The sequence below is a fragment of the Monodelphis domestica genome, chromosome 6 (genome assembly GCF_027887165.1).
Source record: "Monodelphis domestica isolate mMonDom1 chromosome 6, mMonDom1.pri, whole genome shotgun sequence".
In the NCBI taxonomy this organism is placed as follows: Eukaryota; Metazoa; Chordata; class Mammalia; order Didelphimorphia; family Didelphidae; genus Monodelphis; species Monodelphis domestica.
In genome coordinates, this window is record NC_077232.1 from 204,723,788 (window position 1) to 205,012,145 (window position 288,358).

Sequence of the window (288,358 nt, forward strand, 5' to 3'; positions counted from 1 at the left end):
AGTTGGAGCTGGGGGAGGGGCCTTTTGTGTCTCTGTGTCTAAGACTGGAAGTCACCTTTTCCCTGGAAGCTTTGGATGGCCACTCTGAGAGGAGAAATTTGGCTTTTGAACTTAGTCTCTGTCTCTCTGGCTCTGGACAGTTGGAGCTGAGGGAGGGGCTTTTTGTGTCTCTGTGTCTGGGAATGGAAGTCATACTTTTCCCTGGAAGCTTTTGGCTGGCCATACTAAGAAGAGAAATTGGGCTTTTGAACTTAGACTCTGTCTTTCTGGCTCTGGGCAGTTGGAGTTGACCAGGGGGCTTTTTGGTCTCTGGGTCTCTGACTGGGGGACACACATTTGCTCTCTGGAGTTTGAAGTTGGCTGAGAGACTTTTGTGAAGCTGACTTGGCTTTTGGACTGGTGGGGCTGACTTGGTTACTTGAAGTTCTCTGACTTTGGACAGTTGAAATTGATAAGAAGGAGAAACCTAGCTGAAGAAGAAGAAAGAAGATCTTGAAAAGCCATTGTCCTCCATCTCCCTGTCCAATAGTCACAGTTTGTGACTGGACTATTTTTTCAACTTTACCTCAGTTAAACTAGGGACTTCCTCATCCCCCTTACCTCAGTTCCCCTTCCTATTATCCCAACAAACCCCTTACCTGAGAAATAAACTTGGAATATTTTATAATTCACTCAGGGGGAGAGAAAGTTGGGAGGAGAAGGGTGACAGGAGGAAGAGGGTTGGAGGAGGAGTGAGAGAGGAAGGAGATTAGGAAATAGATCAGCCACTGATTAGGAATCAATAGGCAGACTCCAGAATAAATCCCAGGACAGTCCTTTACAAGTAGTGTCCCCTGTGTATCAGCATCTGTGTGTGTGTGGTGACACCCCCCAGCATCATTTCTGTTCTGCCTCCATTATCATTAAGAAGTCTCAAGTTCCCTCAGCAGTTTTAGATTCCTGTAGCAGCCTCTCTAGCCATAGCCATTGTGAAAAACAGGTTCCCCTCAGTTTATCCTCTCCATTTCAACAAGTAAAAGTTTCTAACAGTTTATCCTCTCTAACTCAAGAAATAATAAGTTTCTCCTTAGTTTACCTTCTCCATTTCAACAAGTAATAGTTCCCCTGAGTTTATTTCTTTATTACAGGCTAGAATTGAACTCTGGACCTCCTTTCCTCTAGACTGGTACTCTATTTATCATGCTTCCTAACTGTCCCTCATGAATGCAAACATTAATAGGACATTTACATGTCAGCAATTATTATATTCATGCCACTTCCTTATTCAAGCTTCTTCAATGATTTTATTGCCTACATAAAACTAGAATTCAAGCTTGCCTACTAAAGGCTCCCTTTCATTCTCTTCCACTCTGCTTTCATGTGACTCCTGTGGAAGAGGCATAAAGAGAGAAAGGTTTTGAAGGACAAACCAAGATGCAAGAGACTAAGCTGGGGACATGTTTTGTCAATCAAGACGAAGATTCTAAAATGGAATGTTCCCAGGAGGAGTGGCAGTTGAGCTGACATGGGGGAGGGGCTGGAAGTGACTCTCTCTCTGGCAGTCAGAATGGAGTTGAGGCTGACAGTTGGGGCTGGCTAAAGACCCTGATTGGGCTAACTTGTTTTGGGGGCTTTCTGATCAAGGGAGACCCCTGTGCTCCCTGAGATTTTGACTGACCAAGAGTTCAGGTTTTTCTGGCCACAGTGAGAAGAGAAAGAAGGAGAAACTTAGCTTTTGAATTTGTCATCTCTCTCTGAGAGTTTAAGCTGGCCAGGAGAAATTGAGAGACCTTGATGGTGTTGTAAAAGAAGAAAGAAGATCTTAGCTGTTGTTCTCCATTTATCTAACTGTTCCTCTTCTCACCTTTGTTACTGGACTATTTCCATAACCCTCTCAAATTCCCCTTATAGATTAGGGAAACCCTCATCCCACTTTCCTCAGTTTCCCATCCTGTTATCCCAATAAAGCCCTATTTGAAAAATGAATAGAAAAGAAGATCTTTATAGTTCACTTAGGGGGGAGGGAAGAAGCCAAAGGCTTCAAGAAGTATTGGGAGGTGGGGGAGGCAAGGGAGGAGAGGGTTGGAAAAGGGAGGGAGTGAGGGAAGAAGGAAGTTAGGAAGTAGATTGATCCATCAGCCATCAATAGGGATCAGCAGGCAAAACCCAGAATAAACCCCAGAGCAATCCTCTGTGTAGAAGCATTCCTGTGTGCCAGTATCCCTGTGTGGCAGCATTCCCCTGTACTAGCAGTGTCTCTCATCTATCACCATTGTAACTAGGAGATCCTCAGGGTGGTTCCTCTCTAGCAGCACTCGCTAGTCACAGCCAGAGAGTAGAGCAGTCATTGCAACAAGAAACAGTTTCACTCAGTTTATAATATTCTATTTCACTCCTCAGCACAAGCCCTCAGCTAAAGCCAAGTCCACTTGCCGATGAACCCTAACATGTATATTCACTTATATTATTTTTATTTTTTAACCCCTTACCTTTTGTCTTGGAATCAATACTATGTATTGGTTCTAAGGCAGAATAGTGGTAAGGGCCAGGCAATGGGATGGGGTGGGGGTGGGGTCAAGTGACTTTCACACACACACAGCTCTGAACTTTATGAAGCAAAATTTGAATTTAGAACCTCCCTTCTCTAGGGCTGGGTCTTTATTCACTGAGCCACTTAGCTGTGCCCCCACTTATATTATTTTTACAAATCATAGCTGGAAATATTCTATATTCCTATCTAGTGAAAGGTTTCAAGGAGATTAGTGAGATGGACAAAAGAACTTTTGATGTCTTCTCTTTCTATCTCATCTGCTCTATGAGGACAGGCTAGAAAGCATCTGTAAGCTCTAGTTTAAAGATCTGTCATGCAAAGATCAATCAACCACCCTGTGCATTCGCTTTCTTTTTCTCATGAACTCATTCATAGTTCAGTATTTCAGTTCATTATGACGTGAAGATAGATCCTGGTTCTTCCAGACTTGGCAAGCCAACCCAAGTCTCTAAGGATTTTAAAATCCTTTTTGGCACACAGTAAATTTCCTCTCAGATGCTGAAATGCTTTCAGTACTCTGGGATATAGCTATAAGCAAGTCCCATAAAGCTTCTGTCTTGATGAAGCCATTTTGTGAATTATGTAACAACACGTTGTTTTAATTATCACTATTTTAACCCTCCATTGAAATGCCTACCTTCATTTAGAGAAGAAACTAGCAGGAATTCTTAACCTGGAGTCCTGAACTTTAAAAAATTTTATTTTGTTTTATGCATTTAAAGTATTATTATGAAAATGATGAACTGAAGGGTAATCTTTCCTCCCATATCCCAACTTTCCCACCCACCCCCACAAACTTCTGTCCCTTCTTTTCTTAGTGTTATTAATTAGTATTTGAAACTCAGAATGTTATTTTTATTTTCTTCCCTACTAGTTTTCCAAAGCCTTACTCTTACATCTTTAGTTTTCTACTAAGGCTGGCTTTCTCTATAGATTTATTCTAGTTTTTCCATTGATTAATTGCCCGCTGACTTGGATCTTTAAAGCTGGGATGAATAAAAAGAATTAAAACATTCATTTCGTTGCAATTTATTTACCAAACTATACTCTTTACTTGCTAGGCAGGCTGAAGGAAATGCTGGACTCCATTGCTCAAATGCCTGTAGGATGACTTCAAATGAGTAAGACTTATCTGCATTTCAGCCTGATTCAGTCCCTCATGTATTTCTAGGTGTAGTTTTTGTCTCCAAAGGCCTAGAATAGTGTCACAAACACACCAAATGCTTGGTAAATGTCATTTGTCTGACAAAGTCAGATAGAAAGATGAGCAATTATCAGGTGAACATGATCCATCTAGGAAGCCAATCTGTGTAATTCTATATTTTTTTTTGCTCAGGAATAGGTGGGATGTTTTTTGTTTTTTGTTTTTCCCCTAGCCTGGTTTATCTGAATAATAGGGAGGTGTAAAGCAAAGTCAGGTAAAGGGTGAAATCACACGCAATTAGTATGATTTGTTCTGATTTAAAAGGAACATGATGCTGCCATACATAATAGCCTTGATTCGTGGGCCTCTGCTTAGGTTTTGTGCTTTTAAAATAATAATTGAAGTACAAACTGAAGGAAATTAATTTCATGCACATGATGAGTAGATCTGTATTGTGGTAACTCTACAAAAAGAAAGACCCCTTAATGGAGCACTCATAGTTTTGCTCTTCCAAACTCTTCTTGCTCCCAAAAGCTCAGCTATATTGGTAGGGCTTTTTGTGCTCCATTCAGTAGATTCTCTGGCTTAGAATAAATGTACAACACCAATAATAATAATAATAATAATGACACGCACCATTTGCTCATAGCTTTATGATTTGCAAAGCATCTTACATATGTTATCTCATTTGATCTTCACAATAACATGTGGTGAAAGGTGTTATTAATAGTACCACTTTACAGATACAAAAACTAAGTCTGTGAGAAATTAAGTGAATTGTCCAGGTTTTGAATTGCCTTTGAATTTGAATGAAATGAATTAACCAAGACAGGATGTGAACACATTTTCCTGATTCTAAGTTCAGCATTCCCTCCACTCTGACACCTAACTACCTACATATGTTTCTTTCTTAATGTCTGCATCTATGTTTGTATGAAGGTACATACACACAACATGCATGTATAGTCACACACATATAAACATATTTGTATATACATACATATAGCCATACCTACGTCCAATATTATATTTACAGCAGAAAAATTTTGTTTTCTAGGCATGGGAAGGGAAGGTAGAAAGGGAGATAATTTGGATCATATAACTATGGAAAACTTATGTGGAAATGTGTTATTACATGTAATAGGTTAAAACAAAATATCTTTATGAGAAAGATACATACAAAAAGGCACGTACAAAAATTTGCTTTCACAGCTTTCTTTATGTCCTCTTTAAGGTATCTTTTTCACCTACCCTCTCATCTAATAGTCTTAGGCTAGCCACAGAAATATCAACTCACATGAGTCTCTATGACTTGGAGGTGACTTGAGGCCCTCAAAGGCTAAGCCAGAAGGGCATTGGTTCTGGCAAATCCTTCTAAGCTATAAGACTTTTGACCTGGTATCAGAATTAACTAGATCTAAGACAGGGGACGGATTTACATTTGGGAAACTGGGCTGTTCTTTTCATGATCTTAAGCTGTTCCTTGACACCAAAGCTTTTTCTTTTCAAAACCAATGTTCTCCTAATGATGCTATGTGCTTGGAAATAATGGAATACAATAATCTCAGGAGAATCAAAATTGTCAATGATCCAAAGAGCAATGGAGGGGAATGTGGATGGGATAACCAGGCTACATCATTCTACCAACAGGTAGGTGGCACAGTGAATAGAGTTCTGAATCTGAGTCAGAAAGACCTGAGTTTGATTATAGCCTGAGATACTCAGATAACTGTGTGACTTTGGGAAGTCAACTAATCAGTATTTATTAAGCACTTTCTATGTGCCAAGCACCGGGGATACAGAAAGAGGCAGAAGTCAGCTCCTGCCCTCAAGAAGCTTATAATCTAAAGGAAGAAACGACATGCAAACAAATACATAAAAGGCAAGCTATCTACAGGATAAAAAGGAAATAATTAACAGAGAGAAGGCACTTAGGTGGCACATTTGTTTCCTTATCTGTAAAATGAGGATAATGATAGCACCTACCTCCCGGGATTCTTGTGAAGAACAAAGAAAATAATATTGGCAAAGGTCTTTGCAAACTTTAAAGCACCATATAAAAGTTTGCCATTATGACTATGAGCAAGACGTCAAATCTTTGGCATTATTAAGAATAGGAATGACCAAAAAAGGAACTAGGCTGGTTATATAGCAAAAGTAAGGACTAACTGATGGATAGTTCCAATGATGTAACTGGCACCTGCAAAATTTTACAAGACTAGGGGAAGGCATATAGTATTGTGAATATAAGGATAGGGGACAAAGGTTAGGAAAAAATGCAAAGGTTGCCTCTAAGAGAGAGGGAAGACAATTTAGCCATAAACCCTGGGAAAAGATTCTAGAAGGGGGAGCTCTGCAGAAGGGGATCTTGGAAGTTTACTGGGAAAAACTGTCATTCCTGAAAGTGCCTTCCCTCTGAGCTGGAAGGGGGAACAGCTGCTCTATCAACTCCTGGGAACTAACTAGTTTTGTGGAAAAACTAGTAGGCTCGTGGTTCTGGAGGAATACCTGGGAGGAGATCTATGTTTCCCTGAAGTGCTGAGATCAATTTGGTTATGGCAATTTGGCTAAGGTAAACCAAAGAGTTTTACATATGGGACTTTGAGTTTTACCTAGGAAACCAAGCCCAGGCTTGAGGAAGGACTCAGTCCATCATTGAGTCCTATCTCCTCAGCATTTTAGAGACAATCTGGGATATTTTGTTTAGCAAGGTAGTCAGATGGTTTTAAGGTCTAGATATATCAGGGAGCTGGTAAAGAGGGCTAGAAAAGACCAGAAGGGCATCCCTGTGAGGGGAGCATAGAAAAGTGGATGGAGATTGAGCTTTTTAGAGAAAGAGACCTTGTGGAGTTTATCTATCAGTTTCATAACCTTCATAAGCTAAAAAAACTTGGTTTTCCTATAGTTTCAAGGGGTTTTGTGCTTTACTGGCCCTGGAAGGTCCATGGGTGAGTTTTCTTCATCCCCAGTCCATGTGGGTCTTTCCCAATCAATATATCTCCTTTGGGAGGCAGTTTTCTTTTTTAGGTACATCCTCTAAATGGGGACAAACAGAAGGAAATGGACAAGAATTCCTCAGGTGAAGAAGTAGGGGTCAGGGAGAGATTGTGATCTGAACCCAGAGGCCCATTAGCTCATAGACTTAGAGACATTCATATATCAGAAAAAATAAGGTGGAGCAGCAAATTGTACTCAGAGTCACACAGGTAATAGATGGCAGAGCTGGGATTATAGGAGAAATACCTCACTGAAGATCCATCCAAGAAGCAATGTTCTTGCCTATTATGTGATGAATAAACCCTACTGATGTTATATTCTTCCCCAGAATAGTATTGATAACACACTTGCATTTCAAGACCCAGAAAATAAGAATGGTGAGTGTAAGTAGGGCAAGGGGGAAGGGAGTAAGCATCTATATACACTCTAGAGTGCCAAGTACTTTTATAAATATTACGTCCCTTGATTCTCACGATAACCCTTTGAAGTAGGTGCAATTATCATCCTCATTTGACAATTGAGAAAACTGAAGTAGAAATTAAATGACTTGCCCAGGGTCACACAGCCAGTAAATGTTTGCGGCCTCATTTGAATTCAAGTCTTTTTGGATCCAGGCTCAACATTTTAGTCACTGTGCCATCTAGTTATAAATCTAATATGTTTTAACAATTAAATTACTCACACTCTCCATAATACCTTACGGAGAATTTAGGAAGCTCAGTGGCCTGGTTGTGTAAGGAAAAGCCAGAGAATTTAGAGACTAGGTCCGAAGACATGGAAGAATAAACCTGGGACAAGCTGGATCTTTTCTCGCCAGCAGTATTCATAGATTTTACTCATGACCAAAGCCTAATCAGCCACACTGTTGTCATCATTCATCTCCTGCAGACAGACACAGCCAGGAGCTCCTTAAATTCTATTCTCCTCAGGAATGTTAGCTCAATGACTGGGTTGTACCTTTCCTGCACATGAGTCGAATTCTGTTGGTGATAAACACTGGTTTAAATAGGGATTGATGGCAAAAGGATGAACTAGATGAGTTCTCAACTGTGTGATTCCATGCTGAGTTGCTACAGGGATATCAAGTTGGCTCATTAATAATCACACAGCATTTGGATGTTTCAGGTGCTATTCTAGGGCTCAAGAAGCAGCAAAGCAAAGGAGAAGGAATATGGCCTTGGAGCCAGGAGGAACTGGGCTGATATTTGAGTTGTTTGATCCCAGCCAACCTACTTAGCTTTTCAGTGCCCCAGGCAACTCTTCAAGACTAGCAGTTGCCAATGGCACATCACTGGTGGAATTTTCCACACTACAAATTCCCGACATTCTATATCAGCTAAACCATAGGGCTCCCACCTCCCACTCCCCACCCCATCCCCCTCAAAAAGGAGAAAACATTCATTTGAGGCTTTGAAAGAGACAATTCACCCTCCTAAATTTACTTACTATTAACCAGTTTCAAATTTTGGTTTGTACCCAGGTCTCCCAACTAGTGATTCTATGACTTCCTTGTTCTTTTCCAGATATTCTGAGAATACAGTGGCTTCTTCCTGTTGTGGCTGTAAAGCATCTATTTTACCTGTATCAAGATAAAGTGTAGCACAGTAGAAGCTAAATATTTAATAGACTATACATAATACTGTTAGGGCTGGAATAACATCTACCACTGAGAATTTCAAAGCATCCCACATTCACTGTGTGAAACATGTACTATACAATTTGACTGCATTTGCAGCCTGAGAAGATATTTATTTCCCCCTGAATACTGAACTAGTCCCAAAGTTTTAAGAGGTTGCTTCTGCATAGGAATGTTCTTGTTTTATTTAATTTTTTTCTTTATCTTCTATTTTTCTTCTTTTATTTTGTTGCTGATTTTTTTAAAGATTGGCTGGCCCTTTCCAATTTCTTTCCTCCATGTACTTAAAGCTTGTTTAGACACTGAAGAAGCCAAGGTTGTCCTCTGCATCCTGAGCCATCACTAGTCATTTTGGCCTTTGTCTCACCACTGGAGTTCAATGACTTTGGAAGAGAGAGTGAGGCTGGAAGCAGCTCAGTGGCTCAATGGATAAAGAGACAGGCCTAGAAATGGGAGGTCCTGGGTTCAAAAAAGATGCCAGCCACTAACTAGCTATGTGATCCTGGACAAGTCACTTAACCCTGTATCCCTCAATTCCTCCTTTGTAAAATCAGATGGAGATGGAAATGGCAAACCACTCCAGTATCTTTGCTAAGTAAACAACACATGGTAGCACAAAGAGTTAAACATGACTAAAATGACTACACAAAACAACACTTTCTGCTGTTTGACAAGTGGCAAGTCCCTTGGCTTCTTGGTGCTTGAAGAACCTCTCTGAGACTAAGTTTCAGACCAGTTAATCTGTTTTGGGAATTTGCTATACCAGTGACATAATAGCTCCAGGTTTTTATTTATTCGTTTTTATGAACCAAGAGGGAAATGTGACCATCAATAAAGCTAGGATGATCAAGGGCTATTTAATAGAAAACTGAATAAAATGAGAGAGCTTTAGTTGCACTGTTCTGCCCCAGCCATACAACATCCAGTTACTAAGTCTAGTTTTGAGCAACCCATTGACAAGGAAGGGTATATCCAAAGATGGATGAGCAGATTAATGAAGTCATTCAAAATCAGGCAAGTGGAGCTATGAATCAGTAAAACTATTTTGTCTTCCGTGCTTTGCTATTGCATAAAAGAGGTGCTCTAAATATCTTAGCATATATTATCTCTTCCCTCTTTTTTGGATTTTAATCTCTTTGGGGCATACGCTCAACAGTGGAATCTTTGAATCAAAGAGTACGAACGCTTTAGTCACTTTCTTTGCACAGTTTTAACTTTATTTCCAGAATGGTTGGAATAATTTACAACTCCTTCAACAATATGTTCATATGCCTTTCTTCCCATAGCCTGTTCAACATTAACTATTTCCACCTTGTGTTATTGTTTTTTTTTTTAGTATGAAGTCATTTTGTTCAGCATTTCTCTATCAGTGATTTGAAGCATTTTTCCATTAGCTTGTTAGAATTTGTAATTCTTCTTTTGAGAACTACACATTATCCTTTGACAACTTTTTTTGGCAAATGGTTTTCAATCTATTTGTTAGGTTACTATATGTGTTAGATATTAGACCTGTTAAACTGGAAAAAACACAGAACTATTAAATAGCCAGAAAAACCACATTTTAATTAAGGAGAGGGGTTCAGTGCTTTCCTCTTGAACCTCCATCCACACAGAGCTGCATGCTATGCATCTACACAGAGTCCCAAGACTCTGGTTGCTCTGGCCCCTGACCTCTGGGAATGCCAGCCAGGCTAGATTGGACATTTTTGAAGAGCCATGAAAATTGGGAAGTTTATATATATATTTATATAAATACCCTTTCAGGAGAACTAGGGACTGAGGATGGGAAGAGTATAGTTGATTGACTTTACAAAGGCAGTCCCCAGTTCCCCTAAAAAGGTATTTAAGTTTCCCAACTTTCATGGCTCTTTGGAGTTTTCATCTAGAATGATGACACTCCCAGGGGTCCATGACCAGAGCAGCCAGAGTTTGGGGATTAAGCAAGGGTTTGTGGCACGCAGCTCTGTGAGGAGGCCTAATAATGCACAAAACCCCTTTTCCCCTAATAAAAACGTAGTTTTTCTGACTATTTAATAGTTTTGTGGTTTTTTCCAGTTTAATAGGAACTATGTTTCTAAATGGCAAAAACATATCTGTGTATATATAATGATAATACATAATGTGCCTATGTATATCAGCATAGAAATGCATACATACAAGTGTATCACTTCTCTTCCAGGAAAAGGATAGTATGTTTCATTAGGAGTCCTCTGGAATAATGGTTACGTGTTGTATTGTTCAATATTCTTACAGCTTTCAAAGTTCTTTGCATCTGTGACGTTATTGTGTAAATTGTTCTCTTCTGCTTATCTCACTCTGCATCAGTCCATACAAGTCAGTAACAAACATGTAAAATATACATGTACACACATGTATATATACATATATATATATTCATTTCTCTATAATTTCACCATCATTAAAGCATATGGTCACATACATAGATAATGCCTGTGAGTTACAGCATGCCTGGAGCTGGAAGCATCCTGGCTTGTTTGAGAACTAAATTCAGTGCTACTATACCCTACAGTACTGTAATTTCCAAATTAATCAGGTTTGATTAAACTTGCTGTACTGAATAGAGAATTAGATATTAATTAGAGAGTAGATTGCATTTCCCTAAAAGACTTCTAGGCTGTCCCCTGATTGAGTAAAAACACACTAACAGAGGACTGAGTTAGTTTTTGGTGTAAGAGTCCTGGCAGCTGATTTAATAATTCAGGGGCCTCACTGAGGATGCCAGATATGCATACGAGACTGCTTTGGGGTATTTACCTCAGTTTCTTTATCTGTAAAATAAGGATAAAGATAGCTACTACATCCCAGGATTGTTGTCAGACTTGAATGAGATAATAATTGTAATGCCCTTATCCCAATACCTGGAACATAATAGTTATTATCATTTTAATTGGGGTGGGAGTGGGTAGGTATAATATAGGGGATTGGAAGGGATAAGGATGATGGAGGAGGAAAAGGGAATAGGGTTGAGAGGGTAAAGAGATTGTTCTTCCCTTCCCTTCCTTCTGGGGGGAGATAGCCACGTCCTGTACCTTGAAAGAGGGAGTATGTCTCCTCAGAGAATGTTTTCTGGGAGATGGAAGACAAGAGACCAGAGAGGGAAGCCTTAGTAAGATGACAAGATGCCCCCCTTGATGTCCAATCTCTCCGTGAAAGGCAAGGTGAACTCTTATGCCTCTGTTTTCCCCAGGGACATCAACTGTCAATCCCCTTCAGAATCTTAGGGCTATTCCACTGCCAAGGAGAGATGTTTATTCCTTGGGTTTGTCAGTCTTAGATCACTAGGATCTAGAAGTCAACCCCCCTTTATGGGGGGAGGGGTGACCCTCCCCAAATCTTCCATCCCCTCAACAATGTTGATTAATGACTGGCCCAGATCTAAACCTTGAATAACAGGTGATTTATTGGGATTCAAGTATGGAAGAGGTGCCACAGGAATCAAATGGGAAAGTGGTAAGCAGGAAAGCCCTACAACTTGTCCCATCTGGCAGATTGACCCTCCAAAGTCTAGGGGTTCAAGGATTCCCAGTCTTGATCCCTCTTCTTGCCCCTGCCTGTAGGTCCCTACTCCTAAGCTAACTTGAATATAGGAGTTTGGGGACATGTAAGGGAGAGAGATAGAGAGGGAGATCCTTGGAAGGGATCTGTGGATGGCTTTCTTCAAAGTCCCAGTCCACAAAATACACTGATGACTTTAGACTGCTGTTATTGAGAGTTGGATGAGAGGTATCCAGGGGTTCAGAATGAGACAGTTGATCTCCAGAGATACAGGCTTCTTCCCAGCCTAGGAGATCTACCTTCTTCCTCAGGCTCCCAGCTGGAAGTGAGTGGCCAGTTGGACCTCCAAGCTTCTGATTCTCACCTGGAATTTTCAGTTTTTCCTTCTTGCTCCTCCCCCACTCTCTCTGCAGCTAGTCTCTGTCAGAGACTGTTTTCTGCTCGTAGTGGACTGTCTCTCCTCCTACCTTACACAGGGCAGAATGAATGAATGAATGAATGAATGAATGAATGAATGAATGAATGAATGAATGAATGGAAAAAGTGCTTGTTAGGCATTTGCAGACAGTTTTTGCTTTATTTAAATTTGCATTACACAGACTTGATTTTCCCTAAAGAATTCTGAGAGACATGGGAAGATGTAGAAGAAGTATATATGAAGAGAGTTTGGAAAAATATGTACCCATAGTTCATTCTTTATTTTCATGCATTTGACAAAGACAAAACATGTTCAAAGGAGTGTGACAAAGTTATAGAATTAACACAAGAACTGGAGCGAGAAATGGATGAGAATGAAGAGGAGTTGATTGAGTTTTATGGAGAAGAACTGTCCAATGAGGATCTGATTGAAATGCTATCTGCAAAGATTGCAGAAGAAGAAAAAGAAGCTGCAGGACCCAAGGTCAAACCAAAGAGGTTCACAATGAAATAGCTGGCATAAGCATTTCATCATTTGAGCGAAATTTTTTCTTGGATTGAAAAGATGGATCAAAATACTTTAAGATTTTTTAAAGCTCAAAAACTCATTGAGGATAATATTAATTACTATCATCAGATATATAGGAGCCAGAGGAGGGAGAAGAGGTAGAAGAAAGCCACTGTCCAAATACCCTTGAGAACTTCATACAAGTAGTACAGCCAGCCAGTACTGATAAAGGCTAAAGGCAGTGAGTGAAGAAGGGGCATTATACCACACATCTGTGTTAACTTTTCCGTACAAGACGGCATACTTTATCATTATTTTTACCTTTCATAGTTCTTATAATTTATATTTCTTATAGTTTCTAAAATTCTTATATAAAATAATATAATTCTTAATATCATGCTACCATGTCTGATAATCTTCATCTCAATACATTTTATGACTTGCTTAAAGGTTATTGCATGTATGTCTTTGCTATATAGGTGAAGTGGTTAGGTAGGGGTGAGTTCACAAGTATAAACCAGAGGTTTGGGGAAGATTCCCTTGCTTAAAGCAAGAACCGTCTATACTATGTCCCAAGCCCCTTGCAGAGGATATAAACACAAAAGCAAAAATAGTCAGTGCCCTAAAGGAGCTTACATTGCAACAGGAGAGAGAGAACACAAAGGGATGTGACCAGGAAGGGATACTTTGGTCCTAAAGTTACAAGGAAAGTCATCTCTCTTTTGCAGATTGACAAGTATTGTAGAAGAGTCTACAACGCAGAGGCAAGGAAAAGTTCAATGATTTGCTAATGATTTGTAGTAAGTTGGTCTAGTTTAGGGGTTCTTACCTTCCTTGTCTCATCAACCCCATTTGGTAGACTGACAAAGCTTATGGACCCTTTCTCAGAATAATGCTTCTAAAAGCATAAAATGAAAACATATAGGATTACAAGGTCAAATGAGTTTTTTGAGATGAGTGATTCTGGGAGAATCTCTCTTCCAAAAAGACTGCAGAGTAGACATAGATATTCTGTAACTGGTTCTGGTTGACTTAATTTGAACCTAGGACCTCCCTCCTGTCTCTAGGCCCGGCTCTCAATCCACAGAGCTACCCAACTTCCCCCAGAGCAGTGGTTCTCAACCTTTCTAATGCCATGACCCCACAATACAGTTCCTCATGTTGCGGTGACCCCAAACCAAAAAATTATTTTGGTGGCTACTTCAAAACTGTAATTTTGCTACAGTTAAGATTCAGAATGTAAATACCTAATATGCATTATGTATTCTCATTGCTACAAATTGAGAGGTTGAGAACAGCTGCCGGAGCCTTTTCTGATACCCCCAGCTGTTATTACCTTTCCTCTCCTCCCCAAGTTATTTATTTTATATATATATTTATTGAATACATACTTTATTATATACTTATAAACACATATTGACATATATTACATAAATATATTTAAGTGTGCCACCTAAATATATTTATAAATATGTACATGTTTAAAAACATATAAATGCATTTTATATATTTATTTAATATATTTATTTATGGATATATTATCTTCCTTGTAAGATCCTTGAAGGTTGGGACTATTTCATTTTTGTCTTTGTATTCTTAGTCCCATCATAATCCCTGGTATATGGCAGGTACTTTTTAAATGCTTGTTGATTGCTCGAAACAGTGCTTTGAAATTTTTAGTTATATTATCTCCTTGGAGTCTCAGAGTAACCTTGTAGGGCTGGTTCCACTGCTATTATTTGTCTAGACCTATGATTTCATTAGCATACTCAGCATGCAAGCCCCTCCATCTTCGGCAGATTGCCAACTTATCTGCATTTTAGAATCTTAACAGACTGGAAGCACCTGGAAGTTGAAAGATTTGCCTGAGTTCCCATATTTATTTCAGCAGAGTCAGGATTTGAACCAGAATCACAAACATTTGAGCTGGAAAGTACCTTAGTGGCCACCTTGTCCCACCCATCAACAAAAAAAGAATCCCTATTAGCTAATAAGTAATTTTCCATCCTTTGCTTAAAGACTTCCCAAGAAGGGAAAACCTTCCCAGTTCCTAGTCCAATATATTTTCCATTAGACCAAGCCATTTTCTACTTGCAATATAAAATGTATACTTCACTTTTAAAGCATGTGTGTAAATAGATAGATGTTCCCCTTTCACAACAACCCCCAGAGACAGGTAGTAGATTTCTCCTGTTTTTATGAAGAACTAGAAAGGTAAATAACTTTGGATTATAGAGCTAATAGTATAAGAACTAGATCTTAAACCCAGATTATTTTATTCCAGGTCAAGAGAAAGAATACTGCCTCTTGGTGGTTCTAATTTTGAATGTTTTCAATTTTTTTAAAAAAATCTGTTACATCCTTCAAGGAAGGTTTGAATACAACAAATGTGAGTGGCATTCCATTTTACATGCAGTACATGAAGTTATCATCCTGTTGTAGGAGAGCTTTAAGATAAAACCCTGGATCTGGATAGGCTGCCCTTGATAAGAGTGGCAAACTCCAATAGCTAGTTTAAAAATAAAAGAGATTTATTAATTTGAATGTAAGTCAAATAGTTAAGTCAAATTGAATGGCTGAGGGAGACAGAGCAGGTGGAATACTGCCTCCTAGAGAACATGTGTTCTGGGCTTTATATATCCTTTCACAACAGGGACTACATGACTAGTATGAAGAGTGAATCAAACTTTCTTTGTCTATCAATCAGCAACTTTTAACTTAATCAAAAAAAAAAAAACAACTTAAGCACTCCTTAATACTAAGCAAGAGAATTCAGTCACTTACTAGAGTAAGCTCAAACCTTAAAGGCTACTGCCACCCCCTTAAGGTAGTGCTAGGCAAGTTGAAAATCTACAATTGGTTCCTATAAAGTGGATTAAGGGACAGGAAGTGAGTAGAAAAAGGACTATAAAAAGTCCTGAACTTCCTGTCCCAGGGGTTTCTCCTTTGGACTTCTTTGGAGGGTGACTTCTCCTTTGGACTGCTTCTTTCAAAGACTTTGCCTTTTGGACTTCTCCTTGTATCTTCTTGTCCTTGGGAGTTCATCTCTGGATCCTGTGTTGGGTTGCTGGGTGAATAGCTGGCCTTCCTTTCCTGGCTTCTGGAGAGATTGGTTCTGGAGAGGCTTTCCTTTCCTGGAGGAGGCTACGTTGGTGAAACCCTTGCTAAAGACATCACCAGGTCTTCTGGCTGAAAGTTACTGAACCGTGCTGGAACTGAGCAACACTTAGGGTGGTTGGCTAGACATTCCTCTACCATCTTCTTACATCTTTCCACTTTCACTTTTTCTGCCTCTTTGTAAATAAAGCTACTAAAAGTCATTTTAACTTAAGTTATAATATTTTTAAATTGGTAACCACAAAATAACTTTCATATTAGCATAAAACTTAAATTTTATATTCTTACATTAGAGATGGGATGATGATGGCATGTTACTGGGGCTCTAGAACCCAAGATGGGTCATCATGTGGTTATGTCCTGGCATATAAAATTGGTGCTTATCAGGAGCAAACTGGGAGTTGCCTATCTGTGCTCATAAAGAATGAGGGGAGAGGCCAGAGGGGATCTTCCTTTTAACTCAGAGTGACCTTCCCTTAGCACTGCAGAAATGCAAGGAAAAATGAGTGGGATGTAATTTGGGGTTTGGGGGTGTCTAGAGGAAGTCTGTACCCCATATCAGTCCAACTTGCATGCAGAAGAATAGATGACTTGGAGAAAAGAGAGTAGAACTAAATGCTTCTCTAAAAAAGGTTTTTCAGCAACAGTATTAGATACCTAAAAATATTTGTTTTACCATCAAAGTAGAAATGCTACAAAAATAGCCATTAGCGATCTTAGATTTCAAGTTTCTGTCTCTTGGTGCAATACCTTCCCAGAACAGCAAAGAGAATATTGATAGTCAGAAGAAATGGGAATTACCATATCAGGAAGGCAGCCTCCACTTTATTCTTTTTTTTTAAAACCCTTACCTTCTATCTTAGAACCAATTGGCTCTAAGGCAAAAAAAATGGTAGACAATGAGGGTTAAATGACTTACTCAGGGTCACAACTCCATTTTATTCTTGAAGACAAGGGTGAAAAATAGAAGCAACCCAGAAAGGCCTGGGCGCTTTTTGGCTATTCTTAGATCTACCTTTCCTTCCCTAGTCTTTCTACTGACCTCCAGTCTCACATCTCCAACTACCTTTCAGATATCTTGAAGAGGATTGTTATTAAAATGAATTATGCCCAGAATGGAACTCATTATATTTCCCTTAAAACTTTTCATCTTCCCTATTACTGTAGAGTGCAATACCATTCTCCCAGGTCCTCAGGTTCACAAATTAGGAGTGATTCTGTATTTCTCTCTCTCACCTTCATATGCAAGCATTTGCCAAGATCTATCTATTTGACCTTTGCAACATATCTCAAAAACCCCCTTTTTGTCATTTGCACTGACACCCCTCTAATGCAGTCCCTCTTCACCTCTTGCCTTGATCACTGATTGCATGGACTGCTGGTGGGTCTGCCTATCTCTAGGCTCTCCCTACTCTATCCAGTGCATTCTCTATTCAACCACTAAAGTGATTTTCCTTAAAAGGCAAGTTCAAAGAACCCTCCTATTCAATAAACTCCACTGGCTTCCTGTTGCCTCCAAGAGCAAATACAAAATGCTCTGCTAGGCAATGAAAGCCATCCAAAACCTGGTCCCCCCTTAGATTTCATGTCTTCTTACCTTTTGCTCTGTGGTAGAGGCATGGAGAGAGGACTTGTAAGCCAAGATGCAAGAAACTGACCTGCCTGTCAATCAAGAAGAAGGTTCCAAACGAAATGTTCCCAGGAGGAGAGGCAGTTGAGCTGGTCAGGGGAAACTGAGAAACATGGACTTTGTCTCCCTCTGGGAGTTGATGGGTGAAGGACCCCTGTAGGGCTGACTTGGTTTTGGGCTCTCTGACCAAGGGAGAAACTTCTGCTCTCTCTGAGATTTGACTGACCAACAGTTGGAGGAAAGCCAAGCTGAAGAAGAGACTTTTTTTGGTGGCTTTGTGAAAAAGAAAGAAGATTTTAAACAGTTGTCCTCCATCCATCTCTCTAACTGTCTCTCTGTCACAGTTTGTGACAAGACTGATTATTTCCATAACCCTCCTAAATTCTCCTTATAGTTTAGGGAAACCCTCATCCCTCTTACCTCAGTTTCCCATCCTGTTATCCCAATAAACCCCTTATCTGAGAAAGGAAAAAGAGTATCTTTATAGTCCACTCAAGGGGGAGGGAAGAAGCCAAAAGGCTTCCAGAAGAGGGTGCTTAAGGGATGGGCAAAAGGTGAAGAAGAGGGTAGGAAAGCATTGATATATTAACCATCAGGGATCAATAGGCAGTCCAGAGCATTTCCCTTTAGCAGCATTCCCCTGTAGCAGTATCCCTGTGGCAGCATTCCCCTGTAACAGCATCTCTGTAGCAAGTGTCCCATACTAGCAACAGCTGCTCTCTAGTCATAAGCCAGAGCATCCAGTCACTGCAGCAACAAGTAATAGTGTCACACAGATCATCATTTTCTATTTTAGCTCCCCTCCACTTCCTGTTTTATCTAGTGACACTGATCTCTAGGCTGTTTGACAAACATGACATTCTCTCTCTCTAGGTCCTGGTCAATGCTTTTCCTTCTCCTCTTTGACTACTGACCTTCCTGGTTTCCTTTAAGTCTCAAACAAAATCTCATTTTGTGCAAGGGGCCTTCCCTATCCCTTCTTAATCCAGTGCCTTCCCTCTACTAATTACTTCCTATTTACCCTTTATATAGCTTGCTTTGCATATATTTGTTTACATGTTGTCTCCCCATCTAGATTTTAAGTTCCTTGAAGGCAATGACTGTCATTTGCCTCTTTTTGTGCCCCCTAATGCTTGGCACAGTGCCTGGTACACAGTAGATGCTTAATAAATACCTATTGATTGATTGGTGCTTGTGATATAGTAGTGAGAACACAACAACTCAATTCAGTAAGCTTTTCTTAAGTCCCTACTGAAAAGATGAAATTTTATTTATTGTCTTTGTGTCATTTATTGTAAAATCAAATCATCTTGGGTGCAGCTGGGTAACTCAGTGGATTGAGAGCCAGGTCTAGAGATGGGAGGTTCTAGGTTCAAATCTGGCCTCAGACACTTCCTAGCTGTGTGACCCTGGGCAAGTCACTTGATCCCGATTGCCTAACCCTTACTGCTCTTCTGCCTTGGAATCAATACATAGCATTGATTTATTGATTCCAAGATAGAAGGTAAGGTTTATTTTAAAAAATCAAGTCATTTCATATAAACTTTTAGGCTGTATCTGTAACTAGGATGTTAGAAAGGTTAGTCCCAGTTATTAATTAACTTTGTATAAGCACTGCTAGATAAAGAGAAGAGTTAGCTTAAGACCTGTTATCAATCTTGGAATTTTACATACATAGATTAATTGAATCTTGACTCTAGATAAAAATAACAAAAGTGATTATAGAGTCGGTTGTAAAAGCAGGACTTTATTAATAATATTTGCTTTTTTCTAGGAATTATTGTCAATTACAGGTCCTCAGATTTCATGACTCAGAGAGACAACTCTGTTTATATCTGTTCTTGGGAGTTATTATCTAAGAATATTAGCTTGTACTAGAATTTATCAGCTATTAGCTAATATACTTAGAGTATGTAGGTTTTGTTAATCAATGATTTGTATCAAATGTCATTCACAATATGTCTTTTCATCACAGACTGGATGTGATGAGACCACTGACTGTATTTGCCCATGAATAAAGTCAGTTTTCAGCCCAGAATTATGGCCCAGAGATTTCTTTATTTCTTACACTACTCTGTGCCATTTAGGTACTAAAGACACACAGTCAAAAAAATAAATCCCTGCCTTTAAAGAGCTTATGTTCTACTGAGGTAGGGAAAAGAGCAACATAATAAGCACTAAAAAGTAAATATACAATAAGCATAAAGGTTTTAAAAAGGCAAATTTGGGGAGTGGGGAGAAGATTAATACTCAGAGTTGGGGGAGGAGGGTTGAAAGTGGATTCCAAAAGAATATATGAGTTGATCTTTAAGGGAGTCTAGGGATTGTAAGAGTCCTATGTAAATCATAAAAATAATAGTCAATGAATGGATTATGGGTTTATAAACTGATTTAGACACTCTGCTTGCTGTGCTCACAAAGTATTTTCAGTTCATATCAGTGAAGTGAAGCTCATAAATGAACTTCTCTTCAGGGCCAGACACAAGGATGCTAAGGAGACTCTTGTTATATAAAAATAAAATATTTGTTGAAAATATAAGGATAAAAAAGCATTTCTAACTCTAAGGGATTCTAAATCCACCCAAATAAAACTCCCTGGTTCTGTAAGGAACCACTTCTCCTGTTTCCACAGGCTACACTGATCCTTACTGATTTGACTAACCCTAATTTTTACTATTCTAAATAAACTAACATTATTATCCTTATAATTCTTAACTTTGTCTCCAAGTTATAAAAATAACAAAGGCTAACTGGCTGAGCAAGAACCAAGTTAGGACTCTGAGCTTTTGTAGACCCAGAGTCCAAACCAAAGACCAGGTCTTTCTTTGGTCTTCTCAGATAGAAACCAATTTATAAAAACAGCAATAGATAGTCACTAGTATTTCCTAAGTTGGAAAAGGAAAATACTTAACTCCTTCAGGTCTTTTCCTCCTTTCCTTTTACCTCAGAGAGAGAGAGAGAGAGAGAGAGAGAGAGAGAGAGAGAGAGAGAGAGAGAGAGAGAGAGAGATTGATTGAAAGAAATAGAGAGAGAGAGATGTTACCTCCTCCAAGCCCTCAGAGAGAGCTTCTAACTCCCAACTTCCTCAGATAGAGAATATGGCTCTGCCCAAACTGCCAGAGACCAATTGCCACAGAAGAAAACTGTTAGATTTGAAACTGACACTCTGTCTCAGCTCTGTTTGAAACTCCAATTTTTTCTCAAGCCACATTCTTCACTTCTTATCTCTAAACTAATATAACAAGACCTAATTTCTAGTACCATCCTTATATACATGAGGAGATAGTTGCCATTCCAGTGAAGATTTGTATAAAGGTATGGAGGTGGGACAAAGAATGTCCCTTAAGTACTACAACAAATAGGTCACTCCTGGAGCTAAATCTTATTCTCTAGCATTTATTACCTACTATCTCTGAAAAAGAAGTCTTTTTTGCTTCAAACCTCAGTTTTCTCTTCTGTACAGTTGCATTAACTGGCTCACAGTTTTTGAACAGAAAATGTTTTCTAGCTCTTAAGGTGCTTACAGAAATGCTAGTTGCTGGGGGAAGCTGGGTGGCTCGGTAGATAGAGTGCCAGGCTACAGGAGGTTCTAGGTTCAAATCTAACCTCAGACACTTCCTAGCTGGGTGACCCTGGACAAGTCACTTAACCCCCATTGCCTAGCCCCTACCACTCTTCTGCCTTGGAATTAATACACAGTATTTAGTCTAAGATGGAAGCTAAGGGTTTAAAAAAAAGAAATGTGAGTTGATATGGACATGATTATTAGTTCATTTTGAGGAGACTTGTGTCCAAATGACTCCTGAGTGTTAAAAATCTGAGTGCTTACAACTTTGAGGACACATCATTTCTGTGCCTCAATAGCAATAAGAACACCACATTTATAAGAAATAAAAACCATAATGCTTTTTTCAAGACTACCATCACTACTATCATCATCATAATTTTTTGGACCTGTAACTTTATTACTATTGCTATTTCTTCTATGGGAAGAACTTTTCTTTCTCTAGGCAACTTGGTGGTACAGTGAACAAAGAGATGAGCCTGGATATTAGAACACCTGAGTTCAAATCCAGCTTCAGCTACTTCCTAGCTGTGTGATCTTGGGCAAGTCACTTAACCTCTGTCTACCTTAGTTTCTTCAGTTGTAAAATGGGATAAAAATAGCAAGTGTCTTCCAGGATTGTTGTGAGGTTTCAACATGGTAATTTCTTAGCACAATGATTGGCATATAGTTGGTGCTTAATAATTTCTTTTTCTACTCTTCTCCTTCTCCATACCCCCATTATCTCCACCAATATATTGATACTCACTCTACAACATAAAGTCTTAGAGAATTACCTGGGTCATTCTTCCTGACATCAGGGCCATTCTCGGCATAACACATGATGCTGCCTCACATTAACCTGACAAACTATGCTTGGTGCAGTGATCTGCACACAGTGGGTATTTACCAATACTTGACTAATTGGTCCAGACCTTTCATGTTTTCTATTTCATACCACGGAATATCAAAGAATACCACCAGCACATGCCCCAGAGTATGAACTACCATCCTTGCCATCCTTTTCCTCCTGGAGAGCCACATTTTTGCAGCCATAAACAGAAGACTTCTTCAAGTTTCAGCCAAGAATATGGGAAGCCAGTGCCAGCCAGTAACATATTTCTGGCATTGAAATCATGCTTGGTAATTGAACGACCAAGAACATTTCAAGAGGGTACTCTGTTCTCAAAGGAAGACAGCTGGCTTAGAAAAGTCTTCCTTTTCCTGACCTGAAGCCTTGGGATACACCAACCATCAATTTTTTCTAATTCTTTTTTAAAAATCAACTTCCTAGAGGATGTATATGATCAATTGAAAATTCATATACTGGGGATGGCTATATAGAATAGGAGATAGAACACCAGGTCTGGAGGTAACAGGACCTGGGTTCAAATCTGGCCTCAGATACTTCTTAGCTGTGTGATCTTGGGCAAATCACTTAACCCCCTTGCTTAGCCCTTGCCCTTCTGTCTTAGAATTGTTACTGAAGCCAAAACTAAGGTTTTAATTTTTTTTTAAGAAAATGCATATGTTGCTGATGTGATAAAGACATTTTGATGGGGAAAATGAGACTTTCTCAGCTCTGGATTTTATTTCTTTCCTAGATGTTAAAGCATCTGTGACCTAGACCAATAATTTTTTTCCCCTCCTGGTCTTAGGGCTCTTGATTCAAAAAGAAAACATGATGCTTTACCACAGGGTGGCAGTAAGGGTTAATAAAATATTATTGATAGCTTGCTTTAACTTGAAAGGAATAGGAAGGTCCTCTGTACATATTCTTGTCTTCAAGGCAAAATATAGTTATAAATAAAAAGCAGGTGTAAATATTTTTAATTTGTCCCATTTCATATTTGTAGGCTAGTCATGAATACCATGATCTCCAAGGAAGCTTTAAAAGCCTGGGCTTTTTTAGAAAACCCCCAAAGCTGAAGAAATGTTAGCAGAAGGGAAACAGACCACATAGCTCCAAATATTTGTCAGTCCTATCCATTAGTCAACTACACACCTTTGCCTTTCATTTTTAGGAAAAGAACAGATATTGGTTACATGTCAAAGCTGATCTGAGATGTTAGACCTTTTTTGAAAAAGAGCTGAGAAACCTTCACTTATATTCATAACAAAATAATAATTCCCCAAAGAATCCTGGAGTGGAATTTGAAGGCCAGGCACCATCATGGATCTGGCTATCATCTTGAACAAAACCTAAACGTCCTGTGGCAGGGATAGGATCAAAGGATCACAGATCTAGAGCTGGAAAAAAAAAAGCATAGGCTTCATGTAGCCTAGTTCTCTCATTTTAAATATGAATAGAGCTTTGATCTGAATTTGATTTGAATTCAATACCCCAAATTAGTTTTTTTTAATTGAACATTTATTTTCTCTCCCACTTCTTCCACCCCTCACTGAAAAAAAAAAAAAAGGACCAAATCTCAAATACATCTTAGCTGTGTGACCCTGGGCAAGTCATTTAATTCCTATTGCCTAGCCCTTACCACTTCTTAGGCCTTGGAACTGATATTGTCTCCAAGCTAGAAGGTAAGGTTTTTTTGTTTTTCTTTTTAAAGAAAAAGAAAGCCCTTGTAAGAAATACGAATAGTCAAGAAAAACAAATTCCCATATTGGTCATGTCTAAAAACATGTTTCATTCTGCATCTTGAATTCATCATCTAAATTAGTCAAATCAAGAAGTGTTTATTAACATGGCTAATATAGAAATGTTTTTGCATGACTATATATATATATATATGTATATATACATATATATACATATATATATATATATTAGGAATGGAATTTGTTTTTATTGCCCTCTTAATAGGTACAGGAGCTGGAAGGAGAAAATTTGGAACTGAAAATAAAAAAAAATTTGCACTAAAAAAAACCCAGAAAGCTCTTATTAAGGACTTACTACATGTCAGATCCTGTGCTGATCAGAGAAAATGCAAAGGAAGAAAAAAATCTCAGTCCCTGCTCTCAAGTAGCTCACAAACCTTATTCACATCTCCAAATTGAAACACACTTGTTGATGATACATGTCTGTTTCCTCCTCCTACTCCTCCCCACACTCCTCCAGCTCCAGAGCAATCTCTGCCTCAGGATGGCTTCATCTGTGCATTGATTAGTGTGGAGAAGGGTCCACTTGAGTTGATGTCTCTGGCATTACACAAATCACCATTGAACCAGTCAAGAAGAGATTTTAAGGATCTGGGCTTTGGGGAATAGTTTGGTGGCAGAAGGGCTTAGAAAGAGAAGGAAGGGAAGTGGTAATTGAGAATGGAGAACAAAAAGGAGAGAGCCAGAGGAAAACTGAAAGATAACTTTTCTTTAACTTTTGATTTTAAAATAAATTTTATCTTATTTATTTTATCAGTTATAATTTTATACTGAGACTTAGGACCACAAATAAAAATTCACCATGAATTTCAACATATATTAGCTAGTAGAAAATGTTATTTACAGAAATTCCCAGCTATTTCCAGACTATACTGCTTGTCATACTCCTAGCCATCCCACCAAAACCTGCAGTCCTCTGGCTCTGAAAGGGAATTTGCAGGCCTCAGTGTCAATTGTTATGGCAATTCCCAGTAAATTGATTAATAGACTTTTATTTTTTCCCCAATTACAGGTAAAAACAATTTTTAATATTCTTTAAAAAATCTTTGAGTTCCAAATTCTTTTCCTCCCTTCAAGTCTTTCTCTCCTCCTCATTCCCTGAGACAGTCAGCAATCTGATATAGTTTTAACATGTTCAACCATGTAAAGCATTTATCTATATTAGTAATTTTGTAGAAGAGATTTCAAGGGAAAAAATGAAAGAAAATTAAATATAGCATGTTCTGGTCTTCATTCTGACTGCATCGATTCTTTCTCTGGAGGTGAATGGCATTTTTCATCATGAATCTTTGGGATTGTCTTAGATTCCCTAATTGCTGAAAATAGCTAGATCATTCACGATTGTTCATCGAACAATATTGCTGTTGCTATGTACAATGTTCTTTTGGTTCTGCTCGATTCCCTCTGTATCAGTTCATGTAAATCTTTCTAGGCTTTTCTGAAGTTGTCCTTCTTATCATTTCTTATGGCACAATGGTATTCCATTACAATCATATAGTATAACTTGTTCAGCCATTCCCCAATTGATAGACATCCCTTCAGTTTCCAATTCTTTGCTGCTACAAAAAGAGCTGCTCTAAATATTTTTGTACAAAGAAGTCCTTCTCCATTCCCTTTTTAAATCTCTTTGGGATACAATTAATAGGTTTTTCTTAGTGTGATTTGCAAGAATACAAAAAGACAAATGAAATTAAATCAGCTTAAGGAAGATACAAAATGTTTACAGATAAGTAAACAAATGTGTCTATATGTGGGTAAATATATATTGAGTCATAAAGACTTGAGTCAGCCTTTTACCAACTGTGCAACTTTGGGCAAGACATTTAGCTTCTGTTTGTCTCAGTTTCCTTGACTATAAAATAGGAATAATAATTGTATCTACTTCCTAAGGTTGTTGTAATGATCAAATGAAATAATAATTATGAGGCACCTAGTACAATGCCTAGCACATAGTAAGCTCATTATAAATGTTATCTATTATTATTATTCATGAGTGTACTAGCAACTGGGAGAATCAAAATAGGCCTCATTCCTCAGTTTCTATCACAGGGTCTAGAACTTATTTGCCAAATTTAATAAATGTGCTAGAAATTTAATAAATGCCTGTCTTCAATCAACCAATAAACCTACTATTGCTAAGTACTGGAAAACAAAGACAAAAATTAGATAGTCTCTGACATCAAGGAATTTAGAGTCTTATCATGTAGATTATATATGCATATGTATATATGTACATATATACATAAATATAAGTGTGACAAGGGCTGTCCCCTATATGTGGCATGGGGGATATCTCTAGCTTAGATATAGACAGAAAATAAATCTCTAGCCTTTCTCTGCCCTTCTCTCCCCAGAGAGACTTCATTTCCTCAAGGAGGAGAAGCAGAGGACAGGGGCCATCACTCTTCTCTCCTAAGAGAAAGGAGGTACTGGGCTAGAATGATATCTTTCTGTTCCCTTAAATATTGTTGGTCTAGAGGGCATGAGTTTCTCAGGTTCAAGAAAATTTCTGATTGCTGTTCATTATTGGGAGGGAAACAGGACCCTATGTTTTATAACCATTGCTTGAGCCCTTTCTCACCAAAAATACTGGTTCCACAATGAACATACATAGCATTTAGTCAAGAAAATGCATTTATCAAAATCAGTAGCGAAACAAAAATCAGAGATGGCATACATAAGAGAATATACACCATGAATGAAGAGGCTTTTCCAGTGGAAGCAACATAATTCAGCTCAGCTGAGAAAGATTATCCTAGATCTCACCTTAAAGTTTCTAGTGTAGCAAGCTGGGGATAGGGATATGATGCATACTGCCACCTCCTTTCAAGTCTTCCCAGAGTCCTTTTCTTCAGCAATCTGATGTAAGCTCTTTTCCATCTTCTCTTTCTAAGCTTGAAGCCAGAAGCATCTGCAGTGACCACAGAACCTAAAACAATTCCAACTCTTAAAAGGCTGAAAGAAAACTGAAGAGCTTTTCTCTCTCATCTTTTTACCAGCTCTTCTTCCTGGACCCTCACACAGAGCAGGGCATTCATCTATATCAGTAAGGAGAAAGTCTCATACTGATGGGCTTTGGGACTGGGGTTAGCATGGTGTGGTAATAATCAAAGTAAAATATTAGATGTGATCTTAATTTTTTAAAATTGTTATGGCCACCATTTATAAAATTAACTCTGAAGTCACGAATCTGTTAGTAGCTCTTAACAATTAAGCTTTAGTAAAAAAGGAGATAAAGTAAAAAGAGGGAAATGTAGGAAGGAGACAGAAAATATCACCTAGCTAAATACCCTAAGCTGAATCAGGAAGCCCAAATCCAAAACCTGAAAAGACTTCAAAGTCCACAAAAGCCCTTGAGCCCACAGCCAGCACCAGAGTCCCTGCTCAAGAGCTGGTTCCACCAAAGCACCAAATGGAGAGAGAGCACTCCGCATCCCATACCACCCCTTTTTATTTCTATCCTCCCCCCCCCACACACACACATAATGGGATGTGGGGTAGGATGAGCTTAAGGAGGATGTCGGGGGAATGGATTCTATTTACACAGTATATAAAAACATATACAAAATATGTGCTTTTGGGGGTGGGGGTGCACTGGAAGATCTTGGGGAGATCAAGAAAGGCCTTATGTTGAAGAAAAAATGTAAGCAGCTTTGAAGGAAAGTAAGGATTTTAAGAGGCAGATGTAAGAAGGCAGATGGATTAATCTGGGCTGAGGGTAATTTATAGGTCTCAAACTTGTCAGTGACTTAGGTTAGTGCCTACCCAAGCAAATGAGGACTTTTTCTGGAGGAATGGGCAGATGAGAACAATTTGCTCCACTGGCCATGAAGATGGTGGAAGTAGTTGTTCAGGAGCTCTAAGATCTTTATTAGACAATTTATTTAAATGCATGTTTTATTTTTTGTATTTTTTCCAGAATACATGAAGATAACATTTTAATAATCATTTTCTGACATTTTGCAAACCATGTTCTCTCCCTTCTTCCCACCTTTTTTCTTCCACAAGATGGCAGATAATATGAAATAGGTGGTACATGTGTTATCACACAATACATAATCCCATGTTCATCGTGTTTTAAAAGAAAATACATATTGCTTACACTAGAGAAAAATTCATGAAGGAAATATAATTAATAATGCTCTGTTTCAATTTGCATTTAGACTCCATCAATTCCTTCTATAGTGGTGGGTAGTCTTTTTCATCATGAGTCACTTGGAATTGTCCTGGATCCTTGTCTTATTGATAATAGTTAAGGCATTCACAGTTGATCATTGTACTTTATTGCTGTTTCTGTGTGCAGTGATCTTCTGGTTCTGCTCATTTCACTTTGTATCACCTCATATAAGTCTTTCCAGGGTTTTTTTTGGAGGGGATCATCTTGTTTGTCATTTATTATGGCACCATAGTTTTCTGTTAGAGTAATATACCACAACTTGTTTAGCCATTCCCCAATTGTTGGACACACAATTTCCAGTTCTTTGCTAACACAAAAAGAGCTGCCATAAATAGTTTGTACAAGTAAGTCCTTTCCCCCTCTCTTTGATCTCTTTGGGATATAGACCCAGTAGCTGTATTTTTAGATCAAAGGGAATGCAGTTTTAGAGCTTGGTTTGACATTTGAATAAGACAACGTCATCCAATGCATCTCTTGTGATTGACAGTCTTCCTGACTTTTATCATGCCATTGAATTTCCATGACTCTGGGAGAAAAGTAAGGCTGAAGACTATGCAGGCTCTGCCTCACTTAAATCCAATTCACACACAAGTCAAGTCATTGTGTGTGATGTCATTGGTTGCTTTTGAAAAGGAAGGACATACACCAGGGGGAAGTACATTCAAGGCACATTGATTGCTTAGAACTGTATGTGTCAGAGACAAGTCTTTCGGTCTTCAGACTCCTTCACTACTCTACTGCCTCAGTAATGAAGAAAGAAGAAGAAGAAGAAGAAGAAGAAGAAGGAGAAGAAGGAGAAGAAGAAGAAGAAGACGACGACGAAAAAAAGAGATGAAGAAGAAGGAGAAGAAGGAGAAGAAGAAGAACAACAACAACAACAACAATGGACCAGAGAACTGGAAGTAGAAGGGACTTTAGAAATCATTTTGTTCAACCTTTTTGTCTTACAGATGAGGATACTGAGGCTCAAAGAAATTATATGAATTGGCCAAAGTCACACAGAAGTTCTGTGACTCCAAGTAGAGAGCTCCAAGATCACTGTTCTTTCCTTCTGTATAGAATTGCTTTCCTAGATGTTGCAAAAATAATTTTAAAAATACTTTAAAGAGTTTCTTAAAGTAGGCTAAAAATTGTCTCAGGGATCCAATCCCATTACTAATTTTCTTAGCCAACTCTTTCTTTCTTGGATATTACAAAAAGAAACTTCAGTCCTATCCCTGTCAGAATTATCCTACATTTCCAATTAGTGGGCCTGAATTAATGAGATTTGACTGTATGCTTCATCTTTACTTTAATCATATTGGAAGGGTATTTGTGTCATGTGAATAAATTGTGTGGAAAACAGTCCAGGTGGCAGTTCCTTCTGGTTGAATATAAGCTGTTTCTAGGACATTCGTTTCAACACTTAACAGGATTCTGAAGAGTTTTGATTCATACTAAGCCACATTTATTCACTACCCTTTTCTTCATAAGCAATATGAAAGTGAGATGAAGAATGGCTTTGCTGACCATAGTGAGTGTTTTATTATTAAAAAAGTCAGAGCTAGAGTGGGTGTTCTGGGCTTTGCCCCAGGGCCTAAAATTTAAAGGATGATTGGAACAGTTGTATTTAGCACCTAGTTTGCAAGAAGTAATAATTAAACTACGAAATTACCAGATGGCTTCCTCGAAATGACAGAGCAATGAGTCCTCTTACCTACCCTCCTTCCCTGTTTCTACTCATGGGGCAGTATTCAAGGATATCTGTCTCCTTATCCCTTGCCCCTCTGCTACATCCTCCCCACCTCCAAGTACACACAAAGCTTTGTATCCTGACCCACCATAGTTTTTTGTTTTGTTTTGATTGTTTAAGTTGATTTGAGAGCACACTGCTTTTCCAAGGCGACTTCTTTCTTCCTCCATGGTGGGAAGTAACCAATTCCTGGAGGGAAGAGGACTGGAGTTAGAGACTGTGCCAGTGATTTTATGGCTAAAGGGATCTCTAGGCTGAGAAAACTCCCTCTACCAATGTAGGTCAGTTCCTTCTCAGCAGCTTATAGTCTTAGAGAGTTTCCTAGAATACAGGGAACATCAGTACTCTCTCTCTGGAGATGGATAGCACTTTTCATGGCAAATCCTTTGGAATTATTGCAGATCACTGTGTTGGTCAGAATAGTTAAATCTTTCACAGATGATAATTGACTTGTCTAAGATCACACAACCTAGATGTGTTCCAGAGAGGAGTTGAATGCAGATTTTCCTAGCTTCAAGGACAATCCCCTATCCATTGTATTATGCTGCCTTTTCTCTGAAGAGAGGCTTCTTTTTTAAAAGATTTAAATTAAAAAATTTTTTTGTTCAATGAAAATCTGCCATTGCTTTTACCCATCTGCTCCATCGCCAAACCCCTTCACCACTGAGAAAGAAAGAAAAGAAAACTCATGTCTCAGACAAGCAAAACATATTCCCACACTGACCACGTCTCCCCAAATTATGTCTCAGTCTGCACTCCGAGTCATCGCAATTTTATCAGGAGGTGAGTGGCGTATTAGTCCTCTAGAATTGTGGTTCATCATTGGATTAATCAGAGTTTCCATTTCTCTTAAAAGCTGTTAGTTCTCTTAGATCTGCTCACGTCATTCTGCATCAGTTCATGCATGTGTTCCTCGGGTTCTCCAAAACTGTCTGTCCCCTTCATGATTTCCTTTCAGAACAATAGTATTTGTCATATTCAGATACTGTAACTTTTTTTTAGCCATTCCCCAATTGATAGACATCACTTTCTAATTCTTTGTAGCCACAAAAAAGCTACTATTAATATCTTGTACATATGTGTCATTTCTCTCTTTCTCCCATCTCTTTGAGCAATAGATCTGGTAACGGTACCACTGGATCAAAGGGTATGTACAATTTAATAGCTCTGGGGGCATACTTTAAAATTTTTTTTACAAAAAGGCTGAATCAGTTCATAGTTCCACAAACAGTGCATTAATGTGACAGTTTTACTCCAGCCTGAGAAGAAGTTTCAAAATAAACTTTTTGGACTGGTTCGACTATGATCCCACGCACGTTGCATATTACCCATGAGTATTGGACTTGGGCTATTATATTTCACACTAAAAAATCAATTACTGTTCCTGAAGCATTGTGTAACTTATTAAGAACAAATACATAACAGGTAATAACAGCTTATATAAAATGTAACATTAGTTTTAGGGGCACAAGCATTTAAATATTATATATCATCAGTAGGAGACATTATTATCATCAGAATGCATTTATTATATGCCTTACTCTACCAAGCCTAGGTTTTCTACAGAAAGAACATCATAGATATATAGATATATCTCTTAACTTCCAGTAGTTTACAGTCTAAGAAGAAAAACAATGATGTTAAAGAACATAGCCTACAGGTATAGAAGGGTGCATAAAAAACATTTGACTAAGACATAGATAGTAATTATATTTGTCAAATGCAAGCCAAGAAGAAATATATATAAGATGTGGGAGGCAAATTGTAATATATAATTTAGGGAAAATTAAGGGAAATTCCCTCTTCAGTTCAGCAAAGGAAGAGGAAAAGTTTTATCCAGGTGGGACTTCTGGAGCTTTATAAATGATAGTTGAAAGAAAATTTGATAGTTGTAGGTGAGGGCTTGTGGGGAGAGAGGGTATTCTGTTTCAGAGACAGGACATTGGATAAAAGAGGTAGGCATTAGAATGTATAAAAATGTAGAGGGACAAAATGAGATACACTTTTTTCTGGTTTGTTTTTTGTTTTTGTTTTTCACTTTTCTTTTTTAAGAAAAACTCTAATTTGTAATCAGAGTCCATTACATTAATTCTCTTTCTGAAGATGGATAGCATTTTTCATCATCAGTCCTTCAGAATTGTGTATCATTAAATTGAACAAACTAGCTAAGGCTTTCACAATCGATTACTGTGACAACATTGCTGTTACTGTGTAACATGTTCTCTTAGTTCTATTCACTTTACATCAGTTCATATGTCTTCCAGAGTTTTTTTTGAAACCATTCCCTTCATCATGTTTTTCTTTTGATGAATGTTTTATTCTTTTCATCAATTACCTGAAAAACAATTTTTAACATTTGCTATTTTAAAAAAATTCTGAGTCCTGAAATCTCTCCCTCCCTCCACCCCTTCCTCTTTGCTGAGATGGCAAGCAATCAGATATAGATTTTATATGTAAGACATTTTTTCCATATTAATCCTTTTGCAAAAGAAAACTCAAAAAATGAGGAAAGTGAAATGTAGTATGCTTTGGTCTGGATTCAAACACCATCAGTTCTTTCTCTGGAAGCAGATGGGATTTTTCATCATGAGTTCTTTGAACAATGAACAACTGTGAATAATTTAGCTATTCTCAGCAATACAATGATCTAAGACATCTGCTTCCAGAGAAGGAAATTCAGAGGACCTGGGTTCAAATCTTGACTCTGATACCTTTTACTTCTATGACTTTGGGCAAGTTACTGGGTATCAGTTTCTTTATCTGTATAATGAGGGGCTTGATTTGATAGCTCCTGATCCTCCTGTCAACCTCTAACTTTCTTATTTTTCTCTCTATGGATCCCATCCTTTCCCTCTACTTTTCAGATCTTTGGTTTTCAGAATTAATAACTTTGATAACCTTCTGATCTTTATTTGTATCCAATATACTTGTTTCCTTGCCTTTTCTTTAAAGCATGATTTCTCTCTCTAGGCCTGTTAATTATCATATATCTATCTCAGCATATATCAGATCCTTACTCTATAAGTCCATTCCCATACAAGGCAGAGACCCAACAATACTGGTATAACAGACACAGTTAAAAAGGTGAGAAGCAGTTAGGTAGCTAAGTGGATTGAAAGCCAGACCTAGAGACAAGAGGACTTAGGTTTAAATCTGGTCTCAAATGCTTCCTAGCATTTCCTTGTGTGACCCTGGGCAAATCTCTTGACTCCAGTTGCCTAGGCCTTACTCTCCTTCTGCCTTGGAACCAATATTTAGTGTAGATTTTTAGATAGAAGGTATGGGTTTAAAAAATAAAAGTTTTTTGGCTTGGCAACTAATGGAAAATAAAAACCAAAGGACAAAGACAATTCAAAGATTACTTTGAAATAATAAGTGCTTATTATAATAAGTGCTTCCTCTGTGGTGTTCAGCTTGAGTTGAGGATAGGACATTCAATCCAAGATTCCTTCTAGACATATGAGACTAAAACCAAGTGTCAAAGTGTGGGGTTATATAAGTAGACTACATGAATGACCAGATATATGTGAGGACGGGAACAATGGGAGGGGTCAAAAGACTGAGAAGACAAGGATGTAGCTGTTGATTACATAGCTGCTGTCTTCAAGAAACACTGGATTTAGAGTTAGAAAAGCTAGTTTTGCTTCTTGCTGCCTACATGACTTTGAGCAAGTAACTTCTCCTCCTCCTCCTCCTCCTCCTCCTCCTCCTCCTCCTCCTCCTCCTCCTCCTCCTCCTCCTTCTTCTTCTTCTTCTTCTTCTTCTTCTTCTTCTTCTTCTTCTTCTTCTTCTTCTTCTTCTTCTTCTTCTTCTTCTTCTTCTTCTTCTTCTTCTTCTTCTTCTTCTTCTTCTTCTTCTTCTTCTTCTCCTTCTTCTCCTTCTCCTCCTCCTCCTCCTCCTCCTCCTTCTCCTCTTTCTCCTCTTCCTCCTCCTCCTCCTCCTCCTCCTCCTCCTCCTCCTCCTCCTCCTCCTTCTCTTCCTCCTCCTCCTTCTTTCCTTATCTTTTGTCTTAGAATCAATACTGCATATTGGTTCCAAGGCAGAAGAGCAGGAAGGGCTAGGCAATGGGGATTAAATGGCTTGCCCAGGGTTACACATCTAGGAAGTGTTTGAGGGCATATTTGAACCCAGGACCTCTTGTCTCTAGACCTGGCTCTCGATCCAGCTGCCCCCAAAGGCTTTTTTAATTGAAATTGAAATTTTTTATTGAAATTTTAATTGAAAAAAAAATTGGAAAAAAGTCTGTAACTTGACTGTAATTTGAAAACTGGTCAAATGTGATATTTTTGAAATGCTTTCAAAACTTTGGGGATCAAACAAAGTCAGAGTAGGAATAAATCTGGCAGGATTCTTTTTTTTAAATCAAACATGACAGGAACACAAAGGTCCCTCTATAGAATGTCTGAATATTAGTAAGGCATTTGGCAAAATCTCTCATGATATCCTTATGGATAAAATGGAGAGATATGAGTGGAATGATGGTAAAATTAAGATGATTTGGAACAAGTTGACCCACTAGATTCAAATAGATGTGACCAATGGATCAATATAAACCTACAGGGGATATCTCTAATAGAACACCAAAGGGATCTGTCCTTGACCCCATTGTATTGAATTTTATTATCAGTGACTTGAAGACATACATGGCTTGACAACTAATTTTTAGATGACACAAAGTCAGGAGAGTGGTTTATTTACTGAATGATAGAACATGGATCAAAAAATTTTTCAGCTCTGAATTTTAAAAACATTTTTCATAAAATATTCATAGCCACACTCTTTGTGGTAGCAAAAAAATGGGAAAATGAAGGGGTGTCCCTCATTTGGGGAATGACTGAACAAATTATGCTATAAAGAGTGATGAAGTGGAGGATTTCGATATGAACTGGAAAGACCTCCAAGAACTGATGCAGAGTGAAAGGAGCAGAACAAGGAGAACATTGTATATTGAAAGTGAAACATTGTGGAACTATCCAATGTAATGGACTTTACTACTAGTAGCAATACAATAATCCAAAACATTCTCGAAGAACTTATGGGAAAGAATGCTATCAACATTGAGAGAAAGAACTGTGAGAATAGAAACTCAAAAGAAAAACTTATGACATCACTTGTTTATATGGGTATATGATTTGGGGTTTCAGCTTTCAAAGACTGTTCTTTGGTAAAAATGAATAATGTGGAAATAGGTATCAAATGATAACATTTGTACAACTCAGTGGAATTGCTTGTTGGCTCTGGGAGGGGGGAGGGAATGGGGGGGAAGAAAATGAATCATGTAAACATGAAAAAATATTAAAAAAATAAAAATTTAAATGAAAAAAATTTTGATAGCTTTTTATTACCTTCAAATCTAAATATAGTAAATTCCTTCTTCCTTTCCTAACTAACAAACCTTACACTTTAACTAAGGATTAAAAGAAGTTAAGAATAAAAAAATGCTTAGTAAAACTAACCAACACACAGCTGAATCTGATAGTATATGCATTATTGCATACCAATTGTGACTCCTTCTACAATAAAGGGAGGGGAATGCAATGCTTTTAATTTAACAAGATGAAAATTAATTCCCTGCTTGTCCCATTTTATCTAAACAGCCTCCATGTAATAATTCATGAAGGAATACTGAAATATCTCCAGGAAGCCAGATATGAGTTTTTTAAATTAAGCTAATCAAATCTAGTTTCCAGAAATATAGTTGGTATTGTAAAAAATAACTTAGTTTAGCTATTTTAATTTATATATATATATATATATATATATATATGAGTATTTTGTATGTGGATAACTTTTGCTTGTAATCCTGTTAGAGGTCCAATATTATAAGAAGTTATAATCATAAAAGAATTAATGAGAAGGAACAACCTCAATTAATAATTATTTGAATAATTGTGTATGAGGATCAGTAATCAATAATCACATTCTGAGTAAAAATCACAAAGAAAATCCTGGCCAGATATCTTTACTAAGGGCATTTATGTGCTTGCATTCAGCATCCTGGAAGGTGTTCAGATCATATATCTCAATTGGCTTTGAAGCTACTGGAAGCAACTTTGACTTTTATCATATGTGGAATTGAGTATTACTTTATAGAATATACCTTCTTTAAAAAAGAGACCTTTGGGGGCAGCTGGGTAGCTCAGTGGATTGAGATCCAGGCCTAGAGATGGGAGGTCCTAGGTTCAAATCTGACCTCAGACACTTCCCAGCTGTGTGACCCTGGGCAAGTCACTTGACCCCCATTGCCTAGCCCTTACCACTCTTCTGCCTTAGAGTCAATTGACTCCAAGACAGAAGGTAAGGGTTTTAAAAAAGAGAGAGAGACCTTCTCTGGTCACCCCCTCTGAAAGCAGGTATTCAGAAGACCTAATCCCCTTTGTAATGGGTAGGGGGAGTCTGTGAATTTGCCTATATATACTGGTGATGCATAAATACTGGGTCTTTGGCCAAGCTGAAATGGGCCTGGACCATGACATTTTGTAATTTACAACTTTCCTCAGTAAATGTCAGTATGGCTCAGTTAATTGCTTCCCAGTACCTATTTTTTGTTGTTACAGTATTAGACAGCTAAGCCATATGCTCCATAATTAGTAGTTGGCAGTTGTAGAAACATGTATTCTAAGTAACTAGTCCCCCCCAAAATAAGACAATTTGGATTTTTAGTTTTGTTCAATGAGAAATGAAAAAGTATTGATAACTCAGGGAAAGATGTTTTCTCTCACCACCCAGCTAATAGTTCAGTTGAATTCAGCTCCCCTGAGCAGTGAGTCACTGAAAATGTCTCACTAGCTAGCATATTGTTAACATGTCTCTCCCTCACTAGTGAAAAAAGGATGTGAGAGAATAGCTCTAACACATAAGGTCCACCACCAACCAGATGTATGGGGAAACTGGTAGGAGGAACTGTGAAATACAGTCTGAGAAATAGTCCTTTGATCTGCTTCAAAAAGGCAAGAAAAGCATACTCCTGACTCAGTGCAGTCCTGGAAAGTTGGGCGGCTGGTCAGAAATTCTTAGTTTGAGGCCCTAGGGAAATAGCATAAATAGATCTTTCATTTTTTGAAGGATTTCTGGGTTTTCCTGTCCTTTGTGCTTTACAGTTCTGTGACCAGGCACCACATTTGGAAGCAGTGGGCCTGTGTTGGAGTTTCAGCGCTGCTGTCTACAACCTTTATGACCATCAGAAGGTCATGGCACATCTTTGATCCGAAGTTCTTTATCTTCAAAATGAAATTGATCTAGAAGCCCTCTAACATTCATTCCAATTCTATAGCCTTTGATTTATTAAGAAAATACTCTGAATCTCAGTTACTGACTTGCTTATCCCAAATAATCATGATAACCTCTTGCCTGAATCTTTGGGAGAATGAGCAAGTGAAGACTTGCCAAATAAACTGCTTAGATTTTCATCTCCTCTCTTGACAGAGAAATGTCTTGGAAAGGAAGGAAGACTTGGAGTCAAGAAAACCCTAGCTTAAATCCTGCCCCAGATAATTATTATAGGGTTTAACCTTGCTGAACCTCAGTTTTCCCATTATGTAAAATGAAGCTAATAATATTTGAAGGACCTACTGGATCTGAACATTGTGAGGTTTGTGTGGGAAAAACATACAAAGCACTATATACATGTATTATTATTGATGGAAAATCCATCAGTCACTTAGATCCTTCCATTTAGAGTCTAGGCTGTATCCCTCATTGTAGTTTGGCAGCAGGATAAAAGCATTATAATTTCAGTTCTTTCATGTTTGCAAGAAGTGAGAGGGCCACAAGGTGTAGCTCTAATCAGGAATGCAAATATCATCTGCTGCCTGCCCTCTACTACCTCTGGGTCCTACTGTAACAATGGCAGCGACAATCTGGCAGAATTAACTTATCTTGATCTAGAGAGACAGATAGAAGAAATTACTACCCATGGGTTGGCTGTTTGTTTTCTTAATCTTACATTCAAAAGGTTTGGGTCTAGATTTCTTCCCATAATTCATTTTACAAGAGCAATAAGATGCTAAATAGAGTAGCGTGGTCAACTATATATATATATATATATATATATATATATATATATATATATATATATATAACCTGGAGGGATTTAGAAAGAGACCAAGCCCAGAACACCCCATGTATGGGTATAGGCTGCCAAATGCCCACCTTGTTGTATTATTCCTTTTATAGCCTGGATTCCTGGGGAGAGGGTGTATGATGTGGGAGTGTTTCGTGTGCTTGATATCTATAAATATACTCGGAGGCTGTTCAAAGCTCTTCACTGTTATTTCGGCACATTCACTAGATTTAGTTTTTACATGCACCCACCCATATGAATACAAAAGGAGGAAAATCCAGATTTCCATTTCTGTTCTAATGACCAAGTTGCCCTGAGACTACATATAATTTTGGAGATAAATTTGGCCCCTCAAAATACCAAATTAACTTTATTCCGAGCTGGAAAGAGTTCATGTGCTGGCCAGGTAACTGGATTTTTGTCATTTAAAGCAGAGGTGGCAAACACAGAACCCTCAGGCATATGTACCTTGTGAGTGTGGCCAGAATCATATTAAAATATATTTTCCATCTGATTTTAGTGCATTTATGTATAATTTTTAAAAAACGCATAAATAGGTGGTTTTCTAAGTCAATATTGGACTCACGGGAATCCTGATACAGGGTTTTAATGACCCTGGTTTTATTTGACTTGACGCTACTGACTTAAAGGAACTGTCCTAAGAGTGGGGAGGTTCATCAATAAAAGTCTGATTACCAGGTTACTACTACTACTACTACTACTACTACTACTACTACTACTACTACTACTACTACTACTAACTACTACTACTACTATTATCACTATTCTTCTTGTTGTTATTATTTTGGTGACTAATCATGGCACCATCTACTAAAGTATAAGAAGTTTTCAATTCGCATCTGTGGAAGGAATACCTACACCAATGGACTCAAAGATTTTTTGAAGTATCCTGACTTTGCAAAGACTGTCATGCTTATTACACTTTTTGATCTTCAAAACAAACCCCTGAAATAGGCAGGGCAGCAATGATTCTTCCTATTTAATGAGGTTGTAAACTAACAAGAGAGAGGTTAATTCTCTCTTATAGAGATAGTTAATTCAATTCAACATAGTAAATCAGTGGCAGAACAAGGATCTTAGACTCTCTGCATCAGAAGATGGCTTGGAGCTTACCTAATCCCCCTGATACCTGAATAAGATTGCCTTCCATAGCATGTCTGAAAAGTGGTCATTCAGCCTTTCCTTGACTATTTTTAGGAAGAAGGAACCCACTATTCCAGGAGTTCTTAGCCTAGGGTCTGTGGATAATTTTTAAAAGGTCTGTGAACTTGGATTTTTAAAAAAAACTCCTTACCTTTTGTCTTAGAATCAATACTGGTTCTAAGGCAGAAAAGTGGTAAGGACTAGTGGAATAGAGGCATGGGGAGAGAGAAAACTTATAAGCCAAGATGCAGGACCTGGGGCTGAAGATGCAAGGCTGGAGACCTAGCTCTAGCTGTTAATCAAGAGAAGACTCCAACAGAATGTTCCCAGGAGGGCAGTTGGGAGTTTGCTGGCCATGCTGAGAAGAGAAACTTGGCTTTTGGACTTTGTCTCTGTCTCTCTGACTGTGGGTAGTTGAAGCTGATAAGAAAAAGAAACTTGGCTTTTGAGTTGGTGGTCTTTTTGAGAGTTGAGCTGGCCAGGAGAAACTTAGAGACTTTAAACTTTGTTTTTCTCTGGGGTTGAAACTGAGAAAGGAGACAAACCAGGCTGATCTTGTGAAAGAAGAAGAAAGAAGAATCAAACAGTTGTCCTCCATCTCCCTAACTGTCTTAGAGTCACAGTTTGTGACTGGAATATTTCTTCAAACCTTCCTAAAATTATCCCTGTAGTTTAGGGAAATCCTCATCTCTCTTGCCTCAGTTTCCCATCCTGTTATCCCAATAAGCTCCTTGACTTGAAAAAGGAAAGGAAAAGAATATCTTTATAATTTACTCAAGTGGGGAGGGAAGGAGTCAAAGGCTTCAAGAAGAACTGGGTGGAGAGGGTTGGTTAAGGGAGGGAGTGAAGGAGGAAGGAGGTTAGAAAATAGATTGATCCATCAGTCATCAGTAGGGGTCAATAGGCAAAACCCCAGAGCAGACCCTAAAGCATTCCCTTATAGGCAGACCCCAGAGCAAAACCCAGAGCAGTCCCTTGTGTACCAGTATCCCTGTGTGGCAACCCTCAGCATTTCTTATTCTTACCTCCATTACAAATAAGCAGCCTCAGATTCCTATAACAGCTATCTCTAGTCACAGCCAGCCAGAGAACAGCAGTCATTGTAAGAAGAAACAATTCCCCTCAGTTTACCTTCTCTATTTCAATTAGAAATAGTTTCCACTCAGTTTACTTCTTCTATTTCACTAGGCAATGGGGGTTAAGTGACTTGCCCAGGGTCACACAGCAGGGAAGTGTCTGAGGCCACATTTGAACCAGGACCTCCCATCTCTAGGCCTGGCTCTCAATCCACTGAGTCACCCCGCTGCCCCCCAAACTTGGATTTTTAAATACTTGGGCACATACATTTAGGGGCAAGTAGATGAGACACTGGATAGAGAACCAGACCTGGAGTCAAAAAGACCTGACTTCAAATTCAAACTCAGACACCTGCCTGCTATGTGACCTTGGGCAAGACAAACTCTTCCTCAGTTTCCTAATATATAAAATGAGCTGAAGAAGGAAATGACAAACCACTCTAGTATTTTTTACCAAAAAAAAAAACCAAAATGTGATAATGAATAATCAGACAGTACTGAAATGACTGAACAACCACTAATATGTGGTTTTAAAAATATAATTTAAATACAATAGGATTCTTTTTTAATCCCATATATTTTTAAATATATAATTGTTTTTGTAATTCTATGCATTTTATTTTATGTATTTAAAATATTATTCTGAGAAAGAGTTTATAGACTTTATCACACTTCCAAAGAGGTCCATGGCACAATGCTGGGTAAGAACTTCTTCACTATTCCATGAAGTAGCCTATTGCATTCTTGAATTACTATAAAGAGGTAAGAAGTTTTCCTTGATGTCAAAACTAAAATGACTTCTTCATACATCTTCTCTAGAAGTTGTTATTTGTGTTCATCCAAAGCAGGTAGGCACTTTATTATCATCTCTCTACTTATCTTGGCAATCAAAGATAAAGCAATGCTCTTTCCAGGACAGTATAGAGGGACAGCAAGGTGAGCCTTCTTGCTGAAATGTGGCCCAGTCTGGGCTGTAGAAGGAAGAGTGAATCCCAACAGGGACCAGCTACTGTAGGAGAGGCAGAACCTCACTCTATCTGGACAAAATGGCAGTAGGCCTGCCCAGGAGAATACTTATTCTATCCAACTTAAAAAAGCAGTTGAGTTGACCCCAAGTACAAGAATTGACTAGGATAAGTTCAGGACATGAATCCCTCTACCCAAAGAGAAGGACTGAGTTTCAAAAAAAAAGTCCACCCAAATGAACAAAAGACAAAGAAAAAGTCTGACCCTGGAAATTTATTTCAACAACAGGGACGCAGGCTCAGAAGAGGACAGCAATGCAAAAATAGAGATGTATGGAGTCTCAAAGGAAAATGTAAAAGGATGTTGGATTCAATTTGAACTCCTAGAAAAGCTCCAAAAGAAGATCACAAAACAAATAATAGGAGAGGTAGAAGAAAAATTGCAAATGAAAATAAGAAAAACATCAACATCTTAGAACAAAAATTTACCAAAGAAAATGGTTCCCTAAAAAAAGGAAGTATAAAACCTCAAGCAAGAACATGACTCCCTAAAAATAGAATTGGACAAATAGAAGCAAATGACTCCACAGGACACTGAACAATAAAACAAATTTTAAAAAATGAAAAAATAGAAGAACATCTGAACTATCTCACTGGGGAAACAACTGACCTGAGAAATAGCAGAGACAACCTCAAAATCACAGGACTGCTTGAAAGCTATCTTTCTTCAAAAGGCCTGGATACTATATTGCAAGAAATTATCAGGGGAAAATGCCCTGATGCTCTTGAACAAAAGGGGAAACTAGAAATTGAAAGAATCCATAGATAACATCCTGAAAGAGATCCCAAATGAAAAAAAATGTCAGGACTATTATAGCTAAATTCCCAAACTCCCAGACCAATGGAAAAAATAAAAACAACAATTCAAATGTCAGGGAGTCACAGGCAGTATTACACAATACCTAGCAGCTGCTTCATTAAAGGACCAGAAGGTATGGCAAAGCAAAGGATTGTGTAATTAGAATCTGTTACCCTAAAAACTAAGATTCCCAGCACCATAGTCTCCTTCTTACATTATGTGCTGACATAGGGAGGTTATACATTTTGTGTAGCCCTGCCTCTTGCTCTCTCTTGATCTGATTGGTTTGGTGGAGGTGGCGTGAGGTGAGTGCCAGGAGAACTGAGTCATGTGGTCTTATTTTGTTAGATAACTACCTTTTTATTCCTTTACTTCTAGTGATTACTAATAAACTTTATAGAATATAATTCTTGGAGTGTTGGATATTAATTTAAATCCTACAGAATCCAAGCATACAACCAAAAATCACCAACCCAGCAAAACTGAGCATAATATTCCAAGGGAAGAAATGGATATTAAATGAAATAGAGGACTTCTAGGCATTCTTGTCAAAAAGATTTTCTTTCCATCAACTGTAACCAGTATCCCATTTCTGCCAAGCAGAGGAACTATATTATCTTTGAGTTTCTTCTTTCACACAATATTGCTTTAATTGCCATCATTCCATCTCACCCCCTTTTGCTGACTGGCTTTCCTTGACCCCCTAAGCTCATGATGAGCCTTAGCATTACTTACATTAGTTTTACATGACCACACCATGCTTTTGTGTAGGATGGGAAGGGTGCCATTGGCCATACATGGCCAACATCCTGATCAACAGTTCATGCCAGACATCTGACCAAATCCCTTATGTTTCATACTTTATCTCCAATCCAACATGAAATCATGTCAACTCTTCCTTATGAATTTTTCCTAATATCTTCTCTTTTCTCTTTATTCCCACTGCCTACTCTCTAATTCAGGGCCTGATCACCTCACACTTGGATTGCCACAAGCTTCTTAATTGGCCTCCCTGCTTTGAATATCTTCCCATTCCAATTTATCTGCTACACTGCTATGAGATTAATCTTTGTAAAACACTGTTTTCATAATGTTATTCTCTTACTTAAGAACACACAATAGCTACATGCTGATTATTGGATCAATTCCAAGTTTCTCAACCTGCCTTTTAAGACCCTTTATTCAATTCAATAATTCAATGAATAAGGATTAATAATAACACATTCATAAAGGACTTTTAGATTTTATGAAGTGCTTTCTATACCAAAACTGTATGACAAGTAATGTAATTATTAGTATTCCATTGCAGAAATGAGAAAATTGAGGTAAAAGGTTAAAATGAGCTAGTTTGAGAACCTCTACTCCATCATATCAATCAGTATGGGCAAGATAGTTAAGGTAACTGATATACTGCCCAGTCCCAGTCTTCATAGGTCTTATAATCTAATAGGAAATATAACACACATACACATATGCATGATACACAATAGTATCATAAGCAAGAAGGCAGAGTGGTGGAGCTATGAATTTCCAACAACTATAATGAGCCTTTCTTCTACTCTGTGGATGGTGGAAGATGGTAGATAAAGACAGGGATAGTCAGACTTCCTGGGCTGGTATTTGTTTTCAGGATGATTATTTTTTACAGTATTATAATATTTTATTGTGTTCATACAGGCATACGTCATTTTATTGTACTTTGATTTATTGCATTTTGAAAATAATGCATTTTTTACAAATCAAAGGTATGTGGTAATCCTGCATCAAGCAAGTCTATAGGTGCCATTTTTCCAATAGTATATGTTCATGTCATATCTCTTTGGAACATTTTGATACCTCTTGCAATATTTAAAACCTTTTCATCATCATGATTCTATATACTATGGTGATCTGTAATGAGTTACTATTTCATGTTTCTATTATAATTATTTGGGGGCCCCACAAACTTAATCAACAAATGTTATATATGTTCTGACTCTTCCACCAACTGCCAGTTTCCCATTTCTCTCTCTTTCCTTGGGCTTCCCCTTTCCCTCAGACACAACAATACTGAAATTGGGCCAATTTGGGGGCAGCTGAGTGGCTCAGTGGATTGAGAGCCAGGCCTAGAGACGGGAGGTCCTAGGTTCAAATATGGCCCCAGACATTTCCCTGGGCAAGTTATTTAATTCCTATTGCCTAACCCTTATCACTCTTCTGTCTTGGAACCAGTACATAATATTGATTCCAAGATGGAAAGTAAGGGTTTAAAAAAAGCCAATTAATAACTCTATGATGGCCCTTAAGTGTTCAAGTGAAAGGAAGAGTCAATCAATGGAGCAAACTTCATTGTTGTCATATTAAGAATATACCACAGTCACCCAACCTTCCACAATCACCACCATCATCAATCAGCAGCCATCAACACTGAAGCAAGACCCTTCACCAGCAAAAAGATAACTCATCAAAAGCTCAAATGATGGTTAGAATTTTTATCCATAAAGTATTTTTAATTAAGGTCTGTACATTTTTAAAGACATAATAGCATTGTTCACTTAATAAATAGACTGCAACTTAGTGTAAGCATAACTTTTAAATGCACTAGGAAACTAAAAAAATTCATGTGACTTTATTGCACTATTTGTTTTATAGCAGTGGTCTAGAACTAAACCCATAATGCCTCCAAGATATACCTGTATATCATATTTTGTTCAGCTGCTTTTTTTAAATCTATGGACACCTACTTTGTTTCTAGTTTCTTGTTAATACAAAAAGCAAGATTATGAATAATTTTTTACATATGAGACCTTTTCATTTGTCTTTGATTTCTTGGCAGGGAGCAGTTGTAAAAAAAAAAAGTGAATATACCCAAAATGTACAGTTCAATGACTTTTCTAGTATAATGCTAAATTATTTTCCAAAATGGCTGGATTCACAGAGTCACCAATAATATCTCAGTGTACCGGTCTTCCCAAAAGCTGATGGGTGGAAGTAAAAACCTTAGTTATTCTTACTTGCATTTATATTATTATTAGGGATTCAGATAATTCTTTCTTATGTTTGTTTATTTGTTTACCTTCTGTTTTAGATACAATACAAATATCAGTTCCAAGGCAGAAGAGTAGTAACAGCTAGGTGACTGGAGTTAATTGACTTACCCAGGGTCACACATCTAAGAAATGTCTGTGGTCAGATTTAAATCCAGGTCCTTCTGATTCCAAACCTGGCTCTCAATCCATTGAACTACCTTGCTGCCTCTTTTCATATGGTTTTAGACAGTTTGAAATTCCTCTTTTAAAAATTTCCTATCCCTGTCATTTGAACAACTATCTATGGGGGGTAAGATTTTGTTTTTATGTATTTGTATCCATTTCTTATATTTCTTAGCTCTTACACTTTTACCAGAGTTCTCATTAGGTAGTTCCCTCTCTTCAAAAATTACCTCGTATTTATTTCATAGACTGCTGTATAAATGTATCTTTTCTTCCCCATGATAATATAAATTCCTTAACAGCAGGGATTCCTTTATATTTGCTTTGTATCAGAGCCTTGTATTTTTTGTTTGTTTGTTTTTGTTGTTATCCTTTTTAGACCAGTCTTCTGATTTTATTAGTGTATGGAACTACCAATGAGAAACTTCTAACAAAGATTAGCACTTGTTCTGTAACTTAAGATTTTTAGAGTTGCCTGAGGGCCCCAAGAAGTTCAATGACTTGCCCAGAGTCACATAACCAGTATGCACCATAGGTAGGGTTTGAAGCCACACTAACTCTGTTTTGTCCCTTGGCACATAATATGCTTTAGCTGAGTGACTGATATTTGCTATGAATATCTCCCCCAAATAAAAATTTCTCTTTTGCTTGTCTGCATTAATTTTGCTCATACAAAAGCTTTTTAATTTATGTGATCAAAACTATCCATTTTACCTCTTTTATGATCACCTTTGTCCCTTTTTTGGTTAGGAATTAATTCTGCCTCTTAGCCACAGCTATGTGAGGTGTCTCCTTCCATTTTTTGTTTAATATTTAAATGGATGACCTTTCATATTTGAGTCATATGTCCATTTTGAGCTTATTGTGGTATATGTTGTAAGTACTGATTTAAGCCTACTTCCAGCCATTGTACTATCTGGTTTTTCTAGAAGTTTTTGTCAAAGTCCTGACCCTGGTGTTAGTGTTCCTGGGTTTGTCAAGCATAAAGCTATTGTGTTTGATTGGTTTTCTATCTTTTTCATGTAGTTTATTCAATTGATCAACTATTCTATCTTTTTAAATCAGTACCCAATTGCTTTGATGATTATTGCTATAAAATAGTATAGACTGAAGTCTGTTAGGTCTTTATTCCAACTTTTCTATTATTTCTATTGAGTTTCTCCACATCATATTCCTCTAGATAAATTTTGTTATTGTGCCTAGTTCTATATAAGTAAATAGTTGGTGAGTTAATCGATATAATACTAAATTTATGAATTAATTTAATGTAGGGAGCATAGTATTTTTATTGTACAAGTATAATCTAACTCTCCTTCATTTTGAATCCCCTCTACAGCAAATATCATGAACAAGGTGACAGTGTATCCTCTCTACAATAACAAATCTGCATTTTCTCCAAAGCCCAGGCCAAAAATCTGTCTTCTCAACTAAGTATTTCTAGACTAAACAAGCCTCACAATGAATTTACTTTTTCAGAATTTTTAAGTCTTTATCAAACTGAATAGCTCTTGGTTCCATGTTTATTTGTTTTGTAACCCTTACTTTCTGTCCTAGTAAGAACTCTAAGAGAGAAGGGCAAGAGCTAGGCAGACAGGGTCACATAGCTACCAAGTGTCTGATGTCAAATTTGAACCCAGATCCTCTCAACTCCAAGCCTGGCACTCTACCCTCTGAGACACCTAACTTCCCCATCTTGTTACACATTGCAGAATGTTTATAGTTCTTTCACAGCCTTGTCTTCCTTTGGTTAGGACTCCTAGAGAAGGTCTCATTTTTTGTGTCCACCTCCCAAGTTTGTTTAATTTTTTTTTAACACAGGGTTCTCAAAAGATGTTTTAGCTATACTTCTTAAGATGGAGAATATGGTTGTGTTTTGTTTTCATTTTATTTTTTAAACCCTTCCTTTCCCTCTTAGAATCAATATGTGTATTGCTTCTAAAGCAGAAAAGTGGTAAGGGCTAGGCTATGGGGGTTAAATGACTTGTCCAGGGTCACACAGTGTCTGAGTGTCTGAGATCAAATTTGAACCCAGGACCTCCTGTCTCTTGGCCTATCTCTTACTCCACTGATCCACCCAATTGCCCCCTATTTTATTTTTTAAATGCAGCCATGTGTTTTCTCAGAGGTGGGGAAAACCCTATATGGAAATTTCTTTGTTGAGTATTTCAAACTAGTCTGTAATGTATAATTTCTTTGAACATTGAGAAGCTAAGGGACCTACTGGAGAATTACAGGGTATGACCTAGAGGTAGGATTTGAACCTAGATCTTCTCAACTCTAGGAATAGCCATCTAATAAACTGTACCAATTGCCCCTGTGATTTATCATAGGTTGTTAAATAATCACATAAGTTACTGAAAAAAGATTTGGAATATTCTTCTTTGCAAGTCTTAAAGGATGTGTGAAATGTGTTTTCTGAAAGAGGGATGATAGACTAAATGAATTGTTCTTTTCAGGCATACGATTCGATAAAAATGAATATACTCTTTTCACAGGATGATATTGTAAATAATCTTCAACCTGTTGGGTGAAATTTATAAATGCAACCCAGTCGATGCAATTTTCCAGAAAGGAAAAATCAAAATAATGTAAAACCTTTGTAAAGAGGTCCTGTCATTTGGCTGCAAAAGGAGGTCACGATAAGACTTTTGTGCCATCTAACCTTATGGGTTCAACACTGAGAACCTCATTACAGTGAGGCTCCATTGTAGAGTTATTTTTATTCATAATTTATGGTATAAAGCAGAAGTGATGGATTTTTTTATTGCCATGGAGACAGTACCACATCTTATTATTAAAGGCCCTTGAATTCATTTTAAAATACATAAATCATTTTCATGCCCACCCCCCAAAGGATGGTACTTCTCTTTTCCTAAAACACTATAGATCCTAACTGAACTGTAATTATGAACATATATAGCTTCCCACAGTTCTAACTTTAAAAATGAATTGTGCTAAATAAAATGCATGTTGGTTCAATTCTTAAACATGCCTTAAAGTAAATCATCATTCCAAATAGTCATGTAATTACCATGGGGTGGGGAGAGTCTAACCAGGAATTAAAACACAAAAGAAAAAAATCTCAGCAACTCATGACTGGGCTCCAGTGACCATATATGGAGGAGAAGTTAACCCTCTAAAATCTTTAGATTGTGATTTATGAAGAGAATGCCTACCCAGAAAGGGGGAGTAGGATGAGAAAATCCCCAAACTCTCTGGCCACCACCTGCCATCGACTCTCTTCCGCACAGCATCCATGTTCAATTTCTCTACCAAAGGAAGAGGGATGAATCGAAATCAATGTTTTGTATTTGTAGTATTCCAATATTCCAATAATAAAACAAAGAACATGACTAGCTGGTGGGTTTTTTTAAATTATGCTCCTTTGATGGCATTCTTTATATCACAGCTCCTTCAAAATTTCTTGCTTTTAATGTTTTGTAGCATGCTGTCTCCATTCTGTTTTGAGGGATCCTTCATTTCAGTGCTTTGAGGTAGATCTTTTTAATCCTTGTCCTTTCACAAAGACCCTTTCTCAGAAAAAACCTTTGTAAATGCTCAAAATAAAATATGCAGGATGACAAATTAAACTAATTATATTGAGTCATCAGAAATGTTTTTTTTAACAAGTACACAGACTTGAGTCCTTGTTCTGAAATGGTGTTCCATGCTTTCCAACACTGGAAAAAATAGTATTAAAATATGAGTGCTTTTTTTTTTTCAGGAGAGCAACTTGGGATTCTTAAGAAATCCTTGTAATTTCTCAAAGGCAATCCAGCCCACTCTGATTTTTCTATTTATTTCTGGGCTCAGCTCATTGTCCATTTGCATTGTCTGTCCGAGATACTTCTATTGATAAATGAGCTATGCTAGTTCCCTCATTTGCATCACAGTCTTGACAAAAGACATTTTTCACTTAACTTGGTTTTTCTTGATAGGGATGAGAGGTAGGGATAGTTGTTGGATGGCCCATGCTCCATTGGTAACCTTTTGATAACAGAAGGCCCTTAGTACACTGGGTAGATCTTTTATTGTGAATTTAAGGGAAGGCATAGACAAGAGTCACACAGGAGAGACGGGCATAAATTAATTGGGGTCCAAATTAAAGAAGAGATTACTAATATGGATGGAATCATAGATACACTGGAGTGTCGAGTATAAACTGAAGAACAACCATGGCCATGTTATCCTAATATTCCTTTTCCTAGTCTGTCTTTCATCTCATTCAATATAATACTTGTAACTTAGAATTTTAGACCTGGAAGGATCCAACTCTCTCATTTTATAAAGAAAGAAACTGAGACCCAGAAAAATCAAATCCCTTTCTTAAAATCATATAGCCAGTTGGTGACAGAGTTTGGTCCAAAGCCAAGGTCTCCTGATTGGCAATCCAGTCATCTTGCTATCAACAGTATACTGCTTAAATAAAACAGGAAATGCTCATGGGTCAGTTGTGCAATAACTTGTCAGCTGACACAAGAAAACATGAGCAGAAATATTACTTTTCTTTTGATACAATTTTACTTGGGTTTCAACAGTTTGGGTTCAGAGTTAGCTCAGGAATAATGGTTTTAGTTCACATTCCATTTTGGATCTGATTCCCATCCTTGCAATAGATCCCTATCAAATTCCTAACACGCAAAATGAAGAAATATCGATACCTCAAGGGACTGACAAATTACATATATTTTCCATTCTAGAATGTTTCTCTAGTATTCAAGATCTGACTAGTCCCAGATTAAGAAGAAGAAAAAGACTTTCTTGGCAAAGGGTTCTGACTTGGGAAAGGAAGTCTGGGACCTGAAATGAATCCAAATCCCAGAACTTTTGTGGAGAAACTAGGCTCATATTTTCATATGGCTCTTGGACTGCTTTGAATTAAAGTTATGCACTTTCAGTGACCTCATCTTTAAATAGGCTGGAATTTTAAGTAACATGTTCCTTTCTATTCTCTCCAGATTTTGTGCAAACCACCAGTCTAGTTCTAAATCTATACTCTTATGAGTCTATACCTTTCCTGTACAAAGTATATATACTACCTCTCATAAAGAGGAATAGTTTCCCAATAAATCCTTTTTTACCTTCTGACTTAGAAATACTAAGTATTGACTCCAAGACATAAGAGCAGTAAGGGGTAGTCAATGAGGTCAAGAGCCACACATCTAGGAAGTGCCGGAGGCTAGATTTGAATCCAGGGCCACCTATCTCTAGCTCTCAATGCACTGAACCACCTTGATGCTCCGTCAAAAAAAATTTTAAATGAATGTTAACTTTTTAACATGTAATTGGGAAATATTTAATGAAATAAATAAAACTATATTTTAAAAAATAAATAAAAGGTATTTAAACCATCTTAGAGACTTAATTGACTCAGGGAATTAAGTCTGAGGTTGTTGGCTTAGCTTCTTGGTGGCCTAGGTACCAAAAAGCTAGAGCAGGGGAATCACCAACTCTTCCATTGGCCTTCTGAGAAGCAGATCATTCATAATGTGGCTGTGAAAATTGAGAACAAGAGGGATCTTATCCAGTTGTATGCTGGTAAACATTTCAGATCCAGATCTTTAGGGGGAAAATTTTTTTAACTTGCATTAATAACATTTTCTCCATCACTTTCTAAAGTCTAGATGATCGGTGAAAAAAGAACTAAGCCCTGAATTGTAATGCTTACTGAATTCCAAGGTGTAAATATTCACAAGACAATTTAATAATTCGATCTTGAGAGCCAATTAGAGCTGGCTCACATCCTTGGTATTATCTTTAGTAATCCAGGGTAGAAATAGAAGTGAAAACAAAATCCACATTCCAGGAAGTTAGGGTGGGAAGTTGTTGTAAAAAAGAGTCATTAAATATCAGGGACAGAAACTCCTTCATGCTATAGTGTTATCAGCTACTCAGATAATTTATCAGTCTGATAGCAGATCTAGGCCAATACTGATAAGGGGTAGAGGATGACCTCAAGGAGGGCAGGAGGCACCAGAAGTAAGCAAAAGTAGCAAGGGAGGTTGTCTAGGACAAACCCTGCAGGCTTTATTAAGACCTGCCCTATTTGTGTTCATCTGTGTGACTTTTCCCATGCACTCATGCCATATTACTGGAACATTATTGTCATAGTACTGAATATAATGTGATCCAGTAGATGACTTATGAAAAAAATTTTTAAACTTAATTGACTTTGTTATAAAGGTGCTTTGTTTCCAGAGGATTCAGCCATTATGCTATCATTATATTCAGAGCCAGAACTATCACAGGGCTTAAATTAAGTTTCAGTGTCTTTGCCTCAGACTGCCCATTTGTTGTTGTTCTTTGTGTTTGAAGAGGACCATCATGACATCAGGATGTCCTGGTCAGTGTACAGGGTGTGCAACTATGGCTGATAAGACCAATAGGAACTTGGAAGACTCTGCCACACACTGGGCACACCTAATCTCCATGAACATTTGGGATGGAGATGTCTCTAAATTTGTGCATCTCACATCTCTGTTAATGCCTGCAGGACAACCTTTCTCCTTCTAATGAATATTGTCCCTTCCCTTTGAAGTCCTTTAGTAGATGACCTGCCCGACAACCCCTGGTAATTCTTTCTCCTTGCTTCTCATCCCCAGAGTCCCATTGCCAGTGTGTCCCTATCACAGAGCCAAAAGGAGCTCGTGATGAACTCTTTGGGAAGCAGATGGTCCCAAGTCTCAGAGTAACTGCACCTACTATCAAATTGTCTTCACTGATGTTTTGGCCACATTGCAGTCATAACTAGTTATTGTTCTGACTCCAATATCCTATGTAATAAGGGTAAAGTATTTGACACCAAGTATGTGGTGTCATGTATCAGAGATGATGGAGCTGAGTATATGTCATGGCCCCTCCAATGGGCCAGATGGTCAGTGCCTCCCCCATTACACTGTACTCGAAACATTTTTTGTCATTGAACCTTAGAGTTGGAAGGAACCATAGCAGACTTCTGGTTCAGCTCTCTCATTTCACAGATGAAGAAACCAAAGTTCAGAGGCCAAGTCTTAAAGCCCCAGAAGCCATAAACCCTGAAGTCAGAATTCAAACCCAGCTCTTCTGACTCTAAATCAAGAATCCATTTCATTACCCAATAACATTTTCCTTTCCATAGAATATAGCAAAAATTCTGTTTATCTACTATATGTTAATATGAAACCTATATTCAGATACTTCTTGCCCCAATTAGAGTTGATTTACAATTATTCTTTGCAGCAAACAGTTTGCTATCATCTCCCCAGGAAACACAGATGGAGGATAATTGGCAGGTTCACTGAGCTTGGCCTCTTACCTCAACAAACTTTACCTTTTCAAACATGTAAAGCAGACAGGATTTATACAGAGCTTCAGGCAATTTCAAACAAGAGTTTCAACGAATGGAAACAAAACCAAATTCAATTACAAGGACATTTTCATTTTTCATCGGCATTATAGACTCATAGAAATTAAAGTTAAAAGGGTCATCAGAAGTCATCTGGTCCCACCCCAGCCCCAAAGCACAAATTCCTTGTACATTATCTCCACTGAGCTTCCACTTGAAGGCTCCTAGTCACAGAAATGAATGGGCCCTTGAAGTAGGCCACTCTACGTGCATCTGTAACAGAGACGAGTTCTCATGGGTGAATCTCTCTATTCTGTTAGGACAAAAATAGTCATAACCAGACCAGAAGGAGAATCCTGGAAGGGTGTCTAGAGAGAGTAGTGAGTTCTTTCATGATTGAGAAAGGGTGAGTACCAGAGACAGGATGATGTACCAGGAAGATTTCCCTTGCCACTAATTTAGGAGACACTAGATTTTCCTAGATTCCTGGGTGGAGACTCGACTTAATCCAAATATGACATCCCTCAAAAGTAACCAATGCCCTTTCTGCCATGGGCATTCTGACATATGGGGTTACACCCTCATATAACTATGACTGAATATGTTACACTCAGTTTTTCCAGGATCAAATGGACATTTTTTTTTATGTTTCATCATTAAGTATGTTGAAGTCATGCTTAAATACACCTTTGTTATTCATTTGACCTTCTATAAAAACACTAAACAATAGTATAAATCAAAGACAGAGCATGACTAAGAAATGAATAGAGGAAATTTTTAGAAATGATGGGTAATGCTTTTATAATAATCTGTATTCTGCGGTAATTGTATTTTGAAGCAACAATGAACAGCAGAATTTTAGAACTAGAAGGGACCATAGAAGTCAGCTAGTCTAGTAATCTCCAAAATGGGGAATCTGGTTATCAGCTAGAGAAGGGGCTTGGGCTTATCCCCAAGAAAGTAATCAATTAACCAATAAGAGGATGGGAATATAAGTGTGGAGTAGAAGCAATATCCTAAGACCTTACCCCATGAAAGCAAGCCTTTAAAAGATACTGAAACCATTGTAGAGATTTAATTAGCTCTGGGGATTAATTAGTTCTGAGGTCATTGCCTTAGCTTCCCAGTAGCCTAGGTACCAAAAGCTGGAGTTTAAGGCACCACCAGCTTCTCCCTTAGGCTTCTGATTCATAGACCAACATGCCCAACCTTGCAGAGGAAAACTTTGTCCAAATGAATCAATGCTTTTTCTTCCCTAATATTTTTTTCTTTGATATGGCCAAGTGAAACTCTGTTTGATAACTGTAAATATCAAACCTGAGTTACCTGACTGGCCTGGATCAGTCCTGGACTACTATAGGTAGCATTCTGATCTTGTGGTGATGGCCAATCCTGGGTTGAATCTCCAACACAACCACAGCTACCTTTTGTTCCTCACTCTCCCCAACTTGATTCTTTCCTGTGCTATTCAAGCTCCCACTCTTCCCTTTTCTGAGCAAGGAGTCGGACCCTCAGGGTAATTAGAAATTAATCTAACTGCTTCTCACAGTAGAAGTTATGAAGGTACCATTGGGAAAAAATCTTCCCATTCCCTCTGACCTCAGATCACCTCCTGCCTTAGGAAGGTGTCTCTGGAGGGTGGACTCTATGCCTAGGGCCAGTGACTGATGAATAAGAGCCCAAATCTTTTGTTTTTATTTTGGGTGTGAAAGAGTGAGTCAGATACAATGATCAGGTATGGATGGATTGTGATCTAAATGATAGTTGTCATAAATTTTCTTGTCCCCAAACTCAACCATCTTCCAAATATTTTTACTACTGTCAAGGGCACACCATCTTTCCATTGACCTAGATTCTCAATGTTATCTCCAACTTCCCACCTTTCTTCACCCCACAGCTATCCACATATCTAATCAATTGCCAAATCTCCATATCTCACTTCTACTCCCTTTTCTCTGCCCTTACCATTCATCTCTTGGATGATTGGTTGCAGTGGCCATTTCCTTTCTCATCTACCTTCCACCTAGATGCCAAAGCAAATTTTCTAAAGTACAGGCATGATCATCCCTATGCAATAAATCTCAGTGGATCCCTATTAACTCTAGGAAGAATATTACTTCCTCGTATCATACTTTCGATATTTTTATTATTATTATTATAACTCTTATAATAAAAACAGTTATTATAGGAGTGCCAACATATATAGGACAACCTCTGATGCAACTTCCTTATCTTACACTTATATTGTAGGGCTAGGTTCCCGGAAGGTGACTGGGTACTTCTCCCCTCAGGGTTCTAGGCACTAGGATTCTGGTGTGCCCCTGTTAGTGTGCTCCCCATGATCAGTTAGCTAATAGAGGTAACAGCTTTTAGCAAAGGTATTGACTACCAGCTCTGTTTCTAGTTTGGCCCTTGTAGCCATCTTTAAATGAAGAAATGATAGGTTTATACTCTAAAGAGATAATAATAAAAATGTTTTTACAAAAATATTCATAGCCTCACTCTTTGTGGTGGCAAAAACTGGAAAATGAGGTGTGTCTATCAATTGGAGAATGGCTGAGCAAATTGTGGTATATGATGGTGACGGAATACTATTGTGCTGTAAGGAATGATGAACTGGAGGATTTCTGTGTGAACTGAAAAAGCCTCCAGGAACTAATGCAGAGTGAAATGAGCAGAACCAAGAGAACACTGTACACCGAAAATGAAACATTGTGGAACAATCCAATATAATAGACTTTCCTACTAGAAGACAATCCCAAGGGACTTATGAAAAAGAATGCTATCCACATAGAGTGAAAGAACTGTGGGAGTAAAAACACAGAAGAAAAACAAATGACCAATCATTTGTTTATCTGGACATATTATTGGGGGTTTGGGTTTTAAAAGATTGCTCTATTGCAAAAATGAATAATATGGAAATGGGTATCAAGTAATAACATTGGTACAACCCAGTGAAAGTGCTTATTGCATCTGGGAGTAGGGAGGGAAGAAAATGAAATATGTAAATAGAAAATATTTTTAAAATAACACTTAAAAATTTTTTTAAATGAAGAAATGAGAGGTCTGTCACATCAGCTGCCGCCACCACCACCAGTCACTGACCAATTCTACCAATCAATTGAGTAGCCTAAGAGGACTAGGAATAGCAGTGCCCTTCAGACTATTGACCAGGGCCATTCCAGCCAAGGAATCATCTCTTGAAGAGTTGCCACCTTGGAACTTCCATGTTAGAAGCTCCAGCCCCTACCTCCTCATCAGTCACAGAAGTTATTACCACTAAAGTCTTTGAAACTATCAAATGCATAAACATTAGAAACTAATATGGTTTTATTAATGGATTTTCATTAATTTATTTAATTTTTATTAATCATATTTAAGAAGATTAATTGCCATCTATTTTGCTACTTCAATTTAGGGACCAAACGGCCTTCTAATATTTATTTTCTCTCCCCATTAGCATGTAAGCTCTCTGAAAACTAGGGCTCTCTCATCAATTTTTATTCATAGCATTGAACACAATGTTTTTAGTAAATAGGTTTTTATTTATTTATTTACTAAGATAGTAATTAGGGACAATTGGTACAAAATACCTTCCCTTCCCTCTGGAAAAGAAAAAAAAGCACTTGGAGTATCCCAAATATATTTCCCAAAATATATACAAAGTTCATGGGAAAAGTGAACACAGAAGTAAAGTATAATGGCTATAATAGTTGTGAGGCACTTGTGTAAGGAATATATGTAATAAGAGGTAGCCTCTCGATTTTCGGCCCTAGAAACCCTTTTCTTCCTCCATGAAATCTTGATGAAACTTCTTTTAGATAAAGCTCTGGGTTGGTCACGTAGCAGTGGTGTCTTTCTAGTGCTCATTTCTCTCCACCAGGAATGACCACAATGGCTGGAACTTCTGCTGTCCTTAGATGACCATTGTGTCTGGCCATTAGTCTCCCTGAGCTTGATATCACCCCCTCTGGTTGGTGTGGACACATTGTTTCCTGAGGCCCTGATTGTCAGAAGTATGAAGTCCCTAATGGATTATGAAGTACCTAATAGACTTTGTTAATGAATAATGGAAATATACACGATGCTTGAAAGTTTTCAATTAAAAATATTTATATACATCTGTTCTCTCATTTGAGTCTCATAATCATTATCCTTTAAAATAGACACTAGAAGTAATATTGTACTCACTTTAAAGATGAAGAAATTGAGGATCCAAGCTGGTAAATATTAGAGGTGAGAATTAATCCATCATCCTGATTTCACATCTAGCCCTCTTTCTTTCATGCTTGGCTCCCTGAAAGTCATTGAAATTTGCAAATGGGTTTTTGTGGGTATGGAGTTCTGCTTTGGATACTTTCTCAAGTCACCTAATTTTGGGGAAAGAGACAGAAAAAAGAGAAGAACAATAGATGTGGAAAAGATAAGGGAAAGACCAAAAAAGGAAAGGAGAGGGGAAGAGAGAAATACCAACAACAAAAAAAAATCTGTGGCTGGTTAGCTTAGTTAATTTGAACACCGTGCTAATGAAATTAAAAGCCTAAGAAGTCCAATTAACTTTACCCTCTTCCATGACCACAGATCACATTCTGAACCCCCTTACCAGCTATTTTGTAAATGTGTGCCAGTGATCACAAGAGATCAAGATGAGGGAGTAGAAAAATGTATGGCCAATTGATAAGAATTCAGTAGTATTATCTTCAGGTAAGCAAAGGGGAAATGTTAGTTCCCTGTGTCGGTATATGTACATGGCTAGATTTTTTTCATTACCAGATACTCTCTTAAATTTTTTAAAAGGTATTTATACATTTTTTTGCACACAACAGATCCTCCCCAACAAATATCCCAATGAATTAATTTAATAAGAAGTTTATATAGCATTTTATATGTACATTTACATAACACTTTCATATTTTAAAAACAAAATCTTCATACTATCTCATTTGACTTATTTGTTCTGTGAAATAGATGTGATTGTCATCCCCATTTTACAGATGAGGAAGCTAAGAAATAGAGAAATCAAGCGACTTACCCAGAGTCACACAGCTACTAAGTATCTGTGGCAAAATTTGAATCCAAATTTCCCTTTTTTTTTTAAAACTCTTACCGTCTGTCCTAGAATCAATACTGTGTATTGGTTCCAAGGCAGAAAAGAGTTAGGCAATGTGGGTTAAGTGGCTTGGCCAGGGTCACACAACTAGAAAGTGTGTGAGGTCATATTTGAACCCAAGACCTCCTATCTATAGGTCTGGCTCTCAATTCACTAAGTCACCTACCTGCCCCTGAATCCAAATCCTCTTGGGTATAAAAATCTAGTGCCCTATCCACTATACCATGCTGCCTTTAAGTTTCTGCTCTCTCCTCTAAAAATTACAGATTTTAAAATCTATTTGTCTTCTCCATTCAGCTGCCAAGTTGAGTTTCCTAAAAAGCAAGTCTGAGGGACAACTAAGTAGCACAGGTGTGGACACTGAACACTTCCTAGCTATGTGATCCTAGGCAAGTCACTTTACCCTGATTGCCTAACCCTTACTGTTCTTCTATTTTAGAAATAATACTGACAGAAGATAAGAGTTGTAAAAGAAAAGAATAGATTTGGGGTGGTTAGGTGACTTAGTGGATTGTGAGCTAACCCTGGAGACAGGACATTTTGGGTTCAAACCTGACTTCATATACCTCTTAACTGTGTGCCTGGGCAAGTCACTAAACCCCAATTGCCCAATCTTTACCACTCTTCTGCCTTGGAACTGATTCTTAGTATTGATTCTAAGACCAAAGTTAAGTGTTTTTTTTTTTAAAGCAAGTCTGATTATGTTACCCCACTACTCAGAAAACCCCAAGAGCTCCCTATTACCTCCAGGATCAAATATAAAATCCTTCTGTTTTCAAAGCTCTTCATAACTTTCTACCTTTCCAGTCTTCTTCCCTCTTCCCCTCCTCTCATTCTCTCTAATCCAGTAACTCTGACTTCTTTGCTACCCTCTCACAAATTACTTTACCTTTCTACTGTGTACATTTTCACTTGCTGGCTGTCCTCCCCTATGCCTAGAATTCTCTCCCTCCTTGTCTGCATCCCCTTTGATTTCCCTAGAACTTCCATTTTGAGGAAGAGTTAAGACTAGCCATTTTTCATTCTTCAAACTTTGCAACCATGTTCCTCTACCTTGTGAGTAACTTCCTAACCCCCATTTTCCTTCTCTTTTTAATTTTTTTAAAATAAAGATCTTCCTTCTCCCCCTCCCATCTACCCACTGCTATCAACACATCCATTGTGAAGGCAAGAAAAAGAAAACCCATTACAAACATGAACAGTCAAGCAAAACATTCTCACACTGGTCATGCCCAGAAAAAAAAATGTCTGTCTGCACTCTAAGAGGGTGGGTAGCATGTTTCATTGCTAGTCCTCTGGAATTGTGACTGGTCATTGCATTGATTAGAATTCTAAGCCTTTCAAGGTCGTCATTATACTATTGTGTTACTGTCTAAATTGTTCTGCTAGTTCTGTTCACTTCATTCTGAACTAGCTCATACAAACCTTAGGTTTCTCTGAAATTATCCCCTTCATGATTTCTTATAACACAAGAGTAGTCAATCATATTTATATAGCTTCACTTGTTTGGCCATTCCTCAATTGATTGACATTTCCTCAATTTCTAATTTTTTGTCACAGCAAAAAGATCTACAAATATTTTTGAACACTTGGGTCCTTTTCTTCTTTCTTTGTTCTCATTGGGGATGTAGACTTTGTACTGTTCTCTCTGGGTCATAGTTTAATAGCTTTTTAGGCATGGTTCCAAACTGCTTTCCAGAATGGCTTGATAAGTTCAGAGTTCCACCAATGATACATTAATACTATTGTTTTCCCACAGTCCCTCCTGAATTTGTCAGTTTCCTTTTTTGGTCAACTTTGTCAACCCAATAGGCATTAAGGAGTAATTCAGCATTATTGGTTTTTAATATGGCTATCATTAGCATGTGTTTATTCCTCTTAACACTACTTATTCTTATATTTTGACCATTTAGCAACCTATCCTTACAAATTTGCGTAATTTTATTATATATCTTAGAAATAAAACCTTTATCAGAGATACTTCCTGCAAAATCCCCACTTATTTATTTGCTTCTCTCCTAATGTTAGCTACATTAGCTTTGTTTGTACAAAATGTTTTTAGTTTTATGAAATCAAACTTGTGCATTTCATTCTCTGTAGCCATCTCTGTCTCTTGTTAAGTCATGAATTTTCCCTTATCTATAGATCTGATGGGTAATTTCTTCCTTCCTCCTCTCCCTTATTTATGAGAGACTTTACATATTCATGTACAAACTTGGAGCTTGTCTTGGTATATGGTAGAAGATGATCATTCATACTGATTGTCTGACAGACTTCTTTCTAGTTTTATTAGCTTTTTTTGATGAAATTGTGAGTTCTTGCCCCAATACCTGCCACCACTCCTTTTTTTTAACCCTTCTCTTCCATCTTAGAATCAATGCTACATATTGATTCCAAGGCAAAAGAGCAGTAAGGACTAGGTAATGAGGTGTAAGTAACTTGCCCAGGGAAACACATCAAGGAAGTGTCTAAGGGCAAATTTGAACCCAGGACATCCCATCTGTAGGATGTTGTCTTAGAACTGTATTGGTGAAGATGTGGCATGTGTGCTCTGGCAGCATAGAGGGGGCTGCTCTATTCCCCTTCTCCACAGCACCTGATGACATTTTTTGCATGCCCTGCCCCTCTGCCCAGCATCCTAGTGTGAACTCTTCCTCCCTATGCTCTATGGCGTAATGCAGGAGGCTCACAGGTGGCTTGAAGGTATGATTTGGGCACACAGTCTCCAAAAGGTTTGCCAATGCTGTCTTAGAATATAAGCTCCTTAGAGGTAGAGATTGTTTTTTTTTCTTGTTCATACTTGCATGCCTAGCACTTAGTATAGTGCCTGACACATAGTAAGTGTGTAATAAATGCTTCTTGTTTTTCCCTGGGTTCCTTTAGGTTCCAGCTAAAATCCCACTTTCTGCAAGAAGCCTTTCCCAGTCTTCTTCAATTCTTAGAGCAAGAATCTTCTCTCTAAGATTATCTCTGACACATCTAGTATATATCTTGTTTCTATATGGTTATTTTCATGTTGTCTCCCCCTAGTAGACTGTGAGTTCCTTGAGTGCATGGATTGGAGTCATATTGTTTAATATCTTTGTTGAATTAAATAGTGTTAATACTAAAATACCTTTTAAATAATCAAAGCAAAATTAAATTATGTTCAATAGTTTTGTTGTTTGGAGCATTATTTACTTTGATTTATGTTTATGTTTGAAAATTGATCATCTATGTATGATCTTGGACCTGTGGTATCATTTACTAGAATCTACTGGACATAGGCTTAGGATACCTGAGTTCTAGACTAGGTTCTTATTGAAATGAGCTGTGTGACCCCAGAAGTGTCAAACAAGTGGCCCATAGGCCTGTATGTAGCTCACCACACTCCTGAGTAAATTAAATATAATTGGAAAATGGTTAACAAAATTAATTAATTAATTAAAAAAAAAGAAATATATAGATGCCAGTAATCTAATTCAATATGCTACTCACAGGGATCCTTACAAATTAATGGCTCTCATTTCTATTTGAGTTTGACACCACTGATATTATCCATGATGCCCTCAGTTTCATTATCTTTGAAAAAAAGCAGATTATATTAAGGGAGTTCTAACATTCCATCCAATTCTAAAATTCCATGAGAAATCCTACATATTTTATTCATATACTTTACTTTTTTGGGTACTTTTAATGCTTTTTTATTTTTATTTTTATCCAATTACATGTAGTAATAAATTCCCACATAAGTTTCCTGACTGTACATGATTGAATTTGTCTCACTCCTTCCTTCCCTCCCTTCCTTCTCCTCTCCAGGAACTGGCAGGTGATTCAATCTGGGCTATACATGTATTATCATGTGAAACACATTTCTATATTGTTCATTTTGGTAAGTGAATAATATTATAAAACCCAAACCCCCAAACATAAACCCAAATAAACAAGTGAAAAATCATATGCTTTGATCTGCATTCTGACTCCAACAGTTCTCAGAATTGTCCTGGATAGTATACTGCTGATAGCAGCTAAGCCTATCACAGTTGATCATTTCACATACTTTAAAGGATAAGCTTTTATTTTTTTAAAATATATTTTATTTGATCATTTCCAAGCATTATTCGTTAAAGACATAGATCATTTTCTTTTCCTCCCCCCCTCCCCCCATAGCCAATGCGTAAGTCCACTGGGCATTAGATGTTTTCTTGATTTGAACCCATTGCTTTGTTGATAGTATTTGCATTAGAGTGTTCATAGGATAAGCTTTTATTGACCAAAGTAAAATATTGAAGAGAATAGCCCATTCCCTGAGTTAATTGTATTATAGAAGGTTGATTGTCCTTAGATTGCTTTTCTCTTGCATTTCCTTTACAAGGTAATATTAGATATGGAAAAAGAATTGTCCTTCTGGTTTATAGGAAGAAAGATATGGCTGTCTCCTTCCATTTTATATATGTTCTAGATATCACTTCAGAAAATGATGATGCAGACTCCTAAGAGGACCCTTGAGTAGCTTTTCCAGTAGTGAGGATAATGGGTTTGTACTCTCTGCTAAGGCTCCTCTGTTCAAAGAAGGGCTAAGACTTCAGTCTGAGGCTGGCCTCTGAGCGAAGGGGAATGGCCCATATAAGGGCTGAGACAGAAACCGTGGCCTCCTCAGCACCATGTTCCTACCAGCGGAGTTAATGAGCCCCAACGGTACAGAGCCTGTTCTACACAGAGAGAAATCAATGATGTTAGCCTTCTCGGCCACTCCAAAATTGCTGCTGATCTTAGGAATGCGATCAGTTCCAGCACATTCAGATGCTACTTCAGCTGCTTCTGTTAAGTTACTTCCCAGTTGGTAAAAAATTGGGCCATGTAAAGATGCCTTTCTGTCCAACATAGATTTATAAGGATCAATGTGAACCTTCAAAAGTTACTTCAAGGTGCTCTTATGAAATATTCTACTGGCCCCTGACCTTTGGATTGCAAGGAATAGCATTCCATCCCTAGGTTTGCTCTCATGACCCACAATGTGAAGGGAACTTTTAAGAGATTTTTAGATATTTTTCCAATCTTTTCTTTAATATTTACATACCATTTTGTTGAGAGAGACAGATAACAGATAATAACAGTATTAGAGTGAGGAAGAGCTGGGTTCATATTTTGCCTCTTGGCAAGTCCATTAGAACAATGAGGGTCTTCAACATTTTTCATGCCATTGATTCTTCTGGCAGTTTGATAAAACCCAATGAATGACCTTTTCTCAGAATGTTTTCAAAGGCATAACCATAAAATACACTGGGCTGCAAAGGAAACCAATTATATTGAAATATAATTCTTGAAATATTAAAACAAAACAAGTTCCAGGTTTTTAACAACTGCTAGAAATTTAGTTCTAAAAACTAGAGATGAGGTATGATCTGCTTGGGTAAAGGGTAGTTCCCATATCTGCAAATTCACAAAAACATGTGGATGTTACATCTTACATAACATGGGGCTGGAGGAAGCTTCTTGCCATCCCATGGTTAAAAACTTTGCCTTTAATGCTCAGTAGCCATATGACCAGCTGGTCAAGGACTGATCCATAGCTTATATTTCTTTTGTTGATATTTTTATCCTTTCAAAGGCTTTTCTGACCCCAAGGTTCACTCTGAAAAAAAGGCCCATCTATTTCATGCCAGTTTTCTTTTAGTAATATGGTATGGCTGTGAGTCACAGAATACTCACTGAAGAACTGAAGTTAATGGTCAACCAAAGGTTAATGGAGTGGCTCAACATGGATGTCAGTAGATTGCAGTACAGGAAAAACAAGAAATTGCAAGAGGAGCAGTGTAAAGGATGTCATCAAAGGAATACATGAGCAAAAAAGAAGATGGGCAGGTCATACACTAAGCGCAAGGGTTGGATGTGCTTCCATGTGACCTTTGCCAGATGAAAAAGAATATGAAGAAGGCAGCTCTTCCATTGGGCAGACTCTTATGAAGACTTTCAAGGAGGTAATAGAGGGGTCCTTCATTCTTTGTCCTAGTTTCCCCAGTACCCAGCACAAAATCTGGTATGTAATAGTTTCTTAATAAATATTCATGATCAATTGATTGATTGATCAAAGAAGGGGCTCATAAGATAGGCAAGAATGAATTAGGTTTCAATCTTTATTGTCAGTGGGAATGCCCACATTAGTGAGATTATAGATCCACTGGAGAAAAAAGAAATCTTCATCCCTTCCCCTCACCCCCCAGCCTGTCTCTTATGGTGCCCTGAATAGTGATGAGAAGTTTGAAATATGAGACAAGATAATCATTATGATTAACACTGAATGGAAATAAAAAGAAAAAATGAAACACTAGGAAATAGCACTCTGTCCATGCCAGCTCTGACTTACTTACTTTGCCTTAATAGAAGGCACAGGGATGAGCTAGGTTATGTGGGTATCCTCTGATGGAGTGGAAAAGGAACTTGCAGGTAACTCTGGGCATCACAGTTCAAGAAATGAGAGAGGCTGGGTCATAAGAGAGAAAAAGGAGCATGGAGACAGTTCTACAGGGACTTCATTCTTTTGCTCTGGAAGGATAGAGCCCTGGGAAGAACAAGGAATTTACATTTATTCTATTCTATTCTATTATTCTATACTATACTATGTTACTTTACATTATATCATCTCATGTCATCACAGTGTTATATTGTATTAGGTCATATTATGTCATATATGCTATTATATATTATATTATGTTATAATATTAACAGGACTTGCTCTCTCTCAAACCATGGGTGACTCCATTCAGTCTTTATTAAGCACTTGGACAATGTAAAACAAAACATGGCCCCTGTCCTCATGAAGCAGATGAAGCAGTCTGCTATGGTGGAAATAGCACTGGGTCTAGAACCAGAAGATCAGATTCTAGTTCTCAAATTCAGGATTCTATGATGGTCATAGGTTTAGAGCTAGAAGGGACCTTAGAGGTTTTCTAGTCCCTAGTTTTACTGATGAGGGAACTAAAGCTCTGGGGGGGGGGAGACAAAGTTATAGAATTAGATCTGGAAGAGACTGTAGTGGTCATCTTGTCCACACCTCTCATTTTACAGATCAGATTGGAGCAGCTTATTTTGTAGATAATAAAACTGAAGCTGGGCAAAGGAACTTGTCCAAGGTCACACAGAGTGTGAGTGACAGACCTCAGATTTAAGACTAGGTCTTATGATTCCCAGTCCAAGGCTTTCCCCACTTTACCATTCTGGTTCCTTTTAATGCATGACTATGGGCAAGCCATCGAATCACTTTTTTGTTGCCTGTAAAATGGGGATGATAATACTTACCCTTCCTACTTGGAAGAATTGTTACAAGGAAAGATGGTGTATAAATGTGAACTACTGTTATTATCTGCCAACTGTCACATGTCAGAACATGGGCCAATGCTAGGTTTATTTTATAGGTTCACAATTGGCACCTAGAAAAATTGGTTGGAAGCAAGTAAAGCAGGAAGACATTTGTAGAGGGGAGTTTATAAGTCTGTAAATTTCTTCCTTTTTTTTTTTGGCAGGAGACTCAGAATGTCAGGAATGGAATTGCAACAGGAGGTTTCACATCAGCTGAATTAGATTCAAGGATTTCAGAGAAGGGTTCCCCTGGATTACATCCAGGGGTGGTGATCTGCCAGGGTCCAGTGGAGGCAGAATATAGCTTTCTCTGTTGTGTTGCAGTCGATTTGCCCGGTGATAAAATGTGGGTCTTGAATTTAAAAAAATATTTCTTTATTGTTACAGGATTTGATTTAAAGTTGGAAGGGACTTTAGATATCACCTAGTCCAACCTCATTATTTCAAAGAAGTAGGAAACAGGAAGGGAATAGGGACCAAGGATTTACTTCACTTATGTAGCACCTATTGCCTGGTGTGTGCCAAACATTATTATCTCATTTGATCCTCATAATAACTTGGTTGTGATTCATATATATACACACACACACACACACAGACACACATATATATATATATATAGGTTTTATATTTATTTTCTTTTAATAACAAATTTCCACGTGTTTCCCAAAGTTATAGGATTCATGTTGGCTCCTTCCCCTTCTTCTCTCTCCCCTTCCAGAGTTGACAAGCAATTTGATCCCCATTTATACTTGAGGAAACTGAGGCAAACAGAGGTAGAGTGAATTGCCCAGGATCACATAGCTAGAAAGCGTCCAAGACTGAATTGGAAATCTGGTCTATCTCTAGGTTCAGCAGCAATAGCCTGTGCAGCCAAAGGTCCAAAAATTTTGGTGACTAGTTCCATGTTGCACAGGTGGTGTCAGAACCACAATTCAAAACCAGATGACAATTAATTCCATATTCTCCTTCCACTGGGACATCAGTTTTCTGCACAATGGTGTGTATAGCGGGGAGAATATAAGAGATAGGAAAACTGATTTTACCCCAGAAGAGCTAGGAATTCATGAGACATGGGGACGTATTGCTCATTTGCTTAGGGTACAATGAGAGTAAGGTCAAGGCTATGTCGTCATTGGTTTTCCCTTGGTGTGATGAGTTTTACTCTGTTGCATCATCTAAGGTTGTAAACCTGAATCTAGTCAGCTGCTCAGTGGCCTTACAAATACTGTTGTTGATTACAGGAAGGTCCTATGAAGAGTGTGACACAAATCAATCACCAGAAAAACAAATCTAAGCATGTATTAAGCACTACATCCCAAATGTTGTGCTATGCACTGCTGATACAAACACAGATAGAGGACAGTCCCTGTCTTCAAGGGCTGCCTACATTCTAGCAGGGGCAAGATAATATCTGGTAGAGGAAGGACAGACAGGAAAGAGATGGTGTTGAGAGAAACAGGGATGGTGAGTTTAACCATAGGACAATGAACTAGCATGCCTTTTGGGGAAGCAAGGATGGTATTGATTTGGTTAGTGAGTGTGTCATAGAAAAAATATGAAGGGGGTAAAAGTGGTCAGCAGAGCCATAAGATGGTTGGCATCAATAGATGGATGGAATGCCATCGAGGGTCCTATGTGGATATATAGCCTAGATATAATAGGCTAGAGGAGTTTACATTCATGCCTTCACTTGGCAATCAAGAGAGCCAGTTCCAAAGCCTGGGTATCAATGTAGCATGAGTTAACTTCCCCGGGGAATAGGGGACAAGTTTTTTGGAAGGATAGCCTACAAGGTGTCATTTCAGATGGGAAGAAGGATAGCTCCAGGGGTACTGCCAAGGTGGACCCTGGGTAGACTAGTGAATCAGAGGCGAAGCACAGTCTGTTCTGAAGTCTGCAAGCTGTTGTCTAATAAAATAATGATCATCATAGTCTCAGTCTAACTACATCTGAAGAATTATTTTCAGTTCTGGGTATCATTTTAGGATGAACATTGACAAGCTGGAGCCTACAGAAAAAGTTAATTGGATGGTGAATATTGCCTCCAAATAATATAAAGATCTTTGGGCCCATTGGGTCCAAAGTACACAGGCAGGAGTGGCTTCTGGGAGGTTCAGCAGCTAGTGAGGAGATGCAGAGGAAAAACCTGGTATCCTCTCAGGGTTAATACCTGTTGTCCCTAGACAACTGATGGCTCTTCATAGAGAAAATATCACTAATCATTAGTGAGGTAAAGATAACTTGGTCTTTATTGCAGCTCAATCATTGACTGCTTCAGACTCCAGGTGGTGAAACTCAACTATCTAGATTTGTTTCCCCTCCTGAAAATGCAGTTAAGAATATATATTATGGAGGGCAGCTGGGTGGCTCGATGGATTGAGAGCCAAACTTAGGGACAGGAAGTCCTGGATTCAAAACCTAGCTGGGTGACCCTGGTCAACTCACTTAACCCCCAATGCCTAGCCCTTTCTGCTCTTCTGCCTTAGAACCCATACACAGTATTGATTCTGAGATGGAAGGTAAGGTGGGTTTTTTTTTTTTAAGAATATACATTATGATAAACAAGAAAGAAATTAAGGACCTGAATAATAAAGTTAGATATGATAGATCTTTGGAGATTACTGGATGGGAAGAATATATATATATATATATATATATATATATATATATATATATATATATATATATACACATACACACAAGCACATCTATATGTGCACATATAACACAATAACAATTTTGTTTACTAAAGAGCTTTTAAAGAAACAATTAAAAATTAATTAGGGAAAGCTAGGTAGCACTATGGAATTGGCACTGGGCCTACAGACAGGAAGATGTGGGTTCAAATTTGGCCTCAGACACTTATTTCATAGCTGTCTGAACTTGGGATAGTCACTTAACTCCAATTGCCTAGCCCTTACTGTTCTTCTGCCTTAGAAATTATACTTAGTGTCATTTCTAAGACTGAAGGTAAGGGTTATTTAAATAAATAATTGGAGACTGAGTTCCTGAACTTTAAAGAATTGATAGGTCAAAGAACAAATCAAGAAAGAAAAAATGGATAATTTTATCATAGAAAATAGCAACATTGAAACAACATCATAAACTTTTGGTATGTAGCTAAAATGCCCTTAGAGGAAATTTTCTCTCTCTTCACTTTCACCCACAAAAAAGAGAAAGAAGAGATCATTGAATTAGGCTTACAACTTTAAAAAAATCAGAAAAATGAGAAATAAAAAAATTTAACTAAATTCTAAAATAGAAATTCTGAAACTAAAAGAAAAGATCTATGAATTTGAAAATGAGCAAACAAAAAAACCCCACTGAATCAATGAAACTAGGAGTTAAGGGCAGCTGGGTAGCTCAGTGGATTAAGAGCTAGGCCTAGACACCAGAGCACCTAGGTTCAAATCTGACCTCAGACACTTCCCAGGTATATGACCTTGAGCAAGTCACTTAACCCCTATTGCCTAGCCCTTACCACTCTTCTGCCTTGGAACCAATATGCAGTATTGATTCCAAGAGGGAAGGTAAGGGTTAAAAAAAAAAGTAGGAGCTAAACTGAGAAAAAAATAGGCAACTCATTAGGTAGTTGGTTAAAAAAGAGATAAGAAAGCCAAATAATAAATGAAATTATTAGAAAATTTTGCCTAATTATATGCTAAGAAAACTAGCAATTTAAATGTTTTAACAGAAAAAGTTAGAGAAATTAAATACACCAGTATCTGAAATGAAATAGAACAAGCCATAAATGAACCCCCAAAGGGAAAAAATATAGGAAAAGAAGGGATCTTACCAAACTTCTTTTATGACAGAAATAATGGCCTTTGTAGCTAATACCAGGAGAGACAACAAAGAGGAAGAAAACTATAGGCTCACACTCCTGAATACTAATGTAAAAATTTTACATAAAATGTTATCAAAGAAGGTATAGAAAGATATCAAAAGAGATTATATACTATGACCAGGTTGGATTTATTCCAGGAATGCACAGTTGATTGTATACCATGGAAACTACAACCACAATAATGCATACTAACAACAAACACAATAAAAATTGCATGACTATATTAATAGATTAAAAAAAACCCTTTTCATAATATCCAGTTCTGCTAAAAAAAAACTACTAGAAATCTTAGAAATCAATGGGCCTTTCTTTAATATGACAAATAGTATCTATATAAAAATAAGATATAGTATTTAATGAAGAAACATAGTGACTTTTACAGTGAGAAGAGTGGTAAGTCAAGAATATCCAGTGACAAATGAGAGAGGGTTGTAAAATGCTTAGCATAGTGCCTGTCCCATAATAGGTGACTAATAAATGCTTTTTCCTTACTTTCTTCACCACTAGTATTTGATATAGGGCTATAATTATTAAATATAGCAATGACCAGAAATAAGCACAGGCAGTAAATAAACAAAATTATTGCTTTTTTTTTTTTGCAGAGAATTACTTTGAGTAACCCAGAGTTAACTAAAAATCAGTCCAAACAGCTAATATCTTTAGCTAAGTAGCAGAATGTAAAATAAACAAACACAAATTATCAACTCTTCCGTATATTGCCTTCTTCTAAATAATGTATACTTATGTATATTGTATATAAAATCTAGTAGCAAGAGGTGAAAAAAAAGTCTTTCAAAATATGTAAAATATTTAGGAGTCAGCCTACCAAGGCATACAAAGAAACTATAGGACTCCAACTTCAAAACATTCTTCATAGAAATACAGACCCAAATAGGTCTTGGGAGAGGTACATGATTAAGTAGTACCAACATAATAAGATGTCAATACTACCTAAAGGAATATACTTATTTGACATAATAATCAATACCAAAGGATCACTTTATAGAGCTAGAAAAAAGAATAAAATTTGTTTGAGGAGAAAAAGTTTGAGAAGCTCAAGGGAATTTTTTTAATGGCAAAGAAAAGGAGTCTAGGAATATCAGATCTCAAACTATACTACAAAGTCATGATCATCAAAATTATTTAGTTTAGGTTACAAATGAAAGATATGAACCAGGAGAACAGATTAGGTGTTCAGCATATAGAAGCAAACACAGCAATAATAATAATAGTTAACATTTCTATATCACTGTGTGATAGGCACTGTGTTAAATGCTTTATAATTATTACAGGGTATAATATGTATTTTGGGGAATAAGGGCACCCCTGGTGTAAGGGCTTGTCAAGTCATTTTCAGGGCTTTCCATCCTCCTTTGATGTCCACCAGCCACTTACCTCACCACTATAACTCCAAGAAGCTGTAGCCTGCACAGCAGCCATACCTTAGTCAACTATCTTGACAGGAAGGCTAAATCAGATTAAAGGTAAGCAATCAGCCTCAAACCCATTGTGTGAAGATTTCCCCTGATGAAAGAGATGGTTGAGGACAATTTTTTTCCTATCTCCATAAAGGTGGTAGAAACAGAAAGCTTAGAGCTTGGTTCAACATGGAAGAAGTCAAGGCCATCCATTACATCTCAAGCCATCACCAGTTGTTCTGACTTTTGTCTTGCCACTAAAAGTTGATGATCCTGGAAAACAGGGTGAGGCTGACAACTTTTTGTAACTACACTTCACTTACATCCAATTTATTTGTGAGTGACCAGTGATGTCATTTTGATCCTCTTTGAATATGAAGGACAATAACCAATAAACCAACCAACCAAATGATAATTATTATCACATTTGATCCTCACAACAACCCTGTGATATAGATAGTATTATTATCCCCATTTTTACAAATGAGAAAATGGAGGTAAACAGAGGTTAAATGACTTGCCCAGGGCCACACAATAAGTGTCTGAGGTTGAATTTGGATTCATTTTTTTCTGACTTCAGGTCCAGGGCTCTGTTCAGTAAACCCAAAGATTCTGAAACCCCTTTGGCTAGGGACTCACTATTTGACAAAGACTGCTGGGAAAACTGGAAAGAGGTCTGGCAGAAACTAGGTTTAGAACAAGAACTCACATCATATACCAGAAAAGCTCCAAATATATACATGGCAGATATAAAAAGGTTACACTATAAATAAATGAGAATATCAAGAAGGGAAATACCTTTGCAGCTATGAATAGAGGAAGAACTTCCGACCAAATAAGGAATACATAAAATCACCTAAGTTAAAATGGACAATTTTGATGACACAAAATTGAAAGGTTTTCACACAAATCAAGCCAATGTTTTTAAAATTAAGAGGGAAAAATTAACTAGGGAAAATTTTTCCAACAAATATTTTTGACAAAGATCTGATATTTAAAGAATGGATTCAAAGATATAAAAATAAGAGCCACTGCCCAATAGATAAATAACCAAAGAATGTGAACAGGCATTTCATGAGTGAAGAAAATCTTAACTATCAATAACTCTTTGGGGAAAAAAAGCCCCCAAAACTAATAAGTAATTAAAGCAAATCTGACATTCTAACTCATGCCTAAATTTGGCAAAAAAAAATAGAAAGGAGAAAAATCACAGTTATTAGAAGGTACATAGGAAATAGGCGCACTAATTTATTGTTGGTAAAGCTATAAATTTACCTACCTATTCTGGAAAACATTTTGGAACTATACCCAAAAAGTCACTAAATTATACATGATGTTTGACTCAACAATGCTACTTGTAGAATCATACTCCCAAAGATATAAGAGAAAGAGAAAAGGTACTCATATGTACCAAAAAAAAGTGTTATGGCATCTTTTGTTGTTGTAGCAAAGAATTAGGAGGTAGGGAGGAGAGAAATTCATGAATTTTAGAATAACCTAAGAAAATATTGAATAACTGAAGACGATATAATGTATAATAGAAATGATGAAAGGAGCTGGTTCAGAGAAAACTGGGAACACTTATATGAACTGATATATAGTGAAATGAGCAGAAACAAGAATAGCTTGTACAATAATAATAATAGCTAATATTTATATAGTAGTTACTATGTCAGGTACTATGCTCAGTGCTTTACAGATATTTTCTCTTTTCATTCTTTAAAACAACCTGTGGAGCTAGGTGCTATTATGACCCCCTTCCATAGATGAAGAAACTGAGGCAAACAGAGGTTAAAGTGACTTGGCCAGGTTCACACATGTGTCTGAAGTCTGATTTGAACTCAGGTTTTCCCAACTTCAAGCCAGAGCTCTAGTTACTGTAAAACCTGCATGCACAACAATGTAACTAAATGCAATTTTATGAGACTTACGAACTCTGATAAATGTAATGACCATTCTCAACTCAAAAGTACTAGTGATGGATGATGAAGGTTATCTGTCTCTTAATGGAGAAGTGCTGAACTCAAATACAAAAGGAAACATACATTTTCAGACATAATCAAGGGTTTTGTGTGACTAGCCTTATTTGTTACAAAGATCTTTTCTCTCTCCCCCACTCTTCTCTTCTCTCCTCACTCTTTCTTCTTTCTTCGTTTTCTGTGTCTCTCTGTCTCTCTGCCTCTCTGTTTCTCAGTTAAGAAGGAAAGACAAGCTATCCCACCCTAAGTGTTAAATTCATCACATTTCTTTCAAAAATCATGAAGTATATAATGGAGATCTGAGGATTAGTAAATAATCTTTTTTTTTGTATAATCATCTTTTCTGTAATGCTCTGTATATAGAAATGTTATGGGGGTGTTAACTGAAGAACTTTTCAAAAAGGAAAAAATATATTTTCTATATACTAGGAAGAAGAGACTGGGACAAATGTGCTTTGTGGATGTGAGATTCAATACTTATGGTATCTTTGATTCCATCACATTTGGTTAAAACTGTCTTCTGGAAGGCTGTCACTGGGCCAAGCCTTTCTAGTTAATAATAGGGCCCATAAGCACTTAGATTTCCTGTCACCCCTTCCTGAGCCTAGGGTCACCTCTATGCCATGATGAGGCAGTACAGGAGTTTTGTAGTGCTGTAGAAAGGGTGCTAGATTTGAAGTCAGAGGACCTGGGCTTGAATCCTGACTTTACATGCTATTTGACCTTGGATTTATTTCCTCTGGGACTTAGTTTCTCTAACCGTAAAAGTAGGGAGGAGGGTTTGGATTATATTACTTTTACATTTCCTTCCAGGTACAGGGGCTCCTGGGGTATGGTTATCTCACTTTTTATGTCAGTAATGCGGTGCTCCTGAATTCCAGAAGGCTCAGCCAGGGAAACATAAATATTATTGGGTCCGTCTTAAGGAAAGGTTTCCCAGCACAAAGCCACAGATAGGACAGGCAGCCTATCTGTGGATGTCCACTGTGGTCCCATACAACTCCAATTCCATCATTCTGGGAGTCTCAGTTCCACTGTATGAAGTGGCTCATCACCAGGTTGGCCACCTGGTGGTGATTTCCCCCTCAGTCATAGCAGCTCATAAAGTCTAAAGCAGATTTTACTCTGCATCTCTAAAGGAAGATGAGGCACCAATGAAATCACAGCTGCTTCAAATATATTATCACGTATTTTCAGAGGTACTGATTTCCTGCCCACGGATGCTAGCTATCTTTTCAGGAGCCAAACACTTTCCTGGGTCTCCTTCCCACCCCTCTCCCTCCCCCCCCCCCAAAAGAAAAGAGTTGGAGGTCAATGATCTCTAAGGTCCCTTCCACCTCCGATCCTATGAGTCTATGATCTTTGGACCCACTAGATCCTGCTTTGCTGCTAGCAGATGCGCCCTCCTCCAGTCGTGGATCTCCTCCCCCAAATGATTACGTCGCATGGGGGAGGTGGGGTGGGGAGGGAGAGGGAAGCAATTGCATCAGACCCCAAGAAGGCTGCTTTGAACCCTCCCCCTTCGCCCGACCTGGGTACCCCGCAACCCTCTCCAGTCGCAAGCAGCCGGGCGCAGCAGAGGGGAGGAAGTGGCGGCGCGGAGGGAGGGCTCTCTCCAGCCACTTCAAGGCTTGCATCACCGGCCCGTCATTAGCCGTCGGCGTCGTCCCAGCCTGAACCCGGAAGTGGGCAGAACCAGCCCATCTCGGCAGCAGCAACAGCAAAAACAGCAGAAGCAGCAGCGGCAGCGGCAGCGGCAGCGGCAGCGGCAGTAGCTGTTCACACACCAGGAGAGCGAGCGCGACAGACAGACGTAGGGGAGGGCGGGGAGGACAGAGGAGGAGTGGAGACGGGGCGGGCTCAGACAGCGATGGCCAGAGGCACGGAGGCTGCGGACGGTAGTGGCCGGTGAGACGCGGACGGGCTGTGAGTCCCTCCGGCCCTTACGGAGCGAAGGATCGAGGCTGAGTGCACGGTGTCCCGGAGGCAGTCCCTGTCCCGTCTAACCCCGTCCAGTGCCGCCGCCCACCCGCCAGCCTCGTCGTCGTCCTTGTCCTTCCTCCGCTGCCGCCGCCGCCGCCGCCTCCCGGGCGGATGGCCGGAGTGTGCAGACGATCGAGGCTGGAATGGTGCTGGCAGGCGCGCGTGGTGCCTGCCTTCTGAAGCCCCGCAGGAACCACGATGGAGATGATGCTGCTACCTCCTGTGTGAGTGAGTGAGTGGGATGTATGTATGCATGTATGTATATGTGTGTGTGTGTGTGTGTGTGCGCGCGTGTGCGCGCCTCTGCGGCGGCCGGGCTGCTGGGCAGGCGGGCAGGCGGGCACGGGTGGATGGAGGCGTGGAGGGAGGAGGCTGGCACGGAGGGATGGACGCGTGGAGAGAGCGATGCACCCTTTTAGCGGCTGCTCCTCTTTCCACCTGCCCGCTGTGGCGGGGTTCCGGCAGACTAGGAGCCAAGGGAGAGAGCTCAGTGAGGATGGATGAATGAATGGATGGATGGATGGATGGACTGACGGACGGAAAGAAGGAAGGATGAGTGGGATAGACGCCGAAGGGGCGGGGGAGCCTTGGAAAAGGTGCAGCTCTCCCGCAGTTCTGGGGTATCAGAGCTTGCAAACTCAGCCTGGTCAGGCAGAGCTGATGATCCCTTCCCGTTGGCACTTTGAAAGCTGTCCTGAATTTCTTCAATGAGGGGCTTTCCCCTCAAAGCTGGGAAACACAGATGTGGAATAGCTCATCTATGAACAAGTACTTGAAAGTGTATTATTGGTAGCGTCCTTAAATACAGAATGTCCCCAAAGTCTTTAGGGACAAAGAATTTAGGGACTGATTGTATATGCCTTATAAGGAATAGAGAGAAATATGATTATATATATATATATATATATTTATATACCCTATGTGTTTGTTGTGTTGGTGTGTGCTATGAATAGAAATAGATAAATACACATTAGATATATGCATATATTTACACATTGTATTTTTATACCTTAGAAAGGTATCTGTCATACATGTACCAGGTACCACTAAAGTCTTAAGGATATCTATATCCATCCATCCATCCATCTATCTGTCTATCTATATTCCTAGGTAGATAGATATAAATACATGCACATATCTGAGATATATATCTACTTATGCATTTTATCTTTATACCTTAGAAAGGTATCCAAAATGCATACGGAGATGTCCCTAAAGTCTAGGGGATATCTATATTTCAATCTATCTACCTGTGTAGATTCATACATAGAAATATCCTTAAGAGAAAAAGAATATGCTGAATAGATGTATCTAAATCTCTATCTCTATGTCTATCTTGATATCCCTAAGGGAAAGAAAGAGAATACTCTCTCACTCCCCCTAGTTAAATAGATATAGATATATTGATAAATATTGATATATACAGACAGAGAAAGAATATACTTTATTATATACCTGTTCATATGTAGTTCTAAATATAGATATATAATGCCAAAGCATCACTGTCTAAATAAATAGATGAAAGACATTGGGGTTTCCCCTAGTTCTTCATAGACTAATATTTGATCATCTTGACATGAATTGGGCAAATTCTATTCTGGATCAGTGGCCTCTTTTACCTGGTACTGCAGAAAATGAGGATTTGATGTTTCTTTCATACCCTGGACAATTTGCTGTGTAGTGTTGCAAGCATGTGTTGTTTTCTTAGGTGCTTAAGTTTTTGTTTAAAACAATTCAGATCTTCAGCAAAGGACCCTTCAGAAATATTAGCAACTGGGATAGCATGTAGAAAATATTATTGATGTAGAAAATAATAGTCATGATTTAGCAAGAGGTGTTTTGCTATGGTGGGGAGGGGGGAAATTAACCACAATTAAATCTTATTTATTTTTTTCAGAACGAGGGATTGCAATTTAGATTTACTTTCCTATGTTTAACCTCTATGAAGGAACAAGATCCTTTTGAGGCAGAGTTTTTATAAGAGCAAAGAAACACATTCTTTAAAACTGTGTATCTTTTCATGAATGCTTATTCATGTCCTCTTATCATTTTTCAGTTTGGTTTTGGCTAGCCACAGCTATATGGCAGTTATGTTGCACCAGTCTCTCCTGGTTATTTGGCTAAATTCCAGCAAAAATATGGATCTTGGACTTGGGCTGAATACTTTTCTGATGATATATATTGGTAGGAGAACCAGTGGGATTCTGCACCTCCTCAAAAGTGTCTTCAGATGCCTTTTCTAGAATAGGGTCTCTAATTAAGAAAGTTGGTAATGGACTCTTTTCAACTACCCTTCCGTAGAAGCTGGGAGCTGGGTGGCATATTTTTGTGTGCTGGTACGCTTCTCTCAGATCCTGCCATCACCACCCCAGTTGTCTTGGTAATTTGCTTGTACTGCTCAGTGAATCTTGGAACACTCTGGAAACCCTAGGAAGCAGCAGCTTGGTTGAACTGTTCCAGTAGACAGGACTTGGTGCAGGCACCCTTAGGCTGGTGATGTTAGAGGAATCCCTGACCGATTTTTATGTTCCTTCATCTTCATGTCAGTTCTTGTGAAGTCCCTTGTTATCCTTGGGGCCAGAGGAACTAAAGGAACAGAGAAGTGTATTTGAGATGCTGCAAAGCAGAAAAGGGTGGGGAGAGGGCTGGTTTCTAAGGGAGAAGAAGCAAGCTTATTTAAAATGGCAAAAAGTAAATAGAATAAACAAATCAAGCAATAGGACTGACTAAAACACATGCAGTGCAATTACCTATCAAAATGAATTTATTTTGATTAAACCAGGTAATCACAATTTGGGCATTCAGTATTCTCTGATGTTGTGGTGCTAATACTATTTGAACAATAAATAATTGAATTAAAAAGGAAGATATTCTTACTTTTTGGGATCCAAACTAGGCAAAACTCTTAAAGTATTTTCAACATTTAATTATAAAGATATATTTTGCCTGTATCTGACTTATGAATAAAGGGTGCCATGAGTCTGATAGGAGTTCTTGGTAGAATAATTTTTTTCTACAAATCCCCTTGTCTCTCTCTTTCCTCGAATGTGCTCATTTTGACTCAACTTTCTGAGGCTTCTCTTGTACTCATTGAAGCTTTTCCCCCTTTTCTTCATTGGCTTTTCTTTACTTTTCCTCTTACCAATCTACTCATATTTCTCATATTTCCCCTCAGTTCCTCAGTTCACAGCAATCTTCACTTTGAGTGATACTCCAAGGCTGAAAGTGTTGGTGTCTATGCTCTTTTGGGGAAGAGACTTCTTTACAGACTTCTCAGAGAACTCAGACTCAGCCCAGAGAACAAATAGAGCTATCCAGTTTGGGGAGTTCATTTTAGTTCAATCCTACAATCATTTATTGAGAGCTCACTGTGATGCCAGTCATTGTATTAGGTTTGGCAATGCAAAGGCAAAAAGGAAGCACTTCCTGCTCTCAAGGAACACCTCTTTTGAGTTGATGGAGAAACAACTCAAACACATGCAATATATATATATATATATGTATATATATATGTATATGTATCTCTTGCACACACACATATATACATAAATACAAGATATTTTCTAATGGTATGGTGGAGAAAGCATTAACAACTGGGCATATCAGGAAAGATCTTCTCTCAGAAGTAATCCCTAAATTGTACTTTGAAGGATGCTCCCCTTTGAAGAGGGTGAAGAAATAGTATTCAATTTTTCTCTGATTAAACCCAAGCTTACTCCTATCTCCCTCTGGTATCCCACAATATCCCCTGGAAAATTGTACTCCCAACTCTTCTGCTGACATGCCCTTAAAGCCCATTTCCTCTGAAGTAGTGCTTGGGTTGGGTGATCTTTGCTCCACTGATTCTTGGATGATTCCATCTTGGTCTGATTCAGCATCCCTGTATCTTTTCTGGCACTGGGTTCTTCTTTATTCTCTGGTTCTGTCACTATATCTGATTGGGCTTTAGCCTCTTGCTGGTACTCTGACTATTGCCCTTGAAGGCATGCACATACCCATAGCTTTGGGCTTCTGTTGCAATTCTCTAATTACAGTGTTGCAGTTTATATGATGGTGAAGCATGTGCCTCTGTTACATGACTATGAGGTTGGTTTGTGACTTGACCCTGATATAGCCATGCAGTGGAAATACTAAAAGTCTTGACATTTTTTCCATTTATTTCTTTATTCATGTTCATTTTTTGTCCTTGCTTTGCATCTTAAAGTAGAGAATTAACTGGAGTATGGAAAGGTTAAGTGTTTTGCTCTAGGCACACAATGGATACATGTTAGAGGTGGGAATAGAACCCAGGGCTTCCCAACTCTGTGACCAGTTTTTTATATAGTAAAATGACATGTACAAAGGTAGTATGCAACTGAAGTAGATTTTATAAGAGGAAACTTGTCTACAATTCTAATTATCCTATAATAACTATCTTAAAGGGTATGAATGTTTGACAAGTAAATGAAAACCCACCAACTTCAGTTTATAAATAAGTCCTTTAGGCTTCCTTTCGAAGGCAGCTTTCTTCTCCTTTGACATTTTCTTATTAGCATCTCCTTCAGATCACTCTAGTATATTACTCTAGCTTATTCCATTCGCTTTGCATCTTTTTTTTTGTCGTTTCCAAGAATAAATGAAAAGATATCCTACATCACTACTGCATCTTTCTCTAGGGCAAGGTGAAATATCACAAACATAGAAATATTCTTCCCATTCCCCCATTTTTCTGTTTCTCTTTGGGTACCCGTGAAGTGTTATTTTAGTTTTTCTTTAATGAGTCTCTGATATGTTTTAGGTCCTTTTCATCTGATAGTCCAGAACTCCTACATAAAATAGAGGAACAAATGGGAACATTTAGAGAAGATATGATTGAGGGAAAGAGATGGCAAGAAAACACCATCCTGTAAGTGTTAGGGACATAAGATTCTGGAAGAAGTCATTTTCAAATTATATTCCTTTAAAGTGCCAGCTCAGTGAAATCACTCAGGAAAAATTTTCAAGTTAATTGAATAACAGGTGACATTTTTGGAAGATAGGTGAGCATTTCTTTAACTATGTGTACTTGTAGAGGTATAGAGCTATACTTAGGAAGATCCTGTTCAGTTTTTCTCTCTCAAGATCTAGAAGGTTGATACTTCATGAAAAGGGATGATAATTACATTCCTGGTGCTATTTTCTGGTATCCCAAGTACATTTCATGTTTATAAGCCAATTCTGTGGACTTTGAGCTACCAGGCTTTGGCAAGGGTTAAACATTACTTCTTTTCAAGTATATCTTACCCAGCTTTCTCCTACATATCAGCTTATGTCAATATAAGTAAATGTGAAGAAAATGGGTGCTATATGCTTTCCTTTTTCTGTTGCTGATTATTAGTATTTGAACCTCTGTAATTGTCTCCTTCTTGAAACACTTTTCTCTCTTTCCAGTGTGTAACTCTACTCTCACTCAATTCTCTTACCTCTTTAATCATTCTTGTTGTTTCTTGATGATTTTTCTTCTTCCAACTGTTTTTAGGTGTCTTTGCCCAAGGTTCACTCTGTAGCCATCTGCCCTCTTCCCAGTCTTACTCATTTAGATCCTTCATCCACTCACCTATGATCTTCTAGGCCAAGGGTTCCTATCCTGGAGTCCAAGAACTTTAACTTGATATCTTAGTAACTATATTTATAAAAATTTCCCTTTGTCATCCTGTGTATTTTATTTTATGTATTATAAAACAGCATTTTTACAAGGGGTCCTTAGGTTTCACTATATTATCACAGAAGTCCATGACACAAAACAAGATTATGAACCCATGTTCTAGGCTTTTCTCTTTTTACTCCTGACCTATCAGCTGAGTTTCTAGCCTAGATTTATAGCTGCCTACAGAACCTCAATTTGGATATCCCATTGTCACCTCAAATTTTTTTTACTTCAATACTTCAAAATGCCAATGATTTCATCAAAGTCACTCTCATTTCACAGATCCTGATCCCTTCATGGGTTATTCCTGCTGGTTATGAGCAACTCTAAACTTAGTCAAATTGGGCTTTTAATAATATATACCCAAACCATCATTGTATATATTTGTTTGTATGTTATCTCTTCCATTAAACTGTAAGCTCCTTGAGGACAGGGATTGTCTTTTGTTTCCCCAGAAATTAGCACAGTACCTGGCAAAATATTAGAAATTTAATAAATATTTATTGAATGGAATTGAATTTAACTTGGAGAAGAAGATCTCATGTTATTATGAGTCTTTGAAGGACTAGCCTGGGGAAAAGAGATTTTCGCTTTTAGAAAAATATTTCATAGAATTAAAGACTAGAGGGACCTGAGATACTATCTAGGATAATCCCTCCATTTTACAGATGAGGAAAACCACTGATGTCTGAGAAGGTTAGCCAGCTTCACCAAGGACACACAGGGATGCAACTGGTACAGCAATGATTCTAATCCAGGATCTTTTTAGTCCATGCTCCTCCATTCTTTTTTATTGCTTTCTACTGTTTGTTTTGCTTGGCCCCAGAGAACATGAGAAACAATGGTGGGAATTTCCAAGAGACAAATTTAAGCTTGATTTAGGGGTAAGGGGAAAGGGCAAAATTGTTAAACAGATTTCTCCAGAATTGTAAATGGAAATCTTGGAAAAGTGGGTTCCTTCTTGCTGGAGGTCTTTACACAAAGATTATATTGTTAGGTATTAGGTATTTTGTAGAGAGAAATGAAATACATTTGATTATAAAAGAAAACAATTATATTTAAGTCTTTTTGTTTCTTCATCTATTTAATGGTCCTTTCTAGCTCCCATTCTGCTTTGCTGTAAAGACATGAGAAAGGTAAAAAAGAAAATACTATGAAAGTTCAGAAGACAGAGATTAAGGAAAGCTGCTTGAAAGAAGGGGGTTCTGGAAATATGAATAGGATTTCAGAAGATGGAAATGAGAGGAAGGGGGCATGCTGAAGCATGGGACAAAGTAGGCAAACAAAAGTCAGGAGTTGTGGGTTTGTAGAATGGTGATTCATCCAGTTAGGTTGGAAGAATAGAGTGAATGAAGGATAATAGGGCGAGAAAATAGGATGACATCCAGTGATGGAGGGACCTTGAATGCCAAGCTAAAAATGGGCTCTTTGGCTATAAGGAGCCATTGGAAGGATTTGAGCAGGGTAGCTATGTGGTGAGATTTGTGCATGAAGAAGAGTGCTTAGCCAAGGGTCTGTAGGATGAATTCAGTCTAGAAGAGATGAAAGAGATGGTGACAGTCTGACCTTGAAATAATACAACTGGAAAATTCAGGAGATGATTAGATTTGGGGCTATGGGGAGGCACAGAATGAGTTCCTGAGTCATTGCCCTGATTCTCTTTATTTTCTCCCTCCATTCTCTTTTACCTCTAGTCAGGTGCCTCAAAACCCCATTTCTCTCAGACTGCTTTAATAATTGTGAGCTTTTAGCAGGTGCAGAGCAGTTATCAGAACCAATGCAGCTTCCCTTCATCAGGGGTCAGCCTTGCCATCTCCTATTCAACCTCAGCCCAATTCAAACCCTGGATTTCCTTGAGTCAGTCTTCTTGTTTCTAGACCTAACTCCAGGTCTAGTGCTCTTAACTGCTGAGCCACAGTTGTCTCTCAAGACATGTGAACTATGTAATTAGTCCCTTCATAATTATGTTGGATGGTGTATAGATTTTCCACTACAGAACAGACAGATGGTTTTAAAAAGTTCTAATTAATGGCAAATAGAAACTGTACTTTGCTGACTTGGTTGATAATTGTGCTTTTCTCCAACTCAGTTTCCTTATCTGTAAAATGGGTCTAACAGTAGTACTTATCTCAGAGAGGATCAAATGAGAGTGTAAGATCACAACCTTAGAGATGGAGGATTTTATTTTAGAGGTCGAGTCCAACACTTCCTCATTTTTTACAAATGAGTAAAGTGACACCCAGAGAAGTTAAATGACTAGTCCATGGCCACACAGTAAATGACTGAATCAGTATTCAAACCCAAGAATGTCTTTCTGACTCTGAGCCCATTCTAGTATGCTGCCATATGCCATAATGTATGTCTTTTCTGCAAACCTTAAAACTCCATGTGAATGAAAGTTATTGTTACCATAAACTCTGTATAAGGGATTATCCTGTAGAGAGAATGTCATCCTTCAGTCCCCCTGTAATTGTGCACAGTAGGTGGGAGAGAGAAAGGGAAGCAGGGTTCCTGCTGAGCTTTTTCCTGCTGTATTTATTGTTCAATCAGAGAGCAGTCCCTCAGTCACTCCCATCAACCTCTCCTCCTCAAACATTTTAATCACCTCTTCCTACCTTAATTTTATCATCATCTGCCAAAACAAATCAGTACAATAAAGTTGTAGCCAGAGGAGAGAAATGATATGTGTAACCCTTCCCACTCTCCCCTCCTGGGTTCAAATCATGTCTTTTCATTTGCCAAGTCATTGCAGAGAGATTGGACATCCCCTCTGCTTTGTTCCTAGCTGTAGGAGTCTGGCAGTGTAATTTCCAGAAATGTTTTTTCATATAAAACAATCTTGGCTTGTGGAAATTGTTAGGGCTGGGATTTTTTTTTTTTTTGGCTGTTCTGAGGCTGACTGGCCAATACAAGATGTGAGATCACTCTGTTATCATGCTTTAAAAGGAAGGTGAGGGCTCCTGAATAAGGGGAGTCTCCTTTTTCCAAGACTATAGTATTTGTTCTTATCAGAACTTCAAACATCCCCAAACCCTAAAGAGCATGCTCTACTGAGCAGACATTGAACCAGGCAGGTTTAATGTAACATTCACCGGATAGAATCATAGAATGGAGTCAGCCTGTCAGCATTGATCTGATGTTCCAGGTTTAACTCTTGGGTCTGGAAGCAAAAATCCCCTTTAACTTTGGTAGATACAACCCTATCCCCGGTGATCTAATAGAAATACTTTTCCTTTTGCAGCCTCTATAATATCTACTCTGCTTGATTGGTATTAAATATGTGGCAGAATCTTTCCTCTGCATAGTCTGGACTTGGAGGAGAGATATTCTTGTCTATTGGTAGTTTGCAGTGTAGTGGAGAGAAAATCAACAGATACATAATGATATTATATGTTTTGAACTTTCATATAAAGTCATAAATATCGGACCTATTGGCACAAGACAGACTCCAGCTCTTACAGATCCAGCCAAAAATTGTTGAGTGTTGGTAGGATGTGTTGAAGGTCTGTGCAAAAGAACTCAAAGCAATAATCAGCATGCTAAGGCACACAGGAGATTGGGATGGGAAGAGAACTGGACTTAGACTCTTTAAGTTCCCAATTCAAAACTCAGCCTAGCCTTTTGGTAACTGGACAAGTCACTTAATCTATCCAAACCTCAGTTTCCTCATTTGGATAGAGATTATAGACCCATACTCTCACTGATTTAAGAAATTACCCCTACCAGTGTAAGTTGGCACCGTCTCTACAACTAAGAATCAGGAGGTGCCCAGAGCTCTCAGAGGATAAGTGATTTCCCCATATTTGCTATTATGTGTCTAGGTGGAATTTGAACCTGGTCTTTTTGGTTCTGAAGTCAACTCTATCCACTGTGTAACACTTTCTCTTCCTACCCTTTCCTTTTTTAAATGTTGTTTCTGTCTCTCCCTATTTCTGTGTGGCTCCTTTCTCTCTCTCTCTCTCTCTCTCTCTCTCTCTCTCTCTCTCTCTCTCTCTCTCTCTCTCTCTCTCTCTCTCTCTCTCTCTCCTTTCTTCCCCCTTTCTATTTCTCTCTGTCTGTCTTTGTCTGGCTCTCTGACTCTGTCTCTTTCTTCCCCCATCCCCCAACCTCTGTCATTTCTGTTTCTTTGTATCACTGTCATTCACTGTCTCTAGCTCTATATTTGTCTCTCTCCCTTCTCTTTGTCTCTGTCTTCCTCTCCTCTCTGTCTCTTTGTGTCTGTCCCTATCTTTCTATTTCTAATTCTGTCTCTGTCTCTCTGTCTCTGTCTCTATCTGTCTCTCTCTGCCTCTCTCTTTCTCTCCCCTCCCCCTTCTCCCACTCCCTTTGTCTCTCTGTGTCTCTATCTTTCAAGGTCAAGGTATGCTTCCCTCCCTTCTCTCTGTCTCTGTCTTTCTCTCTCCTTTTTTCCCTGGTTCTTTCTTTCCCCTCTTTCTAGCTCGCTCTTGCCAGGATTGATGTAAGGGGCCAGTTTTGGGAAGTGCCTCATCCATGAGAGTTCCCCTGGCTGGCGTCTGAAAGATAAACAGGAGCTGAAGGCAGATGAAATTGACCAGTGTCAGGCATCATCAGTGAAGTGACTCATTTTGAACAAGAGATTCTTACATCTCATGATGGGAAAAGAGTCACAGAAGATGCTGCTACTCCCTATAAAAGATGGAACTCAGCCACCAGCCTCTGGACAGACTCTTCAGACTGGGAAGAGAGGGTCACATGCCATGCTTTGCAGCCACATTCATTCATGTGGATGATAGCACTGACTGCACCAGAAAATCCATGATTTCTAAGCCAGGATCCCTGCTTTCTAAGGCAAGAGTGGCCTCAGGATGACCAATCCCACAGCATGTATTGATTGCCAAATGGACAGTATGGGGCTAGGTCCTCCCATCTCCAGGCCTGGCCCATCTATCCCTTGAGCCACCTAGCTGCCTCCTTAAGTGGACAGTGGCCTGCACTAAGTACTTAAGATACAAAGATGAAACAAGTCCTTTCTCTTAAAGAGTTTACAATCTAGTAATGGGAATAAAACAAATACATAACTGTAAAACAGGTTTTTTGTCTTTTTAAAATTTTAATTTATCTTTTTATTTTTATAAACCCTTATCTTCTTCCTAAAAATCAATACTATGTACTGGTTCAAAGGCAGCAGAGTGGTACGGGCTAGGCAATGGGGGTCAAGTGACTGCCCACAGTCAGATAGCTAGGAAATATCTAAGGCCACATTTGAACTGAAGACCTCCCATCTCTGGGGTCTGACTCTTAATTCACTGAGTCACCTAGCTGCCCCCAGGTTTTATGTCTTGACTTTAATATGAAATCATAAATGTGAAGGCTGAGTGAACCTATTGGATAATCTTGTTTTCTCCTTGTGCTAATGAATAATCAAATGAGGAAAACAATTCTTTAACCTCTGATTCTGAAGACTTGTTCCTGGCTTTGGGTTATTATTCATCAATTCAGTTCTAGAATCTTACCAAAGGAAAGTAATTGGAGAGAAGGTTTTAGGTTTCTGTTTGTAAAGCACTGTTGCATTTACCCTTCCCCTGGAACCTCATGTCCCTTCCAAAGTATCTTTTGCTCTCTCTGGTTGATTCGATGATAGTAGGACTGAATATTTTACATTTAGATGGTGAGAGATGATGCTAGCTATCCGGGAAAAAAAAGTAGCATTTTCAGGTGAGATATAGGTAAACTGTGAAATGGAAAGAATGCTGAATTCTAGATCTGAATTGTGACTCTGCTTCTTATGTAAATTTGTTAGCTGGAACAAATCATATAATGTCTATGAACCTTAGTTTCTTCCTCTGTGGAATGAAGTTAATGGTACTCACATAGTCTAACTCTTTTGCTTGTTTTGGTGAGAGGAAGTATATGATATGCTTTGGAAACTTCCCAGAGCCATATAAGTTTAATTATTATTCTCATTTCCTCCCAAAGGAACTAATTGGAAGGACAAATCTCCTTGGACACTCACTGTATAGCTTCAGAGGGTTAGCCTGCCAGAAGAGAGCCTTTGGCATATGAGTGGCACATTGGGTAGATCCTTTATAAAAGATTTATGGAGATAACTAGGGATGAGAAGGCATGTAGATAGGAACTATCAGGATGAGATCACTTACAGTGCCCATCATAGTCAGTCTTTAAGCTTTACCTGAGTAAAGCTTGGGTTTGATCTCTGCTCATTTTCATTTCTAATGCTTCTCATGCAGAGGCACCATTTTTAATTAATTACTTTTGCATTTGAATGATAGAGCTCTAACTTAAAATCTATAACAACTTGAAATTTCTATAGAGAATTAATAGTCCAGCAAATAGAGCTCTCAGCAAGGATACTATGCTGATAAAAAGCCTCCTACTGCCATGTATTAATTTTTTTCCCAACTTCTTTGAGTTGAGTACTTCTGTAGGATTTCTGTCTTTATCTGTTTTTCTGACCCTAGAAAGAATAAAATCAGATAAATTGAGGGCAAGCATATGGAAGAAAATTTCTCTAATACTCTCTTTTGTTAAACTTAGGTCCTTAATAAAAAAAAAAAGGCTAAGAACTCCTACTCTGGTCCATTTTTTTAATACCTCAATGATTATGTCAACTCACATCCCTTCCCCTGATCCAGATAGCTTCTCATAAATCTGCCATAAATGGTATATTCAGTGGGAAAGGATCTTTCTTAACATTCTTTTAAAATTGAATTGGTAGTGAGATAGTTAGGTAGCACAGTAGATAGTGTGTAGGTCCATCCCGGCTCTTTTGCCCTTGATCTCCTCCCTAGACCAAGTTGATCTTCTTTCTTTGTTATTGAGTTATTCAGTCATGTCAGATCCTTTGTGACCCCATGGACCATATTGTCCACAGGATTTTCTTGACAGTGTTGCCAGAGCGGTTTGCCATTTCCTTCTCCAATCCCCTTTCTTAGCTTCCTTTAATTGTAGAGGGTATAGTAACACTCACACCTGTATTAAAAAAAAAGATAAAAGACGAGGGAAGTTTTGTGCCCCAAAGGGAAGTTTGTATTTTCGGTATGGAGAGGGGGAGAGACAGAAGAATCCCCTTCTCAAAGTGGGGTTCAGGGGACACAGCAGATGTAATGGGTTGGCTCAGAGAGAGGAGAGGGGGTTTGAAGATTTCCCCCCTTTCTGCCCTTCCCTTCTTAGCTAAAGCTGCTCTCCCCAATTCACTCTTGTCCCCCCCTCCACTACTTGAGACCAAAGGGTCTCCCCTTGATCCATTCACTCACACTCAGCTTGGGGAACAGATAACTTTTAATGTTAACTCAATCAGATAATACAAAAGAATAACGGGCAGGGAAGAATGGGAAAAGGAAATGTGGGAAAATGGGTCCCTGTCTCTATCTAACCCCTTTTCTTCCCTCCTCGAGTTTGGGGGGAACTCAGGCCTTGGTAGCCTGAGGCCCCTGAGAGAAAGTCAGGTCGACTTACCCCTGGGCAACAGGAGCTGAGATAAAGTCTGCTCAGGTTTCTCTTCAGAAAGTCCCTTCAATTGGGAAGTGTTGGGGGGAAAGATTTCCAGTCACCAGCAGGAAAAGTGGGTAACACTCAGGAGAAAGTCTTTTCCCACCTTCTCTCTTCGGCTTCTCAAGACCCAGCAACCTCACTGCTCTCCCAGCCAGAGTCTTCTCTCCTCAGGATTCCACTTCTGGGGCCCCTCCTCCATTGAGGCGATCAATTTCACATACTCTTCAGTCTGGCACTTTTTCTCTAGAGCCTCTGTCACACACCAAAAAGGGAAAAATATAAGGAAAACTTTTGGCTGGTTGACTAGAAGCTCATAAACCTCATCTATAGGGTACCTCCTAAACACTTGCCCATTTCAGTGGGGAAAGGCTCACCGGACTAATAATAGCAGCTGAATTTGTGTGCTGAAACTACTGCTGGTTAAAAGGGTTAAGAAGAAAGGTAATCATTAGGGAGAAAAAGGGTCAAGAAGGATGGGTGGTGAGGCAGGTATGAGAACATTTAAAAAATGTTTTATTTTCCTTGCTAAACTGGAGTAGGGAATGGAATAAGTGAGGGAGGTGGGAGGTAGGGGGAAATATAAGTCTAAACAGTTTCATCCCCTGTTAGATGTAGACAGAGACTATCTAGTGTGCTTGAATCTGTATCCCTAATGCTAAGCATAGTGATTGACATACAGTAAGCTATTATTAAGTGCATTTTCATTTATTAATTTGTCTTTATTTTCTTAGGTTTGTCCCCTTCTCTCTCTCTTTCTCTCTCTCCCTCCCTCCCTCCCTCCCTCTGTCCCTCCCTCCCTCCCTCCTTCCTTTCTTCTTTCCTTCCTCCCTTCCTTCCAGGAAAATTTAGTTCTTTTGTATGTGTGTGCATATTTTGAGTATTGTGAAGTGCTTTAGATAATTTGATATGAAATTCAAGGATCCATTGAAGTAAAAAATATATATGTATATATATATCTGTAAAATTTTTTTGGGGGGGGTAGAATTACTTCTAGAAGTATTGGCCAAAAGGGCATTGGAGGGGCTTAACAAAATCCAGATTTTTCATAATTCATAAAATTTGTTCTTGGCTTAATCAGAAATGCCATCAGAGTATAGCAGAAGGAATTTTGTGAATCAGTCTGTAGGTTAAAGGGCTCTTCATCTGTAAAAAATAGGTGTGATAAAGCTAGGCTTGGTAACATAATACTGTAATCCTAGCAACTAGGGAAATAGGGACTGGTGGATTGCTTGAGTTAAGGAGTTCTGAGCTATAGTGGTCTATAGCCGATCATGTTCCACATTTAATATACCACCAAATGATGAACCTCTGGGAGAAGAGAACCACCAGACTACATAAGGAGGAGGAACCAACTGGTCCATGTTGGAAACTGACTATGTCCAAATTACCATGTCAGGTGAAAGTGACCAGGCCAGTCCGTAATGGGGTTGTTTCTGTGAGTGACTGCTACACTTCCAGCCTAGCTGAGATGGGGAAATCTAGTCTTGAAAGACTTTTAAAAATAAAGTAAAATGGATACTATAATAACAGTAGTAACCTTGCAGGGCTTCTGTGATCATCATATGAAATTATGAATGGAAAATATTTTGCAAACCTTCAAGCACACATAAATGAAATTTAATACTGTAGCCACTTTAAATTGTTTAAAAGACAATTGATTTGTCACACAACCTTTTATGCTAGACTGAAGTGTAGAAATCATTGAACATGACAGAAATCACTGACAATTTTGAGACAGTGTAATTGTGATTTAGATCACTGGGGGGAAAGTGCCCATATGATAACCTTTTTAAAAAAAATAACCCCTTGCCTTTTGTCTTAGAATCAGTACACTGTGTATTAGTTCTAAGGCAGATGAGCAGTAGGGGCTAGGTTAGGGGTTAAGAGACTTGCCCAGGGTCACACAGCTAGCAAGTGTCTTAAGGCAGATTTGAATCCAGGACCTCCCATCTCTGGGGCAATCTCAATCCATTGAGCCACTTAGCTGGCCCCCATGATAACCTTCGAGATTATAACATTCCCTTAAGTGTGAGGATAATGTAATTAGTGCTTCCCTTCCCTGTGTGTGGGTGGGTAGGAACATTTCAACAGTACCTTTGCTTGTAGCTGGGGAAATATGAGCCCCTTTCTCATGAGTAGTGACTTTTGGTCATTTTTATTCTGTCTTTATTCACAGGTGCCCAAAACAAAATTCCCAGAAGCCTCCCGATACGAAAGATGATAATACTGAAAAACACTGCCCAGTGACAGTGAATCCTTGGCACATGAAGAAAGCTTTTAAAGTCATGAATGAATTAAGAAGGTATTATTCCATTAACATGCATGTCTGTAAGCTCTGGTTGGATCTCTGGGTCTACCTTCCTTTTTACTCATTTGCCATCATTCTGGTTTGGTTTTGTTTTTTAAATCTCATAAAGAGAACATGGAGTAAACAGATTTCAAAAGAGAGAAAGAAATCTTGTTCAATTAAAGAGACAAGCACTGTGTATAGTGGGAAAAGTGCTGTTTTGGGGGCTCAGGAACAAACATTTGGGTTTGAATCCCCCCATTGGGAGACCTTCAGAAGTCTCAGTTCTCTCATCTTCAGAGTGGGGCTAATGGTAACTTGTAATACTGACCTTACAGAATTATTACAAGGATCCAGAGGATAATATATTTAATACTTTAAAGTCAGTTATTTATAAATATTCTAAATAATGGCTTCTTGGGGCTTGAAAGCTTGGGTGTATAAACTTGGGTTTTTTCTGAATAGATTGATAATTATTCAAATATACTTGGTTTCTTTTCAAATCCAGTGTATTTCATTTTATGCATATAAAGACATACTTCTAAGAAAGGGCCCATAGACTTCACCAGATGTGACAGGGGTCCATTACACAGAAAGGGTTAAGATCCCCTAGTCTAAGGACTTCTTTTTATAATGTCAACTGAAACTCTTTGCCAAGAACATATAAAAATAACATTCTGGTCTAGGAAGAACCCCAGGGAGTTTTTTTTTTTTCCTTCAGGGCTGTCTCATTGGTTAGGTGTCTCAAATATATTGATTGACAGTAGAGAAAAGGATTGTTTTAGCAGGGTAATTAAAACATAGTAGGCTTTGGGGATTATAAGTACAGTGTGCTCCAGCTTCAAAGAAAAATCAGACTGGATGATCAGATTGTTGTAACTTTGAAAAGCATGCTTTTTTTAGTTTTATATGCCCAAGAATATCTTTCTAAAAGAGTTTTCTTAACCTTTTTTTTTAAACCCTTTGGCAATTTAGTGAAGCCTATGGATTTTTCAGCATGATGTTTTTAAATGCATAAAATATACAGGATGACAAAAGAAACCAATTCTATCGAAATAGCTATTGTCATAATAAAGGTAACTGCTAGCATTTAAATAGTGCTCTAAAGTTTTTGAAGCCCTTTAGGAATATCTCCTGCTTTTATCTTTAAAAGATTTGGGATTCCATACACAGTAGGTGCTGGTCACTAGGTCTCGGTGGGTGATTTTCCTTTTTAATCCTGTTATAACAAGCAAGGTATTGGACTATAAAATCAAGTAACCATGAAAGATACTGAGAAGAAGTTAAAAGAAAACCCAAGTCTGATTTCATTGGTGTAACTCCCTCTACCAATATAGATTAGTACCTTTTCTATAGCTGATAGTCTTAAGAGAGCTACCTGGAACACTGGACTGATAAGAGAGTTGCCTATGAGGGTCAGACAGCCAGTATATGTCAGAAGGAGGATTTGAACCCAGTTCTCCTTGGATTTCTAAGTATTCCACCACAATATGTTTTGTTTCCAAAATTCCTGTCCTACCTAAAACTATTCATTGCTTTTCTTGTCATTCTCCTTTTTCCTCTTCATTTTAGAAAGATTGAACTTAATAGATGTTTAAACTGTTTTTCACTATTTCTGGAGCACAATGGAAAAGACACTAGAAAGGAAGCCAATAGACCCAGTTTCTAATATCACTTCTGCCATTGAGTTGTTGCGTGACCTTAAGCAAGTCCTTTTCCTTCCCTTTCCTTAGTTCCCATATTTGTTTTTTTTTTAATTTATTTATTTGTTACATTGAAGTTTCCCAGGTGCCTCCCTCTGTCCCCTCCCCACATCAGAGAAGGCATTGTTTGCTTAAAAGACAGATGTATATATAAAACTACATCTTGCCAGTTTTTTTAAACTGACGAGTTCTTTCTCTGGAGGTAGACAAACATAAGCCATTCTTCAAATAGTATTTCTGTTTCTGTGTATACCGTTCCCTTGGTTCTGTTTGTTTCACTCTTCATAATTTCACATAAGGTCTTTCTAGGTTTTAAAAAACTTAACCTTTTCATCATTTCTTATGGTGAAATAGTATTCTAGCACAATCTTATGCCACAACTTCTTTAGCCATTCAATGATTAATGGGCATCCCCTCAATTTCCATTTCTTTGCCACTACAAAGAGAGCTGCTGTAAATATTTTAGAACATAGAGGATTTTTTCCTTTTTCTCTGATCATACTGTGAAACAAACCTAACAGCGGTATTGCTGGGTCAAAGGGTATTTACATATATATATCTCAGTTTCTTTATTTGTAAATTGTGTTTTGTTGTGTTTTGTTCTTCTCACATTTGTACAAGAAGGGAGCTGGACCTGCCATGTTCCCATCTCATGCTCACCCACAAGAGTTGACGGCCATGACTGAGGGCACTGTTTACTTAGCTCTCCTGAAGTCTGAGCAGGCTTCTTTTCCCTGACCTATTTAGATGGTAGAGAAGATTCTTGCTTGCTTGTGTGCAAGGTTTCTGGTGAGGTTTGCTCTGTGTCGATCTGTGTCTTCACTCCATCCACCCCAGGACCACTCCTTTCTACTCCATTTCAGGCACTGAGGGTAAAGATATTGAACCGTAGCCCAGCTCCTGGGTTTAGGAAAGCTTATCGTCACTTCATGAGCTTCTCGATGCAAGTAAAGGATGCTAAACTCCCCCAAGGGAAGCTGGGTGAATTCTATCTCTCAGACTGCCAATGAGCCTCTAGGGTAGGAGAGTGACTTTCACTTTTGGTATGAGATTATTCTGTTATAGAAAATGAGTTAGGTTTTTATTGTTAGAACTAGTGTCCTTTCATGTGGATCATAGACTTAGAACTGGAAAGGATCTTAAAGGTAGAACCTCATTTTACAGATAAAAAAACCGAGATACCAATGTTGAAATGACTAGTCTAGGGTCTCATAGCTAATAATAACAGCAATAATAGCTAATATAATAAATATAAAGCTAACATTTATAGAAGGTTTACAATGTGCCAGCCACTGTGCTAATAAGTCAATTATTATCCAATATGATCTTCACAATTACCCTGGAAAGGAGGTACTATTATTAGCTCTATTTTACAGATGAGGAAACTGAGTTTAAATAATAATAACCACCATTTATTTAGTACCTACTTTGTGTCAGGCACTGCGCTAAATACTTCATGATTATTATATTGTTTGATCCTCACAATAGCCCTAGGAGGTAGGTGCTATTATTATCTCCATTTTACAGATGGAAAAAAATGAGGTAAATAGAGGTGAACACAGCTCATGTGTGAGGCTGGATTTGAATTCAAGTCTTCTAAGCCAGTCTTCAGTCCACTATGCCACACTCACTGAAATTCATCAAAATTTTGGTGGCTCTATTGGTCGCTCCCCATATCTCCAAGAAACTTCCCATCTTTCCCCACAGCCTCTGTTTTAAGTGCTTCTCAAAATAAACACGGAAATCTCTGAAATGTGCTACTTGTTGCACAGCTGAAACTCATTAGTTACTTCCTGCCCTTGCAACAACTTCCTCTAGCCAGGGCGGTGGTACCCAAAAGTGATTTCCTGGCTTCTGGGAAGGGACAACTTCCCCTTCCCTGCCTACAGGAGCTCCTCCAGATTCTAGTCTCCTAGTGGGGGATGGGGAGAGGCAGAAGTGCTATGAGAGGGTGCATCTCTGAAAGCCTTCTTGTTTTCTTCATTTTAAAATTGTATTTTTTTTTAATTAAAAGGCTTTTACTTTTCCTTCCTACATAACACAATCCCTGCCAGTGGAGGAAAAAAATAGAATAACTATTACCCAAGAATAAATATGCAGTCAAGCAAAACAAACTTCCCCATTGGCCATGTCCAAAAATCCTTGTCCCATTCTGCATCTCGAGGCCATTATCTTTCTCTGTAGCCTTGCATTGGAGGTCATTGCACTGACTGAATTGAAGCTCTTAAGTTTCCCAGAAGTTCTCAACTTTATAGCATTCTGGTTGTTGTCTAAGTGGTTCTCCTGATGTCACTCTCAGCTCATACAAGCCTGCCCACGTTTTTCTTTATTCTATACTTTGTTCAGTCATTTCTAATTGACCAATATTACCTTAGGTTCTACCTCTTTGCTGCTGCAAATGTAGCTAATAGAAATATTTTTGTACATGTCTTTTCCCCCTTCCGCTTCCTTTCCTCCTCCTCCTTCTCCTGTTCCTGCTCTTCCTCCTCCTTCTCCTCCTTCCTCTCTCTCCCCCTTCTCTCCATCTTCCTCCTTCCTCTCCCTCCCTCTCTTTCTCCCTCTTCCCTTTCTTCCCTTCTCTCTCTCCCTCTCTCTCTTTCCTTTTCGCTCTCTCCTCCTTTCTCCCCTTCTCTCCTTGTCCCTCTCTCTCTCTCTCTTCCCCTCTCTCTCTCTTTCCTTCCTCCCCTTCTCTCCCTGTCCTCCCTTTCCCTCTCTTCTCCTCTCTCTTCTTGTCCCTTCTTTCCTCCCTCCCTCCTCTCTACATTATACACACACATATATGTGGGTGTATATATATATTTTTTTTTCACACATACATAATCATATATTTATAGATTTCTGTACATATACCTACTTTGGCTGCCTTTCTCTTCTTTGTCTCTCAATTCATATCTACATATACACACATAAAATGTATGTATATATATATGTGTGTGTATATATATATATATATACATAGGGGACAGCTAGGTGGCTCAATGGATTGAGAGCTAGGCCTAGAGATGGGAGGTCTTGGTTTCAAATCTGACCTCAGACACTTTCTAGCTGTGTGTCCCTGGGCAAGTCACTTCACCTCCATTATATAGCCCTTTCTAGTCTTCTGCTTGGAACCTATACACAGTATTGATTCTAAGATTCTAATATTCTAAGATGGAAGGTAATAATTTTAAATATCTATCTATCTATCTATCTATCTATCTATCTATCTATCTATCTATCTGTCTGTCTGTCTATCTGTCTATCTGTCTATCTGTCTATCTGTCTATCTGTCTATCTGTCTATCTGTCTATCCGTCTATCCGTCTATCCGTCTATCCATCCATCCATCCATCCATCCATCCATCCATCCATCTATCCATCTATCCATCTATCCATCTATCCATCTATCCATCCATCCATCCATCCATCCATCCATCCATCCATCCATCCATCCATCCATCCATTCATCCTATCTATCTATCTATCTATCTATCTATCTATCTATCTATCTATCTATCTATCTATCTATCTATCTATCCATTCTATCCATTCTATCTATCTATCTATCTATCTATCTATCTATCTATCTATCTATCTATCTATCCATCCATCCATCCATCCATCCATCCATCCATCCACACACACACACACACACACACACACACACATATATATGTAGCTATCTGGGTCTGCAATTAAGAAACCTGAATTCAAATGCAGTCTCAGACATTTACTAGCTATGTGACTGTGGAAATGTCACTTAACCCTGTTTGCTTTAGTTTCAAGTGTAAAAGGAGCTGGATAAAAGAAATCTTGCTTGCCTGAGGCTAGAGGCTATGCCATGTGAGCTCTGAAAAGATGAAAGAGCAGGAGACTGAGCTTCGGCTCTGGCCCCTCTTCTCCCTCCTCAACACAAATCATTGGGAGTCAACTATCTTGTGTGTGTGTGTGTGTGTTCTGGAGAGATTTCTCCAAGTTATGGAACCAGTCTACATGGCCTGAAACCTTTGGGATGAACCACACAGGGGACTATCTCACCAAGGTAATGCTATGGTCATCCTCACTCTTGCCCAGGTTGGAAAAATTATAGAAAATTCTGAAGCTGCTACCAAGATTTTTCAATAATCCTCAATATATTCAAGAAAATAATTTACTTCATTGATGGAGAAAAATTAGCTAAAGTGATTACCAAGCCACTATCAAGAATAGTGTCAATTTGGGGGCAGCTGGGTAGCTCAGTAGACTGAGAGCCAGGCCTAGAGATGGGAGGTCCTAGGTTCAAATCTGGCCTCAGACACTTCCCAGCTGTGTGACGCTGAGCAAGTCACTTGACCCCCATTGCCTGGTCCTTATTGCTCTTCTGCCTTGGAACAAATACACAATATTGCTTCCAAGATGGAAGATAAGGGTTTAAAAAAAGGAATAGTGCCAACTTAAGCTGGATTGGAGCTTTATTTGGAAGCAACCTGCTAGATGATTTGAAAAATGTCATAAAAAAGTGACATCAAATAACATACGGTCTTTGAGCCGATTGCGGAGATTTCCTCTGTGGCACCAGAGTCCTTAAAACACTGTACTGACAGAGGATTAGTAATTTGTCTCATGAGAGAGCTGGCTGGTGATACTGTGCTAGTCAATGTCACCTGGATAGACATGGTGACATCACAGGCATACACTCATCAAGGATGACCAATACCTTGCCCAAGAAGGAGTAATTGATCATATTTCTAATATCATCATTGGGACAGATTCGGATCCTTTCTCCAGTTTCTATTTCCTGGGATTTGTCCATTTTTTGACAACCTGGCAATAGTGGAGATCCCTGAACAGATCTGTGAATGATACCCAATCTTTGTAGAAATCTTTGAAATGGCAGAAGATCAGGACCCTACCATGCTAGGAGTAGCAATGGACATTCCAGGGATCCTGGGCTCAAATGTTGAAGGAAAACAGGTTTTGTAGAAAAAGGAAGTTAATTTGAACATCTGCTAAAGAGTATTGGACACCATGCAAAGAATGCTTCAGTACAACTAAAGATTAGTTGTTTGGATGTGATTTCACCTCTTCTTCATCTCTCATATGATCAACAGATTGAAGATCTTCTAAGAACGGTAGAATTCTGGTTCTCTTCTTTAACTCAGGACCCATTGGAACATTTTAGAGGGATCAGCACCCAGCCTTTCCCAGAGCTGCATTGTGCTTGCATTAAAAGTGTTCATAGCCATTGCAAACCAATCCTGAGCTCAGAACCTTATGCTTAACAACCCACGGTTTGTGGATTATGTTATGGATTGATCTGTGCAACATGACAAAGCTTTAAAAGATACAAAATAGGAACTCATGAAAGCCCTAGCAAACTCAAGAACAATCACAGAAATCTTCAGAAACCAATATTATTTAAGACTAAGACCTTGTTTGAGTGAAGGTCCATACTTTGTGAAGTCTGTTTCAGCTACAGCTGTGGAAGGAGTAGGATGACTTCCACAGAGTCCAGTTTAGGAGCTCAGTCTTCAAGACTAAGACATCTTTTCCTTTGGGGTTTTTTGTTTTCTATTTAATGTAACAAAGAAAATATTTTTAATTATAATTGCACTTTTAGTGAAATTATCACCTAGCTGCCTCCACATAGTAGGCTCTTTAATACATGCTTATTTAACCCTTACCCTTCCTTTCCCCTCTAAGTAGAGATATTTGGTTTGTACTAGTCAGAATAGGCTTCCTCAAGGAAGTGAGACTTCAGCTGGACCCTAAAAAGAATTATAGGATGACAAGCTCATAGTTTTGGAGATAGAGGGGGCCTTGGAGGTCAATCAAATAATTTAGAGGTGAAGGGACTTGTCCAAGGTGATATAGGTTGGAGGTGGCAGACTAGGGATTTGCATTCAAGTAATCTTACCCCAAATCCAGCCTTATCTCTACCTCATCATGAGTCTGGAAAGATGTAAGGGCAAGGAGAAGGGGAGCCATTGATGGTTCTTCAGCAGGGGAGTGATGTGATAAAAATTATTTTTTAGTAGAATATAAGTTTCTTGAAGTCAGGGAGAAATTCACTTTTGTGTTTTTACCTACAGGACCTAGCATAGTGCTTGGCAATCAATAGGCTGCCAACCAAAACACATTTACTAAGTGTCTACTGTGTGCTAGGCACTGCTAGGTCTTAGGATAACAAAGACTTTAATGCAGCAGACCCTGTTTTCAAGGAGCTTACATAAACTCTGCTAAATAGGAGGTTTAATGAAGAGTGGAACAGTGAGTTGGTGAGAGAATGTGCCACTTTACATGAATCTTGTAAGCCTTGTTCAAGGAGTGATTGCATTCTTGGATGGAGTTCAAATGGGTAAGGCACCGTTGAGGTTAAAATAATAATGATGATAATAATAGCTAGTGTGTATATGGTGATTTAAGACTTGCAAAACAAAGCCCTTTCCAAATGTTATCACCAGATCCTCATAACAGCCCTATGAGATAGGTACTGTTATTCCTTCTCCATTTTGTGTGCAGTCATTTTGAGTCATGTCCAATTCTTCATGATGGCATATGGGGTTTTCTTGGCAAAGAGACTGGAGTGGTTTGCCATTTCTTTCTCCAGTTCATTTTATAGATGAGGAAACTGAAGCAAACAGGCTTAAGTGACTTGGCCAGGGTCACACAGCTAATAAGTGTCCAAAGCTGGATTTGAACTCAGGAAGATGAGTCTTCCTGACTCCAGACCTGGCACTCTATCCACTGTACCACCTAACTGTCTCATTTCCATTTTACAAATTGGGAAATTGAGGCTGAGAGAATGAAATGATTTGCCTGGGGTCATATGGCTAGTGTCTAGGGAAAGATTTGAACTTCTGGGCCTCTCACTCATTTTGCTCCATCATCTGTCTTAAAAAAAAACAGAACATAAGGCAAGACCCCTGCTCTCCAGGAGCTTGCCACATGTAGAAAATGCAGTTTCAGCTCTGCAGAACTTAATGGTACCTAAACTATCAGATTTACTTTGGCAATTATTATTATTGGGTAATGACCTAGAAGGTTGATGTCACCATGTTCTGTAAGCCAGTGGTGAAGGGGAGGGCATCCTGTTTTAGCTCTCTCTATTGTGTCTGCCTGAGTTTGCTGTGGGTGCACAAATGGAGAAGTGTGGGTTTCCTGAGCACCCCTGCCTTGGTAGAAGTCCTCCATCGCAGCATGCAAGGAGAACAGAGTTGTTTTTCCACTAAATGTCTCATCTTTAAAGCTTCCTTCTTATTATCACTTAAAAATATTGATGGAATGTATTTTCATAAACCTGGACCTGATGATGGGGAGAGGAACCTGATAATGACCGGCTGATTCAGCCACAGTGCCTCCACCTAAACTAGAGCCAAGGTCCAGCTTTCTGTGATAATTGGGAGCAGGGATAGTTTAGACAAGTTGTTCACAAAGAATTCCAAAACTTCATTAGTCATTAGTTCCAAACTCTTTTCCAGACAACCTTGTGAAAACTACTCACAAGTTACTTCTTTACCACCCTGGAGAGCTGGTAGATGAGCCAGGATACCAAGAGCATATTCCAGGCAAGGTGAAGTCTTGGGATACTCATGGTATTCAAAGATTCCCAATCTAACAAGATTCCCTAAAATCAGACTGCATTGGAATTGTTCCTTCACATGGCAGATAAATTGGTGTAGGGTATATAGGCAATAAGGGCTTACGATTAGCAAGATCTGAGTTCAAATTTCACTTCCAACACTCAATGTGTGACTAGACAAGTCATTTAATTTCTTTGAGCCTCAATTTCCTCATTTCTAAAATAGGGAAGGTTTACAGAGTTGTTGTGAGCATCAAATGAGAATTTTTAATATATATAAGGACTTTGCAAACATTAAAATGTTATATAGTTCTTAGCTATTATTATTTCCAGAATTTCCTAAACTGTAGCAGGATTAGGGCAATAGAAGGAAAGGAAGAACATGTTTGTTTTTCATTTTAAAAATGTTTTACTAGTAACCTTTATCTTCACTTTAGTCATATCTATATGCACCCTACCTCTCTGTTCTCTACAAAAAGAGTTTTCCTTCATAAGAAAGAAAAAACATGAAGGAAAACTAACCAACAGAGCATCTGGTAGTGTATGCAACATTCCATTCCTGTTATCCCCCACCTCTCTCCTGAAAGTAAGGAAGATGGTCTTTCTTTTCTTCCTTTGCCCATTATAATTACTCAGCATTTACTTAATTTTAATGTTCTTTTCATTTACACTATTATAGTTGTCTATAAATTCTCTGGGCTCTTCTTCCTTTAGTCTACATCAGTTCATATAAGACACAAAATGATATTTTTTGGGCTGGTGGTAGCTTAGATTTTAAATGTCTTCCCTCAAGGGACCAGTGGGTAATATTTGTATAATTGTATACACTGTATACAATTGGATAATTGTAAAAAATGAGAAAATCCATATCTCAGATTTTAATCTAATGTTTTATATTCCTTCCCCCAATGGGAACATTAGGTGATAATCTGTATAAAATACTGAGAAAATGTGTAGCTCAGATTTGAATTCAGATTTTAACCTAAGATTTAAATACCTTCCCCCAAGGGACCAGTGGATGATAATCTGTTAAAAAAAAAGAGAGAGAAATATGTTTCTGAACACTCCTCTGTTATATTCCCCAAAATTCTTTTCATTTTTATTATTGATTAGGTTCTTTTACTAATCAATCAATAACCATTTACAGTGACCTTTGTGTCAAGCACTGTCCGTGGTACTGGATATTTAAAGACAAAGTTTCGAACAATTCTTACTCTTAAAAAGCTTGCATTCTAATGGGAAAGTTGCTTAATCTTCCCATATTCTGTTCAGTCTTGTTATTTCCCTTGCCTGATTCCCGTTAAGATTAAAATTATCTGGAGATTATATATTAACTTATAATTATTTATTGAATAATAAAAAGCAGGGCAAAGTAAAGGCATATAGCCACATGGCCAGCTCACCCCTTCACACCCTTCTTCCCTAGCTAACCCAAGCTCTCTGTTCACCTCAAGTCTCTGTTCACTGTTGTTGCTTGTCTAGAAAAGAGAGTAAGAGCTTCCTTGATCTATAACTTATACCACCTCCACACCATGACATCACTTTTTCTGGGTCTTCCTGATTGGACAGGCTTGACCTCCGTCTGGGTCAGAGGTTGGTCTTCTTGGACACCAGGGAGCCATAAGGCTTCTGGCATCCTCCCAGAATGCTGTTGTTTCCTCCTTATCCAGATAAACCTAAAGCCTTGTTTTTAATCCAGTCAAAAAGTGGGGGTAAAATGGTGATTTAAGACTTGCAAAACAAAGCCCTTTCCAGATGTTATCTCCAGATCCTCATAACAGCCCTATGAGGTCGGTGCTGTTATTCCTTCTCCATTTTGTGTGCAGTCATTTTGAGTCATGTCCAATTCTTCATGATGGCATATGGGGTTTTCTTGGCAAAGAGACTGGAAATTGATTTTCAAATCCAAAATGATACTTTCCTTTTAAAAAGGAAAGAGGCTACAGATTTGTGTTAAAATATCACAGTTGCCCCTCTTGGGGAGACTTGTTAGTCCCCAATGAATCATTCCAAAGATAAGATCTATACATATCAGGATTGTTTTACCAGGATACATTAAGAAACCCCCAAAATTATACCTTTCATTGAGAGTCTAACTACATTCAGGTGTTTCTTAACGTGTTAAAAATGATTGATAGATATGTTGACAAGGAGCCATTGGGGCCATTTTTCTTTTCTGGCACAAGAATTGTACCATCAAAATAAAATTTCAGTGCATGGGAAGGATACAAGTGGATGGAGGGCCCATTCAACCCCCCACAGTTCAGTTCGTTACATCCAGAGGCTCACACAGAGTCTCATGATGTAGTTACTGATTTCTGGGGACATCTTCTATTGCTGTCATCTTTTTAGCCCATCTGGAATCCTGATGGCCCCTCACAGCATCTTCTCTGGAAGATCTGCTTTTCTAGTCCAGGCTATTGGTGATATCTTTCCCTAAAATTGCTTTAAAAAACTTTAGTCTGTGGACCTTTAGGATAACTTCACAATCTCCCCTCAGGAGGGGAAGATACTACCTAGCATCTAACCCAACATATAAGCATATACATAACCTGATGGTAAAAAAATAGTGTTCCAACTCTCCAAAAGATCCATGTTGCAGGACTTCTATACATCACAGTCAGCTTTCATGAGTTGTCATGGCCCAGAAAAAAATCCATCATTGGCTAACTATTGTCCATGAGTCTTTTTGCACCTGGGGTGACTGTTACAGGCATACATACGGGTTTATTTCTGAGTCATTATTGGAAACCTTTCCAGCATGGTTGATCCAGCCAGAGCTTCTTTTCTGTTGGTATTGATTTTAAAGTTACCAGGGCCACCTTCTTGAAACAGATTTTTGAGGACCAATGCGGGATATCCCTCTTTCCTTTCTTATTTATTTCCTGGAACCATTATTTGGAGGTCCCACAATTATTTAGTAAGAAAGATGACTCTATAACTATTGCCCTTTGTATTGCACATGCATGTACCAGCCTGAATCTCAGTGTTAGGTCATCACAAACTTACCCATCTAGTGAGAGTAGGATCTACTTTAGGATACGCACTGAGCATAGTTGCAGAACAAGATTCCTGGACCAGAGGGAGGAAGAGTCATGCTATTATAATACCTTTCCACCCTTCCCAGACCTGTAAGGAAAAGCACCAAGGCTTTCAGACAATCTATTTAAATCTTTCCCTGCTTGCCAAAAGCCTACCTTGGTCAGCTCCTCTATGACTATTCCTCTGGATCAGTCCCAAAGACAACAGGGTTGCAGCCAGTCTTGCACCTACCATGCTCCCTTCTCTGTAAATCCCTGAGTTATACACCACCTCTGTAAGTTGGGAATGTCAGGGCTATTACTCATGGATCAATTTCATCTGGCCCCACTGTGCTTGCTTTGCCAGCACTGACATTGATTTTTTTATATGTCATCATACCAAAATTTTTATTTTGTTCCAGTCTTGGCCCATGGCCAGGCATCTGACCACTGTTTATAACAATGCCAGTGTCACAGAGGACAATGAACACCCTCCCCGAGAGATCAGGACGCCCGACCTCTAACTTTTTTCTTTGCCACTAACTTTCTTTTTGACTTTGATTTAAGACCTTTAACTCTGTTGGACCTTAGTAAGACTGGACCAAGTGGATTATGTTTGCTTCTTTAGCTGGTGATTGACATTGCTAATTTGTGGTCAACTTGTTATATACTATAATCCCTTTATCTGTTTCTGATTGTCCTTCTTATATTTGTGTAGGTGTGTTTATTTCAAAGATTCATCAATTTAGGGCTGGAAGAGAACTTTTAGCCCAATCCTCCTTTTTTTTTAACATATGAAGAAACTGAGGCCTAGTGAAGTTAAATTACTTCTCCAAAGTCACCCAAGTAGTAAATGGCAAAGCTAGGATTCAAAATCAGACCCTCTGTCTCTAAAACAATTGTTTTGTCCATAACAGTTGACTATGTCACTCAAGTATACTACCCTGACATTATTAATAATTACTATTATTATAGCTACCATTTTAAAAGTACTTACTAGAGATCGACATGACTCAATGGTTAAGAGCCCTGGGTCTGGCATGAGGAAAACCTGAGTTCAAATCCAGCCTCAGACTTTACATAACCGTGTGACCTTGGACAAGTCATTTAATTTCTATTTGTTTAGGAAGCAGCTAGGTGACTCAGTGGATGGAGATCTAGACCTGGCATCAAGAAGATATGAGTTCAAATCTGGCCTCAAACACTTAATACCTAGTGATCTTGGCCAAGTCATATAACCTGTGATTGCCTGACAAAAGGATCCACAGGATCCATTGGAGAAAGAAATGGCAAATTACTCTAGTGTCCTTACCAAGAAAACCTCATGTATGACTGTGGTTCATGGGATCACAAAGAGGTAAACATAACTGAACAACAACAGAGTGTGCCAGGCACTTGTGCTTGGTGCTTTATAATTGCTGTCTTATTGGAATCTCACAACAATCCTGGGAGATAGTTGTTATTATTATTATCTCATTTTACATTTGAGGAAATTGAGGCAAACAGTGTTAAGTGACTTGTCTAGGGTCATATAACTAGTAAATGTCCAGAACTGGATTTGAACTTAGCTCTTCCTGCCTCCAGGCCCAGCACTATATCTACTATATCAACTCATTGTCTCTAGCTGTATTATTAAATATCATATGTCCAGACCTTTTGATTGAAAGTTATAACATCTGACTGTCAGATTCATTTTAAATTCTGATCCAGTCCTCAAAAGTCACAGCCTTCTCCCCTTGCTTGTTCATATTTGGCATTTTAATCACCCACAACATGCAGCATCTAGACCTAGACAGGAAAATTTGAAGACTGTCTCAAGATAATATTGATCTCTTAAAATACTGGTTTTGGGAGTTCTGTGGTTTTCCATGATGCTAAATTTGTCTAGGAAACAAAAAGACCAGCCTTAGAGATCTGTGAGTGCTTATGGGGATAACACCATTCTGGATCACACCCTCATAATGAGATAATTTTGATTGAAGCATATTTGGAAGTGCATCCTTTGTCAGTGTCAGACCATATACAGCCATTAAGATGCAGGCTTCTGTGCCAACATAACTCGGAAATTAGTAATAAGCAAGTCATCCTGGTAAGATGTTATTCAGGGTATTTTACTTCTTGCTTTTTCAGTGGGTACAAGAAGAAATGAAGATGGAAGGAAGGAGAGAATTTGGAGGTGAAGTTTTTAAAAAGATACTATTCAAAGAACCCCAGTTTGATACTTTTTTATGATTGAATAATGTAGTATCGTATTTTTCCCAAGAACTTTTAGGCATCATGGAATGAAGTGGTATCATGCTGTATATAATGTATGCCCATACACATACATACATACATGCATGTATTATATACACATACATATGTTCTGGGCAAGCTTAAAGAATAAATTTTTATGCCATCATTCTTTTCGCTACAAGTGGGGAAAAGGGGGAAGAGAAAGGAATAAACATTTATTAAGCACCTTCTAAGTACTAGGCACCATGCTAAGTGCTTTAGAAATATCATCTCATTTGATGAGTTAGGGTAGACCCTGACTTGGTATGGGTACATGTTTTATATGCACAAGAAATAAAATTCAACAAATATTTCCTGTCTACTCATGATGTTCAAGGTGCTTTACTAGCTATGGGGATACAAAGACAAGTAATAAAACCAAGTCTTTGCCCTCGAGGTGTTTGCATTCCAATGGGAGGGTACAAATATATGCATATAAATCATTTCATTGATCAAAGTAATCAAAATAATTTCAAGCTTGGGAGAGCAAAAGACAGCCATGATTTAGTAGAGAAGTTCCTGGGTTTGTAATCACAGGTTCAGGGCTTAAAGTCTAGCCCTACCTTGGCTTGGAGTAAGTCATCTTATCAGTAAATGGAAGGGTTGTTTTTAAAATAATTGATTTATTTTTTATTTCTATATTATTAATTCTTGTAATTGAAAAAACACATATAAAACCAAAACCCAAATAAACAAGTGATAAATCATATGCTTTCATCTGCCTTCCTCCTCCCACAGTTCTTTCTCTGGAGGCAGAGAGCATTCTTTGTCCTTAGTCCCTCAGAATCATCCTGGATCATTCCATTGCTGTTATTAGCAAAGTATCACATTTGATTGTTCCGTAATATTTCAGTTACTGTGTATAATGATCTCCTAGTTCTGTTTATTTCACTCTCTATCAATTCACATAGGTCTTTCCAGCTCTTTCTGAAATCATCCAGTTCATCGTTCCTTATAGCACACTAATATTCCATCACCACCATACACCATGATTTGTTCAGCCATTCCCTAATTGATAGATATCCCCAAGTTGAGTAGTTTAAAGGAAATGATCCTTCAGGTTTCTTCCTGTACTCGACCAAGTGGAATATAGATTTTTTTTTCAAAGTTTATTCAGTTTTCTCATTTTGGTGTGAATTGAAGTGATAAGCTTGGTTATCCCTGTCCTCTCCCTTCCAGGCTTCATTTCACTGATTTAATGTATCTAAGAAATATTGCACAAGAGGAAGCATGGTAAGTTGGTCTTAGAGTCAGAAAACCTTGGGATTTAGGTCCCCCTGCTGTATTCTAGCTATATGGCCCTTGGCCAATCTCTTAGCCTCTCCTTAACCCTGGCAACATTCAGAGACCAGAAGAGGCAAAAATAGGTCCAGCCTGCACTGGTAGAGGGAGATTCCCCAATGAATTCACTGTTCTGTTTTTTAAAAAAGTCTGGAAATTGCAGTGGTTGTGGTTTGCCTTGTTATTGGATCAAATGAATGATTTCTGGAAGCGATGTTTTCACATTGTTTTGTTTGGATGTTTCACCACTTTCTGGTAACAAACTTCTGTGAAGGACTGAGCAGCTAGACAAAACCAAGGATAGAAAGAAATGCTTCAAAAATATCATGAAGCCTAACATTTTAGCACAGCTGCCTGCAAGGTGGTTTTGGGAGACCACAGTGTAAGTAACAGGCAGTGTGGCGGAGGGAAAAGACCACAGGATTTGGAGGTACAAATTCTAGCTTTGAGTCTTGGTTCTGCCACTTTATAGCCTTTTCTTTTCCTTTCTTTTTTTTAAAATTTAGGGCCTCATGTATATAAAAGGGACAGTAATACTTGCTGTCCATATTTCTTTTTCCTTTATTCTGAAGGAAAATACCTTTCAAGTTAAGCTATTAACTTTTGGCTTGTGTTGTTACTTAATATATCTGTTTAACATGAAAACATATTGATTTCTTCATCCTATTTTAGTATATGTACTGCCAAAGAGAGCACCACTGATGTATTCTGCAATCATTTTATTTATTTATTTTTAAAATTTACTTCTATCTTAGAATCGACACTGTGTATCAGTTATAAGGCAGAAGAACAGTAAGGGCTAGGCAAAGGGGGTTAAGTGACTTTCCCAGGGAAACACAGCTGAATTATGTCTAAGGTCATTTGAACCCAGGACCTGCCATCATCCAGGACTGGCTTTCTAGCCACTAAGTCACCTAGTTGCTCCCTACTTTGCTGATTCTTTAAAAATTTTTTAAAAACCCAATTAATTAATTAATTAAGAATATTTTTCCATGGTTACATGAATCATGTTCTTTCCCTTGCTTCCTCCCTCCCCCCTCTCATAGCCAATGATCAATTCCACTGGGTTTTACATGTGTCATTGATCAAGACCTGTTTCCATATTATTAATATTTTCAATAGAATGATCATTTAGAGTCTACATCCCTAATCATAGCCCCATTGAATCATGTGATCAAGCAAATGTTTTTCTTCTGCGTTTCTACTCCCACAATTCGTTCTCTGAATGTGTATAGCATTCTTTCTCACAAGTCCCTCAGAATTGTCCTGGATCGTTGCATTGTTGCTAGTAGAGAAGTTCATTACATTCTATTGTGCCACAGTGTATCAGTCTCTGTATACAGTGTTCTCCTGGTTCTGCTCCTTTTGCTCTGCATTAATTCCTGGAGGTCGTTCCAGTTCACGTGGAATTCCTCCAGTTCATCATTCCTTTCAGTACAATAATATTCTATTACCAACATATACCACAATTTCTTCAGCCATTCCCCAATTGAAGGGCATCTCCTCATTTTCCAATTTTTTCCCTCACAAAGAATGTGGCTATAAATATTTTTGTACAAGTCTTTTCCCTTATTATCCCCTTGGAGTACAAACCCAGCAGTGGTATGACTGTATCAAAGGGCAGGCAGTCTTTTAAAGCCCTTTGGGCATAGTTCCAAATAGCCTTCCAGAATGGTTGAATCAATTTACTACTCCACCAGCAATGCATTAATGTCCCAATTTTGCCACATCCCCTCCAGCATTCATTACTTTCCTTTGTTGTCATATTGGCCAATCTGTTAGGTGTGAGGTGGTACCTCAGAGTTGTTTTGATTTGCATTTCTTTAATTATAAGAAATTTATAACACCTTTTCGTGTGTTTATCAATAGTTTTGATTTCTTTATCTGAAAATTGCCTATTCATGACCCTTGCCCATTTATCAATTGGGGAATGGCTTGATTTTTTTGTACAATTGATTTAGCTCCTCATTAATTTGAGAAATTAGACCTTTGTCAGATGTTTTTGTTATAAAGATTGTTTCCCAATTTGTTGCTTCCCTTCTAATTTTGGTTGCATTGGTTTGTAAAAAACCTTTTAATTTAATGTGATCAAAATTATTCATTTTACATTTTGTAATATTCTCTGTCTCTTACTTGGTCTTAAATTCTTTCCTTTCCCATAGATCTGACATGTATACTATTCTATGTTTACCTAATTTACTTAGTTTCCTTCTTTATATGTAAGTCATATACCCATTCTAAATTTATGGTATAGGGTGTGGGATGTTGATCAAAATCTAATCTCTCTCATACTGTTTTCCAATTTTCCCAGCAGTTTTTGTCAAATAGTTGGTTTTTGTCCTAAAAGCTGGGATCTTTGGGTTTATAGTACACTGTCTTGCTGAGGACATTTACCCCTTCTGTCTCATAGCCAGTACCATATTGTTTTGATGACCACTGCTTTATAGTACAGTTTAAGATCTGGTATTGCTAGGCCCCCCATCCTTCACATTTTTTTTTCATTATTTCCCTTGATATCCTTGATCTTTTGTTCTTCCAATTTCCTGACTCTTAAAGAAGAATCCCACCAATTATTCTTCCTTTTTTGAAAATTCCAGGATGGTGGCCATTATTCATTACAAATGTCGACAGTCTGTCCTTCCAAACTGATTATGGTAGGGATTGTTCTTACAATTAGGCCTTCCCTTGATATATGAGGCCTGGGTGAGTACCACAACATTTCAGAGAAGCAATTGTCACGTCAGGAAGAGAGGTTACCTTGGCAGTCATTCTCAAGTTTCAGTATCCTTTATTGGAGCCACCAAAAACCTGGCTAGAGAGAGTCTTATCTGGTTTGGTTACTGAATGATGTTGCTGAGTAATACTATGAGGAGACCAGTGGAGCTCTCTCACTATCTACTAGATGTTCCTTTTTCTCTGAATACCAGCATCATTTTTAAGAATGTCGAGATTAAAACAGAGATGTCAAATACAATTCCCATGGACCACATTTGGCCCAAACCAGATTAAAATATAATTGGGAAATAATAAACACAATAGGTAAAAGTACAACAGAACATAGATAATAATAATATATGGTTTTCTAAGTCAGTTTGCTGCCTGTAGGGATGGTATAATGATCTCCCTTTCTATTTGAATTTGACACCACTGATGTTGGAGCTAAAAGGAACATTTTTGTACTCTGTATTAGTAAGAGTTCTCTGTGTACTTTTGAATTTCTTTGTCTTATCACTTGATGTCAAGACAGTCAGCAGTTCCTTTTGGTGTCATGGTTCTTCCCTCTAATCACTCTCTGTCACTCCTACCATTCTCCTATTGCTTACACCTTCTAATCTCTTAAGGACAAATGAAGAAACCAGATAAACAATTTTGTTCATCAGCTAGAATTTATTAATTACTTGTTACTTTCAAGGTCCTAGAGATCCAAGAAGAATGATTAAAATAAGTTTTTTTCTGAATTCTAATGGAGGAGATGATTGTAGCTATATTAACATATTTATACACATTATACATATAATCACATATATATGTAGATTACATGATACATGTATATATGTACATATACTAAGTTTATATAGTATAAATATAAACATGAATGAATATTAAAGACTAAAAATTATAGTTTGATGGAGAGGGAACTAGTGGTTGGAAAGATCCAGAAAGATGTCATGTAGATGGTATTTGAGTTTCTTAAAAGAAGTGGAAGTGAGACAGAGGTAAAGGAAAGAGACAGTACCTGAGTGGATATCTTTTTTTTTTTAAGATAAAAACTTTATTCAGCAATCAAGATCTCCTTCACATTCATCACCTCTTATTGACAAGATTTCTAATATTCCTGCCAAATCGTACTGAACTCAAGTAACAGTCATTGTTAAGCACAAAGGTTTCATATTTCACTTAATGTCAACTTTTACAAAACTTAGTTTACTTCCATAAGCTGTTATTGTAACTAAAAGATATGTGGAAAAGTTTTGATGTATTTATTAGTTCCTGAGTTGACATCTTTAAAGGAAGAGAGGTGTTTTGTGATGCAGAGGCAAGGAGGAAGATCCCACATTCCAGGCTTGTGGGATTACCAGTAGGAAAATGTAGGGATGAGAAATAGGGTATTATTGGTGAAAAACAGAAAGAAGGCCAGCTTGGTTGGTTCACAGAGTGTGGGAGACAGAATAATCTCCAACTGGAAAAGATAGGTTGGGGCCAAGTTATGAAAAGCTTTAAAAGATAAACAGTACAGTTTATATTCTATTCTAGAGGCAATTTAGAATAGAATAGGAAAGTGGTATGTTCAGATCTGTTCTTTGAAACAATAATTTTACAGCTGTGTGTAGGGTAGACAAGAGTGTCAAGAGACTTCAGGTAGGAGACCAGTTAAGAAGCTGTTGCAATAATATAGGTGAGAGATGATGAGGATCTGAACTGTGATGAGTAAAAAAGAGTTGGATGATAGCTATTTGGGGTGATGGAAAGAGAGGAGTTGAGGATAATGCTAAGCTTCCAGATGTGGAAGACTGGGGAAAAAGGCAATGCCTTTGCCAGGAATAAGGTAATTTAGGAGAGGGTGTGCTTTGGCGTTAGATGGGGAAGAGAAAATAATGAGTTTCAATTTAGACGTGTTGAGTTTGAGATGTTTACAGGACATCCAGTTTGAAATATCTCAATGGTTCAGAATTAAAGTGCAGAGAATAGATGGCCTGGATATAAATATCTCAGTGTCACCTGCCTAAAGTTGATAGTTAAACCCATGAGAGCTGAGAAAAAATGTTGAGGAAAAGATGAGAAAGTCTAGGACAAAGCCATAGGGAACATGACCCATAGTAGGGTCATGATTTGAGTGATGAGACACCAAAGGAGACTAAAGATTGGTTGAAAAGGTAGAAGAACTAGGTGGGAGTTTACAGAAATATAGAGGAGAGTACATAGGAGAAGAAGTTGGTAATTTTGTTGGATACAGGTCGAGAAGGATGAGGACTGAGAGAGGACCATCAGTTTTGGCAATGAAAAGATCGTTGGTAACTTTTGAGCAGTTTTAGTTGATTAATGAGTCTAGAAGGGTTTTGGGAAGGTTCCTGATTGGATGGACACAATAAGTAGAACTAGCTTTAGGAGTTTGATTATGAAAGGGAGGAGAACATCAGATTATATCTTGAGAGCATTGTAAGATCTGATGAAAGTTTTTTAAGGCTGGGGAGGTCTTGAATATGTTTGAGGTCAGTAGTGAAAGATCCAGTAGCTAGGGAGTTAAAATTTTGAAAAAAATATATAGGTTTATGGCATCCTTTATTCAATTCACATAGAAAAGCATGAAGTATTAATTGAAAAAAGTATAGTATTAATGTAAAATGTTCAGTGCACATTAGGTAAAGAAGTCATTAGCATACAAACCCATTTTTAAAGTTCTGTGTAGGGATGCCAAATATATGGAATAGTAAATGCCTTTCCAAACCTATATTGGGATAGTCAATTAGGAAAACGTAGGATAGGATCAAATGTACACACAGATAAGTTAGTTGGCCTTCATAAGAAGAAGAGTTGTATGTATATTGTTCAAAAAAAGCTGATTTCATATAGCATCTTGAGGTTTTTGCATGATCTTATTTCACTAATCCCAGATCTATGATGTAGGAACTAGAATTATTATTATCCCCATTTTACAGAAGAGCAGGCTGAAGTTTGTGAGGAGTCTGGGTCATACAGCTGGAACTCAACCTAGGTCTCCTCTGACCTCAAGTCCAGCACTCTTTCCTCAATGCTCATTTAGATTCTGAGTGATGTGAGGATAAAGGGTCTTGACTTTAGGGCAAGGGCTTGGGGATAGGTCTTTCAAGGCCCTCAGTGTCCTCTTTCATTTTTTATTCAGTTTCCCGATTTATATCATTGGCATCTAGGATTAAAGTTGCAGGTGGTTTAATGTCCAGTGGCACATTACACAATATTTTTACAGTGCTCATTAAATGCATTTCCTCAGTCAAATAATTCTTCCTTTCTTTCTTATTTTGTAAACAGCCAAAATTTGCTTTGCGATGTCACTATTGTGGCTGATGACATGGAAATCTCTGCACATCGAGTGGTCCTGGCAGCTTGCAGTCCTTACTTCCACGCCATGTTTACAGGTAGGAAACGTTTCCATCGATATTCTTCCATCACCTCAGTTTGTATTCCCCTCTTGTTATCTCATCTAAGAAACTGCTTTCTGGGTTTTCTTCTTTCCAAAGCTACTCCAAACTGTCCATTTAATCTTTAGGGCTTTTGTCTCGTAACTCCTTGATTTGATTCACCCAAATCCATGAAATGAGGAAATTTTGGTTGGTGTTCATCCAATTAAAAAAATCAGGAAACTGGGTGGTTTAGTCCACTGGCAGATCTTTAACCCAGGCAGCTATTAAATGGGAAAGGTATTGATAAACTGGATAGTATCTAGATGAGGACCTACTTAAGGACCTCAAGTCCAAGAATTATTTTAAATAATTGGGGGCATTTATCCTGATAAAGGGAGGCCATGGCAGCTGTCTTGAAGCAGTTCAAAGTTGGATCATGTAGACGAGGACATCGACTATGTCCTCTGACTCCCAAGAGCAAAACTAGCAATGGGTGGGAGTGACAGAGAGACAAATTTGACCTAAAAACCCCTAATTCAAGAATTTTAATTGGGTTGATTATTGTTCCATTTTTTGAAAATTTGTATTTGTTTGTAATATTTAAATGAAAAAAGGACAAAGTGGGGATTTGTGTCCCTTGGCTTATAAATCATAAGTAGAATAGAGACTAAAACTGTCAGACTGGATTTATCAGTTTGCTTTTAGACTATAATATATTAGTATTTCATAAAGTATATTATTATTCATTCATGATTAGACCTGCAATTTCATTAATATAGAGGACTATTGATCAGGCATTCCCCTTTTCTAATGCTGATTGGTGCCTACTCAATTTGTATTTTATATTTTCAGAGAGTTGCCTGGGGCCCTGAGAGATTCAGTAACCTGCTGTGGGTCACTTTGCCAGAATATATCAGAGGCAGGACTTGATCCTAGATTCTACTGCTGCTGAGACCCACTCTAAATTTATATATTATATTTAGCCACAGTCAGGGGCATTCTGGTAAATGTTTAACAACTGGCTTTCTAGGGAGGAAAAATATTCATATGATACACTTCCAAGTTTTATCTGTAATATTAGCATTTTTCTCCATCACTTACTTAAGCCTAGACAATTAGTAAATCAAGCCCTAATTTATAGCATTGGTTGATCCCCAAGGCATACATAAATCAAATTACAAAGCATTAAACAGTCAGCTCTCAAGGTATGGTGGAGGCTGAGCTCTGGCTTTATGATGATCACTAACATTATTTTGATTTTTAATTCATGAAATATTGCAAAAAATTTAAACTTGGCATTTGTGTCTTCAGCAATAGAGGTTCTCTCTGTTTACTTTTAGAATCAATACTGTGCATTGGTTCCAAGCAAAAGACTGCTAAGGGCTAGACAATTGGTGTTTGTTGTGTCTTTCCCAGGGTCACCCAGCTAGGAAGTGTAAGAGGTCATATTTGAACCCAGGACCTCCTGTCTCTAGTTCTGGCTTTCAATCCACTTTTTTTTGGTTGTTGTTGTTTATTGTCTTGTTAGCATCCTGTCCAAAATGGCCCTTTGGCCATTTCGTATATTCTATTTTGTTCCCACTGTATATTCCTAAATCTTTTGGCAGGATTCCCAGGTCCCTCTTAGGGAGATAAGTTAAAGGAGATTTAGACTGGACTGGGGAGTGGTGTATCATGTAGTAGTAGTAGTAGTAGTAGTAGTAGTAGTAGTAGTAGTAGTAGTAGTAGTAATGGTAGTAGTAGTAGTAATGGTAGTAGTAGTAGATAGTAGTGATAAAATCAGGGAGGGTAGTTTTATCAAAATATTTACCATTAAACAATTATTTCCTTATCTGTCAGTCTTAAATTCTTTTAAAATAACTAATTTATTTATTAATAGAATTCATTTCAAGTATCTCAGCTCTTCCTTCCCTTCCCTACACCATAGAAGGCATCATACAGTAAACAGATGCATATATACAGATTGTGTCTTTCCTGTTTCCATTTTTCAGTTTATTCTCTGGAGATGAACATTCACAGTTATTCTGCAGCTGTATATTCTCTTGTTTCTACTCATTTCACTCTTCATTATCTCATGTAGTTTTCCAAGTTTTTAAAACATTAATTTATTTTTCATTTCTTACAGCACATTTTTAAAATGTTTGGTTTAAATTTTTAAAAATTTTTTAAAGTTTTTCAAGTTTTAAATAAAAAAAATTAAACATTCTTTTCTTTTGAAAATTTAAATTGCAGATTCCTTCTCACCCCTGGCCCACTTTCTGAGAAGAAAAGCAATATGTTATCAGTTATACATGGGAAGTCATGCAAAATATATTTCCACATTAGGCATCTTGCAAAAAATGAAAAAAAGTAAAAAAAAAAAGAATAATTCAGCTTTTGCTCAGAGTTCATTAGTTCTCTCTCTGGAGGTAGATAGAATTGTTTCCTTGTGAGTCCTTTGTAATTGTCTTGGGTCATTGTGTTCATTAGAGTAGCCAAGTCTTTCCTAGTTGATCATCATTCCAACATTGTTGTTCCTGGGCACAAAGATCTCCCAGTTCTCACTTCACTTTGCATCAATTCACATAGAGCTTGCCATGTATTTTTCTGAACCATTCCCTTCATCATTTTGTAAGGCACAGTAGTATTCTGTCACAATAATATGCCCCAACTTGTTCAGACTTTCCTCAATTGATGGTCATCCCCTCAATTGCCAGTTCTTTGCCAACACAAAAAGAGCAGCCATGAATATTTTTGTACAAGTAGGTCCTTTCCCTTTTCTTTGATCTCATTGTGGTATAGACTTAGTAATAGTATTGCCAGATCCCATTGTAAGGCTCTTTAGACCTAGTTCCAAATTTTTTTCCAGAATGATTGGACTAGTTAACTATTTAACCAACAGTACACTTACATACCTGTTTTCCCTCATCCTCTCCACTATTCGTTATCTCTGATAGGTTTAAGGTAATATCTCTGAATTGTTTTAATTTGCCTTTTTCTAATCAGTAGGGATTTCAAGCACATTGTAAAATGTGATTTATAGATAGCTTTTATTTCTTCTTCTGAAAACTGCCCATATCTTTTGGTCATTAATCAATAGGGGAATGGCTCTAATTTTTATAAATTTGATTCAGTTCCCTGTACTTTTAGGAAATGAGGCCTTTGTCATAAAAACTTGCTGTAAATTTTTTAAATATTATTTAATTGTCTATAGTACCTATTAGCAAAATGTAGTTTCCTTGATTATCTCTTTTTAAGCTGAACTTCAAACTTCAGCTAAAGAACAATAAATTCTGCTCCAGCTCTTCATTTCAACTCTGTATGTGTGTATATCTGTCCCAGGTGTGTCTCTTGTAAACAACATATTGTTGGATTCTGGTTTCCAATCCATTCTGCTGTCTGCTTCCATTCTTTGGGTTGGCTCATCCCATTCATATTTGTAGTTATATCACTAACTCTGCATTTCCCTTAATCTCGTTTTCCTCTGATTATCCTTCTCTCTCTTTTTTTATCCTAACCCACCTCAAAGATCTATCTTGCTTCCAATCACTGTCTTCCCCATTCTGCCATCTCTCTTATCACATTTCCCTCTCATATATCTTATACCCTTCCCCTCTTATGTCCCTATTAGGAATAGATTTTTTAGGATAGATTTCTTTGCCCAACTGTGTGTGTGTGTGTGTGTGTAAGTTGAACCAATTCTGATGATTATTCTTTCATGTTTACCTTTTTATGCTTCCCTTGAATTTTGTATATGAATATCAGATTTTTTTAATTCAGTTATGGTCTTTTCATAAGGAATGCTTATAATTCCCTATTTCCTTAAATATACATTTTCTGCCCCAAAGGAACACATTAGGTTTTGCTGTACAGATTATTCTTGGTCATAATTCTAGCTCCTTTGCCTTCTAGAACATCATATTCTGAGCCCTCTCCTCCTTTAACATGGAAGCTGCTAAATCTTGTAGTGACTGTGACTCTGTGATATTTGAACTGTTTCTTTCTGCCTGCTTGCAGTATTTTTTCCTTGAACCTGGTGCTTTGGAATTTGGCTATAATATTCCTCAGAATTTTCATTTTGAGATCTCTTTTTTAGGGGATAGGCAGATTCTTTCCATTTCCATATTACTCCCTGGACACAAGCTATCAAGCACTTTTCCTTGGTAATTTCTTGAAATATGAGATCTATGTTTTTTCTTTGTGGCTTTCAGTTACTCCAGTAATTCTTAAATTGTGTTTCCTTGATCTATTTTCCAGTTCCGTTGTTTTCCCAGTAAGATTTTACATTTTTCTTCTATCTTTTTTTCATTCTTTTGACTTCTTTGAAGCCTTGGTTAGAAATCTCATCTAGATATAAGCTTCTACTTGCCCAATTCTAATTTTTAAGAAATTATTTTCTTTGATGAATTTTTGTACCTCTTTTTCCCATTTGGCCAATTCTTTTTTTAAAGGGTATTTTCTTCAGTAATTTTTAAAATCTCTTTTACCAAATTGTTAATTATCTTTTCACAATTTTCTTGTATCATTCTTATTTCTTTCCCCAGTTTTTCTCCTACTATTCTTATCTCTTTCTTTAGCTATTCTAGGAATTCTTATTTGATGGGTCCAATTAGCATTCTTCTTTGAAGCTTTCCTTGTAACTCTTTATACTTTGTTGTTTTCTTCTGAGTTTGGGTCTTGGTCTTCCCTGACACACAATAACTTTGCATTGTCACATTCTTTGTTTTTTGCTTATTTTTCCCACCCTATTTCTTCACTTTGAACTTCATGTTAAAGTTGAGCTCTGCTCACCTGGGGTGGGGGGAAAGACAATCCCTAAACTTCAGGCTTTTTCATGCTCCTGTTTTCAGGACTGGTTCTGGGGGGGATCTGCAATTGTTTTGATGTTTCTAAGGGGATGTGATCCTGAGAAATTACGGTCACTGCTCTCCTAGCCTATGTTCTGGACTTTATCCAGAAAGGGCCCCAGCTCCCATGTAGCGGTCCTACAGCATTCTTCTCCATCCTGGGACTGTGTATGGGTAGTATGGTCAATCAGTGCTCACTTCTCTAGTGCCAGCAAAGAGCCTCTTATAATCTCTTTCTGACAAGTCATCCAACCCCTTGCTAGTATCTATGGGCTGAGAAAGCTACTACTACTCTGCCTTCCCCAGTGTTGCAGACCTCCCTATTGCTGTCTTAAGTTGTCTCAGGCTAGAAGAATATCTCTCTCACACCTTTTGTTGGCTGTTGCCCCCCCCAAAAGCATTTTTTCAAAGCTGTCTGTAGAAGAGTGTTATTTGAGACTCAGCTTGTACTCCTCTGTTTTTGATTCCTAATCCTCATTTGCTAGTCTTGATTAGACCAAAAATCAGCCCTTCCACTGCAAGAAAATATTATACAAGATGCAGATCTTAGTTACATATCCAATGTCAAATACAGTGTATATTTAAAGGCTGCTTATTAATGGGGGGAAATTATAAATGATTTAGAGGACCCTTTAAAAATATGACATTAATATGGAATTTTAGAGATTATTCAGCAGTTCATATGCATTGCCTCATTTGATATAACAATCATTTGAGATAGGTATTATTTTCCTCTTTTGAAAATGTTATTTATTTTTTAACAATTACATGTGATAAATTTCCACACACGTTTTCCTAAGTTATATGATCAAACTTATCCCCCTCCCTCCCTTTCCTTATTCCTCCTGGTGCTGACAGGTGATTCAATCAGGGTTATGCATATGTTATCATGCAAAACATATTTCCATATTGTTCACTTTTATAAATGACTAATCTTATAAAACCCAAATCCTAAACCCAAATAAACAAGTGAAAAATCACATGCTTTGATCTGAATTCTGATTCCAACAATTCTTTCTCTGGAGATGGATAGCATTTGTTGTCATTTGCCCCTCAGAATTGTGCTGGATCATTGTATTGCCAATAAAAGCAAAGTCTCTCACAGTTGATCATTCCACAATATTGCTGTTACTGTGTATAGTGTTTCCTTGGTTCTACTTATTTCATTCTGTACCAGTCCATAAAGATCTATAAATCTTTAATTTCATTTTTTTCAGTGATCAAAAATCTGTCTCCTTTCCCTCCCACTTCCCTTTTTCACTCCATTGAAAACATAAAAAGGAAAATAGAACACTTGTAACAAATATACAGAGCTAAGCCAAACAAATTCCCACTCTGACCACTTGTAAAAATATGTGTATGTCCTCATTTGTACTAAGTCCCATGACCTCTATGTCAAGCAAGCTTCATCACTGATCCTCTGGAATTGTGGTTGGTCATTGCATTGCTCAGAGTTCTTCAGTCTTTTAGAGTTGTTTATCTTTATTGTATTGTTATGTGTGTTATTGCAAAGCTCATTTCATTCTGCATCAGGTCATATGCTTCTTCCTCACAAAAGGGAGACTTTCCCCTTTTATCAGTTCTTATAGAATAATATTCAACTGCTATATTCAAATTCAAATACTATAATTTGTTTAACCATTCCCATTCTCCAAATGATGAGTACCATCCTAGTTCCCATCTTGTTTACTACTACAAAAAGATTTTCTAGAAATATTTTTGTACAGCTGGGTCCTTTTCTGCTTTCTTTGATCTCGTTGGTGTTAATATAGGCCTTATAGTGGTTTCAGTGGGTCAGATTTTAGTGACTGTTTGAGCATAGTTCCAAACTGCTTCCAGAAAAGCTGGACCATTTTACAATTACACCAACAGTTGTAAGATAGTAGAGTGCCACTTACCACCTGGTATACTTAAAAGCTCTGGATTTTAGTCTCCTCAACTGTAAAATAAGGGATTGTAGCCATTTATAGCCTGTACTAGATGACCTATATAAGCATTTCTCATTCTAAATCTATCATCCTATCACTTTAATAAGAATTTTCCAAGGAATCCAAAGATGAGTAATGGGACAAGATTTTTAAAAATAAATTTAACTTTATAAATTTGATAAGAATTAAGAATAAGATTAAAAATGAGAATTTCATATGTAACTTTTTTTAAAAATTGGAGATTCTCTCTCCCATTGCATTTTTACTTTATTAGAGTTGGAAAGGAAGGAGATAAGATTGGGCATAGTCTGAGACAGCAAATTGGAAACAATAGTGAGGGAGGGTAGACAAAAACTAGTCACCATTTGAATGAATAGAAAGTCAGATTTCCAAAGCCACCTGGAACATTATTATGGTGTCTAAGATTCGTGCTTGCCAAGCTATGAAAATAGAGAATACAATGTGGTAGCTTATTTATATTTTAGTAGTAATAATGATTAAAATTGCAATAAAGTGTAGGAGGATGATAAAAAGGAATTAAAAAGTGAGAGTTTTAAAATAAATAAAAATGAATCATTTATATGCCTATAAATTTATCATTAACTTATCAGGAAATTTACTTAAGCATTCTAAATCTTTTGAATTAAATTTTTATATATTTTCAACTCTTTATGGGTTGAATCATAAGTGAAAAAAATTTTACAATTTAGGACTTTTTGAGTTAGAAGGAACTAACAGTTGAAACCATGTGGGATAAAGCCATAAAGATAAAATTTGGCTCCTCTAGAAGAGGTAAATCTCTCCAGTCTTTTTTCCCTTGATCATTTTGTGGCAAATGGGTGTAGAATGTTATATATGATGCCTGGGTTTTTTTAAAAACCATTGATCTTTTTGCTGTATATTTTTCCTCACTTCCCTCTATCCCTCCTCCTCTCCCTCTCCCCTGTTAACCTCTCTCTCTCCCTCCCCCTATAGATGTTTTTTGAATTATCTTTCATATCTAAATCCGTTGATTCCAATATTAAAACCAAAATGACAAGTGAGAACAGTGCTTAGGAGCACATGATTAGGAGTTGAATTTATTGGAACAGTGGCTAGAGGTTTTTGAAGAAGGGAATGATTTACCAAATGATTATTGAGGATTGAATAGGTAAAATCAGAAAATGACCACAGTAGATCATCTCAAAATTTAGAGCAATGAAAACTGGGAAACTATTGTATTGCTGGTGGAGTTGTGAATTGATCTAACCATTCTGGAAGGGAATTTGGAACTATGTCCAAAAGACTTTAAAAGAATGCTTGCCCTTTGATCCAGCAATATCACTACTACGTTTGTACCCCAGAGATAAGAAAAAATGATTGTACAAAAATATTGATAGCTGTGCTCTTTGTGGTGGCAAAAAATTGGAAAACGAGGGGGTGTCACTCGAATGAAGAAAGGCTGAACAAATTGTGATATGTGATGGGGATGAAATACTTTATTGTGTTATAAGGAATGGTGAATCACTTGATTTCTATAAGAACTGAAAGGACCCACCCGAACTGAAGGGGAGTGAAATGAGTAGAACCAGGAGAACATTATACACAGTAACTGAAACATTTTGGGAAGATCAAATGTAATAGACTTTGCTACCAATAGCAATGCAATGATCCAGGACAATCCCGAGGGATTTATGAAAAAAATGCTATTTACATCGAGAGAAAGAACCATGGGAGTAGAAATGCTGAAGAAAAACATATGATTTATCACTTGTTTATATGGGTATGAGATTTGGGGTTTTGGTTCTAAAAGATGACTATATTACAAAAATTAATAATATGGAAATAGGTATCAAGTGATAATACATGTATAATCCAGTGGAATTGCTTATCAGCTCTGAGAGGGGGAGGGAAGAGGGGAGGGATAGAAAATGAATCATGTAATCATGGGAAAATATTTTAAAATAAATAAGTAAATAATAAATAAAATAAAATTCCATAACTTCAGAATGTACAAAACTAACTACATAGAATATAATATGTACCAATTCCTTTTTAGATTTTTAGTAAAAAACTATAAACCGAAATGAGATCAAGGAGTTGTTTTTTTTTTCATATTTGCCAATAAAAATGGAAAAGCCTAAAAGAAATTAGAGCAATGAATGAAAAAATTAGTGTCAAAAATCACAGTTGAAGATTCTACAAGAAAGTTACCTTTACAAAGAAGTGATGTCCTATAGTATGGTGTAGAGAACCCTAAATTTAAAAACAGGAGGATTGATTATCATCCCAAGTCTTCTATTCATCAGCTTTGTAACCTCAAGCTCATTATTTCTGAGCTTCAGAATCCTCATCTCACTTTGAATATCGTATTATTTATAATGCCCACCTTACAGGGCTGTGATGTGGGGCAAATGACACAATGTATGTAAAGTCCTTAGTGAACCATAAGTCACAATACTCATTATTATACTGTTATTACCCATCATACATCAATTATACACAACACTATTGGGGACATCTTAAGTATTTTACAAATGCCAGTTAAGAGTAATGTTGGGAGCATAGGGTAAAGGCATCATGTCATGGTGGAAAGGAATCTCAGATGCTGTCTTTGATACATACTAGCTCTGAGACCTTAGGCAAGTCACTGCTTAGCTTTAGTGTTTCCAAGCAACTCCCCAAGACAATTATTAGGTTGAAGAGCAGATACTGCTTTCACAGAGGGATATTCCTTACTGGGAGTTCCTTGTACCAATGAAATCATAGCTTTAGTCTTCAAAAATTAAAAGTAAAGAATACTAGAACATGAGCTTTGTACATTATTGTACCTACCCAATATTTTTATAGATTCAACATCTCCCAAAAGTTTTAGTGCAGTTTTAAGCTCAAAAAGATTTCTGGGACAACTTGTTTATGTGATATGTGTGTATATATAAAGATAATAATTTTTCTCCTTCCTTCCTTCCTTCCTTCCTTCCTTCCTTCCTTCCTTCCTTCCTTCCTTCCTTCCTTCCTTCCTTCCTTCCTTCCTTCCTTCCTTCCTTCCTTCCTTCCTTCCTTCCTTCCTTCCTTCCTTCCTTCCTTCCTTCCTTCCTTCCTTCCTTCCTTCCTTCCTTCCTTCCTCCCTCCCTCCCTCCCTCCCTCCCTCCCTCCCTCCCTCCCTCCCTTCCTTCCTTCCTCCCTCCCTCCCTCCCTTCCTCTCTTCCTCTCTTCCTCTCTTTCTTCCTTTCTTCCTTTCTTTCTTCCTTCCTTCCTTCCTTCCTTCATACTCTTGCTTCATTTTTTCTTCCATGCTTTCCCTTCCCTCTCTCTTTCTCCCCCTCCCCCCATTTCCATTTGCCATTGCATGAGGCACAATAATCTTATCCCCTCTTTCCTACATATGGTATATATATATATATATATATATATATATATATATATATATATATACATATGCATATATATATGGATACATTTTCTTTATTAACTCTCCTCCCTCTTCCTCTAGAATGCACATAGAAATATCTTTCATTTTTTCTGTGGAAGTAGCAGGGTACATTTAATGCACTTAAGTTCTTAGAAAAACAGCTCCTCTCTGAGATCTTGTCAGACAATCTCCAGGGAGGCATGCAGTTAAATGCACATCACCATTATCGCTTCTCCCCTCCTTGAGTTTGTGTTTGGCAAAGGAATTTTGTGTAATGATAGATTCCCATAGGCCTTGCTGAGAGTTTACTGCAGCTGATGGTGCACTACATCAGAAAACGAAATGAGCTTTCAAGAAATCTTGAGGATAGTCTGACATTTTTCTAATGGAGGAGCAGAATTAAAATAAAACCAGTTATTTGTGCCCTCATTTTTATTCCACATCTTTTGTTGTTGGGTTAGCATAAATCCCAGATCAGAGGTTTTCAAGCCTTTAGGTTTTACTTAAACTTAGCATAATAACCATAAGTGAATTCCTGATGTAATTTCACAAATTCTCCTTTTAGTTTTCATGCTGAAATTTTCTCTCCCCTGATTTTTTCAAATCTGGTCCAGCCATTATGTATCTTAAAACTATATATGTGTAGAATAATAGAATTGAAGCTATTCAGTCATTTTTCAGTAGTTTCCTACTCTTCACAATCCCATTTCTTAGCAAAGATAGTGGGTGGCTTGCCATTTCCTTCTTCAGCTCATTTTACACAGGAAGAAGCTGAGACCAACAAGTTTAAGTGACTTGCCCAGGGTCACACAGCTAGTAAGTATCTGAATCCAGATTTGAACTCAGGAAGATGAGTCTCTCTGACTCCAGACCTGATGTTCTATCCATTATACCACCTAGCTGCCTTCAGAATTTGAGCTAGAAGGTAACTTGGGGGCCATTGAGACAAACAGCCTCCTTTGACAGATAAGGAAACTGAGTCCCAGGGAAGTTAAGTGAATTGTCCAGTAAATTGTTACCTAAGGAAGCATTTGAACCCAGATCTTCCCATCTCCAAGCCTAGCACTTTTGTCAATGGTTTCTAAACCTTTTTGACTACATATTCAAGTCAGTCAAAAACTTTGCCCTTTCTCTCCACAAAGTATATGTTTATTTATAAATTTCATACTCGTCCTTGCTCATAATGATCCACATTACAAAAGAGAAATTAAACGAAGGGGACAAAAATGAAATAATACTTGATCCTAGACTTGACTCTTTTGAGTGGGAAAATGACAAAGTTGGACGTGCCCTTTAGGAAAACTATTTTGGCATCTATGTGGAGAATGGTTTCAAAGGAGGAGAGACATGTGGCAAGTGGACCAATTAGGATGCCATGGCCATAATGATGGGACCTGAACAAAGATGGTGGCCATGTGAATGGAGAGAAGGAAACAGGTGTGAGATATATAGATTTGTGGGGTGAATGATAAAGAGAAGAAAGGATGACACTGAGGTTTTGAACCAGGCTCACTTGAAGACCAGTGATGCCTTTGACAGAAGTAGAGCTGTCTGGAGATGGTATGGGCTTGGTGGGGAGTGGGACTAACAGTAATGCCATCATAACCCATTTTTGCCTGTTGATCTTATGTTGTGCACTCTTTCCCATGAAAAACAAAAACTGTGTGTGGGAAGAGTTGGGGCAGGGCTTACTCACCAGCCAAACTCCACAGAACCCACGCTAAGGGCTGTCTGCTGCTGCCAGGAGGTAGTGGGGGGAGGTTGGTGGAGATGCAAGGGGTGGTGGGGGAAGCTTGGGGAAATTTGCCTGTGCAGTTAAAGAGTGCCTGGGTCAGATTCATTAGTCAGTTCATTATTCAACTACTTTTATTAAGCACCCACTATGTGCCAGGCACGTTCACAACCTAATGGGGGAGATTACATGCAGACAATTATGTAAAAACAAGACATATTCTGGATAAATTCATCATAATCTCAGAGGGAGGGCAGTAAAATAAAAGAGAACTGGTAAAAACTTCTTGCAGAAGGAGATAATTAATCTGAAACTTGAAATGTGTCAAGAAACCCAGGATGTGGAGATAAAAAGTGAGAATATTCCAGGTTGGAGGGACAGCCAATCAGCAGCAGGCTGTTGGAATAGTCCAGGCATGAGGCAAAGAGGGCTTCACTAGGGTGGTTGTGCTGGAGGAGAGAAAGGAATGTATGTGAGATGTTAAGAAGATAGAAATGATAGAATTTGACCACAAATTGGATGGGGGTATGGGGGGTACAGTGTAGGATTAGAGCAAAAAGTAGAACATAACATTTTGTGAGCTTGACTGATGAGGAAAATAATGTTGCTTTTAACAGTAATATGGAAGTTAGAAAGAGGGTTGATCACAATGAGTTTAAGATGTCTATGGTACATTCTGTTTATAATCCAGTACATCTAGTGTCTAAAAAGGCCATTGGAGATGTGGGACTAGAGGTTGAGAGAGAGGTTAGGTCTAGAGAAGTTTATCTGAGAGCTATCTGCAGAAAGATGGTCATTAAATCCATGGGAGCTGATGAGATCACCAAGTGAAATAGTACAGAAGAGAAGAGGACCCAGGACATAGCCTTGAGGGATAACCACTGTTAGAGGACATAATCTAGATGAAGATCCAGCAAAGGAGACAGGGAAAGACCTGGAGAGATAGATAAGAAGAGAAGCAGAAGAGATCAAGAAGATGGAGTTGGTGGTGTCAGGACTTAACAGAGTAGTTAAGAAGCATGAGGACTGAGAAAAGGCCATTAAATTTGACAAATCAGAGCTCATTAGACTTTGGAAAGAGCAGTTTCATTTGAATAAAGCTGGAAGCCAAACTACAAAGAATTAAGAGAGTATGAAGAAAATAAGTGGAGGAGCTTAGACATTAAAAAAGAATAGATGCTTCCTCTCTCCTTTTTCCTCCCTCCCTCCTTCCTTCCTTCCTTCCTTCCTTCCTTCCTTCCTTCCTTCCTTCCTTCCTTCCTTCCTTCCTTCCTTCCTTCCTTCCTTCCTTCCTTCCTTCCTTCCTTCCTTCCTTCCTTCCTTCCTTCCTTCCTTCCTTCCTTCCTTCCTTCCTTCCTTCCTTCCTTCCTTCCTTCCTTCCTTCCTTCCTTCCTTCCTTCCTTCCTCCTTTCTTCCTCCTTTCCTTGCACAAAATTTATCTTGGTTACTATGTCACCACACTGACTCATATTAAACTTGTAGTCCACTAAAATCACCAGATTTTTTTTTCAGAACTGCTGTCAAACTATACATCCCTCATCTTGTACTTATGAATCTAATCATTTCATGCCCAAGTGTAAGATTTTATATGTACCCTCATTTAACTTCATCTTATTATGTTCAGCCCAGTGTTCTCTATCCTGTTGAGATCCTTTTGGATACTGCTTACCAGTGCATTATGATTCCTTACTGAAAAATTGGTCACTTCTGAGTTAGAAAGATAATATTGCTCCCACTGACATTTCCACATGAAACTCCTGTTCATATCACATAAACAGTAGTGCTCTGCAGAAGAACTTTTGTGGAACAAGATGGAAAAGTGCATTCTTCTTCATTTTCCTTTACAAAATGTAGGTGCACAGAAAAGAGAACATGAGTAATCTGCAAGTGAGACAGGTTTCCCAGCCTTCAGGATCAAATATGAACTGTTTTTCCTTTACCTTTGAAAGCCCTTTGTCACCAGGCTTCTTATACCTAACTCTCCCCACCTCATTCTGTGTGTGATCCAGTGATGGTGTACACATGCCATCTCCCAACACTGGGCATTTCCCCTGGTTGAGCCTGGAATGGCTTTTTTTCTCATCTCTATCACCTAGTTTCTTCCCCAGCTTCCTTCCTTCAAATCTCAGCTAAAATTCCATTTTCCATAAGAAGGTTTTCCCAGCCCTCTTTAATATTAATGCTTTGTTTTGACATAACCTCTGACTTATCCTGTATACATCTTCAGTCATCAGTCAGTAAACATTTCTTAGGTGCCAACTAAGCAAAAAAGATAGACCCTGCCTTTACAGAGTTGTGGTCTAATGGGGAAGATATCATGAAAACAGATATATACAACAAAAGTTATGTACAGGATAAGTGGGAAATGATTAGCAGAGAGAAGGCAAGGCAATTAACTGGGTTTGGGGAAGACTTCCCCTGGAAGGTAAGATTTTAGCTGGGGTATAAAGAAATCCTGGGAAGTTGGTGGTCAGCGTGGAGGAGGGAAGGGGTTCCAAGCATAGGAGAGCTAGATAAAATACCCAGAACCAAGAGGTGGATCTTGTTTATGCATGGGTGATTGCAAATTCTTTCCCCACTTTGACTGTGAGCTCCTTGAGAACAAAGATTGTCTTTTGTCATCTTTTGCATCTCTAGCACTTAGCTCAATGCCTGGCACATTGTTGTTCATTCATTCCAGGCATCCTTTTAGGTAGTTTTCTTGGCAAAGAGACTGGAGTGGTTTGCCCTTTCCTTCTCCAGTACATTTTACAGATGAGGAAACTGAGGCAAACAGGGTTAAGTGGTTTGCCCAGGATCATACAGCTAGTAAGTATCTGAGACTGGATATGAATTCAGAAAGATGAGTCTTCCTGACTACAAAATTTGTTAAACACAAACACTAACTGACTGACTCACAGACCTTCCCTAACATGCATTTTCTCCTCTATACCTTTCCTCTATATTCCTTTTTCTATGGTGCATAGTTTGTATATGATGTCTCTATTCAAACAGCAAGCGTAGACCTTGCCTTCCCCAATGAGGATACAGACCCCAGTACCCAACAGACTGTGTAAGCCCTTATGTGAATCAGTTACCAAGTAAGCACACACTATATACCAAGTGCAGCAGTTACTCAGGCAAAAACCGAGCAGCCTCTGTGTTCAGGGAGCTTCCATTCCACTGGAGAGACATGCACATAATCACAGAATGAATGCTAAACACCAAGCAACATGCTTTTTTTTAAGCAGTTACTAGTTAATGGATATGTGCTTGGTAATTAACAGTATTGCTTTTCTAGTTTTCAGCTCTCAAAAGTTGTTAAATCATATCTGTTTCTGCCCCTTTCTGCCTCTGTGGTTCAGGGTCCCTATGGCTACATTGGAGTTTTCTTTGCCTACACCTTTACCCTCAAGAAAGCAGCCAACAGAGCAATGTGTAATTGCTGTGTTGTTTTTTTTCTCTTCTCTGAGTGTCTTGTGGCCTTTGGCTACACTGGTTACCTTTCCCAGGGGGATGCAGGAGAGTCATATTTATTTTAAGTCTCTAGTAAGAAGAACATCCTGAGGTCACCTACATTGCATCTCTTTTGGGGTGTGGGGGAAGGGTTACCAGTTCTCCTCTAAAATCTTGTTCTACTGCAAGCTAATCCTGAACTTCCAAAGGCTATGCCAGTGGAATACAAACCCTGGTAGAACCAACAGTCTCAAAGTTCTCCTAGCCAAGTTCAGAGATGCTTACCACTTTTTTTGACCAAATGTTAATGAGGATTTTGAGAAGTGACAAAATGGATCTGCAGAAAAGCAAGAGGCTTGGAACTTTGGCAATTGCCAGTCAACTGAGATGAAGTCACAGTTCTGTGGAATCTTAAAGGAAGCAGTTGGGCAGGTGGAGCTGTTTTGAAACTCACTTCTTCTCTGACTGTTGGGAGGAAGGTAGAAGCCAGATTCTCTTTTGGTCAATGATTATTTATATGACTGAGTACTGAGAAGACTTTTGGAGCTTAGCTAAAAAGAAACTATCAGCTTTGCTGTCAACATCTCCCCTTAGAGAAAAATAACTTTATTTTCTAAATTGAAATCTCCAATCAACAGGAAAATATAGGAAGTTAGGGAAACCTATTTTCCTCTTTCCCCCTCCTCCCTCTCCTTACCTTCTCTATTTTAAAGAATAAAAGACCTCTTAGTTAAAGATTTGAGGGTAAGAGTTAATGACTAAAAGAAATCTTCAACTTTATCATTCCTGGGGAGAGCACTCAAATAAGTTGAGAGGGGAACAGGAAGTGATGTGGGAGGAGGAGTGCAAGATCCAATCTTTCCCTAACTTGCTTCCTAGTGTTATTGCCCTATTACCAAAACTCTCCTAATGGTGGTATCTATTACACAAAGGAACTTACCAAGACTGTCTCATTGGGATTGTGGACCAGTTGCCATCTGTGATAGTTGGGGAATGTCCATACTGAAGGGATATACAGAAGTTATGTGCTATTGACATCCTTTTAAAATGCAGTTGTAATTCTGGGCTTCTGTTACAGGGGAGATGAGTGAAAGCCGAGCCAAGAGAATTCGAATAAAAGAGGTGGATGGCTGGACATTGAGGATGCTCATTGACTATGTTTACACTGCTGAAATTCAAGTCACTGAAGAAAACGTGCAGGTAAGAGCAAATGCATTATGATGGATAGGGTTATTTTTAGGTCACAGGAGGGGAGCGTTCTCTGAATTAAGACACATCTTCCACCGCCTACAAACTGTGCCTCTTCTAATGAAGTTATAGAATTTGTTGTACAAAACTTAACTTCTAAGTGATGTGAGGGATGATTATACCCTTGTAGTACTGTTTCAGGTCGTGTCTTAAGTGTTCTCAGAACTAAGTTGTAAGCAGTCAATTTCTTTGTGAGCTCTTTGTTCCTTTTGTGAAAGTACCTGTCATATTAATCAATAACCACTGATAGCTGCTACTCATAACCTTTATTTCATGGAAGAAGATAGAAAAAAGTATTGGCAGAAAACTGATGGGGGAGTTTTTCTTTATTATCATCAGTAGCCTCTATTCCACATACTTAAGAATACTGTGCTCATTTTCCTTTAGGATATAGCTTCATTATCAGAACTCTTTTTTAAAAAGTGAAAATTTGGATTAGATTCTTTTTTTCCATATCTTTACCTTCCATCTTGGACTCTACACTGTACATTGGTTCCAAGGCAAAAGAGCAATAAGGGCTAGGCAGTGGGAGTTAAGTGACTTAACCCAGGGTCACATAGCGAGGAAGGGTCTGAAGCCAGGCTTGAACCCAGTATATTCTGTCTCCAGGCTTGGCTCTTAATCCACTGCTCCCTTGGGCTAGATTCTTAAAAAGTTCACTGAATTCTATTTCCATCTACCAGACATCATGGATTCTTTAATTTTTCTCTGAAAGATAGAGAGTACAATTTAAATGTCAATCTTTGCAAATTGAAGTCTTTACCATCTAGAAAGCTGCAGAATATTACAGATATACTAAATACAATGACTTAAAACTAGGGTAGCTGCCCTTGAAGTGCCTCAGAGAACTTCATCAATCCTAGCCAAAAAAAATCCCTCTCCCAGGAATAAGATAAAAGAAGTTTGGTCTACAATTCTGGGATAGAAATGTCAATTATTTGCCTGGTTCATATGGACTTATGGGACAGTAGATTTCAGACTTTAGGCTAAAAAATAAATGCAATATTTTGTGCATATGTATGTATGAGTGTGTGTGTGTGTGTGTGTGTGTGTGTGAGAGAGAGAGAGAGAGAGAGAGAGAGAGAGAGAGAGAATAAACAATAGAAGATTTGCTATAATGACTGAGGAAAAGTATGGAAACTCAGTCTGCAATTAATAATATGATGAATGATGTGGCAGAAGCCCTACAACCAAAAAGCAATCTTCTATACTTTGTGTGAGGTCCAGCCTGGCCATAGGAGCTTGGCTATCTTTTGCCATTTAGGAAGAGCCTTCTTATAAGACATTTATGATCATTCTCCTTTTGATATACATGATCAGTTAAATGTCTCTCTATAAGTTGCCCCCATTGATGCTATCTTCCAGAGGCCAGAGCATTGTTTTTAACAAGCCATAGGTTCTGGTTTGGCAGATTTCGGATCCATTTCTTTTCTCTGTGAATTTGCTTTTCTTCATCCCTCCATACCTTGTAGCCAGCCCTCTACTGATATAGTCAGTCCCACTGATTTTCTTAATTCATGAAACAGGCCATTGGGATAATGGTGGTGAGAATAGTCTGACCATAAATGAGCACCTTGTGTAAGCAGACCCCCTGAAGGTTGTTTGTAATCAGGACCAAACCTACTAGGAACTAGAACGCCTCTAGTGTTGCTTTTAATAACCATCACATTCTTTCCATCCTGAGCTCTTAGTCACGACTGCCTTTCAGAAAACCACTTGCCGTCCTAATTTGCCTTTTTAAGTGTCTGCTGCTAAAACCTCCCAGTAATACATTCAAAAGGTTCTGTTTGGAGAACGTGGGAAATATCTCTTAGAATGGTAGATACAGTTCTTCCCCCTCCTTCCCTTTTTGTTTTCTTCAGCAAAAATGTAGATGTTGATTTAAAGTCACATTTTATCCAAGGGGGTAAGGGGATGGGAAACACTTGTTTGGGGAAAAACATTGTGGTAGAATGGAAAAATCATAGAGAGAGAGAAGTAGGGAGAGAGAATGTATATAAAAACACACATTATATATTAAAATACATATATTAAAATTATATATAAAATACATATATAATACATGAGAGAGAGAATGTATATAAAATACATATTAGATATAGATCTATATTATATATAAAACACATATATATATATAGATGTATTATATATAAAAACACACATATTAAAATTATATATAAAATGCATATATAATACATTATAGGGAGGGAGAGTATGTATATAAAATACATATTATATGTAGATATATATTATATATAAAAACATATTAAAATTATATATAAAATGCATATATAATACATGAGAGGGAAGGAGAGAGCATATGTGTATAAAATACATATTATATATAATACATACAACCCATATATCAAAATTATATATTAATTATAATTATAATGTATAATTATTTATAATTAATATAATTAATTATAAAATTATATAGCTATCTCTCTTATTACATATGCATTATCTATAAAATACATGTATAATACATATGTAATGAGAGATATCTATATAATGTGTACTTTATAGAAAATATATATTATATATGTATGTATATCTATCTATAGTATACTAGTGTATAGAGAGTCAGCTCCAAAGCCCAGAAGCACTAGATTCAAGTCCCCTTAATGACACAAACTAAACCAGTGACTTTGGAAAAGTCACGTAACCTCCCAGATCTCTTAGCAACTTTTTAAAAAACCCTTTCCTTCTGTCTTAGAATCAATACTGTATATTGGTTCCAAGACAAAAGAGCGGTAAGGGCTAGGTAATGAATTGTCATAATGAAAGTAAAATATTAAATGTAATATTAATTTTTTTAAATTGTTGTGGTTGCCATTTATAAAATTAACTCTTAAGTCAGGACTCTGTTAGTAGCTCTTAACAATTAAGTTTTAATCGTAATGAAGATAAAGTAAAAAGAGGGGAACGTAGAAAGGAGACAGAAAATATCACCTAGCTAAAATACCCTAAGCTGAATTATGAAGCTGAAATCCGAAGCCCACCAAGCCACCAAAGTCCGCAAAAACCCTCAAGCACACAGCAGGTAACTAGAGCTTCCACTCTAGACTCTTTTCCACCAAAGCACCCATGTTCAGAGCCCTCTGCATTCTGCACCACACCTTTTTCTTTCTGTCTCCCTCTTGCAAATGTATGCACACAAAATGGGAAGCTGGGTAGGATGAGCTTGGGAAGGATGAGTCTGAGGAGTGAATTCTATCTATACAGAGGGTTATGTGACTTCCCCAGGGTCACCCAGCTAGGAAGTTCCTGAGGCCAGATTTGAACCCAAAGACCTCTTGTCTCTAGATCTGGCTTTCTATTTACTGAGTCATGTAGCTGTCCCCTTGACTGACTCTTCATTAATCTATTTGATCATTTTTTTGGCAGAGATATTGAAGTGGTTTGCCATTTCCTTCTCTAACCCTTTTGAAAGATGAGGAAACCTAGGCAGAATTAAGCAACTTGTCCAAGATCACATATCTAGTATATATCCAAGACTGGATTTGAACTCAGGAAGATGAGTCTTCTTGACCCCAGGACCAGCGATCTCTACATCTGGCTCCCTACATGGTCTTGAGATAGGCAGCTAATTTATAATCCATCCTATTTCCAAAATATCCTTTTTCTCTTCTAAGTATTCCCTATTGATATCCCATTCCTTGCCTGGCAGGGCTCCTGGGAGCCTTGACAATCCCTCTTTTTCACTGAGCTGGTTTCACATTTCGAGAAAGGGGAGCCAGGAGATGCTAGCCTGGTGTCCCAGGTGTCTGGGGTTCTTCCTAACACTTACGCTGAGCACAGACTCGGACCTAGCTGGATGTGTAGGAATTTGAAACTGGGGAATACCTGTCATTCATGGGCAGGCAGGTAAACATAAAGGTGCTGAAACTGAATCTGAGCATTTCTGTAAAGAAGGAGGCTGTCCCGGTGAGCGTGGTGGGCTGTTCTCATATAACCTGTGTTTTGTAAATCGAAGGGCACACTGTGTGCTCTGGTCTCGAAGGGTCCCTGAGCCCTTCCAGTAGTCAAGCGTCTTTGCAAATGTGTTTGCCTTGTGCAGCTGACCTTGGGGATTGGTGCCTTCTGTGTGTGAGATGATAGAACAGAGGATGCCCGTTTACAGTGAACTTTTAAAGGTCAGAATGCTAACGCCAAGATGTGATTGTTTTATTGTCTACACTGAGTAAATAACTTTTGGTCCTGATAGTGTTTTGTTTTGGCGGTGGGGAAGGTAAATTGTATCGCTAGTGGATTAAAATTCACTGTTGCCTTCTTTAGAGCTATTTTTAAAAATCACTGGAAATATTCTGATAACTCCTTTGCTTCAGACTTTTGGTTGGAAACAATCTGTGCTATTCTTTGAAAATGTGAGGGATTTAGCTTTGAATTTGAGTGTTTGCATTTATTTCCCTTAAGGTGAAGGTTTTTGGAGTAAATGGGCCAGGTCAATTTCTCTTTAAGAAAAAAAGAGTTAAACACAATTTTTGCCAAATCCTTCCCCCATCTCAACATCATATTTGTTGAATCATATTAATTAGTGTCTATCCTTCATACTTGAAGAGGATCAAAATATCTCTATGTTGGGATCAAATATACATTTAAAACTTAAGAGCTAGAAGCTTAGCTTGAGAAAGATTCACACAGTTAAAGAGCTTGAATGTGCCTTAGAAGTCATCTGCTTCTGCCATCTGATACATTGTTTGTTCAGTTGTTTTTCAGTTGTGTCCAATTCTTCATGAGCTTGTTTGGGATTTTCTTGGCAAAGATGCTAGGGTGGTTTGCCATTTCCTTTACCAGCTCATTTTACAGATGAGGAAACTGAGTCAGAGTTAAGCCACTTGTCCAGGGTCACACAGATAGTATGTGTCTGAGGCCATATTTGAATGTAGGCCTTCCTGACTCCAGGCCTGGTGTCTATTTTCTGCATCACCCAGCTGCCCATTTTATGTATATAGATGAAAAATTGAAACCAGATTAAAGGTTTCATACAAAGTCACACAGACCAGGTGAGAACCCAGGTCTCATTCTTCCCAGCTAGGTGCTCTTCTCTATAGCCTCCTATCAATTTGGAATAGTTGGGAAGAACAGCCCTAAATCTAAGTGCCTAAATATTTTTTTTTTTGTTTTTAGCCACTTCGTTGTAGTTCTTTCTGTAGCTAGTACTGTATTGCTTAGAAAATGGATATCTAATGGAGAATGAAACCAATCTCATACATCTGCTTCTCCATCCCCATTCTCTAAATGCAGACTTGATAATAAATTGGAAAATGCAAATTTTTTAACTTTTTTTCCTATTTATGAGTATATCTTGAGGAATGGTTAAATCCACCATCTCCAGCTATTTTGTTTTCTTGCTTAGATATATGAGGGTAGATAAATCCACAGGTCTTCCCTCTTCTATAGAGTTAGGTATAAGGTAACTATTTGGAAGGATTCAAAAGATCTACAGAGCACCAGCCTTAGAATCAAGAAGACCTGAGCACAAATCAGACCTCACACTCTTTCTTGCTGTATTGCCCCAGGCAAGTCACATAACCCTATTTGCCTCACTTTCTCATATGTAAAATGAACTGGAGGAGAAAATGTCGAATACAACTGAAAAATGACTGAAAAGCAACTAAGGATCTAAAATGTGTCCTTGAACTGTTGGAGTCCCCTTTCACATCTTTGTATTTATGGTTTTTAGTTATGTATGAGTTTGCTTTTATAAGTGGCCAGTATGATGGAATTGTTTTGCATAACAATTAAAATGGGGGGGGAGTGTCCTTACACTTGAAACATCTCCCTTTCCCCTTTTGCAATTTTATAGCTGCATTAATTTAGATTTTAGTTTGTGCTGCTAGCAGAACTTTTCATCTGAGGTAAATATGAAGGGATTAGGGTCCTACAACAGTGATTGAATTGGTGGATTGTATGTGTGTAAATATTTCTGTTCAGCTTAATGGTCTTCTTGGTACCTTTAGGGTTTCTGTCCTAATTAGCAAATTTTTGTCTTTCTTTCTTAGGGTTCCAAATTGTTTTAAGTAGAAAAGTCAGCATAGACATAGGGATAGGATGAGGAATAGGGACTGAACCAATGATTTCACTGGCATAGATATATAAAAGGAATGATTTCCTTACTTTGTTTGCAACTGGAAACTAGAAGGATGTCCATCAATTGGGGAATGGCTGAATAAGTTGTGGTGAATGATTGTAATGGAACACATATGCCTTAAGAAATGACAGGCAAGATGAGAACACAAAAAACCTAGAAAGACTTCCATTAGGTGATGCAAAGTGAAATGAACAAAATCTGGAGAACCTTGAAAATGACTTAACTGTTATCAGCAGTGCAAGGATCTAGCACAAATCTTAAAAGACTCAGGATGAAAAAGGCTATCCACCACCATAGAAGGAACTGATAGAGTCAGAATGAAGATGAAAGCATATCATTCTTCACTTTATTTCCTCCAAGAATTTGACTCTAGTACAAGCGATATGGGTCTTCTTTTCACAACATGAAGAGCCTGGAAATATGCATTGTATGATTACAACTTATATCATATTACCTGCCATCTGAGGTAGAGGGAGGTAGAAGGGACAGAGAGACAATGGATCTCAAAATATCAGAAAATAATTTTTTAATTGTATCAATATATTAAAAAAGTCAAAAAAATTTTAAAGGTTGTTTTGGGAAGGTGCTGATGGAGGCACGATGAGATGAAATCAAAAGGCATAGATTTAAACTCAGCAAGGATTAGGGTTATCTCTTCCTCTAAGAACTAAGAGAATGAAGGAAAGAGCAGTAGATATTTCTAAGATGTTCTGAGTAGTATTGAGGGTATTGCCTTTAAATGGTTCCATCTTATCATTCATTCAACATACATTGTACTATTCTAGGGAAAAGAGTATAATTTAGAGTTTATTATCTAGTACCTGAAGGATCCTCTATGTCTGCTGAATTTTTAGTAGGACTTGGATGAGAGTTGCATACAATGGCCAGGTATGGAAGAGTTGTAGCCTGTGTTGTTTGGAAGAGATTTCACAAATCAAATGAGATCATAGATTCATTTGTATTTAAGAGTTTTAAAAGGACTTGTTTTGAAGGGTATTTAAAGGATTGCTAAATATCCACTGGGGAGTAAGGGTATTCTGGAGGACTAGAATCTCTGGTATGATGGTTTTCTGAGCCCTTTTCAGGGCTTCTTATCCACCATTGGTGTCTGCTTTTCACCCAGCTCTCACATGCACAGCACCCACAACCCTGTAAAACCTTCTCAGTAGATGGGCTAAGCCAGGTTGAGAGTAACCGACAGACCTCAAACCCATTGGTAAATTAGAGAATGTCCACCAGGCATCTGAAGACTTCTCCCAGTAGAATGGGCAGATGAGAACAATTTGTTCTAATCACCATGAAAGTGGCTGAAGCAGGTATGGTGCAGTGCTTAGAGCTGGGTCAGGCATCAAAGATACCAAGATCATCCACTGCATTCCAGGCCATCAGTAGTCGTCCTGACTTTTGTCCTGCCCCTGGGCTTTGATGAGGCTGACAAATTTGTATAACTCTGCCTTGCTTAAATCCAATTCCAAGTCAAGACATCTCCCCATGATGTCATTCGTCTTATCTGAAACAAAGGACTAACAAGTATCCAACAGATGCAGAGCCAAGATGTTCTAGTACCTAAAATGCCATCCATTCCTCCATATTCTTTTTTTTTAAACATTGTTTTATTTGGTCATTTCCAAACATTATTCATTGGAAACAAAGATCATTTTCTTTTCTTCCCTCCCCCCCTCTCCCACCACCTCTCCCATAGCTGAGGCACGATTCCACTGGGTATCACATGTGTTCTTGATTCATTCCTCTATATTCTTTAGCTAGTAAATACTGTTTCAGCTAGTATATTTACCATTCCCATATGAGACCTTTTCTCTACTCCCAAGCCATAACACTCTTTCCTACTGTAAGGAATTAATCACATCTGGCTCCAGTCACTCCAGAAACCCTTTTAGCAGTGTTTACAAGCCGGAACAGATATTGCTGTCTAAATAAAAATGTATTGGTTACATATGTGCTTGTACAAGTTGTTTGTGCTTTCTGATCCCTTTACCAAGTTCTGTTTAGGAAGGCAGATCCTTTTCTAACTTACCCAAACAATCCACAGCAAATCCTCAATCCATATAATCTAGTAACTAGCTCAAACATCAGAGGAGTACATGACTATAAAGTAATAGGGCAGGAAATACTGCATACTTACATACACTCAGTACAGGGACCAATTCAGTGGAATTGATTGCTTTAGGGCAAGAATGGAGAAGAGTTACAAAGCCTATTGGAGGTAAGTCTTCAGAACATCCAGCTGTTTCAGTATGTCAAGTCATTATCTAAAACCTGCAAGAAGAATCAGTCATTGATGAAGATTTCATTTCCCTATTTACTTGCTTCTGGTTTGTTGGGGGAAGATGAAATAATTGTGGGATACCAAAATTTAATGTCTTTTATATATGAATATGTGTATGTTCAAAGAAAGAAAGGGGGGAAGAGAGAGAGAGGGGGAGAGAGAGAGAGAGATATTAGGATCCAACTTGACCCAAGATATTTTAAACTAGTTCTTTTGAGCCTACTCTTAAAATGCCTTATTGTCAGCCATCTGAGTAGTCAGGGAAAATCAAGTCCTTGAGTATAAAAGTGTGAGAGTGTTGGTTTTTTTAAAAAGCCAAACCTGAGGTTTAATTGATGTAGAGAACACCCAGGTGAGAATACTCCTCTCTGTGCTGATGGGCAGCTGTTCTACATCTCAGGGTCTTCCAGCCTTGACTGGGACACTGAGAGGCTCAGTGATTTTGTCACACTAGCAGTGTGTCAGGAACATGGGGAGAATACAGTGATGAAAGCTGCCCCTTCCCTTAAGGGTAGACAGCTGGGTATATATGAGTGTAGTATGTCCCACATACCAACTCCAATTAATGTAACTAACAGGACCTCATATGAAAGGTATGACCTGATACCTTTATCAGGCAGGAACACCCCTTGGATTGAGTCAGAGATATGTGTGTGTATGGGGCATCTCCTTCGCTTTCTTTTTACTTTTTTCAAACCCTTACCTTCTGTCTTAGTAATCATTTTAAGGTAGAAAAGTGGTAAAGGTTAGACAACCGAGGTTAAGTGGGTCACAAGGTAACACACTTAGGAAATGTCTGGGATCAGATTTGAACTCTGGTCCTCCCAACTGCAGGCCTGGCAATCCATCCACAGTATTACCAAGCTGCCCCTTTCCTTACCTTTCTAGATCCCAGGGTCCCTCCCTGGATACCACTGCTCTATATTAGAATATAAGAAATCCTGGCAGAATTTATCTTGAGGACAGGTGCTCTCTTTGCTTTTATAGCTTTATTCCCAGAATTTGGCACCAAGCTTGGCAGATAAAAAGTTTAGCAAATGCTTTTCATTAAGGTTTCTAATAACTGTTCTAGCCTGAAGTTGGACATATATCTAACAATAAGAACAAAAGATTCTTTTTTGCTGCAAATGTGCCCACAGCCAGCAGTTCCCATGGATATGGGGAGTGCCTAAATACTTGGCTCTCCCTATGGATTGGAAGGTCAAGCCCTATCCCATATCCTTGATTATTAGGAACCACTTTTCTCTGATTTGCTTGAGAAAACTGAAGTCTCTGCATGTAAAAACACCTCAGAGTTTTTATTTTACTACTTCTTAAAACTTTTGTACTATATTTAGTAAATGAGTAGATGGGGGAGAAGGGGAGGAGGTGGAATCCATGAAGGAGCTCACTTTGAAAAAGATAAAAGAAAAGCTTTTTATATCATGAAAGTAACAGTCATCAACGAACAAGTATTTCATTATACAAAGAAGAAAGGGAAAGGATGATATAAGAAACTGGTTTTTTAAAAGAAGTATATATTTTTTGGAAAAAATAATTCTTAGACTAAGAAATACATATGTTTTATCACAATACATATGTTTTACACAAGTGTAAAATGTAATAGAGTGTTAACAAAACTGCTGTTTCTGGCCCCTTATGTAAGATCTAGACCAACATCTTCCATCACATACCACATTAAACTGCAAGAACATATATGATCCAAATATTAAAAACTCACATAATTTAAAATTTTTTGGAGAAAGGAAGATTGTCTCTTTTGCGACCATGGCTAAGATGAAAATTCTTGCCTAAAGAAGGTCTAAATATGCTCATAAAAATTAAGGAGGGCAGCTGGGTGGTTCAGTAGATTGAGAGTTAGCCTAGATAGAGGTGGGAGGTCCTGGTCTCAGACACTTCCTAGCTGTGTGACCCTGGGCAAGTCACTTAACCCTTTTTGCCTAGTCCTTACTGCTCTTCTGCCTTGCAACTTATATACAGTAGTGATTCTACGATGGAAGATAAGGGTTTAAAAAGCAAACAAAAAATACTAAAGCAACAATTTTGGCTTTATAAGGTGAAAAACTTTTGTACATCTCAAGTTGTTTTCCACATTCCAAAATAGGTATAGATTGCAGGGATCTATGAGAAAAAAACACTATCCATAAGCAGAGGACAAACTGTGGGAGTAAAAACACCGAGGAAAGGCAACTGCTTGACTACAGGGGTTGAGGGGATATGATTGAGGAGAGACTCTAAATGAACACTCTAGAGCAAATACCAACAACATGGAAATGAGTTCAGATCAAGGACACATGTGATACCCAGTGGAATCACATGTCGGCTGCGGAAGTGGGGGGGGATGATTCTTTTTTTCCAATGAATAATGTTTGAAAATGACCAAATAAAATAATGTTTAATAGAAAAAAAACAAAATATGTATAGATATACATTTTCTGGTACTAAAAAAAATGAAAACAAAGTAGGTGTCTGTTGACCAGGAAATAGCTGGACACATTCTGGTATACAGATGGAATAGAATTTACTTGTCCATAAGAAACAACGATTTTAGGGAATTTGAGGAAACATGGGATGACTTGTACGAACTGATACAGAGTGAAATGAGCGGAACCAGAACAATAATATGTATGTTGAATATAATAATATGAACAAAAAGAGGATGTTAGAATGATGCTGAATGCTGAGCAATGATAATGACCAATCTTGGTCCTGGAAAAGAACTGAGAAAGTGTCTCCCTGTGTTCAGTGTAGAGGTGATTGCTATAGGTGTGGATGGAATGCTGCATGTACTTTCAGACATTCTATTTGCAAATGTGTAAAGGTGGGAGGTAGAGTTTTAGAGTTTACAAAGGGGATATTTGATGGGAACCGAACTTGTGATTTTACTGATGCGAACTCTCAAGTGAGGAAACATCCTCTCCTTATCAGGTCAGCATCTTCTTTGCATCTTAGGGTCTTATTGGGTAGCCTAGAGTGTTGGAAGATTGGATAAGTGACTTACTCAAGATGACGTATCAGAGGTTAGCAAGGCAAAAGTAGTATAAAATAAAATGAGTAGTAGACAGCACAGTAGATAGAGCACTAGAGCTGCAGTTAGGAAGCCCAAAGTTCAAAAAATCCTTCCTCAAAACCTCTACCATCTGTGTATCCATGGACAATTTAATCATTTCTTGCCTCAGTTTCTTCATCTGTAAAATGGAGTCAATAATAGAACCTACTAGGGCATCTAGGTGGTTCAGTGGGTAGAAAGCTAAATATAGAGGTGTGAGATTCTGGTTTCAAATGTGACCTCAGACATCTCCTTCCTGTATGACTCTGAGTAAGGCACCTCAGTTGCCTAGCCCTTACCTCTTTCTGCCTTGGAACGTTATCAATTCTAAGACAGAAGGTAAAGGTTTAAAACAAACAAATAATAGAACCTACCTACCTACCTACCAGGGTTCTTAAGAGGATAAAATGAGATAATATTTATATAGTACTTTACTAAACTTAAAGCACTACATAAATGTTAGGTATTATTATTGTTATTGTATCAGGAAAGTATGTAAGCAACAGATCAACAAGAATAGCCAGTAGAACAAGGGAGATATCCTAAGGAACATTTATTTGGAGTTACCTGGAGGAGAGATTAGAGAGAGTGGAGACTAGAAGCAAGAGGAGACTATTAAATTTGGAAGTTGTTACCATACTTTAGGTAAAAGGTCTTGAGAACCTGAAGTAGGGCAATATATGTATTAATGAAGAGAAAAATATGAATTCAAAAGATTGTAGAAGTAGAATCTTCATGACTTGGCTACTCATTGGATGCAGAAAAATAAGATCTGCTTCTCAAATTTTTGTCAACCTTTTGGAGAAATGACCCTTGGTAATTCATGTAGGACATGCCTGGCATTATTCTTTTAATCAGAATATTTCATCAAAACATCAGGGATGCTACATAAGAGTTATTGTGTTTGCCTGCAAAAAAAATGGAACAGATGGAAAACTTATTATTAACTAAACCTGCAAAATGTGTGGGGGAGGGTGAGGGGGAGGAGGAGGAAACAAAGTCAGGTCCATTAGATAACTAACTGGTTTGTTAAAAAAAAAATAGGAAAGCCAGAGACTTTCTTAGGAAGTCAGTTTATTAGAAACAAAATAGGAATCTAACAGAATCGGCCCTTTTGTTTTGGACTTGACAAATTTTAGGTAGCAATAAACTTTTAAGTGGGGCAGCTTGTGATTCTGTGGCTGGAGAGACAGGCCATGCTGAGTTTTCATTTGACCTCAAATACTTCATAGCTATATGACCCTGGGCAAGTCACTTAACTGCAGTTACCTAGCCCATACTATTCTTCTGTCTTGGTAAGGGTTAAAAAAAAAAGCAACATCACTAATCAAAGTTATGTATAGCTTTAAATAAAAATTGGAAGTTATTAAAGAAGTCCAAGCAATGATGCCATCTTCAGTGGCTCCCCAGACACTCTAGGGTAAGTAAAGGCTCCTTGCTTTGACTGTGCTAACCCTTTGCCAGTCTGTTTCTAGCCTGTTTCTGGGGTTATTTCACATTGATCCCCATTCACATTTTATGTTCTATCCCCACTGGCCTCCATTCTCTTTCCTTTACCCAGTATTCCATCTGCAACCCAGGAGCCATGGCATGAGTTGTCCCCTTCCCCATGTCTAGGATGTACTCCTTCCTCACTGCCATCTCATAGAATCCTTTGCCTCCATCAAAGCTCAGCTCAGCTGCCACAAGATCCTTCTAAGTTTTTCTCTTCCTTCCTTCCTTCCTTCCTTCCTTCCTTCCTTCCTTCCTTCCTTCCTTCCTTCCTTCCTTCCTTCCTTCCTTCCTTCCTTCCTTCCTTCCTTCCTTCCTTCCTTCCTTCCTTCCTTCCTTTCTCTCTTTCTCTCTTTCTTTCTCTCTTTCTCTCTTTCTTTCTCTCTTTCTCTCTTTCTTTCTTCTTTCTTGTTGGTGCTGCATAAATGTCCCTTGATGATGATAAGTAGAGAAAAGGCAACAGTTTTAGGATAAATCATTTCCTGACAACTTTCCTTATAGGAAAACTTGTTATTTATATGCTGTGCTGAGCAGAAATGTGCCAAATATTCATCATGCACAGCTTGCTGTTTTTAATAAGGAGTCCATCAATACCAGTGTAGCAATGCAAAGTATTTTGACTGCCTTTGGTGATTTCACAATTTTTATATTTGGGATGCTTTGAGATAGGACCATTGTTTTGTATGGTACCACAAGGCTATTCCATAGATGCCTACAGGCCTTGAAAAGATCTCTTTGAGGGTCATCTCTGAAGCCCAGATTTAGAGTTAAAAACACTGTTGATGAAAAATATAAGAATATGAAATATGATCTTCTGGGAAGGAGGGGGAAGATCAGAAAGCAGAACTGTTTGTGAAATAGCCAAAATAACTTATTTGCCCATTACGATAAGGAATTCTTCATTTTTTCTTTTAGCAATGTTTTTTCTATTATGTCCTTTCCCCACCCTCTCTCTTGCTAACTGTAGTTTGATTACCTATTACAATTTCAATTTTTGCATTTCCAGAAATAAGGTTGAGAAACACAGTTGAGAACAGAATGTATTTTCTAGACCACTTTCACATAGAGTTGGGAGGAAAGGATTTAAAAGAATGTCATGTAAGAAATGTCATATAACTCTGAAAAGGCTTCTGTTGCCCTGGGAGTAAGACAGAGTGTGTGGGGGAGACTCTGCTATTTAAAAACTCTCACTCGGTGGCCTGTGACTTCTTAGCCTTGAATTACACCCAGAATTGGCTGCTTTGACAAATAAGGAGGGAAGCGGAGGGGAAAAGGGCAAGAGAAGAAGGGAGAGGAAAGAAATTAAAGGAAGGGAAGATGAGAAAATAAAGAATTGTTACTGATGTGCTGCAGGAGATGAACAGCATTTCACTAATCAATTGCTCTTTCTTAGTAAACAATAAAAGCATGGAGATCTTGTATTCTTGGCACTTTTTAATCACTCACATAATCATAAGGCATTCTGCTGTAGATTCTCCTTTACACTTTCAATGCAAATATTCTTCTTATGGGCCCGGTGGCTATGAGTCATAAAATGCTAGTCTCAAAGATTGAAAGTTGAAGGTTATCTAAGGGTAGGATAGATACTTAGTAGTCTGAACCATATTACAGTGAAGGACGGCAAAAATAGAGTGATGTAAAAGATAAGATTAGAGATTTCTAGTCCAGCCTCCTTATTTCACAAGAAGAAAGTGAGGCACAAAAAGGTTGTGACTTGGGATGTATGACCAGAAGAGATGAGTTGCTCATATAATGAGAACCATAATATGCTCCATTCCAATTTCTTTAAGACCAAAAGGAAGGTTCTCACCATACTGGGCAGACTTCTTATGGGGGGATGGACAGGAGAACATGAACCAAAGATTAATCTAGAATGAGGAGACATGAATAGGTTACAGTTTTCACCATTGCAGTGAATATTTACATCTATGAGATTATAACGTCATTGATTTTATCAGTGACAGAATAATAATTAGAATTCACTCTTTTTAAATAGCAATTTGAAGTTTCAGGCTAGAAAATCTCTTAATGATGTTGTCAGGAGATTTGGAGGTCCAGTGTCATGATATGATGAAGGAATATACTTTCATTCTTTACTTTCCCCACTGGCCTTCTTCATGACTCCAAAGGGTCCAAATGCCCTTTTTTCCCCCTTAAAGTTTTTTTTTTCCCCTCTAACTTTGATTCTCAGTTCCAAATTCTCTTGCTTTCGTCACCCCTCACTCACTCATTGAGAAAGCAAGAAATACAAAACCCATTATACTTATGAAATTGTGCAAAACGTATTTCCACATTACCCACTCACTCTTTTTTTTAACCTTACTTTCTGTCTTAGTATCAATTCTAAGACAGAAGAGTGACAAGGACTAGGCAATTGGCATTAAATGACTTACCAGGAATACATGGCTAGGAAGTGTCTGAGGCCACATTTGAACCCGGGTCCTCCTGACTCCCAGGCCTGATACTCTGTCTACTGTGCTACCTCAATCTGTATACTTGAGAACACTTGAGTTGGAAATCAGCCAGAAGTGAATATCACCCGAGCCTTTTTGCCTTTGTCTCCCAATCCCAGAAACCCCTGCTACTGTGGGAGCCATCATAAAATTAGTCAATCATATCTTAAGTTCCTACATTCTGCTGACACTGCATTACAAACACAAAAATGAGATAGTGCCTGTCCTCCAGGAGCTTACATTCTATCAGGGAATATAGCATGTTCCTAGAGAAATAAATGCAGGATTTATACCAAATATGTAACCAGTGATTAGGGATGGAGGTGGGGATTACTAAGAACTTCAGGAATAGCCTCTGAAGGAGCTGGAACCTGAGCTGAAACTTTGAAGGGGAACTAATATATTCCAAGTGGTGGAGGTGGGCAGGGAAGACATTCTAGGGATGGGGCTCAGCTTGTGCAATAAAAGATAGATGGGAGCAGGAATGTCTGTATGGAGAACAATAAACAGGACCAGAATGGCAATCTTGTAGAGCGTAGGATGGGGAATAATGTTTAAACATCCTGGAAAGATAGTCTGGAGCGAGATTGAAGCTTTATTTTATTATTATTTTTTTACCAATATTCTCTCCCTTCTCTGGCTACCTCAGTGTGTGAAATTAATATAAAGTGGGACCCCTTCCCCACGTGTGCATATAGAGCCACGATGTCACGTGATTAAAGTGCCAGGTGAGTACTGGAGTCCGGACTTCTGGAAGGGGCTGGGACGGGTGCAGTACTGGCCAATCAGAGAGCCCCAGCAGGAGTGATGTCATTGGCCTTTTAGGAAAACGGGTGGAGTCATAGCCCTTGCTCTCTGTCTGGACACAAGACTTGTTCCCATTTCTGGAGCTTTTAATGCTCTGTGTGAACCTCAGCTAGGAGCTGGAGCCAGGGAAGCGTGGAAGTGGGTTTTTTAGTTACAGCGACCTGGTGATCTTTCTCTACCTCTCTCTACCTTTAGTAATAAATAATTATAAACTAATATGCAGTCTCCAAGGAATTTTAATCATTACATTAGTCTGAGTTTTTTCATGTTCCTTTGTAATATTATCTGCAATCATAATCATTAGATATAGTGGAGTTAATAAGCATTCTCTTAAAAATGCAGTAGACTTTGTAAAGGTTAAGAAAGTGATCAGTCTTTATATATCTTAATGTGAATTATTTCAATCAAGTTGTTTTCTTAATGCTAAATTGAGAGGCAGTTGTACTGTGGCAGAAGGCTTGGCTACATCCTGGTGGTGCAGCAGAGTACTTAGGACACTCATGGGCCTGGCCAAGGGAGAATAAGAAGAAGTGCAATAAGGTCCATTAGCCCCAGTTCCCCTCCCACTTTGGTCTGGGATTCACAGTGTAAGTAAGATGGTTGTTTCATCCATCAGACTATTCACTGCTGGGCTTTGGAGCAGCAGAGGATGACTGATTCCTATTAGCAACTTTGAATAGTTTGGGGCTAGTTCATTAGCCCTGCCCTCCCTCCCATAATGGTCTGAGATTTCCAAAGTAAATTGGTCATAGGAGATGGTGATTGTTTCATTAGTGATTGCTCTTTGCTTGGTCTAGGAGCAAGAGAGAGTAGCAGATTCCAATTAGTAACATGTAACACAGTAAGGGCCTGTTAGCTAATCCTTACGTTGGTTCTTTTCTTTTTCACCCCTGCACCCCACATCATTATCCCTTGTTTTATATCCTACATCATTATTTCTACTTCCCAAGGAACCATCCCATAATACTATCCATTTGTGCATGTGGCCTGACCCATAGTGTGATAGTGGGGGGGGGGGGGCAATTGCCCTTGAGTCCAAGGAGACAGAACAGTTGAAATTTCTCAGGGATTGTCACCTTCTCTTTCTGTGGTCAGCAGCAGAGTGTTTTATATCCATTTTAATCAGACAAGACAGGTAGTAGTTATTCCCACCCAACTGCAATCTCCTCCTTGCCCAGCTCAGTTCAGTTCATCTCAGTCCCATTCACCCATAATGAATCCCTAGAACAGAGATCCTTGTGTCGTGGATCACTTGGGCAGTCCAATGACACCTGTAGATCTTTCTCATCGATTCAAGCAGATCCAAATTAGCCACTGGGGCTTATTGTACTTCTTCTTACTACCCTTCTTCCCAGGCCCAGGGGTGCCCTCTCAATTCTCTAATTCAAACGTTTATTAAGTGCCTACTATGTAGCAGGTGCCATTGTCATACAATGACAAAATAGCCTGTGTTCTCAAGGAACTTCTGTTCTACAGTGGAGGAGAAAATGCATGCAGATAAGTAAATACAAAAAATATGGAGCCCATATGTAAAAAAATATGTACAGTAGCTTTTTTTGTATTGGCAATGAATTAGAAATTGATGTAATACTCATCTTTTAGGGAATGTATGAACAAGTTGTGGTATGTGATAGATAGGGATGGATTACTATTGAAATATGCTATGAGTTGGCTTGATGGTTTGTGTAAACTGATGCATGGTGAAGTGAGCTGAATCAGGAGAACTTTGTACACAGTAAAAACTATTTATTGTAAGGACAATCAACTCAAGGACAATTCTGTGGGACTTATGAGAAAGAATGATGTCCACCTCTAGAGAATGAACTGTGGGAATAGAAATTCAGAAGAAAAAGCGTGATTTATCACTTGTTTATATGTCATTGGGGGTTTTAGTTTTAAAGGATGATTCTTTTACAAAAATGAATAATATGGAAATGGGTTTGCATGATTATATATATACATATATATATATACATACATACACACATACATATATGTGTAACCCAATAAAATTGATTGTCATCTCCAGAAGGGAGCAGGGAGGACAGGAGGAAGAAATCATGAATCATGGGATCATGGAAAAATTCTTAAAGATGAAGGCCTGATCAATTAAAAATAAAAATAAGGACTATCAACTATGAAAGACATGGATATTCTGATGAAGACATTGATCCAAGACAATTTCAAAGGACCTATGATGAAAAAGGCTGTCTGTCTTCAGAGAGATGCTGAACTCTGAGTGCAGATTGTAGCATATTTTTTCCACTTTGTTTTTCTGGCTTTTTTTTTTTGGCAACATTGCTAATGTTGAAATATGTTTTGTATGACTTCACATGGGTAATGAGTCATTTCTTGCCATCTCAGTAATTCGGAGGAGGGAGTAGAAGAAGAGAAAAATTAGAACAGAAAAATGTTTTAAATTAATTAAGAAGAAAAGAAAAATGTAATCAAAAGTAAAAGTATTTAGGAGTGCTAACAACTTGTGAAATCAGGAAGAGCTTAAGCTATTAGGGATATTCTTGGACCTGAGCCAGTTCTTACCCATTCCTATCTAATCAACCCCTGTCCTTGACCACTATAACAGGGTAGAGAAAGGGGTATGGATGAATGCCAGAGTGATTATTTTAAGAGTTTTCCTGGGACTAGCCTTGCATCCAGAAAGGAAAGGATACATTTTTTTTCCTGCTGTTTTCTATGGCTCCTTCTACCCAACACTTAGTTTCATACTCTGATTCTATTGTTCAGCAATATTATGAATTAAATAGAATTTTTTTGAACCAACCTGAGAATCTGATCACCTTTTATCACATTGTTTCTATGAGAAAATGAATTCAAAGTTCTAAACCATAATTTACCAAACTTCTGGGAGGAAGGTTTTAACTTGAGGATTTCCTGTGAATGACTATCGGAAGCAGTGGATAACCGAGGACATATTCTCATCCAATATTCAGCAAGCACTTATCTGTGCCCATTCTGTTAGTCATTGTGCCAACCATAGGTCCCTATACAGTTTGCTAAGGTATTCCTGGTATCCTTGCCTCTATTTGGTCTCTAGTCTCTTTTCTGAAACAGGGCTTTAGAATAGCTAACCTTCCTTGTTCAGTTATACATTAGCAGGTGTTTGGGGGTATAAGTTTTTTAGTACTATATAATGGTAAGCAAATTTATTAAATATTTGCATCTTATCCAATCCAGTAAATATTGATTTTATTTTAAAACCCCTTAGCTTCCATTTTATAATTAATACTAAGTATTGGTTCCAAGGCAGAAAAGCAAGTAAGGTCTAGGAAATTGGGGTCTGGAATCATATAGCTAGGAAATGTCTGAGGTCATATTTGAACCCAGGCAGGACCTTCTGTCTCCAGGCTTGGCTTTCTATCCACTGAGCAACCCAGCTGCCCCACCAGTAAACATTTATGAAGTGCTTACTATATGCCAGGAGCTGTGCAAAGCACTGGGTTGCAATTAATAAAAAGAAAGAGTCTCTGCCCTCAAGTAGCTTATACTCTAAAGGGGGAGAGCACTCCCAGAAAGAAGGGAATGTTGGGCGATACCCACACAGGGGCATCTTGTCCCATAGAGCTGAAATCAGGTGGGGCAGCAGATACAAAGTGGAATGAGCTGAAAGTCTAGTTTCTGCCCTCTGTAAAGGAAGACATTGAGAGGAGTTTAGAATGCTACCCTCCCGCCTTTAAATGGGAAGAAGGTGTCAGTCAAGGTATGGTGTGAGTTTAGAAGTGATGAGTTTGTCCATGGAGTTGAAATTAGACAAAGCAGCAGATGCTAAGTGGAGAATTATTGACATGTTTGGAATAAATTGGAAAGGGAAGGCACTGGTATTAGAGGGCATAGGGAAAGGTTTCTTGTAGGTGAGATTTTAGCTAAGTCTTAAAGGAGACACAGGGAGCCAGGGGGTGGAGATGAGGAAGAAGAAAATTCCAGGCATACAAAGTAGAAAAATATAACGTAATTTGAGAGCAAGGGCGGCGTTGAAGAGATCAGAAAAGGCTCTTCATATAAAAGATGATGTTTGAGCTCTATCAAGTGAGGTTGAGGAAGAAAGCACATTTTGAGCATGAAGAGCATCCACTGCAGAAGCAGAGAATGTCGACCCATTTAAGCGGATCACATTGTTGGGGAAGTGGAAGGAGCTTGAGGCTAGGCTAGTGTGTTAAGAATCTTAGGAATTCACATGTGGTCCTAGAGGCAATAGGAACCATTAAGGTAGATTGAGTAGGGGGTTGACATGGTTAGATCTATAATTTAAGGGAAATTATTTGGGCAGCAGTGTGGAATATAGACTAAAGTGGGAAGAGCCTTGAGGCTGGGAGAATGGGATCTTGGATTAAGTTGTTATCCTGATACCATAGACACAAAGTGATCAGATATAAAAAGGTGGAAGTGGAAAGGGCAAGATTTGGCAACTGAATATATGGGGTGAAGAAGCAATGGTGAGGTTTACCTGCCTGGGAATCTCAAAGAATAATGGTGTTTTACACATAAATGGAGAAATCTGGAAAGGGGGTGAGTTTGGAGGGAATGCTAATGAGGTCAACTTAAAACATGATGAAATTGAAAACAAAATGAGAAAGAAAAAGCTTTTCAAAAATTTAAATTCAAATTTGAAATGTCTCTGGGACATCCTGTTTGAAATGATTGATAGGTAGTTGGTGATGTACAACTAAAGCTCGGGAGAGAACGGGGCTGGGTATGTGGAGCTGTGAGCCATCTGTATCAAAGTGATAATTAAACCTATGAGAGCTGATGAGGCCACTGAGAGCATAGCTCTGCCTACAGCTATGTGACTCCATGAAGGACCTTCCATAGATGAAGAGGGTGAAGAGCACAGGCTGGCCAGCCTTGTCTTAGAAAAGGACCAGAGAACCAAATTGCTTGAAACATCTAAAGATTAATCCACTCACCTGGGTCATACTAATATGTGTCAAAGGCAACATTTGATCAAAGGCCCGCTGACCTCAAGCAGAACACTCTCTCCAATACTATAGACTGAGCGTAGTCTCTAGACTTGTGATTTCATTGGTATAGGTAATTTCCAAATGAGGGAATTGCTTCTACCTATCCTTAGCTCCCTTTCTGTATCTTATAGTCTTGGAAAGTTGCCTGGAACAACCGGTCAGAGGCAAGACTCAAACCTAGGTCTTCCTGGCTTAGAGACAAGCCCATCACACCACGTTGCCTTTCATGATCATTGATATACTCATCTACTTCTTCTTGGAGGAAGAGATTTGGCCATTCAGTAGTTTCTTTTACTAAGAGAACTGCAAATGGATCTGGATTTGAAGAATCTGTTGACTTTAAATATTTTCTTTTTCCCCAGTGGGGTAAATGCCCCAGCTGAAAATAAACCACAGCTACCTAATAGCCAGGCAGAAGGAGTATACTTGCCAAAACAGAACATGTTACATGTAATTTGGCTTGTCAAACAAGTGTGGTGGAGTGAAATCTTCTTACTTTAAAATGTGCAGCTGGTGTGAGAGTATCTTACAAATGCGAGCTGTTTCACTGAAATGCCTTCCACGCTGAACAGTCTACGCTCCCTGACTGTGCAGTAGTCTGGTTCCTTTTTCTTTGTTCCTCACACAAGGCATCCTCTTAATTCTTTTTCCTAGCCTAAAATACTCCAACCTGGTATTTGTCTGCCTGATTTGGAAGTAGCTGCTAGTTAAGATAAAAAGCTATTCAGGACTTTTTGTCTTGTTTCACAACAGGATAATATTTGGGGTTAAATTTAATCAGTCACTCACCCATGACTCCTTTTGTTTCTCCTGCTATTTTAAAGTGTTATTATGAATGTTAACCAAAACAGTAACAGATGAATCAGAAGCTCCCACAATCCCAGTTGGAAGGCCATCAGGTTCAACCCATAGGTAAACAAGAATACTTTCCACAAAATGCAAATTAAAAGAATGCTGATGTACCACTTCAAACTATCAGATTGGCCAATATGACAGAAAAGGAACATGATAAATGTTGGTAAAATTGTGATACTAATAGAGTTGCGAACTGATGCAATTGTTCTAGAAAGCTTTTGGAATCATGCCCAAAAGGCTATAAAACTGTTCATACCCTTTGATGCAGCAATACTACTACTACCACTACCACCACCACCACCACCACCACCACCACTACTACTACTACTACTACCACCACCACCACTACTACTATTACGACTACTACCACTACCACTACTATTACTACTACCACCACCACCACCACCACCACCACCACCACCACCACTACTACTACTACTACTACTACTACTACTACTACTACTACGTATCTCAAAGTGATCATTTTGTTTGTACAAAATCTTTGTTTGCACAAAAACATAGCAGCCCTTTTTGTGGTGGCAAATAATTGGAAACTGAGGGAATGCCATCAGTTGGGGAATGGCTGGACAAGTTGCAGCATATAATTGTAATGGCATACTATTGTGCCATAAGAAATGACAAATAGTGACAAAAACTGCTGGGAAAATTAGAAAATAGTATGGGAGAGATTAGATTTAGATCAACATCTCACAAGCCACACCAAGATAAATTCAGAATAGGTGAATGATAAATATAAAGAAGGAAACTATAAGTAAGCTAGGTGAACACAGAATAGTATACATGTCAGATCTTTGGGAAAGGAAAGATTTTAAGACCAAGAAAGAGAAAAAATTACAAAATGTAAAATAAATAATTTTGATTACATTAAATTAAAAAGGTTTTGTACAAACAAAACTAATGCAACCAAAATTTGAAGGGAAGCAACAAATTGGGAAAAACATCTTTATAACAAAAACCTCTGACAAATGTCTAATTATTCAAATATATAAGGAGCTAAATCAATTGTGCAAAAAAATCAAGGCATTGCCCAATTGATAAATGGGCAAGGGACATGAATAGGCAATTTTCAGATAAAGAAATCAAAACTATCAATAAGCACATTAAAAGTATTCTAAATCTCTTATAATTAGAGAAATGCAAATCAAAACAACTAAGGTACCACCTCACATCTAGCTGATTGGTCAATGTGACAGCAAAGGAAAGTAATGAATGTTGGAGGGGATGGGGCAAAATTGGAACACTAATGCATTGCTGGTGGAATTGTGAATTGATCCAACCATTCTGGAAGGCAATTTGGAACTATGGAACTAAAGCCCAAAGGGCTTTAAAAGGCTACCTGCCCTTTGATCCAGCCATACTGCTGGATTTATACCCTAAAGAGATCATAAGGAAAAAGACTTGTACAAAAATATTTAAAGCCACGCTCTTTATGGTGGCAAAAAATAGGAAAACTAGGAAAACAAAGAGTTGCCTTTTGATTGGGGAGGGGCTAACCAAATTGTGCTCTCTATTGGTGATGGAATACTATTGTGCTAAAAGGAATAATGAACTGGAGAAATTCCATGTGAACTGGAATGACCTCTAGAAATTGATGCAGAATGAAAGGAGCAGAATCAGGAGAACATTGTACACAGAGACAGATACACTGTGGCACAATCAAATGTAATGGATTTCTCTTCCAGCAGCAATGCAATGATCCAGGACAGTTCTGAGGGACTTATGAGAAAGTACCCTATCCACATCCAGAGAAGGATTTGTAGGAGCAGAAACACTGGAGAAAAACAACTCCTTGATCACATGGTTCAATGGGGATATGATTGGGGATGTAGACTCTAAATGATCACTCTAGTGCAAATATTAATAATATGGAAATGGGTCTTGATTAATGACACATGTAAAACCCAGTGGGATTGCTCATTGGCTATTGGAGGGGGATGGGAGGAGGGGAGGAAAAGAACATGAGTCATGTAACCTTGGGAAAATATTCTAAATTAATTAATTAAATAAATAAACTTAATTTTTTTAAAAAAGAAAAGAAATGGCAAATAGGATGATTTCAGAAAAAAACCTGGAGAGACTTAATATGAAGTGATGCAAAGTGAAACAAATGAAATCAGGAAACTACTCTACAAGTAACAGTAATAAGTACAATGATCAATTGTGACCATTATCAGAAATGGTAGAATCTAGGACAACACCAAGGGACTCATGATGAAAAATGCCACCTATTAGAAGAAAGGATTGACAGTCTGAAGGGGACTGAAGCAGAACACCTTTCACTTGATTTTGTGCTTTAATTTCTTCTTGTATGTGTGATATGTCTTCTTAGTCAACACAACGAATATGAAAATGTGTATCGAAGGACAGCACATTTGAAATGGAGGAGATAATTTGGATCACAAAATATCATAAGACAAATGTTTAAAAATGTTGATTTAGTATTGGGATGTCCATTAACAATAATGTGCCCACATGAGATTGAAGCATTATTGATAAAACATAGAACACAGGCATTCTCGGATCAGAGAATTACAAGGTATGAAATAACCTTATTAAATAGTGAAAATATTACCTTGAAACGCTGTTCAACTCTTAACCCTGCCACCTTGCTTCCAGATTTACCCACTTCAGGAGAACCATTACATAACTGTGAAACATTAGTGTCCATGGCAGAAAAGCCTCGAGATAATCTCTTGGACACTCCCTTAGACAATGCAGATCTGATTTTATTTACCGATGGTTCCTCTTTTATGAGGGATGGCATACGTTACACTGGAGCTGCCGTAGTCTCAGAATTTGCCACTGAATGGTCAGCTTCACTACCTTCTAACATTAGCGCTCAAGGAGCAGAACTCATAGCTCTAAAACAAGCTTGTATAATTGCCAAGGATAAAAAGGCAACAATTTATACGGATTCTAGATATGCTTTCGGCATTTGTCACTCAGTCGGGATGCTATGGCTCCAGAGAGGATTTTTAACCTCAGCTGGAAAATCCATAGCTAATGCAGAAATTATTAATGAAGTTCTTTCTGCTCTCAAACTGCCTAAAGCCCTAGCTGTAGTTCATTGCTCTGCCCATACAGGTGGCTCTGACCCTGTCTCTAGAGGAAATGACCAAGCAGATGCCACTGCAAAACTAGCAGCCATAGAAGGACCTGGATTAATTTTAACATTAACAGCCACTGATAATTTAAATTTATCACTCTCCTATAATGAAAAGGAAGTGGAAAAATGGAAACAAAAATGGGTATCATCTGAAGGAAAACCCCTGCTCCCTAGAAGTTTCTATAACCAAATTTGCCAATCTATTCATAAAAATGGTCATTTTGGCACCCAGGGCATCGTGGACTCTGTCAAGAGAGTATGGATAGCCCCTGGTATAACTACTGTAGCCTCTAAAGTATGTTCAGCCTGCCCTATTTGCCAGGCATATAACCAACACGCATATCGTGGAAAAGCCTTTGGGGGACGTCCTCTGGCTTACACACCTTTTGAACATTTACAGATAGATTTCATAACAATGCCAAAGGCTGGACATTATAAATTTTGTCTAGTAATTGTAGATCAACTTAACCAGATGGCCAGAAGCATTTCCTACGACCGGAGCCACAGCAGATTTTGTTGCAAAGATACTTTTAAAAGAAATTATTCCTCGTTTTGGCCTACCAGCACGTATTGACTCCGATAGAGGGAGTCATTTTACCGATTCTGTCTTAAATCAAATATATTCTTGCTTGGGGATAACTCCAAAATTCCATGTTCCATATCACCCCCAGAGCTCAGGCCAAGTGGAGAGGATGAATAAAGAACTTAAGACTATGATTGGCAAATTATGCACTGAGACCCATTTAAAATGGCCTGAAATTCTCCCTCTGGCCCTATTTTATCTTAGAAGCAGGCCTAGAGGAGACTTACATATTTCACCGTTTGAGATGCTTTTTGGACATCCGCCTATACAGGCTAAGCCTTTCTCCCCGGCTTATACATCGCTATTAGGGGGAGATATTACTATTGCTTCCTATATACAGGAGTTACAGCACAAACTACGTGAACTTCATGAATCCGGAGCTGCAGTACAAGCTGGACCATTAGACTTTTCTCTGCATGACCTGAACCCAGGAGATAAAGTTTATATCAAGAATTTCAAGCGAACTGGAGCAACTGAACCTTCATGGGAAGGACCATTCCAAATATTATTAACTACTCCAACATCTATAAAGATTGGAGAAAGAGACTCTTGGATTCACTGCTCACATGTGAAGAAAGCATCTTCTGCTGAGACTGATTGACTCTATCCTATCATATGAATTGTGACTCTATCTTATCATAAGAATTGGAGATAATAATCCATAGACAAATGGATGCTGTTTTTTTTTCTCAAGAATATATTGAATTACTGATTTTTTTCTTATTTTTTCTTATTTCTTTTCTTTTATTTTTTTATCAGAATATTTGATTTTTTTCTCATTTTTTGTACTGAAGGTACACATAATTAATATTAATATTTTTTCCCTGCAGTAATACAAGTTAATATATATACTCTTGCTATAATATCAATATATGCCTAAAAGCTTTAAACTATGGGAACCTGCCATTTATTGATAAAATATTATAGGACTGTGATTAATGTTTGTGTCTGATTCCAGGAAAAGGGATAAAAATGAGCACAGACTAAACCTGAATAGTGCCAATAGAGCACACAAGAAATATTAAAGTGAGACTCGAGGTTGTGACGCTTAACTTATGTTTAAGTCGTAGGACTTCCTTGTATCTACACTCTTTTCGAAGTACTCAAACAAGTACAAAGCTTGACTATCATGCTGGCTCCCTATATCTCTGAAGGAAAAAAATCAGACAAGGGAATGACATTTCCCCATCAAAATAGAATTCTAATTCTTTCCTTCTTATATTATGGCAACTTCCTGTAGTCTTGGCTACAAATGGCTAAGTGAAATATTACTGCATTCTGTCCTACATACTTGTGGGATAGAAATTACTTTAAACTGGACCTATACAAGGTCTATTTTGAATTTTTCTTATGTTTTTGATTATTTTTCTATTCTTTTGATAATTGACACATATACCCCCATAACTGAACATTGCATTCTGAGCTAAACTTGATATTTTTTTTTAATGCTTACTTCAGGGGGGATTGTATTTTAATTTAAAATCTAAGAATTTTTTTAATTGAATTTTTGAAAAAATCCAAGAATTTTGTTTAAGATTTTACTTTTATAAAAAATTCAAAGATTTTGATTTTGTTCGAGAAAAGATCTTCAAGAAAGAAGCTTGAAACTTTTATATCCAGAGAATGAACTGTTGCAGAAAGATGCGGAAACCCTACACATCATCAAGAAGATCAAGAATGAACTTTGGATGTGATTGATTGGACTGAACTTTTGATTGAACATTTATTGTAACTGTACACATTTATGCCAAAAGGGACTGCCCCTAATTTGGCTTTCTGTCAATGCGCCTAGCAAACATTGGTTTTGCTTTCTTTTCTTTTCTATTTCCTCTCTCACTATTCTAATTTCTCTTAGAAAATTGAATATTGTGTATATCTTTAGTTAGAAGTGAATTTAGAACTACAAAATGATTATGTTAAATGATCAATGGGGAGACTAGTCTCCCAATGATCATCAGGGGGGATTGTAAACCTTAAATTCCTTAGACTTTAAATGTTGGAAATTTCACCATTGGGATATTTCATACTTGGAAAATTTCTTACTGATAGTCTATTGGAATGGGAACCCCATTGGCATGGGAGGTTCCTTCTCTTCCCTTCTTAAGATTACTTTAGGACAGAAACCTTTTGCTGAACAATGGAAAGGACTTTGACCTATGCTTAAGCATAGAACAGGAATTTCTTTGAATCATGATTGATTTTAGAATTGATACAATGGAGATACTTGGAATAAATCTCCACCCTATTCAGTCCTAACAGGATTGAGTAAGGGCTGCAGCCTAGATCAAAGATTTAATCATTTGAAAATATGACCTTCAACAGACATGTGCAAAAGCCAGAAACCTCTGGGCGGTCCTGGGTTAAGCTAGAGCCTCCATTGGCACAGGGAAATTGATGAACAGTGATTGGTAGATGGGAGAACTGAGAGGAGGAACTTGAATGGTTTCCTTAAAGATAGGAGGGTCTGGAGACTTGAGAGGTGTGGAGGAGTTTGGTCGGGGTGATTGCGGTGGACTCGGAGAAGCTTGCGCTGAAGGAAGCTGAAGGTGGGGGCCTCTGAGACAGTTTCTCCATTTTGGTCACGTGAGTGATAGGGACTGATCTCTTTTCTTTGCCCCAGCTATCTAAGGGCTTGGGCCTTTTGGCCCAGCCTAAACAGAAGGGGTTTTTAAGCCCTATTCCCTTCTCTCCCTTTTTCTCCCTCTCTATCTCTAATTCCTTTCTTGCTCCTATTGTAATTAAACTCCAAAAAAGGCTGACGGCTGACTTGAGTTTTTCATTTAGGAATTACATAGCTGAATTCCTTGGCAACCTTAAATTAATATATATCAGTCTTTTAAAGTGATTCCCTTGTCACAGAAGGACAGCACATTTGAAATGGAGGAGATAATTTGGATCACAAAATATCATAAGACAAATGTTTAAAAATGTCCCTACGTGTAATTGGGGGAAAACACAATAACATATTTTTAGAGAAAAAATTTTGAAAGTTTTTTGTAAAAAATCCTTTCTACATCCCTGATAAGTGGTTATCTAGCCTTGACTTGAAAACTTCTAGTGACCCAGAACCTACTACTGCTTGGAGCATTGTGAACTATTTCTACTTTCATTCAAACTTTCCAGGTGGACTCTCTGTGACCCCATTTGAGGTTTTCTTAGCAGAACTCCTGGAGTGATTTGCCATTTTCTTCTTTAGCTTATTTAACAGATGTGGTCACGTGACTTGCTCAGGGTCACCCAGTGTATGTCTGAAAGTGGATTTGAATTCAGGTCTTCCTGACTCGAGGCGCATGGCTCTATCAACCACCACAGCCAGCTCCAGTTTCTGCTTTCAGACAGCTCTAATTATTGGTACAGATTCTTCTCATTGGCCTTGCAGAGGACAGAGATCTTGGAAAGGACTTGCCTCTTTTTGTGGTCCACCGGTCCAGATCTGCCTCTTAGCAAATTCTCACCTTTCTCTGCTAGTTCTGCCCTCCTTGGCCTCGCAGAACTATCCCTTCCTTGAAGGATGAGCCTTTCCACCACTTGAGTTAAGAGAGACAGCCCTGAGCTGTCAGTCAGCCTTCCTGTGGGCGTGGTCTTCAAGATGAAGTTTGTGCAGAGAAAGCCGCGCCCAATCCCAGGTTCTGCAGTGCTGTCCAGTCATTCTAGACCGCAGACCTTCCTCGGGGAAATCTTGCCCCACAGGTGTGCCGGCTGTGCGCCCTTGGCCAAGTCCTTTGTCCTCTACCATCTCTGGCTCCTCCTCTCTCAAATGCGGACCCAAGAGCACCCGCCTCTTAGGTTTCTTGTGAGGATCAAATGAGACAATACCTGTAAATCACACCAACCGGAAAGAGCGATATAAATGCTAATTATTATTGTGGTGGTGATAGTGACTTTCAGATTCTGAGAAGACTGTAATAAACAGTGAAGAAGACCTGAGTTCAAATCCACCTGGAGACCCTAGCTTTCCGACCTTGGGCGAGTCATTTAATTTTGGGCTTTCTCTGTTTCCTTCTGTCAGATGGAGGGTAAATAATAGCCCTCCCTCCCCAGGTTGTGAGAATCAAAAGAGATAATATTTGCAAAGCTCTCATCACAGCCTCTGGCATAGAAATGTTAGCATTAAACAAACACTGAAGCCATTTTTGAACATTTAAAGGCATTTTAGAATTTTCAAGTGGCCTCAGGATTCCCATTACCAATGCAGGACTAGGATCTTCCTTCCTTAATAACTGTCCAAGGAACATAAAGCATTTTATACACAAACCCGGCTGGGGTGAGTTTTGACTAAGGATCTAGAGATAGGGAGGATATCTGGTTCCCCCTTCTATCAGGATTACCAAGCACCTATTGTGTGCTGGGAGGAGATAGAGCAAAAGACAGGCAGCCCCTGCCTTCAGGGAGCTCAGTCTAGATGGAAGGATACCTGCAAACACCTGTATACAATTAAGTCATATATGAGAAAAACTGGAACTAGTGACTCCAAGGGGCAAGATGCTAGACTTAAGGGGGATTCAGAAAGTCTTTTATTTATTAATTTAGAAATCCTTACCTTCTATCTTAGTATCAACTTCAATAAAACCGAAGAGCAACAAGGGCTATGCAACTGGAATTAAGTGGTTTGCCCAGGGTCACACAGTTATACAATATCTAAATCCAGATTTGAACCCAGGTCCTCCCAATTCCAGACCTAGTGTTCTATCTGCAATTCTACCCAGCTGTACCAGAAAGGTTTCTTTTAGAAAGTGAAGTTTTAGCTGGGACTTGGAGCACCTGGGGAACCTGAGGCTGAGAAAGATTAAATGACAGCTCACATGCCTGGCCATGAGTAGCATACTTAAAATTTGAACTCAGGTCCTATGCCTCCCCCCATTTACATTGTCCAGGCATTTATCAATAAATAATTTAAAGGAATGGACTCAGATGTGTAGTCAAATGATCATGTGAAAGGCAGATCACTGTCTACTTATGTTCTTTTTTTCACTCATGACCTCCTGTAAATCTTCCTTTGAATAAGTCCCTATTGATCAGTGCTTTGGGTCCTTTGAAGCATCCAAAGGTCCAGAAGGTGGAAATCCCCCTGCTGCCCATGTTTTACCCTTTATCAGGCAATGTGACTCCACCTGGAATACTGGATGAATTCATTATATTACCATATTTGACCATAATCAAGGCACATAGACCTCTTGTCTTCTAAGCTCTTTGCTTTCATGACTTACAAAATTACAACCTAGAATACTTGAGCTTGAGGATGGAAAGTTAAGAAATTTAACTCTTTCTTTTGAAACTTAAAAAAAAGCAATTCATCAGCTTCCCTATCCAACCAACTTCATTCTTCAATATATATGTATTAAGTAGTGCCACAAGGTGGCCCAGAGTCAGGAAGATCTGAGATCATACTCAGCTTTAGACACTTAGTACCTCTATGAGATTGGATGAATCACATGATTTCTGTTTGTCTCAGTTTATCTGTAAAATGGAGATAATAATAAGAATCATACCTACCCCCAGGTTATCAAATGAGTTAATACTTAAAAAGTGCTTAACATTCTGATTGCCACAGAGTAAGTGCTATATGTGTCAGTTATTATTATAATTATTAGTTATTATGTTCACTATCCCCTTTCAGCTCTGGGCATTTTCTTTTCTCTCTCTCCTCTCCTCTCCTCTCCTCTCCTCTCCTCTCCTCTCCTCTCCTCTCCTCTCCTCTCCTCTCCTCTCCTCTCCTCTCCTCTCCTGTCCTCTCCTCTTCATAAACCTTACCTTCCACTAGAATCAATATGAGGTATTGGTTCCAAGGTAGAAGAGAGAAAAGAGATAGACAATGGGGGTTAAGTGATTTGCCCAGGATCACATAGCTTGGAAGTATCTGAGGTCAGATTTGAACCCAGGACCTACCATCTCCAGGTCTGGTTCTCTATTGTACCATCTAGCTGCTCCCTCTGGGCATTTTCTCTAGCTGTCTCTCATGCCTGGAACACTCTCCCTCTTCAACTCTGCTTAGTTAGTTAGTCTTAGTTACTTAGTCAACTCTGTAAGGGTTAAAAATTAAAGTTGGACTAAATATAAGAGAAATGTGGTCACTGAAATTAATATATCTCAAGTCAAAATGACTTTATAGTAATTTTATTTAAAAAATAGAGGGAAAGAGTAAGGTAGAGAAATGAGAAAGAGGGTAGAAATGAGAAAGAGCAAGAGGCCTGACCCAGAGGTAAATTAGATATTACCTGCACAGACTCCAAGAGGGAGGCCTATCTGATGTTAATCTCTCCAAAAGTCAGAAAAGGAAGGTCCACTTTTTCCATTCACTAATCCAAAGTAAAGAGCAGTCTCACCAAATGATCCTCCACTAGCCTTCCCAACCTCGAAAGAGCTCAAACCACCACCTTACAGGAAGTTGCAACTACGTTTAAAGACCCTTCTTTTTGTCACTTCCTGTGCCTTGCCCCCACCTTAGAAGGACCAATTGTAGTTTTTTTTATTTTCTTAGGAATGCCCAGGGGGCGGTCAGTCATTTGTGAGTTATCCCCTACTTTAGCACATGGGTTATGGACCTCCCCCCCACTTAAGCTTTGTATTAATTAGAATCTTTGGACATCACCTCCCAGAAGCCCCTTAGTATTTCCCAAAATTCCCTTTAATCTCTCCTACAGTAAGATTGTAAGTTTTTTCCTATCTTCATGGCCACTGCTCCACCTGGTGGCCTGGTCTCCCTAATCTCAGCCCTGCCACTTTTCCTGCTTCTTGTGACTGCTAGCATTTCTGCCCAGTCTGTAGCTTCCTCCAGCCTGTGAGCAGACCCCCCCTTTGCTCCCCCCCTGCCGTGAGCCTGCACTGTGTATTTTCAGCATACAACCTGAGAGTTTTTAAGAAGTGGGTGAAGTATAAATCCCTTCCCCCTCCCATGTGGCCTTTCCAGCCTGCCCTAGTCATTTTTAAGTATGGAGAAAAGAAACCCCACCCCCTTCTAGTTTTCAAGCAGATTTTTTTTTAAGCTGACCCTGGACTTCTAGGTTAGAAGGTTGATATTCAAGGTTTTTCATAGGGAGTTCTGTTAGTCCAAATCAGTGGATTTAAAGTCAGTTTTTGAGAAATAAGCCTGCTTTTTTTCCCCTTCTTTCTCTTGACCCAAAACACTAAGGAGTAGTACTTTTTCCTTTATATGCAAATATATTGTTTTCCCTCTAGTTTTGCCTCCTAACTTGTTTACTCTATAAAGAGGCCTCATTTAGTTTTTTTGCTTGTTTCTTTGTTTGTTTTTAAGGAATAATGCTCAAACAGCTTCCATTTCCACAGAGCCTTATAGAGCTCAAGCAGCTCAAAGTTTTGGAGTGTCTTTTCTCACTACTGTACCTAGGTACAAGGATCTTTGTGTTTAGCTTGAATAATCCTGAGATTCAAGAGGGGGATTCATCTCCCACATTCTATAGGGAATTTCTTTACATTCTACCCAGTGCGTCTATAAGAAACTTCAGAGCTCTGACAAAAGAAATGCGAATGGATGATAAATACTGGGAGAGGGGAAGGAAACTTTAAAAGACATCTGGAAATTTATTGCTAACTATTTTGAGTTTATTCTCCTCCTATAATGTAGAACAAGTCTATAAGATTGATGAAAAGGATTTTGACTGCACTGCCTGCCTGTACCTTCTCATTTGCTTATATTATTGTATTTACTGATTGTTTTAAGGTTTAAATTTTTTAAGATTATCTGTTTTAATCTAATCAATATCTTTCTGTAATATTGAATCATTTTAAGCTACCATGTTTTGGCTATATTGATCTTTAATTTGTACCTTTACCTTTGTTAAAGAACAAAATATCATTGTATAAGCCCATGAACATCTTGCCCAAACCATTTTCACTAGACACATCGAAGATGACAGGCTGCCTTTGTGAATTATCACATTGATGATGATGGATGGACTTCATCAAAGGCTATATACAACCTTTAGAGAATTTAATAAGCTAAGAATTTAATTGTAATTTTAAGGTGTCTTCAGAAATAATTTTAGATAACTAGTGGTTTCTGAATAGATGATATTTTCTATTTATACACATATATTATAAAAAAATGTTGTATTAAGGTAGAGAACCAAAGAAATGTTGCTACCAAGAATTCATTTAAAGCAGGAAGTCAAAATGAGCTTCTATGCATGCATAATAATTTAACTCTTCAGTTTAGTTTACTTCCAACAGAACAAGATTTCGTGGTGATGTTCTAGATCCAAATAAGTTTTACTTTGTTTAAAATTATCTTTGCCAAGGTTGAAAGATTTGCTGCATCTGTAAAAATTGTGACAAATGTCCATCAGTTCATAGGGTTTTTTATATCATACAGAAATGTATATGAAATGTGATAGTTGGTTTGTTTGCTTTTGTAATTAACTTGGCTATTGTGAATTTGGGGGACTTTGGTATTTCTTTGAATGTGCATTATCTACTGTTTTATTCTGAAAATCATTTGTACTCACACAGTGGTTAAGTTAAAAAAGGAAACAGAACTCATTTTTTTGATGAGAAACCTTTGTATTCTACCTCTCCTTGACTGGCACATCATGTCACTGAATGTAAGGTATATATTTTTGATTTTTAAAACTCTTTTTATTGTTGTTTTTCCTTGCATGTGCAATATAATATCTGAGTTTTATTTTTTCTCTCTTTTTTGTATTTGAAGCACATTTCAACAGTATTGAAAAGATTTTTCTTTACCTTTTTTTTGCTTTTGCAGTAATATAAGTTTAAAATATATATTTGTTCTAATATTAATGCATACCCAAAAGCTTTAGGGTATTAAAATGATGTCATTGATTGTTTTAAAAATTATGGGACTTTGCCTAATGATTCTGTATGATTCCAGAAGAAGGGAATATACAAAAGAGCCACTGTACAGTCAGTGCTAAAGAAGCACAAAGCCACCTCAATAGTGCCCATGGAGCACAAGGTCAAAGAGACTAGATTCCAGTGGTATTGATGTAATTTTGAGCCAAGATAAGAGGACTTGAACTTGTTTAGGGTCCAAGGTTATAGCTGTTAAACATGTGTTAAATGCAGGACTTCCTTGAGCCACATTCCATCAAGTACCTCCTTTTCACTGCCATCCTGGCTCCCATTTGCTGCTGAAATCTAGTCCTGTTTCTTTCTTTCATAGTATGTCAAACTTTCTGTAATCCTGGCTTCTGATTAGTAAGTGCATAATTGCTTAAATCATTTTAATTGGGCCCTGATTCAAGAACCTGATATAGATTTGTTTTTAATTTACTTAGGATTTTTTAGACATAAGACATACATTTTGTATTTCATCCACAAGTTATTTTTCTCTTTTATTTGGATTTTTTATGTTTTTTTATTTTCTTTTGCAAATTGATTCATATATCTCATAACTCAACCATGCATTCCTGAGTGATCCCTGCATTTGTTATTATTCACCTCAGAGGGGCCAAGTTATTGCTGTTTTACTTTTATTTAAATTTGAGCAATTTTAGGATAAGAAACTTGCTACCTTCCTGGATCTAGAAGGCTCCATGAAGATGGCTGCAGAGGACATATGCTGCACCAGAAGATCCAGAGTGAACTTTGGGATATGAATTGAACTGGGGGGAGGGGAGTGGTTGAAATGCCTTTTTAAAAAATGTATACTCTTATGCCAATAGGACTGCCCCCAAATTGGCTTTTTGTCAACCTAGTAATCATTAGTTTTGTTCTCTTTTCCTTTTACCCACAAATTATTGCAGTTTTTAAGTTGATTATGTTTTCATGATCCATTGGGGAGACTGGTCTCCCAAAGGATCACAGAGGGGAATGTATTAATTATAATCCCCTTAGTATTTCCCAAAATTCCCTTTAATCTCTCCTGTACCTTCATGTCTTTGTGATTACGTGATTGTATTTAAGTGGCAGTAGCTCTTCCCACACCCTCTTTCTCTTGTGACCAGAAAGGATTTAGGTAGTTCTTTTACTTTAGTTATTAGTAATAAAACTTTATAAAATATAATAGTTATTGATTATTAATTTTAAAACCCACAGCATAAAGTGGGGATGTATATGCTTCTGGTGATTAACTCTAAAAGTAGACTAGGGAGAGTTAATCCCATCTTCACACCATTCTGGCTTCTTTTAAGTTCCAAGTAAAATTCTACTTTTTAGTGTAATGTAAGCCTTTCCCAACTCCTCTTTATTTTAGTACCTTTCTTAATTATTTCCAATTTTTCCTCTATATAGTTTGCTTTGTATATTTTCTTTTGCTTATTGTATCTCCCATTAGACTGTAAGCTCCTTTAGGTGAGAATTGCCTTTTACCTCCTTTTATAACAATTTCCAGCACACAGTAGGCACTTAATACATGTTTATTTATTGATTACCATACCAAGCACTGATATACAGAGACAGAAATGAGAAAATCCCTGACCTCAAGGAACCTACATGCTGCTGGAGTCAATCAATATATACCCAGATCAGTAAATGAAAAATGCATACTAATTCAACAGAAAGCAGGTAAAGAATTTGTGGGGTTGTGTTTGCTGTACCCAGATAAGGTTGCATTCAGGCCATTGCATGTTTCAGAGTCTTGTAGATATCCACATAGAAAACCAAAGAATGTAGATAGGTTACAGGTGGTGATTAAGGTCTTATAAGTGCAGAGCAGAGAGACAAACTGAAGGTTGACAATTACTGTGACAGAAGGGGAGACAGGAGACCTCTCTGTTAACCAGAATATCTGCTTAGTCTGAACCTCCCATTCCTGCACCAGCCCAACTAATGTAAATCAGGAAAGCTTACTCTTTCTCATTCCTTCTCTATTGCCTCTGCCTCATCTTCTCCCCTCAGAATCCTCTCTACAATATAGTCCTTTGTACTTAGCTTTAGTTAATCCAATTCTTGCAGAAAAATATATAGTCTTTTTTTAATACTAAGAAATAGCTCTTTCTTTTAGAAGAAAGTCTGCCGTAGTGCAGACAAGTGTGGGCTGCTTCTAATTAACTTGAATGTACAGCTAAATGTTGTTTTTTTATTTTTTTACTACTGTCCTTAAATTATTCTCCAGTGGCATTTCCTAGCGGCTCATTATTGGATATAAGAATAATTATATTTAAAACTAAGAATTAGCTACAGTTGAATTTTTTTAACTAAAAATAAAACCTTTTTATAGAGACATTCCTTCTATTGAATTCTTGTGCCACCCTTTTTCCTCTTCCTCCCCCCTTCTGTAGCATTTTCAGTGTGTGTAAGACCAGGGCAGAGGAGGTGAACTCTCTCAGAGGTGTACAACTTTTCTAAATGAAATGTGAAGCTCTTGTTTCCTAGCTTTTGTGTTCTTAGGTTATTGAAATGTATTTTTAGTCTTTTCAGATGCCATCCACCCACTATTAGAGATGTTTATCTTGATTCTATTTTTCCTTTTATTGAAAGGCAAGCTGTGTGCACAAGATTTCTTCTCTGAGAAATTCAGTTAGCTTTCCTTGGGTATTGGGCTCTAGTATTGAGCAGCTTTTCTGGGGAGGTGACTGGACTCCAGATTATAACTTTAGTATTTTCTCATCTTTATTTGACCTTTTTTGAGATAAAAAATAATTGGATTTTTTAAAGTAAATGCTAGAACAGTGACTCTTCTATAGAATGTAAGCTTCCTGAGGGCAGGTATTGCTTTGTTTTTCATCTTTATATCTTTACTACATGAATTATAGGCTTGTTGAATCAAATTGAATTTTTCCTTCCAATGTTACAAAATTTTGTCTCACAAATCATCTCAGTAGCGACGCCTCAATTTATTAAATGAGTCAGAAGAATGTAAAATATTTTGCTAATGGTTTTGCTAGGAAAAGTTTGATCTAAGAATTTAGTTAATATTTGGTGATAGTCTTGTGTCATTTTGCACTTTGATACCTTCCTTGCAGTTAAATGGTTGCCAAGCTTTTAGCCAAGAATTTCTTTCTTTTTTAAGTTTATTTATTTAAGTAATTATCCAAGAATTTCTGCCAGCCCCAAGGAATATTACTTTTGGTAGACTTGTTCTATACAATGCATTGTCTTAGGTAAAATAAATGGTGACAGTGCTGGACTTGAGTTAGGAATACCCAGTTCAAATCATTCTTCAGCCACTTATTAGCTGTGCAACCCTGGTAAGTCACTAATCCTCTGTCTGCCTCAGTTCCTCTTCTGTAAATTTAGGATAATAATGTCACCTACCTCCCAAGGTTGTTATGAGGAATTAAGTTAAATGATATGCATAAAACTTCTTGAAAAATTTAAAGCACTTTATAAATATTAGCAGCTATTGATTATTAATATCATGATTGTTATTATTATGTCCTTAGCTGCTGAGCATTGTCAAGGTCATCTGATTGAATACATGGTCATTGTAAATGGCCAAATCAGGTTGAGGTAACCAATAGCCCTCAAACTCATCATTGAGTTAGGGGATATCTACCTCACGCCTGGTGGAATAGGCAGATAAGAACAGTTTGTTCCATTAACCATGAAGGCTGCTGAGGCAAATGCCGTAGAGTGCTCAGAGGCTGGTCAGACATGGAAGATGCCAAGGTCATCCACTGCATCCTGAGCCATCACTAGTCATCCTTACTTTTGTCCTGACACTGAATTTTGATGACGTTGGAAGAGGGACTGAGGCTGATGACTTTGTGGAACTCTGCCTCAGTTTACATCCAGTTCCCTAAGAAGTGGGTGATTTCATTGGGCGTCTTTGAAAATGAAGGACAAGGAACAATGGTCATCTGATGGAAAACATGACCATTGTAAATATCATCACTATCATCATCATAGGGGCGATGAATGCTGAAGAGTTCTAATTTTAGCTTGGAGAATGGTTATGGAACCAATAGAAGAAGTCTTGAGACTCTGCTTAACAGCACCTCTTCTGATCAATTCAGAGCTTCTAGTTTATTATTCAGTGTTTTTTTTTTAAAGTTGTATTCATTTTTTTGTATTTTGTCATTTCTGGATACAGTTCCATGCCTCTGTTGAATTGTCTGTTATAATAAAGAAAAGAAAATCTGATTGAGAAATGATGACACATGAAAACATAAGCAATATTCTGTACCCATTGTTCCCCACCTTTCTTTTTTAATGCATTTTTATTTATTTTGTTAAGTATTCCCTTTTAAAAAAAATAATTATGCTTTATTATTTATTTTAGCTCTCAAGTTTAAGTTTTGAGTTCCAAACTCTCCTTGTCTCTAGCCCCTCCCCATTGAGAAACCAAGCAATATATCAGTTATACGTATGAAGTCATGCAAATCATATTTCTATTTTTGTCAATTCCTCACCTCTTCACTGAAAGAAGATTAGTCTGGAATCATGATTGTAGAGCAGTATAATTCTGATATTTCTTTAAAGATTTGGACTTAGTGGTGGGGTGGTGAGGTGACTCTGTGGTACAAAACCAGGATTAGAGACAGGAGGTCCTGGGTTCAAATTTGGCCTCAGACACTTGCCATGTGATCCAGGGCAAGTCACTTCAACCCTGTTTGCCATAGTCTCTTCATCAGTAAAATGAGCAGGAGAAGGAAATGGCAAACCATTCCAGTATCTCTGCCAAGAAAACTCCAGATAGGGCCATGAAGAGTTGGACGTGACTGAAAAACAATGAACAATAGCCAAATTACCTCTAGAACCTAGACCTTCCCACTTCTGAGAAGCGAGGTCCTTGAGGATAGGAGTAGGAGTGTTGAGTAGAAGAAAGGGGGAAGAAAGGTGTCCTCTGGTTCTGTGGGGGGTGAGGTGAGAGTTTGGGAGACGCCTGGAGAATCCCACACACTGCTCTGTCTGTCTGGGCAGGGAGTCTAGGGTAGGTAAGGCTGGGACTGTGTGAACTAAGCCATACTGCCTCTAACTAAATGTCCGCCCCTTAATTAGACTGAAAATTATACTCATTTGTGCAATTGCATGGGGCTGGAATGATGCCTCAAAGGCCACTTTCTCAACTTTGAGGCATATGCACCTGCTGAATTAAATGTCTACACTATTATGCACCTTGGAATTTATTTTACAGCTGCTTCAGTGCACAATTATACTATAGGAGAAAAACCTACAATTTGAAAATAATCAACTAATTATATCCTTCCACCGAGATTCCTTTTCATGACATAATGAAGCAGGTTTTACACATTGCAAAATGGTTTGGCTGTAATAATTATAATACTTTCTGCTTCTGTTATGTCTTTCCATTAGAAACTTGTAGAGAACCACATTTGCCAGAATTTTCTCTTCTTTTCACTTTTCAAAGTAATATACTAGGACGTTCCTCCCTTTCTCCAATCGCCTTTAATTAGAATGTTTGACCTCTAAGGGGCAGTCACTGTGACCTGAAGGCTGAGCAAAGAATGCTGGATTGGGGAGACCACAAAGATCTTCATTCATGTCTCACCTTTGTTAATATTGGTTCTGTGACCTGGCAGCAGATTTAACTTCTAGGACACCGGGCAATTCTTGGAGTTGTACCCTGAATTGGTAAAGGAAGGAAATGGACACTTATTAAATGCCTACTACATGCCCATTGTTTTACAACTATTATCTCCTTTGATTCTCACAAAAACTTGGGAGATAGGTACAATTATTATCATCCCCATTTTATAATAATAATAATTTTAATAACATTTATATAGCACCTACCCCAGGCTCTGTGATAAGTGCTTTATAATTACTATATAATTATAAATTATAATTTATAATTACTATCTCATTTTATTCTTCAAAATAGCCCTGGGAAAGTGGGTGCTGTCATTGTTCCCATTTTACAGAGGATGAAACCAAGGCAGAGATTAAATGACTTGCCCAGGGTAATAGCTTTTAATAATGATGATTATAATGAAGATGATGATAACTAGGGTCATACAACTTGTAATAATGTTGATAATGATAGCTGACTTTTATATAGTATCTACTATGTGCCAGGCACTTGTTATCTCATTTAACCCTCACAACAACTTTAGGAAGTGGCGCTATTATCCCCATTTTATAATAATGATAATGATAATAATAATAATAATAATAATAAATGATGTTTATATAGGACTTACTCTGTGCTAGGCACTTATTATTTCATGACAACTTTTGGAGGTAGGTACATTTCTTATCCCTATTTTATAATAATAATAACAATAACAATGTTTATATAGTACCTACTATGTGCCAGACAATTATTATCTCATTTGATCCTCACAACAACTTTTGGAAGTAGGTACTATTCTTATCCCAATTTTATTATAATAACATTTATATAGTACCTACTATGTGCCAGACACTGTGATAATAAGTGCTTTACAATTATTATCTCATTTGCTCCTCATGACAAGGGAGTAAATATTATTATTGTTCATGTTTTGAAGCTGAGGAAACTGAGCCAAACTAAGATTAAATGACATTTCCAGGGTCCCCCAGCTAGTTAAGTGCTTAGAGGGATTGGAACTTGGGTCTTTTGGACTCCAGATCCAGTGCTGTATGTATTGTGCCACCTAGAGGATGTTTTCTATGTCACTGAAATCCCAGGCATAGTCCCTGTTCTAGTACAGCTGTAATTCAACAATAAGCATATTTCAACCCATCTCGATGGATTTAAAGCTCCAGATGGAGCTGGAAGACAAGCTGGTGGTCCCCTCTCAGCCCTTAGTTGTAATCATGACTACCTGATCCTGGATCTTGGATCAACACTTAATTGCTCTCATCCAGAGTTATGGTTTTTAGTCCTAGAAGACTGTTTTTTTTTTTTTCAGAAACTGGGAAATGCCAAGAAGCATAATTTCTAAAGTATATAAAATCATATTGATATCTTTTCATTGCTTATGTTCCCCAGCATCTCTCTCTTCTCATTACCCTCCCAGAGAGTCATCCCCTGTAACAAAAAATAAACATTCAAGTCAGGGAGTGGGTTTTAGCAAAACTAATATTTTAAGGAAAAAAACCCTGCCATTATATGCAATATTCCACACACATAGTGCCACACTTCTGCAGAAAGTCAAGACAAGAGGCACAGATATAGGAAGTAGATTATCTAATCATTGCATTTAGAAGTCATTATGTAGTTTTGAAAATACACATACACATATATGCACACACACATATATACACAAATACATATCTATCTGTACTGGATATCCCAAAAGTCTTGGTGAAATTTTGAGCTCCTGAAGTTTGAAATAGCACTAAGACTTTTGGGATACACTGTGTGTGCATATAAACATTAATCGCTCTTCCTTTACTCTGAATATTGCCTGTGGGATGCAGCTTGGCATAAATGAGCTTCATTTCATGAAGGTATCTATTGGGATTTGTTGTTCTTTTCACATTAATTTAATCAAAAAATCTGAAATTGTCATTGTTCCTTCTCATTGCTTTTGAAGATTTTTTTTGAAAGGAACACCAGATGTTCAATAGCAATTTGTTATTTTTCAAATATTTTATTTTCATATTGATTTTAAAAATATGATCTGTATGAAGTGATTTAGCCCAGAAATAAATTTATTTTCTGCCACTGACTTGTCAGAGTTCCCAGGCCCATAGAATCATAGATTTTTAGAGGTGAGAGGGACTGGAAGCCCAAGTAATTAGCCCAGGGTCACGCAACTAGTAAGTACCCTAGGTGATATTTGAACACAGATCTTAATGATTCCTGGCCCAGTATCCTAGTATCCTGATCAGAGGATATTGTTTCATCATTTTTAGATATAGTATTTTGGGATGGAAAAATGCCAATTCATAATACCTTTAATTAAAAAGGCCTAATTGTTTCAAATGTTTACTGTTCTAACCTGCTTGGTTTCATCTTTAGATTTAATTTAATTTTGGAAAACAATGCTTTATGTTATGTAATCTAGAGGCTTTTGAATTCTCATCCTTCAACTCAGATCTCTTGAGAAAAGCAGTTAAAATTTAGTCATAGTCACCCAGATCTTGTTTGATTTCATTTTTAGGATGCTGAGCTAGAAGGGAGTGATCTAATCCAGGGTGGTATTTCTTTCCTTAGAATCAGAACTGGAAGGGATCTTGGGGGTCATCTCATAGAATCAAGTAAAGATGATATCTGGGGAAGAGACTTTCATGCCCAGACATGAGGAGATTAGCCAACGTGAGAAGACAGCTAAATACTTGCAAGTCATTTTTACATTTTCTCCCATTGAATGTTCAGGATTTCAGGCAGATCATAAGCAAATAGTTCAGCCATTCATGAGAAAATTGAATTCAACAACTGTATTTCTCTCTTTTTAAATTTTTTCCCAATTACATCTAAAAATAATTTTAAACATTCATTTTCTTAAATTGTGAATTCTAAATTCTCTCCCTTCTTCCCTCCCTCCCTTCTCTCCTCTCTACAAAAGTAAGCAATTTGATCTAGGTTATTATACATATGTGATCATGCAAAACATTTCCACATTGGTCATGTTATGATAGGAGACTCATCTTTAAAAAATAAGGAAAATAAAATAGTATTCTTTGATCTGCATTCAGATTCCATCAGTTCTTTCTCTGGAGGTGGATAGCAATTTTTTGTCATGAGTCCTTTATTGTCTTATTAGATAAGTCATTCACAATTTATCATGGTACAATATTACTATTACTTATGTACAATATTCTCCTGCTCCTACTCATTTCACTTTGTACCAGTTCATGTAAGTCTTTCTAGTTTTTTTATTCTGAAATAATGCTGTTTGTCACTTCTTATACCACAATAGTATTCCATCCCAATCATATACCACAACTTATTCAATCATTCCCCAATTGATGGACATCCCCTCAATTCCAATTCTTTATCACCACAAAAAAAGAGCTACTATAAATATTTCTGTATAAATAGTTCCTTTTCCCCTTTTTATTTTTATCTCTTTGGAATACAGACTTAGTAGTGGCATTGTTCGATCAAAGAGTATGAATAGAACAACTGTACTTTTCTAGGGGAAAAAGCATAAATTGTTATTATTTTAACCAAAGGTAATTTTTTTGTGTGTATTCAGGTACTTCTTCCAGCAGCTGGTCTGTTACAGTTACAGGATGTGAAAAGGACTTGTTGTGATTTTTTGGAATCTCAACTTCATCCAATCAACTGTTTAGGAATCCGGGCTTTCGCGGATATGCATGCATGCACTGAGCTTCTAAACAAGGCCAACATCTATGCAGGCAAGTAGAGTGATCAAATGAGGAGGGAGCCTGGAATTTTTGACTTCTGATTCATGATCTTGAAATTATCATGAGGGCATAGACTAAATCACGTTTCTGGGCCCCAGTTTTTTTATCTTTTATACATTTGGGGTTAGGGAGTTGAAAATACACATGTATACTTTGTGATATAAAGTTTCACTTTTAAATTATTTTTCATTTTAAATTCAAATGTTTACATTTCAAATTAATTCTAAATGAAATTTTTTGCTCTTCTGAAATAAACTTCTGTGGATTAAATTATACTCATAAAGCAAAGTGAATATGTAAAGATTTCATTGGTATGGGGATTTCCTGGATGAGGAAATTCCCTCCAACAATGCAGGTTAGCACCTTCTCTGCACTTAGCTTATAATTTTAGAGAAACAGAGCAACAGCTTTTTAGGGTGACATAGCTACTAGTTATGCTTAGAGGAGGGACTTGAACTCAGATCTTATTGCCTCCAAGGAGAACTTTATATCTACTTTACCATGCTAACTTTTATGTAAGTACTTTCAAATTGGTGTTAGGAGTGTCTAAAGATGATCACATGTTGGTTTTTAAAGAATTAATTTATTTAAATCTGTATCTTCCATCTTAGAATCAGTACTGTGTACTGGTTCTAAGGCAGAAGAATGGTAAGGGTTAGGTGATGGGAGCTAAGTGACTTGCCCAGGGTTATACTACAACTAGGAAGCATCTGAGGTCAGATTTGAACCCATTGCCTATCCTTTACCACTCTTCTGCCTTGGAACTAATACCCAGTAATATGGAAGATAAGAAGTCTTTTATTTTGTTTTTAAGTATTTTCTACAATGCCCAGATAAATTTTCTGCTAATTGTCATTGCTGATCCTAAGTGATCTTTATTAGAAAATCATAGAAGAACAAAAGGGCAACATCATTTGTTGCTAATTTTTTCCCTTTCTGATATACATATTTTCTGCCGTGATACCTGACTCAAACTGCTCCTCATCCCTAATGCAGATTACAAGTAGTACCATATAGAATAAAAATCTAAATAGAAAGCGAACTTAATAGAAAGGATGGCCAAATTAAGTTCTAGAGAACATCGAGTTTCTCCTATTTTACTCATATCATAACTATCTTCTTTTCTTTATTTCCTCTCTTCCGAAAGTAATTAGATTTTCTTCTGGTGCATTTTCTCTTTTTTTCCTCCCAATTCAGATTTATTGTACTGAATAAAAAGATGAATAATTTGCCACCAGAATTAGAATGTGCCCAGAGCTCTGTTGATAGATTTCTTTAGCTGTTGTGTCGTGCATTTTAGTCATAGAGAAATACTGATTTTTCACTCTAGACTTAAGCCATACCTTTTTTATTTTAATTGAGCCTTCACTTTTTAATAGTCTTCATTTTAATCAAGTTCTTTTATTGAAGTGAAGTATAGTTTTTTTTTAACCCTTATCTTTTGCCTTAGAATCAATGCTGTATATCTACTGGTTCCCAGATAGAATAGTGGTAAGGGCCAGACAATAAGGGTTGAGTCATTTGCCCAGGGTTACCCAACCAGGAAGTGTCTGAGGCCAGATTCAAACCTAAAAACTCTCATCTCTAGGCCTGGCTCTCTGTCCACTCAGCCACTGAAACAGTAATCTTTTTAGTATAGGGCAGGTAGGTGGCACCATGGATAGAGGGTCAGGAGTCAGGAAGACTCATCTTCCTGAGTTAAATCTGGCCTCAAGACACTTAATAATTGTATGACTCTGGGCAAGTCACTTACTCCTGTTTGCTTCAGTCTCCTCATCTTGTAAAAAGAACCAGAGAAGGAAATGACAAACCTCTTCAGTATCTCTGCCAAGAAAAACCCAAATAGCTTACTAACTGGGTGACCCTGGGCAAGTCACTTAACCTAGTTTGCCCCAGTTTCCTCATCTGTAAAATGAGCCAGAGAAGGAAATGACAAACCTCTCCACTATCTCAGCCAACAAAATCCCAGCTGGGATTCCAGAGTTGGACGTGACTAAATCAAAAAAAAGGTTAAACATTTTCCATTGCACCGAAATGACCATAAAAATTGCAAGGGATGTTTACCAGCCATCCTGTAAAATTTTATTTCTTGTTGCCCTTGACTTCATAGATGATTAGCCAACTCCTTTTTTTTGCATCTCCAAGAAATCATGAGCTGACTTTCCATTGAGCTGCAAATTGTTTTCTGTCTTCTTACATCATATATACATATATATATATATATGTTTATATATATATACACATATATAAAGAGAGATTGTCACTCTGGATGTAGTTCAGCTCCTCATGTGTGAATATATAAATGAAAAAGCATTTGGTAAGTACTTACTGTGTGCAAGTCACTGTGATGAGCCCTGGGAATACCGATAGAAAAGAGCCTCTGGTTTTGAAGACTGACATTCTAATGGGAGGAGAAGATTTTTAGCTCTGCAGGTCCAATGAGACAATCCTGTGCTCCTAGGAGACAGTCTACAATGGAGATGGGAAAGCATCATCCTGAATGCCATTGCCACCAATCAACACTTAGCCATCTCTGCTGTTTATCTGTTGGACAGCACCAATGACTTTGGTGGCAGGAGAGTTCTTTTTTGGGTGCTCACGAGCTGTTGCTGTGGAACAACCACAGAAACAGTGGCTGGGCTCTATTTTCTGGCTCATGTTTCCAGACTGCAAAGGCTAATCTTAAAGCAGAGATGATGGTCTTGGGCATGACATTACTCCTGGGTCTCTGGGGCCCTCCTGGCTTTCCGTAGCACGTGGTCATCTTTTGATGGTGAGGAAGTTAGGTGTCTTCTCCACAGGATCTGGACTGGAAATAGAATCACTTCATGGAGCACTGCTTTTCCCAGAGTGCTTGGGTTCAAAGTGCTGGACAAGTGATGTCTTAATCAAGCTTAATAAGCCTGAGGTCCAATCTAGCCTCAGACACTTACTTGCTGTGTCAACCTGGGTGAGTCACTTAATCTCTGTCTGCTTCAAGATTCCTCAACTGTAAAATGGGGATAATATCCCCTCCCTCTCAGGGTTATGGGGATAAAATGACCTATTTGTAAAGCACTTATATTTCTAGACATTAGCCTTTCTCTCCCCTGTTCTCCAGTGGGATCTGAGGAGAGATGATGTTGTCTCTCTCATCATCATTCCCTGAAGGTATTTATATTTATTTCTTCCATGGTACTTGCTTGCCTTCCCCATAGGTGGCAGCAGTGTACTATTTTGTTGATCATTGAGATAATTTTTGTCAGATGGTTGTAAAACTTTGATTCTTAGCACCCTGTGTCCTCTTTTTCCATCACTGTACCACTCTACCTGTGGAAGCAGAGGTTGCTACAAATGGAGGGCCATTTAGTGTTTTTCAACATAACTCATCTTTCAGTGGCATATTTGATGTAGATGAACTGAACTCTATTTAGTTTACCTGATCCTGAGTTTGCAGGTCCAGCCTGTTTCTAGGACTTGTACTCAGAGCATTTGTAGCATATTAGAAGCTGCTCCAGCAAGTGCTTTGCTGGGTGAGCTTACAAGAACCAAGAGTCCCTTCCTTGCTTGGATGAGTAGGCTATATTTCTTCCCCTATTAACAGTGATAACCATTGGGTATGGTGCCACACACCTGCCATCCCTATTGTTGCAGATGCTGAGGCTGGTAGATTGCTTGAGCTCAAAAGTGCTGAGTTTCAGTTGTCTAAAGCCCATTTGACAGCTGCACTAAGTCCTTCACCAATATGGCGGGACCTTACAAGTCAGAAACAGAGTAGATCAAAACTCTTTTGCCAGTCAGTGGTAGGATTGGCCCATGAGTTACTTTCAGTCTAGAAAGGATAAGGAGACCCAGCCTCAAAAAATACTGAAAGTAAACATTGATAACCAAGAGTCAGAACTGGATTAATTTCAGAATAATGATGAAGAAAATAAACTCCTAGTAATCTGTTATAGAATCACATAGGATAATAAGTTACACACTTCCTCATTTCACCTTCTCTCCTTTATTTCTTATGAGTTTATCCTTGTTTAACCTCCCCCTCTTCAATCTGTTTACTAAACACTAAGGCCTAGAATACATAAGGGAATTTTGTTCTGGCACCATCATACCAACATTTCAACTGGGCTCTAGAGGGTCCAGTGGAGACAGTTCCATGGGCAGTCCTCTCCAATCTTGGAGCCATTGTTATCTTTGTTCCTTCCTTCTTTGTCTGGATACTGCACCTCCATCCTCAACCCCTTTTGAATGATCCAAGGACTCCTCTCCACTCTATCCTGAAGGTTCATTCCCTCCTACTCAATGGTTGTAGTCTGGCATCTTCCCGCCTCCACCCTCTGTCTACATGAGATAGATGTGCCTTCTTACACAACTTGAATAACCCACAGTCACCAGGTACAATCCTTCTGGGGAATATAGAGGAACGCAAGATCTTTCCACATGTCCAAGCCTGCAGTTGTGTCCTCCAACCCACTAGATTAGCCTTCATAAAGCCATACTGAGATCATGCTCTTCATTCCTCTAGGTGAAAACCCTCAGTCTTCCCTACCAAATAAAGTTGAGTCTCTTATATTGACATTCAAACCTGTCTGGATTCTGGCCCCGCCTAGATTTCCACTTTTATCTCCTACTACTCACTTGTCATGCCATACCTACAGGTATCACTTCCATATCTTTGGGAGTTAGGGGTCTGGCACCCTTGCAGTCTGCAAAATCCATATATTACTCAAGAAGCAGAGATCACTACAAGATATGTGAAAGATTGCTGTAGACGCGCTTGGAATCCCAAAACCAGTGCTTAGAACCACAGTTCTTTTATATCAAATTTAATTTTAAGGGGGAAAAAACAGTGTATTATTAAGCAGTGAAATAACACTCTACAGGTAACATATATATATATGTGTATATATATATAACAGTATATACATTTTATGCATTTTGAGTTACTGAACTTTTGATATCTCTACATTTTTGATATCTCTAAGTTTCAGTGTCATCCACTGGCTTTCACATTCTTTTTTGCAAATTTTACCTTGCTTATTTTCACTTTTAAAAAAGAAACTATATATTTTGGGGATTAAAGATTAAAGATGTCAATATTACATAGCACTATATGTATGTTTGCACATTTCTAAGATTCTAAACTTTTTCTGTGCCATATGTGACTTTGGCAGAACTTCTCCAAAAATGCCCATTTAATTTCTTATGTCAATCCTATGCCATATGGAAACCTCAATGGAGAAAATTGCCATTTGGAAGGTATACCTATACTTCTGTTTGTATTATTTTCATAGGCTATTTTTCATAATTATTATGTACTATGTATATAAAAGTGGTTTAAAAGAGGCACTATGACTAGTACCTCTGTTATAAGACTGCTTTTCTCCTTTGGTGACCACCTGCCTCCCACTTCTCACCTGTGGCTCCAAGAAGCTGTAGCATGCACAGAAGCCTCATCTTAGCAAACTGTCTCGGCACTCAGGCTAAACCAGACTGAGGGTAACCAATAGGCCTCAAACCGTTTGGTGAATTAGGGGGTGTCTACTTGAGGCATGCGAAGATTTCCCCTGGCAGAAGGGATGGATCAGAATGATTTGTTCCAACAGCCATAAAGATTGCAAAAGCAGGAACTGTGGAGTGCTTAGAGATGGCTAGGCGTTGAAGAAGTCAAGGCCATCCACTGCATCCTGAGCCATCACCAGTCATCTTGATTTTTGTCTTCCACTGGACTTTGATGACTTTACAAGAGAGAGTGAAGCTAATGACTTTGTGCAACTGTGCCTCATTTAAATTGAATTTATTTGGAAGTCAGAAAACATTATCCCATGAAGTCATTTTGGTTCTCCTTGAATATGAAGAACAACAACCAACCAACCAATAAAAAAATATATATGTGATGTGCATGTGTGTATGTATGTATATATATATATTTTTTTCAAGTTCATGGGAGCATAAATCTAGAGATAAAAAGGACCTTAGCTATCATTTGGCCCAGGGTCACACAGCTAGGAAATGTCTGAAGTCAGATTTGAACCCAGGCCCTCTTGTTTCTAAGGCTGACTTTCTATCCACTGAGCCACCTAGAAGCTCCCACATTGTAATTTTTAAAGCTGCCCTCAGACATATGGAAAGGCACTAAAGTAGTAGTCATAACAAAGATGTTACCATTCAGGGCAGCATTGTACACATTTGAAAGAGTAGATGCTGGCTCTTTCTCACTGTCTTACCTCTATCTCTGGCTCATATCTCTTATCACTTTCTCTTTTTGTTTTTCTCCCTTCTCTCTATCCTCTCCATCCCTTCTTCTCTTTCCTCTTCTCTCCCTTTCCTTATCCTTTCCTTCTCTTTCCTCTTCCTCCTTTCTCTTCTCTATCTTCTGTCTCTCTCCATCTCTCCTTCTCTTTCTCCCCTTCCCATCCCCCTCCATCTGTTGCCATGGTCATTTGCTTTCCATAAAATATTCTTTGAATGGAGCCAACTAAGTGAATGCATGTAATATACAGAACTTCGTGGCAGAATTCATGCTGACCTTCTAAGTGATACCTGTTAGAGGAGTTGTCTATTTTTATCCTCTTGTCCTCTTATCTCTTTTCTCTCTAAATGTGCTGAACATTTTTCCTGATGGAGAGAATTATGAATTTTCAGGTCCAGCCTGGAGGAGCATCTTCCTAGCTCTTCTGAAGTCTGGCAGTCCTGGAACCAAGAAACTAAGCTCTTTTGCCTTATTTTAGTTCACAACATTTATGACATGCTGGACTTTCCTTTGACTTTCTGATAAGAGATTATTGGAAGTTGAGGCTCTTCTTCATTGATTTGAAAACACCAGGGAAAATTCAGATGATGTAGTTAGTAGAAAATTTTGATGTAGTCTGATGAAGGACTATTGTAATTTTCTAATTTCTCCTCTTTATTTATAATGTGCCCATTTTTTCTTATTAGGCTGTCAGAAATGAACCAGAAAGTTGCAGTGATAGTGGTTGGTCAGTCCTAGTGATACACAAGATGTCGTTTCCTTTCTCTTAATCCCATGATTCTCCTAAGGAATACATATATGCCATAAGAGATACATCAGTAAATTGCAGTGTAGAAGGCTTAGTCTCAAAGCTCACCTCAGATATTTGCTATCTCAGTTGCAAAGTTGATCGGATGGGAAAGTATATTTTATTCATCTCTCTACACCTCAGTTTCCCTCTTTGTAAATCAAGATACTACCAGAACCTATTTCTTGGAATTGTTGTGAAGATTAATATCCAAAAGACTTGGTAAATCACTAGACAGGCAATTTATTCAGTACCTACCACGTGCCAGACAAGGTCAAGAAAACAAAATAATCCTTACCATCAGTGAGCTTACATTCTATAGTAGGAGAGAAGCACAACCTATAAACACTTTAAAGTATGTTATATATGGGAGCTATTATTATGGGCAGCTAGGTGAAGCAATGGAATGAAAGACCTCAAGTCAAGAACTTATTTTTCTGAGTTCAAATGTAGCTGCAGGCACTTACTACCTGTGAGATCCTGGGCAGGGCACTTAACCCTGTTTGCCTCATTTTCCTTATCTGTAAAATGAGCTGGAAAAGGAAATGGCAAACCACTCCAGTATCCAAGAAACCCAAATGCCAGGAAAACCCCAAATGGGATTACAAATAGTTCAAAATGACTGAACATCATCACCACCATCACCGCCATTATTATTATTATTATTATATAGTAAATAATATGCTTTCATGTGCATATGCAAACAGTAGGCAAGCTTTAAGCATTCATATGCCTCTATCCACTTCTACTATTAAATTTTTTGGTAGCTGGCATGATGGTAGAGGGTAATCAGGATGGCAGATGCTGAGGCTTAGGAGTTCTGAGTTGCAAAGTTGATCGGATTCCCATAGAAGTCTGGCACCAAAATGGCAAGCCCATCAAAGCAGGAGGGCCACAGAGTTGCCTAAGAAGAGGCAAATGAGACCGTGTTGGAATCAGATTAAATCAAAGTTCCCATCCCAAGTAGAAGTCGAATTGGTTCCAGGAGTAACTAAAGTACTTCTATTCTGTGTGAGACTGAAAGACTCAAACTCATGATGAATAAAAATAAAATCGTTATTAAAATCTTTTTTTGAAGGATGGTATAATCTCCATTTCTTCTTATCGACTATCTCTAGAAGGGATCCATATACTAGACATCTATAGGCAGATGAAAAGAAGACATTTAGAGACAGGGAAAAAAGATGAGGAGACCCAAGAATCATCAGAAAAAATGGCTAAGCTGTTTATATCCAACATATCATCAGGGAGGATAGGACTTATAAATACTGTTCTGATCTGTATTCACACTGCCCCCTCTTTCCATGTGAAAGGTAGCCCTAATAGATATTTGTGGGACTTCTGTCACATCCTTAATTCAATTAAACATAAATTTATTACCTATTCTCTATTAGGCACTGAGAATAGAAAGATGGTAAAACAACACGTCCTTGTGATAAGAGAGCTTCACTTTATCCAAATAAGCAGAATATGAAGTAGAATATGATAGGGGAAAAGAAGAGATTAAGATGGGGTGGCCAGGTATAGCACAGTGGATTGAGAGCCAGGCCTGGAGATGGGAGGCCTGGGTTCAAATGTGGCCTTAGACACTTCCAAGCTGTGTGATCCTGGGCAAATCTCTTAACCCCCACTGCCTAGCCCTTACTGTTCTACCTTGAAACCAGTAAACAGTATGGATTCTAAGGTAGTAAGATTCTAAGATGGAAAGTAAGTGTTTAAAAAAAAAGAAATTAAAATAAAGCACTCTAGACCAGTTGTGGTTAACTCAAATAGAAACAAAGCCACCAAACCATGATTTCTGAAGGCTGCATATGTTGATTTAGAAAGCACACATTAGCATTATCTTTGTTCTGTTGTATTTTCATTTACTTTGTTAAATATTGCCCAATTGCATTTTAACCTGGTTGGTAGCTCTCAAGAAGTATTTGATACCTCTTTTAAGTCACTTTCAGCTGGTTGGGTACCTGAGCTAAAATTTCCTGAAGGAAAGGATCAGCTGTGAGAGTAATTGGTTCTAGGGATGGGCATGGACTCTCACAAATTAATGGAGATAGGACAAGCAAGATTTCAGGAAAAAAGCAAATTTCATTAGAATATTGCAGTAAGGGAAATGATGGTGGAAATGGAAATAAGGTGGTTTGGAGTCAGATTCCTGGAGATTTTACAAGGTTAGACTAAAGGGTTGGTGTTTTATTCTGTACTCAGTAGGAAGCTTCTGGATGTTGTTGAGCAGAGGAGTGATTTGGCCTGATATGGGCATTAAAATGTGAGCTTGGTAGCTAGTCAAAAGATAGACTGGAAAAGGAAGAGACTAGAAGCAGGAAGACTAGAGGCAAACTGAAGAGTACTTGCAAGAGCATGCTCAAACTTGTGCCTTGAGAGAAAAGGAGAAAAGAAAGTGAGTCCTTTGTGGTGATTTTTTTCTCTTAACATACCGTTGTTTTTTGTTAGCATGGTATTTATTAATGGTAGTAGAGAATCTTACAGTGGGTTTCTAGAGGCAAATGTTAAATTGCATCCGAGTTATATAAAACAACAGATGGGCTGACTCAACCTCTTAGCTTTTCTTCCCACGAAGTTCTCATGAACCAGTTCCTTAGCAAACATGTTTTCAGTCATTCTTCAGCAAACTAGAAATTCAGCGAAGGAGGATGTGAGCCTTAGCACCAAGGAATGTCGAGATTAATCTGATTTTTTTAAAAAGCATAAATGACTTGCAACCGAGTCATGAAGTTTGACCCTTATGTGTAATTAGGGCCAAATTATTACTAATTGCTTCATTCAGAAATGGTTATTTTTAATCAAATCTGTTGTTTATTTTTGGTATACTTAGAAGAGGCAGATTTCCTTATGGCAAATGGCTTAGATTATATGTCTAATTCATCCAAAGATGGTGTGGTTTTTCCTGGGATGACTGACAAATTCCCTTTTAAAAAATGCTACAGGTTTTCAAACCGCTGGCATGCACTAGCTATTTGACTGTGAATAAGCCAGTGAACCTTTCTGTGTCCCATGCAATTCTCCAGGATCCTAGGAGTTAGTTATTGAATAATATGGAAGTATGTTTTACATGATAATACATGTATAATCCAGAGTGAATTGCTTGTCAGCTCTGAGAGGGGGTTAGGGAAGAAGGGAGGGAGACAATTTGGATCATATAACTTCAGGAAACTTATGTGGAAATTTGTTATTAGAAAAATAAAAATTATAATAAAATAATAGTTAGTTATGTTGGAGAGTTGGTGATCTTCAGTGGTGGAGGGAGTGGAACTCCAGATCTCTCCCCTGACTCTTTCATCCATGATATTAATTTAAAGGGGAATCACCCAGAGTCACAGACACATGCACACTTTTTTAAAAATAATGATGTTTATGATTCTGTACTCATTTCAGTACCACCCACCCTGTGGTCCTGCCTTTAATTCTTTGCCATTTCCTCATTGCAGCAAAACAAGGGGTTTCAATTAATTCTGACATTTGAAAGTCATAACTACATACACCACTATAGAACCATTAAAGTTAAGCTCATTTAGATCCAAGAGTGTTAGTAATAGCCTTTTTACATGTGCTGCCTTTTGGTTTGGGTTTTTTTTTCCTTTGCAACTTTATTTTTCATTGTATTTTTGCCTGATTGCCTACAGAAATAATTTTTAAAAATTGTTTTCTGACATTTTACAATCTGAATTCCCTCCTCCCTCCTTCTTCCCTGAGTGTCAAGTAATCTGATATAGGCTATATGGGGGCTATCATGCAATACAGATTTCCATAAAGGTCATTTTGTGGAAGAAGACACATCACATAGAAACTCAGAAAGGAAATGAAAATGGAATGCTTCAACTTGCCTTCAGATTCTTATCAGTTCCTTCTACAGCAGTGGCTAGCCTTTTTCATCATGGGTCTTTTGGAATGGTCTTGGATCTTTGCATTGTTGATGATAATTAAATCATTCCATGTACTGCCTTTCTTGATCATGAATTAATTTTTGTCTCTATATAAACAGATAACATAGAAAAGCTATATGGGAAAAGCAAGAGACCAAGCAGAATGAGATGTAGAAATGTATATGATCTCATCAAAGCAGAAGTCTGAGGATACAGAATTTATGAAGGTGGTATGACAGGGGTACCAGGAAAGAGAATCCTTGAAGGTGGCCAGGTCAAGGATCCATAGTGGAATTCATGTAAAACACATTCAGTTTCTACTGGTGGTGCTAAAAGAACTCCAAATGGGGTCATAAAGAGTCAGCCACAACTGAAAAATGAATAAACAACAACAACCAAAAGTTACTTTAAGGATGGAGCCCCTAATAACATGTAACATCTCTAAAAAGGGAAATAGAAACCTTTAAGAACCCTGATTATTTGTGTAAAGACTGAATTATGTGCACTCAATGGCAACTTAGGTAGAATGGAAAGATGGCTGGACTTGGAACCAAGAAGTCCTGGGTTCAAATGCTGTCAAGATATTGTCTAGGTGACTCCATGAATTGAGAGGGAGGCATAGAGAGAAGAGGTCCTGCATTCAAATCTGGCCCCAGCCACTTCTTGGCTGTGTGACCTGGGACAAGTCACTTCACCCAATTGGCTAGCCCTAACCACTCTTCTGCCTTGGAACCAATACTAAGTGTTGATTCTAAGATGGAAGAGAAGAGTTTTTTTTAAGATACTATTTAACTTTGTGACTCTAGATAACAGTATCCCGGAGAGCCCCAGTTTCTCAATATGTTAAATTGTGATAATACCCCCCCTTGCTTGTTATGAAGATCAAATGAGATACTGTTTGTGAAGTGTTTTGCAAATCTTAAACTTGTAAAATTGGTTATGATGATGATGATGATGATGATGATGATGATGCTACATTCTTATAAATCTAGGTGGATTTCTAGTCTTTGGAACTGATGTATCAAAATGCTTATAAAGACGTGTCTAAAAGCCAGCCACAAAGTATTTATTATGGCATGTGGAAACTTCATATCAGACTCATTGGAAGGTAGTAGGGAAGAAAATCCCTGTTTTCAGATAGATATTTCAGTGAATGCTTTGTCTTTTGAAACACCTGAAAAAGTCATCGTTGGCATTAGCATGGATCAGTTGGGCAATACTGGTAGAGCATTAAAACATTGCCAAGTAATCCTGAAATGTTATTTACAAGGCTTACAGCTATTTGGAGTTTGCCCTATTTACTTGTGGTAGGCCAGCACTGATTTTATGCTTTCAGAACTTGCACTTTCTCTCTGTCGTGGAGATCTTTTCCAGAATTAATTCTCTTAAAAGCAATAGAGTGAAAGTAAGTGTGGAACAGGGAGGTACCTTGTGCTTTGATTTCTCCATTAAGGGTCTCACACCCTTTCAACTCCTAAGTTCTTATTCTTTGGCTCATTTAGGAAATGACATTTTTACAAGATGCAAAATAGAATTTTTTTAAACCCTTACCTTCCATCTTAGAATCAATACTGTGTATTGGTTCCAAGGCAGAAGAGTGGTAAGGGCTAGGCAATGGGGGTCAAGTGACTTGCCCAGGGTCACACAGCTGGGAAGTGTCTAAGGTCAGATTTGAGCCTAGGACCTCCCGTCTCTAGGCCTGGCTCTCAATCCACTGAGCCAGCCACCCAGCTGCCCCCTGCAAAACAGAATTGATTTAGAGATGAGCCAATATCAGTCATACAGTAGTAAGCATTTATGAATAAGCACCTACTGTGTGTCAGGCATTGGTCTAAGTGCTGGGGATAGCAAGAAAGGCAAAAGAGTCTCTGCCCTGGAGGAATTCACATGCCAACAACAATGTACAAGCAAACCATAGAAAGGAGAAATTGGGGAATGATCTCAGAGAGAAGAAGCTAGAATGAAGGGGGGGAGAGGGGGGACTGAGAAAGGCTTCCAGTAGAAGGTAAGATTTTAGCTGGGACTCAAAAGAAGCTAGAGAAACCAGAAGGTAGTAATAAGGAGATGGACTATTCATTCCAGGCATGAATAGTAACCAATAAAAATACCTGGCATTGGAAGATAGAGGGTTTGAGCAAGTTTTATTGCTTAAAAAAAAATTTGACTTTATCCTAAAAGACAAATCTCTTAAGTGCAAGGTCTATTTCCCAAGCATATTATTTCATAATATCTTGCATAAGCAAAATACAATTCTTTGGTTTAGTTATTACTCATGTGATAATGCCACTCAGACCATGTGTGATCTTTGGTTACTTTTGAACCATCTGAAATCTGTGATAATTAAACATTGGTGTTAATAGATTGTTTTCTTCAACTCCCAAACAGAACAGCACTTTTCAGATGTTGTACTGAGTGAGGAATTCCTCAATCTGGGCATAGAACAAGTATGCAGTTTAATTTCCAGTGACAAGCTCACCATAGCCTCAGAAGAGAAGGTAAGTGGTGCTTTCCTGGCCCCCTGCCCTCCCCTCTCTCTACCACATCCTTCTAGGTTCTCTGATCAAATAACTTTGCCTTTTTTCCTGGACTCCTCACTCTCCATCACTTCACATAGCCTGTCAGTTGCCATCTTCTGCAGTTTCAGCTTTCACAATGTCTCTTGAATCTGATCTCTTTCTTTCTTGTAACAAAATTCCCACCTTCATCACAACTCATCTGGATTATAGCAGTAACCTTTTAATTAGTCCCCCTGCCTCAGTCTCTCTTTATTATAGCCCGTCCAACACAACTTCTGCCAAAGCAATTTACCCTCGGTGTAGATCTGACCACGTGGCTCCCCTATTTGACCAACTCTAAGGCCTCCTAGGGCAGCTTAAGTGGATACAGTGGCCCAGAACCAGGAACACCCCTCTTCCTGAATTCAAATCTGGCCCCAGACACTTTCTAGCTGTGGAACCCCTGACAAGTCACTTAACTCTGTTTGCCTCAGTTTCCTTATCTGTCATAGGAGCTGGGGAAGGAAATGGCAGACCACTCTAGTATCTTTGCTGAGAAAACCTCAAATGAGGTCGTAAAGAATTGAACACAGGTGAAAGGAATGAACAACAACAATGCTTCCTATGATTCTAGAACCCATTTATGTTTTCTTGGAAAACCCTTCACCCTCTGTCCACCACCTCTCTTATTGGGTCATCATTAGTATTCCCCAAGTCTGAGAAGATTAGATCGTGTTCTTGGTAGAATTCTGTCATCATCCTTTATGTATAAACTAATTCAAGAAAATGGAATCTTGAGGTCCATAAAATCCTGAATTTGGTGGGTATCATTTAATGGATAAACTCTAGCTACTTGTTTGATGTAAACTGGAGTGTTTCACCCCAGCCAGTGTTGTAGAGTGGCTAGATAACTGGCCTTGAAGCCACGAAGACCTGACATCAAGTCCTGCCTCAGACACATTCTGACTCTGAGACCAAGTCACTTAAATTTCACATTTAACTCTATAAACATTGAGTGTTCTAGGCAGGCCTCTGAGACTATAAGTTGTAGAGAAAGTGCCCACATCAGTCAGAGAGCAGTCGATTGCCAGGCACTTTGCTAAACTGGGAATAAAAAGAAAACTAAAAGCAAGCTCTACTCTCAAAGAGGTCCCGTTCTAATGGGAGAGGAGACAGCACTCAAAATAGCTATGTACATACAGTGGGAAACATCTCAGGGGGAAGGCACCAGGTAGTGGGGAGGAGGTGGCCACCAGGAAGGACCTTCTGCAGAAAAGAGGGTTTGAGGTGAGTCTTGGAGTGCAGAGGTGAGGCTACTGTCAGTGATAATGCTCAGTTGGGAGATGGAGTGTTATTCTATATGAGAAGGTGGGCTGCCATCACTGGATTATAGATGGGAGCAAAATGTAAGAATCCTAAAAAGGCAGGAAGAAGCCAGCTTCTAAAGGGCTTTGAAGACTAAAGGGATGATTTATTTTTGACCTGGGAGGTATAAGTAGCCACTGGAGTTTACTGAGTAGTGGTGTGACACGATCAGGCCTCCACATAAGGAAAATCACTTTGGAAGAGTAAATTTTCTCTTCCATGAGTTCCCTTTATCAATGAAATCTCAAGTCCAATGATCTCTCACTTGTTAGAAACAGCTCAATCATTTTACCTGGTCATTATAATTGGATTTTTCCTTTCCCTTCTATTTTCTGGAAGGTGTTTGAAGCAGTGATTGCTTGGGTTAACCATGACAAAGATGTAAGACAGGAGTTGATGGCCCGACTGATGGAGCATGTGCGCCTACCTTTGCTTCCCCGGGAATATTTAGTTCAGGTAAGCAAGCCCAACCCTGTGTGGAAGAGAGAAATTATAAGGCCCGCAAAAGGTCAGAAGCAGTGGCTGAGTGATGACCTGACTGTCAATCAAATGAAGATTCTGATTTGGAATGTTACCGGGAAAGGCAGTTTGGAGCCAAACCAACTGCTGGGTGAATTCTGGGGCTTGGCTGATGGGGGTGGCCTTTGAATCAGGGTCCTGATGGATTTCCTGGTTGCCTTTGAATCAAGGAAGGAAGAAGTTGGGTTTATCTCTGGGACTTGGGAAGGCAGAAGAAGAAGGACAATAGTTCATACATCTCTCTGACTTGCTCTGTTGGTGATAGTGACTGAAATACTAGACCTATCAACCATTTCTCTCGATATCCTCCAATCTAAGGTTAATTATAGAATTAGGGAAACCCCAACCCACTTACCTCCATCCTCCATCTTTTCCTGTCTTCCCCCCATAAATCCTTAAGATAAAAGAAAATAGAGAGTAATTTCTTTTGAAACATCATTAACTCACCCTGACTGATTTAGAAATCAGAAGAAGAACAGGAGAAAGGGAAGCTGAAGGGAAGAAGAGGGGAGGAAGGGAGGCTGAAGAAGGAGGAGGAAAAGGGAGGAAGGGAGGTATATAGGGAGGAGGGTAGGCAAAAGAAAATAACTACGTGATTTATTAGTTATCATTTACCTATTAAATCCCCACAATATTATCTATTACACCTGTGTCCCAGACTCAAAGAGCATCCTAATACAAGATGCTCCTTTACCATATGCCAGAGGCTTAACAGGAGTTACCATTTTGTAGCCCCTACAGTCACATGGGACTGATCTTACTGTGTTCTCATGTTAAGACCCTGTTGCTGTTGATACTTTTTGTCTGAGTAACTGTTTCCTGTGAAATCATCACCAGGCATTACTGGGATAGTCTTAACTTTATTTGCTTTTTTAACAGATTTTGGTTGTGAAAATGGAACTCTTCAAAGGGAAGTCTGTCCCCCAAAATGAAGAAATACATTGAAACCAATGTTAATTAAAATCCATGAAATGTAATTATTTGAAACTGATGTATATATAATTATATCAGTAACTTCAAGCTGAGGAAACACAATTTACTTTGAACAAAAAGGAATAAATTCAATCTTAATTATGCCCTATAAAACTGAAAACTTTGTCCTTTCTTGGTTAAGCAACATACTTAGAATGGTTTTTTTAAATTTCATTAATTAGAGTCACTGAATTAATCCATACTAATTTCAACTTCCTCAAAAGAACAGGTCTGAAAATATTTTTCCATGTTCTCAGACACTCAGAAATGTTCTCCCAGGCACCATGTAATCAACTGACGTGATGATATGGGGAGTTCATTTATTAAATGCCTACTTTGTGCCAGGCTTTTGTGCTAAACACAACAGCCCAGATAAAAGCAACCAAGAAAATCTCTGCACTTGAGGAACTTCTACTTCTAATGGGGTGGGTTGGGTGGTACCAACACATAAAGGAAAAATAGAAAAAGGAGAGAGTTTGTATGAGCCATTAGGATTTGGAAATAATGGGGAAGTGACATGGAATCCTAATTCCAGGTTAGGTAAGGCAGGAGCTGAACCATCCTAGCACTGGAATAGAATTCTGAGTTTCAGGGGAGGGGATTTGTCATCTGGCCTGTGGGTAGGAAGCCAGAAAGTCAGGAAGTTATTGCAATGTATAGGGAAGGGATGGTGAGGCTCTTTGGGGTTTCCATATCCCACTTGAGATATAATTTCTCTGAAATTTTTGAAGACTTGCCTGATTCTAAAGTTAATTATAAAAATAAAGTAAAAATAAAGTTAATCATATCAAGGGATACTATTACCTATGATAGGGAAACAGTGTTTTGAAGTATTTTTTAAAACCTTTTTTGGCTGTTTTTTATAATATTTCACATGAGATTTCTGGCATCAAACCCCAGCCTTCTTGCCATGGTTTTTGTTCTTCCTCCAATTTGACTTTATTTTTAAATTAATATAGAAGTGAGGCTTCCTCCAGCATTCTCAGCAACATTGTTTCATGCCCTCTTCCCTCATTAATACCTCCATTCTAGTCATACCAGCTTGAGGGAGCCCACTGTTGAATTGTCACTATGTTTACGCCTTAGACATCAGCAAATGCTACAAGTCTGGCTTTGATTTACCATTTGGTGGATTGTCTACATTTAAGAAAGTGATGGAGAAATGTAAAAATTCAGATTAACTTAAAAGTGTGTCATGTATACATTTCCCCCCCCAAAGAGAGCTAATTGTTAAACACTGATGAGTAAGCACACTATTCACTCCAGACCTTTTCCCCATCAGGCCCTTTAGCTCAACACTCTTAAAACAGCTTAGATTTTCCTTTCTTGCTTTCTAGGCTGCATTTCAGTTGCCCTTTCCTTGGATGTGTAACGATTTCCATTGTACTTAGTAGGTCTCTGCGTCCCCATTTCTGATGGAGTATGCCAACCTGTCCCCTTTTTTTTGCAGAGGGTTGAAGAGGAAACACTGGTGAAGAACAGCAGCGCCTGCAAAGATTACCTCATCGAAGCCATGAAGTACCACCTGCTGCCCTCTGAGCAGCGTACACTGATGAAGAGTGCCCGGACTCGACTCCGAACACCCATGAGCCTGCCCAAAGTAAGTAAGGGCGGGCATGCCAGGTGGCCTTCTCTTGCCTCATCACATGAACAAGATTTTTGTATAATAATAGTTATTGCATTTATTGCACCTACTATATGCTGGGCACTCTGCTAAGCTCCTTATAATTAATTCTCATTTCATCCTAACAGCCCTGGGAATTAGGGGCTATTACGATCCCCAATTTACAGTTGAGATAACCAAGGCAAATAGTTTAAGTGACTTTTCACATAGCTAGGGAGTGTCTGAATCCAGATTTGAACTCTAGTCTTTCTAACTCCAGGCCCAGTGACCTATATACAATTGTTCAATTAATCAGGAAATATTTATTAAATACGTGCTATGTTCCAGTCCTTGTGCAAAGCACCATCTACTTCACCATTTCACTGTGTAGTATCTATATACTGAAACTTGTGGCTAGTATGTCTAACTTTCTTCTTCCTAGAGTTCTCTGGCTTTGATTTAAAAAATAAAACCAAATTCCTATTAGATGATGTGGATGTGAATTCCATGGTTTTTCAAGTTTTGTGTTCTTCCTCCTGTAAATTATGAAACATCTCTCATGCCCCAAAGGCAGGCATATTTGGTTGCCTCAGAGTTTTATATAGTCTAACTTGAGAACAGAGAAGTAATCACAGAGTTGGGGGGGGGGGAGGGGAAGACCCTCCTATAAATTATTTTATTGAGTAGAAGCCTAGGTTTCAAGTTATTTCACAGCAAAAGGGTTCTTAACTTTGAGGTGTCATGAACCCCTCTGGCAATCTGATTAAACCCATGATGGACTCCTTCTCAGAATGAGATTTTAAAGTATACAAAGTAAATTACAAAGGAAACCAATTATAGATCTCGCTTCTATTTACCCTAAAAACTGAGGATGCTTGGAATCGTAGTTTTTAGGGTAACAGAGTCTAATTACACAGGGAGCAGTTATTAAGCACTTGGGACATGTCGGGCTAATATGCTAAGCACATATGAGACAAATGAAGGCAGCAGGACAGTCTCTCCCCTCAAGGAGCTTGGGGGTTAGGGGCATGGCACTCCTGTGATCTGGAAAATTCCAGTAAATTTTTTTGGTCCTCCCTTCATACCAGAGAAGCAAACTGAATTTTTAATTTTTTCTTATATGGGGTGTTTACAGTACATTATTGTAAAATTTGGGTTAAGTATTTGGTCATAGGCTTTATGTAGGTCAACCTTAAGATATTGTTACATTTCTAGTGTTTGTGTGTCATTTGCTGGCTTTTGCATTCTTTTTGTAAACTTTACCTTTTTTACTTATTTTAACTTTAAAAAATAAATTGTATATATTTATGATATTAAAAGATAAAATCTACTGATTATATACATATTTTGTATATTTCTGAGTTTTTTTCCTAATTCTTACCTTCTGTCTAAATCAATACTGTGTATTGGTTCTAAAGCAGAAGAGGCCACTTTTGAACCCAAGACCTCCCATCTCTAAGCCTGGCTCTCAGTCCACTGAGCCACCTGTATTTCTGAGTTTCCAACCTTCTGCTTTGTCATTTGCTGGTCTTTTTGAGTTGCCTGCAGTGTAAGCAAAACTCTCTACAAATTCCCATTTAATTACTTATATTGACCTGCAATATACAAAAACCACAATGGGGAAAGTCTTAATGTGGAAGGAATACCTTATTTTGAAATTCAGCTATCATAAAATATTTTTAAAATACAAGTTTATAGATGCCAAGGTTAAGAACCTTTATTTCACAACAAATGTAAACTAGAAATAGGGAAGATTATTTAATTCTTTCCTTACTCGTGAAAGATCTTCCTCCCTCCCTCCCTCCCTCCCTCCCTCCCTTCCTTCCTTCCTTCCTTCCTTCCTTCCTTCCTTCCTTCCTTCCTTCCTTCCTTCCTTCCTTCCTTCCTTCCTTCCTTCCTTCCTTCCTTCCTTCCATCCTTCCTTCCTTCCTTCCTTCCTTCCTTCCCTTCTTTCCTTCCTTTCCTCCTTCCTTTCCTCCTTCCTTTCCTTCTTTTTTCCTTCTTTCATTTCTTTCCAAATGGTTGGGACAGACATATTCCTATGTTAGTCAATTCATCTACTTGTATTCTGCCTTTCGGATTCTTAAGCATTTTAGAAATTTAATATCAATTCATACTGGATTTGAATCCCTGCCCCACAGCTTTGTTCTCTATGACCCTGGGCAAGTAACCTAGGCAAGTTTCTCCTCTACTCCCTCTTTTTCTCTAGACCTCAGTTTCCTTATTTGTCAATTGAAGGAGTTGAGCTAGATAATCTCCAAGGGCCCTTTCAGCTTTAAATCTATTCTCCTCAGCTGTCCTCTTTCATTTCTTCCCCCTTAGCAAATCTATTTACATTTTACTGCCTTGATTTTTCCTCATAAACAAACCCCTTCTCAGCTTTCTTTGTCCCTGTGGGAATCTCTTCACTCCATCTGAATCTTCATGAATTCGCAAGCCCGAGCCCAATAGGGCACATATTGGGGAATGACCTTACTAGGAATGTGGGGAGGATAATCTTTGATTCATTTCCTCCTTTTATGACCTTTTTGGTTGTGTATGTCTGTATGACATTAAGAAATATGAGTTAATTTTTTTTGTCCATTGTTATCTTTTCTTATTTCTGTGTGTGTGATTATAACTATCCCTCTGGTATTGCTGTCTCATTTCTTTCCTCTGGTATTGCTGTCTCAGTAAATTCAGTGTTTTGGATAGTTTCCCTTTGATGTATTAACTTTTCTTTTCAAATTAAATTTCATGGTGGTAATTTTATCCATATTTTTAGCTCTTAAGAGTTGCTGTTGATATTATTTTTCTGTCTTCCCTGATATTAACAATATCTCTAACTTAGAATCATCCAGTGATTTTGCCAATGTGTTGTTTATTCCTCTTTCTAGAGAGTTAATAAATATTTTAAATTAGAACTGGACTTCAGCACTATCCCCTGGATAATTCTTTTATAAATTCCAGCCTCTGACATTGTATTCTGAATAAAATTTCAAGTATGTTGCTAAGCCAGAAAGAAATTATTGTTTGATTTGACAAATGAGTTTTAGTACTACTTACAATTGTATTGGACTTGCTTCCTTTTATTCATAATTCTGTTACTCCCTAAGACTGATGAGATTTTCTCCTCCTTGAAATATTTATTTATATATTTAATAAATAGCAAAAGAGGAGCAGCTAGTTAGCACAGTGGATAGAGCAGCAGATCTGGAGTCCAGAGGCTCCTGGGTTCAAATCTGGCCTCAGATACTTCCTAGTTGTGTGACCCCGAGTAATTCACTTAACCCCAATGCCTAGCCCTTGCCACTCTTCTATCTTAGAATTGATACTAAGACAGAAAGTAAGGGTTTAAAAACAAAATAGAAACCAAGAAAATAAATAGTCTGGGAGATGCTGTGATTTAACACATAGCAGACCAGTCTCTCAGACAGGAAGGCCGGGATTCAAGTTCTAACTTACCTCTCAGGGCTTCAGGTTCCCAAGATGATAAGTTACAGATAAATTCCCAACACTAATGAATTACCTGTTTGGTCCCCCAAAGAGCAGCATTCTTACCAAGAGGTAGTTTCAAGACATTCACTTCCTTCTCTATTTTTAAGATCAGTGTCTGCCTTTTTCAAGTTTTTTGGTCTCTCAATTCTCCAAGATTTAACAAAAATTATTCTGAGTAGCCCAGTAAGTACTAGTCCTCTTAATATCTTAGAATTAATGCCGCCTGCTAATTTTGTAAATGTTCCCCTTTTCTAAATATTCCCTTACCTGCTTTTTTTCAGTAGCTAACCTTTCAAGTGTTCATTGCATCTGTATTATCTTAAAATATTTTTTTTATTCTTGCAAAAACCAAGTTTAAGAAAAAAATTCCATTTCTTGGTCAATTTAAATTTAGCCTCTGTTTCTTGCCTTCTTCCCCACCATTGACTGGTATTTTTCATTCTCTATTTGCAAAGGACCCTCCTTAACTCCTTTTCTGACATTTGATTCATTTTTACTGACTGTAGTTTTAAGCCAAAGGCCTTTTCAAGTTTCTTCTCCATTGTTCTATTTACCTCTCATTTCTAGCATTTCCTTGTCACTTGAATAGTACTTTGATTTGAACTGTCTGTTCTAGCTTTCACAAATTCTGTCTCCCCTTTGCTCTCTGCTCTCTCTTCTTCTCCCCTTCCCTCCTCTTCTCTCTTGCTCATTCTTTAAATAAATCTTGGTCATCTGGTCTGTTTGAATCCTATTTATGAATTGTTGAAAGTGAGTGTAATCTTTGACGGGTTTATCTGAACCACAGGGCTAATGGACCTCTTAATTCCTTCATTCTTGCTTTCTTGAACTTGAGGGAGAATATTCTTGTAGTCCACTATAATAAGCCATGGAGGCTTGCTCTGTTTCAGGTGCTCTATGTCTCTCCTATTTGGGGACCCCGGTTTCCAGTCTTGATTCCTAGTCTGATATTTCTGGGTGCAGAGAGATCTGCTGCCTTCTTGGTGTTTCCTGCTTTTGGAAGGTAGCATTTTCCCATCTGTTCTTCAGGAATTTACTCTAAGCTCAGTTCTGTTGCTTCCGTGGATATGTATCTGATCCTATCTTGAGAGTTTGTCCTCCATAAGGAACCCAGTTTGTCATCTCTAGAGCAGTCTTAAATTTTAGCAGAGACAAAAAAAATCTGCCCGTACTTCCCACCCTTAGAGGTATCAGGGTAATGAGCCAGTGCCTCCTAGCAAGAAGTCTCCTGGTGAAATGGGATGTGAATGCCAAGGGCAATATTTCAGGGTTCTGCCTAAAGAAGATTCTGCCTTACTCTTAGCACTCACAGCTTCATTATCATTTTTTATCAGAATTCATTTGGGGTTTTTTGTAACTGATTAGGGTTCTTCTTGTTTGTTGAGCTGGTGGGGTAGGTATTTGCACTGGCCCTACTGCAGTATTTGAATGAGTACTTAAGAAAAAAAAATCTGTCTTAGTAGCAATTTTAAGACAGAATGGCATGGGCTAGGCAAACAGGGATTAAGTGGTTTGCCTTGGGTCACATAGCTAGGAAGTGTCTGAGGCCACACTTGAATCCAGGACCCTCTGTTTCTGGGCCTGATATTCTATCCACCGTTCCACCTAGTTGACCCCCTGAGTATTTTCGCTTATCTCAACCCTTCATTTTTGTTTTTGTTTTTATCCTCACCCCTAAATCCTGGGGGGTGTTTTACAAGCCATCGTTTTTCCTTTGTTTTCAGCATCTTCACTATACCACTATACTTTTACTGCTTTTCTTTCTTTCCTCATTATTGAATCCACTGCCCTGTCTAGGACTTATAAATATTCTACAAATAGATTTAATGCTGTGTATCTGTGTATTTTTTTATCTGCCAGAGTCACTGAAATTATTAGTATAGATGTGAAAGGAAAGGAAATGCAATGGATAGTGCTCTGGACTTTGTATCAAGGAGACCTGTGTTCAAATCCAGCCTTAGACACTTATTAGTAGTGTAATCCCAAGCAAGTCTCTTAAACTCTGCCTCTTTGTTCATCTGTCAGATGGGGATGATAATAGAACCCATCTCTCAGCATTGTTTTGGGGATCAAATGGGATAAAATTGCTAATTAATACTTTATAAAACTTTAAAGCACTCTACATTATTAATTGTTGCTCTTATTACCAGTTATGACTTGCTCTTCAAGAAATGAAGAAACAATTTCATGTTGGTTACTTTACTTGCAGGGAATCTAGGAAGAGACATTCAAGAGATCTTAAATCCCTTACTTACCTTTCTATCAAGTTTGTTCCATTTGTGGCTTTTTGTTCAAAATACTACCCCACTTTTATGAGCTTTTCAGTGGCTGAAATTCCATTTTCCTTCTCCCACACACACACCACCTTTAGTATGGTGTTCTTCAAACTGGGATCCTTTGAGATTTTGAGAGATTAGAGTTTCAGGGTTTCTAACAACTGTTTGTTGGTGTTATTAAAGTGAATTTTTAGCACTAACTCCTCACCTCATGCAATTATCACTGCTCTCACTTTTTCTCTAAAGTTATTCCTTCTAATCTCATTATTGCTGGATACTTTGACTCAGATCCTCATGCATAGAAATATGTGTGTGTTATTATTATTATGGGATGTTTAAAGGGAAGAGACAAGTGGTAAACATCTAAATATTTTAAGTTTATTGATGGGGAAATGGGTTAGGAATGAGGGTAACAAAGGAGAAGGGAAATTTCTTAATCTTATCCCCAAACCAATTTCCTTAATACTATCCTATTGTCTAACTTATCTAAGCCAAATAAGTTAAATCCCCCCCAAACAGAACCTCACAAGCAGAATCCAGATATGGGCCAAAATCCCAGAAGTAAAGTCCAAATTAGGTCCAGAAGAGATTTGATAGTTCTTTCCCTGGTCTTCAATCTAGCTGCCAGCAGCCTGTTCAAGTCTTCTCTCCTCAAGCTGGTATCTCACAAAGGGCCAGATATCTCGTAGAAAGGTGGAAATCACAGCTACCTCCAAGAGCTTCAGCAAGAAGTCTGGTTTCACCACAAACCCCCTTAGAATCTTGACCCAGGCTCTCATGTGATTCTGTGGCACGTGCTCCTGCCAATCATTTTGCGTCTTCCTTTGCTTACTACAGTATACATGTATGTATACGTATATATAAATAGAGCTACCACATTATTGTCTTTAATAGATGAAAGTGTTGGCTTTGTTCCTCCTTTTTGGGAGGAGTAAAATCAATGACTGTATTAGGACTAACACTTTATGCATGTCTGAATTTATTTCCTAAAGAAAAAACATTAATTTCCAACAAACATATACATTTATAGTGTATCTATGCCTTTCTACTAAATCTAAATCACCAAGTAGACACACATTTGGAACTTCAAAGGATATATAATTCCACAATTCAATTGATCACCCAATTAAGTAGGATTCTATAATTTCAAAAAACTTCTCTCTCACATTTTGTGGGGACAACATACATACCACCTTGTCTCATGCTATTTATTTGCATTCAGTGCTAGAATATTAGGACCTACACATTTTTATACCTTAGCTGTCTTTCACCTTTTTCTTCAAGGATCTTAAAATTTCCTTCACTTGCCTAGATTCTAATTTGCAGAAATACGCAGTTTTCACTCATCACATCAGTGATCTGAGATAATGACTCCTTTTTTTCTTAGGAAATATAAGTCTTTTATTTTTCCCTTATCTCACAATCCTGAGTACAATGATAGGGACTCAAAAAATAGTCAGTGTTCAGACATTGCTATTATGTGAATCTGTAGCCCCCCAGTTTTTCATAATTTTGTTCCTATTTCCCCACGATCTTTGAAATTCTTTACAATGACATAACTTAGAGTAATGATTTCTCTTTCAGCATTCTTTTTTTTTCTAAAGAGTCATCTGTAAACCTTATCTTAGACTTATGAATGTTGGAAATTTCCCCATTTCCAACATTAGGTAGGGAGGGTCCTTCTTTAGGACAGAAACCTTTTGCTAAACAATGGAAAGGGCTTTGATCTATGCTTAAGCATAGAACAGGAAGTTCTTTGAGTCATGATTGATTTTAGAATTGATACAATAGAGATACTTGGAATGACAGAACCAGGTCTTGGAACTTCCAATCTCCACCCTACTCAGGGTAACAGGATTTAGGAAGGGCTGCAGCAAAGGATCAAGATTTAATTATTTGAGAATAGGACCTTCAACAGACATGTGCAAAGCCACAGACCTCTGGGCGGTCCTGGGTTAAGCTAGAGCCACCATTGGCACAGAGAAGACATGGACAGTGATTGGTAGATGTGAGAACTGAGGGGAGGGAACTTGGATGGTTTCCTTAAAGATAGCGGGGTCTGAGGACTAGAGAGGTTTGAGAGGTTTTGCTCTGAGAGGTGGTGCTCTGAGAAGCTTGCTCTGAAGGAGGCTGGAGATGAAGGCCCCTGAGACTGTTTCTCCATTTTGGTCACATGAGTGATAGGGACTGATCTCTTTTCTTTGCCTCAGCTATCAATGGGCTTGGGCCTTTTGGCCCAGCCTAAACAGAGGGGGTATTTAAGCCCTATTCCCTTCTCTCCCCTTTCTCTCTCTCTCTCTCTCTCTCTCTCTCTCTCTCTCTCTCTCTCTCTCTCTCTCTCTCTCTCTCTCTCTCTCTCTCTCTCTCATACCTTTCTTCCTCCTGTTTGTAATTAAACTCCATAAAAGGTTGACTGCTGACTTGAGTTTTCATTTAGGAATTACATAGCTGAATTCCTTGGCGACCTTAAATTAATATATATCAGTCTTTTAAAGTGATTTCCTTGTCACACATCAGAAAATGTATAAACATCTTTGTAAAAGGAAAAATAGTTTGTTTCTAAATCCAATAAGACCTACGCCTCCACAAGGCCTTATCTTACCCCTTTTCTTTAAGGTGTAGGTCTCCATAAAGCCTTTCCTATCTTTTCCTGCTTTCCCATAGTACACATTAATTATATCTTATATTATTCTTTGTCTCCCAGGTGTGTCTTATGATTTGTAATCAACGTGAAGACAAAAACCAAGGCCTTTTACATTTTATTCCCCTCTCCCCCAATACCTTCCCCACCCTGTTCCCTAGCACAATACAAAGGGAATTCTGGGTACTTGTGAATACTTGCTTGAATAGGATTGAATATGTTTGATGCCTTCATATAGACTCAGAGATTCAGCTACTGTGTCTGTGGTCATTATGCTTCCTAAAAATCTCTGTCCTTTGTGTCTTGGAAACCTAGAAAGTCTCCCACCAGTTGGGATTCCATAAATTGTCAACCCTCATTGCTGTTTCATCTAGTTTTGTTTTTCTTTCTGGTTTTGTTTTTTAATTTCCTGTCTCTTTTCCTTGGCTTTCATTTCCTTTATCCTCCTAGACCTTTTACCTCCCTACTCCAGTCCAGATCTGTCATTTTCACATTCATCTGCTGATTTATCCTTCAGAGCATCCATCCTCATCCTTAGGAACTAAAATGCACTTTGGGTACCACATGGATACTTTGGCTCAGAACCTGCTTTTGCTTGAAGGATCAGAAACTCATGGCGGTTTCTGAAATTCTTTGCTGCCTGCCGGCTTATAGTCCTGATCTATCTCCCTCTCCAATTCGATGTTTATTAAATATTGTTTTAGAAAGCCTTCCATTTCTTTTCCCCTTCCCAACCTTATCCCACCCCCCATTATCGCAACACTCTACCCCAAACCTTGTGCAGGACATGTAAAAATCAGTGACTGGGTGATTGTAAAGAGATGTTTTTATGGTTTTCCCTTTGTAGTTGATGGTGGTGGTTGGAGGTCAAGCCCCCAAAGCTATTCGAAGTGTGGAGTGCTACGACTTCAAAGAGGAGAGATGGCATCAAGTCGCCGAGTTGCCTTCCAGGCGATGTAGAGCAGGTAAGGATAGCTGGTGCTGTGTATGTCTTCTTCCATAGAGAAGGTGATCTGGTCCAAAGGGACTTGGCCATCTTAGAAAGAAAAGACTCACCAGTAGAAAACCTTTATTAAAAATTTTAATGGATCAAGTGGTGACTCAGTGTCTTCCCTGATTCCCTCTAACAGTGTCCTGTCTTCATCCCTTCCTCATTCCCTGTTTCCACTGATCCTAAGTGCCACCTAAGAGTTAATAGGTGGCCCAATGGATAGAGCTCTGGGATGGTAACAGGAAGATGCCTCTTCCTGAGTTCAAATGGACACTGGGTGTCAATTAGCTATGTGACCCTTTACCCTGTTTACCTCAATTTCCCCATCTGTAAAATGAGCTCAAAAAGGAAATAATAACAAACATAACAAACAAATAAACAAAAATAACAAACTACACCAGTATCTTTGCCAAAAAAGAACCTAAACAGAGTTATGAGGATCCAGAGAGGACTGAAACAACTGAAAATTATAAAAACAAGTACCATTTGGTATAAAGTGAGGAAGGTAGTGAGAAACTGATCAAATAATAGGAGTTACTCTTGTTGCAAGATTTGGAAATTCATTGGGACAGAAACACTTAGCCAGGTTCCAAAAGGGGACATTTGGACCCATTTCCCTTGTTTCTTGTTGCTTATGATGTCAGAGGAGGTAGCAGCAATAGGGCTATTTTAAAATTTGCCTCCCAGGGGGCCACTAGGTGGTTTAATGGATTGAGAACAGGCTAAGAGACCAGAGGTCCTGATTTCAAATGTGACCTCAGATAGTTCTAGATGTATGACTCTGGGTAGGTTACTTAACCCCTACTGCCTATCCCTTTCTGCTCTTCTGCCTTAGAACCAATACAAAGTATTGATTCAAAGAAGGAAGGTGAGGGTTTTACTTTTTTTTAATTGTCTCCCCTATCCCTAAATACCAACACCATACACAGAAATTCAGGTAATTGATGTCCTCCACTGAAATGGGTTTTAATGCTTTTATATTGCTCACACTTTAGCCAGTAGCACATTTGGATGAGGCGTGATTCCATTTGTGTGTAGGAGTGTACAGATATGGCAGGTGTTGGTGCACTGAATACCGTGTGAGTTACAGGTACAAGTGTAATGACTAGCTAGGGCATCCCTGAACAGGAAGTCTGAGAGGGAGGTAAAGTTTCTCCAGGAAGGGATTTTGCATGTTTATGGCTTTTAAAAATACCTTCAAGGAACAACTAGGTGGCACAATAGATAGAGTAGCAGGCCTGGAGCCAGGAAAACTCGAGTTCACATCTGATCTCAGCTATTTCTTAGCTGTTTCAGCTGAGCAGATCACTTAATCCTGTTTGCCTCAGTTTCCTCATCTGCAAAATGAGCTGGAGAAGGAAATGGCAAAGCATTCTAGGATCTTTGCCAAAAAAAATATCCCACATGGGTTCATGAGAGTCAGATGTGACTGAAAAGACTCAAGAACAATAAAATACCTTCACATACATTGCTTTATTTCGTTCTCATAGCAACCTTGCAAGTTAAACACAATAGCTGCTATTCTTATTTGGCAGATGAAGAAATTTAGGCACACAGTTATTAAATAACTTGTTGAAGGTAACATGGCCAGTCAGTGGCACAGATGAAACAAGTCCCAAAGTCTTTCTTCCTGGACCAGGCTGCTCCATAAAGTACTGGACTACCTCAGAAGACTTTTTCTCTACACTAGGGGTTCTTATAACTATTTTTTGTGGGTGTGCGGCATGGATTCCCCTGGCAGTCTGGTGAAACCGAGGGGACCCTGTTCCAGAATAATGTTTGCAAATGTATATAATTAAACACTTGGGGAACTTTTGGGGACAAGGACACCCAGCCAGGTCCCAGAAGGGGTCAGCTGGACTACATTCACTTTCTTTGTTTCTTGATGCAGAGAATAGCAAAGAAGGCAGCAGCAATGGAGGTTATTAAAATAGGAAACAAATCGGGATGTTAAAACAGGAAATCAAAAGTCTTCTTCCAAGACCACAATAAATATTCTGCAGGCATAAAGGATATTCAGGGAAGACCAGGTGTGAAGGCTTGCTAAGCCCTTCTCAGGGCATCTCAGCAGGCATGGCTAAATTAGGTCCTCAGTGAGTGATGGAGGTGACTGCCCCAAATATGTGAAGACTTCCCCCAGTGGAATGGGTGGATGAGAAAAATTTGCTCCAGTAGTCTTGCTGTAGTGGAAGCAGGCACTGTGGAGCACTTGGAGCTTGGTTAGCCACTGAGGAAGCCAAGGCCATCCACTGCATCCTAAGCCATTGCCAGTTGTCCCAACTTTTGCCTTGCCACTGGACTTTGATGACTGGGATAAAGAGCAAGGCTGATGATTTTACGCAGCTGTGCCTCACTTAAATCTAATTTATATTTGAGTCAGAAGATATCCTCTGATGTCATTTTAGTCCTCTGAATATGAAGAACAGCCAACCAACCAAATATACAGTAATTTTTAAACAGTTTATTTAGAAAAAGAGAAGTTAATTTCTTAGTGTTAACTATTATGTCATGTTCTATCTTATTAAAAGCCCCATAATGATATCCTGTATTTCATGAGAGTAGAAGTTCATTAAGTATCTGTTGAAGGAAGGAAGGAGTGAATAAATGAAATGAACTAGTGAATTTCCTACTATTACTTAAAATTCTTAGATGAAAGAGATTTTAAGAGCAGAGTGTCCTTCCTACTGGCAGCTGCATTACCCTCTGGTGATAGGGACCACTTCCATACTATGCTCACTAACTTAAGCTGAAAGTGAATCTTGTGACTTATTTTCTACCTTCCAATAACTAGAGCTCTGCCTAGGCATTCTCAATCTTCCCACAAGGAAGCCCACATGCTCAAGTAGAGAATTCATCCCACTCAAGGCTGTCTCTACCAGTTAAAGCATTATGGGTTCTAGATGTGTTTACCATCTCTGAGCTTCCCCAATTTCAAAAGAGATAGCAAGAACCAATCATTAAGTCCTCTGTGGCTGAAAAAGTAACCTGGCCTGGCTCTGGCTGCACCCTCCTTACCACTGCCTCATAGCAGATTCAGATCAAGGACCTTCTTCTAATCCCTACAACTGTTGGTGCCCTCCCTCCCAAACTGCCTTATAGTTTACGACTTTGTATATGTTTGAATTTATTCCCTTTATACTTATGTTTTATTTGTTGGTTCCCTTGTCAAAATTTCCATTCCTTGCAGTAAGTATTGTATTATTCTTTTTACTTCTTTCACTAATACCTGGTTCATGTTAGATGTTTCAGAAATGCTTATTGATTGGTATAATTTTCATAATCAACTATAGTCATCACTGGTATCCTTTAAATCAAATCAGTATCTATTAAATGTCTCCTTTGAAGACAAACAGCTGTACTAGGCATTGTCGGGCATATGAAATAAGAATTTTAAGTTCCTTGAGTGTAGGGATCTAATAATCTCTTTCTCTCTCTCTCCAAATGCCTAGTACATGATATCACATCATAGGCAATGAAATATTTGTGAAATAAATGAGGACAAGACATCGTAAGGCTTAGTCCACTAGACTGTGAAATCTATTTGGAAAAAAAGATATAAATATCTGAGAAGTCAAGGAAAAGATTTTTTTTAAATATTTAGGATAATAGAAAAAAGTCACAAGATAGACATAATTGCACACAAATTAGGCGAGCAACAATACTATAATGAGAGAGGTCACAACACAATGGAATGGTCAAAGAAGGCTTTATAGATAAATTTAAATTGTAAACTCCTTGAGGGCAGGGACTGTCTTTTTAATAATTGTCTCCCCAAAGACTGGCACATAGTTGCTGTTATATAAATGTTTATTATACAGTAAATAAACTCTTTGGCCGGAGCAAAAGAGTCTTGTTGATAGGAACCCTTTCAGATAAGAGAATGCTATCATCAAAGTAGTATTTTAGAAAAATCAGTGTTGTGGCACTGTGAGGTATAAACATGTCTTCTCGAAGGACATACCTTGATTGTTCCTGAGCTTCTACCCATGATGCATGATGGCATAGTATAAAAATTTAGTAAAAATCACTATTGAAATACATTAAGAGTTTCAAATTAGAAGGGGTAATTCAGGTTCGAAAGGAATAGCAAGAGATAATTTAAGTCATGCATTCTTTAAAAAGTCCTATTAGTCAAATGGTGCCAGAAATCCACACCACAATATTTTGTATCTTGTATTAAAGCCACAAAGGAACAAAAACCTCTATAATTATAGAAACATGCAAGTGAGTAGTAATTCTTCAGACATGTTCAGCCACTGTCTCATTGGATATCATGTACAAACCAGGAGCATGCGATGGGTCAGTCTATCATGGTCCATTGAGCATTATGTAGTCCTCATGGATGTTTTCCTATCCCAGGTATGGTCTACATGGCTGGCCTTGTTTTTGCTGTGGGCGGTTTCAATGGCTCATTAAGGGTTCGAACTGTAGATTCCTACGATCCCATCAAAGATCAATGGACCAGTGTCGCTAACATGCGAGATCGGAGGAGCACTCTGGGAGCTGCTGTGTTAAATGGTTTGTTGTATGCAGTTGGTGGATTTGATGGGAGTACAGGTAAATGAACTTTATCCTGCTCTTTTCTCCTTTGTTTTGCCAACTCACATGTTCAATCCAACTGAATGATTAAGATCAAACTAAGCATTATGGTATTTTAGAATCCATTTTTTGTTGTTGTTTAGAAATATGACAAGGATTTCCCTAAATAATCTTGTAAGAATACTGATGATTTGTACTTTATTTATTAAGTTTTCCTCCATGAAGGCAGACCAACAACTAGTCTATACCTAATAGTCTTAGAAAAATTGCTGACAGCTTAACCGACGACTACTATTGTACCTCAGAGAAGAACTGAACTAGGTCTTCTGACTTCAAAGCCTGCCATTTGTTCTCCATACCATATCTGCTTGCCTGTTGTGATCTGGGCCTCTGATTACATGAGTGTAAGAAAAACCCAATGAGAAAATTCATTGAAGATCTGTATCTTATTTGGAATTTATAATCCTAGAGAGTTGCCTGGAGTACCCAGTGGTTAAATAACCCATTTAGTGTCACCTAGCCTATAGTATTAGAGATGGGGACCCAGGAACCTCTTAACTCTTGAGGCCATATCTCTATTCACAATAACTATTTAAACTTGATTATATATTTATATATCTGTGTTAAAATTTGCTGGTTTTGATAAATTGATGAGCTAAATCATAAATTAATAGCTTTGGATATATACTTTCAGGAAAAAGAAATAATTCTGGTTGAACACATAATGGTTCTGTTATTTCTTTCTCTTCATATTATCCTAACTAACATGACTAATTTAAAAGGCCCTGAAAATAATTTAAGTTAAAAAGAAGAATTCTTTTTATTTTAAATTTTAGAAGAAATAAAGCCCTAATAGTATGCAGGTGGTCGTGTTTGCCTTTTGAAATTTAGAAAGAATAATGATGTTTTGGGTTTTGTTTCAGGTTTGTCATCTGTAGAAGCATATAACATGAAGGCGAATGAATGGTTTCATGTAGCCCCAATGAATACAAGAAGGAGCAGTGTTGGTGTAGGGGTTGTTGGAGGTAAGTGCTGGTAATTCCTTCATTTGAGCATCCACTCTTAGGTGGTAGATACTCAGACTTAGAGGTGGGTCAATGGGATCATTCATAGGCTAGAATTTGGAATTTGAATCATATAATTTTTTTTGAGAATTGTAAAGAACTGTAGATATGATAGGACCAAAACTTTGAGAGCCATAAAGGCTCTCAGAGGCCATTTTTTCAACCCTCTTATTTTACAGATGAGGAAACTGAGGCTTAGAGATGTAGAAGGTCTTCCTCAAAGGGCAGAACTGTTACACAGTTTAATTTCCTGACTTACAGAGACTGGTGCTGTTTCCATTATGCCAAATGCTACTATTTCTGGTGAACAGAAGAACCTTGTAGAAAAAGTCAAGTGGTAATGAGCCCAAATTCCAAATAATCCTTACCCCAAAGGCAAGGCTTCCTGTCTGCCTGCTTGCCCTGGGCCACACAAGTAGGAAGTGCCTATGATCATATTTAAACCCAGGTCCTCCTGACTCCCAGCCTGGAGCTCTATCCACTCGACTACCTAGATGCCCCACCATATTTCTCATTGGCTTCTTAGTTTGTCCAAGAGCAGATTTATACTTTGTGTTTTTCCTTCATACTTGGAATGCCTTCCACAATCCAGGCCAGGCCTTATTCAGCATTGTTTTGAAATGTTCTCCACTTGACTAAGATCATTTTGGTTTTTAATTTCCTTTTTCATGGTGCTCATCTCCCTCCTAATGGCAAAGGTGTAATTAGCAAACTTTTCTATCATCCAGATCTTTGATGAAAAGATATATTGCCACCCCTAGGACAACACCACCTGCAAGCCATCCCAGTATGGAGTCTTATTAGGCTATCAGTTCAATTCAGTGGATTTTTTAATTGATTATCTTCCAAGGGCAAAACACCAGCTCTGAGAGATAATAACTATCAATTATATAGCATTTTAGGGTGTGCAGAGCTCTTTACATCTTATTTTATCCTCACAACAATCCTGTTGAGGAAACTGGGACAGAAGCAGCTTAAACAACTTGCTCAAGGTCACACAGTGCAAAAGTGTCTGATGCAGGATGTGAACTCAAGATCTTGTTTCCAGATCCAGGCTTAATCCCCTGCACCTCCTAGCTGCTCTCCATAAAACAGAATATGTTAAGTGCAAAGGAGATAACCATACACGGCATTGTTGGATATATGAGTAAGGAAAGATCATTTCTATCTGAGCAGAGATCAGGGAAGGTTTCTTGAAGGACAATGGACCTTGCAGACAGGGAAAACTTCCATCTGGCAGAGATTGTACTTGGTGCTGGCAGGGATGGAGGTGATGTTCTGTGCATTTTAGAATTGAGGGACCTGCGTAAATACAGTGAGGGCCAGAGAGGGCAGGACCAGATCAGAGGAATGAATAGTCAGCTTGACTGGAACATGGCGTGCCAAAAAGGGACTGGTGGGAGGTAAGGCCAAAAGTTTGGCTTAAAGCCTAATTCTGAAAGATTTTGAAAGAGTCAGAGGACCTGGGATCCAATCCTGCCTCCCTCCATGATGTCAGTGATCCAGTGACTTCACACCCACCTTCCTGCTATTCCTCTCTCTTGACTCTCCATTTCCCAACTCTAGGAATTTTCCCCCAGTGTCTTTCATGCCTAGAATGCTCTCTCCTCTCTGTCTTTGACTCCTGACTTCTCTGACTTCCTTTGAGACTCGTCCCTCTCCAAGAAACCTGTCATCAGCCCCGTTGGTGCCTTCCCTGAGTCATTCCCCAGTTTATTCTGACTATACCTTGTTATCTTCCATTATTGACCATGGAGCTCCTTGAAGGGAGGGACCATTTCTTGTCCTCCCTTACAGCTTTAGCACTTGGCACAGTGCCTGCCATGTAGTAGCCCATAAAAAATGCTCATCAACTCACTGATCACCCACCATCTTGGACAAATCATTTCTCTTCCCCATGCCTCAATTTCCTCATGTGTAAAATGAGATTTGACTTGATAACTCTGAAGTCATTTCCATCTCTCCATCCTTGATCCTTTGATCATTCCTGCATCTTTTTTTAACCTTTACCTTCTGCCTTAGAATAAATACTATGTATCAGTTCCAAGGCAGAAGAAGGATAAGGGCTGGGCAATGGGTGACTTGCCCAGAGTCTTATAGATAGGAAGGGTCTAAGGCCACATTTGAACCCAGGACCTCCTTTCTCCAGACCAGCTCTCAATCCACTGAGTCTTCATCCCCTCTTCTGTAAGAAATGGCATTATTCCTAGAAAATGCTTTAAAGCTCTTCATACAGCTCTTGGACCTGTGACCGGGCTGAAGTCAGGCAGTTCTTTTGTTTTAGTTATTATTAATAAAACTTTATAAAATATTTTTTTAAGTTCTTCATACAAATGTACAGTGGTACATTAGCAAGAGGGAGGAAAATGGTTATGACCCTTTCTTAATCATTTGAGTGACTTTGACTCATCTCTCTCACTTGTGATCCTGCTTCCAGGTCTGTTATACGCTGTGGGGGGTTACGATGGAGCGTCCCGTCAGTGCCTCAGCACCGTGGAGTGTTATAATGCAGTCACAAACGAGTGGAGCTACATAGCAGAAATGAGCACTCGCAGGAGTGGGGCAGGTACGTGGGAGCCAGATAGATGGAGCCCTGGGACCCGAAAGTGGCTACGGCGTGATCCACTGACATCTTGTATCGCCTGGGAAAATGACAGAATGCCAGGGTTAGGGACGCCACCTCACTTTCTGCGTGCCTGTGGTAGATCTTCTCCTTCACTTTGGTTCCCTAATTTCAGAACTATGGCAAAGGCTGTCAAGGTCCTTGTGGGATCGCCATTTCCCTTGCATCCCGCCGTGCTTTGTGCATTGATGAAAATTCACCTTTGTTGCCTGTGCTGTGGCCAGAGCCTGTGAATGTGAACACATGCTTTGAGCAAACTGGGGTGCAGGATGTTGTGTGGTTAGCATTGCTGTGACTGGGCTATAGTTTACTTGTGTTTATGTTTCATAGGGGTTGGAGTGTTAAACAACTTACTCTATGCTGTGGGAGGTCACGACGGACCGTTAGTAAGAAAAAGTGTGGAGGTGTATGATCCCACCACGAATGCGTGGAAACAAGTGGCGGATATGAACATGTGCAGAAGAAACGCAGGTATTTAATTCTTTTTTTAAGAGCAGGAAAGTCTTTGATACACTTAACTTGAAGGCTTTTTACTAATAGGATTCATCGTTTATTATGTGAAAATCCAACATGCTAATACTGTACCTGAGGGATGATTTTCCCCACTAAAAGTAGTAAAACTGGTTAGAGTACCCAGGTACTTGCAGGGATAAAATAATAGCCACAAATAAACAGAGTTTAGGATTTTAAGAAAATAAGAACTCAAACAAGATATAGAAAATTAATTTCAAGAAGGAATATTGCCTGATCCAGGACAATTCTGAGGGACTTAGGAGAAAGAATACTATCCACATCCAGAGAAAGAACTGTGGGAGGAGAAAAACAGAAGAAAAACAACTGCTTGATCACATGGGTCAATGGGGATTTGACTGAGGATGTAGACTGTAAACGATCGCCCTGGGGCAATCATCAATGATAGGGAAATAGGTCTTAATCAATGATACATGTAAAATCCAGTGGAATTGCTTGTTGGCTATGGAGAGGGGGGGGAAGGGAGGGAAAGAACAAGAATCGTGTAACCATGGAAAATATTTGTTATATTTGTTCTCCATCTTCAGTACTTATATTTTTAAAATCTAAATTGGTGGTGAGTGCCCTGTGCATTCACATCAAACTCTAGATAATTCTTTTTTTTTTTACTTTTTAAACATTATTTTATTTGGTTATTTACAAACATTATTCATTGGAAACAATGATCATTATCTTTTCCTCCCCCCGCCCCCCTCCCACCACTTCTCCCATAGCCGGCACACAATTCCACTGGGTTTCACATGTGTTCTTGGTTCGAACCCATTTCCATGTTGTTGGTATTTGCACTAGAGTGTTCATTTAGAGTCTCTCCTCAGTCATTTCCTCTCAGCCCCTGTAGTCAAGCAGTTGCTTTTCATTGGTGTTTTTTACTCCCACCGTTTATCCTCTGCTTGTGGATAGTGTTTTTTAGATCCCTGCAGATTGTTCAGAGACATTGCATTGTCCCTAGTGGAGAAGTCCATTACCTTCGATTGTACCACAGTGTATCAGTCTCTGTGTACAATGTTTTCCTGGTTCTGCTCCTTTCACTCTGCATCACTTCCTGGAGGTTGTTCCAGTCTCCGTGGAATTGGCTAACATGACAGCTATGGAAAGTAATGAATGCTGGAGGAGATGCGGCAAAGTAGGGACATTAATTCATTGCTGGTGGAGTTGTGAACTGATCCAACCATTCTGGAGGGCAATTTGGAACTATGCCCAAAGGGCTATAAAAGACTGTCTGCCCTTTGATCCAGCCATAGCACTGCTGGGTTTGTACCCCAAAGAGATATTAAGGAAAAAGACGTGTACAAGAATATTCATAGTTGTGCTCTTTGTGGTGGCCAAAAATTGGAAAATGAGGGGATGCCCTTCAATTGGGGAATGGCTGAACAAATTCTAGATAATTCTTATCTTTTTTTTCCCTTCTCATTGGAATTTGGATCTTCAGAGTTCCATTCTTGAGTTTCCCGTATCCCAGGGGTTGACTTCCCTTATAAAAATGTTCATCCATAGGATACTACCTTGCCTTCCTTTGTTCCTTTTGAAGCCTGCTCTCTCCAAACCTAGTATGCCTTCAAACTATACCTGGCTTTTTTCTCTTCTATACAAATTCTATCAAAGAGTGGTCACTTTCACCCAAGGTTTCTATCATTTCTACCTCAGTATCCTCTCCCAGGTAAGTGAGAATCAGATCTAGGCTGGATGGTTCTGTCACCTTGTCACCTTGATGAAAGCATCATCAGGATTCTAGAGCTCTTAGTAGCTGTTCTCTGACAGAGTTCTAGATAATCAGAATCCCTTATTCAATGCCACTAGGCCAGGTTTGTGCTCTGTTCCCCGGACTCCTCATTGATTTCCTCTTTCTGTTCAGGTAGTTGATAATGATCATCTAATGATGAAATTATCTGTTTTTCTTTCTTCTGCTCTTTACCCAAATGCTATCCCTCATTCTCCTCAGCTCTGATTCCCAAACGTCCACACACGAGTTTACCTTTCTAATGTACAATATTTTTTCTTTTTTTACCTATCCTTTCACGTTTGAACAAGGTAGAACAATATAGAGCCATATTCTAGTCATAGATTTCATCCCATTAAGTCTCAGTGAATCCGAGTTCAAAGAAAGCTCCTTATAGTAGAACCTTTAGTTCTCTTGCTTTTCTCCCCAACTATTGATTATTTGTGTATAAATTTTTGAACCCATAGTTTACTACTGACTTCATTCTTGGGTTTTGTCCCTTGTGAACTCATACTCTTTCCTTCATTAGAGCTATTCTTTCTGGTGTCTAGTTTGCTAAATGAACATTAGCAATTTTCTTCTTTCCCTTTCTTTTTTATTTTAAAGACTTTTTGATTAGACTTGCAAAATATCAGGAAAATACATTCTTACCAGCCTAGATGTCCTTCACTCCTGGCCAAGAGCCCCTCATTGCCATCTTTTAAGTTATGGTTCAGAAATCCATTTCCCATTCGGAGCCACCATCTTTTTAATCTGTTGTTCATCAAATGTGCAAATACCAGAAAGCTAGGAGGGCTAAGATCCAGAAAGTTCTTGGTAGGCTGGAGCATTGGACTTAATCTAATGAGATGAAATGTAATAAGTATACAGATAAAGATTTATTATTGGATTCTGAAAAGCAACTTCACAAATATAAGATGAAGGAAAGATAAACTTTAAGTCTGAAAAATTATCTGGAAGTTTAAATGGATGACAGGCTCAGTATGAATCAACAATGAAATATGAGTCTTAAAAGCTAAGATGATCTTGTATATATTTTTCCTCTTTAGAAATATAAAAGTAATTAAATTCTCTTTATACATAAAGTACTTTTTTTCTATTTTTTCTTATCTTCTAAAATTCAGAAGTCCTCTAGCAAGAAGCATGATGAGAGAAACTATGTGCATAACCAATAGAAAGTTGAGGGGAAATAACAGAGTGCTTTAGGTCTCTGTAATTCAGAACATTTTTAGAAACTTGAATGAATTCTTAGATGGCCTGCTTATTAAAATTACAGGTGACGCAAAACTTGAAAATAGAATAGTTGTGTTAGTGATAGAATCTGAGTCCAGAAAATTCTTGACAGGTAAGAAAAATGCCTAACTTGAGTTTTTTTCAAAAAAGCAATAATTATGAAAGTAAAATTCTCAGTTTGGGTTGAGAAAAATCAATTTTCCTGATAAAGGAAGAGAAAGGCTTAGCTAAACAACAGTCCCTGTAAGAAAGATCGAAATTGGACAGCAGCCATCAGCAGAGGGACACGACAACCAGGACATCAAATGTTCTCCTAGGTTTGATTAAAAAGGCATCGTGCCCAAAACAAGAGAGAGAATTATTCTTCTACCATCTCTTAACCATTGATTGACCAGGGCCAGTGAATCAATAAGCATTTATTAAGCATCTACTCTATGCAGATAGAAATACAAAGAATGGAATAATCCCTTCTCTGAAAAAAAGAGATTGCATTTTAATAGGGAAGACAAGAATATGTTTCAGTAGACAACTTATCCTCATTGTGTCTAAGACAGAACTCTTCCCCCCCCCCAAAACCTTCCCCACGTCCTACTCTCTGTCACTGTTGTCCCAGGCTCACAACCTACTGGTCATCCTGGACTTCTCACTGTCCTCACCCCCACCCTCATTCAAGCTGTTGTCAAGGTCTTGATGCAGCATCTCTCTGATACACCCATTCTGCTCTCTGACACTGTCACCTTCCTGGTGAAAATCCTCATTCCCCCTTGCCTTAACTATTGCAAAACTTGTAGGTGGTGCTGCCAAGCTCCAGTCTCCCCACTCTAAACCATCCTCCATTCAGTGACTAAGTGATTTTCCTAAAGTACAGATTGATCATGTTCCCTGCTGCTCAGGAAACTCCAGCAATTCCCTAATGCTTCCAAGACCTAATACAAATTGTTCTATGTGTCATTCAAGGTCTTTCATAGCCTAACCCTCTCCTAGTCCTCTTTCCAGTTCCCTTATCCCTTACTTCTTAATACTTATTCCTTAATCCAGTGACACTGACCTCCTGGCTAACCATATTTAAGTGTTTATTTAAGTTTTTATTTCAGTCCATGTTTATTTTATTTCTGTCCATCTCTCAGCTCCAGGCATTTTATCCTGTCATTGCTCATGTCTGTCTCTTAGCCAGTACCATATTGTTTTGATGACCACTGCTTTATAGTATAGTTTGAGATCTGGGACTGCAAGTCCTGTTGCTCATATATGAAACACTCTCCCTCCTCTGCTCCGACTCCTGATCTCTTGGGCTTCCTTTAATTTCCAGCTAAAATTCCACCTTTTAGCAGAAGCCTTCCCCAACTCCTCCATTCTAGGACCTCCCTGCTGTTGATTATTTCCTATCTATCCTCTCCAGAGCTTGTTTTGTCTACATTTGTTTGCACGCTGTCTCCTCCATTAGACTGTAAGCTTCTTGAAGGGCAATGATTGGCTTTTGCCTCTTTTTGTTTTCCCAGATGACAGTACCTGGCACATAGAAGGCACTTAACACATGTTGGCCAAGTTATTGACTATATCCGTAGATAGGCATGCATATGTTTGTATGCACACACATGCCTACAAACACGTGTAGTAATGTTTATGTGTACCTATGTGTTTGTGCACATTTGTGCTGAAAATAAACATGGTGCTGTATGCACACACATATTTGTGTGTTTATATGCACCCTTGTGTATATAATAAATCTAATATATGTTATATATATGTATATATATAACATATATTTGTCCATGTATATCCAGAATAAATATAAGGAAAATAAGTATAAGTCATGCTTTTGGTGTAGAGCGCCACATTTTGAGAGAGATCTGAAGACAGAGAATTTCTCGAAGAGATCGATGAAGATAATGAAAGCACTAGAAAATAGGACATGGGAGATTGATCAAAAGATCTTAAAGCCAGGATGAGATAAGACCTAGAAGGGACATGGTAGCTATCATTATGGGTTTGCCACGTGGAGACTTCTTTCTCCTTGGTCTCAAAGTACCAAAGTGAAAAACTACCAAAAGGCACATTTGGGTTGATGTCAGAAACAACTTTGTTACTGTTAAATCCATCCCAAAATGGAACAGACCGCCAGAGAAGGGGAACGATTAGGTCTTTAAGCAGAGGCTGGGATTCTTGTTTCTGGATGGACTGGGCTTAAAGGTCTCTGAGGCACCTGCGGGCTCCTGGGTGATGAGGGGACCGAAGGCTCTTAGATAGCTTTATCCCACTTTTTAACAGCCCCTGTGGAGAGGGGTAGGATTTAGAACAAGAACAGATCCAGGTTTTGAATTTGAGGGACAGTAAATGGGCAGTTTGTTTTTGTGAAGCATCAGGGCATCTTCAGTGTTGTTTTTTTTTCTCCTTTTCTGTAACATTAAGTACATGAGAGCACTCTGCAGATAAAAGGATTTTCATGAGTCACTCTTGTCAGGGGAATTTACTGTGGATTACTCATTTGTGTTCATTTGGTAGCCTGCACAGAGGGGAGCACCCACGCCCATGACATCATAGACCCTTGAAATAGTGAAGCATTAACTTCCCCCAAAGATTCACTGTGTTCTCAGAAAATTGCTTTCCATTATTTCTATGTCTCTATTTACCACTCTTCCATCATCTGAAATAAACTGCTAGTAGAATCCCAGTGACTTTCCATTAGATTGTAAACTCATTGAGGGCAGGAACTTTCCTTTGCCTATTCTTGTATCCCCAGGAGGTAGCGCAGTACCTGGCACATTGTGGGCACTTGAGAAATGTTGATTGAATGATTGACTAATTATTCCGGGGAACAGGAGAGTATATAGTTCTAAGAATGAGAGAATTTAATGGGAGACAGTGGATTTCACAGGGGAAGATGTTAACTGTTTTGGTTTTTTAAAATTCTTACCTTCCATCTTAAAACCAATACAATATGTTGGGGAGTCCAGGATCACACAGCTAGAAAATGTCTGAGGCAAGATTTAAACCCAGGACCTCCTGTCTCTAGCTCTCCATCCACTGAGCCAGCTTGCTGCCTATGGTTTTAGCTTTAAAATAATTTTCATTGCTCTCTTTGTTTTTATATCACCTCTCTTTCTCCATGATTCCTTTCCCCATAGCCTCCTAGAGAACTGTCCCTTATATCAAAGAAAAAAGAGAAAAAAAATCTTGTAATCAATTTCTATGAAACTTAAACCCATTTTCTCTCTGGCTTTAGGGGAATAGGGGCATAACTATAAAATGAATTCATGTTGGATTTATAGAGAGAAATTTCCCCTTCTCTCTTTCTTGAATATGAATGAATATTTTTTCGTGGGGAAATACTCAGCCTTTAAACAACTGGGAAATCACTCTGTTTTGCAGAGATGTAAGAGAAAGGCCTAAGGACAAGCCAGTAACTCTGGTTTTTGCTTCTAGTTCCCTCTCTATCTCTATCACAGTTTGTAAACAGATCTAAGGTTACCATTTTGCAAATGCCAAGACATTGATTTCATAATAAACTGAGTTTGAAGAGAGTGGGGATCATCTGTAGCTAGTTGTCCAGGAGGGTTTCTAGTTCAGCTGCTCTAAAGAGATCCTTTCACTCTTATAAGCAAGATCCAGGCTCACACCTGAGTCTTGATCCTATTTTTGGACTCTATAATGACTTAGTAAATTAGTCTGCAAGAACCTGGGGATCATTGGTTAGATCTAGATCTTTCTTAATTTACTACTAAATTCTCTATTGCCCTTAAGTGCCAGCCATGGGAGTGCTGAACCTTTTTAAAGGATATTAAATACACTTTAAGAAAAGAAAAAAACAAACAAACTGCCCTCAGGTGTTATCCTAAAAAGCAGACAAGTCATCTACTATTCATTTTGTAGTAGAAGAAAGACCTTCCTCATATCAAAAGGTCTCTGAGGTCATTCATTTTCTAAACTAGCTTTTCTCCAAGGAAACAAATTCTCTTCCCATCTAAAATTCTTACTCTTCTTCATTTTTGTACCCCTTACCATTTTAAAGGTGTTTGTGCTGTTAATGGCCTATTGTATGTAGTTGGAGGTGATGATGGTTCCTGTAACTTGGCATCAGTGGAGTATTATAACCCAACCACGGATAAATGGACAGTGGTGTCATCTTGTATGAGCACAGGGAGAAGTTATGCAGGTAACAATCATCCACTTTCTTTCAGTTCTACTCTAAGATTATAGAAGCTTTTTTAGATTCAATGTCCAATTAAAATGATGATGATTTTAATGATAACTAGCATTTTACATAGTACGTTAAGGTTTGAAAAGCACTTTACATATGTCATCTCATTCAACCCTCTCAGTAGCTCTGTGATGACAGTTCTCTTTTTGCCCCCATTTTATAGATGAAGAAACTGAGGATGAGTGAGGTTAAGTGACATATTTGCTCAGGGTCACACAACCAGTAAATCTATAAGGCAGGATTAAAACTCTAATTCTGTTTATAGTATATTGGACTTTTTACACGTATAAATCTAAAGAAGCCCTCTTCAAATTGCATTTCAGGTAATTAAAAAATAATAATAATAACATGAAGCAGCTAAGTAGCTGGATAGAGATGAGTGGATAGAGAGTCAGGTCTGGAGTCCTGAGGTTCCTGGGTTCAAATTTGACCTCAGACACTTCCTATCTGTGTGACCCTGGGCAAGTCACTTAACCCCAGTTGCCTAGCCTTAGAATATCAATTCTAAAACAAAAGGTAAGGGTTTTTAAAGAAACAATAATCACATGTGAACTTAGTGTGTGATGAATAGAGTAGAGAACTGACCTCAGAGTTGGGAAGCCTTATTTTTCTTATACTTTTTTCTTTGATGATTTCAAGAGAGATTGGTTGTCTGAGAGCACTGCCCTCCTCTTCAATTTTCTTTCCTCCTTTCTTCTGCCAGGTGTTACAGTTATTGATAAACCATTATGAACAGAAGAGGGATTTCTACTTACTTATCCTCTGGAAACAGGCTTCAACAAGTATTTTTGAAGTGACTTGGGGTCTAACACTTCTCTACTCATGGCTGCACTTTGAGTCTCAGTAGAAGATAAGTTCGTCTGCCATTAAAGGCATCAGACGCTGAAGATTATTCTAGGTCGAAGCGCCGTGTAGGAGTTTTCTGCATTGAGCAGCAGCTGACTGAATTTTTAACAAGATGTATGGACCACAGTATTTATTATTATCAAGTTTTCAGACAAAAATTGCTTTCCTAAGGACCAATCAGTGTCAAACAACCGATGACTGTGGATTGTTCTGTGAAGAAGGAAAAAAGTCACGTGCATTCTGGTCCAAGTAGATTTTGTCCTTATTGTTTCCTCCCCAGGAAATCCGGAGCTCCACAAACTGTCCAGCTTTGAATGGGTGTGGAAGCCTCCATCTGTAATACCCACTGGCAGGGAGATCAAACTGTTTGCTTTTATAAAACGTATTTGATTCAATGAATATGATGAGTTGTGTGCATATAATCATATGTGTCTAGATTGCTTTCCTTTGAAAATGTTCAGAACTTGATTATACTATTTATAATTGGCCCAGGACTTTGAATTCTGCCAGTATACTACATTGTAAAACAGAGTTGTATTTTTTGATATTTAACAATGCTAAACACTTACAAATGCCACTTCTGAGGAACGGAAATGGTGGGAAACACTTGAACAAGTGTAATGCCAAACATTTGGAAATAAAATACCAGTCATGCTTATTTATGACTTCTTTTGATTTAATCTTGTTTATGTTTTTGGTGTAATTGAGTTTTGTTTGTTTTCTCAAAAAGTGACTCTATGGCATGAGCAAAACTGCAGGTTTTTGATGAATATAATGAATGTATGGGACTCAACTGAATTTGCATGGTTTTATGAATAATTTCTGTGTGTGTACATTTAGCTGCTATTAACAGAGAGAGAACATTCTGTGTGTGGCCATGTTTGTGGATCAAATTTTCTTTTCCTGAGAAGATTCTCAGATAAATTCCCTTTAAAAATGACCAAAATTTGTCCTCTTGAACTGTTATCTTTGAATAAAAGTTTGTATATTATTTGTTTCCTAATGGCTTTGATTTAGTTTGTTAAAGCATCTCTCTTTTATTTTAACAGCTTGTAAGCAAAAGTTCTATCTGGTTTCCATCCAGCTTTCTGCTCTTATGTAATTTTGCATTTTAAGCCATTGCTGAAGGAAAGATAACCAGGGCTACTGAGTTGGAAATTAGAAAGTCTAATTGGTGTTTCCCCCAAAGAGAATCGGGTCACTTAAGCAGAAACATTTCTCCAGGGTTTGATAAGAAATACTCTTGAGGTGTTTACTTCTCAGAGAAGGGAAGGAGTCAATGGGGCAAAAAGCACTAGGACTGAAAGGAAGTTGGGGAACAATGGGAAATCAGTGTATAACTGGATGATTACCCTTTACCTTCCAACCAGCAAGTAGTCAGAGAGAGGATCCTTTAAGCGTGGCAAATTAAAGAGATCAACAGTGCTGTGTGTTGGGGAGGAGGGAAAGAGCTAGAGTTTAAGTTGGTGGGCTTGATTCATAAACATAAGGATATTATTGTCTCATAAGAAATAATGAAAGAGATCATTTCAGAAAAATCTGGGAAGACATGTGAACAGATGCAAAATGAAATGTTGAGAGCCAGGAAAAAAATTTCTACAATAACAACATGGTAAATACAAATAACTGAAGATTTGAGGACTGATTAATGAAATAACCAACCTTGATTCAAGAAGAATCATGGATGATGGACGATGAAGTATGTTACCCACTTGCCCATGGAGAGGTGATAGATTCAAGATGAAGAATGAGATCGACATTTTTAGACATGGTTAGTACAAGAATTTGTTTTTCTTGACTACTCACATTTGTTACATACAAGTTTTCTTTTTCCTTCTTTTCTCAATATAGGAGAAGTAGGAAGGAGAGAAAATAAATGCTTATTAATTGAAAAAAAAAGGGTTATATTAGGGAGGAAGAAGTAGGGAGTGGTAGTACATGTCTGTAATACCTCCTATTGAGGATGTTGAAGCTGGTGGATTGCTTGAGTTTTGGGTGTTCTTAATGACCATAGGACCAAAACCAATTGCATTAAATATAGAATCTATATGGGAAACCCTGGGAATGAGGAGCCATCAGGCTGCCTACGGAAGGGCAAACTGATTCAGTTTGGAAATTAAGTTGCTCAAAGTTTCCATGCCTATCAGGAGAATCAGGCCCATAAATAGCCACTGTACTTCCAGGCAGGCATGAAAGAGAGACCCAGGCTTCCCTCTCCCTACTATATCCCTTCAAAAGTAGAATAAGCCATCTTATAGGACTCGTTCATAATTGAAGAGGAAAGATACCTACATGTGTGGTAGAATTATTTTTGACTTAATAGTCAAGCTATACATTCAAACATTAATGTATAATACTGTTAATATTTGGAATTTTCTAATGTAAAAGTAAATGGAATCAGTTTGTAGTTCTGCTGGAAATTAAAAAAAAACTGCTTTGTCTCTGACATCACCAAAGAAATTAGAAGAGGACATTATCTTGTCTGTTATTCACATGAGAAGTCACCACCTTTGGGAAGAGACCCCTAAAATATAATGATTTCCCTTAATTATTCATTGTGGACATATCATCCAGATTTTAGTTCTCTTTAACTGTGGGGAACTTTAGATATAGAAATTCCCTTTATTAACTGCAGATCAGAAATTCATCTATAATATAAAATCTTTTTAAAATCAAAAACCCTTATTTTAGGTCAGTAAGGGCTAGATAATAGGGCTTAAGTGACTTGTCCAGGGTCACACAACTTGGAAGTGTATGAAGCCAGATAGATTCATTCATTTTTAATGATAGTTAAATGTTTACTTATCCATGTAAGCCTAAATGGTCTATTTGAATCCTATTTTAAAAAATATATAGATGTTTTCTAGAATAAACTTCACATAAGATTGTTACTGTTGCAAGTCTTCAGTTTTGGAAAAGATTGAGTTATTCAGGGTACACAAGTAGGTGCAGATGAGTAGTTTTTTTTTCTAATTTAAAAAGCTAGTGTAAGATGCAGAGTTTATTTGAATTCAAATTTTTACTTTTTTCCACATTACATGCTAATATAATTTTCAATAATCAGATTACATGACACAGGTTATACATATGTTATTATACAATATGTATTACATATTTGTCATGTTTTGAAAGAAGACACATGTCACTTATAATAGAGAAAAATACATGGAGGAAATAAAGTAAAGAATGGCATGCATCAATTTGCTTTCAGATCATCTGTTCCTTCTGTGGCAGTGGGTAGCCTTTATTCAACATGAGTCCCTTGAAGTTTTCCTGGATCTTCGCATTGTTGAAAATAGGTCATTCACAGTTGATCATTGTACTTTATTGTTGTTTCTGTGTACAATGTTCTCCTGATTCTGCTCACTTTACTTTGCACCACTTTGTATGATTTTCCATGGTTTTTTTGTCATTAGTTTGTCATTTCTTATAACACAATAGCATTCCATTACAGTCATAATACTACAACTTGTTCAGTAATTCCCCAACTGATGGACATCCCTTCAGTCTCCAGTTCTTTGCCACCACAAAAAAAGAGCTGCAATAAATATTTTTTGCACAAGTCAGTCTTTCCCCCCTTATCTTTTATCTCTTTGGGATACAGAACTAGTAGTGATATTGCTGGGTCATTGGGTATGCACATTTTTATGGCCCTTTGAGATGGTTCCAGATTGTTCTCTAGAATGGTTGTATTAGTTCACTGCTCCACTAACAATGCATTAGTGCCCCAATTTTTCCACATCCCCTCCAATATTTATCATTTTCCTATTTTGACATATTAGCCAGTCTGATAAGTGTGAGGTGCTACCTCAAGAGTTTTAATTTGCATTTCTTTCATTAATAGTGATTTGGAGCATTTTTGTAATGTGACTAAAATAGTTTTAATTTCTTCAAATGAAAATTGCCTTTGACTGTCAACTGGGGAATGCTTTGTATTCTTAGAAATTTGAATCACCTCAAACAATGCCTTTGTCAGAGATGCTTGCTATAAATTTTTTTTACCAGTTTCCCATTTAATCTTGGTTGCATTGGTTTTGTTTGTGCACATTTTTTTTAATTTGATATAGTCAAAGTTAACTATTTTATATCTTATAATGTTCTCTCTGCCTTGTTGGGACATAAATTATTCCCTTATCCATAAGATATCTGATAGGCAAACTATTCCATGTTCCTTTAATTTGTTTATAGTTTCACTTTTTATTTCTGTAACATGTATCCATTTTGACTTTACCTTAGTATATGGCATAAGATGTTAGTATGTGACTACTTTCTGCCATACAATTTTTTAATTTTCCCAGCAGTTTTTGTTGAATAGAGAGTTCTTCCAAAAACCTGGATCTTTGTGTTTGTCAAATGGTAGATTACTATGGTCATTTACTACTGGTACTGGGTATTGAGTACCTAATCAATTCCATAGATCCACTACTCTATTTCTTAACCAGTACTAGATTGTTTTGGTGACTACTGCTTTATAATACAGTTTGATTCCAATACAGTCAAGCCACCTGCCTTCATATTATTTTCCCATTAATTCCCTTTATATTCTTGGCCTTTTGTTCTTCCAGATAACTTTTATTATTTTTTACTAGCTCAATGAAATAATTTTTGGTTAGTTTGATTGATGTGGCACTAATAGGTAAATTAATTAAAGTGCAATTATCATTTTTATTGTGTTGGCTCAACTTATCCACAAGCAATTAATGTTTTTCAAATTATATAGATAAGATTTTATTTGTGCAGAAAATATTTTGCAGTTGTGATTATATAGTTCCTGGGTTTGTTTTGGCAGAAGGATTCCCAGGTAGTCTATATTTGTCTACAGTTATCTTAAATGTAATTTCATTTTCTCTCTCTTGCTGTTGAACTTTATTGGTGCTGATGATTTATGTGGATTTCTTTTATATCTTGCAATTTTGCTAAAGTTGTTAATTGTTTTGATTTTTGGTTGATTCTCTATGTATAATATCATATCATCTGCAAAGAGTGATAGCTCTATTTCCTTACCGCCTATTCTAATTCCCTCAATTTCTTATTATAGCTAGCATTTTTAGTATAATACTGAATAGTAGTAGTGATAATGGGCATCCTGACTTTAAACCTGATCTTATTGAATAGGCTTCTAGTTTATCCCCATTGCAAATAATGTTTACTGATAGTTTTAGATAGATGGCATTTATTATTTTGAGGAATGTTCACTTTATTACAGTGTTCTCTAGTGTTCTTAATAGGAATGGGTGTGTATTTTGTCAAAAATATTTTCTTGCATCTACTGAGATAATGATATGGTTTCTGTTGGTTTTATTATTGATATGGTCAATTATGCCAGTAATTTCCCTAATGCTGAACCATCCTTGCATTCCTGATTTAAAACCTACCTGGTTGTAGTGTATGATTTTTGTGACATATTGCTATAATCTTCTTACTAGTATTTTACTTAAAACTGTTGCAGTGTTCATCAGGAAGATTGGTTTATAGTTTTCTTTCTCTGTTTTTTCTCATTCTCATATAGGTATTGACACCATGTTTGTATCATAAAAGGAATTTGATAGGGTTCCTTCCATAGCTGTTTCTCCATATAGTTTATATAATATTAGAATTAATTGTTCTTTAAATGTTTAGAATTCACTTGTGAATCCAACTGGCCTTGGAGCTTTTTTTTTTTAATTTTAAACGTTATTTTTCATTTCCAAACATTATTCACTGGAAACAAAGATCATTTTCTTTTCCTCCCTGCCCCCCCCTCCCACCACCTTTCCCTCTCCCATAGCCAACACACGATTCCACTGGTTATCACATGTGTTCTTGACTTGAACCCATTTCCCTGTTGTTGGTATTTGCATTAGAGTGTTCATTTAGAGTCTCTCCTCAGTCATATCCCCTCAACCCCTGTAGTCAAGCAGTTGCTTTTCATCGGTGTTTTTACTCCCACAATTTATCCTCTGCTTGTGGATAGTATTTTTTAGATCCCTGCAGATTGTTCAGGGACATTGCATTGCCACTAATGGAGAAGTCCATCACCTTCGATTGTACCACAATGTAGTGGGTGTTCTATGAACCCTTTCTATTTCTATTTTGCCCCCTTGCTCCAGAACGTGGGGGCAAATGTCTTTTATAATCTCCTGTATAATAACATCGAGTTTATTGTTTATCTCTGGTTTTTCTGGGAGACCGATAATTTGGAGGTTGTCTCTTCTTCTTCTGTTTTCCAGGTCTGTGACCTTTCAGTGAGATATTTTATGTTTTCTTCTAATTCATTATTTTTTTGGCTTTGCTTTATTGATTCTTGCTGTTTTATGATCTCACTTTCTTCGAGTCGCTTAATTCTGGTCGTTAGGGACTGGTTTTGCTTTTCAGCTTTGTCTGCCCTTCTATTGGATGCTTCAAGCTCTTTTTCCAATTGAGCAGTCTTATCTGTCAGACTGCTGATCTCTTTCTCCCATTTTTCTTTCCAGGTTCCCATCTTTTGGGTAAGTTCCAGTTTGAGATCTTCCAGAGCTTGTTGATAGTTTCCATTTTGGGAGGCATGTTCTGATTTTTTTGGGATTTCATCCTCATTCTCCTCTTTTCCTTGGGTACTTCCACCATAAAAGTTTTCAATAGTCACCTTTTTCCCTTTCTTCCTGGAGGCTTGATTTTGGGCCATGTGAGCCATCCCTTTGGTGGTTTTATTCCCCTTTCCTTTTTGATCTGGGGTCTGGGTGATATGGGCAGGTTTTCTGTGAATTTAGGTTGCCTCAGACTAGTTCTTCCCAGCCTCCAAGGTTTCTTAGAGCGCTGGGGCCCTGATCACATCCACACTGCCCAGGTGTTCAGCTCCGCCCAGATAATCAGCACATGGTCCACCCCTGGTGTTTAGCTCCGCCCAGATGCTCAGTGCAACCACCCTGAGTACAGTTCCCTGGGCCCCCTTTGCTCGGTGCAGGATTCTCCCATGTTTTTTCCTGGCAGTCCCCAGATCCCAAGGACCCTGGAGTGCCCCCCCAGACAGAGCCGTTCCCCACTCACTTGCTATCCCAGTGAGCGCTCCGGTAGCTCAATCTGGTTTGGTGGGGAAGGTGGGGGGGGAAGGGCGGCTTAGTTCACGTTTCAGTGCAAACCCCACATACCTTCACCTCTGTGGGGTACTGGGGAGTACTGGGGAGTCCTTCTGTTCCTCCAAAGGTGATTTTTATGCTCCTTTGATGTAGTCTATTTCATTCAGTGCCGGGGAGAGGAAGCATGTGGTGTCTAGATTGCAGCCAGAAGTCCCTTGGAGCTTTTTTCTTAGAGAATTCATTGATGGATTGTTAAATTTATTTTTTCTGAGATGGGGTTGTTTAAATATTTCATTTCCTCTCCTGTTAATCTGAGGAATTTATACACACATATATTTTAATTCATCTAATTTGCTTAGATTTATTGTCATTTAAATGGACAAAATAACTCCTAATGATTGCTTTAATTTCCTTTGGTTGTGATTTTGCCTGTTTTATTTTTTGATACTAGGTAATTTGGTTTTCTTATTTTTTTAATCAAATTAACCAATGGTTTATTTTATTATTGGATTAAAAAATAAAACCAGTTCTGTCTTATTTATTAGTTCAATAGTTTTCTTATATTCAATTTTATTAATCTCTTCCTTGATATCAGGATTTCCAATTTGGTGTTTAATTGGGGGTTTTTTTAATTGCATTCTCTGTTTGTTGATCTGCTTGTTCTCTCTTTTACTGAAGTAAGCATTTAGAGATAAAAATTTTCCCCTAAGTATACTGCTTTGTCTGTAATCCTCAAAATTTTGCTATGCTGTCTCCTTATTCTCAATTCTCTTTAATGAAATTGTCAATTGTTTCTATGATTTGTTCTTTGGCCCACTAATTCTTTATTAAGCTCTAAATGTTCTACATTATTGTTCCCAAAGATTCTGCCTACTGATTTTTCACCGAGTAATTTATGGGGAATTTTGCCTATACATGTATCTTTATGGGATTGATCATATTTTGCTGCTTTGCTTTTCAAGCTTTGCTTGATAGGATAGTGCCATTTTCACTTCCTATTTCCCCAGTGCCATCTTTTTTAAGGAAGTATTATTATTTAATGAAAAAAAATGGATTTGCAGTCAGAGGATCTTTTTCTCTAGTGCCAGCCTCTATCACAATCTGGATTTGAATCCTGGACCTGCCACTTACCATAAGCTGTCAGACCTTGGGCAGTAAGACATTTGATTTTGCTGGACCTCAGCTTCCCAAATGTAACATGGGGTTCATGATATCTGTACTATCTATATCTTAAACTTGTTTTGAAGATTAAATGAGGTAGGGAAAGCTAGGTGGCACAGTGGATAAAGTGCCAAGCCTGGAGTCTAGAGAACTTTCATTCAACTCTGGCCTCAGATACTTCCTAGCTTTATGCCCCTGGGCAAATCACTTAGCCACATTTGCCTAGTCCTTGTTTGCTAGTCTTAGAGTTGTTACTTGAACGGTTTTTTTTAATGAAAGCAGGGAATATGAAATTATACTTAAAAATTACAAGTTTTAAGAAAATGTAAATGTAAGTTTAAAGAATAACACTGTGCTTATAGTCAGAAAAGCCAGATTTTAAACCCAGCTAAACCATTCTCTAGATATGTGGTTTTCAGGAAGATCACTTACTAGATTTGCCATTTTTTCCTTAATTATATATTTTTAAATTTCATTTTCTTTATCTGCCTCACCTACTTTATTTGGTTATTGTGAAGATTAAGATCACAGAACAGAGTATATGTGTGAAAGCACTTTAGAAATTGTTAAATGTTAGAGAAGCATAAGTTATTAAGTCCTTTTCAATTTTAAAATTATATGCTTCTAAATATAGTAAAACTTTCAAGGAAGGAACAAATATCTTAATTTAAAATTTAGAAAAATATTAGGAATAATAAGTAGTTTTATAAGATGTAATGATATAGCTTTGTTTCATGGGTTGAAAGAGCACAATTAGTTTTAAAAAAAAGGAAGAAGAATAGCTGAGAAAAAGTTATGGTGTACAATTAAAACATGTTCCTGAACAATTTAAGCAAGTAATTAACAATTAATACGGGGAAATGAACAACAGAAATGACATCGACACTGATTACAATAACTTTATATACATTTAACCATTATAAATCCATTGCCATAAGAAGATCAAAAAAGTCCAGAAAGTGCCTTAGCAAACATTTCAATTATTTATCAAGGAGAGATGCCTTTCAAAGGGCCACAAAACTATATATACTCTTTAACCCAGCAATAGTACTACTGGGTCTGTTTCCCAAAGAAATCAGAGATACGGGTACCTTCTCGTACCAAAATATTTTTAGCAGCTCTTTTTTGTGGTAGTGAAGAATTGGAAACTGAATGGTTATCCATTGCTTGGGGAATAGGTGAACAAGTTATGGTATATGGTTGTAATGGAATACTATTGTGCCATAAAGAATGATGAACAGAATGAGTTCAGTATATGAACTGATACAAAGTGAAGTGAGCAAACCAGGAGAACAGTGTATACAATCACAAAAATACTGTGCAATGATCAACTGTGAAGGACTAAACCATTATCAGCAAAGCAAGATAACAACAAGGGACCCATGATGAAAATGCTACCCACAGCCAAAGAAGGAACTGTTATTAGAGACTATGTACAGATCAAAGCATGCTGTCTTCCACTAACTACATTTCCTAATGAGATTTCTATTGTTTGTGTGATATGACTTCTATCATGACATGAGTAATACAGAAATATATATCACATGAATATACAGATACAGTCTATATTAGACTATCCCTTTGGGGAGAAGGGAGGGGAGGGAGGAAGAAAGTGAATTCTAAAATGCCAAAAAACAAGTATCAAAAATTGTTTCTACATGTAACTTTACAAAAAATTGTTAAATTGTTAAAAATAGATGCCTGACAAAACAGCAACAGTTAAGAATATAGACATTCATAAACTCTTATGAAAGTTAATAATTATGAAAAATCTAATTTGATAATGATTCAACTAATATTTATTAAACATCTACTATTTGCCACAGTGGATAGAATGCCAGACCTGATATAAGGAAGGCTCATCTCCTTGAACTCAAATCTGACCTCAGACATTTGGTAGCTTATTGACCCTGGGTAAATCACTTAACCCTGTTTGTCTGTTTCCTCACCTTATAAAATAAGCTGGAAAAGGAATTGGCAAATCAGTCTGATATCTTTGCCAAAAAATTCCAGGTTGCAGTTAGACAAAATTGAAGGGACTGAACAGTCACAAATGTGCCTAAAGCTGAGAGAGACAATAAAGACTAAATTTGTGTAAAGAAAGCCTTTTTTAAAATCCAATTAAAGTGATTTTTAACAGCATTTAAATATAAAAATGGAAGGAGGGTAACAAAGGGAAAAATGAAAAAAAATCTAGAGATTATACTCCAACAATCTTTTCATCATCAAGCAAAATGGAATGACCACACTTGGACCCTAGGATCACAGTACCAGATGAGGTAGAAATGGCATTATGAAGGTAAAGTAGATGGATTAGACCAAATGTTTATAGAGGAAATCTTACAGAAAGAGATACATCTGGAAGGGCACTGAGGGATTGGTGTGCCAGATAAGGAAAGGAAGAAAGAATACAGAACAATTTTAGACCTTGTTAAAATAACAAAAAAAGATGACTGAGGAAAACTCAATAACTGACATGCCAACACTCCCGCCTATACAAAATCTTTGAGCAAGAATCTCCATGTAAAATGAGGACATCATTCATGAGAATATTAGTTAGGAACAAGCAAGCTTTTACAAGTGACATTCAATAATGGATTACATCTTTTTTAAATTTTAATGATTTTTTATTTTTTTTGAACATTATTCTATTTGATCGTTTTCAAACATTATTCATTGGAAACAAAGATCATTTTCTTTTCCTCCCCCCCCCCCTCTCCCATAGCCAATGCGTGATTCCACATGTGTTCTTGGTTCGAACACATTTCAATGTTGTTGGTATTTGCATTAGTGCTCATTTAGAGTCTCTCCTCAGTCATATCCCCTCAACCCCTGTAGTCAAGCAGTTGCTTTTCATCGGTGTTTTTACTCCCACCGTTTGTCCTCTGCTTGTGGATAGTGTTTTTTAGATCCCTGCAGATTGTTCAGGATCACTGCATTGACACTAATGGAGAAGTCCATTAAGTTCGATTGTACCACAGTGTATCAGTATCTGTGTATAGTGTTCTCCTGGTTCTGCTCCTTTCGCTCTGCATCACTTCCTGGAGGTTGTTCCAGTATCCATGGAATTCCTCCACTTTATCATTTCTTTGAGCACAATAGTATTCCATCACCAACATATACCACAATTTGTTCAGCCATTCTCCAACTGAAGGGCATCCCCTCATTTTCCAATTTTTGGCCACCACAGAGTGCAGCTATGAATATTCTTGTACAAGTCTTTTTCCTTATTATCTCTTTGAGGTACAAACCCAGCAGTGCTATGGCTGGATCAAAGGGCAGACAGTTTTTTATCACCCTTTGCGCATAGTTCCAAATTGCCCTCCAGAATGGCTGGATCAATTCACAACTCCACCAGCAATGAATTAATGTTCCGACTTTGCCACATCCCCTCCAGCATTCATTACTTTCCTTTGCTGTCATGTTAGCCAATCTGCTAGGTGGGAGGTGATACCTCAGAGTTGTTTTGATTTGCATCTCTCTGATTATAAGAGATGTAGCACACTTTTTCATGTACTTATTAATAGTTTTGATTTCTTTGGCTGAGAACTGCCTGTTCATGTCCCTTGCCCATTTATCAATTAGGAAATGGCTTGATTTTTTGTACAATTGATTTAACTCTTTGTAAATTTGAGTAATTAAATCTTTGTCAGAGGTTTTTATGAAGATTGTTTCCCAATTTGTTGCTTCCCTTCTGATTTTAGTTACTTTGGTTTTGTTTGTACAAAAACTTTTCAATTTGATGTAATCAAAATTATTTATTTTACATTTTGTGACTCTAAGTCTTGCTTGGTTTTAAAATCTTCCCCTTTCCAAAGGTCTGACATGTATACTATTCTGTGTTCGCCTAATTTATTTACAGTTTCCTTCTTTATGTTCAATGGATTACATCTTTGCCATCTCAAAATCTGCTAAAAAATGTACAGGATCTAAAGTTTATGTTTGTTGTTTATTGATCATGAAAAAGAATTTGATTCAACAGAACAAAATACCACCTTAAAAGTCCTTTTCCTACAAGTTACCTCCCAATTCATGCATTAAAATAAGAAAGAATCAATCACAATAACTCTGCCCAATGACTCTCAGATGATGAGCATCAAAAAACTTGGGAGATGTATGGCTGCCAAAGTTGTTTGCAACTGTAAAGAAGATCAGTTGCAGAATCCATGTTGAAAATCAGTTTTCTGCCGATAGTGAGATTATTCAGGTGCTCATGTTTGTCAGTAACATTGTCTCATTAAACCTCAAAACAATAAAGTTTCCTGTAAGAAATATGTAACCATTCAAAAGAGTTGCTGTGACCATCCACACAGAAAAAAACAGTGGATGAAGAATGTTAATTGCCTGTACTGGGCAACCTACAGAGTTTGACCATCAGCTGTCTCTTTGTAACAGACAATATAAATGAATAAAGAAATGGGTGCAAAATTGAAGAGGAAGAGCAAAGTGAATTGAATTACCTTTGGGAGATTGCAAATCCCCTGTATTGACCCCAACCTTCTCAATGAAAGAAAAAACTATCTTTTCAATACCAGTTGGTGCTGATATATATATATATATATATATATATATATATATATATATATATCACAGCAAATAATGGAACACATCAGGCTCTGAAGAATTCAAACAAGTGTTATGCAAAGAGCCATGGAGAGGACTAAGGTTGCAATATATAACTAATAAGCAATTTCGAAGGATTAAAGGATGCTATCAGAGAGATACATGGTAAAAGTAGCAGATGGCTTGGCTGTGTAACAAAGGTGAGAAACAACAGGTAAACAGCCAGAAAGCTCTACTGGTGTCTTCCTGATATCAGGAGAAAGTAAGAAGGGCTACACTACTCTTAACAGGCTGCGTGGACCACCTGTGTTGATTTTATGGGATGATATGAATAAAGGTCTCAGAAAATGAGCAGGCATGAATGGGTTGTGATTTGCATAGCTGAAAAGAACCCTTAAATTTGAATATTTGAATAATGATACAGCCATACTTGGGGCAGCTAGGTAGCAAGCAGACCCAGAGTCAGGAACACTCATCTCCGCAAGTTCAAATCTGGCCTCTGACACTTGAAAGAAAATGATCTTTATTACTTTTATAGCATTGATCATAAACCAAGCAATAACATATAATCTTTTAGGTTGGTAACTACAACTAGGATTTTTAGAAAGATCCAGTTATTAAACTAATTGTGCATAGTGTCAATGATAATAATAGAATGTTAATCATGGTATTAGAAAGGGCATAGTTTGGTATATTGTCATATTATAGAAACTAGCTAGGTTAAAGGCTTCTTTTGAAGGAATAAGAGCTTCAGGTCTATGCAGTTATCTAGGAAAGCTGAAACTCATGCAGCAGGAAAAGAGCAGTGCTCATTTGCAATGGTGAGTGTGAGGCTGGCCTAATGAGATAATAGGAAAACAACCCTGGCATGTCCAAATGTTATCGATTCTGTGAAGATTTATACCCACGGCAGGCTCCTCCTCAGAGTCTTATGACCAAAGACCATTTTCTCTGACTTATCTGCTCCCAGACTTATCTGCTCCCAGAATTAGTATTTTGGCTCTGGGCTAGTAGTTAAAAGGTTAATTAAATACTTTATAGTATATCTTATCTTAACCTTGTTCTAGAATTTATTAATTCTTATCAAATGTTACCAAAATGTTATAACATGTTTTTAACATACTCTGAACATTTTGTCTTGTTAATCATATGCTAATTAGCTGTCAAAAGTCTATAAAATAAACTACATCTAAAGGAGGTCTTTCCACAAGCTGGGAGTGGTGAGACTTCCAGCTCTAATTTCCTGCAATTAAAGTTGAATCTTCACCTTGGGATGATGGCCCAGATATTTTTATTAGTAACATATTTCCTAGCAATGTAAACCTGAGCGAGTCACTTAATGCTGTTTGCCTCAATATTCTTATCTGTAAAATGAACTGGAGAAGGAAATGGCAATCCACTCTAGTATCTTTGTCAAGAAAACTCCAAATGGGTTCCAAAAGAGTCAGGCCCAACTAAAAGCCAAGCATGATCCAGATTACAAATAAGTATAGGATAATGCTATATTCTTTTTTCTCAAGAAATTCCCCTGGAAAACCCCAAAGATTAATTCACATAACTAGACACACATACTAGACAGGGACAATCCACTCTGAAATAGAAAAGGTAAACTGACTGGAAACTGTTTCTAATTGAAATAGTGAAAGTAAACTGAGGAGAAACGATTACTTCTTGCAATGACTGCTCTACTCTTGGGCTGTTAAGGAACCTGACGCTGCTTATTTGCAATGGAGGTAGAAATGAGAAATGCTGAGGGCTGCTGCCACACAGGGATGCTAATACACAGAGATGCTGATACACAGTGGAATTTCTATACAAGGGAACTACTCTGGGTTTTACTCTGGGGGTTGCCTACTGATCCCTGGCTGATGGATCAATCTATTTCCTAACCTCCTTCCTCCCTCACCCTGTCCCTTAACCACCCTCTTCTGGAAGCCTTTGGCTTACTCCCCACCACCACCACCACCGCCACCCCCTGAGTGGACTATAAAAAACTCTTAATTTTCTTTCTCAGGTAAGGGTTTTATTATGATAACAGGATGGGAAACTGAGGTAAGAGGGATGAGGATTTCCCTAAACTACAGGGATAATTTTAGGAGAGTTTGAGCAAGTAGTCCAGTCACAAACTGTGACTCTAAGACATTTAGGGAGATGGAGGACGATGGCTGTTCAAAATCTTCTTTCTTCTTTCTCAGAAAATCAGCCTGGCTTGTCTCCTTTCTCAGCTTCCACCCCAGAGAGAGAACAAAGTTCAAAGTCTCTCAGTTTCTCCTGGCCAGCTCAACTCTCATATAGACCACCAACTCAAAAGCTTCTCCCCTTCTTGTCAACTTCAACTGTCCAAAGCCAGAGGACCCCAAAAACCAAGTCAGCCCCACCAGGGTCTTTCAGCCAGTTCAACCTTCAGAGAGAGTCTCTCCAAGTCCCCTCCCCCTGTCAGCTCAAACTGCCAAATCCTGGGAACATTCCATTTGGAACCCTGGTTCTTGCATCTTGGTTTACAAGTTCTCTCAGTTTCTCTCCATGCCTCTGCCACAACTCCTAGACATTTAATTAGACCTATTCTCCATCACTCAATGCCTGGGCATAGGAACAAAGGTTAGGAGAGTCCCCCCAAGCTTGGGCAGAAATCTTGAGATGCCCCCACAATGGACTAGAAACAATTCAGTTCAAGTAGACAAATTTTTTATTAAGTCAGTGATTTTTCTGTCCCAGGCTCTGGAAATACAAAGGCGAAAAATGCAGGAAGTTGTAGGAGAATACAAATAAGCAAATGAAAAAGACAAGCTAAATATAAAGCAACTTTTTGATCTGGGAAATAACAATGTGGTTGGGGCCTGGAGGATGAGGGGAGGAATAGGAAAGGTATGTGTGAGCTTTAGATTACTCCACCCTACCTAGTTCGACAAAAACAGGAATATCTACACCCATACTTAAGGATTAAGTATTTATGAAAGTCATGTGCTAGCAAATGACAAATCAGAAACAACTGACAGACCCTTGGTCTGTCCTAAGTCAAGCTTAAGCTACCATTGGTACATGTGAGACACAGGAAAGTGATGTAAAAACCATCTATATATTTCGTGTCACTTCCTCTCTCTAGACTCTTTTGCAGCAGAGAGGTAGCTGGTGGCAGCGTGCTGAACCTTTCGGCATCTTGGCATGGTGGAAGCTATTGTCTGGGTTAGTGGTGAGTTTTCCTTGATACCATACTGGAAGAAGCCTAGTAACCTAGTTCAGGTGAGACATCTTCTCTGAGCTCTCTCAGAGTTAAGGATGATTCTTTCCTCCTTTACCTTCCAAACACTATCCTCTTCAGAAGCCTCTAATCTTCTGAAGAGACCTCATGAAGGAGGTCTTCGAACTCCCCCTGGCACAGGCCAGATGGGAGAAACCCTATATCCTTTCCCTCTCTCTTCTCCTTATTTCTTTTCCTCTATATTAATTAAACCACCATAAATTTCCAAGCTGACTTGGGTATTTTATTTGGGATATTCTCTGGTGACCAAAATTAATTTAGATTAGGTCACGACCCTAAAATTATCTTTACATATGTAAGAGGTGGAGCTTCAACAGAGCCTTGAACGGACCTAGAGATTCCAATGGCCATAACAGTAATGTGATAGGCAACTAGAAGTCCTGTGAAAAGAGCTCTAGACTTGGAGTTACAAAAAGTTCAAATCTTGTCTGACATTTAATGGTTTTGTAAATCCAACCAAGTCAAATAAATCAGTCTCTGCAAAATGGAGGATCAAATGAAGCAATGTCTCCAGAGAACTTGGGGAGTGTCAGCTATTAGTAATACCTCAAACAATATCTAACATGGTTGTGGAACACTGCAAATCTTTGAGTGATATATAAATGTTACCTATTGGGATTTTTAAATCCACTGAACATGATAAGTCTAGTGAGGCAAAGCAGGAAGGGTTTCAATTTACAGGGGATCCCCAGTGATGATCCCCAGTTGTGGGGAATTAATGAAACTAATTTAAGAAAATGTTGGACAAGCTTGTGCTTGTCCTCATAATAAATGGCTTATTTACCAAAGTAATGACTTCCGAGACACACTTCAAGATTTGTACCAGAAACAGCTTAGCCACAGAACAAGGAGTGTGTGACTTCTCAGTCAGTCTAGGCAGCAGATGAGGAGGATCTTTATACAAAATGGAGCATCTCCTCTGAACTTCAACTGAAGTAACAGGCCCTGGTTGACTAGCTAGGTGGCGCAGTGGCTAGAGCCTTGGGCCCTGGAATCAGGAAACACCTGAGTTCAAATGGAGCCTCAAACATTTACTAGCTGTGTGACCCTAGCCAAGTCACTTAATCTCAGTCTGCCTCAATTTCCACAATTATAAAATAGGGATCATAATTGCATTTGCCTCCCAGAGATATTGTGAGGATCAAGTGAGATAATATTTGTTAAGAATTTGGCACATAGTAGATACTTAATAAGTGTTTCCTTCTTTCTTCCTTTTTTCCTTTTTTTATTTAATCTCCCTAGCACTTGGCCCTTGTACTGAAACATGTAAGCAGAGACCAAGAGAAGACAGATACCTTGTCAGTAATAAATTTATGAAAATCAGAAGTTTGTGTCATTGGTAATTTGCCACAATATCTTTGTCCTTTGATTCCAAAGTATATCTTTGGTACCTTTGCTAGTATTACAAGTTGGTCCCTGGGGGCAATTCCTCCTTTCCTACTGCTTCCACTTCTAGAGTGACTGTAATAATCCCACCCAACTATTTCAGGGACATTCTTTGTAATTCTAAGAGAAAGAATGCAAGAGAAAGTTAGGTTGCTGTAGTATTATAATGTCATAGCTCTGAAAAGATCTCAAAGGACATATCATCTAACCCTTTCATGAAAAATGTGTGTGTGTGTGTGTGTGTGTGTGTGTGTGTGTGTGTGTGTTGGCAGCTCAGTGGCACATTGGAAAGAGTGCCAGGCATGGAGTCAGGAGGACCTAAATCCAAATCAGACCTCAGACACTTTCTAGCAGTGTGACCCTGGACAAGTCACTTAAACCCAATTGCCTAGTCCTTACTTAGTATTGCTTCTAAAATGGAAAGTAAGAGGTTTTGTGTTTTTTAAGTATATAATAAATTTAACCTTTTACTTTCAAAACTGTCCTGTCAAATTGTTTTCCTTCTGAATTTCCTTCTGTGCATTTTTTAAAAAATGCTTCAGTGACTCTCTTTTCTTTTCTTCTTCTTTTTTTTTATCATATTCTCTCTAGATTCTTCTGACACCTAAAATCCTGCTTGAAAAGGGGGGTGGTGGGGAGTCCTTGTAACAAATAAATATAGCTGGGCAAAACAGATCCATACATTTACCACATCCAAAAATGTGCATCTCCTTCTGCAACTTGCATCTATCATGTCTCTGTCAGGATGCTTTATCTTTCTCTATCTTTTTTCTTCCGTGATCCTTATCATGGGATCATAATTGGTCACTACATTGGTTAGAGTTCTAAAGTCTTTCAGAGTTTTTGTTTATATTGTTGTGATTGTATAAATCATGCTTCTTTGGCCCTGTGCAATGGCTCTTTGGTATATCTTGTCCTGGAATCAGACAGAATTATTAAGCAAAGTCCCATTATTTTTTTTAACAATTAATGGCATCATTTTTTATAGTCTCAAGCTTTGGGGGCATGCATTGACCTTATAGCAAATGTATTCTAAACTTATATTACTGCAAAATCAAAAAGTTAAAGAAAATCTTAATACTGGTGACATATGCTTCAAATATTAAAAAGGAGAGAAAAAATAAAAAACTGAAATAGTATATTGCACATGCAAGAAAAATATAATAATAAGAGTTTTTAAAATAAAAATATACCTTATAATCATTGACACACTGTGTCAGCTAAGAAAAATATAGAATACAAGGCTTTCTCACCAAAAATGAGATCCATTTCCTCTTAATGCCTGGCCATGATCCACTGTGAGTACAAGCAAATGAATTTCACAAGGTAACAGTTTTTGTGTTTTTTTTTTTATAAAGAACAGTAGTACAAATATGTAGGTATCAATATCCCCAAAATTCTCAATAGCCCAATTAATTACAATAGCAAACAAACCCAATATCATATTTCACATGAGTTACTATATGACATTTTTAAAGAAAATGAATACTTGTCACAAGTTTTTACAGATAGGAAATCTTTCAACCTTGGTAAACATTTAAACAAAGTAAAACTCATTTGGGTCTAGAACATTATCAAAAAATCTAGATATCATTACAAAAATGTGGCAGAGGAGTCTAGGAAAATAAAACAAAACTCTGTACTGTTGATGTTGGGTAAAGTGAGCTGAAGAGTTTTCTAGGGGTACAATGCCCTGGGATTAACTTCTCAGCTCCTTTGGTATGAGACTGTGATGTCCCATCTGTTCACATTTTTATAAATGTGGGAGGTGGGGGTTATAAATGTATTTCACTTCAGCTACTAAAATGGACCTTCCCTCCTGTTAGGGGCAGGCAAAATGACCAGAGATTGTTAAAAAATCTAAAAATCATTTCTAAAGACCCCTTAAAATCAATTTGAGATATTTAGCTCATTAAATTTTTCCAAAGGTTGTTATACAATTTTAACTAGTTTTTATAAAGTCCATCTATCCTTTATGTGACAATTTACAAATTCAAAAATAGAAAAAGCTGTTTTTATGTATGGGCTTACTCAATAATATTTGTTCAGTGTAATTATAGGGGAAAAAGCAACAGAATATAACAATAGTTAAAACCCAGTACATTAAACTGATTCAGTGTAACAGAATAGTATTGAATGCATTAACATATGAAGTTAAAACCAACAAAATTAAATCTTAAACAAAGCAATCAGCAAAATGCAATAGAAAACTGCAATAGAATAATGTAAACTGAAGAGAACTATTACTTGTTGAAATAGAGAATTGTAAACTGAGGGGAAACTGTTTCTTTTGTTACAATGACTGTTGTTCTCTGGCTGTGACTAGAGAGAGCTGCTAGAGGAACCTGAGGCTGCTTATTGGTAATGGAGGTAAGAATGAGAATTGCTGAGGGATGCTGCTACACAGGGATACTGCTACACAGAGATGCTGGTACACAGGGGACTACTCTGGGGAATGCTCTGGGGTTTACTCTGGGGTTTGCCTACTGATCCCTATTGATGGCTGATGGATCAGTAAATCTTTCTAATCTCCTCCCCCCTTCACTCCCTCTCTCTCCAACTCTCTCCTCCCTTGCTTACCTCACTTACCAATTCTTCTTGAAGCCTGTGGCTTCTTCCCTCCCTCCTGAGTGAATTATAAAGATACTCTAGTTGCTTTATCAGTCAAGGGGTTTATTGAGATAACAGGATGGGAAACTGAGGTGAGAGGGATGAAAATGTTCCCTAATCTCAACTGAGGGAGAATTGAGAATTTGAGAAAGTAGTCCAGTCACAAGCTGTGATTCTAAGACATTAGGGAGATGGAGGACAACAGCTTTTAAATCTTCTTTCTTCTTCCTCACAAAATCAGCAAGGTCTCTCAGCTTAACCCCAGAGAGAAAACAAAGTCCAAAGTCTCTCAGTTTTTTCTGGCCAGCTCAACTCTCAAAGAGACAGCCAATTCAAAAGCTTCTCCTCTGGTCAGCTTCAACTGCTCAGAGCCAGAGACAAAATTCCAAAGCTTTTTAGATCCTGCTTCTTCTCCCCAGTGTGGCCAGAAAATCCCAACTGCCATTCCTGGGAACATTCCATTGGAACCTTCTCTTGATTAACAGCTAGGTCTCCAGCTTTGATTCTTGCAAGTTCTCTCTCTCCCCAGCCCTCTACCACAATACAGAGATTTTTATAAAACATTGGAGTCTGAAAAGCCTTAAAAATATAACCTCCAGTCTCTTTAAAGTTCCTTGGTTTTTATCCATTTAGATGCCTATTGTCAAAAGGCAGAAGATTGGTAAGGGGTAAGGGGGGGGAGGGGTTATGTGACTTGCCCAGGGCCACACAGCTAGGAAGTGTCTGAGGCCAGATTTTAACCCAGGACCTCCTGTCTCTAGGCCTGGCTCTCAATCCACTGAGCCACTGAGCTGCCTCACCATAGTGAGGATGGGTTTTTGGAATCTCAAATTGGGCCAAAGAGTTGGAGGGAACTGAATTTCTCCCCTGAATCTCAGGTGAGATAAGTAAAAGAATCAGTGCACTCAAAAGATACCCTTTTAAATAAGACATGCTTATAACTTCCTGTTTGGAAAAGTCTCTTCCTTCTCTTCATCCCCCCCCATGATCCCCTGCCCCCAGTCCATGTGGAGGCTAATTGTAGCCTAAAGAAAGAACACCCCCATTTTTACCAGTTGGTTTGTGATTCTGAAGAAATTGGGGCAGCTACCAGCAGCGATCTGGGTCAGATGCCAGAGGTGCTGGGTCTGGGCTAGGACTGGGCCAGGGCTGGGCCAGATGAGCGAGATGGCTGAAGGCCAGGAGCAGGAGCCAGGAACAGGTGAGCAATCTGGGTCAAGCAGGTCTGGGGCGGATGACTGGAGCACAGAAGCAGGCAGGGCCGGGAACAGGTGAGTGATCTGAGTCAAGAAGGTTTGGAGCTGATGGCTGGAATAAGCTGAATCAGAAACAACTGTGTAAGGGTAGGCAGAAAAACCTTGGCCAGAGAAATGTGGCTTAAAAGGGAAATTATCTAAACTATCATTTTTTTTAATTTTTGAAAAATTCTCATTCAATCTAGTGGTCGATCAAAGGGGGTGAGGAATGTAAAAATGGAGATTTGAACCCAAGACTTCAATCCCCAGAAGTCCTTGGTACTTCCCAGAATTCCCTATAATCTCACCTGAATCTCTACCTGGACAAGATCACAATTTATTATTTAAAGGGCTCTCTGCCTCTCAAGAGCTCTCTTCCTTTACTCAGAGATTGCAACATGTTATAAGTAGGTTGTGAATGGGCTAATCGTGCCTAGGTGGCTTATTACTTTGTATCCTTGATTTCTAATAATCTAATCTAATAATCTAATAATCGTTAATAAACTTCATAAAATACAATACTTTTTATTAATGGAGACTAAATTAACTGTTACAAGGTATGAGGGAGAAACTCAGAGTTGTTAAAATATTTGTGATTTAGAGCATTTTTTTTCATACAGCTATTGATAGCTTGGATTTTTTCATCCCAGAAAAGCTTATTCATATCCTTGCATTACTAATGTATTGGAAAATGACTATCATTTTTATATATTTGAATTTGTTCCCCATATATACTGGAATAAAAATCTTTATTAGAGAAACTACAAAGACTTTTTTCTCCAAATTAACTATTTTCCTTCTAATACTTTTAACTTAATTGGTTTTGTTTGTGCAAATATTAAATTTTATGTAATCAAATCTCTCTATTTTGTCTCTTATAGTTCTTTCTCTTCCTTGTATGACAACTTCTTCATTTATAGTTTAAAAAACTGAAGTATAATCAAACTGTGTGATTTCCCCAAAGAATGTTCTTTAGGACTAGGATTTGGAAGCAGGTATTCTGATTCCAGAGGCAGTACTCTTTCCATTATATATGGTTGAAGTGGGAGGGAGATACATCTCCTAATATTCTGAGAGAGAAAGAGCATTGGAATTTGTAGTTTCCATATGTGAGCTACATAAGGGTAACCTGGATTCTTGGAGTATTAGGGCTCCTTTTCCAGGGACAGCTTCCCTGAGATAGTGAGTAATTTGATCAAGGTTATATATGTATGATAATGCAAAATATATTCCTATATTTGGCCATGTTGTGTAAGAAGACTCATATAAAACCAAACAAAAACAAAAGACCCCATGAAGAAAATAAAATGAAAAAGTATGCTTCAATCTGTATTCTGATTCCAGCAGGTATTTGTCTGGAATTGGATAGCATTTTTCATCATACGTCCTTTCAAAGTGTCTTGGATCAATGTATTTTGGAGAATAGCTAAGCCATTCATAGTTGATCATCATATAATATTGCTATTACCATGCACAGTGTTCTAGTTCTGCTCACTTCACTTACTATCAGTTCATGTAGGTCTTTCTGAAATCATCCTGCTCATCATTTCTTATAGCACAGTAGTATTCCATTACAATCATATACCACAACTTGTTTAGACATTCCCTCAATTTCCAATTCTTTTCCAGCACACAAAAGAGCTATTATGAATATTTTATACAAATAAATCCACACACACACACACACACACACAAGCACACAGACACACAGAACTAGTGATGGCATTGCTGGATCCAACAGTATCCACAGTTTTTTAATCCTTTGGGTATAGTTCTAAATTGTTCTTTGGAATGGTTGGATAAGTTCACAATTCCACCAATAGGGCCACAAGCATTTCTTAAGCATTACTTGTGTACTAGGCTTTGTGCTAAACTCTTGGAATACAAATATAAACAAACAGAAAGACAGTCCCTTACTTGTAACAGGAAAGATAACACACTAAAAGGAGCTGAACACAAAAGGATACTAAAAGCAACTGTTGGTGGCAAAGTAGCCCTATAAAGCTTCCAGTGGAAAAGTTCCCAGATGCAGAAGCAGAGTCTGGTGGGTATATAGGATAGCCAGCCCAGACCTCTCCCTCAAATGGACATGTCATTGGGAGAAGGTACCTGTGGGAGAAGATGGTCGTAGAGGGAGTGGAATGTTTTAGGGGGATAAGATTGGGGCATTCAGAGAAAAGGGAACTTCTAGATAGATTTTCTTTAAATTCTCTATGCCCTTTCAGATGCCAAATATGAAAAATGAATATTCTAAAATGACATCAAAATTGCTGAATGTCTGAAGAACTCTAATCAACAAAATGACCAATTACGATCCCAGAGTTTCATGATAAAATACACTACTCACCTTCTGACAGAGGTGATAGACTCAGGATGTAGAATTAGGCATATTTTTTAGACATGGCAATAGGGGAATTTGCTTGACTGCATATTTTTTACAAGGGCTTTCTTTTTTCTTTTTCCATTGTGGAGCAGGGAGGGAGAAAAAACAAATCATTATTTATTGAAAAATATAAAATTACATTTAAAAAAGAAAATAAATATAAAAGGAGAAAGAGCACTGATCAGGAGCCTGTGAACCTGGTTTCAAATCTTGGATCTTTAACTTATGTGCCTTTTGAGGCCTCATTTTCCTTTCTTTGAAGTAAAGGAGTTGGCTTCCAATTTAACAAGGCAGTAGATCCACAGGCAATTTAGCCAGGTGTTACAGAAAGACATTTGAGTTTGGAAAAGGCATTGAGATGCTCCAAAGTCAAGTAAGAGAAGTCATTTCTTCTTCCCTTAAAGTTGTCAAGCAAAAGCAAAATGACCACTTATTGATTATATCATACCCAACTGGCAAAGAGTATGAGGCTAGAGTTAGAAGAAATGAGGAGGAGTTACAGAGAATCATATTTAAATTTGATATAAAGACAAGTTTCCTAAACAAATAAAATGGGTTCCCCTTCATTGGAGATCTTATAGGTCCAAGACCACTTATTACTGATGCTATCTACTAGTGGTATGAGACTCAAAAAGAAGAGAATCTCTATGGATCCATTTTGACTTGGAAAACCACAATTTAACATTATATTGAATTGTATTTTTATTTATTTTGCTAAACATTTCCCAATTATATCTTAATCAAATTCTGACCTTACTCAGGAGTTTTGTTGGCCCCAGCAGGTCAATGGACCTCAAGTTTGACACCTTTGTTATGGAAGGACTGCTGGCACATGTTTGGCTTGTATTTGGCTTTTGAGATTCCTTCTAAATCTGAAATTCAGAGATGTCAATGCTCTCTGTGTGATACTGGACAGGTTATTTAATATCTATACATCTCAGATCCCTCCGTTGTACAATGGGTACAATAAGATTTCTATTTGTTGTTTCATCCATTTATTTATTCAACAAGCATATTGTGTTCCTACTCTTTGCCAGTTGGGTATTGTGTTTGAGAATTATAGTCTCTGTTTACAATAAATTTTCTTATTGGGTTATGTAATTTGTTAATTTTTCAAAAGTCAGTCAACCCAGCAACACTATTGCTGGATCTGTTCCCTAAGGAGATCAGGGAAAAAGAAAAGGAACCTATATGTTCCTAAATATTTACAGCAGGTCTGTTTATGGTGGCAAAGAATTGGAAATTGCGGGGTGTGGAAGAGGTAAGTAGAGAGAAAGGTTTTGAAGGACAAGCCAAGATGCAAGAAACTAGGCTGGGGACCTGTCTTGTCAATCAAGATGAAGATTCTAAAACAGAATGTTCCCAGGAGGAGTGGCAGTTGACGCTGGCAGTTGAGACTAGCTGAAGACCCTGATTGTGCTGGCTTGTTTTGGGGGCTTTCTGATCAAGGGGAGACCCTTGCACTCTCTGAGATTTTGACTGACCAAGAGTTGGGGTTTTTCTGGCCACAGAGAGAGAAGAAGGAGAAACTTGGCTTTTGGGTTGGTTCTCTCTCTGAGAGTTTAAGCTGGCCAGGAGAAACTGAGAGACCTCGATGGTGCTGTAAAAGAAGAAAGAAGATCTTAGCTGTTGTCCTCCATTTATCTAACTGTTCCTCTTCTCACCTTTGTTACTGGACTATTTCCATAACCCTCTCAAATTCCCCTTATAGATTAGGGAAACCCTCATCCCACTTTCTTCAATTTCCCATCCTGTTATCCCAATAACCCCTACTTGAAAAAGGAAAAGAAAAGAAGATCTTTATAGTTCACTTGGGGCGGGGGGGGGGCAAGCCAAAGGCTTCAAGAAGAATTGGGAGGTAAAGGGGGGCAGGGAGAAGAGGGTTGTAGAAGGGAGGGAGTGAAAGGGAGGAAGAGGTTAGAAAGATATACTGATCCATCAGCCATCAGTAGGGATCAGTAGACAAACACAAGAGCATTCCCCAGAGCAATTCTCCTGTGTAGCAGTTCCCTTGTGTGACAGCATCAGGTTCCCCTGTAGCAGCTGCTCTCTAGTCTCAGTTTCCTACAGTTTACTTCTATTTCAAGTGGCACCCTAAGTCTGACTGTACCCAACAATCCCACACGCAGGAAAGAAAGACAGTAAAGATGTTCAAACAAGTAAGTTTTTGGTGTGGTAATCATTGCAACCATTGCCTGCTATTGGGTATACCATATACTATACAGCAAGATAACCCAATTGGTAATGGAAACTGTGGATTATGTTAGTAATGTTGCAATGACTGTTTTATCATTACCATTTCAACATGAATTGGTTCTCTGGCAAGTCCTGGCACAAGTATATGTAATCTTTATGGCTGTGTTGCAGACACTAACCCAAGTGAGGAAAGTTTTCAGATTCATGGTACCTCTTAAGGCAGAGAAGGTTATGGCCATTGAGAACAACTTAGACAAGATGATTAAGGCAATGTTTGAACAACTCATTAAGGAAAAAGGCTTAGATCTAGTTATGGGCAAGGACAATGGGCAATCAGAGAATGTTCCTCAGGAAACTGAACGTGGCAGTGGAAATGAGAACCAGGCTGCTAGTACCCCTGAGAAAATATACCCGTTGAAGGAAGTCACCAAGCTAACAACTAATGCTGGTGTTATTCACTCAAAGGCCCATAGACAATTCATTCCTCAGGAACTTGAGTTCATTAAACGTCGTTTTCCAAAATTTGTGGACAACACCTTTAAGTCCACAAGGAGCTGAAGAGAGCATTTCAGATCTTTGATCCAGATTTTGAGGATGTTGAATTTCTTATATCAGAACCGTTCAACTCCCATAAACAAAGGCAATTTGTGGAAACAATTAGATCTGAAAGCAATTTGACAAGCTGGCCTACTGTAGATCAAAGAGAGGATTTGGACTTCGCCAAACCAATCTGCATGTCATACCTTAAATGGTGCAGGGAGGATTTGCTTCAAGCCATTAAGCAATGCTGTTCCAAACCTAGTGCATGGTCCAAGTTTCATAAGATCAGGCAGGATAAAGAGGAACATCCTGTCACATACATAGACTGTCTGTCAGAGATGGCAGAGTCAATCTTAGATCTAGAAGCTTATACTGAAGAGACAGCTGAGAATGTACATAAGCAATTTCTTAGGGGATGCACACCCAATTTGAAAGTATTTTTCAAGAACTATTTCCCTAAGTACAACTCAATTTCCCTGATTGACTTGAGAGAGGCTGCGAGTTACCTACATGAAAATAATTTAGAACAGAGTAAGCAAGTACAAGACTTGAAAGATAAGTTAGAGAGGACAGAGAATGATTTAAAAGAAAAGGAAATTGAAGAAATTAAGAATCTGAACATGGTTAGGACTTACACAACATCTTCTTAAAAGATACGGAGTTACAGGGCAAGACCAGTGCAAAGAGAAACTAGGGAGTATTTCTTTTGCCACCAAAAAGGTCACTTGATCAATAACTGTTTTTTAAAAAAGAAACATGAGAGTAATAACAGAGACAAACAGAATGCACAAACGAGGTACAAGAAGTTCACTTGTTGACATTGTAAGTTAAAGTCCTTACAGCAAGCTCCAGACTTAAATGAGATGCAAAAGGCCATAAAAACTGGAGCAAAAACCAAAGTATTCAGGTATCATTAGAAGAGTTATGATGCCAAGCCCGTAAGTTATTTAGTGTGACAAGCAGTAGGAATAATGACAATGAGGCTGCAGTTGAAATTAATAGTGAAAACATGGGAAGTAGTGAAAATTCTGTGCAACGATGTGAATCTGTGAATGATAGCCATTGCAATAAGGCAAAAGAAAGGCAGAAAAAGTTTAAAGAATATGAGGCATATTTAATGGAATGACATCTCAGATAGTAAATGAAATGAAAGCCTTTGAAATGAGTTGTACAGTAACTAAACAGGAATAGTCTGTAAAGGAAATAAAATCATTCCTACAGAACTTTTTCCAGTGTAGAGTGGATAATGGGATTGAATTGTGCAAGAGAAAAAGAAAGAAAAAGTCACAAGAACTCAAACAAAAGTTTGTGACCGATACAGAGACACATAATTTCAATTCTCTAAAGATTACTGTTGCTAAAGATGACAATGCTTTAAAAACATTCACAGATGAATTCCCACCAAACTCTGTTGTTTCTGAAAATAGCTTCATGGCAGAGGTACCCTTAGAAAAGTCATCTGATTTGAAACCAGAACCTAAAACTTTCCATCCAGCATTGAGTGATTTAATTGAGAAAAAATTAACTGGAAATGAAGCTAAAATTACTTTTGAAAAATTTAATCATATTCAAAGTAATGGAGGTGACATAGTTAAATTTGAATCTGGGGATGGAATGGCAGGCTTAGTAACAACCAAGGATTCAGTTAGTGCCAATGTTCTAAATGGCAAAGGGGTATCTGGCCAAAGTAACAGCCATGGTTTAGATTCATGTTCCATTGAAGACTTCATTGGGAATGAATCAAATCAAGAAGAATTAACTGGGTTACATATGCACCTAGAAGAGGGTAGCAAGGATATAGACAACGGGTCATTAGTTATAAACACCTTGACTACTAAACCAGAAACAGATACGTGTTGTTGTGGGGGGCAACATGAAGACACACATGCTATTACTGATGGTGCAGGGGGAAATGCAGAAGTACAAATCTTATTCCCAGAAGACAGTAATAAAATAGAGGAAATGATTCCTATCTCTACACAGTCAATTGAGAATGGAGTTAAATATAAACCTCAGACTAGTGGTAGAGTAGGATCTGTGATTATTAGCAGTGGAGAAGATCTAGAAGAAGAAGCTAACTCCACATCATCAAATTTACCAATTCAAAATGAAAACCAAAAGCTTAGTAGTGAGACACATCCAGAAACTGATTTGAGTAACACAGAAGCTGATGACAAAGGCTTAGATCAAACTACAAAGCCAGAGTTACCAACATCTGACAAGAGTTCACGTGGCATTGAGCAAGATCCAAATGCCATAGTGATTGCATTTAGTTACTCAGATTCAGACACTGAATCTGAAGGGATACCAGAAGGCGTGATAATAATGGATGAAGATGATGTAGAACAAATGCCTTATCAGTTTTCTAAGCTTTATGAAGAGGTAGACGAAGAAGGGGAGGTGTGGGACACAAGTGAAAAGATAGAATACCTGGAACCGGTGCCAACAAACTCATACCAATATAATGATGAGGAATTATTCTTTGGGCACAGAAAAAGCTGTATACCATTGGAGGAAATTTATGCAAGCTTAGGGGTTAACAATGAAAATGATTTTATAGACAAGTTGAATTATATGGCTTATGCTGATACAGATTCGGAATGGGAAGGATAATATCAAGAAATATGTTGAGAAATGGAGGAAGGGACATAGATACACAGTTTTACTTCTATTCTCTAACTTCAAACACATGACAAGCACCATTCAAGCTGTAACAGTGAAAACAAGATTAGTTAGAGCTCCATAGGGTAACATTCTACACTAAACCTTATGTGAATGAAGACTAGTCTTGGTATAGATAGCAGAGGAAATAAGTTATTCCAGCAAAAGAAGAACAAGTAATTCAACAAGAACACTCCTAAACTTTTAGCAAAATTCCAACTGATAACTAGGAAAGACACAAACATCTAGAGTGCTAGAGAAGCATAGATTCACATTGGTTGAATCTGTCATGACAAGACTTTAACAGCAAGATATAGTTGAAAACTGAAAAAAAAAAAGGTTATCCATATCTCTCAACCTTCATCCTATAACATTCTATACTGGGGGAAGAAAGAGAGAGAGGGTATACCATGAAGATATTATCTCATAATTTCAGATACCTCCCTTGTCATCAGTGACAATACATATACAGATGACATCTGAGAAAAAGTCCTAGTCATGAATTGCAACACAGATAGCCCAAGGAGAAGAAATCAATAAGGCTTGTGAATGAAAGCCTACTGAAAGCACTGGAGAATACTAGCCACCAGAACACTATAGAGAGAACCCTGCATATGTTAAAATAATGAAAGCATAGCACCCATGAAGATATATAGCCATCAACACAGAAAGAAACAAGATACAGAACTAAAGTAACCATAAGATAGATTTTAGTGAAAGGTGAAACAACATGATTTAGCAAACTTGAAAACTCAAATCTTATGCATAATACTCACACCCATCCATGTAAAACACCTGTACATCTTACCTGCAAGCACGAAGAAGCACAAATGCAAAAGCTTACCTCCATATACAAAGAAAACACATGTTCAGCATACTTGCATGCATGAAGAATGATTGATAATTTCTGACATACATGTAAGATTACATCATACTTCCATGCAAAAGTAATTTTTCACTCTTGCTCACACACAGGTTAAAACCTAACTTGCACACATGTTTGTGGTTTGTTTATGTTCCGGGTTCCTGATTGTGGCAGTGGATCATGATTTGAAGAACACAAATCTTCATTCAAGTAACAGAAGACTGAAGAGTGATGTGCTGACCAGAGAGCAAGAAAGAGATTCTACAAGCAACATGTATGGACATGAAAGGACTTTTGGAACTTTGAAATCTTGGAACTTTGATCGTGGAGATATGTAAGAGTGTATCGTACATGTGAACATCACATATATATGCATGCACATCATACACAGAGTACATTATAGGAAGACATTCATGGATTGGGTAAGTATATAACGTGCATAGGCATAACAAAGAGACACACTGATGAGATTTCTGTGGGAAATTCAAACAGCTAAAGATTTTTCTTTTCTGCTTGAGATTGCACAGAAATCTACAAGGATGTACATATGTAAAATTGTATAGATACTATATACACATGTAAGTACTAATATCTACCATTAACTTTATTAAAGTAAGTCATTAATAATCTAACTACTAACATTAGTGATAGCCCAGTGTATTTGTTTAAGGCATAAGAAAGTAGAGATATGGTAGTTCTGAAGTATAGAAGTTAGATTTCATTATGATTGTTCGTTAGCATTTGTTAGTGATAGGAAATTTTCTTAGTAATTATATAGACAGTAGGACATAAGATAATAGCATGTTTTGAATGTTACTGAAATTATTGCCTTGATTTGACAATTGTTATTTAATTTGTTATGATGTAAACATTTTTTGTCATGTAAATCCCTTACCTAAACCATTTTCCTATCCCACTCTTAGCTTAGCATTTAGATAAATAGAATAGCTAAGATGAGTTAGGATTTTGTTGTTTTGGGGAGGATAAGGGTATATTTATAATAGAACAAAGTTAAGATAGATATATGACAGTGTTGATAAGGTAAGTATCATTGAAAAATGTAAGTTGCATTGTTTCCTAATAAAAGGGGGGATTGTGGAAGAGGCATGAAGAGGGAAAGGTTTTGAAGGACAAGCCAAGATGCAAGAAACTAGGCTGGGGACCTGTCTTGTCAATCAAGATGAAGATTCTAAAACAGAATGTTCCCAGGAGGAGTGGCAGTTGACGCTGGCAGTTGAGACTAGCTGAAGACCCTGATTGTGCTGGCTTGTTTTGGGGGCTTTCTGATCAAGGGGAGACCCTTGCACTCTCTGAGATTTTGACTGACCAAGAGTTGGGGTTTTTCTGGCCACAGAGAGAGAAGAAGGAGAAACTTGGCTTTTGGGTTGGTTCTCTCTCTGAGAGTTTAAGCTGGCCAGGAGAAACTGAGAGACCTCGATGGTGCTGTAAAAGAAGAAAGAAGATCTTAGCTGTTGTCCTCCATTTATCTAACTGTTCCTCTTCTCACCTTTGTTACTGGACTATTTCCATAACCCTCTCAAATTCCCCTTATAGATTAGGGAAACCCTCATCCCACTTTCTTCAATTTCCCATCCTGTTATCCCAATAACCCCTACTTGAAAAAGGAAAAGAAAAGAAGATCTTTATAGTTCACTTGGGGCGGGGGGGGGGGGGGGGGGAGGCAAGCCAAAGGCTTCAAGAAGAATTGGGAGGTAAAGGGGGGCAGGGAGAAGAGGGTTGTAGAAGGGAGGGAGTGAAAGGGAGGAAGAGGTTAGAAAGATATACTGATCCATCAGCCATCAGTAGGGATCAGTAGACAAACACAAGAGCATTCCCCAGAGCAATTCTCCTATGTAGTAGTTCCCTTGTGTGGCAGCATCAGGTTCCCCTATAGCAGTTGCTCTCTAGTCTCAAGCTAGAGGTTTTCTTACTTCCTCCTCCCTTTCACTCTCTCCCTTCTCCAACCCTCAGCTCCCTCCCCCCCTTCACCTCCCAATTTTTCTTGAAGCCTTTGGATTCTTCCCTCCCCCCCTAAGTAAAATATAAAGATCTTCTAGTAACAAGTAATAGTGTCACCACAGATTTACACTTCTATTTCAGGGGATGTCCATCAATTTGGAGAATGACAGAACAAATTGTAAAATATGATTGTGAGGAATACTACATTGCTTAAGAAACAATGAACAGGTTAATTAAAAAAAAACAATGTGTAAAGGACTATAAGGGATAATGAAAAGTGAAATGAATAGAGCCACGAGATCATCATACACAATTACAGAATTAATATTGGAAGAATAAACTGTGAATGTTATCTCTAGAGAGTGAATTAAAAGGTGATCCGAAGACTTAATTTGTATGACCGTTATCTGCCTCCCAGATGACTCTCTGTGATGCTGGGAGCATAGGGAGGGGCTGGAACACTTGTGGATAAATTCTTTTAATCAAATTTTAAAACAATCAGCCAGTAAATAAATATTTGTTAATTATCTACTCTTGTGATATGTACAACCATGTGTGCAAGATACTGTGCCAAGAGTTGAGGATGAAAGGTAAGACAGCTTCTTCCCTCAAAGAAGCTCACACAGTGAAACAAAGGAGATAACATGCAAATGACTATGTACAATCAAGTTATATTCGGGATAAATTTAACCTAATCAAAAGAGGAAAAGCACTCAGATTAAAAGAGCTTGAAAATGGCTTCCTTTGAAGGTGGAATTTTAGCTGAGACTTGAAGGAAGCCAGGGAATCCAAGAAGACATGAGGAGGGGGATAGCTTTAGAAACTGAGTTTTTATTATGTATGAATAGATATTGTCCTGTGAATCCTTTGACTTCATCCCCAATCTCTTCTCTTCCCCAGTCTCCAACAAAGTAGCTCTTTTCCCTGTCAAGGCTAACCTTTACATCTAATTCCACCTTCGGCTGTCTTTTTCAGTAGATTGCCCCCTTAATTGTCCTTTCTTTCTAATCTTCAATCTCTCCCTCACTACTGTTTCTCTCACTACTTTATCCAAACAAACCTCAAACTCCTTATGGTATATCGCCTTTTCTTAGCCAAACACGTGGGGGAAAATGTCTACACCTATTGTTTCCCCATTCCTCCAACCTTTGCGATCACTGCTCAACTGAAACGACTCTCCAAAGTTACCAACAATGTTTAAGAAAAGGCCAAATCTGAGGCCTTTTCTCAGTATTCATCCTTCTTGATCTACCTGCTGCATATGACACTGTTGACAATCCTCTGAACTCATTGGATTCTTTCTCCTCTCTGGATTTTAAGGAAACATTTCTCCCCCCCCCCCCCCATTTTCTTCCTATTTTGCTGCTTCTGGGGAGATCTAGGGGAAAGTTTGCAGAGCACAAGGTCAATCTTCAACCTGCCAGTTCCACACAACAATGAAACCACGCCCCCAGGACCCCTCTATCTCCCCTCCTGTTGATAGAAAGGAAACCTGCTTTTTAATACTTCTGTGACTGTCCAATTTAATTACTTCATCTGGATCTCAGTTTTCTCATCTGTAAAATTATGGGGGTCGAATTAGGACGATTTGTGACATCCTTTAGGCAGAGAAAAGAATACCGAATTTGGAATCAAAAGACCTCTGTTAAAAAAAAAATCCTGTTCTGGACAAGTCACTGTCCTTTTTCTGGGTCTCCTTTTCTCTTCTGTAAAACGGGTAGGTTACTTAGAGGCTCTGGATTCTGTGTTCTGATATACGGGAGCCCAGTCTCGTAGGCATTGTTGACTATACTTTGATCACGGTCATCATACAATAGGATTAAAACCCACGCTCACCAATGGGGTGAAGCTGGGGGTGGGGTGGTGGTGGTGGTAAATGTTTCAGAAACAAGGAATGGGTTTTTCGCTCCTCTTGTCCGCCCTTCTCCCCCAACCTGTGGAAAGGTTGGCAAAATAGCTAGCCTAGTTGCCCTGGCAACGACTTAGACCCGCCTCCTCACGCCGTCACCAGCTTCGGGTCCCTTCATTCGGAGTCTTCCAGCAAACCAGCTGAGTGGCTGGAAGCCGGGGTCTCACTATCCTCACTCCATCTTCTTAGCCAATAAGCGTGGCAGCCGAGGCCTCGCTCCCTTACGAAGCACTACGACACTCGGGAAAGGACCACTCAGTGCCCATGAGCCGGTTCTGGCATCCGCCCCAGACTGATTCTCTGGCCAATAGCAAGCGGTGGGATCCGGCTTTGCCTCTGCAGTTTCGTGCGGATCTCTGGAGGTGAAGGGCCAGGCGCAAGCTCCAGGGGTTCGGTTCTGCGGCCTCTCTTTGGGTTACACGGACCTGGTGAGTTGGGGAAGCGCCGCTGGGAGGGAGGCGACGGGGCTTCTGGACGGGGCCCTCCCGCACAATGCGTAGCCTGGCACGGCCACTGGTACAGGGATGCGGAATGCAGAGGTGCGGAGGGATGGAGCTGGGTAAGCTTAGACTGTGCCCCCCTGGGTGGGGGTGAGGGGAGTTTGGGGGGATCTGCGCCTGCGCTTCAGAAAAGCTGGGCCGGGCTGGGGAGGGAGGAGATGAAGACCCTGCATTGCCTTCGCAGAACTCAGGCTGGCATAGAGGATAACAGGGCAGAGTAAGGGGCGCCAGAGCAGGTGACTTACGATTTTATGGAAACCGAAATACGTTCCCTAACTCCACCCCCCCCCAAAAGCAAACCACTCCGCACCTCCTCCCCGAGGTGCGTTTCCAAAGGGGTTCAACAGGTCCGGGCTTTGAGACCCACCAAGCTTTGGGCAGAATCTGCAGTTGTTCGCAACCCCTCCTTTCCTGGCCACCTGATGCTTCGCATTTTGTGGCGTCAGATGAGGAAGAGGACAAAAACAAGGACAAGGATGACTCAACGGTATTACGTCTGGAGCTAAGAGCAATCCTCATTTCTGAAATGATCTATATGTGTTTGGGCTGGATTGTATTTCTTGAGAATGGAGTAAGCTGTCGATTTTGCTAGCAATTAAAAATGTGGAGAGAAAAGGAGATCCTAATGCATAAATAAGTAATTCATTCAAAAAACATTTATTGCAGGTTCTCTGCGAAATAATTGAGAACGTTTTTGTAGAGCTTTAAGTGTTCCTGAAGAGCTTCTGATCCTCAATAACCCTGGAGGTAGGTGCTACTTTACAGGTGAGGAACCGAGCTGGTCAACCAACTAGCAGCTTTTGAAGCAGAATTTGAACTGGGGTTTGTTTCCCAGACTTCCTAACTCCAAAGCCTACCATTGGGGACATAGAAAACAATCTCTAAGATTGTTACAATCTTTCAAGGAGACAGAACAATAACATTTACCAATCCAATCTGTTGCCAAGGCCTGTTGATTTTACCCTTGCAACCTTTCTCCTGTGATACGGCCACCAAGGCCCTCATTTCTACTTTTTGTCATGGGCTGCTAGTTGGTCTGCCTGTCATAAATCCTTCTCCACTGCAGTGTTCTCCCATTCAAACCTATATTCATATTCATTCATTCATCTATTTAGATATAGATATGAATGGTGGATGGACTGGAGTAGGGACATATAGCTGCATAACACACACTAGGGAACATATATACTAGTAGTATATATGAGATATACAGATGCTTTGTACATTATATTTCTTATTTTTTTCCTGGTCCCCTTCTAGCTGCTTTTTTCCATGAGACCTAGAAAAAAATTTTCAGCACATTGGGCAGATCCTCTATCTATCAGGACCCCACACTAATGAAACTACATCCTCAGGACCCCTCTCCTTCCCCTACTTGTATCAAAACAAAATTAAAATAAACCCTGTCATTTATGTAGCATCCCAGCTCTGCTACTTCATACTTCTGGGATTGGCCAATCTAATTAACTTTTCTGGGTCTCATAAAGGGTTTGTATACATATTTTATATTGGGTACTGTCAGAAAAGACTAGGACAGAAATTTCTAAATTATTTCTGTGTCTTGAGCCCTTTTAACTGTTATTGCTGTTTGTGGATCAACCTGTTCTCAGAATAATATCTTTAAATGCATAAAATTTATAGGCTCATAAAGGAAAATGATTGTTAGAATATAGTTATCAGAATATAAATAGCCCTGGTTTAGGAGATCATAACCTGAATTGGGTCTATAAGGAAGCTAAGGATACTATTGGAATGAGGTATGGGTAGCTGCATGTGCCAGAGACGCAGTGCATGGCATGTTGACAAGAAGGGGAGAGGGAGGGACTATGAAATCATTTGAGGCTCAGATTATGAAGGGATTTAAATATTGTAATTGTACCCTTAATGCCTCATCCAATTGAAATCTTTTAAGGAGAGGTAACAGAATAGTACTTTCTCCTAAAAGAGTATAAATTATCATCTATAAAAATAGAAGTTCTCCAACTGAAATTAATTACATATCATGAAATCTACCATTTTAGTTGTCATGGAATGATACTCTCTTTTTCAGGTGAACTGCAGGTACTAGTGTTTGCTTAGGCATTGGTATTTTGAACTCTAAAAGGAAAATTATGGTGTTCAAAGTAGTGACCCTGTAGTTGTTCAAATATTCTATTAAACGATCTGCATATGTCTTGGGCTATTTTTGTCTACATTTTTATAAGACGTGAATTTACTGATAATGCAAAAAAAAAAATGAGTCTGCTAACCTCTATTCTCTCATCTCCCACTGTCAGTCGAACATCTCAAAGTGGATGTCTGTAGAAAGTGTTGGGGTTTTTTTTTTGTTTGTTTGTTTGTTTTTTTAAAACCTTTACCTTCTGTCTTAGAATTGATAGTAAATTTTGTTTCCAAGGCAGAGGAGTAGTAAAGGCTAAAAAAGTGTGGTTAAGTGGTTAAGTAAGCCCAGGCTCACACAGTTAGGAAGTTGCAGAGGTCAGATTTGAACCCAAGGACTTCCTGTCTCTAGGTCTAGCTTTATTCACTGAACCACCTAGTTGCTCCATATCTGTAGAAATCTTAAACCCATCATCTTTCTCCACAAAACTTCCATTCCCAACTTCCCTGTTTCTGAAAAGGGCAGTACCATCCTCTCTAGTCCTCCTAGGAGTCATTTTCAACTCTTTGTTTTGTCTCACCCCCCAGAGCCAGACTGTTACCAGGGCCTGCTGATTTCTCCTTTGCAACATATCTCTTCTGATCCTGTCAGCACCCTAGCGCAGACCCTCATTTCTTCATTCCTGAAATGTTGTTGTCGCCTGCTAGTGGTTCCTGTTTTCCACCTGCTTCCAGTGTCCCCCATTCTTGAGTATCCTCCATTTAGCTACCAAAGTGATGTTCTTAACACTTGGTTCTAACCATTACACTCTCCTCCTTGCTAAACTCCATTTGCTCCATTTTATCTCTGGGATCAAATAGAGGTGTTCAAAGCTCTTTATAACCTAGCTCCCATACCCTTCTTTTCTAGTCTTTTTTTTTGCCTTACAGTGCATTCCCCCCTTCCCCACTCCAACACAGCTCTGTTTTTCTGTCCAGTCACCCCAGCCTGCAAGACATTCCACCTGCCATTTCCCAGCTTTTTCACTGCTTATCCCCATGCTTAGAAAGCTTTTTCTCATCTCTGACTCCAGGCTTCATTTAAGTCCCAGAAAAAATCCCTTTACAAGAAGCCAGCTCCTCTTGCTTCTAGTACCTTCCATCTATTGATTATTTATTTATCCTCTGTATAACTTGTATGGAGTTGTTTGGATATTGTCTTCCCCCACGAGATTATAAGCTCTTTGAAGCTAGAGATTGTCTGTCTCTCTAGTGCTTAGTACAGTACCTAACACATAGTAGGCATTTAAATGCTTATTGACTATTTCCAAATGAAACCTTCTCAAATTGTATCTTGCTTTGCAGCTTCCCAAGCTAAATAAGATTCCTTCCAATTCATTTGACATCCCTAATCTCTTCATATTATTACTAATATTTCCTCACTCACAAAAGCTTCATTCGGCTTACTTAAAGGCCTGGGCTTTAAAATATTCTAAAATAACTGGACATTAAGGAACATTTCTTTGACTACGCAGGTGTTCACTTCAGCTTCTTCTTGTCTGATAGCACTCGCTATGTGCCAGGCACTATATTACTCCCTCTTCCTCACCCAATCTTCCATGAATATTCTTACAGATAGCTGGTATCCAAACCACAAGAGGGGGATTTTCTAAAAGTTTTAACAGAATATATGACAACTTTGTGTGTGTATGTGTGTGTATGTGTGTGTATTATATATAACAAATGCCATGGAGTACTTGCTGTTATTGAAACAAGGTATATTGCATTAAGCCACCAAGTTGGTATTGCATTTTAAAAGCACAAACAAGTTTTTTCTTATTATCATATTTTTGTGTTATTCCCACTAACAGTAGTTTTTCTTTAATTAAATTTTTTTATTTCAATTTACAGAATTTACCTCATTTTCTTTATAACTTTCTACACCCTGAAAATAATGAAAAGAACCTTTGTAACAAATATCTATTTATCTGTAAGGGAATTCCTGAGTTGTTTACATGCCCCCCTCCCGAAGATGTTTCTTTGCGGTTTATCTCTTACACATTTTTTATTCTGTATCGCACAAGTCCTTTTTTTTTTTAACCTGGACTCCAGTTTTCTCATTTGTAAAATGTAAGGATTGAGTCAGATGATTTTCAGGCTCTTTTTTAATTCAGAATCTGTGAATATGAGTATTCTCATACTAAAGACAGGCTATTATTACCTTAAAAAATTGTGGTTTCCTCACCTTTTTTTCCTTTGATAGGATCTCTTAAAGATTTGTTCTTGGAGCAGTTAGATATCCCAGTGGATAGAGTGCCAGGTCTGGAGTCTGGAGGACTAGGTTCAAATATGACCTTAGATACTTCCTAAATGTGTGGCCCTGGGAAAGTCACTTAACCCTATTTGCCTAGCTTTGCTGCTCTTCTGTCTTAGAATTGGTACTTAAAAAAAATTGTTGCCTTTTGTTTTTACACCATAATTATTTCCCCTTCATCTCTAATCTTCATTGAACTCACTCCTAAGAAATGCCAACCTAGTCATCATCATTGACAGTATAGAGCACATTCTGCATTCTCAGTCAACTTTACCTTTGTTATGGACTCAGAAGGGCTATAAGATACTTTTATTCATAAATCTAATCTTTAGAAAAAATCTGGATGAGAAATCTATATATGATACAAAAACACCTCAAATGAAAGTTTTGTTTTGTATATTCTCATAATAGTAACGATAATTCCTACTGTTAGTTTATATACTATGGCATATTTTTTTTAGCTGGATCCTATGATGAGCAGTTATTCCACAAATAAATTATTTTACTAAACATTTTGGGGAAATGACATTCTTTATCAGCCTCTTACACCTGGTCACACAGATTTTTCAGATGGGTTAACTACTGAGGGAAGATAATTGTGGCTATTAGTTTCTCTTTCTAAGGTTAAGAATGTTATAATCAATTACCATTTCAAAGACAATTTTAGTCAGCACAGTACTCTGATTTCATGTACCATATTGAAAAAGAACATATCTTAGTAGTATATTGCTCTTAAATATAATTTCCTGAATAGATTATGGTTCCTAGTTGAACTGACATTTACAAGGGTGTGTATATAGTATTACTAAGGACTTCCTAATGGTAGGAACATAGACAGAGAAAAGCCAAATGTGCTCCCTATTTTTAAGACCTTCAAGTCTAAGGGGGGGAGACAACATGTAGACAGCATACAAACAAACTATATACAGGGTAAATTGGAAATAATTAAGACAGAGAGAGGTACAGACATTACAGAAGGAATCAGGAAAAGCTTCTTGTAGATTTAGCCAAGACTCAGAAAGTTCAGAAAGCTCAGAGATGGAAATTGGAAGAGAGAAAGAGAGTTCTACATATGGGTTACAGCCATTGAAAATGGTCAGGGTTTGGAGCCAGTCACTTGGGAAGAATAGCAAGGATTCCCATGTTTCTGTATCTAAGAGTATGTGGGGAAAGAAATAGGACTGGAAAGGTAACATGATTTATGAAAGGGTTTCTAAGCCAAACAGGATTTTATATTTGATTCTGGTGGCAGTAAGGAACTATTAGAGCTGGTTGAATGGGGGTGTTGGGATGGTAGAATTTGTTATATGAAGAGATCTGCTCTGAGGAAGATCATTTTGACACCTGAATAAAGGATGGATGGAATGGGAGAGACACCAGACAGAGAGGACAATGAGCAGCAGGTTACTGCAATAATCCAGCAGAGAACACAACAGTATGTGAGAAATGTTACAAAACTAAAAGAGACAAAACTTGGCAACAGATTGAATTTGGGAGGGTCAGAGATGAGACCCTGGTTGCAAGACTAGTTGAGTGGAAGGAGTTGTGACTAACCTTCATTGTAATAAGAAAGTCAGGAAGAGGAAAGGGTGTGTGTATTTATCACAGTTTTAGGGGATTTTTCATAACCTTTAAAACATAAGTCAAAATTCAATAGAGGGCTCATTTTACCTGCCTTCCTGGTCTCACTATCAGTTTATTTTTTTCAGAATAATAAGGCTGTTTGAAGAAATTTGAACAATGGCTGCAAATGAAAGTGTCAGCATCTTTGGTTCAGCATCCTTGGCGGTGGAGTATTTAGATTCTTTATTACCTGACAATCCTCTACAAGCACCATTTAAAAATGCTTGGATTTACATGCTGAATAATTACACGAAGTTTCAGATCGCTACATGGGGATCCGTCATAGTTCACGAACTGGTCTATTTCTTGTTTTGTGTACCAGGATTTTTGTTTCAGTTTATACCTTATATGCAAAAATATAAAATTCAAAAGGTAAATATATGAGATTTCATAAATGTTCAAATTTTATTTAAAATTCCCTTTAAAAATCTTTGTTCTTAAATGAATTTACCTGTCATAACACTAGGGAGACACCTACTTTGACATCTTTCTTTGGTTTGTTTAGTTGTATTAAGATTTTTAAAACTTAGTTTTGTAGCTTTTTAAGTGGAAGAAAGAAAAAAAAAAGGATCTGTGTTTTGTGATTATAGAATGAATGAGACCAGTTTTTCTTGTGGTTGGTGAACTGACCTTAAAGTCATTTTGAAAATGTTTGAGCAAAGTAGTTGTTCTGAATAATTTGGATGGATTAAATCCTAGTATATTTTCATGAGAGAGATAAAAGGACACTCTCAAAATATTCAGTCCCAGTCTCAATACTTTATTGTTTTGCCTCATTCGATTCTTAAATATTATTAAGATGAAAGGTAATGCCCTAGTCATGGTCACAATTCATTATCAGAAGGCAACATATTTGTGACTGAAATAGAAATGATTTTTTGGATTAAAATCAGTCTTTACTGAGCATATTTCTAAGCAAATCTTTGAGGCTTTTTGTTGCTAAGTAGCAAGTAATGAAGGATCAGAAGGTGGAAAATTCTTTACAGGTAAGGATTGGTCTATGCATTTTAAAGCTAGGCATTTAACTGGACTCAAAATGGAAAAGACTTCCATTGTGTGTGTTGGGGGATGGGATTGGAAGTGAAACAAATATTCCTGGATTATTTTTTAAGCCATTAAATGATTTTAAATATCCTCCCAAAACCTTCAAGGATGCTTATCAAAATTTATCCCAAGTGAGCTTGATAAAAATGGTCTTCTTACTTTTCAAGGAAAATGCCAGGAATTGAGAAGAAATAAGATGAAATACTGGATTTTGACCTGCAAGTTCTCATTTCATTGATTACTGTTTGAATTGTTTTATGTATTGATTTAGAAACCTTTTTAACTCATTCTTATTCATAGTGGATTAAGTACTTTCCCCCCTCATTCTGCAAAACTTGGGTATCAGACCCTTGTTTAGAAATGCATTAATTTTTGCATTGTTTCTATGACTTCAGTGTAAAATACTAGTTTTCCTGAGAAGAGTGTTATTGAGAAGTAGGAGCTGTCAATTTCCTTTCTCTCAGTTTCTCTAAGGAATCTACACAGCTTTCATAACATGGGAAAATGTGGGTAGCTCTTGATGCTTATTTGGGGTTTGCTACCTTATGTCTAGTAGAAGTCATGAACAGCAAGATGGTTTTAGTGGTTAGTTTGAAAGTTATTAAATCTGAGTTATCCTCTTTGCAGTTTTTTCACCTGGAAAATCAGTGTAATGTATTTGCTGTGTAACTGATGAAATAGTATTAGAGTTAATGAGCACTAGACTGATTTAAAATGCCTTAAGGTTTTAATGAATAAAATAATTTTATTATTATTGTGTAAATGTTATTAGAGAAATTTAGAAATTCAGCAAAATAATTCAAATCCTGAGTAATATGCTGGTATTGGCTAAGACTAAAACTATGACTTTTTTACCCATAGGAAAAACGAGAAACTTGGGAAGGCCAGTGGAAATGTTTCAGAGTACTTCTCTTCAATCACTTTTGCATTCAGCTACCTATGATTTGTGGTACTTGGTACTTTACAGAGTATTTTGCTATTCCTTATGATTGGGACAGTATGCCAAGATGGTACGTAGATAAGGCTTTGATTTTTACAATAAACTGCTGTTTATAATCAAATCAGTACCATGGCTAGAATTTGCTTTTTCAGTAAATGCCTATATCCACTACAGAAAGCATTGCGAATACATTAAGCATATTGAATGTTACCTCATTTGTTTTGTATTGCTATAAACTTTTCATTGCTGAAGTGGAAAAACTTGTCTTGGGAATAGTTAATTAATAGAATAGTTTCTAGAAGTTTATATGGTGGGATAGAATCCTAAAGCTAGGATTTTGAATAGAGCACACTTGAGTGGGAATCTCTTCAACCTTTCTCATAAATGATCAGTCTCATGTTCAGTAGTAGAGATGTCATAGCTCTTAATTGTAAAATTTCCCCCCTTATTTCAATTGGATCCTTGTAACGTCTGTCCATTGGTTTTAGTTTTGCCCTTTTGGGACAAGTAAACAAAGTCTAATCTTTATTCTTTAAAACATTTTTACTATATTGCTGTTGACATCTTTTATTACCTTGATAGTCACAAATAAAAATAAACATATGGACAAAGGAGAGAATAAAGGATTGTATGTGAAACTTAAATTTACGATTTATCACTTCTAAAATAAAAATACTCCCAAATTTAACCTGGCAGGATCAACACTCCTTTTGTCTGCCCCCCTTTATCACTTCCTTCTGCCCTTTTACATGTTTCCTCTAAGTCTTTTTCTTTTTTCTTTTGATTTTCATATTGGTTCTCTCTTCTCTTCCCTACAACACTTCTTCCTCCCATTTAAAACTCCTTTTGTGACAAATGAGCATAGTCTAATCTTCATTTCACATTGTAGTCCTTCAACTATTTGAAGATAGTAATCACATTTGTATTTTAGCTACATTAAATTTATTTTTTTTAAGACCCTTATCTTCTGTATGTGTATTGGTTCCAAAGCAGAAGAGTGTTAAGGACTAGGCAATGGGGGTCAAGTGACTTGTCTAGAGTCACACAGCTGGGAAGTGTCTGAGGCCACACTTGAACCTAGGCTCTCCCATCTCTAGGTCTGGCTCTCAATCCACTGAGCTACCAGCTGCCCCTTAAATTTATTTTTAAAATCACTACCTGTCAAATATTTTAGGGCTAGACCAGGCCTTAGAGATCTAGCCCAATTACTTTATTTTACATCTGAGGAACCCAATATCAAGAGAATGACTTGCTCAGTGTCACACTAGTTAATAACAAACTTGGCACATGGGTTCACATACTCTGGCATTTAAGTTGTGTGTTCTTTCTTGTATAACATGCAACCAGTTATCCTTTCAGTTTATGAAGCTGTGTCCCTCTAAGCTTCATACCTTTTAGGAAATTTGATAAGCATAGCATCTCTGCCTTCATTCAAGTCACTGATCAAAGATGTCTAATAGGTTAAGACTGGAACCAAAGTTCTATGAAACTCCATGACAGACCATTGACTGATACAGACTTTAGGCATTCTTTTTTCAGTCCAATTATTTAAGCAATTATTAATCTCCCAAATTGTTCTACCAACTAGTTCATGTCTCTTTTATCTTATCTATCTACAAAAATTTATAAAATATAATCAAACTCATTGCTGATAATCCAGGAATATTTTGTTAGCATTCCTCTTATCTACTAATCAAGTCAAATTATCTAAAAAGTAAATAAGGTTACGGTGGTATGATTTGTTCCTAAGGAATACATGCTGGATTATATTTGCCATCACTTCCAAACCATCCTTTTAATAATTCTAGAATTTTACCAGGAAATTATATCCCAAATGCCAGCAATTTGCATGTTCTATAGTATATACATTTCTATCTATATATGTTCTAAGAGAATTAGCCTCCAATAATAAAATGAATCCCTGGATTTGAGTTAAGATCTTAGTTCAGATCCTGCTTTCCAACACTTATTAGCATTTTGACCATGGACAAGTTGTTCAACTTTTCTGAGACTTTTTTCTGTAAAATGAAGATAATAGTATCTGCAATACCTGCTTTACAAAGTTCTTTACATGACTTAAATATAATTTATATAAAACACCTTTAATGTGTGTCAGCTATTATACAAAACAACTAAAATGAAGCAACATTGTAATCATTTTTAAAAAGGTAAAATAGATGAAGGGAAAGGCATGACAAAGTGTCATTTTATACCAGACTAAATAACCCTGATCCTTTGATGCAATTCCATTCACTAAACATTTACTCGTTGCTTTCTCTTTGCCATGTTCTGAGCTTTTCCTCTGGAAGCTTACATTTTTCTGGTCATCTTATGTCAAACTTTAAATATCACTGATCTTTTCATTCCATTTCAATTCAGTAACCATTTAATTGGTTCCATCTCTTTGGCAGACAGTGTGCTTTACCTCAAAGAGTTAATAGTCTTCTGGAGGGAAACATTAGGTACACAGATAAGCACTTCTAAAATAAACAATTAAGTAACTTTGTCAGGGGTGAAGAGGAGGGGAACACAACACTGGCGAATTCAGGCAAGGAAAGCTCTAGGAGGTGACATTTGAACTTAAACTTGAAGGGGAAATAAGACATTACATGAGACAGGTGATGGAACAGATTTTGTGGGAAATTTGATAATCATCAGGGAAAACAAAAAAAATGATGCAGCAGTGAGGGCTTTATTTGAATTAGAAAACAAATTTGAGTGAGTGAACCTAGTTAGACATTACTGTTACTTCTATCAGAGTTCCCTTTGTACAGTGCCATTTTGACTCGCCTGGCTTGATGTTTTTGGTCCTCTTATTAGGTGCTCTGGGTTTTTTGTTGTTGTTGTTTTTAATTTGGTTTGAGACAGTTTGGGTTCACTTACTCCTTTTCTGAAATCAAGAACTCTTGCTGCAGATGACTTAACCACTATTTCCAGTCCTGACTTCTCTTCTGAATGCTGATGTGACATTTTGGATGTCACACTGGCACTTCAAATACATCAAGTGTAAAATGGAGCAGCATCACTTAGTCTTGGAAGCCCTTTATTTAATTTATTTTCATCTCATACTGGTAGTTTTCCTGTTTACGAATTTGGAGATCTGTTAATTGTGCGCCTTTTCAACCTCTAAATTTTCATAATTTTTTTCATTTCTAACAAACTACGTTGTGTCATCCCCCCCCAAAAAAAAAAACACAACCAAAAACCACCTAGTTTTAACAGCACTTCTAACCGATGTGTGGCCTTTGTTATGGACTTAATCAGGTCATATGGAATGAAAAGAGGAAAAAAATTCTGTTTTAATATCTTTTAATTAGAAATATGATTCAGAATTGAGCTCTGTGTTTATAGGAGAGAGCAACATAGTTCAATTTTTAAAAATGGATAGTTAGTGGTGAAAATGGAAATATTTTATGATTCCTATTTTTAATTTACAAAGGTTCGTGATGTTGGGCAAATGTTTTGCTTGTGCAGTGATTGAAGATACCTGGCACTATTTTTTGCATAGACTTTTACACCACAAAAAGATATATAAATACATCCATAAAGTTCATCATGAGTTTCAGGTACGTTTCATCTTAGAAAATATGATTTAACAATAGGGTGAATTAAAATTGTGTTGGATTTATTATAAAATAGCAAAACTTCTACTGTGTAAAGACTGTATTTTAAAGTTTTGATTAATTTAGAAGAATTTTAGACACCCCTCCCTTTCCTTGGAGCTAGTTACAGCATACTTGCTCTTAAAGAGGTAGTTATCCAAATTCTTCCCTGTATATGTCTTGTTTTCATTCCAGTAAGCATCCAGATTCACAAGTTGGGTATTTTACTATCTATATTGTGCTCCCAATATAAATTTATAGATTCTTAGTGATGAAAATTGATTCAGAGATCTCCTTAAATCGTATATAAAGAATAGGCAACAATAGTAAAGTCCCAATCAGAGATATTTTGAGAAGTATAGTCATTTTCTTCAGAGTTGGTAATAGAAGTATTGTATTTTGCTATTATTTCTTTAAAATCATCAGGTTTGGTTTTTCGTAACACACTGCCAGAAACATGACTGGCAGTGGTTGTTTGAGACCATTTTTTGAGATCCCTTATGAGATCTTATGAGATCTCCTTGTAGTGGTCTATATCAAGGGTGGTTTTCTTGGAGTTATTGACATTTATATTACAAGGGATTTTTTATAATGCTCTTTGGTTAAAGTATTAAAAAAGTTTACCTGATTTTTTAGGCCCCATTTGGAATGGAAGCTGAATATGCACATCCTCTGGAAACTATCATTCTTGGATCAGGGTTTTTTATTGGAATTATGATCTTCTGTGACCATGTATTCCTTCTTTGGGCGTGGGTCACATTTCGCTTGTTAGAAACAATTGATGTGCATAGGTAAGTTGCAGCTCCTATTTAGATAATACATTGCATTATATCTTAATCATTTTAAGTGAGCTAAAAAATTTGCTGTTTATTAGAAAATATATTCAGACAATTTACTTTCAGAATGGTAAAATTTCTTTTCTTTTTTGAAATATTCATTATAATTTTATTCTGTTTTGGTCTCAAATCCAGAGGGTATTTTTTTTTTAAAACAAGCATTCATTTTCTCTGAAATCTCCTTTCTCCAATTGAACAAAAAAAAAATCCTCACAACAAATATATCATTCCACAAAAGAAATTTATGCATTTTCCATGTCCCCAAAACATACTTCATTCTGCTTTTTATGTCCATCACTTCTTTAGCTAAAGAGTAGGCATCTTTTTTTCCATTTTTGGTCTTCCGGAATCATTTGTTATTATTTTATTAGAGTACTAAAGTCTTTTAAAGACAAGACTTCAACTTTTCATCCTTAAAGAATGAGTATATATATATATATATATATATATATATATATACACACACACACACACACACACACACACATTGCAAAAACATGAAGGACAATTCTACACATAGACATGAAGGAACTCTGCTACTAAGTCCCAGTGGTACAACTTCCTTCTGTAGATAGACTTGTCTCCATAAGATAGAAAAGGAAAGACAATTTATGAAATATTTCATCTCAGGAGTCAGTATGTGGTTGGTATCCAATGCTATCAATAGCTACCCCAAACAACTTTTAAAAACCCAAACTTTTCCTTTGATATTTTTTTCCGAAAGACTACCTCCTTTGATTCTTTATTGTTTTCCATGAACATACCACATATTTCTGTAGTGACAGAAAATGCTCTGATTTTAACTTGATGAACTAACTGGAATTCATATCCATGTTGATTTCTATAATTTCCCTTTCAGTGGTTATTATATTCCTCTCAACCCTTTGAATTTCATCCCATTCTATGCTGGTTCACTGCATCATGATTTTCATCACATGAACTTCGTTGGAAACTATGCTTCAACATTTACATGGTGGGATAGACTTTTTGGCACAGACTCTCAATATGTTGCCTACATTGAAAAGAAGAAGAGATTGCAACAGTCGGATAAAAAGACCAAATAAGCATCTGTAAACTTTCTGGAAGATACACACATAAGAGAACGGTAGCTAAAATTGCTTCAAGGGGGCCAAAATAAGCATGTATCCTGACTACTAAATGATAAGAACCCTTAACAGCCTTCTTTTATCTCTCTAGTGAGAGCTTTTTTTCCTACTTGACATACAAACTGTATATAGAAATATGTATATACATAATATATATTTAATTACAGATTTAGTGAGACATTTTAAAAGACCATCTTACAAAAAAAGCAGAAAGCCTTATAAGTATTATATACATTTTTCAAACATCTTTTTGAAATTGGTAAGCCCATAGATCCTGAAGGAAGATGAAATTGAACATTTGCCTTTTTTTAAATAGAGTGCTCAATGTGGGAAACGCGAAGTTGGGGTTATGACCTTCCTTCATTCGAACCTTGAGCATATTTTTTTACAGACTAAAGAGCAAAATATCAAGTTTGTGCAAGATTAGATTTTACACTGATTAAATTAAGCTTTTAATTCAAGGAAGTGTTGGCTGCATGTGCCGTTCACCAGTAGCCTTGCATTGCCATGAAGCACAGGATGCATGGGAAGGGCTGAACTGTGAGGGTGGTTTGTTGTTTCAGATAACCTTGATTCTCCTTTCAAAGGATTTCTGTTTGATTTCAATATGCTGCTGGTATATGTAAGTTAAAACAGTCTTGAATTCATCTGAATAGAGGGTATTTTAGCCTAGAGATTTTTGTAATATATGTGACTTTTTTTTCCCAAACAAACCGAGGAGCTTTTTTTAATACTCCCACTGTTTTTTTCTTCCCCCATATGTCTAGCGTTTACATGATTTTGATCTGTGTGCTGTAACAGTGAACTGATTGCTGCTGTTTGCACTTGTGGCTATTGGAATAAAGATGTTTTTGTTCTGTGATCATCTGTAGTTTGATCATCTTTTTAAAAAAAATAGCTAATAGGATATTATTATTTCTAGGAGGAGTGTGGGAGTCATTCTAACTATAAAGTTAAGGAATATGGTGTTTTTGTCTGTGCTTAAGTATGCCACCAGTATATTTTCTAGTAGGGAGGTGGGTAGTGTACAGCTGTCAAAAAAATATTTCATCTGAAGTCTGAGGAGCTAGTTTCCAATTCCAGCTATGCCATTACAAGGGCAAGCCACTTAATCTCCCTGAGCCTCAGTTTCCTTATCTGAAACATGTGGATAATACCAGCTTATCCCATTGGATTGTTTTGAAGAGAGTAAGCCCTAGAGTATAGTAGAGATGAATGTTTAAGTTTTTCCAAATGTCAGAAGAAATGTTTAGGCCAGGATGTTTGGGATATTCTCTTCTTGATCTGTGGAAAATGTGGGAGGAAGTAGAGGAGGTTTTTTTTTGCTGTGCACATGTAAGATTCCCTGTGAAGAGTCAGAGATAGTGTTAATACTTAAATGTTGGGTATTTGATTTCCCAGACAGGGTTGGTGGCTGGATTATAGGCTGTTTACTGTGCTATTTTTTTGCTATCCATTTTGTCTTGATATACTGGTGTGATGTTTTTCCCCTCTTCCTCTAGTACTCATTTGAGGTCATATGGGCAAGTATTGAAGATCAAAAAGACAATGGAGATCTGTTTTATCCAGAAGGCTCTTGGCCTCCTGAATGTGTATGTTATTACTATGTATACTCATGACCACCTTTTAGCACTTAGAATGGTACTGCCACCTACTGATCAACTTGTAGAATCACTTTTGGTGACTTAAACATCCTTTAGGTTTTCCCTGTTGGGTAACAAAGTTCTGCAACTTTCACAGAAACTCTTGTTTTGCTAGTTACATTTTTTTTTCATTGATTCTCTGGGCCATTCTTTTTCAAAGGGATACATATGGAAAGAGGAAAATGTCCCAAAGTAGAGGAAATAATAAAACAAGTAATAATTGTTGAGAATTGATATTTTAAGTATTGATTATGAATGTGTCAGTAATATGAATCAAACCCCCTGTAAACACCATATTTCCCATGGTTTCTTCATAGATGATTTACATAGTGAAAGTCTTCATTCGGTCCTTTTAGTATCTCAGAGGCACCAAAAGGGCACTTGGACTATCTTTTGTCTTTAATTTTTACTATTTGATTTCAAAGTCCTCCTAGTTTTCAGTGATACATTCTCATTTGAATCCCATCCTGGCATTTACTAGCTATGACTTTCATCAAATTAATTGCTTTCTTTGAACTAATTGCCTTTTCTACAAAATGTAAACAGTCATGCGCTTGTGAGGATCAAAGAAGATGGCACTGAAAATATTTATGAATGCCAGCTGTTATGCCATGGCTGGGGTGTGGGTCATCGTTGGTGATTATATGATGCAAAATTAGCCATACGCGGCCTACCAGGCATCTTTTCACTGCCCTTTAACATACTTGTAATTTCATTATTTTGAAGTCATGTGATATGTTAACAGAAATAAAATTCTTATTGTCATTGATGGTAAAAACCATTTTGAGATATTAGAATTAAGATATCTTATCATGCCAGAAAAATTTCAGTTTCACTGAGGTCTTTTATGTCTGGAACATAATATTTTGTTTTCAAAATTCTTGAATTATCTATTGTTAGGCTTTTTTTGTCTGTATTTTCAAGGATGTTTATTTGGAAATGTAAATTTTAAGAATGGTATGAATTATACAGTAAGGATGGTAAGATGCAAAAAATGGTGATATTTACAAAGACACATTTATCTAGAATTTGTGCCCAGTTAACGGTAGCTGTGGAAAGGATTGATACTGAATTTTAGATCTTAACAGGATTCTCTCATTGCCTATCCCCAGTGAAGTTACGTAGCCAAAGAGCAGTCTTCCCATTGTTTCTCTAAGAAAAGAGATAATGGGTGAGTGAAGGTCAGACGGTGAATATTTTGAGCCAAAGCTGGCTTCTGTCCTGTTCATTCACATACCAGAATCTCGGTGTAGTCATTTAGAAAAGTAGCTCATTCTTCCGTTGTGTATTAAGTGCCCTGGCCAGCAGGTGAGGCCAGGAGGGAGGCTCTGCCTGTTCTGTTGTGCTCAAGCCATCCCTCCCATTCCCATCTCCTCCATGCCTGAACCTCGAGGTAAGGGAGAGTCAGAGGGAAGCAGTTAAAGGGAAATCAGGACGCAGAGGAGCACCAAACCCCAGTGCCTGGCACAGGAGCCGGGGCCAGGGGTCTGCAGCAGTGCAGCCCCGGCTAGATTAGCTGTGACAGGGCACCAGGGAGCAGACAAACCCAAACCCTTCCCAAGTTCCAGGGAGGACGCTGGAGAGCCACTGAGGCGCACATTCTCCTGACTGCCCGTCCTAGCAGTTGGGGCATTCCCTGTGTGTCTGACTGCATGAAGGTTATTGAGTGTGGGCCTTCTCAAACTTTGCTTTGAAAAATGACCGCTGTGATGTTTCAGGAATGGCACCTAGTGCTGAAGAGGAACGTGTGAATGCCAAGCCGGCACTGGCCTGCTGTGGAGGAGGGGGTGGGTTTTCTGCTTTCCTGCCTCCTGTTTTTGTCACTTCCCTTCCTCCTGTAAATCCTCCCTCTCCCCTCTCCTCTGATCTGAGCCCTCCCATTTCTTCTTGGCCCCTCGTTCCACATCTCTGGGATGGAGAGCTTGGCTTTTCCCCAGCTCCGTCTAGATCCTGGGCTTACCAATAGTACGTACTATCTCTACCCCCTGCTTGGCACTTAAGATGGGCTTCTCTTTGCTTGGCTCTTGTCTCACTTTTCACCTCGGGCAGTGAACTGAAGCTTATGGGTTTCGTTGCACAGAGGGAAGACATTTTTAAGGACTTAAATGTATCCTTTGACACTCTTGTGTCTTTAGCATAAATGGCTCAGTGGAGGATCATGTCATTTCAACTCTAGAAGCCAGAGGTCACAAACTACACCTGCTTGGGAAGATGTGCAAGAATGGCTGTAGAAGCAGTTGGTGTGGCAGTGGCCAACAGCCAACACTAATATCTAGAGTGCAGCTTAGCCAGTGTTCAGGGGCTGCTCTCTAAAGGCTCCCCAGAAGCACCACAAGACAGGATGGTTAGGTGGCTCAGTGGATAGAGTGCCAGGCCTGGAGATGGGAGGTCCTGGGTTCAAATTTGGCCTCGGACACTTCCTAGCTATGTGACCTTGGGCAAGTCACTTATCCCCCATTGCCCAGCCCTTTCTGCTTTTTTGCCTTGGAACTGATAACAGTAGTTATTCTAAGATGGAAGGTGGGGGTTTTTAATTTTTTTAAAGTAATATAAGGATGAAAAAAAATAGTCCCTTCCCTCAAGGAGTTTACAGGGGAATACAACATGTTAACAGAATAAGTAAATACACACACGCACACACACACACACACACACATATATACGGTGATGCAATTAAATTTCAAGAGTGAATACTGACTTGGGAGATCAGAAAAGGCCTTGCAGGGATTCTACAAGGAGGAGGTGAGGAGGGATTGCATTGTAGATGGGGGAGACAGCCTGGGAACAGACATGGAAGTGGGAGAGGGACAGACCAATTGGAATGGAATACTTGAGAGTACAAGTGAATTGGAAATCGAGGTGAGACCCAGATTCTGAAAGACTTATGTGTCGGGCTAAGACTCTTCTGTTTTTCTCTAGAGGCAGTAGCCCCCGAAGATTACTACTCAGGGTTGCTAAGACCTTTGTTTTAGGAACTTCCACTTGACATTTGTATAGAGGATGAATAGGAGAAGCCAAAAGAAATGAGGGGCTGGCACTTCCTCTAAACTACATGGTTTAATGATCTGTATATACAGATCCACCTTATATGTCCAGTAAATCGCCAAGTCTTGCTCTTTCTCCCTCCCCCACCTCTGATGCACCCAGCCCCTTCTTTCTGTTCACACCGCCACCCTTTTAGATTTCAACACCTTTTGCTTCCTCATCCTTCCTTTTCCAAAAGAATCAATGGCACAGAGGTGATGACTTGCATGTGAGTTGGACTGATCAACCACTATTTTATATCCAAATTGTTTTGATGATTAGTTTTGTAGGTTAGTTTGAGATCTATTACTGCAAGGCCCCTTTATTATCATTTTTTCCATTGATTCTCTTGCTATCTGATATAATTTTTAAAACAGTACAAAAAGAATTGCATATGAAAATGGAAACATATATACAACTTGCTTTGTTACCTTTAGAACTTTCTTCTGTACAGTTAAAAAAATGTTTGACTCATGCTTTTCTCTCTTTTAAGCATCACTATATCTCCCCTTTACTTTTCATAAATTTCTCTCTTCTCCCCATAAAATCTTTCTATTAGGCTTGTCAGACTTTAAAAAAATTCACACACAAAAAAATCCAGTGTCTCCTTCTGCTCCTCTGGCCCATTCTCACTCTGCCAAGAAGTGGAAAACATGATTTATTATCAGTTTTCTAGTTTTATAGTTGACTTCTATTAATGAGAGCTCTTAAGTCTTCCAGGGGCTCTTAAGTCTTCCAGTTATTTCCTTTGACATTCTTATTGTGGTCATGGTTTTAATTCTGCTCACTTCATTTGCATCAACTAATACAAATCATCTTGAGTTTTTCTGAATCTTTTCTTTTGTCATTCTTACAATGGAATAATTATTCCAATATGTCAATAGGCTGTCCTGGAATCTAAGAAGACCTGTGTAGAAGTCCTGCCTCTTTCATATACTTATGTGATTTTGGGCAAGTCACTTAATGTATCAGGGATCTAAACAACTGTCTATGATTATAATTTTTTTTTTTAGAGAAAATGCCAATCACATTGGTTTTCTTGTCAGATAATTCCTATATTACTGAATTTCCCAGATGATGGATTCTCCCATCCCCAAACCCCCATTTTTAGTTCTTTGCTATAATAAGTACCATAATAGAAATGTTTTTATACACATAAATCTCTTTTGGAACAAATGATTAGTAATGATATTGTGAGGTCAAAAGGTATAATCGATTTAATGATATTTGAACTGTACTTTCTAGAATGTACCAATTCACAACTCCATCAACACTTTTATTTTCCCACTTCCCCTCCAACAATTGTCATTTCCTTTTTGGGTCATTTGTGCCAAAGTGATCAGTGTGAACTGTAACCTCAGTTTTCATTTGAATTTCTCTTATTATTAGTGATTTGGAACATTTTTTCCAGATAGGTTTTAGTAGGTTGCATGTCTTCTATGAACTTGTTATTCATATTCTTTAACTTAATCTCTTCGAGAATAGCTCTTGTTCTTATATATGAATTCTTTCCTTATATATCTGGGATATCAGACCTTCATCAGACAAATTTCCTAAAAAGCTTCTTTCCCAGTTAACTGTTCACATTTAATTTAAACTGCATTAATTTTGTTGGTATAGAAACTTTCAAATTTAATGTACTCTAAACATTCATTTTTTATCTCGTGATCACCTGTCAAGAACTCTTATCCAGTCGTGGAAAGTATTTCCTTCATTGCTCCTCTAATTTACATTATGACCATTTAAATTAAGATTACATATTTATTCGAACTTTTTGTGGTATATAGTGTGAGATGTTGGTCTAAACTCTAATTCCTACCCAACTTTTTTCCCCCTAGTTTTCCTAGCAATTTTTATCAGATAACAAAGCTATATGCCAATAATTGGGTTATTGGGATTTGTTTAACTCTATGCTACCATTCTCATTTGCTTCTGGGTCTTGTGCACTAATCTTCCAGCTCTCTATTCTTTTTTAATAAGCAGTATCAAGTTGTTTTGGTAATTATTGCTTTGTAGTATACTTTGAGGATTAATACTGCTAGGTCCCTTTCCTTTCTACTTTTTTCTATTATTTCCCTTTAGATTCTGGATTTTTTATTCCTCCACAGAACTGATGTTATTTTTTTAATTCTACAAAGTAACAGTTTGGTAGTTTGCTATATCTTTGAATATATAAATTATTTTTGTAATATTGTGATTTTTATTATTTTGGCAGGATTCAGCCATGTTCAACTAATAGCCCTCCAATTATTTAAGTGGAGTTTAATTTATCTTAAGAGCTTTTTTGTATTTGTACTCATAAACTTCTGATGGGCGTTTTTGGAGGGGAACTTCCAAATATTTTATGTATTTTGTAGTTATGTCTAATGTAATAACCTTTTTCTATCTCTCCCTGCAGGGTTTTGTTGGTGATATACAGAAAGGCTGATGGTTTGTGTGGGTTTGTTCTGTATATTGATAATTTTTTGAAGTTATTGATTCCAATTTATTTTTCATTGATTCTCTAGGGTTTTTAAGTAGTGATCTATGAAAACATGGTAATTGTTTCCTTTTTGCTGTGCTTATTCCCTTAATTTCTAATTCTTATCTTGTTGCTATCGCTAGTGTTTCCAGACCTATATCAAGTAGTAGTGACAATAGACATCTTCATTTTCCTCCTGACTTTATTAGAAAGATCTCTAATATTTCTTTATTACAGATATAGCTATAGTTTTAGATAGATATTAGTTGCCATATTAAGGAAAGATAATTTATTCCTACTGTTTTATAGTATTTTAATATTAATGCATATATTTTATCTTTACATATAATTGTATAATATTTTATTGTTATTAATGTTATGTTTGTTATGCTTGTAATTTTCCTAACATTGTATCAATCCTAAATTCTTGGTATAAATAAAACCTGTTTGTAATGTTTATATTGCTGTAGCCTCTTGGCTTGTATTTATTCATTTGTAAGGATGAAATGAAATAAAATTTGTGAAGTGCTTTACAAGTCATAGAGTGCTAAAAATGATGATGATGTCAATATTCATTAGGATTTTTCTATAGTTATCTTTCTGTCTTGTTACTCCCTGGTTTAGATATCAAGATTGTATTTTTTTTTCATAAAATAAAATTGGTAGGATCCCTGATTTTCCTACTTTTGTACACAATTTATATAATGTTGGAATTAGTTATTCTTTGACTGTTTGATAGAATTCACTTAAAAATCTACATGACTTGTTTTTTAAACTTTTTTTTGAGAGTTCATTTATGACATGTTCAACAACTTTTCTGAGAGAGTTGTTTACATTCTATTTTTTGTTTTATCAAAACAGATATTTCAGAGTTTTATAATTATTCATGTCAATTAAATTATTTTTCATGGCATACAAATCAGTACACAGTACAAGAGTTCTTAATTTATTTCCGTTTAATTTCTTGTGAATTCTTTTTCATTTTTTGGTTTCTCTCTCAAGGTTTTATCAGATTAATTAAGTTTAACTGTCATATTGTTCCTCCTCTCCAAAAAAACAGCTGTTAGTTTTATTTATCATACCAGTGATTTCTTTTTCTTTCAATTTTGTTCTCTGAATATCCATTTTAGTATTTTGTTTTTGCTTTACATTTTTGCTTTTCAGTTTTTTAACTATATTTCCAACTCGTTAATTTGCTTTTGCTTTTCTTTTGTTGATGAAAAATTTGGGGATATAAAATTTCTCCTAATAATTGCTTTTGCTGTATCCCAAAAATTTTGGTCTGTTGTTCTAGTGCTATTTTTCTGATGAAATTTTCTATGTTTCTGTAGTTCTTTAACCCACTAATTTGTTAGCTTTAAGTGATTTCATCTCCATTTAAGTTTGAATATATTCTTCAAATGCCCTTTACTGATTATAATTTTTATTGTGTTGTAGTCAGTAGAAATGAGGTTGGTTTTTTTTCTGATTTTCATTTGTGAAGTTTTCATGCCATAATATGTGGTCACATTTTATAAATGTGCAATGTGCATTAGATAAATATATATATTTCTGTTCTTATTCAATAAATGCCAGAGAGATGTTATGTTTAACTTTTGTAAATTTCTGTTCAAGTCTAGCTTATTTTTGTTGTTGTTGTTGTATTTACCAGGTTTTATAAGGGACACATTGAGGTCCCCAGATATTATAGTTTTACTATCTATTTCTTTATATACTTTGATTAACTTTCCTTTAAAATACTTGATACTGTATCATTCAGTGCATTTACTAAATTGTTACTGTTTTTATGGTATCTCTAAGCATAATCGTTTCTGTGTTTACTTATGTCATTTAATCATATCTATTTTTACTATTGCTTTGTCTGAGATCATGATTGCAGCTCTTACTTTTTTGAGTTCTGAAACATTAAGTTCTGTTTTTGCCTTTTATTTTAACTGTGTGTGAATCTTATGTTTCAAATATTTTGTTGTAAACCTCAGTTGTTGGATTCTATATTCTAATCTCTTTTCCCACTCATTTCTATTTTATGGGTAAGTTTATCTATACATGTTCATTGTTATGGTTGCTAATTGTGTATTTCTCTCCATCATAAATTCCTGCTATTCTTCTCTTTGCCATCTATCGCCCTCTTTACAAAGAAGAAGGTGGTGAAAGAGAAGGAATGTGATCGCTACCAGTAATTTATAATTGGAGTGGTCTATTCCTACTCTTCTGCCCCTCCTCCTTTCACCAAACCCAGGGTCCAGTCTCTGGTCGGCACAGCGGATAGGGCGCAGCTCGTGGAGTCGGGAAGACTGGGTTCAAATCCAGCCTCAGATACTTACTAGCCATGTGACCCTAGGCAAGTCTCTTAATCTCTGTCTGCCTCAGTTTCATCATTTACAAAATGGAGTTAATAATAGAACCTACCTCACAGGGTTGTTGTGAGGATCAAAATGAGATTATATTTATAAAGCATTTAGAATTATGCCTGTCACATAGTAGGTGTTTGATTAGTGTTGGTTCTTTCCCCCCTTTCCTCACCCTACAAGATTCATCATACGATGTTGAAGTTTATTTTGCTTGTGTCTTTCCCTAATTCTACCCACCCTCTTAATCATCCCTCTCACCTTTCCCCTTCCCTGCCTAGCCCTTGCTGAGTTTACTGTAGTACTAGAACAACCCTTACTGTGTTTATACATATATGTTCATGTGTGTTTTCAACTTGATTTTGTCTGGGTGAGATGAGTGAGGTTTGTGATCAGGTGCCATGTAAATACTTATTTCCACCTTCTCCTTCCCCCATTGTCTACATTTGTATGTTCTTCTTGAATATATCAGCTATGAGAAGTAATTCTTCATTCCTTCTCTTTTCCCTTTTACATTCCTTTTATTTCACTCTAAAAACTATCAAAAACAGAATAAAACTACCCCTAGACCTCTGAAACCTATGAAGATGGTGAGGGTTCTTTTTTCCTTTTTAATATTTTTTACTTATTGCTTTAAATATTTTCAAATTTTATGTACATTTAACATTATTTTGATTTTCAAATTTTCTTCCTTCTTACCCACCCCTTGAGAAGGCAAGCATGAAGGTGTCAACTATATATGTGAAATGATGACATATTTCAATATTAGCCATGAAAACACAGAAGAGGAAAATTAAGTGTTAAAATTATGCTTTCATTTAAAAAAGCGTGCTTCAATATGCATTCACAGTTTATCATTTCTTTCTCTGGAGGGAGATGGCATTTTTCATCATGAGTCCTTTGGAATTTTCTTGGATCATTGTTTTTATCAGCATAGCCAAGTCTTTCATGGTTAATCATCTTTACAATATTGCTGTCACTGTGTACAGTGTTCTCCTGGTTCTACTCATTTCCCTGGGCATAGGTTCATACATCTTCCAGATTTTTCTGAAACCATCCTGGCTGTGAGTGCAGCTAGATGGCTCAGTGGTTTGAGAGCTAGAATTAGAGATGGGAAGTCCTGGGTTCAAAGCTGGCCCGAGACACTTCCTACCTGTATGATCCTGGATAAACCACCTAACCCCTATTACTTAATACTTACCAATCTTCTGTCTTGAAAACAGTAACCAGTTTTGATTCTAAGATGGAAAGTAAGAGTTTTTTTTTAAAGGAAATTATCCTACTCGTCATGTCTTAAAACACAATAGTATTATATTACAATCATAAGCCTCAGTGGCTCAAATATTCCCCAATTGGGGGGCATCTCTTCAATTTCCAATTCTTTGCCATAACAGAAGGAGCCGCTATGAATTTTTTTTAATACAAATCCCTTTTCCCTCTATAGGATACAGACCTTGAAGTGGCCAAATCAGAGGGTATATGTACTTTTCTAACTCCTGGGTTTACCTCTTGAGTATCTCTTACCTAGCTGATAGAATACTGAACCTAAAATCAAAATGTCCTTATTTCAAACCAGATTTAGACACTTGCTGTATGACCTTAGGGAAACCATGTAGCCTTTTTTCCTCAGTTTCCTCAACTGTAAAGTGAGGATAATAATGACACCTACCTTCCCAGGTTGTTAGGAGGTTCAAATGAGATAATATTTGTAAAGTACTTAGCATAGTACCCAGCAAAAATTACTATGATTATGATTATTCATCTTCTTGCTTGTGCTGGGAGTTTTCTGATTTATTCCTATCTCTAGCCTCAGTTACTGGTTTTGGATTTTGTGCCAGAACCAAGATCTTTCTCTGTCCCATTTGGTCCTCTTCACTATGTCCAAGGCTTGTGCCAATAGCTTTCCTCTCCCCTCCCTTGTTAATGCTCAGAGCACTAGACATCTTCAGCACTCCCAACAGCCTCTCCAGTTAGAGCTTAGGCTTTAGGACCCTGAATTGTCCCCAGTCAGGGTTGAGGGTTTTTAGCTGCTCTTTATTGTCTTGGGTCACAGAGACTCCCCTGTAGCACTGTTGGTCAGAGACATTTCAGGTTTCAGTCCTATTCCCCTAAGCCCACACAGAAATAGCTGCTATGAATATATGTATTTGTGCTGGATGGAGTTTACTTTTGTTTCTCTTAATCTATTTTGCTCTTTATTTGAACTGACATTTTTTTGTGATCTTTGCTGAACCATACATGAAAGATCTGAACTTGCCTATGTCCTATCACAACACTTGTAAACAGAAGTCCTCTCTTAGATAACTTCTTAAAATCAGACTGTTTCATGAAATCATCCTTTTATCTCCTGGCTGTGATAACTTGTAATAGGGAATGGCCAACTATGAACGGTTAGGATCAATGAAGCTTTGCCAAACCAGGATCTGAGAATGAATGTTTGAGCTTCATAAGCTAATGTCTGGCATTAATTTGCCCTTTGGCAAATTAAAATTTGGTACAGATTCCACTGGTGTAGGTTATTGTGAAGAATGCTGTGGAAGTCACTTTCATAATAGGTGAAATATATATCGTGTGTATATCCATCTTTTTTAATTACCAAGAAAACCCCATTTTGGCTTATTGATTGGGGGGGCACGGATTTTTTTTTTTCTGATTGGGTTTAAGCCCATTTGAAATCTATGTAAATTCTTTTCTCAACCTCCCTCGGTGGGCAGATGATATCGTTGCTGTCTGATACCATGTAAAAAGCTGAAGAATAAAGTTAGTTTTGTTTACTTTTTGTTACACCTGCTATTTACAATATGTATCATTACATGTATCTATATGCTTTTTAAGGAAGCAGTAATAACTTTTTAGATGTACCAGCCAAGTGACGTTGAACCTGTCATGACCAATCTGGTCCTCATTTTCTTCAACTGTGAAAAGTAGAGGTTATACAAGATCATCTCCAGGTTCCATCACCTCTCTGCTAGGAGGGGGAAATTCATGATTAGTCTTCTAGAATCATGATTAATCATTGCTTTGATCAGTCTTGAGTCTTTCAAAGTTTTATCTTTATAATATTGTTGATGATGAGATAATATTGTAAGCTGTTTTGCAAAGCTTAAAGCATTAGATAAATGCTGATATTATTCATTATTGCCATTAATATAAACTCTTAGTTCTCCTTTCCACTCACCCAGCCACCACTCTAGTCCAAGGCTTCTCTCCCGAACTATTAGAATAGCCTCCTCTTTTGTCCTCTTGTCTCCCGGCTTTTCTTCTAATCTTCACATTCCCGTCAAACTGATATTCCTAAAGTATGTCTGACCATATCATTTCTCTGTTCAAAAAAATCTAGCAATGCTATATTGCCCCTAGGATAAAATTACTAAGTCCTCTGTTGAGCTTAATAGTCTGGTTCCAATCTACTTTTCCAGTCTTATTGTACAACATGCCCCTTCTTGAACTCCACATTCCAGCAAAACTGGCTTGCTTGATGTTTCCCATGAACAAAATCCATTGCCCCACTTCATCATATGTTTGCACAGGCAGTCTCCCATGCCTGGAAGGCACTTACTTCTCATCTCTGCCTCAGAGAACCTTGAGCTTTTAAACCACATTTTTATTAATGCCTTGTTTTTTACATCATCATTTCCCCCAGTATCCTTCTCTGTCCTGTTTTCAGAGAGTCATTCCATATAACAAAGGGTAACTTTTTAAAGATAAAAAAAGAAAGTGTCATTAAAGCTGATCAGTACATTGGAAAAGTCCAAAAACTTATGCAATGTGCAATAACTTGTGGATATCTCACATCACAAAAGAGTAGATTGGGAGTCTTCTGTATCTCATTTTTAGCCACGTTTGTCCTTAATGATTTTGAAAAATTCTGATTTGTGTCTGTTTGGGTAATTCTTCGCATTTAAATTATTGTAATCATTTTGCATATTTTTATTGCTCTACATAATTTCGCTGTTATCAGTTCATATAGACCTTTTCCCTGCTTTGGAATATTTATCATATTTACTAAATCTTACAGCATAGTAACATTCCATTGCATAAATGTACTGCACTTTATTTAGCCATTCCTCATTTAATGGGCATCTACTTTTGTTTCCAGTTCCTTGCTATAAAAAAAAAATGTTGTTGTAAATATTTTGTTATAAATGGGGATTTTCTTCTTTTCCTTGGTTTCCATAAAACCAGTAAAGGAATCTCTAGGTCAAAGAGTATGTATACTCCCCCCCCCCCTTTATTTGTGTCAATCCAAGTTGCTTTCCAGAATAGTTTTATCAGTTCAGATTCATCAACAATGCGTCAGTGTGCTTATCTTCCTAAACCCCTCCAACATTGATTGTTGCCCACTTTTGCCATTTTTTTTTGTTGTTGTTGCAGGATATGAAGTGAAATCTCAGGGTTGTTTTGATCTGCATTTCTCTCATTAATGATTTGGAGTGTTCTTTTGTGTGGCTGTGAATACTTTTGAGAATTATTTATTCATATCCTTTGTCCATTTATCTGTTGGAGAATGGCTATGAATCTATACAAAACCCTTAACAGAGAAACATAATTCAAAGACATTTTTTTCTCCATTCAACTACTTTCTCTTCTTATCTTAGAGGCATCAGTTCTGTCTGTGCAAAAATTTTTAAGTTTCATGTGATCAAAGTTTTCCATTTTGTCTCTTGTAATTGCCTCTATCTCTTGTTTGGTTAAAAATATATCTCTTACCCATACTTATGATAGGCATATGATCTTTTTCTCCTCTAATTTTTTTGTAGTATGATCTTTAACACTAAGGTTAAGTTATCCATTTAGAATGTATAGTGGAATATTGTATAAGGTGTGTACTTAAATATAATTTCTGCCAGATTACTTTCCAGTTTTCTCAGCAGTTTTTTAAATAGTGAGTTCTTTTCTAAGCAGTTTGTGTCTTCTGGTTTATCAGCACTGAATTATTGACTTCCATTTTTTCTGATTCTTTCTCTTTATTTTTCAATCAAGACCACTTGGTTTTGATGACTACTGCTTTATGATAGACTTTGAGGTTTAGGAGTGTTATTCTCTTTTAATTTCTATCCCATTTTATAATTTCCCTTGATATTCTAGATTTTTGTTTTTTTCTGAACAAATTTTACTTATCAAATTCTATAAAATATCCCTTTAATAATTTAATTGGTAGTGTTGTCATTTTTATTATTGGCACAGCCCAGCCTTGAGCACTGATTATTCTTTCAGCTCTTTAAGCTGCTCTTTATTTTTTTAAGAAGTACTTTGTAATTATATCTATACATCTTTGGGACATTTTGGTAATTGGTCTCCAGATACTTGATACATTTTGTAATTATTTGAATAGAATTTCGCTTCCTATTATTGTCTCTTGGATTTTGTTATTATTACATAGAAATGCAATTGGTTTTGGACAATTTATTTTATAGCCTGCAACTTTGCTGAAGCTATTATTTATTCCAATTAGTATCTTTGCTGATTCTCTTAAGATTTTCAACATATATATATGCATATATATATATATATATATATATATATATATATATATATTAGGTTTGTCTTCTCTTTACCTATCATTATGCCTTTGATTTCTTTTTCTTCTCTTACTGTTGTTGCAGGCTTCAGGACTATATCAAATAATAGTGAGAATGGATATCTTTACTGTATTTATTGAAAAAAGTTCTAGTGTACATAATTCCATTACATATAATGCTTGCTTTTGGTTTTAGATTGAGACTTTTTCTGATATGAACAGCTACTTTATAGCATTTTTTAGCATTAATTAATTTAGTGTGTTCCATTGTCAAAGACTTTTTCTGGCTTTATTATGATACTTATGTGGTCTAGGATGGTTTTGATTTTAATGTTATTACATTGTTTTCTTTCCTGATGTTGAACCATCCTTGTATCCCTAATATAAATTTAACTGGATAAAAATGATTCATTTCTCAAATAAATTACTTCTTGGGTGTTGTATTAATATTTTTATTGATATTCATTATTGATATTAGTCTTTAAATTAATTTTTTCTGCCTTATCCTTGTTTAGGGAGTAGGACTAAATTTGTCTCATAAAAGGATTCTGGCATAATGCTTTTTCTCAATTTTTGAGAATAATTTACATAATATAGGAAGTAATTTCTTTAAAAGTTTGATAGAATTCCCCTGTAAATCTATCAGGAGCAGTATTCCCCTTTATTTTCCTTCTCCTGCCCCTTTGGTAATTCTTTTACAGTTGATTCTATGTCTTTTTTATCTCTCTTTGGCCTGTCATTTTATATTTTTAAGGACATTCCTGTATTTCTTTTGTGTTCTCAGTTTCATTATCATCCAACTGCACAACAGGTTTAATTATTTTACTGATTTTATTTTCTAGCCCTTTTTAATTAGAGTAGTTAAATATTTATCAAATTTATTATTTCAAAGAACTATTTTTAGTTTTTATTTATCACTTCTATTGTTTTTTTGGTTTACTATTTATTTCTGTCCCAATTTTTAGTAACTCCTCTTTTGTTCTTATCTTAAGTTTATTTTTTATTTTCTAATTCTTAAATATGATCAATTCATTTAATCTTCTTTTAAATATTTTGTTAATGTATATCTGTAGGAATAAATTTTTCTCCTTGATAACTATTTTAATTATACCCTCCAAATTTTGGTGTGTTGTTTCATTAAAGTAAATTTTCATTCATATATTGTTTCTATGATTTGTTCCTTGACCAACTCATCCTTTAGAATTTATTTGTTAAATCTCCATTTGGATCTATGTTATTTGTTTTTGATCTCTGAATTGATTGGTGTCTTTATTGTATTATGGTTTGTAAAAGATGTGCTTAGTATTCTTGTCTCTTTATACTTGTCTCTAATACCTCAATGTTCTAATAAATGATCAGTTTTAATAAAATTTCCATGGGGTAATGAGGTATATGTATGTTCTTTTGTGTGTGTGTGTGTGTATATATATATATGTATAAATCATATTGATATATATTCATATTCTTTTAAAATCCCATTCAGAAGATCCCAGGAGTCTTTTAGCTCTAGTTTGTCCTGCAATTTTGCCCAATTTTATATTTTCCCTTTTATTTATCTTGAGAAAAGATCATTGAAATCTCCTGTGTTGTTTTCTTTGTATTCTTATAGTTTGGTGTTTCTTTTATGAATATTGGCCCTGAGGCTTTTGGAACATATAAATTTAATACCAATATTGGGGGGTTTGCCTTTGATTCTTTTCAGCATATGTAGCTTCCTTATTTAATCCTTTTCATGTTTTAAATTTTTGTTTTTGCTTTGCCTAATTGCATGATTGCATCTCCTGCTTTTTGGGAAATCATTTGATACACAAATTTTTCTCCCCAGATTCTCATTTTTATTATGTCTTTGTTTTTTAAATGGGTTTTCAGTAAGAAACTCAGTGTTCAGTTTTGTTTCCTTTTGTAATCTATCACTCCTTTTGTCTTTATTGCAATGTTTAATCCATTAAAATTTAAAGGCATGAGAGTTGAGCTTATATTTCCCTTCATTTATATTTAATATTGTATATTTTTCAATTGATGACTTTTCCTCCTCTTCTGCTCAGAAGCATGTATCGTCAGTTATTTTAGCTCTTTTTAAAGGCAGATTTCATTTTTCTTATTCCCACCAAGTCCCTTATTCTCACCCTGAAATGCATATCCCCCTTCACATTTGTTACCCCTTTCTTTGGCTTTACAGTTTTTAGTTATTCAGTTTTTTTTTTTTGCTTTTGCTTTTTATCTGGTTATTTAATTCTCCCCCTCTTATTTTCTTTGTTAAATAGTCAAGTAGAATCACACTTCCTCTCCCCCTTTCAATTTGTTTCCTTTGTTCTTTAAATTTCATTTTTTTGGCACCTTTTCTTGAAAGGCTTTCTTTCTGTCATTCTTTTCACTGTCTTTTATTATGATTCATGACATTATATTTAGTTTGTCTTTCTAGTCTGAGCCTGCGTAAGCTTGGACTTTGCTGACCCTGGACTTCAATAATCCAGAGTCACCCACAGGTCATGATAAAACATGAGAATAGGCTGCTAGTTTTTATGAAAATGTTTCTAAATTACCTTTTCATTAGGAAGAGGAAATGACAATGAACCTTGGTTTCTTTCTACCATTTCTCCAGCCCATCTTTGTTTCAGTCCTAGCTAAATTAGGTTTTATTCTGTCATTCTGGAAACCATTGCAGTATCCAAGTTCAATTCCTGCAGAGAACAGTGGCTGAATTTTGTGGATAAGTGAGTGAGACTTATTTCCCATGGTAGATCCATCTGCAGAAAACAAGTGCCATTTTATGCTTTCTTCCTGCACTCTCTTCTCATTTAATCTTACCCATTTATGGCCTTTTGTTTCTGGACCTTGTTGGCCAGCTTGCTAGCATCACATACACTAGTAAGATAACCTCCCAGGGACTCCCACTGAATTCAAATGCAGAGTGCTGACTGGGCTGCTCTGGGAAGGGCTGATTCAGCACCACAGGGGACAGCCAGCAGCAGGACTCTCTCAGTGACACATTAAAGAAAGGCTTCTGCTCTTCTTCATCAGGGCAACAGCAGTCTGATGATTTCCAGCGATCTGAATCTGGCCCCAAAGAGGGTTTGTTCTTTTCCAGAAATAAGGACCATGCTTGGAATTCATGACCAAAGCATTTTCCTGGCCTTTGCTCTGATAACGAATGTTTACATGTGTATGTGTTTCATTACACATATATAATCTCATATATATATATAATATGTAATTTTATATCTTGTAGGAATTATATATATAATTTTACACATAATAAGCACATCTCATTTTTTTCTAAATAGCTATATTTGAATGTGAATTGGAAGTTTAACCTCTCCCTGCTTTTCAGGATTTGTACTTCTTTCTACTATAGACTCTACTTATACCAAAAGCATGAGGATTTCTTTCCCCTTTGGCTCTAGCCCAGAACTTCATTCCCTTCTTCTCTAATCCATTTTCAAAATTCATTTCTGAATGATGTATTGAAATAATAATAGTGACAGATTACGTGTCTGTGGTGCCCCAAGGTTTACAAAATGTTTCCTTCACAGCATTGCAAAATGACTTGTGAAAGTTTTAAAAGCCCACTTTTACAGATGAAGAAACCAAGGCCATGAGAGTAAATGATGTGCTCATGATCATAGGTATATGAGAAGAGATTGGAGCCTTGGCCTCTTGACAAAGTGCAGGGATTTTTTATGGGCAGAGAAACCTCAAAGCCTTTGGAATAGAACTCCGCATCCTCAAACCCAAACTCAGATTGGCCTTGCTTCTAGCCAGCCCTTGTGGGAATAAATCTGTCCTCCCTCATCTCCCTGGTAGCCAAAACTCCTGAAGACCCAGTCAAGAAAGTTCGGAGCACCAGAGTCCTTGGCACTATCTTGTCATGTTTTATTGCTAGAAATGGACATGATGTCACCAATTAAAATTACTTTAAAGGAAACATAGAACCGTCTGTTTTGCTATTGCACCCTAGTGAACCTTGAGGAGGTCTTGAGATTTGACTTGTTGATGGAAACTCTTAATGCTGTCTCTATTTTCTAGATTGTGAGTTCTTTCCATACAAGGATTACTGGGCTCTTCTATTTATATCCCCAGAGTTTATCAGGGGGTTTTCACGGAGAACTTAAATGCTTTTTAATTCATTCACTATGTCTAGATGCCTCTCCCAAAACACTGAATTTGGAGACAGGACTTGAGTCTGAGTATTAACTGTGCTTATTACCACCTAAACAAAATGGGAAAAATCATTTCTCTTTTGTGTCTCAGTTCCTTCATCTTGTAAAATGATGGATTGAATTAAATGATCTCTAATATCACTTAAAGCAGTAACTCCTATAATCCTTATCTGATTGGCTGGTCTGCCTTGATTAAATAAAGTAGAGATGTGCCAGTGCTCTGGACTACTTTCCACTATTAAAATATGGCCATACCACTTATATCTATGTGTTTATGAAAAACATATACATATATGTATAGATATCCTGGATTTTAGGGTAGATCATCTAAGTCTCTAATCATCAGGTCCCAGTAAATGACCTGTCCCTGTTACATAGAAACAATCCTTGTCCCATTCTTTGTTGTTTATGATGTTTTTCAGGAAAAAAATATTTTATCATGCTATTGAAAAATGTAATTGCCTGCCCTCGTTGGATGTCTCATTTCGCTGTCTTGGGGACCTGAGGATGTAAGTTCCTCGAGAGCTGGGGCTGCTTTCTTTTTTGCTTTGTAACTCCAGTGCCTCACACTATGCCTCACACATCAGAGGCATTTAATAAATACTTGTTGAATTGAACTGAATTGAATCTTGCATTTTTGCCCAGCCCAGCCCACCAACAGTTAAACAAAATCTGCTTCATTCTATAAACTCCTCATTTGGTCTCTGAATCCAATTTAAAAACCATTTAGTAATGACAATACTTTGTGGAGTTGGAGCCTTGTAGGCCAGAAGGAAGGTTGAAGGCCTTGAACTCAGATTTCCAGGAAATGCCTGAGTTGAATTTCTGCTACACAAACTACAAAAATAAATTTTAAAGTATAAAAAAACTCCTTCATTTGAGTGGGTGTTGAAAAGTTGAAAGTTGACTGGCTCATTGCCACCATTTTGGAGCTCTGTTCACAATTTGTCATGACTAGGAGAATTCTTAGTGAGCTCCTTTTCTGAGTCATGTTTGATAACTGTTTTGGACTCTGTCACCAAAAGTGATTGTCTCTCTGCTAAACTATCAACATAGATCTCCAAGGAACCATTTTGGGTTTTGTGAGTGTGTGTGTGTGGAATGCTGGAACCAGGTTCTAAAGAGGAATACTATGAAACAAGGATGGTTTGGATTCCTGGTCTGCAATTAATTATTCACTTTTCTTTTCCAGATTTGTTTTTCAAGGGTTCATAGTTAAGCATTAGCTTTATTTTGTTTTCAGTGCTGCCTACTCTAGAAAAAATAACAGAAGGAAAACTAAAACCATGTGAAGTACAGTGCCATTCTTGAAAGCCCATTTCAAATGTCTTCTATTCAATGAAGCAGTCTCTAATTGTGCCCAATCATTAACAGGTTCTCTCTCAGACCCAATATTTTCCTTTGTCCTCCAATGCACATATAATTTAACATTGTGCATATAGTTATCTAGATTGATGTTTTCATAAAAATCACATAGTTGGAAGGGACACAAGACACTTTGTAGTGTGACTCTTAATTTACCAAGATTTCTCTCATTAATAAATAACATGTAGCGAGAAGTTGTACAGCTTTTGTTTCAAGACCTTTAATGAGGGAGAACTGCTTCTCTGTAGCAAAGTATAAAAAAGAGGGGGTAAAAATGGTTCAGTCAAACCAACTAATGTGGGAGAGTATTTGCAGTATTGTTCACCCCTAGTCCTTCATTTCTAAAAAGAGGGAAAGGAGATCAATTTCTTATCTATTCTCCATTGTCAAACTTGATCATTATGATTACAAAATATTCAGGTTAATTTTCTCTTCTATTTATATTGTTGTACTCATTGCATGTATTATATTCTTGGTTCTACTTTCTTTACCAAATTTGTATCAGTTTATATAAATCTTCCCCTCTCTGTATTGTTCATACTCATTGTTTCTTACAGAAATCATATTTAGTTACTTTCCTCAACTCTTGCCTTACCAAATCACTTTTAATTGCAAGACAATGGAAGCAAAGGGAAGCAACCTGATTTGGTAGAGGAAGCACTTTATTGAGCATCATAAAAGCTGGATTCAAGTCCTGGTCCTGTCACTGCACAGTTGTAGATCCCTGTGAAGGAGCTCTCTGTGAAGTCAGCCTGTTGGTGCCTTACCTTCGTTTTAAAGTGAAGAGGTTGACTCAAAATGATTTCTAATCCTCCCAACCTTGCCCAGAAGGACTCTCCCACCCATGATTTCTAGATTGTGGTGGGAGTACACATATTCTTTCTGAAAACTTGGGAATTATTTTTTAAAGAAATCTTACCACCAGTTACCTAATCATGTGGATTATTCTCTCATATTATCTTTCAGTTGTTCTTGCCCTTGCATCTCATTTCTGCCTTCCTTCCTAGTTTAATCCCTCATCATGGCACCTTTATCATTACCATAACAGTCTTACAAAACAGACATAACAGCTTTCCTATCCATTCTATACAGTGTTGTCAGATTAATGTTCCTAAAATATTGTCATAGTAGTACCCTGCTCAAAAACTTTCCATGACTCTCTTGCTTAGTCCAGCAAAACCAAGAAAATATATGTAATATCCAACCTCCATTTTCCCCATTTCTGCAGAAAAGGGAGAGGATGAATTTTTTCCTCCCTTGAAGGCCAAGCTGAAAAGACCCATCTTTTATTTTAATCACTATTCTTTATGCTGTTGGAAAGTTCAAGTCATTAATGAAAAATGTATGCAGAGAAGGGGGTAGGGCCAAGCCCAAGTCCTGTGGCACTTCCTCAAGACAGCTCTCTGGGTTTATTTGTGTGTGTGTAAAATGATAAATGACAGGACACATATATTTTATAATTAACCACTCTTTGTATCCAATTGTTCAATTTGTTCCAAAGGCATTGAACTATGAAATCATTCAACCCACATCTTTCTATCCTGTCCACAAGAATTTCATGAAAGACTCCAAATGGGTGTGTATTAGGTCTCTCGTACTTTTGCAATGCAGCAGACTAGTAACTCTCTTTACTAACTGAATTCTTGCCCATCATTTAAAGAAAGCCCAACTCAAATGAGAACAACTGCAGGACATGCACAGACACTGTTAGTAATAAGTAATTAGCTTTTCCCTTCGATTTGGTTTGGGCCTTTGTTTTATAGTACCCTAACCACTTTAATAAATATTGTGACTTACAGTCCATGAGGATAGAGGGAGTGCTTTTTATCCAATTTGTATCTCTCCCAGTACCTAGCCCAGAGCTCTCCGCATAGGGTAGTAACAACAGCTAACATTTATATCGTGCTTACTATTTGCCAGACAGACTGCTAAGTGCTTTGCAATTATCCTCTCATTTGATACTCACAACAATGATGGGAAGTAGGAACTGTCATTCCCATTTTGTAGATGAGGAAACAAACAAAAAAATAGAGATTAAGTGGCATGCCCTGGGGTCATGAAATTACTAAGTGTCTGTGGCTAGATTTGAATTCTGATCTTCCTGCCTAATAAATATTTGATGAATGAATTAATGCCCCTGTTCTTATCTACATGATGGGAATGACAGAGGCAGGGTGAGCATAGTTCTTTTATCTCTCTGAGCATGAATCTGTATATCAGGACCTAATAAAGAGTCACACGTCCAGTGAGTTCCCAATCATTGCTAATTGATATTGATGATTGATGAAGTAAATTATACTGGCAATATCTTTAGCCTTCCAGTCATCTTTTTAGATCAATTTATTTACCATATGTATACGCTATTGGCCATCCATTTGGTATAGTTCCAAAAAAAGAGAACAAAAAATTCCAGCAGACTTTGTTTTGAATAATTCCAGCTAATTATTTGTCACGAAGCAATATTTGGGAAAGGAAGAACTGCTGAATTTATCCTCCATAAAAACTAAGGCCTGGTAAAGCTACCATGATGAAAAGAATAATTCTGCAACCTTTCTTCCCCAATTGGAATGTTGCCAGTGCAAATAAGATGAGCACATCTGGGAATAGAGCACTGCAGTGAGATTCAGATAAAGCTGACTAAGGTTTTGTAACCACAAAGAAGCCAGGTAACAATCCAATAATTCTCCAAAGGAGTTAGATAACACTTATAATCTCTTACCAGGAACTTAGCTTAAGTAAAAATCTCTCAAACTTCTCTGGTAGAATTTCCCAGTGCTGAACCCTGTGAGCCTGTTCCATCTGCTTTATTTTTTTTTGCCTGTTCTTTCCAGGGTTTCCTGCCAATTCTCAGTCTTCATTTCATATTTAACAGCCAATTCTATGCTCAAGAATAAGAAATGGTAGGTGGATGACTTATAAAAAATCCCGTATGTTTCTATTAAAATGGAATGATAAATCTTCATCCTTTGGGGATGGATTTAATTTTTAGAAATAGCTCCAAATCATTTAGAATCTCATTTGGCAAATAAGTTGGTAAATAAGGTGGTGATCAAAGTGATCAAAACAAGGTGTGAATGTGAAATAATGAAACTGAATATTATATAATTCTTTTGTGCTATCAGAAATGGTGAAAGAAACAGTTTCAAAGGAACCTGGAGAGATTTGTATGAAATGATCCAAAGTTAAACTGGCATAACTAAGAAACCAATTTATACAATAACAACATGATAGAGATGAACAACTTTGAAAGGTTTTCAGAACCCTCATCAACACCCAACTATAACTGTAAAGGAGCAGCTATGAAATTGATACCCACATCCTGACACAGAGGTAACTAGACTCAAATTGCTGAATGAGATGTACATTTCCAGACATAGCCAATGGGGAATTTGTTTTGTCTTATTATGCATATTTGTAACAAAGATTTTCTTTTTCTTTTTTGTTCCCAATCTATTTTCTCTTTGCATTGACTATCTTCTTTTTTGTGCTAATTTAGGTTTATTTGTTGGCTTTCTAATTTTTGAAAATGCATATTAAGTTCACCAATCCTCTTTTATAGTTTGTTAATGGATGTTTTTAGGGATATAATTTTCCCCTAGAGGCTGTTTTAAATATATCCCCCCTAAACTTGGCATGTTGCTTCATAATTACAATTTTCTTTCACATAATTGTTTCTATGATTCTACTGCTTATTATTTGGTATTTAAGTCTTGACTCTATTTTGTACGGCTTTGCTTTGTGTTTCCTGAACTGAATACTATTGCATTGTGGTCTATAAAGGATACATTTGATATTTCTTCCTTTTTACATTTATTGGCAATATCTTTGTGCCTTAATACATGGTCAGTTTTTGTAAAATTTCAGTACTAAGAAATATATATGTACATATATATACATATATATGCATATACATTCTTTTGTAGTTCCATTTAGAATTTGCCATAAAAATTTTAACATTAATTTGTCTAGCAATTTGTTCAATTTATATTTTTCCTTTTATCATTCTGTTAATTTGTCTAGAACTTAGACAGACATTAAAATATCTTGCTATTATTGTGCTACTACCTATGACTTCCTGTAATTCAGTTAATTTTTTCTTTGTAAATATGAGTGCTAAGGCATTTGGGACATATAAGTTTAAAGTTGATATTGATTTATTGTCTATGGTTCCTTTTGACTTAATGTAGTTTCCTTCCTTTTCTCTATGTTGTGGATTTTTGTTTTTTGTTTTGTCTCATAACATCATTGCAATCCTGCTTTTTGGATTCACATGATGCACAGTAAGTTATTTTTTTTTCCAGCCTTTCATATTTATTCTATGTATGTCTTTGTTTTTTAGGTGTGTTGCTTACAAGTGATAGATTGTGGGCTTTTGTTTTCTTCTTCAATAGACTCACTTTCATTTGTCTTATTGTT

The 288,358-nt window shown here is 37.8% G+C and overlaps 2 protein-coding genes, 1 non-coding gene and 1 pseudogene across 8 annotated transcripts; all 4 read left to right on the plus strand.

Moving 5' to 3' along the window:
• The first annotated feature begins 73,101 nt into the window (after window positions 1-73,101).
• KLHL2 (kelch like family member 2) lies at window positions 73,102-216,621 on the plus strand. Of its 5 annotated transcripts, none has more exons than XM_007496153.3 (15): window positions 73,102-74,104; window positions 89,195-89,320; window positions 111,129-111,235; window positions 127,611-127,732; window positions 171,457-171,619; window positions 184,914-185,023; window positions 186,728-186,844; window positions 189,330-189,479; window positions 198,724-198,841; window positions 203,227-203,424; window positions 204,330-204,431; window positions 206,908-207,036; window positions 207,424-207,564; window positions 214,584-214,727; window positions 215,476-216,621. In XM_007496153.3, exons 1-15 carry the CDS (start codon window positions 74,079-74,081, stop codon window positions 215,502-215,504), a joined length of 1,782 nt encoding a protein of 593 aa, XP_007496215.1. In that variant the 5' UTR covers window positions 73,102-74,078; the 3' UTR covers window positions 215,505-216,621. The 5 variants fall into 5 exon arrangements, with proteins under 5 accessions (XP_007496215.1, XP_007496216.1, XP_056658841.1 ...); XM_007496154.3 differs by having other exon boundaries at window positions 73,371-74,108; XM_056802863.1 differs by lacking the exons at window positions 73,102-74,104; window positions 89,195-89,320 and adding an exon at window positions 103,703-103,743.
• LOC130455153 (26S proteasome non-ATPase regulatory subunit 5-like) lies at window positions 91,648-103,567 on the plus strand (annotated as a pseudogene).
• Window positions 216,622-249,526: 32,905 nt separating the features above from the next.
• Window positions 249,527-264,282, plus strand: MSMO1 (methylsterol monooxygenase 1). 2 transcript variants are annotated; one of them, XM_007496152.3, is made up of 7 exons: window positions 249,527-249,807; window positions 250,546-250,626; window positions 255,979-256,264; window positions 257,798-257,946; window positions 261,316-261,442; window positions 262,115-262,269; window positions 263,174-264,282. In XM_007496152.3, the coding sequence occupies exons 3-7, from the start codon at window positions 256,010-256,012 to the stop codon at window positions 263,376-263,378; spliced, it is 891 nt and encodes a 296-aa protein (XP_007496214.1). In that variant the 5' UTR covers window positions 249,527-249,807; window positions 250,546-250,626; window positions 255,979-256,009; the 3' UTR covers window positions 263,379-264,282. The 2 variants fall into 2 exon arrangements, with proteins under 2 accessions (XP_007496214.1, XP_056658843.1); XM_056802865.1 differs by lacking the exon at window positions 249,527-249,807 and adding an exon at window positions 250,126-250,366.
• An 8,419-nt stretch (window positions 264,283-272,701) lies between these two features.
• MIR7322 (microRNA mir-7322) lies at window positions 272,702-272,759 on the plus strand. Its single transcript, NR_127535.1, has one exon. It is a non-coding gene; the product is annotated as a microRNA mir-7322 (primary transcript).
• Window positions 272,760-288,358: the final 15,599 nt, after the last annotated feature.

Bases quoted from the DNA above. Each gene is read 5' to 3' on its own strand.
- KLHL2 (XM_007496153.3), top strand. From the start codon at position 74,079: ATGGAGATGATGCTGCTACCTCCTGT. The intron at 186,845-189,329 runs GTAAGCAAGCCC...TTTTTTTTGCAG, and splicing joins CCCGGGAATATTTAGTTCAG to AGGGTTGAAGAGGAAACACT. The intron at 203,425-204,329 runs GTAAATGAACTT...GTTTTGTTTCAG, and splicing joins TGGATTTGATGGGAGTACAG to GTTTGTCATCTGTAGAAGCA.
- MSMO1 (XM_007496152.3), top strand. From the start codon at position 256,010: ATGGCTGCAAATGAAAGTGTCAGCATCTTTGGTTCAGCATCCTTGGCG. The intron at 261,443-262,114 runs GTACGTTTCATC...CTGATTTTTTAG, and splicing joins AAGTTCATCATGAGTTTCAG to GCCCCATTTGGAATGGAAGC. The intron at 262,270-263,173 runs GTAAGTTGCAGC...TTTCCCTTTCAG, and splicing joins GAAACAATTGATGTGCATAG to TGGTTATTATATTCCTCTCA.